This window comes from Aphelocoma coerulescens, chromosome 1 (assembly GCF_041296385.1).
Source record: "Aphelocoma coerulescens isolate FSJ_1873_10779 chromosome 1, UR_Acoe_1.0, whole genome shotgun sequence".
NCBI lineage: Eukaryota > Metazoa > Chordata > Aves > Passeriformes > Corvidae > Aphelocoma > Aphelocoma coerulescens.
Window position 1 is genome coordinate 118671669 of NC_091013.1, and position 207602 is coordinate 118879270.

Here is a 207602-nt window from a genome sequence, read left to right on the forward strand (position 1 = left end):
AAAACTCACAGACATTTTCTTAAGCAGCTGCTCAAGAAGGCTTTGTTGTAGCAATCTAAGGCTGAGCTTATTAAAACAACCATTTTGGCCATTGCCACCATAGTCTGACTGCTCCAAGTGTTGCTAAAGAAATACAGTGAGACAAGGAAGCTGGATGAAATTCTGGAACACGTAGGTGTGGGAGAAAGAAGGGTGTAAGGCCCTTACTCCTTTTAAGCTTTAAGCTGCTGGGTAGCAGGTGCTGTGCCCTCTCCCAATGGGATGCATCCCATGCCCATGGAACATTTTGCTTACGATCCAAGGCCAAATGCCCTGGTGAGGTTTGCAGATGTGAATTCTGCCCTAGTAACCACATAAGGGCCATACACACGTGTTAGTGCACATAAACTACATTTTGGGGACAAAAAATGTGCAAATTGCACCTGACCAGCAATGCAGCAGAGAAGCCCATTGGCAAGCAACCCTGCAAAGCCACGTTGGTACCAGAGAGGAATGTCACAATGAGCACCAGGACGGTCCTGCCGTGCCCCAGAGCATCAGGGAACTCACATCTTGAAAGAGTTGAGAGCTGGCAGCAGGCCACCCATGCAAGGGCTGAGATGGCAGCTGCCCAACAAACAGGCTTAGTTACCTAGTAAAGGTGGTCTGTAACTAAAGGGGAACAAAAATTACACTGGAAACTTTCTGAGAGCACTTTAAAGTGGTCGATTTGAGGCAGGGCCCTGCCCACTGGAAGCGGGCCTTTGCCGAAGGCCTCGCTGCGCTAGGCCGGGTTTTGTCCAGAACAAACAGCGCTGGGCGCATTCTGTGTGGGCTGGGAGGAATGTTTTCTCACTGATATTTATGTGGCATGCTAAGATCTGACAGCCATCCAGAGGGGGGTTTGGGGCCAATATTTCATTTTAAATACACGCTGCACACAGAGGAAGAAAAGCAACATGTGATGGCATTGCTTGTGAGGGCTGACCTGAGCAGCAGAGCCGAGACAGGCTCCGTATGGCAAACCAGAGATAGAGGTTGTTTCGACAGGAATTTGAGCTATGAAAGGATTTAAGGGGAAATTATCGACCAGTCTGGCATTCAGATGCCAAAATACACAGGCAGACTTGGCTGCACAGGCACGCTGTAATGCTCCTCAGCTTGGTTTCAAAGGGAGAAGGGAAGTGGCAGGACCTGGCTGTGGAAACCTCAGCCTCTCCACGCATGCAGGAAATAAAAAATCTCCATCACAACACCACCCCTTCGTCGGGATCAAATCAAATGCTGAAGAATTCTATATGGAGAACTTTTCCTTCAGAGGACAGAAGAAAGAACCGAAGGATGCTTTGCTTCCCTCTCCATCAGAGCATTTAGTATTTTGGGATGAGTTTGTTGTGCATTTTTTTGCTATTTTTACCCCAAAATAGGCCAGGCAGAGATGAAGCCAGAACCTAAGGCAAGTTGTGATATTGCTGTGGAACAGCTTTGCCTCCAGAAGGTCTCTGCCTGCCTCAGCCTGCTCAAGGCTTCCCCAGTATGGCTGCAGTCTTGGGCTCTGCTTCCCCAGAGCCCACATCTTCTACCCCGGAGCCATTTCCTTTGGCTGCATTCATAATGTGTATTTAAATCATCACCTGGTTTGCTTTCATAGCTGGTCAAGTTTCTAGAAATATGGAAAAGAGCATGTCTAATACCAATTAGATTAAAAAAAAAAAAATAGGAGATGTAGTTTCTTCTCATTTACAGCTACAAAAGAGAAAAAGAAGGGGAAAAACTCCAAGAAGGAACAGTATCTATGAACTGTATCTCTTCTCTCTTGAATCTGGATGTAAGCCATAACCAGGCAGCATCCAAAAACTCTGGAAAACTCAGGGAGTTAATTTAGATCTCATAGAACTCAATATCTTGAGTTAAAGCAGAACAGCTAAAATAAGAGAATGGAGAGGTGATAGAGGAAAAAACGCTTTAATTTTCAATTAGATACAGCAAGGAGGGAGAATTAACTAAGAAGGGAGCCCAGATGGTGTAGGATAATTTCATACAAGGTTAAACTTAGCAGATAAATATAAGGAACAAAAATTTTTATTCCAGTAGGATAAATATGGTTTTCCATTAGAAGCATTAGCTGAAGAATTCATAGCCCATTTTTTAATGAGAATGTGGATATTGTTACTAAAAAACTGAAGGCTGCAGCCCAGATGGGTTTATCATTTTAGGCCTTTTTAAAGCCCAGTTGATTTATCTAATTACATATTCCAGGAGGCTCCTACTCTTGCTTGGAAGCAATGGTAGCCACTCTGTGCATTACAACTCAAAAAGGGGTGGGAGTGAGTCAGTCACTCCTAAGGTACCTCTGAATGTACCACTTTTCAGAGCAAAGGGTTAGCAGGGAAAAGAGAATTTCTTTGGACACCTGCTCTGCCCAGGAAGCTGCACCTCAGAGACACAGGATTTAGGCATTAGCTTGGTTAACGAGATTAGCCTCAAGGGCTCTTGGTTAATGTAGAAAGCCTGGGATCAGGGGGAGGGTCCCAGCTGAAGGTGCATCATGACCATAGGTTGCAGAGGCTTATTGCAGGACAACGTAGGTGCTGACCCCAGAAATTTGTGAGGAGGAAGGGATAAATCCTGCCTGGGAGCCAGTACTTGAGCCTGTGTGTGAGGCCAATTCACCTGACTTGGTCCTGTGAGTAAATCATTTCGGACACAGCTCAAAGCGCTGCAGGGAAGTAGCTGGAGGACCACAAAAACTACATTGGTGTCTATATGGCAACAGACAGAGGTTATTTTAGCAGTGTGAAATGTTTTTGGATTCCAACAGCATGCAAATAGTGCCAGAGTAATTTGCCAGGGACAATAATGTGTAGTGTAATGCTGAGGATGAAAAGCCTTCAGCTGGGTTTGACCCAGTATAAACCATCCCTGGGTTCTACTCCAGTTGTTTGCAGTGTTTATCAACTATATCTGGGCTTTTTATCTGGGTAGTATCTGTCACTTGAATAGAGATAAATATTAAATGATGTCTACTACTAGATTCACACTTAAAAGGTAACTTCCATTTCTAACTCATTCCAGCAAATTTGTAAATCCCATCCTTAAAGCTTTTGAAAAACATACTCTTTTTTTTATCCTGCTATTTAACACCGGAGTGTGGTTCCAGCCAAAACCTGAAATCCCACGCAAGGCAGATTATGTTCAGCTCTCTGGCTGGCTATGTATTTTCCTCTTCTATGTACCTTACAAGCCAAAGCCTGAATTTAGCCCTAAAAGCATATCCTGAGCATACACTCAGGAGACCACATTCAGGATCCTGCCACCCATCATATTAAACTGATGGATTCTACCAGGAATGGTAACAAAACCATCATTTCAAAAATGGTTCTTTACTTAAAGCCTTTTTTTCTTTTTTTTTTTTTCTTTTTTTTTTTTTTTATGGTATAGTAGTTATGGCAACTGCTTCCTGCCACCTCTGCTGCCAAAAGCCACAATCCACCCATGAAAAAGAGCTCCTCCATCCAAATGCATTTTTCAGTGGACAGCAGCATTCCCTGGCTGGAGCACACTCTTCCCTTCCAGTCTGCCAAACAAAATGTGTAACAAATGTGAGCTAAGAGTGAGGAATTAAGTGAACTCCTTACAAATGACTTTGTATTTTTACACATACATGCAAGAGACAAGAATTAAGAGCACCTCTCAGGGAGAGTTGAGGGGGAGAAAAAGGTAGTGAACCCCCAGGGCTGTTCAATGAAAGAAAATGTTTTCCTTTCTTAGAACACATGTTTGGAATTCAAACTCTTAAAAGTCTTGGCATAATACTAATTAAAAATTTGGTGAGTTATTTCCCCTTTTCCCTTAGTTTTATTCTACCTTCGAGGTCAGTGGCAGGATTTCTCAAGTCTGGGCTATTTCCTGCACGATGATCAAAGTTTGCTGTATGAATTGGAAAATAAAATGTTCCTATTCTTTGCTAGTCCCATAACTCTGTTTCTATGGGCAGTTCTTCCTGATCGTGACACAAAATAAGTCTTAAATTCCTTGTTTGACAACATGCTTTTAGAAAAGCTTTACAATTGCTTTTATGGCTGTATTAATAACTATTATTTTCCCTCCCAAGGTGCAATTCCAGTGCAGAGCTATGTGGATCTTGCTTGTCTTTCCCTTGCTTTGTCGGCTGTGACCTTTCACCACTCAGAAAATAATTAGTACATTTTCCAGCAGATAGCTGGATGTTTTCATGCCCTCTTATTATGGGAAAACATTGTAACAGAGCACTGGAGCAAACAGCTCAATGTGCTGTACTTTCAAGCCCCTGTGTGGCAAATGAACTTAAATTTACAAGAATGTCAAAAATGAAGGGAATCAAGAATGAACAGCTGCTTATAAAGCAGGAATTCTCTAATATGGACTGAATTTGGAAGTTTTATCAAAATGCACCACAACCATCATGATTCAACTCCCTTGGAGATTTTTAGCTGCCTCTGAGAAGATAAGGCACAAGTTCCAGGTCTAATTAGGCATGGCACGCATTGGGGTCATTAATGATTTCCACCACAGTAGCTTCAGCCTACGAGATATTTTGCAAACAAATGGCAGAAGCACGGTGTGAGCACCCAAACACACATAAAAGCTGGGAATCATGGGAAATAGAAGGGAAGGTAACAGCAGAGACAAGGATCCAATCCAAAGTTTGAGGTCAATATTTTCATGGTTTCGCTTCCAGGTTTAGCAACACATTGCGGTAACAGGAGAAGCAAAAGAAATGAGAAGGCGAAGCTCATGCATTAGATGCCATGAAGTAAATCGAAGTTTGCACATCCAAGATTGACTGATTAATTCATTGCTTGGACTTTCTCCCAGGTAAGTTATGCTGGCTTGATCCAGGCCTAGCCTAGCTAAAAGATAGTGCTGCCATTCAAAGCTAATCCTAATCAAATATCCCCAAGTTCCCCTTAACTGTGAAGTTGAGCTGCAAGATTTCAGAATTTGTCTAGGCTTGCACAGGTCAAATGAAGTGGTGACAAATAGGCACCAGCAGATACCCTTCCCCCTGTTTCCCTGCTGAAGCAACTGGAAGACATAAAAGTCATAATTATCCTGGTTTAAGTCACACAGTGAGCAGAACCACAGCCAGGAATGTACCGTGGGCTTCTAGGCTCCAAAATAGTGATAGAAAACAACTGTTCCTCTGTTACCAGGATTTTTTACAGCTGCTTTCAGCATCAGGTTTACGTTTGCAGTTATGTTTTCATTCCAGCCACTTCTTGCAGCTGCATCCACAGAAGCAGCTCCACATTGCAGACAGGAGCACTGGCCCTGCCTACAGCACCTTTAATTAGTCAACCCAGGCACCTTTGCTAATTGACAGAGAATCCCAGAATCGCTGAGCTTGGAAAAGACCTCCAAGATCACTGAGTCCAAGCTGTGCCTGATGCCACCTTGTCCCCAGCCCAGAGCACTGAGGGCCACCTCCAGTCCTTCCTTGGACACCTCCAGGGATGGGGACTCCAAACCTCCCTGGGCAGCCCCTGCAAATGCCTGACCACCCTTTCCAGGAAGAAATTCCTCCTGATGTCCAACCTGAGCCTCTCCTGGCCCAGCCTGAGGCCGTTCCCTCTCCTCCTGTCCCTGTTCCCTGGGAGCAGAGCCCGACCCCCCTGGCTGCCCCCTCCTGTCAGGGAGTTGTGCAGAGCCACAAGGTCCCCCCTGAGTCTCCTTTGCTCCAGGCTGAGCCTCCTTCTCAGCTCCCTCAGCAGCTCCTGGGGCTTCAACTCCTTCCCAGCTCCATTCCCTTCCCTGGACATGCTCCAGAACCTCAACGTCCTCATTGTGAGGGGCCCAGAACTGCCCAGTCTGGTTTCTTCTGCAATTGATTGATGCTGCACTCAACCCCCTTATCCAGATCACTTGTAAAGGTACTAAACAGGACTGAAGAGATCAAACAGGACTGACAGGCAGGCACCTAAGAGGTACAATGCTTGTGGCTTTTGCCACTGGCCTTAGGATCAGATGAATCATGCCCCACAGGCTCTTGCTTGTCCTCAGTGGTCTAGGTCCTTATAGATGGAAAATGCTTCTCCCTTTGACCAGACAAATCCATCCCCGGGCTCAGACTGCTCTACAGGCTGCATTATGGAACAATGGCTGACTTCTCTGGGAGCAGATCTATGAAGACAAACACTGCTGTCATAATTTATTCCAGTGCCACATTGTCTGCCAAGGCTGCATTACACTGCTCCTCTTATTTATTTATTTTTTTAAGCCTAAATATATAAAGCTGTTGCAACTGTTTCATGGACTTTCAAGAATGTAAAAAAAATATTTTGACACTGGGGAAGGGATTTCTCCCAGGACTTTTGGATGTGCCTCTGAACAGTGTTTATAGGTACCTTTTGGTTTCAGCAGGGAGAGAACGGGCACTTCACTCGTGCTCTTCTTTTCAGCCTACAGTGGATGTCCATGGTGGGTGAGCTGGATTGCACATTCCAAATATGTATTCCTTTCCAGTGACAAAGGGACTCGGGGTTCAGATGCAGACAGGCACAATGCAGATGTCTGAGGCTGAGTGAGATGAATCTCATTCCAGGTCTCAAAGGGCTCAAAGTGCTTGGGAGCAGTATCCTGTTTCCAAAGAGTTTTCAAGTAAGAACTCAGTTCCAAATGACCATAATTCTTTCCAAAAATTGACTGGATGAAGGCAGGTTTGTTCTGCAGCATTTTTTTTCACTGAGCTACCATTGTGAGAATTAGTAATGTTTCAATTCAGCCTCTTTCCCTCCCTATCATCCCTCCCCTTGACGTCCTCCAGCTCTTACTTCATTGCAAAGTTATCTTCAAGCTCAAGGTAAGAAACTGTACCTCCTCTCTGCTATAGAAAATATCTGCAGTGCATTCAAATCCCCTCAGAATGTGAAGGTTGCAATGATTGTCAGAAAAATGCTTTGGTCACCTACTCCTGCCCAAAACATGCTCCTGTGGAGTGACCTAATATTTATGCTGCAACTTATTTTCAGGTTGTTTTTTTTAATTAAAATGTGAAGTTGTTTAAAATCAAATTAGGAAGGCCTTGGAGAGATGGTAAATATTTGCTTCACTTGGCCTTGATACACAACATCAAAATTGTAACTACAAAGCTTTTAGAGTCAACTATTGAATTATATATTAGCAGTGGTTATTAGAACTCCGTATTCCTATTGCACATCCAATATTGGCAAGCCTTTAGCTTCAAGGAGCTGGGACTGTGAGATCCAAAATGTAACCATGAAATACACAGAGGCTTTGACTGTTCTGCACTGTGCAGAATCTCTCGGTGGGGAACTCTTGTTGTTGTGCTACCAGCACAAAGGGAACCCAGCTCCTCACCCAGTTGCTGTGTGTGTATTTCCACTATCTCTCTTTTTTTTGCCTTCTTTACTCCGTGGTGAATAAGTGTAATCGAGCCAGCTGCTGCTTTCAGGTCTGTGCAGTTTTTCTGCAGGTGGCAGTCAATCCTCTTGAATGTGCTCCAGCTCATTCCCTGAAGAGAACCCCAACATCCAAGTTTCTTATTTTGATTATAACCAGATAGTTAAGCAGTAAGAAAGGCAGAAGTGAGTGAATTGCTAAACTCATGGAGGGGACAAGCTTTGGAGCAACTGGTGCAAGTTTTTGTGTCTAGTTCCTGGGAAGTTTCTTTTTATCCTCCTACTTTAGCTGTAGTTTTACAGGCAACCACATTCAAAAGAGGAGCCTCATAAAAAGGGGAGTCAAATATTTGTGGAAGGTGTTGGATCTCTCAACTTCTTTTGCTACCCAAATGATTTCTGCTCCAAGCAAAGGTGGTGCTCAGTGTTCTTTCATTCATATCGTTTATTATTAACATGTATTTGATTAGAATGATGAAACTGAAGTAATTGTAGAAAATTACTCCCACAGGATGTGAGGATTCCTCCTCTAGCATTTTCTCGGAACACTCTCATCTTTATGGTTTGGTGTAAATTAGAGGCCACTTCTGAGTTTTTAGAGGTTATAAATATGAAAGGATTTTCTTTTTCCTCCTTCAACTATTACATCATAAACTGAAAAAGTGACTAGCAAAAACATGTCTTGTTCTTCCTATTGCAGAAAATAAGCTAATTTAAAAATCAAAACAATCAGCCCTACCTATTAAAAAAGATAGTGACAATCAGCCCCTTGCTAACCCTCGTCATTCCACAGAGCTCCGCGGGCTTTGGTGGGATGGCTCCACATTGCACCCACATAAATAAAAATACTTTGGGCCCAATAACCACAGATTTAGAAAGGTCAACGTACAGCTTCTAAAGAAACAAATATTTTAAGTGCAGTGCCTAACTCCTGGGTAATTTTAAGCCGCTTTCACAGCTCACCAAATGTCACATTGTCGTGTTTACAAGAGCATGAATGCTTTCATGTGGGCCATGGGAAGTCATATTTGCAGTGCAAAGTTTACCTGCTTATATAAAAGTCTCCTCAATTTTCCTGTTGGTCTAACATAGAATTATCTTAAAATGATTCCTACTTTTGCACACAAAATTACAGAATTAAGCTAGTGAGCTATTTCTGAGTATTATTTCATGTGTGTGGGTGCATGTGAGCAGGACTAAAAGTTTAGTGCCATCTTTTGGGTGGTCCTAATACTACAGAACAGCTTAATCAAAGCAGCTCTAGACTTGCCACCATTTCTGTGCCTGGGAAGCCACGTGTCACTTGTTTCTAGAGAGCGTGCAGGGATGACAAAAAACTCAATGGGAGCAGGAATGGCTGGGAGTGTTTCCATGCTGCATAAAGAACCGCCCGCTCCAGCCCCTTCTTAGCACACAAATCCCCAAATCCCCAGCAGCAAAATATTTTCCTCTTTAGAAGCACTGCTTTTTTCCAGCTCTGGCCAATGTTCGTGCTATTTTATAAGATAATTATCTATGTGTTCAGTCACACCCTATAGCACCAAATTTCTTCCTCCTGACTCTTAATGTAAGATCAACAATAAGCTCATTAATTTAATTGTTTATATTCTGTCTTAATTCAATATTCCTTGCTAGCCCTAAAAGTAGATCTATGTCAAAACCAGACAAAACCCAAGCATCCGGAAATCCAACTTAACACCTGCTCTGACAACACAGAATTAAAACTGTACATAAAATACTGCTCCCATGCTACCTGGTATATGATCATTACAAAATCTAGCCATAAACCAATGGTTCTAATAGGATTTTAAATAGGATTAGATTACAATGTCCCTTTGAAAAGGTTGGTGGTCAACTAATTTCACATTAGCAAGAAGAAATTGAGTGTACTGGAGTAGGTAATGCCTTTTCTTTTGCCTTAATGGGATGAGAGGCCTTTCCACCCCAACTCCTGGACAAATGAGACACTTCCCGTAGCAAAGCCTAATTCCACCTGGTAGGGAGAGCACAGGTCTTGGAGGTAGCTGGGCTTTGAGTACCCCTTAGGAGTACAAAGAACAGGTCAGTGTTTGTCCTGTGTTCCCTGACCCAGAGGCAGCACACACACAGCCAAAGGAATTACTCATGTGTGGAGCAGCATTTATTTACACCACTTGGCCCTGGAGTCTAGAACACCAGCTGATCCTTTTTGTGCTATCTCTGAGGGTTGAAATGACATACAGAGCAAAATTTTGGACAAGGCAGCCTCTCCAGCAAAATGCTGATGTCTGTAATTAAACTTATCTCTGTGTGGTAATGTTCCCCAGGCACTGATTCCTGCTCCAAGTGCTTGTTGGAGGCTTTCTGGAAGTGTCAGAAGGCTTGCATTCCCTTACTCTTGGATAATCAAAACTGCTTGCAAATTTGTTCGGATGTTGAAACAAGCCCAGGCAGGGAGTTTGTGCACGGATGGTTTGCAGCGTTTTAGGGACAGGGGTCTGGAAGCTGCTTCCTTCACCAGTGCATCCTTTCCATTGCTGGGGTGCCAGGTAGATACACGTAATGCAGTCCTGAAATTCATCACATTCAATTTTACAGCCCTCTGTCTCCATCCCTCCTGCTGGAAAGCACATCTACACACGTGCTCTCCCTGAAGCAAAAATCACGAGTTAATGTTGTCACTGCTTGCAGTTTTTGAGTGCCTGATGTCATAGCTGGAGTGTTCATAGCGTTTCAATTTGTTTCCGACACCATGTTTGAGTTTGGATCCTTTTGAGGAAGTAAAAAGAGAATATTTTTCTTGGAGAGCTTTGAAATCCAAATTGCAAAGCTGGCAGGGCCCTCTCAGTCAAATTTGGGTTCACTTTTCTGCCTTATTAGCAATTTCTTGCTGGTGTATTTACCATATAAAGCAAAGCCAGCTCAGCTGGCATCACTAGGATTACATAAATGCATGTTTTTATAAAGTGGAAAATTTTTACCTGTTTGCTAAAATACCTGATGGTGCCTTGGTTTTAAAAAGTGTGTTCTATGTGACAGCTGTGCATATTTGCACTGGAGCTGGGATTTTTATACCACGCTCAGTTCGTAAATGGTATTGAGCAAAAGCTTCTGAGATTTTTAAATAATCAAGAAAGGAAAAGTGGGTGAGGGAAGCTTGGAAATTGTGCTGATCTACTCTGGGAGCTTGGAGGTCTCAGGGAAGGGGCTTCCCTCAACGGCTTTGAAGACACGTAACATATAAGCAGAATGGTTATTGGAATAATTGAAATAATTGGAATGTCAGCCTCAGAAGCCCAAGAAGTCTCCTCCAATCCATATCCCTCGTTAAATCCCACACTTAACGGGGACTAGCCCAACTCTGCCCTGCTCTTGCCAGTGCATCCCTGAGGATCAGCCCATCAGCAGGCACATGACCTCAATCAGCACCTCCACAGGGCCCAAACCAGCCCGGATCAGCCACAAAGAGGACTTTGCATCCTCTTGCCCACTTGCATTTCCCAAGGGACATACAGATGTCCCTCTGCCCAGTGTGTAACTGAGGCAGGCAGAACCAGCTGCAACCCAAAGAATTTGGGGTTGCCTCAGCTGTGTTCCCCATGGGTCCAAACTGGGCACAAGAGCCAGGCCTCTTTCCCAACAGGAGAGGGCAATGCCAGAGGGAAGGGGGATATGATGTCCATCTTCCAGTCATGTCCATCTTATGGTCAGAAAGGATGGCTGAGCTTGTGCAGGCAATTAAATTAATTATTCTGCTAAAAAATATTCCATGTGAAACAATGATGCATCTTTCTCCCTGCAATATTTTAACAGCATATAGAAATATATTTGGAATTAAAACTTCTAATCCTCCAATTAAACAGAAGGTGGGAAACAATTAGGAGAGAATGAGTCAAAATACTGAGATTAACTGCTAGATATAGTAATACTGGGAAAAGCTTTCCCCATGCCTATTTCACCCCTTCCCTCTTTTCTTAGGTCCCCGACAGCAAGGGCTTTGCATAAGGGTTTGCATATCAAAGCAAGAGGAGAAATTGAGTGATGATAAATGGAAGTTACATGTTTTGTCAACCCACTTTTTGATGTTTGGTCTTAAGCAGCAACAATGTTTCTTTCAGAAGACCTAAGAGCAGCAAGAGTGAAAATAGAAATTCTGTTTGCGTGGGTTTACTACTGTCTGTTGATTTCCTGCTGTGTCTGCGGGATAAGCTGACATGGGCGATGGATGGTGTTTTGTTTGAAAGCTTCATTTCTTGTAGAAGACACTGCACATGCTTCCTCTGGATATCATTTGTAAACAGAGCATTTCGGCCAAGTTTTTATGAAGCTTTGGATCCTGTGAGAGGTTAGCACGATGCTGAGTTAAGCCTGACTATAAATATTCCCAGGAGCAGGGCCTACGTGTCCGCTGAGTCCCCTTTGTTCCTATTTTGTGCCCCAGCTCGTGTCCCATTGCTGCAGGGGGGCTGCTCCTGGGGGGAAGGTATTAACAGTGGGAATTGCAGTTGTGCAAGAGAGGTTTTGTGCCAGAGGGGCTCCCTGAGCTCAGCCAGGGAGATACAACCAGGCCTCTGCAGGCAACTGGGACAGACAGAGAGGTCAAACCTTCCAAAAACGGGAGGCAGCAGCAAAGGGAGGCTCTGGCTGCCACTGCTCAGCTCCTCTGCCCGCAACACCCGCCTGGGCAGCCAGAGGCTTCCTCACCTCACACACCTCCTTGGGGACGTGTCAGCGAGGGACAGCCAGGAAGGGGCAGCATCGACTCAAACCTGATGGAACAGCTTGATCTATTTTGTCAATTCCTGGTGGTAAGTTCTGGCATGGCTTGGGAAAATCACACGGTGTGAAAGAGGAGCTCTCACGGGCTTAGCACAGCCCTCCATTCCCCGTCCTCCTGCACCACGTGGGAGCGAGGCAGAGGAGGCAGGAACTAAGGGGGGGGGGGGGGAAAGTAAGGCAAGCAGCGGTTAGATCTTGTCTTTTCTTCTCACCATCCCGCTCTAATTGGCAATAAATTAAATTAACTTTCCCCAAGTTAACTCTGCTTTGCTTATGGCAGTAACTGGTAATTGATCTCCCTGTCTTTATGTCAATTCATGAGCTTTTCTATCTTGTTTTCAGACTCCTGTTCTCATGAGGAGGAATGAGGGATCAGCTGTCATCCAGCCAAGGTCAGCCCACCACGATATCCTGCAGTTCTTTGCCTAAGATCAGTGTTACAACCTTTTATTTCACTCATTTCATTGATAAAATGGAAATATTAGGCATCCTGATATGTCAGGCAAAATATGTGGTGATGTCTTGCCTCCAGCTCAGCTGACCTTGTGATTAAAAGAGCATGTCAGTGTTGACATACAGAAATTATGTGGATTTAGGAAGACCTAAATCCAGGATTTAGGGAGAGCTTTTTAGACTTTGTTCCATCCCAAGACACCTAAACAAGTCTTACTGACTTACATGTCCTTGTACCTGATGGCAAGCAAAGATTTCCCATGTACTTCATCCCCAACATTAAAAGAGGAGCAAAAAGCAATCTGAAATTAGAGCCTAACATTAGGAAACAAGGGGGATTGAAAGCGTGGGGAAAAAAAAAGAGGTAGCAACCAATGTTCTGATCAAAATGTGGATAAAACTGCCAAAAAGCAAGAACAGATCAGCAACATCATGAGCCCGGTCCTGAAAATTCTGGCAGAGCTACAGGTTCTGCAAATGTCTAAGAATTGCATTGATGTAACAAAGGTATTTTGTCTTATTGCTAAGAAATCGCTTAATCTCTTTGTACCTCAGGATTTTACCAGTTAAAGAAGGGTAACACTCACTAGGGGATTTTAGGAGATGCTCCTTAATGGCAGTAAGTTGCTCATTTGAGCCCCATCCCTACAACAAGAGGAAAGCCCATCCAAGCTTTTAGCAAAGCATGGATTAGATGAGTCTAAACACGTGTATAAATTGTTTGGAGAGTGGAGAGTGGTTAATCACTTTCCTTAAAGGTTTGTGCCCTTTGTTAAATACACTCATGGCCAACTTTTGATTACCCAGCATAACAAGGAGGAAGGCTGGGGGAAGAGGGGATGAGCCAGGGTGAGGCAACTGCCCAGTTTGATATTTAACTCCACTGAAAATGTTTGCTGCTAATATTCAAACTTCTTGGCAGGTGTATCAGCATTATATGGGCTCTGGTCAGAAAGAATGACCAGCACATCCAGGCAGGACAGCATGGAAATCTTTCTGGACAGTGGCTTTGGAAGGAGTGTGGCATCAGTCACAGAAGTCTCAAAGGTAAGAAATTATTAATATGTGCAGTGATGTGTTTTCATGAGGAGGAATTCCACAGAAACTGTATCATGTCTTGCAGTGCTTGTGCAACCCCCTGTCCACAGCACAGGAGAAAGTGTGGGATCTGTTGAAATCCCAGTGTGGTAAAAATATCAAAATGTCAGTGGAGCTCAGGGCACTATGAATGTGCTCCTTGCCATTTGCCGAGGGACTTTGGAGCCTTTGTCAAAGCTGTATTTGACTTCTGAAAGACTTTTAAAGCAGACATGCCATAATGCAGTGTTTTGTTTTGCCTGATTGCTTTTATTTGATCCCTGGCAGTTGTTTTGACCATGAAAATTCGTATTTAAGTCAGCTGTTCACAAGAAATTTAGATGGTGGCGCAAATTCTTCAGCAGGAATACTTCTATTACCAGCGAGTGAGACACAGAGTCAGACCTCAACTCTTTTAAACCACTTTTCGTGGATTTATATGGGATATGGCCAGGTCTGAATTCACATTCTCACGCAAACCACCTCCTTTTTAAATAGCAAAATATTTTACTCACGCAGCCAGGAGTGTCAGCCCAAGTTCCTGCTGAATCCCATTTTGATAAGAGCTTATAATGGAAAGTAGAAAGAATAGGGAGCAGCTCATTTTGAGTGCACACAGGCCTCTACGGGCTATTTAGCAATAAAATTTGGAGGCTGCCCAAATTTCTGCATCTATTTCTTTTAAGGCAACTTTGATAACCAGCAATGTACAAGCAGAAATTACAAAGAAATGCATCACCACATTAAATCCCATGATTCTCCTCCAAAGTAAAAATGTGCGCTTCTCATTAAAGTGATGATGGACATTGTTTTGCTTTTTAATATTTCTGCTGATTATATAACAGGCAAAATTTAGAGGTTTTCTCTCTTAGCCCTGTTATCCTACTAAGAAAACCCAATGGTTAATGGCCTCAAAATGAACAATAAATGGAAAAATATAAATTAATCACACATAACACAAAGACATCATAGAGAAACAATCTCCAGAAATAATCTTGGAAGTGTTTCTCAGAGGACTTTTTCAACAGCATCGAGTCTTTTATCCCCTATTCAATGGGCCTAATGTGCCATCTGCTGTTTTAATTCTTAAATTATAACAGTTTCTGAAACAAGCAATCATTCTGCAGCATTTAAACAAATAAGGTTGGGGTGGTTGTTTGTGCTGCATTTTTAGTTTTTTAGATTTTGGAAGCAGCTGTTTATGCAAACAGTGGTGAAGAAATTAAAGCTTCGGTATTGTTAATCCTGCTCAGAGACCGACAGCGCTTGGGTCTGAGCCGTAAAAACTGTTCTTGCAGAGCAAAATACGATGATCTGACTCAAAACCGATGATGTGGTGGCGCTATCTGGCGGCTTACTTGGAGTTACAACATCTTGCATCCCTGACTGGATTTGGTTTTTTTCTCCAAGCACTAGAAGTTTCTTTTAAAAGACAAATTTTATGCCTTTTCTGGGTCTTTCTCTAAGTGAAATCCTGAGAAAGGTCAGTGCGTTTCTAAATTTTAATTCACATAAACTGTGATTGGAGCTGGCACAGATTTGGTACAATACAGCTTAAAAACATGGGTACAGAGGCTTCAATGTCCTGAATAATCCAGCTAAACTCACTGGGGTTGTTCAGAAGAAGCACATCAAGCACTTACAAGATGATCCAGGTGGTGATCCAGGTGTGACAGCCAGCAAACCTGTTGTAAAAGTTGCTTCCCAACATGATTTGTGTTCAGGTAGTGCAACAGAACAGTTGAATTCTTTGCTAAAACACTTCCCTGGATATTACATAAAGGCCAGGGAAACTTCTGTGCTAATCAGGGAACTGTAAAGCTCCCTGCAAAAATGTAAGCCTTTGCACCAGGAAAGCTGGAGATCAACCACGAAACTCCCAGAACAAATTTTTATAGGCGAGTGCCACCTGGTGGAATATGGGGAAGACTTTTCAGCCTGAAAAAGCTGTTTTAAGGCGGTCAGGATCTTTTCAAATCGAAGAATTAACATCAAAAACCAGCAGCAAAACCAAAGGCACATCTGGCAGCTGCGTGGACACACCTTTGGTGGCCTTGCTCTGGTCTTTGCTGATCTGAGTGACACTGATTATGCTGACAAACAAGGAGGTTTTCATATTTTTAATTAATCTATTGGCAAGAGTTTCTATCTTGAACCAATGCTAGCTCAAAAAAAAAATTATGAAGATGATTTCTTTTCCACTCCACATTTCTATTTCGAGGCTTTTTAACTGGTAATTCCCTAAATTAGGTATCACGTGCAATGCCAAATTAATTAACAGCATGAATGAATAGTACCTTTGCTGGGCACACACAGATCTCAAAGATAAGGGTAGAGACTGACACACATTTCCAACTCAAGTGAAAAATTATTCATAACTGAATGGACTTTGGTGCTGCTGAAGTATTAAGGGGCAGCAGTTGCAGCCTCTGGAAGTCAATCCAGCATTTCCTGCTGTGTCCCAAAGAAAATCCCACATTTGAGGCCCAGTTCTGATTTTGCTCATCACTCTGTGGGACAAGAGCACTTTTGTTGAGCAAGTAGCTGGGAAATTGGGTTCATCTTCCCATATGTATTTTTTTGCACAACTTCAAACAATGAGCAATTCTAAACTTGCAAGATTTACAGAACGCCATGGGAAATGGATGTATTGTCAGAACTTAGCAGGCAGTCAGACTGTGCTATTGACACACACATGTGGTTCCAAGTTTGTCTGACATGGTTTAAATTAGGAAGAAAAGCCTTAGGGTTATTAGATTTAGTGCCATAAATGGGACACTTCATCCCAAGAAAACAGTGGATACATAAAATTTCAGAAACGTTTGCCCTATCCCGAGGTTTTGTGCCTTCTGTTTTCAGCCCCCGAGTTTCACACCTGTGTTGAATGATGTGTTGACAGACACACAAGCATCTTTGTTTAATTGGGAAGCCCAGGAGTTGTCACTAACAGGTACACGCATTCTGGTTTTATTCACAGCACTTCTTTGCCCTCCTCCTCCAAAAAGGCCTCCAGAAGCAGAAAGCTGGGGCTGCACACATAGGAATTAAGGGGATTAGCAGCACCACCATGCTTGGGTTATGGCTTCAAAGCAAAACATTGGCTGCACCTACGTAAACGCCCATGTTTAAGTGATTGGAAAGGAACCATTTCTCAGAAGTACAGGTGCATGACCGACTGCAGCTATTAGGGCCGAGAAAGGGCAGGAATTGCTTGGAAAGGGGGAAAGGGAGGGGGGGATTAAAATGAAAAAAAAAAAAAAAAAAAAAAAAAGAAGAAGAAGAAAAGTAGAAGGAAAAGCCACGAAGGCGCGCAGGGATGTGTCCCTCCCTCCCCCCCAGCCCCAGGAGCTCCAGACCGTCCACCTGCCGCTCCCCGAGCCCCGCGGGGCAGGGAACGGACCCGCAGCGCATCCCGGCGCTCCCACGAGCGGTCCCCGCGGGGCGCAGCGCTCGGAGCCGGGCACAAAGCACCCCCGGGGCAGGGAAGGGGCGCAGCCCAGCCCGCTGCGGCAGCCGGGGGCCGACCCCGGGCCGTGTCGGAGCCGTCCCGCCCCGTCGGGGGCGGCGGGAGGGCGGCGCGGCGGGGGCCGCCCGCGGGCGCGTTACGCACGCAGTGATCTCAGCGGCGCGGGCGCGGCGGCAGCGCCGGGCTGGGGGGCGGCACGGCTGGACCCCATAAAGGGCGGCGGCGAGCCCCGCTCCCGCATTCACCCGCACGGCGGAGGCGGACGGGCCCGCGGCGCGCCGCTCCGCAAAGCACGGGAGGCTCCTCGGCGCCCTGGAAGTGCAGGCGGGACCGTCCCGGGGCTGCCGGAGACTCGCCGCAGCGTCCTCCCCGCCCGCCGCTGCTGCTGCCGGGGAAGGCTGAGGAGGAGGAGGAGGCGGGCAGGAGAAGCGGCAGCCAGAGCAGGACAGAAGACAGAGGGACGGAGCGAGGGGCAGCGCTGCCCCCGCAGAGCCGCGCTCCCCGGCATCGCCGCCGCGCCCCGGCCATGGGGAAGCCGACGCCGCCTCTCCAGTGACCGCGGGACGCGGCTCCCGCGCGGTCCTCCGCCGGCAGAAAGACTCAGACACCCCCCAAAACCTGAAAGCAAAAACCCACATCTCCATATCCATTTCCATATAAAGTGAAATAAAGAGAGGAGAAGGGCTGCGCCGAGCGATGAGGAGCGGGGGGCGGCTGCCGGCGCTGGCGCCGGTGCTGGCGGCGCTGCTGGGGCTGTGCAGCGCCGAGCGCAGGGCGCTGGTGCTGCCGCGGCGCCTGGGCGCGCCCGGCGCCCGCGAGCGCTTCCGCCTGGAGGCCTTCGGGGAGCGCCTGACGCTGGAGCTGGAGCCCGACAGCAGCTTCCTGGCCCCGGACTTCACCCTGCAGTACCTGGGCGGGCCGCCGCCGCCGCCCGAGGACGACCTCTCCCGCTGCTTCTACTCCGGCACCGTGAACCGGGACCCCGGCTCGGCGGCCGCGCTCAGCCTGTGCGCGGGGCTGCGCGGCGCCTTCTCGCTGCGGGGCCGCCAGTACCTCATCCAGCCGGCGCCCGGCACCGCGCACCGCCACGGGCCGCACCTCCTGCGCCTCCGCGGCGTCCCGCGGGCCGCCCCCGCCGCCCGCTGCGCCGTGGCCGAGGCGGGGGCCGAGGCGGAGGGGCCGGAGCCCGCCGAGCCCGCAGGTACCGTGGCGATGCCGCGCCGGCCTCCGCAGGGACAGGGAGGAGAGGGGCGTCTGGCGGGGATGCGTGGCCGCTGCTTGCCCCGCAGCCCACCCCGAGGTGCCCACCTCGAGGTGCCCGCCTGGTTGCGGGATCGCCGGGCTTCAGGGGCGGGAGCACAAACTTGGGTGCACATCTTGAGTGGGTCTGGGCTTTTAAACCGTGGTCTCTTGCTGTGCTCACCTGCGCGTTCCCTTCCCTTATTTTTAACGCAGAAACGAGAAGCAGGAGGAAGAAGAGGTTCGTGTCCAGCCCCCGCTACGTGGAGACCCTGCTGGTGGCAGACCAGTCCATGGCCGAGTTCCACGGCAGCGGGCTGAAGCACTACCTGCTGACCCTGCTCTCCGTGGCCGCCAAGCTGTACAAGCACCCCAGCATCCGCAACTCCATCAGCCTCGTGGTGGTGAAGATCATGGTCATTTACGAGGAGCGCAAGGGCCCGGATATCTCCTCCAACGCCGCCCTGACTCTGAGGAACTTCTGCAGCTGGCAGAAGCAGCACAACCCGCCCAGCGACCGGCACGCCGAGCACTACGACACGGCCATCCTCTTCACCAGGCAGGTGAGGGACACCGAGATCACATCCAGCCCCACTGCTCCCTGCCCCCTCTGCCAGGAGACCTCCAAAAAAAAGTGTCCAGAGGCAGTCGTGTGTCACCACGGCTGCAGTGAAGCCGGCTAAAAATTAGCTGAGCTGCTTTTTATTTTGTTGATTTTTTTTTTTTTTTTGCTGTTTGCACCATGTCGGGTGAAACTCACAGTTTGTGCACTGTCTTTCTAAACTCACAGTTTGTGCACTGTGTTCCTGCCCCATATATTTTTAGCAGATTTCAGATGGAAATTATGCATTTTATTTCTACGTGTAACCCTCGCCTATGTTCCAGAGACAGATTTTTGCCATCATACCCATTGAAGTGCTGAATATTTATGCTCTTTCCATAAGTAAAGGCAAACTGCCAGGGCTGGATGGCTCTTGCCAAGGTTAAGTCTCTGATCTGATTAATAATGAAACTGCCTTTTTTTACAGGACCTGTGCGGTGCCAAGACATGTGATACTCTTGGGATGGCTGATGTGGGAACAGTTTGTGATCTAAACCGCAGTTGCTCTATCATAGAAGACGATGGTTTGCAGGCTGCCTTCACAACAGCCCACGAATTAGGTACTTGAAACTTTGCAAAGCCATTCCCTGGGATTAATTGAAGCCAGCTTGATGCCGTAAAGCCCAGCCTGCACCTCCCCGGAGCAGTCGGGAGGAGGCAAAGCCCTGCCTTGGAGCAGGGTTGGACTCTGGAAAGCAAATCCGGCCTGCACAGCATTGTCTGCAAGAGCTGTGTGTGTGCCTGCAGGAAAAAAAAGGGGAGAGAAGATCCAGTGCCATCTGCTTGAAATCTGGGAGCGTTCAGATTCGGGTTATTAATTACAGACCAGGCTATGAGCAGCTCTAGAGCAATATTTAAAATACTGTTGGTAATGCGTAGGACAGACTTCCTAAAGTCACAGACTTTCCCTTTCTCCCTTTCTCGAAGGCCACGTGTTTAACATGCCTCATGACGATGCAAAGCAGTGTGCTGGCATCAATGGAATGAGCCGGGATTTCCACATGATGGCATCCATGCTCTCCAACCTGGACCGCAGCCAGCCCTGGTCTCCATGCAGTGCCTACATGATTACAACATTTTTGGATAACGGTCATGGTAAGGTTATTAAGCTTTCCATTCATGTGGCGTTTGAGCTCTTGTGCTTTACTGCTGTGCTTTTTTTTCAACAAGAGTGCTTCAGCACAGACTCAACCTTTGGCGTGCTGTCAGTGAGTTTAGAAGAGCCTCACTTTTACAAAAATGCTGGCACAAGTGGGCTCAAAGGCCTCTGTTAGAAAGCAAATGCAGATCCCTTTTAAAACTGAACCCACAGCATCATCTGACTTGCTTTTTTTTTTTCCTTTTTTTCCCGACTTTTTCAGGGGAGTGTTTGTTGGACAAGCCCCACAGGCCCATCCAGCTCCCTTCTGACTTGCCTGGCACGCTGTACGATGCCAACAGGCAGTGCCAGTTCACGTTTGGAGATGAGTCCAAGCACTGCCCCGACGCAGCCAGTACGTGCACGACGCTGTGGTGCACCGGCACCTCCGGAGGGCTGCTCGTGTGCCAAACCAAACACTTCCCCTGGGCAGACGGCACCAGCTGCGGGGAAGGGAAGTGGTGCATGAATGGCAAGTGTGTGAATAAGACTGAGAAGAAGCATTATGATGTAAGTAGTGAAAAAGAAATCGGCACAGCTTGGGTTGCAGAGCCGCTGGGAGAATGCTGCAATGGAAGGGATCTGTTAGAAGGGGTTGATTCAATGCTAATAAACAAACTTAGGGCAGGCTTTTTAATGAGTTTGGGTGAAAAGGAGCATGATGATGGTTTTTATGGTGTGGTTTTGTATGGATTTTCCTGTCTTAACTTGTGTCCTGCTTTTGTTGTCGTTCCAGACTCCAGTGCATGGGAGCTGGGGGTCCTGGGGCGCGTGGGGCGAGTGCTCCCGGAGCTGTGGTGGGGGAGTGCAGTATTCCTTCAGGGAATGTGACAACCCCATCCCGAGGAACGGGGGCAAATACTGCGAAGGGAAGCGGGTGCAGTACAGGTCCTGTAACATCGAGGACTGCCCAGACAACAACGGTAATTTTTCCCCATTTTTGACACCCGGGATTGGTGTGTTGTGGAGGAAGAGCACGGACAGAGATGATCTCATGCCCACCTGTCTTTTCTCTGCCTGCAGGCAAAACGTTCAGGGAGGAACAGTGTGAAAAGCACAACGAGTTTTCCAAGTCTCCCTTTGGAAGTGGACCTGCAGTGGAGTGGACACCCAAGTTTGCCGGTGTGTCTCCAAAGGACAGATGCAAGCTGGTTTGCCGAGCCAAAGGAACAGGATACTTCTTTGTTCTACAGCCAAAGGTATTTCAAAACTGCACCTCTTCCTTCTGATCATGAGGAGGATTTTTATTTTCTCTCTCTTTATGTGAAGAGTCAAGCGGTGTAGAAATCTGAAATTATGTCTTTCTCATATTTAAACTGGGTTATTCCTCCAAGTACAGCTGGATCATTGCAGGCATGCTTTAAGTGTTCTGGCACAATTCTTCCACCTCCTCTACTCCCACTCCACCCTGGTTTCCTTCCCTCTCCTTCTACCAATCTGATTGCATTGAGATAGGTCTGGAAAACTCTGAGGGATCTTTGCCAGAACATTGGTGCTTTCTCATACTGGTTACTAATATGCTGACAGCTTAAAATAAACACAAGGAAAAATGTTCATCTTGCATAGCTACTTGAATTTGCTGTCATCAGATGGTAAGAGCCAGGAACTACCAGGGTGATGACACAAAGGGTTTTTGTGGAACAGCACTCCTGGAAATAAAGGATGTGCTGAACAGCATTAGAAGCAACCCTGGCAGTGTGCTTTGGGGACATGGCTGCCTTCTAGTGACACTAGAAAGCAATGGGGCTTTTTTATATTAAATCAGTAAAATGGTTTCGTAGGTTTTTGGGGGGGGAGGGGAGGGGATGGTATTAATGAAGACTGAGATCGTTTTCTCCTCTCACCATGGCATCATTTTTGCAAGTGAGATGAAGTAGAACCACATACCTCCAGCTACCTGTGGGCTACTCTGGTTTTTAATTCCAAAAGCCCTAAAAACGACCGGTGCTGCAGGTTTTCCACCTGTCCATATTTTGTGTTAGGCAGTTTCAGAGCACTGTGCATGTTGTAACCAGACTCCTTGTGTCCCCAAGGTGGTGGATGGCACCCCGTGCAGCCCCGACTCCACGTCGGTGTGCGTGCAGGGGCAGTGTGTGAAGGCCGGCTGTGACCGCACCATCGGCTCCAACAAGAAGTTCGACAAGTGCGGCATCTGCGGGGGCAACGGCTCCACCTGCAAGAAAGTGTCTGGCACCCTCGTTAGAGCCAAGTGAGTGTAGGGCTGCTGCTTCACCTTCTCCTTGTGGGTGCTTTGTGGGTGGAAGCTCTGGCCTTCCAGTGGATGTTGCCTGAGTTTATCATTAGAACTGAGCGTTTATTTATCTGTCTGATTGGGGATAACTTGCAGGGAGATCCCAGCACAAAAGAAAGCCCCTCTGCCAATGTGGGATTCATCCACTAATGAGTTAAATGCCTTGACTTCAGACAAAGTTTAGTCTTGTGCTCGGAGGCTTTTTCCCTTCCCAGGGAAGAGCAGACGACTCAGTGTTTTGTCTTTTCTCCCGGGCAGACCTGGCTACCACGACGTGGTCACCATCCCGGCGGGGGCCACCAACATCGAGGTGAAGCAGCGGAACCACCGGGGCGCGAGGCACGACGGCAGCTTCCTGGCCATCAAAGCCGCCGACGGCACCTACATCCTCAACGGCGACTACACCCTGTCCACGCTGGAGCAGGACATCACCTACAAGGGCAGCGTGCTGCGCTACAGCGGCTCCTCGGCCGCCCTGGAGCGCATCCGCAGCTTCAGCCCCCTGAAGGAGCCCCTGACCATCCAGGTGCTGACGGTGGGGGACCTGCCGCAGCCCAAGATCAAGTTCACCTATTTTGTGAAGAAGCCGGCGCAGCCCGGCACGGACAAGGCGCCCGGCAGGAAGAAGGAATCCTTCAACGCCATCAGGGAGATCATCTCCTCGGAGTGGGTGATCGAGGAGTGGGGCGAGTGCTCCAAGTCGTGCGGCTCGGGCTGGCAGCGGCGGGCGGTGGAGTGCCGGGACCCGCGGGGCCGGCCGGCCGCCGACTGCGCCCGCGAGCTGAAGCCCAGCAACCTGCGGCCCTGCGCCGACGTGCCCTGCCCGCAGTGGCAGCTGGGGGACTGGTCCCCCTGCTCCAAGACGTGTGGGAAGGGCTTCAAGAAGAGGTTGTTGAAATGTGTCTCTTCGGATGGCAGCGTGCTGCCCCAAGAAAGCTGTGAGCCCTCCAAGAAACCCAAGCACCTGATAGACTTCTGCAACGCCACGGACTGCAGCTAGATAGGACGACTTGGGAAAGCGAAAAAGTTTTTTTTATTATTTTATTTTATTTTTTCCTTCAGACCAGTGCACTGAAAAACACAAAAGAGGGCTAGAGGCAGCGCGCGTTTTTGCGTAAAAAATTCATGGTGAGGATCCATTGAGGTGGGACAGTGCAAACAGCTTGAGCTGGCTTTGCATCCCAAAAATCCCCTGCCAACTGAAAATTGGATGGGATAGCAGACCCATGTCACTCATTTGTCTTCAGCAGATAAGGCCCAAAGGCATCACAGTTGCCTTTTTTTCAGCCTGTTACAAATTAAGCCTGTTAAAAATTGAGCAGTGAGACACATTCAAGCAAACATTTTGGGGTTCCGTTATTTCTCCCTTCTTTTGGATTTATCTTGTGGTACTGATCAAATCCCCACGTGTAGGAAGGGGAGAGAAAAAGCGTAAAATAATTGGTCAGGGCTTACCTACCTCACAAAGGGCAAAAAAAAAAGATTGGAAAAGGAGCTTTAACTATGTCATTCATGGCTGCTATTGTTTCAGAGAATAGTTTTATATAAAAATAAAGCCATATTCTCTACCTGTCAAGAGTAAGAAATATCAAGAACAAATATCAACTCCACGAATCACTAGAGTTTCATGTTTCTTTTAAAGTACCTTTATGTCATCCCAATGTGCCTGTCCATTTCTCTCAGCCACTCCAGTGCCATTGTGGTGACGTGTAATCCAGAGGCTTGGAAAAGCGGGAATCTGAGTCTGAGTAGTTGCTCTTTGTGCCTTCTGCCTACCTTCCGCTGGCTTTTCTGATTCCAGCTTGGTGCTGCCTTCCTGCCTAACAGATTCATGGAGTGTGTGAGCATTCCAGTCGTGCTTTCACACTCAGACCTTGGGCCTTAGCCCAGCCAATGGATATTACGTGAGTTAAAAAGAAAAAAAAAAATAATCCCATTATGAATGGGAACGTCCTCTGTGGCCTCTGCTGGGTTTGTAGAGCTCAGTCACTGATCAGGTGGGAAGGCAAAGCTGAGGGATAGCAGGTCCATCCACAGCAAAACGCCAGCATTCACATCATTGAAGATTGTGCCAGTCCATAGACCATAAGAGAATATGGCTTTCCATATGTATATAGTAAAATATATTACTATAGATTTTATATACTTCATAAGTATTTCATATTTCTTTCCCTTCTGGGAAGGGTTATAATTTGTAATAAATGCATATAATGAGCGTATTTATTTTTATACTTCTTGTCTAATGTGATCTTCTAAGTTATCGCTTTTTTAAAAGGACATATAACAAGGATAGAGTATTTATACAGTATAATATGTTACTAGAGGTAATAAATGAACCCTATAAATTTTGGAAATTGAGTGTCTTTATTTCACTGGACTAAAACCAGTCCATGGAGCAGAAAGAGCTTGGAAACTGAGGAAAATATTAAGCAAAAGGCAACTCATTACCTGTGTTAGTGAAGAGGTTTGGAGAACTCTCCCCATAATGTCCCACACCACCTTAAAAGAGGTCGTTCTGTATTTTATTACTTAACCACTAACTCATCTATTTCAGAAAATGGAGTGCAACTAAACTGATGCCACTGGTTGTAGTAACAGCTTGCAGAGGGAGCAGTGCTGTCAGTTATGTTTAGAACCAATAAAATACATATAAAAGCAGCAGTTTTGCCTTACTCTGGTGGGAAGGGAGCAGTGAAAATCCGGAGTCATTCATGAGCAGTCAGAGGTTTCCCTTTTCCTCTCTGATTTTCTCCTGATGCTGCTTTTCCAAGAAGCACTATGTGAAGGAGCTATTGGTAGCACGTTTCATTATGTTAAAATGAATACTAGGCATCAAAAACTGATTTTTGCTCCCTCATACCTGATCTCATCACCACTGCAGTCAAGGGAAAATCTTCTGTTGGGTTCTGTCGGATTTTTGCTATGGAATTTGAGACATCAGTCATTTCTGGATCCTTTTGACTTTGTGTCATGTAAAAATCTATTTCAGCTTCCTCTGCCAATGTTTGGACTCTGTCTCTGCAGAAATAGTTCCCGTTTTATTCCGTGGATAAAGTCCTGGGCCCTCTGAATCACAGAGTTCTCATCACGTCACACTTCACTGGGCATTGCTTTGATGTGCAGGAATGCTGGGGAATATTTTATTGCTAACATTGTTCAGGAGGCAGCCAGTCCCTTTTTGGTTTTATAAACAGTTAAGAGTATTTATAAATACAAGAAATAACTATTTATTTTTATATATGTATATGTTCATATATATTTTATTCACCACGTAGGCTAGAAAATAACTGGGAGTTTGAAGAGAAGAGTTATGCTGGAGCCTGCCAGGTTGATGAGATGTGAAATTATGGTATCTGCTGGGTGAGCACTGCAAATGGTCTAACCAGGAAGTGTGGAGTAGCTCTTTTCCTCTGGCACTGCTCAAATAATAATGTGATTTACTGCTTGAAATTGTCCTAACAGTAAATGGGAAAAAAACTCAAAACTCATTCAAATCAACATCTCCAAACACTGGAGATGTTTCCATAACAAAGTGAGACTTTTGCTTTTATCGTTTTCACATCACGAGTGGGTCAGCAGAAGCAAAGTGATGATTTATTGAATTTTGTAGGACAAATAGAGATATTTTGGACAAAATATCTTAACCCACTAGGGAAATTAGGGAATGGAGAAGTAAATACTCCTGGAGAAATTCAGAAAGGCATCTTCAGAGGAATAACCCACGCTGCTCAGCAGACAGTCCCAGAGTTCTGGCTGGGCTCTGTTTATCAGCTCCCTGTGAAATTGTTCACCCAGCTCTGCTCCCACAGCCCAGTGTTATCCCAGCTCATCCACCTGGAAGGCTGCTCAGCCCCTGGAGTGGCAGACCTGCCTGCCAAGCACCACTTGGAACAGAGATCAGTCCTGTGGGATGTGGCCACGGCTGCTGAACCCTCGAGGCACAGGGGGTGTAATTAGGTGAAGTTTCATCCCTAGCAAAGGTCACCCAAATATAGCAAAGGGATCTCCTGGCAGGCAGATCCCTCGGACATGTCCAGGCTACAACAGAAGTGTAAGAGAGCATTCAGCAGCAGCCTCATTTAGCTTAAATATTTGCATTTTGCCCTGTTCTGCACAAGCAGAGCTCTCTGTTACAACATGTGGAGGCAGAAGAGCAGCCCAGGAGATTGCACCCGCTGGCTGTCCCTTCCATGGTGATCTATCCCATGCTTTCCTAGCAAAACAGCTCCAAACACTCATGCCCAATATTCCCCCTCGGAACGCAGAGCACGGACAGAAGGGAAGCCAAAACACAGTTAACAGGTTCACAGGTGGTGTTTTAGCACCTCTTTGTGCTCCCGATGCCTGGGGCAGAGGGATTCTTGCAGGAAGCAGCGTTGTTCGGACTCGCAGGTGGGTTCACAGCCCACAGCAGTGCGAGAGAGGCTTGTGCAAAAGGGATTCAATGTTGGGCAAGAGAAGTGCAGTTTCCTACAGTCCCTCTGCCTGGACTCTGTGCTTGACAACTTCATTGGGATAAAGGATCCTCCTTGGTGCTATTGCAGCCCAGGACCAGCGGCTGATGAGATTCCAGACCCCTGGACAACATCTGAATTTAAACATCCAGAGGCTAAGTTGCTGAATCTGTCATTTTTAATACATTGTAATTTTGTGTCATAATGCTGCAAATCTGAGTTTCTCCCATCTTATGATCCTTCACACATATTCCAGTTGGAAATTAGTATTTTCTCCAATATTAGCTGCCCTCAGTTATAAGATATTTTCCTACAAACACACAAAAAAGAGCTGCATGTTCCAAAAGGGAAGTCATATGGTAGAGATTATAATCAGGCAAACTGAGAGCAGTGGCCATTTTAATTGTGCACCAAATATTTTTTTTTCAGTATAACTAAGACAATATGCTTGTCCCAAACAATTTAAGTGTCTGCTGCCTCTTCGTATGATTTTTCATGTACAGAACTGGAGATGATGGAAGAAAACAACTGAAATTCAGATATTCTGATTTAAAATTTCTCTGTCAAGCAGCACAAATTAACAGAATATTTTCTAATTTGTCTTTCGGACTGAGTACTTATACCCATCCTGGCTCATAACATCCTGGCTCAGGTTAAACCTGAGACCAAAGGAAAATTTGCCTTCTCATGTTTAATCTGAGTCTTAATTACATGTTGAATTAACCCCAGAGGTGAAGCTTTGGTGAGAGTTTTTTCATAGAGATGAAACTGTGAGGAAAAGGGAAGAGAGAGGGAGAGGGCAAAAAGGGAGGTAAGAGAACTTTTGTGGAATTGTTAATTGTGGAAACTTGAAACTTATGTTGGAGATTAGATTTCAGAATCAGTCCTGGGCAGATTTAGAAGTGAATTGAATGCAGTGCAAAGTCCATCTCCTTTTTTTCTCCCGGTGAACCAATACACACATTTGGGGAGACGCTGAAATAATGAACACTGGTGTTTTCCATTTCTCGTTGTCCTTCTGCTGGAACAAATGCAAAGCACAACATGGAAGCATAGAGGGGCTCAGCTGCCTTTGATGACTAAAAAAAAAAAATTTAAAAAGTCCTCTGCACATGTTTCCTCTTCACTCTTTTAATTTATAATTTTATTTATTTGCACTTTTAAAGGCATAATAGCTGATGTCAGAAAGGAGAGTCCCCCAGAGGAACAGCTGCCTGGCAGACAAGAGGGTTGGAGGCATTAAAGAATATAAATGTCAAAATCCTGCATAAAATAATTTTGAATCTGATCTAAGCTAGCAAAAGCCAGGCAATTCAGGGCTAATGCTGCCATTTGCATGGGGACAAAAATCTGTATAATCCTGTTCCCAAGGCTCAGGCTGAAGTGATGGATATTGCCCACATGAGGACACTGGCTTTAGGGAGGCTCAGCCATTTATTTACAAATTTATTCCAGGGTTTAAATCAGATTCCTGTTGGTCTGACTTGAAAAATCAGTAGGCTGATATTATTTAAGTCTGTGCCACAGATGTTCTCATCACTTGCATGACTGCAAGGAATGAATGAGAGAGTGGGGTGTAGCCCAGAGGAGGAGACAGGTGCTGACTCCATCCTGCTGGAGACACCCCCAGTCCTGGAAGGACAGGAGCAGGGTTTGCAGCTGGGCTCTCCTGCTGGGAGATGAGCTCTGGAGAGCCTCTGGATGAAGGCTCATGGATGACACAGACAGAATGTTTGACAGGTGTGTAACAGGCTCTGGGTTGCTCAGGGCAGTTTGGCAATTTCACTTTCAAATATTGAGGGGGCGTGTCAAGGCTTGGAGGGGAGATGGAGATACTGGCAACATCGGATGGTTTGAAGCAAACTGGTGACATCACTTGGGGCTTTGTGAAGGAGCCTCTCTAGCCAGGTTCCCCTTCCCAGCTCCAGGAATTTCTCTGGGGAAGCAGGGCTGTCCCTGAGCCACAGAACAGTCAAAACCCACTCCAGCGTGGGGCCTGCAGTGAACCTGCTCTGAGCTCAGAGCTACTGCAGGACTTGTGTGTTTGGCATCCCTGGTTATTTGTTAAGAAAAAAAAAAAAAAAACAAACCACTAAAAAATGAAGCCAAGATTTGCATGCTTCGTTCCCATGAGATCCTAGGAAAGAGCTTCCCATCAGAAAGGGTTGTTCTGATGACTGTGGAGTGACAAAGTTGCTAGCGTGGATGATTAGGGCTTGATTTCCAAGAACAGGGAGCAGCTCCCGGTCATGCAGCCCAAACAGCTTTGTAAAGGACCTTGCAAAATCAGGAGGGGACAAAATTTAGTTTAGACTTAGCAGAGATTTGTTTTAGTACCCTGGCCTGAGGAGGAACACTGTGTCAGAGAGCAGAAAATGCAACTTCACAAAGTAACTATACTTATTGCCCAGGTGTTTTCATCTGTCTCTTCTGAGGGAGAATCTTTTTTTTTTAATGTCAGTGATGATGGAGGGTTCTTTAGGAGAACCAAGTTGAGGAATGAGGTTTGACCTGGTGTTATCCAGACAGTCCCAGCTCTGCTCCCCTGAAGACCTGGCCTGTTGTGGGGCTGTGTGGTGGAAAACAAAAAGATGGTGGATTTTTTTCAGCGCCAGGAAAAATGGATCCTACAATTCACATTCAATTTCATCTGAATGCCAGGAAAGTGCTTCAAAGAATGGAAAGAATTTGTTACTCAAGACCTGAGCTACTAAAAGATAAGTTTTTGGCACATATGTTTTTGAGACTCCAGAGGAGAACCTTTAGCTTTGGGGCAAGCTGCTTAGCTGCTTTTTGACACAATTCACATGACCATGGGTTTTGCCTGAGTATCCTGAATGTCCAGTGGCCTAAATCTCCTTCATGTTAGCCTTCAGTAGAACCTGATGTAGGCTGTAGCCAGTTCCCTCCTTGTCTCACCAGTGAGAGCTTGTTTGCTTTTGCTGGGGGCTGTTTGACAGACTCACACAAGATCTGCCTGAGTCGGGCTTGCTCTTAAAAGCATTGCTGGCATAGTCATGTCACCGGAGAACATGGGAAGGAAAGCACAGCCTGGTTTGTTATAGCTGCAACAGCACAAAATCCTCATGAAGATGCATTTATACTGGTCCAAGTCCTTTATTCTATTCTGAGAGCTGATCTAGGCTGCACCTACAAGGCAGTTTAATTTGCTGAACTGAATTAGATTTGCATTTACACATGGACTGAAATAGCTTCACTGGTTACAGCCGTGTTGACAAATGCATCTACCTACAGAAAAGAATTAAATAGCCTTTTTTTTCGTGCGTGCTTCAAGAAATCAGAAATCCTCTTGGGCAGGAAAAATCCTGCTTTTCCTCCATCATGTCAAACTAAGGAGGGTGGGCGTTACACACATTCTCTAAAATATTCACTGCCTTTAAATATTTGGGCTATCAGAAATTTCAAAACATTTCAGGAATGGAGTAGAATATGAGGTTTGCTGATGCCTCTGCCTTAATGAGCATAAAGTCTCACAAATAAGCATCCAACACCCAGGAGAGTCAAAATTTCACCTCACTTGCCACTGGAGCTGGCTGGAGATGATAAAACCCACCCCGAACACTCCTCAGCAGGGTCTGGGATGGAAAAGCTGAAGAAGTCTAAGAAGAAAAAGCGCAGTTAGCAGCACTTTAAAATCTGAGAATGGCAGCATTGTTTGGGGAAACAATAAATGCTGGGTTTAAACAATTTAATGTCAACCAAATGTGAAGGCTGTGTCATGCAGGAGCAACAGTTACAGCAGTGTTGTTTAAGCTTGAATTTAACATCAAGCAGTAACTACAGGCGAGCTTTGTTCCCTAGCAATGAGATGTCTGCACATCACAGATGCACGGCTTCTTCAGAAAACTGCCAGATTAAGGGATTACTCCAAGGAAAATTTCGCAATGGCCTTTGATTCCTTCCTGATGAAGTGATTTTCCACAACACTTTGCTCACTGGCAGATGAGGAGAGACTGGGGAGTGAAATGCATGTGGTAGCATTACAGAGTAACAATAAATGCACTCATCGGTGTCTTGATTAAGGAATCCAGCCCTGTGGACTCACTGATAACGGCAGAGCTTCCTGAGGTCAATGAGATTCAGTTTATAAGTGGAATAAAATCAGCCCATTCCCCTTTGCAAAGTCACAGCAAGGAGGTTTCAGCCCAGAAATGCTGAAGTAAAAATTATGACTGGAACCACGTATCGTGTAGAGTTTGAAATATTCCACATTCCCCAATCTGCTCCAGTTCTATCTGCAAGGATGGCCCAGCAGCAGGGGAAAAGCAGGGGGAAAATGCAGAGCATCCCAGGCCGGAAGGCTGCTGCACCTTCCCTGCCCAGTCCATGCTGATTAATTTAATGTCACCCAGGTGGCAGATACAGCAAATACGCCTTGGAAGAAAAGCCTCGCTGGCTGCAGCCTTTGGATTTGGAGCAGCTGGTTGGACTTGGAGTGGTGACTTTCTCTCCCTGTCTCTGTCCCTGCCCCTGCAAAGTGCTTTGTGCTGCAGCCCTGCAATAATGGAGCTCATTGCAGGCCGATGTTTGCTGTAAGTGACGGGGGTTAAGATGTTTTGTGATGCACTCTTTGGTTACTAAATTTCCGGCCTTTTGGGTACTTACCTTACAGCCTTTGTTCTTTTATGTTCGTACTAAGTGGTGAAATGATACTGTTGAGTTTGAGATGGAGAGGTAGAGGATTATTTGAAGTGGCTTTATCAGAAACGACTGTTTTTGAGGCAGGAAGCTTTCCTGTTTTGTTTGAAATGTAAATATTGTGCAATGCTCCAAACATTAGGTATTCTTAAAAGCTGTTAGCAGGTGCTAAAAAAAATACTGGGTATTGTCATGGCTGGTAAAGATAATTTATCTTTTACGGTTTGAATTAATAATTAATCTCAGTAGTGGGACAAATAAGGAAGCATTTTATTTTTATTGTGGTTTTTAGTTTAAAATTGGTGAAGATGATTTTTTTAAATTTGTCCAAGGTTGAGTAGGCCTTTCAGATGTGATGGGCTCTACATTAACAAAATGTCATTGTGTTATTCAAGCACAAGAGCAGAGCATTACAGTCTGCCTTGTGCAATAAGCCACTCTGGTACCTGAGCCACGTGATCTTCTCTTTCTCCTCCATTCTCTTTCTGCTTGCTTTTCAAATATTTTTTCCTTTCTATCCATGAAATTTGCACTTTCCTTGGGCAAAGAGTGCTAAATGAAAGGGAGAGAAAGTTAATTTATTAGGTGAGATAATGTGACATATGTTTTGAAGCAAAAATTCAAACTCCCTGGTGAGATTAAGGATGAGTCTCATTTAAAAATCATCGAGATGCTTTTGCCCCTGCAGTAGAAGAATTAAGCTTTCATTTTTTAATTTGCATCTTGATATGACTTCTTATCGCAGACTGGCTGAGGTTGGAAGGGAAGCAGGGATTGTTTTGTGCTTCTCTGCTGCTGAAGGTCCATGTGGAGCAGCATCCAAATCCAAACCTGCAGAGATCCAGGCATTGGGACAAAGGAAGAGCTAAAACAAGCATCCTTCAGCTGTTCCTGGGTGGAGAGCAAGGCAAGCACTGCACTGCAGGAAGGGAGGAAAACTGCACAGCAGGTATTTAATGATTCTCTTCCTAAACTGCACTTCCCAGTATCCTCAGGGGAGAAAGATGGGCATGTTGGAAGGGGATGGAGGTGTAGAAATTCAGACCATCGAGACTTCTGCCTCCCCTCACTCATGTCTCCTCTTCCTGGGGGCACACTGCTCAGCCTCCGTAGGACAAGGTGAGACAAGCCAAGTCCGGCCACGCAAATCCTTGTTCTCAAAGTGTCAGAACTCCCTCTCCCCATGACACTGAACCCCTTCCCTTACCCTGATGACATTAAAGGTGTGGCTCAGAAGCAAGGGAGAAAGAAATATGACACTGTGGAAAGTCTGAGAGCAGAATTAGGGTGTAATGATCACTCTTCCCTAATTCTAATTCATTCAAAGACGTGAAAGATTGGCAAAATGGATCCTTTTGGAAATTACTCAAAATATGGCTAACATTGAAGGAATAACCTTTCCTTTTGGCAGCATGACTGAGGTGCAGCTTTTGGGGCTTGTGAATTTTCAAGAGCTGGCTGATTTGCATAGGCCCATTATTTCTTCTAAGTGGAGCTGGCAGTGCTGCCAAGAGTTACAGTTGGCCAACAACTTCCCTTGTAAAATCCTGCCCCTGCTGGGGTAAATTATTTTTCAGTGCTCTGAAATTTCTTATGTCGGGCCTCTGTCTCAGCCAGTGAATACTTGCAGTTTCATCTTACAGCTATTGGTGTGGTTTTTTAACATTTCTGAAAAAAAACCAAAAACCAAACGTAGAAAAGAAAAAAAAAGAAGTCATCTACTCTCAAGAAAATTGTCATGATGTCTCAGAAAAAGGATTAAGCTGGTGGGACTGGGAGAGGAGACTGAGATTTCTGTAGCCCTACTTTTTCTGACTCAGACCAAAGCCTGGATGCTTTGAAATGCTCTACAGTTTAAAAAGATCTCTAGAATTTAGTAAAACAAGGATAAAAACATCAGTTTCTCAAAGCCATCTGCAAGGATTAGTTTTAAAACCTGGGCTCTGAAAGTGCCCAGGTTTAGGATGGCTCAGTTACAGTCCCAGTACATGAAATGTTCTGCTTAAACTCATGCCAGTCCCCCTGCCTGCTCCAGAAAGATTTTTTTATTATTATTATTCTAATTGCAAGTGCTGGAAGGATGATTTTACACTGTTTTCAGTCTATCAGTCCAGTAAATCAGTAAATTTCCTTATATTTATTACAGTTGCAAGGCCTTAGAAGAGAAGTTGTCTTGTTCTTCCAGGTTGTAAAGGACCCATGTGGCTTTAGAATGAAGGACAGAATTAAGAATACTGAAACAGGCCTAATAAAGAGAATTTGCCCAATCCCACAATTTACTATGGATTAATACCTGTGGTCCTTGTAGTCCCAGAAGAATCTCATGGTTTATATGTGACATATTTTTTTCCATGCAAAACAAGTGCAATGTTACTTCCCCTAACAAAGGGCAAAGATGGGAGAGGAGAGAGCCAATTGTTTCGGGAAAGGAACTTAGAAGAACAGGCATTATTTAATATCTGTTTATTTGAGGGGCAGGGGGTTTAACAAGGAGAGCAAGGAGACCACCATTTTAGGAGGTTTTTTGGGAAGAAAAATGCTTGTGTTGAAGAGACTGCTGGAATGGTCAGCAGAGATGGGGCTTGGGCTGTCAGAAACCCCTGGTGTTTGCCCAAGGTGCCTTCAGCTGCTCACCTTGGACAGTGCCACCACCTGCCCTGTGAATCTTCCCATTCTTCCAGGAATCCTGGTGAGAAATGGGTGTAAAGCATGTCCTCTAAAAGAGAATAATGCCAGAAAACAGGCTCCAGGCACAGATTAGCTTTAATTTAGCTGTTCAAGCTATTGTTTCAGGGAACAGGAGAGCCGCTGTGTCACACAGAGGCCTGCTCTGTGCTGATCACAGCCTGGCTGTGGAGCTCACTGATAAATAAGTCCTTTTACGCTGCACATCTGGGGGAAGGGCTGCTTCCCATGCTGGCCTCATGCCTGCTAAATAAAGCCCAGAGGAAATTGGTTCTGCGTGCCGTTGTCAGAGAGGTGAAGGCTCAGCAGTGACCTCTGGTCCCCTGCCCCTTGAACTCGTGGCTGCTCCATGGGGCTGGCGATACCAAGTCTTTGCTTTGCTCCAGAAGAGCCTTGGCCAGCAGGTTATTCTTTAAAGGGATTAGCTAGCACAGCTTGGCAAATGAGTTATAGGGGACCAGAGTCCTGCTTTTCCTCCCCCTTCAAAGACAGAGGTTGTGAAAATGCAGAGTAATAAAAATAAAAAAAAAAAAAAAAAGAGAGAGATGTTAGAGTGCAGAAGCTAAACTGTAAGATTATATTATGTGCAATAGTATTTTTGAATAAAGCTATTCATCCCCATAAAGTAAACAATGATCAGCTGTGAGGCAAGTACTAACTATGCTCCAAAGACAAATTTGGTGATGAATGATCCAATTAATCTGACTTTTAAACCCCTCCTTTCACTGCTGGTGAAGTAGCTGGGTGCTTTCCCAACGTGTCCTGTGACAAACCTGTCAGGGGGGCTGCAAACAGCGAAGTCACATTGCCGTGTGATTTTGCAGGGCAGTGTTTGACCCTGCAGAACGTGCTCAGACACATTCAGTGTACCAGGGAGGACAGGAAGAATTCCAGAGGAAAGAAAGAAGTAAAAAGAAGCACTTGTGGCAACTCAGACCTCTGATTCTTTAAGTGCTTTGGGACCCATTTACATTTAGGCACGAGTAAATACACTGAAGACAAATATAGCTGAAGCTACGCCTTTGTATAAATTTTGAGATGATTTGGGTGTGTCTCTATGGGGTTACTCATGAGGATGGAACTGGTAAGAGAGGAATTCTGTTTCATTCAATTTGTAGCATGTAATTTGAATTTAATAGTCTTCAATGAAAGGAGGTAGGAAATTGAGGAAGGGAGTGTCTTGTTTGAACAAATCAGAGATTTGATTTGCCTCTTCCTGTGCAAATTTCCCTTAATACTTGATATTAGCAAATTGTTTTTCCTGCAGAGAAGTGCAAAGAAACAGAAAATTTTAAAGAGGTTGTTTAGGCAAAGTAAATGTTGGAAGCCCTAGATTTCAATACAAACAAATTCCTACAAAAGCTTGCTGAGACACCTGATTTTAAATGTCCTTCAGGTCTTAAAAGAAGAGAAAAATCCTGTTTTATACATGAGCCTAAATCCATACCAAAGAGAGTTAGGGATACACTTATCATTAGTCATTGCAAGTAACCCAATAGGAACTGTTTGCTTTTGTATAATTGGTGATAAATTTTACCTATATATGTAAAAAGTGGTCCTATTCTAGGCAAAAAAAAAAAAAGCCTAACTTGAGCAATTCCCATACAGAAATCAAAGTTCTTGTGTCCTTCTCAGCCTGTCCTTGTTTTTGTAGGTATTAGTCAGACCTTAAACAATGATGGTTTTGGTCAAAGATAAGCTCTCAGGCAAACAGGAAGAGGGTGTAGTAAAAAGTGAACACAAACCATATACTGGAACTGCTGGAATCGAAAGATTTTATCAGCCTTTTCTTTTTTATTATGTCTGTATATGGCAGTATATCCATCTATTGTTTTTTCTTTCATTGCTGTCCCCTGGCACTGGGAGGTCATATATAACACAGGGTATCTTCATGTCCAGGCCAAAAATTTTTAGGCAGAAGTTCTTTAATTTGCATTATGAATTTACGAATTCCTTTGTGAATTAGCACAGTTTGTGGCAGATAGGGTTGACTTTAAAGTGATGGCTTGAGGAGAATGAATATCATGAGGAAAACCCCAATTTTCCCCACATTTATCCAGCCAAACAGCAATGAAATTTTTCCTCTGTGTGTTTCATGTACGTTCTTCCAGTAAAAAAACTCTTCTGCAGTTACCATGTGTGATCTGAAAGCAAATCAACTGATAAAAAAAATGCAAATTCAAAAGAAACTCGTGGCTCTGCAGAAGCATTCATTGAACCCCTCAGTGAGGCAGCGTTTAACTGTGGCTTTCCTGTACAAAATATGGATACTGTAGTGCAGACCCAATCCCCCCAGAGGTTAGAAATAATTTGGCCCTCTGAAGAAATTGCTTGGGTAATAGAGACATTCAGCACTTTGCCATCTCTTAAATTTGCCTCTAATTTTGGCTCACCCTATTTCTCCCTGAACAAAACTATGCAGTCTCCTGGAAGCTTTTTAATTTAGATTCAAGGCAGGCTCTGTCGCAGTCTCTTGCTCTAAAGACGAAGCATTAATGGTAATACTTTCTCTGCTTGTCTTGTTTGTACAGATTTATAATTTTTTCTAGGATTTGTCCCATAGTGTGTTCAGCGTGGTAGTTCCACAGAATTGTTGTGTAAATAGAGCCCTGCTCCTTCAGCTGTGCATTGCAACTGCAAACAACCTGCTTTCAGCAGCACTGGAACATGGTTAAGTCGCAAGCATCCAAAAAATCATATTAAAAACTTGTCCCAGAAATGTTGCCTGCCTTAGGTGGCGGAAAGCTGTCTCCCTGTCTTGTTCTACACTTGCCCTTTTTACCTCAGTGGGAATCTCGTGCTCTCAGCAGCGTCTGGAGCAATTCACCTGGGTTCTGTTGTGCTGAGGATTATTTTGCTCCCAAGGATGTGAGAGATTTGCAGAACAAGGGCAAGTCCTGAGGTCAGACCTCACTTTACCCTTCATTTTCTAGCAGTTGCTTCGTTGTTTTCTTGAGGTTGCTGCTACCCCTTTAAAAACAAGCATCCCAGGAATTTTCTTTTGAAACAGGCTTCCCCTCTCCAAATCCAATTATACTCTTTCAGCTGGGTCATTTTCAGCCCCTGCCGCATTTTTGGTTCTTTGGGTTTTTGACTGAATTTATTGAAAATCATGGCTCTGCCATGGGGAAAGCAAGGGGAGTTTTCACCCTGCTGACTCCCAGCTCTGCTCAAGAGCCCCTCCTGGCTCAGGTGGGTTTTTTTTCCTTTGGAAACCACGGGCAGGGCAGACAGGGGCAGTTCCCCCTGGCCAGACAGGGAGTGTGGGGCTCATCCCACACAGGACCGGACAGAGCTTGGGCCACCCCGGGATGGGCGGCGGGGGCATTGCAGCAGGAAAAAGGAAAAGGATGGGGGATGTGGAAGTGGGAAACCAAACTTTATCATTCATGTCGGCCAAGATAAAGGGGTACCTTTTATTTTAGCAATGGCAGGAAAAATTCAGCGTGCCAGATGGCCTTGTGACACTGACTGTAAAATGACACACCAGTACCACCAGAATTGTCTTCAGAATTTCAGAACGAACCATTTTCGTTTAGAAGGAATAAATATAGAACACTTTGTTAGCTAATAAATAAAGAAAGAAAATCTCTGAAGCAATTCCATACAATTTCCCCCCCAAGTGTCGATTAGCATTCGTGTTGTAGCCATGTATAAAGACCCTCTTGTTATGGGTCGTGAATGGGGCCAATAATGGACCACGTTGCCTTCTTCAGAAAACTGGACATCTGTTGTTAGAAAACACTAGGAAATTTTCAAACACAGTACAATTAAATGTATTCCCTAGCTTCAAAATAAAGAACAACAGTCCAGGGTAATTTCTATTTTTGCTATCTGCAGTGCTGTTATTTGGGTTTAAACAGGGATTATTTAACACCGATTTATTTCATTTTAATTAACCCTTCATGTTCATCTTTCATATACTTCTTGGTCTTTCCTGCTTCAGTGCCCTGGGTGTGAAGCCCCTGCCTTTCTCCCTGTGACCTCCACAGGGTGAGCAGGCTGAGATGCCTGGAGGCACCAGGCAGTTCCGGCAGGAGGACGTGTCACTTGGGAGGATGCCACTTCTCTGCTCAGGTGTCTTTCTGTTGGAACACTCAGCAAACACTTGTTGTGTAACATTTTGCAGTCAGTGCTGCACTGTGCAGCAGAAGCAATGGAACAAATCAAGTGGAGAGGCTCTCAGGGCCGAAAAATGCATTCATTTTTGTTGTGAAATCCCATATAAATGTCCTTAACCACACACAGTGAGGGAGGGCAAAGACCTTTGCTTCTGACAGCTATCAGTGTTTCTTACTTTCAGCACAGCATTTTATCTCTGCAGCCAGAAAGAGGCTCAAAGTTCATAAAATGCCTGAATCTGGGTCAGGAAATATTTCTGCTTGTTGCAAGCTAATTTCTGTGTCTGGTGTATGCTGGAGGTGTTGAGAACAAGACAGTGCTGCTGTGTCATTGCTCTCCCTTCTGAAAATGAGCTGTTTGGAGTCCAAGAGGAAAATTCTGGGATAAAACTCCCCCCCTCTATTAGCTGATACCATCCTGTGCTCCTGTGTAGCTTAAGGGTTTAACCTGAGGGAAAGGAATGAGCATCACAAACTCAGTAATACTAATTCTTAGAGATGGATTTGACCTGACCCCGTACAAGTCCTGAAAACTGTAGTATTAAATAGGCCCAGCTGGGGCTGGGGATGGTGGGAAGGGCTCAGGTGCAGCTCGTGTGTGTCTTAAAAACCTGTCAGGTCATAAGCCCTGTCCTGAGGGGGTTTGGCACTGTCCTCGCCAAGCAAGGGCCTCCCAGTTTCACCCTCTGAGCTGTGGAGAATATCCCTGGCACTTTCTCCTGCTGTTTTCCCAGGGAAAACCACGAGGCAGGTTTGCATCTGTGTTCCTGAGCATTTAATCCCTTCTAGACCTCATCAATGTTGGAGGTGAGATCAGCTTGGATGAGGAAGAAGAGTTAGGAGTTCATTTTGTACAGCATTTATCTCCTGAGGTTAAAAATGCACCAGAAACCAAGATTTACAATGCTGCTGTTGTGATTATTTTCCTTTTTATAAATTTCCAACAGTAAATCAGCCTCATTTTATATATTATGTCATCTAAATATCTATTTTGCTTCTGCTGTTTCTTGGTCCACCTTGGCTCTCTGCTGATTCCAATCATATGAAGGTGCTCCAACTCATGGCTTGAAAATGGACACTTTTAAAAAATAAATCTCTATTTAATTCTGCAAGATTCTACAAGAAATGCTGCTGCATGCAGGTATTTGGTTGCACATATATTAGAACATCATGTTGAAACAGGTATTTTGAACATAAGGGAGTTAAGAGTTGAAGTTTAAAAAGCACTTTACTTTTTATTATTTTTTTAAAGCCAAATGATCTTTTTGAAAGTTGTGGCATGGAAATGCAATCAGTTTGGGTGTTTTACCTCTTTCTCCCCCCCCCCCCCCCCTTGTGTATGGTGACACAAAATCTGAGCTTGACTCAGTCCCTTCACTAATGATCTTAAAATATAACACAGTTTAACAGTGCAAGCAGACAAGCTGCACCTCAGGACTGTCCAAAGACAGTCAGGATGCTGTCCATGGAAAAATCAGCTGTCACAAAAGTGAGGAGGACACTCAAACCTCGCAGCTGCCCTGCTTTAGCTCAGGGAGTGCTGCCTGCTGCTTTGTGAATGGAACGAGAGCTGTTTGCGTGTGGCTGTGTCAGGGCTTTTGTTTATGACTTCGGTCACTGTTTCCATTTCAGAAGAAATAAGATAAATCCTTTTGACATTCTAGCTCTTTCTCTTCTTGGCTCTAACTCATGGTGAGTACTTCAGATTTGGCACAGCTTTTTGTCTGCCCTAAAACTGCATTTCTCAATGTTTGCTGGTGAAATTTGCCAACTGTAGTCTGGACTGCAAAGGTTTTTACACATTTCAAACCTGAAGAAAAGCCCATGTGGGGCTTTTTCCAGCTCTCTGTTGTTCTAGTAAAAGATATGGTCTCTCTCAATAAGCCTTTCTACCATTATAGACCATTATGGTTCTCTGTCTACATGTTAGTCATATTATACATTATACATATTACTTTATTTCCATTTATAACTCTTTACAGCTATTTACCTGCATGTGTAACAACGTGTATTATTTTGGATATGAGTGTCAAGAGACAAAACAGGACATTGAGACAGCACTGAATGTTTTGTGGAGTTTTGCTTGTTTGGGGGTTTTTTAGTGGGAAGATATAGAAGACAAGTGTTGGAGCAGATTCTCTGGGTTCTTAATTTTGGAGCTATAGATTATTGTACATCAAAGAAAAGCAAAGTCAACCCTGTTCTCTTTTTGAGAGAAAAAGGTGGGAAAAAGGACAAGTTAGCTGTTAATGTGTAGCACCTGATTGAGCAGCACTGTGGGTGCACTTAATAGTAACAAAGCTGCTGGGAGAGGTTTGCAGGTTCAGAAAGGATCCTCTGCTGTAGCCAAACCAGGGGTTTGTCAGAATAATCACTACCAGTGCTGGACCTGCTTTCTTTGAAGCTATTTTTAGCAAAACAATCCAAATACAGGATATTTGGTAACCATCAGCATCCGGTGTTTATCAAAAATAAAAGCTCCTGCATGATTTGTAAAGCTATAAATAAAGCAAGAGGTTCCTGTGCGTTGAAATATGAATTGTTTGCTTGAATGGCTGCACAAACAGCTGGACAGCCCCAGCTCCGTCAGCCTTTCCTCGGCAGGGAGGTGCTCCAGTCCCTTCAGCATCTCTGCATCCCTCGGCTGGACGTGCTCCAGGAGCTCCATGTCCTGAGAAGCCCAGAACTGGACAAAGTAAAATTAATAAACTATGATAAATAAATACAGCACTACCATGCACAGAAGACACATTTGAACTAAGCTTAGGCTGAAGAATCCAGCTGTCTTCTGACCAGTGACGGCAGAGCACATATACAGCGCCACTGCAGGAGGAAGCTCGGGGTCGCTGCACGGGTGTCACCGGCCCCCGCACGGTTCTTTGCTACAGCCAGCGATTAATTAAAATTGTAATTACATTTCAATCAGTTGCTACAGCCAGCGATTAATTAAAATTGTAATTACATTTCAATCAGCTCAGGAGCGCTGGCGCGGAGGGGGCGGGTGCGGCCGCTAGGGGGCAGCCAGGGTGCGGCGCTGCCCCTCAGGCCGCGGCCCAGCGCGGCCCCGCACTTCTGCTTTAAATTCCCCACCAAGCGTCACTAACCAGCCAAAAGCCGCCTGCCCTTCGGAAACTTGCGCAAAAAAGGCCAGGTTGGTTCGGCTTTTTAAGCTCAGCTGATGTGAAAATAGCGATTAGTTGATGTTATTAATCAGTACTACTGTACATTCGGATTTGGATATTGACTGCGTGAAATGATAGCATTTAACATTCCTTTGATCATCTGGGAATATGCAGCTATTTGTTACAGCTATTTCTTTACAAGTGTGTGTTTCTTAGTAGTCACGCTGTACACAATTGAAAGAAAGACTGTTTTTCCCTCCTTTCTCTAGTTCTGATACATATATATATATATTTATATATGTATATTTGTACACCAAACAAATAGATTTATTTATTTATTTATTTGCTTGAAATTCTCCACAAAATTTGAGGTTTAGGTACTCAGGGATGCATGATAACAAAAATATCGTTTGATACTCGGTAGCAGAATAATTGGTTCCTGGCTTTTGTTCAGGTCACTGTCAATTTGCCACTTTGTTTTTAGTTTGGTTTTTGTTGGGTTTTTTTTTGGTTGTTTTTTTTTTTAAGGCCACTGAAATGACCTTCATGCAAGGGGCAACTCATCCTCGTGCCATGAAAGCCAGCAGGAAAACAAATAAAAGCTACATAAGTCATGTTGCCTATGCTGTCAGTCTTCTCTGACTTAAATACTTCACTAGAAAGAGAACAATACTGCCTATTAAAAAAAACCTATCTGAACAGGAACTATGACCTGATTTTTCAAGGGCTGGGATTTTTTTTACTTCAGCTTTTTTATTCTGCCTTTTTTTATTATTACTAGTTTTTTTCTTGCTATTTTCTTTTAAGCTGACAAATATGAACTTTCCTGATCTTCCCAGCATTAGAAGGTATTTGCACATCTCTTTTATAATAGGCTTTGTTTAGGCAATCTGAGACCCAGCTCCTAAATTCAGAAATACCCATCACAGGCTGGTTGTTAGAGAGCTGATGAGTTAAATTAATCACCTGCTGAAGACACCTCATTCTCCTCATTGCCTGAAGCTGGGTCCTGGATAAAATGTGTATTCTAAATACCTGGTGGGTTTCAGTAGCTTAAATATCCAGTCCTCGGGTATTTTGGCTTTTGGCTCCTTGGAAGGACAGCTTGGAGCTGGCAGATCACGTAGGACTGGTGGAGCCGCACATCTCTGAAACTGCAGGTAGGAACCCCAATGATTTGGGTTGGGAAAATGTTTTGGAGTAAATTTGGTGTTTTAAAAGGTTGCCAAAATAATGCAGGAGCTTCTTTCCTCTGTGAAATCTGAAAGGGCACAAATTTTAATTAGCTTCCTGCTGGGATTCTTCTAGGCTGACCCGAAAGGAAAGCCTTAAGGATTAAGTGGGCATTTCATTTTCTATACTGTCTGGATTTCTCCACCCCACCTTTCCTTGTCTTTTTTCTTATGTTTTTTATTCCTGCTGTGATTATTTTTTACTTCTTACTCGTTTTCTTACTCCCGCCTCCCTCATGTACCTTTCCTAGAGCTGCGCTTCAGCCTCCAGCTCAATTTCTCAACTTCCTTCAGATTTCAACTCACTTCTAATTATTTTCTCTTACTTGGGTACTAAGGATCTAAATTATATGCAAAGCAAAAGCAAACATACCATATTGTAGAACTACGTTGTCCTTGATGCCTGCTGGCAAAAAACCCCACAAATACCTCATAGAATCATCACAGAATCATAGAATTGGATTAAAAGGGCCCTTAAATGTCACTGAATTCTGATGTCGGTCCTGGCGGCTTTTGTGTGCGAGCGATCCTTGGATGAATTTTGGAGGTGGAATCGAGCTGAGGAGGAGGTGCCCAACCCCAGTGTGGTGCCAGGAGGAAGAACGACCCTCCTGTTGCTTCCGTCCTGGCACAAATTTGGTGTCTGCATGACTAAAACTGGGTGATGGGACATTTAGCTGAGCACCAGAGCGTGACTGCAGTTCACGACCTGCAAGGAGAGAGTGACTGTCGCTTGACTGCGATGCAAATTAGAGTTTCCCAACGTAGTGGGAAAGGTCCGAGCGAGCTCTCTGTCCTGGCAATTGATCCGTGCCAGCGGTAGCTCAGCAATTTTCGGTTTAGACTGACTGCAGAAGTGTGGTGAGTAGCTGAGAAGGAAAGCGCACAGCAGCGCTGTGTTTGGTGTAGTTTATAGGCAGCACGGGAACGCCACCGCTGGCGTTCTGTTCTAGCACCGGGTTTTTTTTGATGGGAGCACCTGCTGGACGTTTTAAGGTTGGACACTGGGATCTGGCAGTGAAAAAATGCGAGGTGCACACAGCTGAGAAGGAAGATGCACAGCCCCAGGGTGTGCTGGGCTCATGGAAGGCTGCGAGGCGGAGGGGAAATGGAGCATCTGTGTGTGTCCCGGCACATTCTTGTGTGCGAGAAGTGTGTCAGACTCTGCGAGAATCCAAGTGTTGGTGCACAGCTAAAAAGGCCGTGCAGAGCACCGCGGGCTGTGTGCAGTTTACAGGCTGCAAAGGGAAGAAAATCGTCATTTGCTTGTGGAGTGAATACAGGTTTCCAAATATCAGGCGCAAGGTCTGAGCAAAGGTTTTGTCCTCGTTTATCTCTCTGCAAGATGTAGCTGGAAACTTTTCAAGTGATCGCTTCTAAGGGGGAAGGTCAGCGAAGCTTTCCGTGCTGGCACATTTTCCTTGTCGAGTTTTTAGCCGGGAGCAATTCGGTTTAGCTTCGCACTCCGCGATTCCGGGCATGTTGTGGTACGTGTCGCCGAGAAGGGCAGTCGGCAGCGCAGCGGCGCGTTTGGTGTGGTTACAAGGGGGCGGCGCAGACCAGTAGCGGATCTGTCTTTTAGTGCCTTTCCTGTGGGAAGAGCTGCTGGAATGGGAAGGTTTGGAACTGAAACACCCTCCATTCCCGCAGCGGCCGCTCATCCCGGGATGCGGCGGGAGCATCGCTCCGGGCGCCGCGGCGGGGCCGGGCCGGGGGTTCGGGGCCGGGCCGGGGTTCGGGGCCGGTCCTGCCGGTGTCCGCCGGGCGGAGCGCGGGTCCCGGGCCCGCGGCAGCGAGGCGGGATCGGGCCCGGGACCCCCCACGGAGCCCCGCGGGCGCCGTCTGGCGGACACGGAGCGGCGGTGCCGAGCAGGGCCCTCCGGTGGGCAGCGGCGGGACGGCAGCGCGTTTGAGGGGTTAATTGGTTTGGTGCTGTTATTTATTCACTTACGTTCGCGCTGAGCTTCTCCGTGCGCACAGGAGATGACGGGTTTCTTGCCAAGGGCTCCAAGTGACCAGCCGAACCCATGTGACACCAGCCCAAAGCACCCAAAATTATTTGGAGGCTTTTTTCCCAGCCTAGGCAGGGAATTCTTTTTTGAGAAAAACTCCAAATTAAAAGATAGAGGCTCTGAGGGGAAGAGAGGGGTTCTGCGTTAAATTAAAAGCGCGCTGGGAAAAGGCAATACCTGGAACATCTCATTCTCTCCCAGCCTGGCTTTTGTGTGATTTGCTCTGATTCCAACTGCTCCCAGGGGATTTTCGACCTGTGGGGTTAAAATGAGCTGCCAGGTGCTGAGCACGACAGAAAATAATGGGAGAACTCCCTGGGTCGGGCAGTGGAGCCTCTGTGTAGTGCCATAACACAAAACAACGATAGACTGGCAGGGGAATACTGACAGTTTATTTCACAGAGCATTGCAGAGTTTATTTTGGTCTAGCTCTATTCTCATCAGAAAAGTATCATCCTCTTTTTTTTCCAAAAGAAAAAAAAGGTAGCAAATATTCAGGACAGTAACAGTCAGTGCATTATGCATGAATTTTGGGTCTTGTCATTAAAAAAAAAGAAAAAAAAAGTTAATTGTGAAAACAATTCTTTGCTGGTTTGCTTTCAACACTTTCAAGCTTTTAAGCACTTAACCTCTCAATAAAGTCATCTCCAAGGATTAAAACAGAACATGCAGGTGATCACCAACAGATGCTGAGGTTTAACAACATCTCTCACTTGGCAATGACAATCCACCAGGAATGTTTCAATACAGCACCACATCAAAGGGAGAAGCAACTTAGTTCTCAAAATACCTTCAAATCCACCAAAGTCTTGCAGTTCTGCAGAACAAGACACATTGTATTTCACGGACTGGGGAGTACCATGGAGAAGGAGAGTATTTGGGCAAGGTAAGAGGGAGCATGGACCAGGGCCTTGTTGCACTTACATTCATAAAAACCCAGGGAAGATGCAAAGGAATAAAGTCTGGATTTTACGTGGTGCTTTTTTAGGTGGTGGAGCACCAAAATGCACATTTTCATTATCAATGGGGTTTTTCACAGAGATAAGTCGGCCACTTTTGTCCCCAACTCTTACACACCAAGCCCTAAACTCCAGGGCTTCAAAATGCCACCGGATCTCAGCTGAAAAGGACAGAAGGGTTCCAAAACAAGAACAAACTGCTCAGGGCTGTTTCTCTCCTGCCTTTAGGTGTGGAATGGGATGTGTATCAGCATCCCCCAGACTGCCTTCTCCTCTCCTTTTTCAATTTATCTTTTTTTTTTTTTTACTTTTAACCTCTGGTCTAAGATTTTGGTTTAAAGCCTTTTGCATTGGAAACTTGCTGATGGGAGCTCCTGCATTCAGAGCCCGTCAGCACTGGCTGCAAGACCATCTCTCCTTTGGAGGACATGAACCTGCAGCTTTAAAGATCCTGCTTTTACAGCAAGGAGCAAAGGTCTCCTTGCAGGAATACATCACATCCTGGGGTTGTTTTGCCTTCCAAACTATTTACAATTTTTCACCCACGGGCATCTCCTTGGCCCAGAGAGGGGGAATCTCCCACTGCACCACCAGCTCCTCTTCCAGAAGGGAAGCAAGGAGTGACTGCAAATGCCACTTGGAGTGGCAGGCACTTCAGCTAGATGCCAGGAGTGATGGTGCCCATGGCACTGCCTGTCTGTCACAAGCCATCTGGGCTCCCAGCAGAGCCCAATCTACAGGAAATGCTCAGGATTTGCCTTCAAAACTCTGGCAGGACATTCCAAGAAGGCCATTCCCCATCGAGCATCCAGGCTTTGGGGAAAGAGGCTGGGACAAGGAGAAGGTGCCCGAGTGCCTGAGCCAGTGCAAGCCCTTCCCCAGCTCTGAACTTCAGCAGGGAGGAGCAGCGTGAATTCCTCTCCTCGGCAAGCCTCTCTTCTCCCAACAGCCTCCTGGTGCATCAGAGCTACACTGCCATTGCCCAGGAAAAGGGGAATGAGGGAAAAACAGAAGAAAATAACCCATAACAAAATGAACACTTCACAAGAACATCACAACATTCAGCTACACAGTCGCTGCACCGGGGAAGGACTGGATTAGGGAAAGGGGGAGAAAGGGGACACACGTCCACTGTGTTGCTCCCAAAACCCCCCAAGGGGACTCAGGCTCTCACATCAAGATCCAAAGAACTTCAGCCATTAAGGTTGAGGATTTAATGAACACGGTATTTCCACTCATGCCCTGGAAAAAATTACACTCAAAAAAAAAAAAGACAAAAAATTCATTTTTTCTACATATTTACAAAAATCAGCCCCCCAGCCTCACAACCAGGGAGGTGGAGCAGCCAGTGGTGGGGAGCGGGAGGGGGTTTCTGCCCGACCAGCAGTTCCTCGGAGGTTCCCATCCCGCAGGAAGCAGCAGAGCACGGCTCTCGCTGCCAGAGCGTGCGCAGGGCCGGAGCAGAGCCCTCAGTTGAGCCGGAGTTTGGTGTCCCGGTGATCCGTGGGTGTCACCATCTCGTTGGCATAGCCGTTCTCGGAGCAGAAGGACAGCTCGTCCGTGGTCTCCACACCGTTGCTGATCTCTGGGAAGGGCAGAGGAAGCAGGGATGTCACCACAGGAGCATCCACCCTGGATGGAGAAACTGAGGTGCTGAGCGGCCCTGCAATCCCAGCACGTGGGGTCCATCCGATCCTACAGGGACTTAGGAACACTGCACTCATTCCCAACCACTTCTGAACAGGATCTGCCTCCAGTTTGGAGCTCCACATTTCAGCCCTTCACCATGGTGCCACCACCAGAGGCAGAGCTGGATCCCCCCCTACTCTACACTACATGGACGATCAAAACTTTTTTTCCTTGCAGTTTTGGGGGAAAAATTGCAGCTTTATGGTCTCATTTTTCAATGGGACCCCTCTGAAAGGGATCCTTTGTTAATAATGGAATGGGTTTTTCTTCCTTACAGGTCTCCAAAGACAATTTCTATGAGTCTGGAGATGATTGCACAGAACTAACCAATATTTTGTTGCTCATATTAGGGCTCATTCCTCGCTTCCCGGATTCCTGGCAGAAGGGAATGCACAAGCCAAACATCTTTGAACAAGCAAAACTGAGTCATGCCTTTTTCCAGCAAAACGCACAAGCACTTGTGAGGATGTTTCACATTTCTAAAAGTCAAGCCAAAACTATCATTAGTACTTGCCCTGATTGTCAGCCAGAGCAAGCCCCTGTTTCCACAGGGTTTGCAAAGCCTGCAGTTATGGCAAACAGACATCACCAAATACCCCTCCTTTGGGAAATTTAAGAACATCCATGTATCAGTGGACACGTTCTCAGGAGCAGTATTTGCCTCTGTTCACACAGGAGAAACTGCCAATCATGCCTGTCAACATTTTTTGCAAGCATTTGCTTCACTAGGCATACCTCAAGAAATCAAAACAGACAATGGCCCCACGTACATATCCCAAAAAATTGGCCACGTTTTTAATGGATTGGGGTGTTTGCCACACCTTTGGTGTTGCCCACTCCCCCACAGGTCAAGCAGTCACTGAAAGAACACCCTTAAAACGTATTTTAGATCAACAGAAGGGGGGAATGGAGGCAACACCACAGATGAGGTTGAGTAAAGCTTTATATGTTTTTAATTTTTTGAACAGCTCTTTTGCAGAACCTGATCCACCAATTTTTAGGCATTTTTCAAATAACACATTAGCAAAATTGAGAGAAAATCCTCCTGTTTTAATCAGAAATCCTGAGACAGGACAAACTGAAGGTCCTTTTCGACTAATAACTTGGGGCAAATGTTTCCACAGGTGCAGGACCGAAGTGGGTCCCCGCAAGGAACGTCAAACCCTATTGCACACGAGAACGCTCTGACAACGCCGCGAGCGAAGAAGCAGGCGCGCGGACGTGAGCCCCACAGAGAGACTGTGAGTCACACCTGACACCCCTTGCTCACCCGTGGAATTTGCAAACCTTGATTTCATGTCATGGTAAACGAGTGATCTGTTGGTTTCGTAGAGCTCTTTTGGCAAAAGCGTGGTATCCATTGTGTTCGGTAAAGGTGGGTCCCCCCATTGGTTCTGCAGAGGTGAAATTCCCACTCTTGGGGAGTTTTACTGTTGCCATTTGGCTCCCCAGCAACTTCGGGAAGGAACAAAAGCAGAATTTGCGAGTTGTAATATATGGGAAAGTCTTTTGCCAAAAAGCAGCTCTCAGAAATGGAGCAAAATCAAATGTTTTATTGGAGCTTGCTAGCTTTGCTTGCTTTTTGCAATGCAGATCTCCCTGTGGCACAACTGAAAACAGATGTTTGGGTCACCTTAGCCAAGGCAGCAGGCTCAGATACCTTATGCCTGTCCAATTCAAACCCAGAAAAGCCTTTTGCAACCTGTTTAGTCGCTTTTCAGTAAAAAACTGGGCGACACCCATATATCATGATCCCTTAACTAAAAAGCAATTTAACAGCAAGCTAGGTGAAATTGCTAGTGGGAGCAATCCTGTAAAGGATTGGGATCTCTGGACCACAAAACTCCCCAGAGCAACTGCTGAACCCCAGGAATTGGAAATTTTGGGCTCCTTGACAATGGTTTTCTGCATTACCTTTCCAGATAGCAATCAGCAAAAGAGAGATCCTCCCAGACACAATGTCACTCCTAATCACTCTGTCTACAAAATCTCAGGTTTTTGGTGGAATTGCTCAGGCAGTTGAGGTGGACACTCTGGAACTGATCAGTATCCACGACAATTACCAAAAGGATATTGGTTCATTTGTGGAGATAGGGCTTGGCAAGGCATTCCATCACGCCTTGAAGGTTGTCCATGTAGCAGTGGACAACTTACTGTGCTAGCACCCAATGCTAACACAGTCGTTCAGAAAGAACAAAGAGGGAAGAGATCTGCTCATCCATATGATGAGAAGTGTAACAGTGATTTTAGACCCTGGAAAAATGCAGCAAGGGTTCCAGCAAGTGTGTTAATACCCCAACTTGCCTCAGCAATGGCTTTGAAACATTGGATCCGGTAGGATGTTGGCTGGGTAAACAAACCAGTGCCACATCCATTGCAATCAGTGATATGCTGACTGATGTCAACAGTGTCAGATATGCTACGCTTCAAAACAGAGCACCAATTGATTTCCTTTTACTGGCACATGGACATGGTTGTGAGGAATTTGAAGGATTGTGTTGTATGAACTTGTCTGACTGCTCTGAATCCATCCACAAAAGTATACAAAAGCTGAAAGACCTAACATCTCAAGTTCAAGGAGACAGTGGATCATGGCTAGTGGCTTGTTTGAGGGATGGAGCTCTGCACCTTGGTTGAAGGAGCTTTGCAAGGCAGGTTTATATGTGTTGATGATTGTGGTGGTGATATTGATAGTTGTGCCTTGTATACTTCACTGTGTGCGACGAATGATAGACAAATCTGTTAAGGAAGTTTTTGTTGTACAAGAGAATGATGCAGGAAAAGGGATCACAGAAAGCTCTCAGAGTCTTACACAGGCAGTTGTGGATGAAGGCTTTGAATTAAGGCCTTGGAACGGACGAGACTTATTCAAATGATACAAAACAAGTAATGCTGGATTTGACCTACATTCTTGAAACAGACTCGACCTTTCACAGCATTAAAATCGCTGTGGTGTAAAATAGCACCACTTAGAGCAAGCACAAGAGGTGCCTTTACATAGAGAAGCAATGAAACATGAGGTAGTTGATAAGCAACAAAGTTAGGAGGATTCTTTATGGTTGTACCGAGAGGGGAATTGTGGGGAAACGCAAAAGGTGAAAGGCTCTTAGGTGTGAGAAATAAAAGCAGGTTTCAGAAAATAAAGTCAGAAAGAAGTTAAGATTCAGCTTTGCCTGGGAAAACTAGAATTATAAGCAGCAAGGACACTAAAGACAATGGTTAGTCTCGAGGCCTGGCCTAAATAGATTTTGAAGTTGCAAAATAAAATATGCTTAGCATGACAGAGAAGTTTAAGTTTAATAATGCATTATTGTCTATTGTTAAAAAAGCATAACAAACCAGCACTGTGTGTATCTGGAATGCGTGTGCTATTATAGATTGGTTAAGCCAGATGTCTGTAACTTTTAGAAGCATGTTATTGGCCAAAAGGCTTTTAAGAATGCTTAGCAACCAGGAAATCTTTGGATGTCTCTGGGACAGCGTGAGCTCTGTACCATCTCTTGTCTCAGCTCTGCGTGTGAGACTGATAAAATAATCAAAAAGCTCCTGGAATGCTTGTCCGAGCTCCCTGTCCCGTTTGTCGTGCACCCAAAACGCCGACATCAGGTAACCATTTGTGCTCTACTTTTGTTCTGGTGCAGACAAATGAGTTCAATATAGCATTTGCTCTTTTTCCCTTAATTGTTTTTGAAATGAGGCAATTGGTTGTATTTACTGTCACTGAGAACACACTGGCTTCAGTCCCTTCTGATCCCTGGAATGGAACAAACTCTGGGGGTGTACATGGCTTGTTAACCCTGCTGTCACAACCCTTTCCCCAGCCACTTCTGCTCCTTGATGTTGCTAAAACCAAAATATTTGTGCTTTTGAATATGTTCATTGTCAGCTGGAACATTTTCTGCAAGTGGCAACCCAATACAAGAAGCACCAACAGAAATCTCCAGCTGAAAATGTCCTTCCCTGCCCCGTGCATTTCTCATTTTCTCTTGTCTTTGCTTCTAAAAGTAGCCATAAAATGTCAGGTCAGTCTTACTCAGACTCTGAAATCAGGCAAGCAAAGTGTATAAATCAGAGAGCATTTCTGTGCCAGAGACAAAGGCAAGGAGCTGTTTATTCGCTGGCTCAGGCCTGTCCCAGCTTTCCAGGGTGACACAGGACTCCCCTGAAAAGACTTCTCGTGCCTTTCCTAAAGGCTGCTTGCAGCCACTCGGGAGGACACAGTCGAGCTCCCACGCCTGGCTGGGTGAGGCCTCACGCTGATTTGCAGGAGAGCTGTGACATTTCTGAACACAAGCTCATTTCGTGTTAATGCCCCTCACACCTCAGGACTGAGGGCTGCGTGCATTTATTTGTCTCAAAGCCTGTCTGATTCCTCTCTCTGCTATAATGAAGTGTTTTGCTAAGCCATTGTTTTTACCATAAATATATTCCCTTGGCTGCGTCTTTGTAGTGGATGATTTGCTCCAGAATCTTTTCTTTTCACCTCAGAGATGAATATACATTTCGGGACCAGGTTTTGAAATACCAGCTTGCTTCAGGAAACTTCTTATGAGCAAGTCTGGGAAGCCAGCACTAAATCACTTCCATATATTTTATTTCCCAAGGAATCAGACCCGCTTTGTTTATTATCTCGCAAAACCCCAAGCAGAATGTAAAAACCAAGACTGAATCAGAAAGGAGCATTATAAAAATACTGAAGCTGTCTTTCCCTGGCAATGGGGAAATACATTCCTTCGCTTTAATATGAAAAAGAAATGATACGATGGTAAAGAAATAGAACCAGAACCAACTGAAGAGTCTGAGAGGAAAGCTGATGTCTTCACAAACAATTCGAGGGCTGAAGCCACAGGTATGAACATCTTTGCAATGGGTCTGACTGTCTGCAGCGGCTTTGGTGCAGAGCCCAGGGAGCCTGGCTCCTGAAACAGACAGGGGTCTGCACGAGCCTGAACTTTGGGGGAAAATGCCAGGTTCAAGGGGGAATGTGGGCTAGGCAGTTCGGGAAGGCTGCACCTTCCTGGTACCTCAGCAGTGGGGAAGGGAAGAGGGCACCGTGTGGCCGGGAGTTTGGGATAAAGGGAGGCTGCGCCCTCCGGTACCTCGTGAGAGAAAACCCGTGGGCTGTGCCCTGGTGGCCTCTCTGCCTTGACTCAAATAAAGCTGCAGGGCTCCTCTGTCTCCTTTTTGGACAGAAACCCCAGGCACTGGTGGATTTTCCTGACAACTGGGAGCTCGTCCGGGATCCTTCCACTGTCCGGCATGTGGCGAGAGGAGCTGGAGGCGCCTCACCCAGTTTCAGTGAGCAGCTCCCTTCGGCGCTGGCCGACACCGGGCATTGATTGACCTGAGACTGTCCAGGAGAGAGATGAGAGGTGGCCCGGGGGATCTGTGAACAGTCCACAGGGAAGGACCACTGGACACGGATGCCCAGAGGGGGCAGTAAGGGAAAGTCAAGAGGGGTCCTGGCAAATCTCACCGGTGAGTACAACTCCAGGGAGTAAAACATGGCAGGGCACCCTGGGTGGGCAGCAAAGGAAAGTCGAAAAAGGGTGTCGGCCACAGGGATGGCAATCCCAAAATACCTCTGAAGGGAGAAGGTTGAGGTGGTTTGCACATTGTCCCAGAGGCAGTTCAGGACATGGATGCCCAGAGGGGGCAATAAGAGGCACTGAGAAAGGGTCTTGGCAACCCGCCCCCAGAGCGGGCAGTGTGGCGTTGGTTTGGGAAAGGACTGGCCAAAGGGGAGTGTGGAGAAATCTGGCTCGGGCACACAGCAGCGGGAGGCTATGTGGTAAGGAGAGAACAGTGAGGACTCACAAGTTCTCTGCCTTGTCTTCAAAACATGCAGTCTGATACAGGGCCAGCTGCAAGTGGTTTGTATTCCCAGCTGCCAGGATAAGGAAAACAGGGAGGCATTGTTGCTATAGCCCCACCCCTCCCTGGGCCATTATGGAGCCAGGGTGGAGGATTTGGGTTTGCCCACTGACTACTCAGGACTCAAGGGGGTTTCTCTATGGTGAGGAGTGTGAGGCCAGGTGTGGAAGGTGGGATTGGTAGCACAGGCTGGGGCCTGTGGGGAGGTGCAGGACCGAGCTGAGGCTGTGGGGCGGCCGGGGCTCAGCGCCGGGCGGTGCCTGACCCCAGCACCCCCCGAGCAGGGGCTGCAGTGTCCCCCGGCCCCACGAGGCTGCGGGATATTCCGTTCACCTGCGCATCCCTGTGGCACCGTCGGCTGTGCCCGCCTGTCGGGACCTGGTCCTTTACAGAGGTTGTGGTGCTGGGAGAGCGGCCCGGGGGCCTGGGCAGGGGTGCTGGGGACTTCTGGAGCTGCGGCTGGACAGGGAGCGGCTTTGGTGTGCCAAAAGTGTCACCAAAGGCCGGCCCGATGTAAGAAGGGATTTTGCTTGGGTCACTGGGGAGATGAGTGATTTTGCAAAGAATTTGGTGGCTGTGGGAGGGTGAGAGCCCACAGGCAGCAGGAGCAGGGGCTGGAGAGGTGGCCGAGTGGGCCCTTGCAGGAATTGGCTAGAAAGGCACCTCAGGTATATGGAAGATATGAAAGGAGGGATGAGGAGAAGGTAAAGGTACAGGCAAGGATTATGGCACAGTTTTTACAGCCCCTGACAGGAAAAGTGCAGGGAGCCCCAGGAGCAAAGGGAAGGGGGCAGCCACGGGACAGCGATTGGGAAGGCATCAGTGTGCCATTTGTAAAAAAGAGCACTGGAAATGGATTGTGAAGGGTGTTGGGATCTGCTGTTGTACCAGGGCTCACCACACCGGAGCCCTTGCTGAACCCAGAAGTGTGTTTCCTAGCAGGCATGGGAACTCGTCTGTCTGATTGGAATTTTATGCCAAAGGGGGAACAGTTGTCCAGACGCTCTTTTGCTAAGTGGGAAAGACGAGCAGGTGCATTTTATTCAGCCACTGCTGGTGACTGTGTGTGTGTGGATGCGAATTCCCACCGTGGGCATTACCTTCACAGCTGCCTTTGCCCATTCCCTCCAAACACATTGCACAGGGCTGGGAGAGGCCAGGAACAATGAGACACGGGCACTCAGTTGGCTTGTGCCCTCTGAGCTGTTTTATGCTTTTTCTCTGTGTAGCAATATTCATCGCTTTTGGGGTTTTTTTAACTCAGTTTAAGATTCTGCACTGACTGTGTGCAGCGAAACTGAAGGGCCAGGTGAGTTCTCTGGCTTGCTCAGATCCTGCTGCTGAGGAGCCAGTGCCTTGAGAAGAGGATGGGTGGATGGACCAGGCTGGGAGGGAAGCTGGGGGAGAGTCTGCTCCACATCCCTGCCCTGCCAGCCTGGTTATGATGTGCTGCTGCGGGGTGCTGCACGCTGCTCCTCCCTGAGAGATGAGGGTGCAGAACCTCGGGGGCTGCTTGAGGTCACACTGGAGTCCCTGGTAGGGGTAACTTGAGGTCTTTTGGGGTTTCTCGAGGTCATTGGAGTCTTTTTTAATTGATCCAGGGGTTGCTTGAGGCCATTTGGGGTTACTTGAGGTTGTTGGGACACCTTTATCAACCTAGAAGTGAGACAATGCACACTTGGGAGCTCAGCTCAGCGTGGGAGGTGGTGGACAAGGGGACCTTTCTTTGGAGGCCCCTGGGGCCGTTCTGGGCAATGCCCCTGAAAGCCCCCCACGCGGGGTGGCTTGGGGTGACTTTATGATGTGTATCCCATATCGCTGCCCTATGCCCAGAAATTAATTTTTGTGCTTTTTCCGAGCAGTTTGCAGCTTGTTCAAGGTCACAGAGAGAGAGAGACTTTTCTTCAGCTGCGGCAGGAGAGCGAGAGGGAAGGGAAGCACCCGGCTTGCTTTTCTTTCCAGCCGGCTTTTGGCAGGTTTTTTTTCCTCAGCTCCTTTTCCTTCGGAGAGTTGAACTTTTGTTTTCCTGGGACTTCGTTTTTTCCTTTTCTCTCTGCTGGATGGCTTCAACATCAGAATACAGCAGGAGGAATTTCCACCGAGGCCTTGGCCCTGGAGGAGGGCCCACCACGACCCAGCTCCGAGGAGGGGGAGAGAGAGACTCTGAATTTTCCCCCAGGTTTCTCTCAGCAGAGGGGGAGGTTTTATTATTTAGCATCATCATCCTTTTCCTGTGTGTTTGTTAAATAAATAGTTTTTATCTCTTTGTCTTTCCTTTGAGGATAATTTATTTTTTCCCAAACCTGGTTGGGGAGGGGTGGTTGTAGCCTGCCTTCTCTCAGAGGATGCATTTCCAAATTTGGCCAAACCGGACCACGGGGTGAGGACAGCTTGTGTAAGTTCAGCCAATTAGCCTAATTGACCAAAAGCACCAATCAGGAGGAGGAATGGGGATTCAATTCCCCCCAGCCAGGTCGAGCCCCTTCTCTGGAGCCCGCCCTTGGTTCTCGCTGCACTTTGTTTGTGAAAGTGCAACCCGAAGAGCTGCTCTCAGCCCGGCAGCCAGGAGGAGCCCAGGCAGCACAGGGGCCCTGGAGCGTGTTTTGTCCCTCTGCCTGGGGAAAGGGCACGGAAAACTACTGGGAAAAAGAGCCGATAGCACAGCGGGGTGCAGAGCTACAGCTGTGTGTGCAGAGAATGCAGAGAACGCTGGAAAGGGAAAGGAAAAAGGAAAAACGAACACAGCACCAATTGGAGTCCCTGTGGGGGTTACTTGAGGTCATTTGAGGCCCTGACCGGGGTTACTTGAGGTCATTGGGGTCATTTGAGGTCATTTGAGGGCCTGACTGGGGTTACTTGAGGTCATTGGGGTCACTTGAGGACACAGGGGTTACTTGAGGTCATTTGAGAATTTTTCACTTGATCCAGGGGTTACTTGAGGTCGTTTGAGGCCCTGATTCTGGGGTTACTTGAGGTCATTGGGGTCACTTGAGGTCATTTGAGGCCCTGACTGGGGTTACTTGAGGTCATTGGGGTCACTTGAGGACACAGGGGTTACTTGAGGTCATTTGAGAATTTTTCACTTGATCCAGGGGTTACTTGAGGTCATTTGAGGGCCTGATTCCGGGGTTACTTGAGGTCATTGGGGTCACTTGAGGTCATTTGAGGGCCTGACTGGGGTTACTTGAGGTCATTGGGGTCACTTGAGGTCATTTGAGGCCCTGACTGGGGTTACTCGAGGTCATTGGGGTCACTTGAGGACACAGGGGTTACTTGAGGTCATTTGAGAATTTTTCACTTGATCCAGGGGTTACTTGAGGTCATTTGAGGGCCTGATTCCAGGGTTACTTGAGGTCATTGGGGTCACTTGAGGTCATTTGAGGCCCTGACTGGGGTTACTTGAGGTCATTGAGGTCACTTGAGGTCACAGGGGTTACTTGAGGTCATTTGAGAATTTTTCACTTGATCCAGGGGTTACTTGAGGTCATTTGAGGGCCTGATTCCGGGGTTACTTGAGGTCGTTGGGGTCACTTGAGGTCATTTGAGGGCCTGACCGGGGTTACTCGAGGTCATTGGGGTCACTTGAGGTCATTTGAGGCCCTGACTGGGGTTACTCGAGGTCATTGGGGTCACTTGAGGACACAGGGGTTACTTGAGGTCATTTGAGAATTTTTCACTTGATCCAGGGGTTACTTGAGGTCGTTTGAGGCCCTGATTCCGGGGTTACTTGAGGTCGTTGGGGTCACTTGAGGTCATTTGAGGGCCTGACCGGGGTTACTCGAGGTCATTGGGGTCACTTGAGGACACAGGGGTTACTTGAGGTCATTTGAGAATTTTTCACTTGATCCAGGGGTTACTTGAGGTCATTTGAGGCCCTGATTCCGGGGTTACTTGAGGTCGTTGGGGTCACTTGAGGTCATTTGGGGCCCTGACTGGGGTTACTTGAGGTCATTGGGGTCACTTGAGGACACAGGGGTTACTTGAGGTCATTTGAGAATTTTTCACTTGATCCAGGGGTTACTTGAGGTCGTTTGAGGCCCTGATTCTGGGGTTACTTGAGGTCATTGGGGTCACTTGAGGTCATTTGAGGGCCTGACCGGGGTTACTCGAGGTCATTAGGGTCACTTGAGGTCATTTGAGGCCCTGACTGGGGTTACTCGAGGTCATTGGGGTCACTTGAGGACACAGGGGTTACTTGAGGTCATTTGAGAATTTTTCACTTGATCCAGGGGTTACTTGAGGTCGTTTGAGGCCCTGATTCTGGGGTTACTTGAGGTCATTGGGGTCACTTGAGGTCATTTGAGGGCCTGACTGGGGTTACTCGAGGTCATTGGGGTCACTTGAGGACACAGGGGTTACTTGAGGTCATTTGAGAATTTTTCACTTGATCCAGGGGTTACTTGAGGTCATTTGAGGGCCTGATTCCGGGGTTACTTGAGGTCATTGGGGTCACTTGAGGTCATTTGAGGGCCTGACCGGGGTTACTCGAGGTCATTGGGGTCACTTGAGGTCATTTGAGGCCCTGACTGGGGTTACTCGAGGTCATTGGGGTCACTTGAGAACACAGGGGTTACTTGAGGTCATTTGAGAATTTTTCACTTGATCCAGGGGTTACTTGAGGTCGTTTGAGGCCCTGATTCTGGGGTTACTTGCGGTCGTTGGGGTCACTTGAGGTCATTTGAGGGCCTGACCGGGGTTACTCGAGGTCATTGGGGTCACTTGAGGTCATTTGAGGCCCTGACTGGGGTTACTCGAGGTCATTGGGGTCACTTGAGGACACAGGGGTTACTCGAGGTCATTTGAGAATTTTTCACTTGATCCAGGGGTTACTTGAGGTCATTTGAGGCCCTGATTCCGGGGTTACTTGAGGTCGTTGGGGTCACTTGAGGTCATTTGAGGGCCTGACCGGGGTTACTTGAGGTCATTGGGGTCACTTGAGGTCATTTGAGGGCCTGACTGGGGTTACTCGAGGTCATTGGGGTCACTTGAGGACACAGGGGTTACTTGAGGTCATTTGAGAATTTTTCACTTGATCCAGGGGTTACTTGAGGTCATTTGAGGGCCTGATTCCGGGGTTACTTGAGGTCATTGGGGTCACTTGAGGACACAGGGGTTACTTGAGGTCATTTGAGAATTTTTCACTTGATCCAGGGGTTACTTGAGGTCGTTTGAGGCCCTGATTCTGGGGTTACTTGAGGTCATTGGGGTCACTTGAGGTCATTTGAAGGCCTGATTCCGGGGTTACTTGAGGTCATTGGGGTCACTTGAGGTCATTTGAGGGCCTGACTGGGGTTACTCGAGGTCATTGGGGTCACTTGAGGACACAGGGGTTACTTGAGGTCATTTGAGAATTTTTCACTTGATCCAGGGGTTACTTGAGGTCATTTGAGGGCCTGATTCCGGGGTTACTTGAGGTCATTGGGGTCACTTGAGGTCATTTGAGGGCCTGACTGGGGTTACTTGAGGTCATTGGGGTCACTTGAGGTCATTTGAGGCCCTGACTGGGGTTACTCGAGGTCATTGGGGTCACTTGAGGACACAGGGGTTACTTGAGGTCATTTGAGAATTTTTCACTTGATCCAGGGGTTACTTGAGGTCATTTGAGGGCCTGATTCCAGGGTTACTTGAGGTCATTGGGGTCACTTGAGGTCATTTGAGGCCCTGACTGGGGTTACTTGAGGTCATTGAGGTCACTTGAGGTCACAGGGGTTACTTGAGGTCATTTGAGAATTTTTCACTTGATCCAGGGGTTACTTGAGGTCATTTGAGGGCCTGATTCCGGGGTTACTTGAGGTCGTTGGGGTCACTTGAGGTCATTTGAGGGCCTGACTGGGGTTACTCGAGGTCATTAGGGTCACTTGAGGTCATTTGAGGCCCTGACTGGGGTTACTCGAGGTCATTGGGGTCACTTGAGGACACAGGGGTTACTTGAGGTCATTTGAGAATTTTTCACTTGATCCAGGGGTTACTTGAGGTCGTTTGAGGCCCTGATTCTGGGGTTACTTGAGGTCATTGGGGTCACTTGAGGTCATTTGAGGGCCTGACTGGGGTTACTCGAGGTCATTGGGGTCACTTGAGGACACAGGGGTTACTTGAGGTCATTTGAGAATTTTTCACTTGATCCAGGGGTTACTTGAGGTCATTTGAGGGCCTGATTCCGGGGTTACTTGAGGTCATTGGGGTCACTTGAGGTCATTTGAGGGCCTGACCGGGGTTACTCGAGGTCATTGGGGTCACTTGAGGTCATTTGAGGCCCTGACTGGGGTTACTCGAGGTCATTGGGGTCACTTGAGAACACAGGGGTTACTTGAGGTCATTTGAGAATTTTTCACTTGATCCAGGGGTTACTTGAGGTCGTTTGAGGCCCTGATTCTGGGGTTACTTGAGGTCGTTGGGGTCACTTGAGGTCATTTGAGGGCCTGACCGGGGTTACTCGAGGTCATTGGGGTCACTTGAGGTCATTTGAGGCCCTGACTGGGGTTACTCGAGGTCATTGGGGTCACTTGAGAACACAGGGGTTACTCGAGGTCATTTGAGAATTTTTCACTTGATCCAGGGGTTACTTGAGGTCATTTGAGGCCCTGATTCCGGGGTTACTTGAGGTCGTTGGGGTCACTTGAGGTCATTTGAGGGCCTGACCGGGGTTACTTGAGGTCATTGGGGTCACTTGAGGTCATTTGAGGGCCTGACTGGGGTTACTCGAGGTCATTGGGGTCACTTGAGGACACAGGGGTTACTTGAGGTCATTTGAGAATTTTTCACTTGATCCAGGGGTTACTTGAGGTCATTTGAGGGCCTGATTCCGGGGTTACTTGAGGTCATTGGGGTCACTTGAGGTCATTTGAAGGCCTGATTCCGGGGTTACTTGAGGTCATTGGGGTCACTTGAGGTCATTTGAGGGCCTGACCGGGGTTACTCGAGGTCATTGGGGTCACTTGAGGTTATTTGAGGCCCTGACTGGGGTTACTTGAGGTCATTGAGGTCACTTGAGGTCACAGGGGTTACTTGAGGTCATTTGAGAATTTTTCACTTGATCCAGGGGTTACTTGAGGTCGTTTGAGGCCCTGATTCTGGGGTTACTTGAGGTCATTGGGGTCACTTGAGGTCATTTGGGGCCCTGACTGGGGTTACTTGAGGTCATTGGGGTCACTTGAGGACACAGGGGTTACTTGAGGTCATTTGAGAATTTTTCACTTGATCCAGGGGTTACTTGAGGTCGTTTGAGGCCCTGATTCTGGGGTTACTTGAGGTCATTGGGGTCACTTGAGGTCATTTGAGGGCCTGACCGGGGTTACTCGAGGTCATTAGGGTCACTTGAGGACATTTGAGGCCCTGACTGGGGTTACTCGAGGTCATTGGGGTCACTTGAGGTCATTTGAGGCCCTGACTGGGGTTACTTGAGGTCATTGAGGTCACTTGAGGTCACAGGGGTTACTTGAGGTCATTTGAGAATTTTTCACTTGATCCAGGGGTTACTTGAGGTCGTTTGAGGCCCTGATTCCGGGGTTACTTGAGGTCATTGGGGTCACTTGAGGTCATTTGAGGGCCTGACCGGGGTTACTCGAGGTCATTGGGGTCACTTGAGGTCATTTGAGGCCCTGACTGGGGTTACTCGAGGTCATTGAGGTCACTTGAGGTCACAGGGGTTACTTGAGGTCATTTGAGAATTTTTCACTTGATCCAGGGGTTACTTGAGGTCGTTTGAGGCCCTGATTCCGGGGTTACTTGAGGTCATTGGGGTCACTTGAGGTCATTTGAGGGCCTGACCGGGGTTACTTGAGGTCATTGGGGTCACTTGAGGTCATTTGGGGCCCTGACTGGGGTTACTTGAGGTCATTGGGGTCACTTGAGGTCACAGGGGTTACTTGAGGTCATTTGAGAATTTTTCACTTGATCCAGGGGTTACTTGAGGTCATTTGAGGGCCTGATTCCGGGGTTACTTGAGGTCGTTGGGGTCACTTGAGGTCATTTGAGGGCCTGACCGGGGTTACTCGAGGTCATTAGGGTCACTTGAGGTCATTTGAGGCCCTGACTGGGGTTACTCGAGGTCATTGGGGTCACTTGAGGACACAGGGGTTACTTGAGGTCATTTGAGAATTTTTCACTTGATCCAGGGGTTACTTGAGGTCGTTTGAGGCCCTGATTCTGGGGTTACTTGAGGTCATTGGGGTTACTCGAGGTCATTTGAGGGCCTGACTGGGGTTACTCGAGGTCATTGGGGTCACTTGAGAACACAGGGGTTACTTGAGGTCATTTGAGAATTTTTCACTTGATCCAGGGGTTACTTGAGGTCATTTGAGGGCCTGATTCCGGGGTTACTTGAGGTCATTGGGGTCACTTGAGGTCATTTGAAGGCCTGATTCCGGGGTTACTTGAGGTCATTGGGGTCACTTGAGGTCATTTGAGGCCCTGACTGGGGTTACTCGAGGTCATTGGGGTCACTTGAGGACACAGGGGTTACTTGAGGTCATTTGAGAATTTTTCACTTGATCCAGGGGTTACTTGAGGTCATTTGAGGCCCTGATTCCGGGGTTACTTGAGGTCGTTGGGGTCACTTGAGGTCATTTGAGGGCCTGACCGGGGTTACTTGAGGTCATTGGGGTCACTTGAGGTCATTTGAGGGCCTGACTGGGGTTACTCGAGGTCATTGGGGTCACTTGAGGACACAGGGGTTACTTGAGGTCATTTGAGAATTTTTCACTTGATCCAGGGGTTACTTGAGGTCGTTTGAGGCCCTGATTCTGGGGTTACTTGAGGTCATTGGGGTTACTCGAGGTCATTTGAGGGCCTGACTGGGGTTACTCGAGGTCATTGGGGTCACTTGAGGACACAGGGGTTACTTGAGGTCATTTGAGAATTTTTCACTTGATCCAGGGGTTACTTGAGGTCATTTGAGGGCCTGATTCCGGGGTTACTTGAGGTCATTGGGGTCACTTGAGGTCATTTGAGGGCCTCACCGGGGTTACTCGAGGTCATTGGGGTCACTTGAGGTCATTTGAGGCCCTGACTGGGGTTACTTGAGGTCATTGAGGTCACTTGAGGTCACAGGGGTTACTTGAGGTCATTTGGGGCCCTGACTGGGGTTACTTGAGGTCATTGGGGTCACTTGAGGACACAGGGGTTACTTGAGGTCATTTGAGAATTTTTCACTTGATCCAGGGATTACTTGAGGTCACAGTGGTAACTTGAGGTCATTGGAGTCTTTTTTATTGATCTAGGGATTATTTGAGGTCATTTGAGGCCTTTGGCAGCGTTACTTGGGCTTTCAAGGGTGTTTGAGATGATTGGAGGTTTTTTAAATACATCCAGGGGTTGCTTGAGGTCCTCTGGGCTGACTTGGTCAGGAAGCCCAGTTCGCACAGGCGCTGCCTTTGGACTTTGCTGTCCAGAACATCCACCCAGGACTGCAGGGACAGCAGAGGCAGCAGCCAGGACAGCTGAGCATGCCTGGACCCAGCACACTGGTGTGGAGGTCTCCAAGCCTGGAGATTTGGCCTTCCCAGCTGGAAGAAAGGGATTGCTGGGCTAACGTGAGCCACCTGTGCCTGCTTTATTGTCTGTGTTTCCTTGCTGCCCCTGCTGCAGGGAGCAGCCGTGGAACAGCCAGCAGGGGCTGTTCCCACTGTTCCAGCTTGTTTAAAAGGGCTAAGGCAATAATAGCTAGGGCTTGTGCAGACAAATGGAGAAATGAGAAGAGGAGGGGTTGAGAGGAAAGATGTGTGCTGATGTCTTCACAAACAATTCCATGGGTGAAGCCACGGGTGTGAACGTCTTTGCAATGGGTCTGACTGTCTGCAGCGGCTTTGGTGCAGAGCCCAGGGAGCCTGGCTCCTGAAACAGACAGGGGTCTGCACGAGCCTGAACTTTGGGGGAAAATGCCAGGTTCAAGGGGGAATGGGGGCTAGGCAGTTCGGGAAGGCTGCACCTTCCTGGTACCTCAGCAGTGGGGAAGGGAAGAGGGCACCGTGCGGCCGGGAGTTTGGGATAAAGGGAGGCTGCACCCTCCGGTACCTCGAGAGAGAAACCCCGTGGGCTGTGCCCTGGTGGCCTCTCTGCCTTGACTCAAATAAAGCTGCAGGGCTCCTCTGTCTCCTTTTTGGACAGAAACCCCAGGCACTGGTGGATTTCCTGACAAGTCTGTTCCTTTATTTCAAATACACAGCAAGATGGCAGCTGGACACATTTCCAAATTCACGTTGTCCTGCAACCACCAAACATGAAAGCATACAATAGCATCAGGCTACTACACCCGAGATTGACCCACAACATTTATTCAGCTCTTTCAATCAGCCCAGGGAGGCTGAAGGCTCTGCCAGTTGTGCCTGTGAGCACCGAGCACCAGGGCAGCTTCCACCCTGCCCTCCTCCAGGAGAGCAGAGCTGCAGCACGCAGGAACCTGACACAACGTTTTAGCCACCCCTGGCCCATCCACAGCAAGTGACAGCCTCAGCCCAGGCCTTTCCTTGCCAGAGAAAAGTGCAGTCTGGAGTGATTGTTCCCACCCTCTTTTCTCCACCACGGGGTGCAACCAAGCTCTCCTTCCAGGGCCCTCCTGGACCCCCCTTCCCTAAAAGGCCTTGCTGCACTACTCGTGTTCCTGAGCAGCCTCTCCTCACCTGTCTCACAGAGGGACACGTTCAGCCATCCAAATAAGCTCCAAGAATCCCCTCAGACACTCAGGGTTCCTGGAGACAGGATCTGGCTGGATATAACCCAGCCTTGGGCACAGGGATGTGTCCCAGCTCCTCCATCACTCCACTCAAGCCAAACTTTGCCTGTTCCCCTCAGAAAACTCATCAACAGCAGCAGTTCAGTTAAAGTTCAACCGCAGGGTTTTTTGCTGAAGTCTTACAGCTCCCTTTTCCTGCTCCCACTCCCAAACTGCAGCTCCTGAGTCAGTTCAGAGCATCTGAGCAGGGGAAGGAAGAGGAAAAACTCTGTGTCCCTTAGCAGGCACAAATGCGCCCATTCAGTGCCAAATGCCTTCCTTGCACACAGAGATAAAACATCTACTGATCCTCTAAATGGGCTTTTCCCCACCAGAATCCACAATGTGGGATTTCAGTTTGGCTCAGCAGGAGGAGACAACCCCTGAGTTACCTCTCCTGCAGATCAGCTCCCCCTGAGATATTTGTTCCTGCACCACACTCAGATGTGATAGTGCCACAGACTCCTGAGAGCCTAAAATGCTCCATCACACCACCAGCAATCATCATTTGTGCCACTCAAACCCCGGACGTGCCAGGGCCACCCAGCCTGGCTCTACCCTCGGAATCAGGGTTGGATTCCCAGCCCACACATGAGCACTGGGTTGTCTGAGCTCAGAGACTTTGTTTGGGCTCCTCTTTTGATCAACTGGTAAAAGAGAAATGGGGCAATATGTAGTCATCAGGTGTTAATGTCAGACATAAAAAGCTCAGGTTTTCTTTGAAATTGATGTTAAATGCTCAAATAAAACAGTTTTAACTCTTTGAAAATGAAGTTATTAGTGCAAATGGCACACCCAGTTCCAGTTTGATTCCTAGATGGGCCCACTGATAGTGGAAGCATTCAGGAGCCTCTAATTAATGTTATAGAAAACGGTACTTAATTACTTCTTAAGCACTTACATCTGCATGAAGTTGCATTACACTGAATCCATCATCATTTAAATCCATTACCTACACATAAATATGTTTCAAATTTGCATTGCAAATGTTTCATCCTCTGCTTTGTTAATCACAAATGTCATGTCTAAATTACTCCAAAACCTGCAATTCTGGCTTACTCACCAAATAGTTCCATATTAAACAAAATATGCATTATAGGATCAAAATACAATAAAATAGGAGGTGGAGATCCTCAGGGTAGTGGAAATTATTACCAAAGACACCAGAATGACTCCACTGAAATCAGCTGTCAGTGACAGCTGCTGTGACAGACTTCATAAGACAACAGAAAAAATATATGGTTTAGTGCTAGAAAACCTATTTATGACTGTTTTCTTCAATTTTCATCTAGAATTAGTAAGTGCTGATTGGACTGCTCAAGTGACGAGCTGGACACATCACACCTGTTTTGTGGTGCCTAGAAAATTCCCACTGCAAGATCTGAGCTGGCTGTCCTCAATGCAAATGCTCATGAGTGAATACATGTAATGAATTTCTGTGGAGCACTGCACTGTCTCATCTGAGTTCATCTGAAGCCAAGTTAATAAAAGGCTTCTTTAATTACAGGCACCTTTCCATGTTCCCTTTCAGACTGAGCAGTCAAATGAGCACACAGAGACATTGCTCTCCTCAGCCCCAGCAGCCATTACAGCCTTTTCACAGCACCAGCCACAGGCACAGAAAGGCTCAGGCTGAGCCCTGGGCCACGAAATGACCCCTTAAATGCTGCCATCCATCCCTGCTGGGTAAAGAACCAGAAAAACCCTTCTGAGCTGGACCTGCTTTGGGCACTTATCAACGCCACGGACACCGTCAAATGCAGATTCCAAGGTTTTCAGCTGGGAATAATAAAATGCCCAGCTGCAAACGCTCTTGGATCCTGCAGGATGGACAGACAGGATCAGGCTGCTCCAGCTGCATTCCCAAATCAGCCTGGCAAGCACAAAACAGCCAGAGCAAGGCTAGGGCTTTGCAGAGGAGTAGGTGCTGCCTGCAGAGCAGGAGAAGCCATGGAAGATGAGGGGTGGCAAACAGCAGGAAGCCAATATTCTCAGGGCACATTTTGGGGAAGTGGTTAAAAATCTGACAGTTCTGTGTTCTGTGCCCTGCAGAGGAGATGAGGAGGATGCACCAGCTCCACAAGCACCAGAGAATGCCAAGGACAATCCCAGAGGCCTCTGCTGGGGTAGCACAAACATCCCTGTGCCAGGACTGGCAGCAGGATTGCTGCAGGCTTCTCCATTCACTGAGCCGTGCTGCCAGCCCCACGCTTCCCCCAGAGCACTCCTTACAGTCACTCCACTCCAGAGGGAAATGCCCCGCTCCCTTTGCACCTCAGGGGGCGGGGAAGGGCTGTGGGATATTGCACAGCAGCTCCTTCCCTCCAGCCCAGCACAGGCTGTTCATCTTCCCTGAGAGCCTCCTGACTGCCACTGTCCCCATGCCTTTCCTCATTCCCAAATAAATGGTGACTGTGCTCTAACCAAACACCCGTGTAAGAACGGTTCCTGCCAGGCTGTTAGAGAGCAGATATCCCCATCAACAGTAAACAGCAAGGGAACAAAATTACTCCTCCATTACAGGCCTGAAAGTAAATTAAGAAGTCAATCAGCACATGTCAAGTAGGAAGATCACAGGATGTCCCATCCCTGGCAGTGTCCAAGGCCAGCTTGGGCAGGGCTTGGAGCTACCTGGGACAGTGGAAGGCATCCCAGCCCATGGCAGGGGCTGGAATGAAATGATCCCTAAGGTCCTGTGCAGCCCAGAGCACTCCCTGGCTCCGTGGCCACGGGCAGCCCCCACACGTAGGCATGGACACCCAGGGCCGGCCCTCCCGGGATTTGACACAGCCAACACAGAATAATGGAAGCACCATGGCCTGGCCCTGCAGCCCCGTGGCTGCCACTCAAACAGCACAGGAAGAGCTCCCAGCCCCAGCAGAACAAACAAACAGGCACTTCAGTAATCCTCCAGCAGGTAAACACAAGGGTGGTGCAAACAGCAGGGCTGATTTCTCTCAGAGACTGCTGAAGTTCTAATTTACAGGACATGGAAAATAATTAGCAGAGCAAATATAATTTAACCACGTTATTGATTAATTTACAAATCCATTAAAGCTCCCATATAAATTCATGGTGAGATTGTGTCTGAGCTAAGGATTCAGTATTCGTACATTCTTGGAAGGATTAAATTTAAGTGCCTTATCTTGCTCAAAACCATTTTTGGGAGGACATGAGGGGAAATCTCATTTAATGTTATGAATTGCATCTGCTTGTTTATAATTAAAACACAGGAAAGGGGCAAGTGATGAATCTCATTATTTGTTCTCCTCTCTATTCAAACATGCCATTTCATCATGGGAAATATCAAAAATGCCTGTGAGTAGCTAACCACAGCTCACTGTCGGCCACAGGATCCTAACAGTGTGTTAGAAAACAAATATGTCCAGGCAAAATCTAACCTTTCCTTTCCTCCTTCCTTTGCCTTCCCTTTTCCACTATGTTAAGGAATTAATACCCCTGAAGTCAGTGTCCAACTTCTCTGTACAACCTGTGTGTTTTCCTGCTCTGCGCTCCCAGCTCTGCCCTCCTCCCCTTCCTGCTGCCCAGAGCAGGTGAGAGCTGCAGCACTTTTATACTCTGTATTTGGACCTAAAATGGCCTAAAAATATGGGCCTAAAGCAACTCCAGCACTGCCTGGGCAGAGAATACACAACATTTCAGGGCTGCTTTGGTGTGTGTTGGCTCCAAACAGGTCCCCATGGTCAGGACATTCTGTTCCCTGCCCCTTTGGCACTTCGTATTCTGATTAATCCCCTCCTGTGGGAGCAAGAAGGGATTGTTCCTCACCCTCCTCATGGCTCTCCTTCCACTGCTGCTCTCTTTGGGGAGGAGATAACCCTGCCACAGCCCCCTTCCTCACAGCTCCCCTGGGAATCCACAGCCCCACTTTAAATCCCACCTATCAAACAGGTGACAAAGTGATGATGCCCCCCTTGGATCAACACATGGTGCAGGAAAATCAGTTTTCCTGGTATTACCTTCTGTGTGTTTTGTGAGGTGCTAACACAGGACATTTTCCAGGCTTGGAACAGTGACCCCGTTCCAAAATAGGATTTCTGTAGGCACAGAGTGGCTAAAGAGCTTCAGAGGCTGCAACTCCCTGAAGCCTCAGAGCTGCAGCCTCAGATGGATACAGATGCTGCCTGAGCTGATCTGATTAAAAGTTTCACATCTGTGGACAAAACCGATCATTTGTGGCCCTTCTGCCCCAACCTACTGGAGGTCACACCACCATGTTACATCTCATTTCCCTTTCTAACAGGTCCCCAGGGTTTGGCATTCAGCATTCCTGACATTCTTGCTGTGAAGGGCTGCCCATCCTGAAGGGCCCTCCCAGCACTTCCACAAGTGTGACAGGACAGTTCATTAAGGATAAGAACCCCTGGCAAGGCTGCCCTTCTGTTACAGCCCCGGTGCCTCGGTGGCTGCAGCAGGATTTCACAGGTGGGAATTAGAGCAAAACTTCCCATTTACCTGCTGGCCAAGAACCTGTACTGGGAGCTCAGCAGAGGAAATGCTGACTGGGCAGAGAATGGATGGAGAGCCCCTGTGCTCAGGTGAGACCCCACCTGCAGGGCTGCCCCAGCCCTGGGGCCAGCAGCACAAGGACCTGGAGCTGCTGGAGAGAGTCCAGAGGAGGCCCCGGAGCTGCTCCAGGGCTGGAGCCCCTCTGCTCTGGAGCCAGGCTGGGGGAGCTGGGGGTGCTCACCTGGAGAGGAGAAGGCTCCAGGGAGAGCTCAGAGCCCCTTGCAGGGCCTAAAGGGGCTCCAGGAGAGCTGGAGAGGGACTGGGGACAAGGCATGGAGGGACAGGACACAGGGGAGAGCTTCCCACTGAATAAAGGTAGACTTAGAATGGATGCTAAGGAAGGAATCCTTCCCTGTGAGGGTGGAGTGGCACAGCTTGCCCAGAGAAGCCTTTGTTACCTGTCCAAGCCCTTTCCTGAGAAAGCTTCTCCCTGCCTCCTTCCCTGCTCTGCCCCCAGGTGTGGAATCCCTCCACTGGGAGGGCACAGCAGCTCCAGGGCAGTGCAGGTTCACATGTGGGACCATTCAGAGAGCTCAGCCCTGACAGGGGGAGCTCTGCTTTTATCTGAGACACGAGAGCCCTCCCTCAGCCCCCAGACGAGGAGCACACCTGCAGCAGGGATCCAAGCCAGCCTCTGCTCACACAGCCACAGCTGTTCCTGGCACCCCCTGAGCCCAGGGAAACACGGAATGTCCTGGCCTGGAAAGGCCCACAGGGATCACCGAGTCCAGCTCAGGGCCCTGCACAGCCACCCCAACAAGGCCACCCTGTCCCTGGGAGCGCTGTCTCACAGGAAACACAAGGGAATTGTCCCACAGCTCCTCTGCCCTGGCATGCTGCTCCTCAAGCTCTGCAGCAGTTCGCTGCCCAGGAGCGGTGAGAGCGTTCCTGCTCCTGGCAACGCTGACCAGTTCCACTCCAATGACTTGAAAAACTGCTGCCCCTGAAATCACTCTCCTCGGCAGATTTAACAAAACCAAATTTACCTTTTGGTCAAATGCTTTAGACAAAATCAGGAGTGTTGGCTTCTATCATGAAATTAAAGATTAAATGGGTAATGGCTGGGAAACACGCTCACACCCATGGCGAACTCTCATCCACCTTGTTTTTGCATTTCCACATTTGTATAATAAAATAATTTTTATATTCCTATTTTCTATAAAATACTGATATCAATAAATCTATGACACAGGTGTCGCTAACCCACAATTTCCCCTCTGTAGGAAAGCAGGGACAGGGAATTGCTCTTGTGAAAAACCAGCCAGCTCAGGTTCCTTCCCTTGGTGGCTTCTGCAGCGCCGTCCTCGCTCAGTGATGGAGTTTTTGTGCAGCTCCAAGGAGAACAAACACAGGGATGTGCTGGAGAGGGGTGAAGGAGATGAGGAGCATGGGGAGGAAAAGCAGAGCCCTTCACTTCCAACCCCTTCTCTTGCCTCCCCTGCAGTGTCCCAAGCAATCCGTATCTCAGTATTTTATTCTGAAGCTGTGGTGCCTCTTACCTTGTTACACCGTGGTTTTGTACTTGATCTTAATCTTCCTCTGTTTAGCTGGTACCAGCCTCCGGCCTCCTCTCACTTAAGGATTTTCTGTCTGCAGAAATTTCCCATTAGGAGTAGGGAAAACCAAAGCGTTTCTGTGGAGAAATTATCACATAGGATCCAACGTTACACGCAGGGGGAAGAAAGAAAAGATAAGGCCATTTTAGCATGAATTCATTTTCCTAAAGCTTAAAGAAAGATCACATCATTTATTTTTTGCTTAATGCTGTTTCCCATAGGATGCAGGCAGGATGGAGGCAGTGCAGTGAAATCACACCCATTTACAATACTGCAGCACAGCAGACTCCAGGCTCTCTCCAGAGCGTGCCTCCAGCTCCCATCAACAGCTCTGGAGTCCTCTGGAGGGAACATTCACTTCATAATTTCACCACAAACCAGAGAGTCAACATCAGCTCTAGTGCTGCTAAATTATTCCCCCCTCACAAAAGCAGCTGTGAAAGAACATTATCATTACAGATCTCAAACAAGCTTTTTTCTGGTTGTTGTTACAAATTCTCATTTACGACTGTTGATGAATATTAATTCTCATTATCCCAAAATACCACCGAAGGTGCGTTCAATCACGAATTCCTCATAAAGATAATCAGGACTTCATACTTGCAGCCTTCCAGGACCTACAAGTAAAATGGAGAGAGATTGTTTACAGGGACTTGGAGTAGCAGGACACAGGGAATGGCTGCAAAGTGAAAGAGAGTGGGTTTAGATGGGATTTGGGGAAGGAATTGTTCCCTGGGAGGGTGGGCAGGCCCTGGCACAGGGTGCCCAGAGCAGCTGTGGCTGCCCCTGCATCCCTGGCAGTGCAGGTTGGAGCAGCCTGGGACAGTGGAAGGTGTCCCTGCCCATGGCAGGGGCAGGAATGGGATGAGCTTCAAGGTCCCCTCCAACACAAACCACGTTTCTATTTGAGCAAAGACAGCCGGTGTTGCACTGATTCATCTGCAAAAGCTCTGCAAAATATTTACCGTGACTGATGAGTACTCGGGCTTTTATTTCCAGGAATTTGGCCTCAGCTTTCCTGGTTTCATCGTTTCCCAGAGACCTCCTCCCACTCAGCCACCCTCACACCACCAAGCTGCCTCAGCTTTTCTAAACCCAGGCAGCAAATGAAGGCACCGGGGTCAGGCAGAGCTGGGAGAGAAACAAAATGTGCTCTAATTAATTCTGCCTGGCTGTTTCTTAATTCTCCTCCTGTAAAGCACCCAAACAAACCCACTCAGGATGTTGGCTTCCAAGCAGTGCAGGCTGCGGGCTTAATTAGCCCAGAGCTCCCCAGATTGATCAGCACTGCAGTTAGAACCCAAGAAAGGAGGCAGGAATGGCCCTCGGAGTTCTCAGTGTGTCCTGGATCAAGGGAGATGCTGAACACCTGAGATCAGGTGATAACATGATCCTTCTTTTAAAAGCGTGATGAAAACTGTCACTGCTGGCCTCGGGTCTCTTTGATCTGCTGGAGTGGGGCCCTCCTGGAGAGCAGCAGGGACATCAAACCCCTCAGGCACCCTGGGGCTGAGCTGTAGCGTCACATCCTCACAGCTTCTGGGGCTGCTTCTGGAAAAGGTGGAACATCTTGGCACACGGGGTTACAGCTGCCTTTGGACGAAAAATAAATGGGAAAGCCTCAGGAGCAGGTGAATGGCTGCAGCCACGGGTGTAAAGGATGCTGCTTTAGGAATTCTCTCTGGAAGCCACCCCTTCCCAGAAGATGAGACTCCCAAAGTGTCTCAAAAGAGGCGCCGGCTCTGTTTGTTTGTCCTGGATCCTCCTGGCTGGGCTCCTCAGGGAACCCTTGGCAATGCAGCTGTCTCTGATGGCAGCGCTGGCTGTCCTCCTGCCTTCCCAGAGTACCAACCATCCTCTCTCTGCTGCCTTGGACAGCAGCGTCCTCTCCCTGCTCTGTTTTGCATTGAGGCCCCCATGGTTCGGGAAGAGACACTTGGTGCTGGGAAATGAAGGGAAATCTGTGCCTGGAGCTTGTGCAGCTGCTGATCCGATGTGAGAGGCTGGAATCATTGCAAATCCTTTCAAAGCAGGGAATCAGCCAGTCCTGCTTTCCTGGAGGCTGAGGTGAGGTGCTGCTTTCCCTCAGCTCCTCCTGGCCCTGGGACAGGGTCTGTGCAGCACCTCCAGCCCCCACTTGGCCAAATAAAATCAGGGGCTGCTCCGTGCATCCTCTGAGGAACAGCTCCCCTAAAGCTGCCCCTTTGTGCCAGCAGCACTCCCTGTACAAGGGGGTCAGAGTTGTCTTTCTGCTCAATGCAAAGTTTGTCATGGGAAGGATTCTGGCTGAGATTGATCAGGTCTGAGATTTGTCATATCTGAGCTAAGCCTCTGGTCTGCCAGTGACACCCTGTGCCAGCTTTCCTTCCCTTCAGTGTCCAGCTGGGAACGGCCACAGCAGCACCTCTTTTCCTCACAGTGAGAATAAGCACCTCTCTTGAGGGAGAGAAGGCTGTGAAGTGCAGAAATCTGATAGCAGAACCAAGAGGTTCATTTCAAAAGGAAAAAAAACCTAAAAGAAGGAATAAAAAAGGTGCTTACAGTAAACATCCAAGGAAAATTCCCAATTTCTCCCTCATGCTATCTCCTCCAGGCTTCTTTCCCAGCCTCCCGGCAGCCAGGTTTTCCCTGCTGCACCGAAGGCAGCAGCGCAGCTCCAGGCAATGCAGATGGAATGATTGTCAATTGTGTGCCCATCAATAGACTCCTGATTAGCAATTTTTCTTCCATTTATGCCTGCAGTGATTAAGAAACATCCAACGGTTTCTTTCTTTTTTTACGAAGAAACCTTTTTAAATCATTTTTTCCTCTTCTGCTGGAAAACGACGCGTCTGAGTTGGCCTGAGCTCTGCTGTGGCCACACAAGGAGCCGGAGGGGCTGTGAACGCAGCCCTGAGCGTCTCCCGTGCCTTCCCTGGGGATCCCTGCAGGACAATTCCTGGCTTTATCTCCCTGCTCGGGGGCTGGGCTGGGGCTGAGCTGCTCAGCATCTCCAAAGCTCAGCTCCTGGTGGATAGGTTCTGCCATTCTCTGGACTGGTGGCAGCTTTAGTACCACAGCCCAGGCTCTCCCACTTAGTGGGGAGCTGCTGCCCCTCTAAAGATATTTGCTCTGGCAGGTTTTGAGTGGTTGTCTCAACACTCCCATGGTACCAAATCCTCTTCTAACACCCCCTTTTCACTGCCAGCGAGTCAGGGATGACTTTATTCCCGGCCAGGGTCTGTGTGTGTGGCTGACAAAATTCCAGCCTTCACACGGACACTGATACAGAACTTTTTCACTTATTTATGGATTTTTAGCAAAAAAGAAGAAATTCATGCTCATTGGTTCTAAATTCCATAATTTTCTTTCAATAATTAGCATTCTATCCTCTCTTGGTTATTATTTCTCACTTCTCATGCTAATTAGTCTGTATTTTTAGTATCTTTTTCCTCCACTTTCCAAGACATCTACTGAGTCTTTTTTAGCCTCTTCTTTATCTTTTGCTTTCTGCAAAATGTCCTTGTGGTCCATAAATTCTGCGTTCTAGATGTCCAACCTCACCAATCCATCTTCCTCTCCCAGGCTTTGTTCATCGGAGCACATCAGAGTTAGTTTATCAAGTTAAAGTTTCAGTCATTTTTCCCAGCTGTGTTCCCACAAAAGTAGCTTATGACAACTTTGCTGAGATTAATCTAAGAATAACACCCTGTTCATAATTTATATATGTGCTGGTTATGATTAATTAAAACAAGGATTTAAAAGGGTAATTAAAACCATTACCTACAACTATTTAAAAGCTCTCTCGTTTCCGGCACGCTCAGACCTCCCGCGCTGTGTCAGCTCAGGACTCCAGAGGTGGCACAGGAGCTGTCAGCAGATCGCAGCCTGGGATTCTCCTCCAGCTCACAGAGCCAGGGTGCCACCAGGAGCACCGACGTGGAACCGCTTCTGCCAGAGCAGACAGGGAATTCCAGAGGGCGCAGAGCTGCTGGGCACAGCCAGCCCCTTTCCCAGGGACTTGCAGGACACAGACACAATCCAGGCCCCGCTTTGCCTGAGGGCGCGGCGCGTCCCCGTGGGCTGAGCGGCACCGACCCGAACACAGCTGAGCTGCAGCCTCTGTGTCCACCGGCCTCTCTCTGCAAAATGGGGAACTTAACCCCCGGACTGGGATGCACAAATGGGTCGCAGTGAAATCAGGAAATGTCCCTAAGCCAGACAAAATCCCCACCATGCTGAAGAAAAGGTGTATTTGTAGGAATGTATCTCACACAACCTAAAGATCTTTGGGTGTTTTGTCTTTAAAGGAGAAAATGAAGCTGTTTGCCCTCTGCACTGGAGGGACCTGCACACCCCAGTCCCAGGCAGGTGAACACCTTCTCACTTCAGCAGGGTAGATTTATTTGTGCTCCCTGTGAAGTCCGAGTGGGAAGAGCTTTCCCCAGCCACGGGCGGGCAAACTGAGCCACCAGTGTCCTTGGATTTTGATTTACTCCTGTTCAAATCGAGGCTGTTGGGGATACACTGAGCCTTCTGCCTTCTGTGGTGTTTCCCAGCTCCTGTCTCAATGGTCTGACAGCAGCTTCCACAGTAACTGGTGCAAAACCTCCTCATCCCCTTAAATCCATTGCTGCTTCTGGAAGGGCTCTTCTGCTGTCACCAAAACAAGAGAGCCACCAGCAAAGATGGCTGTGGTGGGTTTTATCACCCTGTGCTTGAGCACAGGGGTGTGTACCTGCATCTCTCAGCATTTCTGGGCGCTGTGCTAACAGTCCCTCCAGGCCCAAACTCAGCTGAATTTCATTAGATCAGCAAAGTGACAAAGTGACACTGTCCCTTTGCATCCATGCTTTGCAGAAACATGCACGATGTCCCAAGGATGTTCAGTCAATAACCTGCAGGTGAGGCTGGCTCTGGCTGCTTGGACAGTGATGGAGGAGTCTGAGGAAGAAAATGCTCCATCAAAACCAGACACCAGAGGTGAGCGATGCAGCCCTCAGCTTGGGGGGACTGTTGTTACCTCCAAACAACGCCAGCTCCTTATGAGGCACAGAAAAGCCCTTTCCCTCCTGAAAAGAAACATCATTAAACATGGGGACAGCCCTTCCTCACCTCTTCCTGATTTCCTTGCCTTCAGGACCGGAGAGCAGGAATCCAAGAGGAAGTTCAATCGATGTGCTGTGCCTCCCCAAAAAGATCTGTTCCAGAGTCCAGGTGTAACTGCAGGTATTGCTAGCAGGAGGATGTCTGGCAGCTTCAAGCTATTCAGCCTAAATAAAACAGCCCTAACTCCCCCCCAACTGAATACAACTGCTCTATGGCGCTTCCTTTTCATTCCTCTCCACTTCCCAACCACATTTTCTCTCTGCCCACCCTCTCACCCCAATCCTAAGTCTCCACACTGATGTTCCTGGCCTTCCCCTGCTCCTGCCCCAGCACAGCAGCATCGTTCTGGGCCACCTACAGAAGCGATACCAATAATTCTTTCCCTGCACTGCCTGGAAATCCGGTCCTGAGCTCCCTGGGGAAGTGCAGAGAGCTGAGCCCACAGCTCCAATGTGTCTGTACCACACTGAGGGAATCTTCCCAAACTCAGCTACTGCGAATTTTATCGCCACACTCTCTTTTTTATTATACCTTTAACAACAGCTCTGTCTCTGCTTTTTACACAGGAGACGGGCAAGGAAGGGTCATTTAAAAATCTCTTCATTACCAGCTGCTCATTTTCTCATGTTTCATGAGGGTTAGAGGGGGCAGAGGATTGGATTTTCTAATCTTTTCAAGTAACTGTTCTGTTACAGCACAGTTTTTTTTGATGGGAGCACCTGTTGGACGTTTTAAGGTTGGACACTGGGATCTGGCAGTGAAAAAATGCGAGGTGCACACAGCTGAGAAGGAAGGCGCACAGCCCCAGGGTGTGCTGGGCTCATGGAAGGCTGCGAGGCGGAGGGGAAATGGAGCATCTGTGTGTGTCCCGGCACATTCTTGTGTGCGAGAAGTGTGTCAGACTCTGCGAGAATCCAAGTGTTGGTGCACAGCTAAAAAGGCCGTGCAGAGCACCGCGGGCTGTGTGCAGTTTACAGGCTGCAAAGGGAAGAAAATCGTCATTTGGTTGTGGAGTGAATACAGGTTTCCAAATACCAGGCGCAAGGTCTGAGCAAAGGTTTTGTCCTCGTTTATCTCTCTGCAAGATGTAGCTGGAAACTTTTCAAGTGATCGCTTCTAAGGGGGAAGGTCAGCGAAGCTTTCCGTGCTGGCACATTTTCCTTGTCGAGTTTTTAGCCGGGAGCAATTCGGTTTAGCTTCGCACTCCGCGATTCCGGGCATGTTGTGGTACGTGTCGCCGAGAAGGGCAGTCGGCAGCGCAGCGGCGCGTTTGGTGTGGTTACAAGGGGGCGGCGCAGACCAGTAGCGGATCTGTCTTTTAGTGCCTTTCCTGTGGGAAGAGCTGCTGGAATGGGAAGGTTTGGAACTGAAACACCCTCCATTCCCGCAGCGGCCGCTCATCCCGGGATGCGGCGGGAGCATCGCTCCGGGCGCCGCGGCGGGGCCGGGCCGGGGGTTCGGGGCCGGGCCGGGGTTCGGGGCCGGTCCTGCCGGTGTCCGCCGGGCGGAGCGCGGGTCCCGGGCCCGCGGCAGCGAGGCGGGATCGGGCCCGGGACCCCCCACGGAGCCCCGCGGGCGCCGTCTGGCGGACACGGAGCGGCGGTGCCGAGCAGGGCCCTCCGGTGGGCAGCGGCGGGACGGCAGCGCGTTTGAGGGGTTAATTGGTTTGGTGCTGTTATTTATTCACTTACGTTCGCGCTGAGCTTCTCCGTGCGCACAGGAGATGACGGGTTTCTTGCCAAGGGCTCCAAGTGACCAGCCGAACCCATGTGACACCATTCCAAAGCACCCTAAATTATTTGGAGGCTTTTTTCCCAGCCTAGGCAGGGAATTCTTTTTTGAGAAAAACTCCAAATTAAATGATAGAGGCTCTGAGGGGAAGAGAGGGGTTCTGCGTTAAATTAAAAGCGCGCTGGGAAAAGGCAATACCTGGAACATCTCATTCTCTCCCAGCCTGGCTTTTGTGTGATTTGCTCTGATTCCAACTGCTCCCAGGGGATTTTCGACCTGTGGGGTTAAAATGAGCTGCCAGGTGCTGAGCACGACAGAAAATAATGGGAGAACTCCCTGGGTCGGGCAGTGGAGCCTCTGTGTAGTGCCATAACACAAAACAACGATAGACTGGCAGGGGAATACTGACAGTTTATTTCACAGAGCATTGCAGAGTTTATTTTGGTCTAGCTCTATTCTCATCAGAAAAGTATCATTCTCTTTTTTTTCCAAAAGAAAAAAAAGGTAGCAAATATTCAGGACAGTAACAGTCAGTGCATTATGCATGAAATTTGGGTCTTGTCATTAAAAAAAAAGAAAAAAGAAGTTAATTGTGAAAACAATTCTTTGCTGGTTTGCTTTCAACACTTCCAAGCTTTTAAGCACTTAACCTCTCAATAAAGTCATCTCCAAGGATTAAAACAGAACATGCAGGTGATCACCAACAGATGCTGAGGTTTAACAACATCTCTCACTTGGCAATGACAATCCACCAGGAATGTTTCAATACAGCACCACATCAAAGGGAGAAGCAACTTAGTTCTCAAAATACCTTCAAATCCAAAAGTCTTGCAGTTCTGCAGAACAAGACACATTGTATTTCACGGACTGGGGAGTACCATGGAGAAGGAGAGTATTTGGGCAAGGTAAGAGGGAGCATGGACCAGGGCCTTGTTGCACTTACATTCATAAAAACCCAGGGAAGATGCAAAGGAATAAAGTCTGGATTTTACGTGGTGCTTTTTTGGGTGGTGGAGCATCAAAATGCACATTTTCATTATCAATGGGGTTTTTCACAGAGATAAGTCGGCCACTTTTGTCCCCAACTCTTACACACCAAGCCCTAAACTCCAGGGCTTCAAAATGCCACCGGATCTCAGCTGAAAAGGACAGAGGGGTTCCAAAACAAGAACAAACTGCTCAGGGCTGTTTCTCTCCTGCCTTTAGGTGTGGAATGGGATGTGTATCAGCATCCCCCAGACTGCCTTCTCATCTCCTTTTTCAGTTTATCTTTTTTTTTTTTTTTTTTACTTTTAACCTCTGGTCTAAGATTTTGGTTTAAAGCCTTTTGCATTGGAAACTTGCTGATGGGAGCTCCTGCCTTCAGAGCCCGTCAGCACTGGCTGCAAGACCATCTCTCCTTTGGAGGACATGAACCTGCAGCTTTAAAGATCCTGCTTTTACAGCAAGGAGCAAAGGTCTCCTTGCAGGAATACATCACATCCTGGGGTTGTTTTGCCTTCCAAACTATTTACAATTTTTCACCCACGGGCATCTCCTTGGCCCAGAGAGGGGGAATCTCCCACTGCACCACCAGCTCTTCTTCCAGAAGGGAAGCAAGGAGTGACTGCAAATGCCACTTGGAGTGGCAGGCACTTCAGCCAGATGCCAGGAGATGGTGCCCGTGGCACTGCCTGTCTGTCACAAGCCACCTGGGCTCCCAGCAGAGCCCAGCTTGGGGAGAAGAGAGGAAAAAAAAGGGGGGGAAAAATATTCCAAACCTGCTGCCAGCAGAGCCCAATCTACAGCCAATGCTCAGGATTTGCCTTCAAAACTCTGGCAGGACATTCCAAGAAGGCCATTCCCCATTGAGCATCCAGGCTTTGGGGAAAGAGGCTGGGACAAGGAGAAGGTGCCCAAGTGCCTGAGCCAGTGCAAGCCCTTCCCCAGCTCTGAACTTCAGCAGGGAGGAGCAGCGTGAATTCCTCTCCTCGGCAAGCCTCTCTTCTCCCAACAGCCTCCTGGTGCATCAGAGCTACACTGCCATTGCCCAGGAAAAGGGGAATGAGGGAAAAACAGAAGAAAATAACCCACAACAAAATGAACACTTCACAAGAACATCACAACTTTCAGCTACACAGTCGCTGCACCGGGGAAGGACTGGATTAGGGAAAGGGGGAGAAAGGGGACACACGTCCACTGTGTTGCTCCCAAAACCCCCCAAGGGGACTCAGGCTCTCACATCAAGATCCAAAGAACTTCAGCCATTAAGGTTGAGGATTTAATGAACACGGTATTTCCACTCATGCCCTGGAAAAAATTACACTCAAAAAAAAAAAGACAAAAAATTCATTTTTTCTACATATTTACAAAAATCAGCCCCCCAGCCTCACAACCAGGGAGGTGGAGCAGCCAGTGGTGGGGAGCGGGAGGGGGTTTCTGCCCGACCAGCAGTTCCTCGGAGGTTCCCATCCCGCAGGAAGCAGCAGAGCACGGCTCTCGCTGCCAGAGCGTGCGCAGGGCCGGAGCAGAGCCCTCAGTTGAGCCGGAGTTTGGTGTCCCGGTGATCCGTGGGTGTCACCATCTCGTTGGCATAGCCGTTCTCGGAGCAGAAGGACAGCTCGTCCGTGGTCTCCACACCGTTGCTGATCTCTGGGAAGGGCAGAGGAAGCAGGGATGTCACCACAGGAGCATCCACCCTGGATGGAAAAACTGAGGTGCTGAGCGGCCCTGCAATCCCAGCACGTGGGGTCCATCAGATCCTACAGGGACTTAGGAACACTGCACTCATTCCCAACCACTTCTGAACAGGATCTGCCTCCAGTTTGGAGCTCCACATTTCAGCCCTTCACCATGGTGCCACCACCAGAGGCAGAGCTGGATCCCCCCCTACACCTGATGTCCCTGTCACAGGCTGAGCAAGGCACCTGTGGGAGAGTGGTACCAAGTACTGAACCTAATCCCTGCCCAAATGGAAAAGGACTGACTACTTTAGTTCCTGGTTTCACTGGGAAAACCTGCACCCACTGATGTTTTAATGGCAAACACCCACCCTAGGCAAGAACAATTGTTCCAGAGGCACAAAACTTCAATCTCCATCCCCCACCTTAGGGATATTTTATGTCTGGGATGTTTTATGTCTAGGACACGTTAGGGAAGCTTAATTCTGCTGTGCCCAAGCTTTCCTTGTCTGGGTTCCCTGGATTTACACCTGATTTTCACCACCTCTGGCTGGCATTTCACACAATAAGCAAAGTTGCCTTTTTGCTGTGTCTGTGCCCAGTGCACTAAACCCTGATCCCTGCTGGGCATCTCCCGACCCTAAATACAAAAAAAAAGAAAACCCATAACAAAGCTCAGGGGGTGGAGGGATTATATTCACATTCCTTCAAAGGTGAGTTTTTCAGCTTCATGCACCTCATTTAACCTTTTAAGGCTAAACATTTCCGTATTTGCTCACATTTTTGGTATCTGTCTTAGAGGTGGCACATGATGGACACATTACAAATGTGTTCCAACAGAAATAAACTCTGGAAGGAGCACAAGGATATCAGGAACCCCTTAGTCTCTAATGCCACTGAATTTCAGGTCTACCCCAAACTCATCACTGTATCTGTGGCCACATGTGCCATTATTAGTGGGTTTTATGGCTTTTGACAATGGAGAGTGGAGAAGATGTGGGACAGTGTAAGATGGGATAATTTGGGAAGCTAAATGCAGGACTTCTGAGCGTATCAGTGCTCAGACATGAACCAGTTTGGGATGGATCACAGAATGGCTTGGGTTGAAAATGACCTTAAGGCTCATCTCATTCCAACCCCCATGAGCCTTGCCCATATCCCTCAAGTGCAATGCAGCAAGGTCACTCCAGTCCCCTGACCCACAGCAGGAAAAGACCCCTAAATCAAGACCAGTTCCTCCTTCAGCAGGGTGACAGCTGAGGGAGGGACCCACCAGCCCCATCCCTACCTGAGAAGATCAGCTTCTCCTTCATGATCTTGACATCCTGGCTGGAGCGGCGGACAGCAGCGCTGAGCATGATCTGCTCCGGGTTGTAGGTCCTGATGCTTCCCAGGCGCCACCTGCAAGACAGGAGCAGGATTTCAGGGACTGGTCTCTCCAGACACAGGAGCATCCTCAGTGCAAGAGGCCACCAAGTCCCTTTGCTCCCTTGCACCTACACAACCCCACATGGCAGAAGGATGCTCAGGGATCAGAGTGTTACCTCAGGAATCTTTAACCACCTTTAGCACCCAAATTCCACCTGGGAATTTGACCCATGCATTCACATATCCCTGAACTAATTTCCCCAAGAACTGCAGCTTTTCCACAGCCCTCTCCTGCTGTACAAAGGAGACAGAGGTGTTTTAACTTTTAGAGGGAAGAAACAAGAGAAAAGGAAAGTAAAGAAACCACAACCTTTCCCTCACTGAGTGCCAGTCAGGCTTGTGAGAGAGGAGAGCTCAGAGACAATTTAAAGTCTCAAACCTGAGACACAGCAAGGAAATGGTCTCAGATTGTGTCAGGAGAGGTTTAGATGGGGTATTAGGAAATAGTCCTCCCCCAAAAGGGGCTGTCCAGCCCTGGCACAGCTGCCCAGAGCCATAGTGGAGTGCTCATCTTTGGAGGGATTTAACAGCCATGCGGATGTGGCACTTGGGGGCACTGAGAGCAGCCCTGTGGCAGGCCCTCATTAGGAGGGGAAGATGGGCTGCTGGAATAGGGAAAACACAGCCCAGTGGGCTCAGCCAAGGCCCCTGTACCCAAGAGCCCACCACAATGGGATTATGTTTAGGCCAGACTTTCATAGCCCATACCCCACTGACCCATCAGTAAATCCCACTCTCCCTGCCAGAGCCAGGGACGCTCTGAAGCTATTTAATAAAGAAACAGCAGGGATTTAGGATGGCTTATGAAGTTTCTGATCTGCTGGCACCATCTAGTGGCTCCCCACACAAGAGAAGGTGATCAAAACAATCACCTTCTCTTCAATTTCTAACCCCCTACCCAGCCCCAGCAGCAGATTTGAGGAGCCCACAAATCTCCAGCCTAGGTCTACAGCATGAGCCTGACAAATCAACATCCACAAAGAGGTTCTGCAATTTTTTTCCCCCAGGTAAATCTAGCTGGTTTCAGTTTTGTGGACCCCCTTCCCAAATCCCAGTGGTTGACACTGAGTGACCATCAGGCTTTGACCAGGGTACAGATGAAGGCTACACAGAAAAGAAGGGGTGGGATGGCAACACGACACAACTCACAGACCCATGGACAGAAGCAATGAAGGGGAAGCATAAGGAGGCAAAGACATTAAAGTATAAAACAAAAATTAATTTTTTTTTTTTCTATCATCATCATCATCTAAACTGAGCCACTCTGACCTGGAACATATTTTTGGCCTTAGTGTCCCCTGCAGGCAGATCCCGCTAAGGCCAATGTGATTGCAAGATCGCACAGGATAAGACCCTCCTTAAACTCTAAATCAGGACCAAAACACATTGGTACAACAATGAGCCTTTTCTCTGCCCACCACACCAGGCTTTGCAGTATCAAGTCACTCTGTGGCCAAAGGTGACCTCTTGCCCACAGATCCCAGCCATTCCATGGAGGACACAGGTCATTCTGAGGCACAGAGACCCAGCCTCAAACATGTGCAGGGACCAAGGGCTTTTTTCCTCCTGCCAAGAGGAACAAGCAGTGCTCTGTGCTCTCCATCTCCTGGTGGTGGCTATGGGCAGCCCCAGAGTGGTAAAACACACACAAGGAGATGATGGCTTCTCTCCCAGGGCTGCATTGCTCTGACTGAGCCAGGAGAGGGTAACCCCATCTTTCAGGGGTGCTTTGAAATATCCTCTTAGAAGAGCCACCAGTACATTTAACCACAATGCAACTCCAACCAACACCATGTGAAACACTCTGTGCTGCGCTCAGTAGCCTTGGGGTCTCCAAAAAGCTGGTTGAATAGAAAATAGCACCTCTCCTACCCCCTTGGACTCTGCTGTGATGGACCAGGTTTGGGACTGCAGCGTGCAAAAAGGCCAGAGAGACAGCAGGAAGGTCCTGTTCTGGGAGGCTGGCGTCAGAGCAGAGCAGACGGACACGGGGTGGGAACAGACTAAAAAATACTGGGACAACAACACAGAGACAGCATACACCAGGTTAGGGCCACAGCCAGACCCTGGGTGGGAAGGGAGATGCTCAGTGCCATGGAAAGGGGCTGGGAGAGGGGTCGAGATAAAAATGGGGTCAGCACTGAGGTGATAAGATGGAGTGAGCACAGAGCCAAGCCAGCTGCAAAGAGTTCCCCTCCTGTGCCTGCTCCTGCCTAAAGCCTGCCCAGCTCCTCCATGCTGGCCTTCTCTTCATCCATGAGCAACAGGAAGGCGAGAAGGGGGGACCACCCGACCTCCCTCCACCCACAGGAGGGCTCAGCCCGGCCCCACAGCCAGGCCCTGTTTCGGGGAGATGCCACGAGGCCATAACACCGTGATCCAAAGCACCTCATGGACACCTGCAAGGGCCAACCCTGACCCCGAGGCAGTGGGTGGGGGCAACAAAGTCCTCAGGAATACAACCCCATGGCACAGAGCGGGAGCAATGCAGAAGGGAACGCGTGGAGAGTTTGGTCCAAGTAGGGCGGCAGCGAAGGCTTTACTGCAGACAAGCGACAGCGCTTCCCTCCAAAGGGATGGGAACAGCCAAGGCCAGGAGAAACCTGGGAATCTGACTGCTGGCACTTCAAATGCAGAGCCCCAGGCTCAATTCCCGCCCCTACCACAGTGCTCTGTATTTTCACACTGTATTTCCAGTTTCACAGTGGTGTAACTTGGGAAGATCCCCAAGCACTGAGGGCAGCAACTGATGAGCCAAACCTTTCCAGTTATCAGCTCCATTAATTTAAAGAATTAATTAGAGAAGCACTATCATATGTAATTGAATAGATTCCATGGTTTTCTTTAGGATAGGCCTGTTCAGAAGAGGCTGATCTCAAACACCTCTGGTAAATACAGGAAGGAAAGGGATATTTTGCATGGGATTATTTCCACAGAGAAAGCATTACATCCTCTGGGAATCTCCCAATTACAACATGCCCCAAGACCTCAGAACTGGGCTGTTTTAAAAGGCAGTGACTTAGATCATTGTAACAGAAGGTCAGATTGCCTTCAAAACATCCACTGGCTTCAGCATCAGACCTCCATGGTGGCTCATGGCTATGGACTATGCAATGTTCAAACCCTCATGGTCCCCTCCTGAAGCCAGATGTTGGAAAGCATCAGGAAAAGCTGCATCCTACCCTGTCCATCTGCAGTGAAGCCATAGCAGAGAGGGAGAAAGAAAGAGAGAAAGGAAGATTGAATGAAAAAGAGAAAGAGGAGGAAAGCACCAGAATTACCTGATCATGTGATAGCTGTGAGATGCCAGAATGCAGCAGAGAGAGAAAGAGGAGGAACATGCACAACAGTCAGAGCAGTAAGAAAATAACAAGGCAAAGAGGCAAAAAAAGGTTAGTCAGAAGTCATCACAGTTGGTATCTCCCCTCTGGAGAGGCTGCCATGATCCTGTCACCGGGGCTGGAGCAGAAGAGCAGGAGCAGCCCCTACCCTCGGCTGCGGAGAAGAGAAAAGCCATGCGGAGGAGAGAGGACGAGCACATCGAAGCAGTGTCTCTGCTCCCACCCACCCCCTCATCCTTGCATGAAGGAAGCAGCTCCTGTTTGCCCCAAAAAGGACTTGGGGAAAAAAAACCCAACCAAACCAAACAAAAACACACAAAAAAACCCAACCATGACACTGAAGGCTAAATGCCAAGCCCAGTTCCTCAGAGCTGAATCCCATCAGCAGGTGGTAGTTGGGCAATCCTGCTCTGATTTGGCTTTGACATATCCTCAACGCTGCTACCAATTCTTTCATGTGGTGGAGAAACTGGAACATCAGGGAAAGGGGTCTGTCCTGCAAAAGGCTCTTGGAAGAGCAAGCCCTTTGCTGCAGGCAAGTCCAGCTTCTGGAGTAGAGATTCTCCTCCTTCTTTCTAACAAAGCAACTGATTTGATTTGCAGTATCGTAACATTTCCCCTGATAATTCCCTGCCTCTGGCAGGGGGGTTGGAACTAAATGATCTTTAAGGTCCCTTCCAACCCAAACGATTCCAATTACTCCATAATATTTCTAGTTCTTCATCCAAACAGGAATAACTGATTTAAGAGAACTGTAATGGGTTCTTTTTGAACACTATAATGGTGGAATCTCAAAATCCCTCTCCTCTTCTCCCTTTAAAGCACTGTAATGTCTTTCTCAACATCCATTTCCCTAAAGCATTTACAGCTTCTCTTCCACAGATTTTAGGAGCAAAGCAAGGCATCTGACACTACTAATCTGTGATCTCTCGTTCTTAAAAGGTGCATCCAATTTTACATCCCATCTTGGGAGTGAAATTATTGTTTGCAAGGATTTTTTTAATAAATATTTCCCCTGCTATTGCAATCCAAGAACTGAGGGTCAGGGTGCTCCTCTCTCCCTTCTCCACCCAACAATCTGGACAAAAACACAGGTCACAAATACCCAAGAGCAGAGCTGTAACAAACTTACTTCTGGAATATAAAAACTCCTACAATTACGAGAAATGAAATGAGATCAGACGTGATCCAGATTAGGTGGTACTCGTCTGGAGGCTGCAAGACAGAAAACAGAAGCAGACCTTAAACATTTGGGTTTGTGCAATCACAGGGAGACCACACATGGCTGGAGTTACCACCAAGGAGCAAGAAAAGCACAGAGCTGCAGGGGTCAGCTATAAATCACAACATTTATGACCTTCCTAATGCCAGGCTGTCATCCAAAACTATCAGGGAAAACTGCAAACAGGAAGAATTTGAAACTCTCCCTCCCTTTGTGTGCTGACATTTTCTCAGAGCTCTCTGGGCTGAAAGTTTCCTATCTCAGCTGTACCTTAGGGTGAGGGCAAGGTGCTGTTTGGCAGTCCAGGTCTGGAGGAAAACAGGGGAATATATCCATGCAGGGTCCATTTTAAGTGCAGATGGGAGCTTTTAGGCATAGCCCCCATGCTGTAAATGCAGCTTCTGTCCTTTCAGGCACTGGTAGGTCTGGTTCCAGGTGCCAAAGTGGTCATCACACCAGCTGAGGCCAGGTGAACCATCATCACTGGGTCCCTACTTGTTCTTGTTCAGCAATGGGGTAGCCAGAGGTAAAACTTGTCTTTAATTTGGGATTAAGAACAGGCAAAAACCTAATTTTGTAACTTGGCCAAGACACAGAGGCCTGGTTTGCTGGTTCACCTGTGTGCCTGCTTCTCCTGCAACTCTAACAGCTGCTCAGCAGGTCTGCAAAGGTGTTTTTCCCTCAGAGGAAAACTGGAAAAATCATGTGGGTTAAACAGGGAATGCAAGGCAGTCTCCAAAGATCCCACCCAAACTGAAAGGACTGTGCAAGAGGAGCATCAGTTCATAACCATCTCAGGGCTCAGCTCTACGGAGGGGGGGAAAACCCTCAAGCCCAACCAAACCTCCCTGGAAAACCCCACTGGGCACGGGGCTGCAGTGGCCAACACCTCTACACCCACCCACTGCACTTCCTCCTCCCAGATCTGCCAGCCCCTCCCAGGGTGGTGCTTACCATGAGCCAGATGGGGAAAGGCACCTTGCGGAGGACGTGGGAGCTGTCGGAGGTGACCGAGGGGACGCCGGCGCACCACAGGATGGAGAACAGCCAGGGCTCGTTCACCGTGTACAGGTTCACACTCAGGTTGGCCATGGCATAGTCCCTGCCAGGGGACACACAGCATGACATGCAGGACCCCACCAAACCTCATCTCCAAGAGCTGCTCTTGCCATCCACCACAGACAGGTTTATGTGGTTTGAAACGTGTGAAATCGAGTTTTGAACAGGGCGTGGGCACTTCAAGAGCAAGCCAAGGGCACTGCAAGCCAATGGTTTGATCCTGACAGCTTTCCTCACCTCTTGGCTGCTGTCTGGCACAGGCCACAGCCCATCTCAGATGCCTCCCCAGGAATGATGGACATGGTGTGTTTCTGGAACAACCATCTCATCATGCTGAAGCAAAATTAGCATCTGCCTCAGACGCCTGTAACACTTCAATTTGCTTAATTAAACACTGACAGACCTGTCTCCAACATCAATTCCTACAACTTCCATGCCCTTGTTTTGGGGACAATTGCAGAGTTATAGCTCCCAGCCTCCTGAGGTCATTTTCCAAGTACCTAAAACTGCCAGCTGGGGTCCAGGAGCTGCCAGCAGCAAACCAAGCACTGGCAGCCAGATTACCAATTACCTGGTACCCAGATAATACACAAAAAATTGCTGTTTCCTTATCTGTGAAGCAGAAACATCAACAATCTCCCTCACATGGGCAGCAGAGGTTAATCCCTGCAATTTAACACTGGCAAAACACTTTGAGGTGGAAGGCCACAGTGCAAAACATGGACATCTCCAAGCTCACAACAGGAATAAGGTGCTCCAAAGGGGTTCTCAAGGGCAGGGGTGGTTGCAGCAACTTTACATCCAGGTGCTGGATTTGGGGAGAATTGAGAGAACTGTGTTAAACCAGGACTGCAGCAACATCTGACTGGGCACCACAGGGTTCAAGAAACATTCAGGTGACAGCTCTTACAGCTCAGGTGGGATTGATGGGAGATTGAGGCTGATAAACTGGGATAGAAGAGCAAGTTAGCATAGAGCCCTCTCCATGGGACAGAGCAAACAGGAGGAAAAATAAGCAGGAATTATCCTGCAGGTAAAGCAGAACCTTGGTTTTAAGGAGCTGGACTGACTGCTGGCAGCCACAGAAAGACACAGCTGGATCACCCTAAACAGGGCCATGCTCTCAAACAGCTGCAGGCTCAGCTCTTCCCTACTTCCAGCTCTAACATGCAGCAAGACAGCTCCTTTGGAGGTATTTCTCTTCTGCAAACCTGTTTAATTTAGATTTTAAAAACCAGGAAAGCCCTACTAGAAACAATCTGCCCTCCCTGAGAAAGGGGGACAAAGCTGGGAGCTGAAACACCACAGAGTTCAAATACAGGCTCAGGCAGGACAGGAACCCCTCGCTGTGCCAAGGTCATAACAGAGAAGAGCTGATCAGTCTAAATGGATGATACAGGACAGGAATTCCTCTTCCTGCAAAGAGAACTTCCTGAAAGCACATCCAGACTTTGGGCTAATCAAAATTCTGTGCTAGCAGCTCTGGAGCAGACAAATGGAAGCAAAGAGCAGCTGCTAATGAGGATGAAGCAGCACTCGGAGGGAACTCAGTGTGAAAGGCCTTCACTTTTTCCCAGAGCTGTGAGTGTAATAAGAATCAGCCAATTCACACATTTGTATTTCAAAGAGGATCAGCATATCCTGAGACAGCACACAGACATGTCAGAGGCAGCTGTGCACTCCCAGAAACAGCCTGGATTCCAGATGATGGGTAGTGAAAAGCTTGCACAGCTCAAGCTTTCAAGAGCAAATCCATCTGAAAAGCTCCCTCTGTGCAGCCAGACAGGCTGGGATGCTCAGGGAAGGACGGTGGGGGCTCTCACAGAGGCAGTACCTGACATCCTCGTTCGTGACCTTGGTGTAGCGCAGGTTGAGCTTCACGATGCCCTTCTCCCTCAGGCGCTCTGCATCCAGCTTGAGGCCAGAGGTCTGCTGGAAGCCCGGAGCAACCTGTCTGACCAGCTGCCGCTCCGTGTCCGGCAGCCACATCACCTGTGCGGGGTGCGAGACAGGGCACCGGTTACGGCAAAGGTGGCTCCCAGCTCTGGGAACCCTCCAGTCCCGGGCATGGAATGCCCTGAGCTCATACCACGATTCCAAAGCATGTCAAATCAACAGCTCATGGTCAGCTGCCAGAGGTGAAGTGGATCATTGAATGGCAGAGTGGTTTGGGTAGAAAGGGACCTTTCAAGTCATCTCGTTCCAACCCCTTGCCATTCCAACACCTTCCTCTAGACCAGGCTGCTCCAAGCCCCAGCCAGCCTGGTCTTAACTCAGTGACACTCATCTACCAAAGCATCAGAGTAGCACAGAAACAGCCATGTGCATTTTCAATAGGGAACCAAAAACCTGAGGGAGAAATCCCACTTCACATCCCCACATCTATGTTTCAACTATTTGACTCTTGCTCTTCAGCTCCATCTCTGTTGTGGCCTTAGAGGGGGCTTAAAAAAACCAGGGAGAATCAGTCTCGTTATACCCAGAGAGAACCTCTCCTGAGCTGTACCAGGTGGTCCATTCCAGCCTCTGGGACCACTGGTACAGTGCCCAGCACAACTTCCTAGCACAGGGTGGCATTTCATATTAGAGTGAATCACCCAGGGATTGATGCCCAACTGGAGACACCCATGGATTCATGGAAACCATAAGGAGGCTGATTCTGGAAACATCCCCAACCCCACAAAACTCACAGCCTGCTGCCGAATTCCCGATGCCAGGATGGTTTCCAGGGTGATGTTGATGTAAGTGCTGTAGTAGGGATGAGCTGCTGGCAGGTCCTGGAAGTTCAGGATGAGGGATGTGTTGTCCTTGATCACCTCCAGCATATCTTCCAGCTTGCAGACTGACTGGTTGGCAGCCTCCAAGTAATCAGCCCTTGAGAGAGACCCTGCTGTCCAGAAAGGGTCATTCTGAAAGCAGAGCACATCCCAGGATTACTGCCACAAAGCCCAGACTCCCCCAGTGCAAAGGCTGAATTACTTACTTTATCTTTGTGGAGATGATTGTCCCAAAATTAAATTCAACAGAAGGGGAACAGTGTATAACACATTGCTTTTTCTGTCTTCCTTATAATCACATTCACCCTCCTGGGGGTCTTGAAGTTTTTTGTGGTGTCAGCCAGGCCTAAGGCCCCTTTTTCCAAGTGGCAGAAGAGGCACAGAAAGACAACGTGGCTTAGACCAAGCCTAAGTTTAATAGAGACAGAACTAAGCATGGTCCATGGACACTTGGTCTAGCTGCACCACATCACTGAGGAGATGCATCTACACCTTTCCCCCTCAAAGAGGACCTGGGAATGAGCTGTGATCCCATGGCTCCTTGGCACCCACCTGCAGGAACCACTCCCCAGCATTGAGCTTTTCCAGGTCAGTCCAGTTGAACATGGAGGAGTGCTCATAGGCCCGCTCTGGAAACACCTCCTCCACGTTTGTTGTTCTCCTGAGGGTCTTGTCATGCATCAGAAAGGGCACCCCATCATAGCTGCAAAGACAGGCCCTGTTACAGGTGGAGGAGAGAAATGCCCCTTTCCCACTCCAGCCTCTGTTAGGGCTTCACATCAAAATCCTTGTCCAAGTGTCAAGCAGCCCAACAAACCCCCTCCATCCCCAAGAGCACCTGAGGTGCACGCAGAGGAGAACATCTCTTAAATGTTGGCAGTCATTGCTACACTGACATAACCCCATTCATGCCTCATCCACCTCTCCCTCTCTCCTCTCCGTTATCCCCTCAAAAATTTCCATCTCAGGTAGCTTTGACAGGAACACCCACCCTGAAGGCTCATCAAAGCTTCTGCAGCTCCCCAAAACATCAGAGGTTTCCCTGGATGCAGAGACACACACAAATTCTCCTCAATCTGGTCAGAGCAGATCAGGAGGGAGATTTTCAAAGCCTCTCAGACTATCTGTGAACATCAGGCTTTCAGTGAGATGCAAGGGTTCCAAACTACCAAAAATGCTCTCAAATTGCCTTCTCCAATTGAAAACTGGCTTCATGCCCACATGAGTTAAGTTCATGCTTAAAAAAAAAAAAATCACCTCTCCGATGAAACTGAACAGCCAAATGCATGCCCTGGGGTTTTTAAGTCATCTAGATATTACAGAATATGGTTCTGGAAAGCATAAAAACTTTTTAAGCTTTCTTCCACTCAATTTTCTGGGACCAGATCAGTGGTAAAACCACACAGGGCAGTGACAGTTTTTATCAAGGGCAGGGGGACAGTTGTCTGCACCCAGAAATCAAGACAAACCCAGGGCAGCCAGCCTGATAACAATGACATTTTCCAAAGCAAGGAGCCCATGTCCCTACCAGGAGATGCAGAAGAAGTCTGAAAAGAGGATGGAGTGAAATGACAAATCCCATTTGAATGAGGAGACAATCCAGAGCTGTTTCCCAGAGGGAAAATGAAACCCAGTTTTAGATGATGGAGCAAACATTGCCTCAGCTTTACCACTGCCCTCACAAGTCCCTTCTCACAAAGGTCACTGGCATCTTTATTTGCTATTTCTGGCCTGTGCTGTGCCAACTCCTTCCCCCCAGCCCAAAGCAACCCGCTGACACGGCAATCCCACACTGCTGCAGTCGGAAGGGGTTTAATAAATACAGTTAAAAATAAAATTTAAAAAAAAATGCCAAGCAACTGCAGAATGAAGAGTGTGGAGTGTTTAAAAGAGACAGGAGCTTGAGTTTAACACCTCATAGAAGAGCAGAGCACTGCTAAGCCTTAAACACAGTGCAGAAATCCTATGGGGCTCTTGACATTTGCTCCCTCCTTTCCAATCCTTCCCTCACAGAGTCACCCAGCACCACTCAGGGCTAACCACAGCATCTTGGCAGGCCCAGGTTTGAAGCAGTAATTCAGAGACAGGAACCAAAGCTTTAGAAGAAGAGATGTGGCAAGGGATAGAAGAGAGAGAGGAACAGGCAGCAATTCCAGGTTCCTGCTGCTTGGAGCAAAGCTGGCTTTGTAAATGGTTTGGGATGTGGAATGGGTATGGAGCAGGATGTGATGACTCTGAGTGCAGGTCCGAGCTGCCCACCCATGCTGATACATGCCTAGAAGAACATGGAAGTATTCCAGGAGGGATGGACCCATCCAGCCACAGGCACAAAGAGCATCTTCCTGAGGGATAAGGACAGCAAGGGGTGTTGTGCTGCAAACCCTTCCCGAGGGTGCTGCCAGCTGCATCAGTATCCCACTTTTCAGCCTGAAAGTCAATGGAATCCTCTTTTTCTGAAGGCACTTGGGTCTCCTGGAGACGGCTCAGGAAACTGGGCCATCAAGGGCATTGTTTGAGCCTGGAGTGCTCCTCTGGGATGGCTCATGGGGAAGGATCTTGGAGCTTTTCCAGCTCTCCTCCTCCCAAAGCCCACCCTTCTCCTTGGCCAGTGTTAATGGATTCAGCCACATGAGCCAAGTGCTCATCTGGGAGCTGGACAGTCAAGTACTTGTCCCCTCACAACAGCTGATGAACTAATTTTGGAAAAAACAAGAACTGTATAACATACATCCCAATTCATCCTTCCACAGTGACCTTCCACTCACCAGTGGAAAGAAATTCCTTCCGTTTTAAAATAATTTTGTCTCTCAAAAAAAAAAAAAAGATGCGAAGTAAAAAGGAAACAATTAACAATTCAACTTCCTTCCACCAGGCAAAAATATCTGTCCATTGACACAGACACCAAAGCAGTCAGGGAAAAAAATAAAATACCTGCTTTGAGTCTTTCTTGTGTTTGTAAGTGGTACTAGGACAAACTGAGAACAGGAATATCAAGGAATATTAAGAAACTATCAAACTTCTGGAACAAAGCACAGCTCTTGAAATAATCCTCTCTAAATTCTCTTTTAATTGGTCTTGTCCACTCAGCTCCACACTTGCCAGCAAGGAACGACTTTCTGACAGTCACCAGGTTCCTCCTTCCCTAACGATTAATGCCTTGGGAGGGAGAGGAAGAGGAGAAGGAAGGGTTTCTTCCTGGTGCACTCTTGGGATGGTTTTTCAAGGTTGGTGAAGACCCTCCTGTGCAACAAAGTCAATTTGGGATCTCTGCTCTGTCTGCACCTGGGGTATGCCAGAAAAAGTCACATTTAAGCAGCTCTGTCTCTCCCCAAGGCCAGGCCGTTTCACTGGAATAAAACAGGCTCTAGGATCAACTACAGCCTTCCTGCAAATGAAGGTGACAAAGGGATCCAGGTTCCCTCCTTTGGACAACTCCACCTTTAACCATCAAGTCAGTGAAATAATCAGCAGCGTCTGATGGAGACACAGGAGTTACTGGATGAGTTCACCAGGACAGCCCTTTCTGATGGGGAAAAGCTGCAATGACCAGACACTGGATATGCTGGACCATTCCTGGCTTGGATTATCCACAGACAGCCTCAGAGCAGCCAGCACACTGACCTACCTCAACACCACATCAGCCTGGACTCCATGCACCTTCTGCTCCACTGCCTTCTGGAAGGACATCAGAGTGTTTTCTGGTGCCAACTGTTAGGAAAACACAAGAAAAAAAAAAAGCAATGAGAGATCAGCAGCATGAGAGAAGTTTACAAAGCAGTGTCAGTGAGGATGCTGGGAGAAGAGTTTGGAGATATCAGGGTGTCCTAAGTGGCCCAAAATGTTATTATTCCACATCTCTCCGTGCCCAAAAATTCCTGTCTCTTCCATACCATAGAGGACAACTAGACCACATATTCTGTAAGATACATTTTACTCCCACATCTACCCATTCCATGAAGTCAGCTATTAATCTAAAAATCAGACAGTTTCTCCAGTAACAAATGTTCTAGTTAGTTTTAACAGCAATTTTAAAAAGAGCCTTAAGCCTAGAAAATTTATCCCTGCGGCTATCAGAGAGAAGGACTCAGATTTTACTTGATATTCCTCCCTGTTGAGGAGCAGATGGTAACAGAATTAGGGTTTGTTTAAAATAAAAATGGTGTGAAGACAAATACTTTGCTTTTCTACAAAAGCAGTACAGTACAGCTACTCCCAAAACACCCATGAAACAACAACAGGAAGACCAGAAAAAAAAAAAAAATACAACTGTGGAAAGGAAACCTGGCAGGTTTTCTGCACTGAATCACATCAAAAGAAAGTTATTTTTGAAAAATAAATTACTTTTTCCCCCAGTTTTTTTCAGGCTTAGAGCACGTGCAACACCCTGGTTTTCCACCACCAGGATCAGTTCCATCAGGACATAATAAGCATTCAACAGCCCATGATTTACTCAGGGACTGCAAAGAGCAATAATTAAGGGCAAAGGCCCAACTGCACCATGTGAGCAAGATATAATGATAAATATAAAAACTTGCTTAAGCATTTAGAGTGTCTCTAAGGGACATTTGTTTTCTGATCACTTCACAGGCTCAGGTCAGCAGAGCTTTGGAGTAAAATAATCAGAGCAAATACCAGCACCAACCTTCACCCAGCTCCGGTATCTCCAGCCCCACATCAACACAAGTTCATTTTTATGTTTGCTCATCAAAGGCGGCACAGAGCCACATTATCTTCCTAAAACAGCTCCCAATCAAAGCCAGACTTGTTTAGGCACAGCCAGAGGCGACACCCCCAGCGCACAGCCCCGCGCTGGGTCACCCAAGGTCGAGCTCCAAGAGTTCTCCACACATTCCCAGAGCCGTCAGCAGAGAGCAGCAGCCACAAGGATCTGGAGAATCCCAGCCAGACTTGCTCAGATCGCCTTGGGTTGCTGTCACCAGGCTCGGGTGTCCCTTCCCAAGTAGCTCAGGTTTCTGCAGGGTAACCCTGGCAAGGTGATCCTCTCTCTACAGTTCAGTATTTGCTTTTGTACCCACCCTCCTATGAAAACATCTCCTACAAAGACAGTCTGGGAGAGCTGGGGTTGTTCAGCCTGGACAAGACTCTGGAGAGATCTCAGAGAGCCTCCCAGTGCCTAAAGGAGCTCTGAGGAGACCTCATTGCAGCCTTGCAGTACTTAAAGGGGGACTGGAAAAAAGGAGAGCACATTTTACACAGGCAGACAGTGACACAACAAGGGGGAACGGCTTTAAAGTCACAGAGGGCAGGGATGGATGGGATATTGGGAAGGAATTGTTCCCTGGGAGGTTGGGGAGGCCCTGGCACAGGGTGCCCACAGAAGCTGTGGCTGCCCCCAGATCCCTGGCAGTGTCCAAGGCCAGGCTGGATGGGGCTTGGAGCACCCTGGGATAGGGGAAGGTGTCCCTGCCCATTCCAGAGCAGAAGAATGAGATGAGCTTTAAGGTCCCTTCCAACCTAAACTATCCTGTGATTCTGTGATTATAACCCTTCAGGCAAAGACACACCTCCCTGTGAGCATGTGGTGAGTCCCCAGCCTGTCACCCTCACATAAATAATTGCCTCTCCCAGCGAGTCCAGCATCGATCCAAAACCTGCCCTCCCCAGCTCCTGAACCTCTCAGTCGATCCCAGCCCTGAGGGAACTGCACAGGCCACTGACACCAATGATGTAACTCAGTAAAGATCAGCCAGAAAACAGGAAACCAAATTTAACCCTTCCCACCAATATCAGATGCTGCTTATTCCCAGAGCTGGCACCACTCTGGAGGCAGGACTGCTCTGTACCAGGAGTTTATATACCCTGCCATGTGAGGGGTTTTGTGAGAAAGGAAAACCTGAGATACAGGGATTTCGATCCTCCCAGCCTGTCTATTCTGCTAAAAAAGAGGGAGCTGAAGCCCCAGATTAAGCATGTTTAAGGCAAAGATGCATCCAAGCAGGGCAGCTGCTGGTACAGGAATTAATTGCTTGGATTAATGTTATTTTTTTAAAAAGGCTTTACAGCCAAACTGAAATAACTACAAAAATTCACAATCTTCTGCTTGTGTTTCTCAGTGCCTCTCTCCAGGTTTTTTTACGGGATACTTCCTTGGCACAATATATTCAGGTGTGCTATGCCTAAAACCTAAATCCAGGTTTGTAACAAGGGACACAACCAACTCTTGAAGGGAAAGGAACCTTGGGGCACAAAGCAATGATTTGCAAACCTCCTCTCTTTTATAAACCATGCCCACATCACTGAGAGCCAGACAGACCCAGCACAGGATTTCTATGAGCTCTTCCACCTCTCTGCACCTGATTTGAGGGACTCATCCCCCGCAAAAATCAGGCTACTATTCATTTCTTCCTGCTGCAGAGACACAGCAAGTAATTTCTAGAAAATTACCGTGAATTAACTCATTTTGGTTATTTTTGTGCTTACAAATCAGTTGCAAATGCATTCAAACAGAGTCAGGAGCTTTGGGGACCTTCCTTAAAGAAGATGATGAAAACTGTGTTAGAGCAGCACAACCTTGCTGCAGCTGGACATCACCACATTGTGTTTTTCCCTTGATTAGTCAGGGCTTAAAAATGAAACTCATGGCATCATTTGCTGGGGAGGTTAATGAAGAAGCCTGGACAGAAGAACCCAATTTTATTCCAAACTAACTGCAGCCACTGCAAACCTCTGGATGGTCTAGGGGAAAGTGTCCCTGCCTAGAGCAGGGGGTTGGAACAAGGTTTTTATGGTCCCTTTCAGCCCAAACCATTCTGGGATTCTGAGATTATGCACTAAAGGATCTGATCTTTTGTTCCATCAACAAGATTTAAGAGTATTTTCTTGTCCTTTTGGCAATATGGCCATCCTTTTGATTTATTTTTTATTAATTTTTCCTCTTTATCTCTCCTTTCCCATATTAATCTCCTTGTGAGCTACAAACTGGACAGAAAAACCCCACAAGTCAGGGTTAAAGTGATACCTAAGAAATGGAATTTTCTTTTTGTGTAAAACGATGCCCTTTGGAAGTTCCCTGTGTGGGGCTTAGTGTGGGATCTGCTACTCCAGTGGATTTCTGCATTAGTGTCCCATCATGCCAGGTGAGTAACATGCCAAGGCAGTGACAGTTCTGTTTAAAATATACAATAAAACATACCTTTAATCCCCCTATTTTAGAGAGCATCCATAACTAACCCTGCCCATGGCAGGGGCTTGGAACTCAATGGCCTTAAGGTCCCTTCCCACCCAAACCATTCTGGGATTCTGCAGCCTAACTTTTCAGGAAATTGCTCACCTGGACTGAAAGGAAGTGAAAAAGCACAAAACAAACAGGAAAAACAACCTGCCACGGACAAGAGGATAAACTCATAAGCAAAAGCCATTAGGGATTTAATAACTAGATACAGGAGATGAGACCTCATTATTGTACTGCCCACACAAGAAAGCTGAAGCTTGATTTAACAAAAGATGACCTGACCTGACCTGACACAGATTTATTTCCCAGACAAGCCTTTCTCCTGCTCTGGCAGATGATGTTTATTGTGTTTGCTGCTATCAATCAGGCCGGCAGCCAGGTTAACTGCCCTTATTTTTAATATGTAAAGAACGTGTGCAGCAAAGAAAATGCTTCTTGATTTCACCTGCACAAGCAGCACAAACCAAAGCTCTTCAGAGTCACAAAAAGAAAAAAAGGCCCCCTCAAAGATGGTGGCAATGTTTTGGTACCTAAGAGAAGATGAAAGGAAGGATTCCACAATTCTACGAAAAGCAGCAGCCAAAATAATGCAGTGGCACAAACCAGCCTGAGCAAGGCAAGAATTGCCCTTGTGTTTGTATCTAAAGCATCTGGGGTGTCACTTGACTCTGGGTTCAAGCCCTGCTTTACTTCCACAGTAATCCTAGGCAGGAGTGCCTCCAAGTTGTATTTGTTGTATCCATTCCCTGGAGAGCAGCCAAGGGAGACTGCCAGATCCAGCAGCATCCTTTGCACAGGCAGAGGAGCCAGAGCACAGGGCTCTGATCACTACTCACCATCGGTGCCCCACGGTGGCCTAGGATGGCTGGCTTGGGTCCCAGAGCCTTCTTCTCCATGATGCAGGGGGAGGAGATGGTGAGGGGGACGAGGTAAAGTGCAACTACAACTGCCAGGTATGCAGTGAACATCAGCATCTGGGAAGCTGGGATGGAGAGAGAGACAAAGAGCTGGTGAAACTGCTGGCCCTGACCTCCTCACACCACAGCAGCACATTCTAGAATGCCTCTGTCTTCCTCCAGAGGGGAGAACTGATTTACTGTCAGTGCCTCCAATGTAAGAGCAGAGCTCTGTGCTTAGGGGAAAACATCTTCTGTTTGAAAAAAATCAAGCCCTGAAGGAGGTTTTCACTTCATTTTGTATTTGGGAAACAGTAAGTTAAGTGAATTGCTTAAACCCCAGAAGTGCCACCCAAAACACTGTTGGCTTTTCCACCCTTTGGGTGGGACAGCCCCAAATTTTTCCCTGCCTGACAACAGAAATAACTCATCAGTCACTCATAGCTAAAAATAAGCCATGGCACCACACCAGTGCAATTAAAGCTTATATTGGTGGTTTACCACCGCCACCCACTTCAGCCAGGGCAAGGCTGCTTCAGCTGCTTCTGCCTTGAGATTTCTGCCAGAAAAATGCAATAATGCTTTACTGATCAAGTTGGAGACGTTTAAATAAATCCCTGGGCTGTGATGGTGCTGCAGTGCTTGGGGCCAGAGGAGCAGTCCTGCCTTCCACACCACCCATCAGCCACCCAATTCCATCTATCAGTGACTTTCCACAAAGTCCAGGCTCTCTGGGAATCTTTGGGAGGTGCTGACAGAGCAACAGAATCACCCCTTGTACCCCACAGACATGTGTTTCTTATAAAAAACAACAGGCACCTTTGAACTCCTAAGATATCTGGAGCCACTAGAAACCACAGATGTTACAGCAAAAGACTTGATGTTTAAATTTTTTAATTATTATTTATTATGCAAACTCATTAAGTCTTTGGAACTTAAGGGATAACAGCAAAAAAAAAAAACCAAAAAACCCAAACCCCTTAAAACAAATATTTGCAATGGATGCAAGATAGAGAAGGTGGGGATGTTTTTTAAGGGAAGGACAGAACAGCCCAGCTCTGCTCCTGGCCACAACTGATCTGGTTTCCCTCATAAATAGGCTACTTTTTGCTTCCAGCACCTAATAGGCTCATTCATACATGTTCCCACAAGCCAGAAAGTAATTCTAGGAACTCTGCCAGGGCTTTTTCCTCCTCTCTGGCAGAGATGTCAATCACTCACAGAGCACTCAAGGAACTCAATGGTACCTTGCTAAGGGAATCACGCTGTGTCCTGCACCTTAAAGGCATCACACCAGCACCCAAACCTCCAGGCAGACACAGAATGTGATCCTGACCCAGCTCCTGCTCACCCCAGGAGCACCACACACCAACCAGGCTCTGAAAATTCAGTCTAATCAGAACAAAAAGCCCCAAAAAATTTGCTCAGAAAAAAAGCTGAAATGCCACAAAAAAATGGCAAGAACAGGCTTGCACCAAGGCCGGCAGCTGCACCTGATATTTCCAAAAGACTGAAATCCTATTTTCCATTAAAAGTGACTGTAGTTCACATTCTCACAGATGTTTTGGTTTTTTCCTTCTTTTTTTAACACCACCATGTCTGCACCAAAAAGTCTGTAAACTATTCCAGGTAAGATGCCTTCCACGAGTAAAACGAGTCTGAAATAATCTTAAGATCAAGTGATACCAATGTTTTTCCTTAAAAACAAACGAAACAATCCAGGAACAGAAAGAGAGAAGGAAAACAGCTTCCTGGCTTATTCAAAAGGAAAAAAAAAGGTAAAAAGTAAAGGAGAAACAGGGGGGAAAAAAATAGAATCAAGGGGAAAAAGAGAGAAGCAAGAGGAGCAGCCACTCCCCACCCTGCAGGGACACAGGAGGTACTCACTGGCTTTCTCCGTCCGTGCAAACTGCCCCGCCACCAACCACGACAGTGCTGTGACAGCTGCCAGGGCTCCTATATGCAAGAAAGGGGCTGTGGCCTGCAGGGCACAAGAAGAGGAGAGGAAAATGTGATTAAAAACACCCCAGCACCTTGAAAATGCATTGATTTCACAGGTTCTGTTTCCAGGTGGATTCTGCAGCGTTCCTCCATCAGCCTCCTGCAGCTGTTTTGGCCATTGTTTCTTCCAAATCCTGCCATTGCCTCTGGCATGCTGGCTGCTCTGAAGGGAAAGGAGGAAAGCTCTAACCCCCTTTTAGGGGAATTTCCCCCTCAATAACAGAGATATTTGGAATAAGGGCTGCTGGAGTGAGTCCAGAGGAGGCCACGGAGCTGCTCCAAGGGCTGGAGTCCCTCTGCTCTGGAGCCGAGCTGGGGGTGTTCACCTGGAGAAGGCTCCAGGGACAACTTATTGTGGCCTTTTAGCACTTGAAGGGGGTCTATAAGAGAAATGTGGACAGACTTTATTAGGGCCAGCTTCAGTAGGACATGGGGGAATGGTTTTAAACTGAGATAGTGTAGATTCACACCACATATGAGGGGGGGAAAAAAACTATGATGAGGGTGGTAAAACACTGGCACAGGGTGCCCAGAGCAGCTGTGGCTGCCCCTGGATCCCTGGCAGTGTCCAAGGTCAGGCTGGACAGGGCTTGGAGTAGCCTGGGATAGTGGAAGGTGTCCCTGCCCATGGCAGGGGATGGGAATTAGATGAGCTTTAAGGTCCCTTCCAACCCAAACTCTTCTGGAATTCTCTGAACACACCGGTCTGTTAATCACCAGGGTGCATCACCATGACACAAAGCTGGAGATGTATCATCTGAGTCGTGCTTCTGCTCTCCAATTCCCTGCCTAAATCTTAAAAAAAAAAAACCAATAAAATAAAACACTTCTGAGAAATGTTAGTCACTCATGTGAATGCCATTTCCACCCCCTGTATTTGCATAGATTTGCATACTCCCAAATACATGTCAGTGATCACTTCTTAAGCAAGATGGGCAAAATATTTTGGGACTTTTTTTTGAGGAAGAGGGGAAAAAGGAACAGTGAGCAGATTTAAAAGAAATTAAGTTTGTAAGTATTTTCCTCTGACACTTCTACAGCCCTGCAGGATACCACAAGTCTTTCTTAAAACAATTTTCTCATTGCCAAGATTTCAATTTGGGGAGTGTCAACCATCAAGACAGAGTTTCACCTCACAGAAATTCATAAAACACTCATGGCATTCAGCTCCTCTGGCCCCTTTTCCCTCCCAGGGAAACATCCTTGCAGACAACTTACCTGCAATGAAATAAATACCATCTCCCACTCATCGTCCCAAAGCTGTGCTATCGATGACATGGTCACCACAGTAGTTATCAAGGTTGTCACCAGGCCAATCTGCAACAAATCAGAGGCTATTTACAGGCTGGAGATTGTGGTTATTATATAAATTGTATAGGTTGGGAAATGGAGAGAGAAAACCTTTGCATGTAATAAAAGGCCTGAAAAAAGCAGCACGAAGACCCACAGGGAAGGAGGCTGGGCTCATGTGCTGTCACGTTGTGACCTGTTATACCAGGGCCTGAGAAAGGACTCTGGATGGGACAGTGGTGGCATGGAGAGGACAGACCAAGACCCAGCCAGTGGAAGCACTTAGAGGTCTGAGCAAAGCAGGCAAAATGAAAATGTGACCTCCATGGGGAAGGTAAAAAGTTCAAACCATCCAAAAGTGCCACGGAAATAACTCCAGCTGCAAAGACTGAGAATCTGGGCTGTCTGTCTAAAAATAATTCCCACTCTCTGCTCTGTCTGGTATCCAGCCCCTCCTGTTCTGCCAGAGCCAAAGGATGCTGCTGCAGATCCAAAATCTGTGGGGGAGACTTGGCAGAAACCGATCCCCAGGAAGGAACTGATCTGTCTTGGTTGCACAGGGCACCTCTAGGCCAATTTCAGGTTTAATACCTCAGACCAGCAAATAAAACCCCACATTCCCAACATTTACAGAAATCACTTTGGTACATATAAACAGGATTCCTCTTTCTACAGCCCTAACTGCCCTTGGTGTGGCCGTCCTGTGTGGCACAGAGGTGTCAGGACACAAATCTCCACTCCTCCCTTTCCTCCTCCCATCAGCTCCAATTTATTGCTTCTACCCCTCCCCTCACACCCATCTTTGACTTGGCTTACAACCCTCAGCTCTTTGCACAGAACTGCAGGAGAAAATTGGACAGAGTTGTGTGGTTTGCACATACCAGCCTTTCCCACACACTTTAATCTATATTTGAAGTTAATTCAGTAGAGTTCAGAGAAAAATATTAACTTATTCCAGTCATGTATCTCAACCTCCTTAGGAAGTTGAGGGAGGTGTTGGGAAGGGAAGAGACAGAGCAACACATCTGAGCTGTGATGAAAAGGGGGCTTCTTAGGAAGAAGGGGAGGAAGGGTGGGGGGTCCACAGGGTAGAACTGATCTCCACCAACACACCCCTCTTCTGGACTTACTCATCTAAGCCCACCAGGGTGCCTGAGAAATACCATTTTCCCTGATGAAGAAACATATGTCAGGCTCAAGAATTGATAATGTATGTGCAGCAGCAGTCAGACAGTCCCTGTCCCCCCTCTGATTGCATCCTTCTCTGCCCCTGAGGAAGCCTAATTTCTACCATCTCTAAGGGAAAGAAATAAAGAAAAAGGAAGGGTGGGGAGGTCTCTGCTCTCCCTGTCCTGGGACGTGTTCAGGCTGTGATTCCTGCAAGACCTCATCACGGGCAGAATTCCAGGAGGAGCTGTGCATTGGCAGATTCAGGTCTGGTCCCTTCATTTCCAATTAGCAGATTGCCTGCTACAGTGGGATCCTGCCAACCCATTTTCTCTCCCTCCATACCCTTCCTCTCCCCTTCTGTGCTCCAAACATCTTCTCTGGTGTTTCACAGCAGCGTTTTTCAGGCTGCTTTACACACAAATCTCCTTGGTCCCCGCAAACCTCACCCTGCACATTGCCCACCCCCAGTTTTAACAACTACATCCTCTCCCAAGGCTTTTCCAGCTGGTCCCTCCAAGCACACTCTGAACAGCTTCATGTCTGCTCAGCCCCTCTCCAGGGCTGGGTTCAGCACAGAAAGGAGCCCCAGAGAGGTTCATGGAGCACCTGAGCTGGGACTGAACCAGGCTGCTCTAACCACTGGTGTTTCTCCATCTCCATGGGTGGCCTCTCTATCAGCAAGGGCCAAAAGCATTTCACCAAATTCTTTGTCCCCAGGCTTTGATGGCCTCTCCTGAGCAGTTTGCTCATCCACCACAGTCATTTTATGCTCTTCCCAAAGGCACAGTGACAGCAAGTGCCACCCCCCGCCTGCTCCTCAGGCTCCCACATTCCCGAGATCCTGCTCCCCTTGAAGGTGAGATCTACCTTGTGCAGCCAGTGCAGGTTCATCTGCTGTCCCACAGCTATGTGACACAGTGCCAGGATCTGGGAGGGAGAAACCAGCAGTCAGACAGAGGCACATCACCACCATGAAGCGCTTGAGCACACAGGGACACGTCACCCACCCGAGGGGACAGCCACACAAGCCAAGGCAGCCAGCAGGAAGGGAGGCAGGATGGGCCAGCAGATCCTCTCCAAAGCCAAGGATGTGAAGGAAAAGGCTTTGCAGGGAGCTCAGAGTCTGGCCCAGGGGTGCACAGCCCCTGTGGCTGCAGGAAGCAGTGGCCACCTGAATGGACACCACCCTGAAGGTCCCAACACCCTGGGATGAAGGGCAACAACTGCCCCTTGTGCCTGGAAGTAGAAACTGGGCCATACCATGGGAAACAAGAGCTGTATTCCTCCTCTGAAGGTACCTGTCTTTTACTTTTGATCATCTGAGGCCTAAGATTGTCTGTTTTTCACTTTTAATTTTATGCAACTTAAGGTTAAGAAAAAGAGAATAAGAAAGAGAAAGAGAGAAAGAGAACGAGAAAAAAGAGAAGGAGAAAAAAGAGAGAGAGAGAAATCACTTCTGAGGGAAGATTGCTCAACTTGTAGATGGCCTGAGAAGCTTGTGGCCTTTTTAAAGCCAACACACAAACCTCTGAGAAAGGGGATTTCATTCTACTCACCAGTAACATTGTAATGTAGGTAAAGCCAGCAGCAGTTGTTACAAGGATTGGAATGGACCAGTCACTCCAATATCCCATTCGGTTATATAAAAACCTGGAAGAGAAGTGGGAAGGATAGATTAAGAAGGGATTCGACACCACAACAGCTTCACTAGGATTAGACAAGACTTTAGAAAATGGATCTGTCAAGAAAAGAGATAGGCAGCAAAAAGCACAAGTGCCAACCCAGTGCTTTAATCCCTTATGGAAATTAACTGGATAGAGAGAGGCAGAGAAACCCCAGAACCCTCCTTGCAGCTTCTGAGAGTTCAAACCCGACCTGGATTAAAGTTTTTCCAATGGATTTTTAGGGAAAAAAAAAAAAAAAAACAAAAACCCAACAGCATCCCTAATTTGGCTTGGATTAGGGTTGATGCTATCTCTGTGCAAACCCTTTGGCACAACAAGGACAGGGTGATTCTGGGGGGAAATCAGCTCATTCAGTGAACTGGCTGGGTCCTTTTGTTGCCTGCTTTTTGGTTACAACAGACAGAAATGCTGCATTACATACATGCAGGTCAAAGAGCCAACCTCCTCCCCAGCACTCAAATCCAGCATCAGTCATCAGACAGAACATCTGCTCTGTTTGGACAAACTCTGGGGTGATTTTTGGGGCTGTCCTGTGCAGAGCCAGGAGTTGGACTCCATGATATAATCCAGGATATTCTCTGATTCTAATTCTGTCCAGGAGTAAAGCTCCCCTGTGGGATCTGGAAAGCAAATCCTTGGGCTCAACAGGCATGGCCCGTGTCCAGGTTTTGCTCAGGAAGTCAAAGAGCACAAAACCAGGGATCTGCAGGCATTCAGACATGCTGTTAGGAAAAAAGAGGGAAGAAAGGAAAGAGGGCTCCTCTGAAGTCTTTGCTGATGCCACCACCCAGAGCTTCCTTAGCTCTCAGTCCATTTAAGTTTTTGCTCTGATGTCCCTTCAGTGCCCCTCTGAGAGCACCAAGCCTTCACTTGATGTGCAAATGAATGTTTTAAAATGCTGTGTCCATGGCAGTTATGAAGCAGATGAGCTTTCTCCAGAGCTGAGGAGGAACACATTTGCTACAAGCCTTGCATTTATGGTCCTGCTCCAGGGGAACACAGCCGGGTTCCCAAATTACAGCATCCCCCACAGCCCACCCGAGCCAGAACTGGTGCAGTACAAACCTTATGCAGTGCAGATCTAAATTATAATGCAATCAAGTATAGACACCAAAAAGGGACATGCCAGAAGCAATAAATTAAAAAAAAAAATTACTTAAGGGACACAAAGCACCTTCACTAACAAGGACCTCACTGATATTCAGCCTCAAGGAAAAAAAAGCTGAAAAGCCTGAAGCAAGACATGCTGGGCCACAATTTTGCCTTGCCCTTCTAAAGCCCATTTCAACCCCAGAATAGTCCCTTTAGTCCTTACAAGTTGAAAAGCCCTAACTGCTGCCCAAGATGCCTGACAGACAGGTAAAAAGATGAAAAACCTCCTCAAGGGTGGCAGAGGGAAAAGGCCCTTAGAGGTTTGGGTTGAAAAATCTCCTCCCAGAGGGTGGTGCAGTGCTGGAACAAGTCCCAGAGTGGGGGGAAGTCTTCATGCAGCCTTCAAGCCAACCTGCTGCTGGCAGTGGTCCTCCTTGAGGGGCTGCTTGCACAGACACCTCCAGTCTTTCTTCACCTGGTGGGACAGGCTGAAGGAGTTCAGTGCAGCTGCACGTGACATGAGATAGGAGAGCTCCCAAGGATGAGCTCTGGAGGGTGGCAAGAAGCTCCTGACACCAATATCACAGCAATTCCTTCTCCCACTTCCTCTGGAAGGCCCTGGCAGCAACTCAGTGTGCTGTTTGCCCCAAAGAGCCCTTCCTCTCCTCTGGGGGAGCTCCCAGCTTCCCAGTAAATCAGAGAGGAAGGCAGCAGGAACAAGCAGCAAAGAAACCTCGTCCAAAAGCACGGCCCAGAAGCGACAACCACAGAGGAACAGCAAAGGCACCGTTTCTAAACACCAGCCCCTCACTGTGCCTCATCAGCAACAGGTTCACAGCCCCACTGGGAACAAAATGATGCTTTCAACTTCCTCACACCCTGTCTGGCCAAAACTGCTCTGTTTTCATGGAGCCCACGCAGCTGGAAGGGAAGAGGGCCAGGCTCAGCCTGCATGGACCCAATGGAAATTACTTCCCCCTTGCCTGGAACTGGCATGGCTGTAATGAAAACCTCACCCCGTGTTCTCCTCCTCCTTTCCAGCCTTTCCACAGCTGTTGCCAGAAACCCTGCTCAACCTCTGGTGCCAGTGCATGGAGCAGGGATCTCACTGGGGTTACAGTACACACATAGCACCAACCCATTTCCAGCACTGAATGGCAGTGCCTGAAATGCTGTTTTCCATCCAGAGAGCCTCTCCAGAACTTGTGCACAAGAGGGAATCCTTTCCCTGTGTTGTGCACAATCCAGATGTGCTTCCAGCACCCTGGGTTGCATGGCAGGGACAGGGCTTTGGGCTGCAGGTGACATCTGGACATGTTAAATCCCAACTGCCTCTTGCATCCAGAGCAGACCTGCAGATGTCCCCTCTTTCCTGCAAGAATTATCTGGGGAGCCAAGCCTTGGCAGCACTGCAGCTCCAGTGCCCATTCACACCATTCCCAGGTCTTTCCTTCATTTCTGCAGGATTGTTTTTAGCCCTTTCACAACTTTGAGCTCAGTGTTGGTCCCGCACTGGGGCGGATTTGGAGCACTCACATCCTCTCTGGAGGTTTAACTGAAGAAGAGAGAGGTTCCAAAATACCATTTTAAAAAAGGCATTTTTATCATGCTGCTGTTACAAATAATTCAGAGCAATGGTGAAGGTTTCACTTGCCACAGTGTGGGTGTGAGCAAAGAGGAAAACCCCATTTCCTCCTGGGAGGAGCCAGCTCACATCACCATGTTGGTAAACACTCTCCCTTCGCACAGCTCCAGCATCTAAAGCAGATGATTTATTTAAGGGATCAGCTCCCCACTGTGTTTTAAAATACACTTTACATCTTATGTTTGACAAGAAGACGATGTCAAAGCAGTTTGGTTAAAACACAGCCCAAGGTGCTGTCAAAATGTTTTAAGATGCTGCGAATAATAAAAGGGAGTATAATTTCCAGCATTGGAAGCAGCTGGCAACACCCTAAATTCCAGCACATCCCACTGCTAAGCTCCTTTTCAGCTCCTTCCAACTTTGTATAATATTTTCCACACCCATGTGCTTCAGGCTGAATTCTTGCCACAGATATGTTGTGGAATAGTTGCAGCCAAATTGCTCAGCCACTTCCAAACCCAGCCAAGCACAGAGATAAACAAACAAAAACCCAGCCATGCAGTGGAGATGTGAGGCCACGTTACATCTACACATGGACCAGGCAGAAGCAGCTCTCCTTCAGTCCCAATTCCCACCTCATTTTCCCTTTATCATCATTACAGCTCCATCCAAAGGATCCAGATGAATCCAAAGCTGTGTTGAGCAGGTGCATGATGGCAACCAGATTTCCTAAAGGAAGCTCTACTCACCAGTTGATTTCATTGTAGTCATTGTGAACTTCCCACCAGAAGTAAAACCAGACCAGGGTGAGGAAGAAGGATGAGGTGAGGATGAGGAACCAGAGGCGCTCCCACTGCGGAGAAAAAGAGAAGTCAGTGTCCATAGGATGCCACCTGATCCCAGCTGTGGAGTAAACAGACACTTCCAAGGGCACACCTCTGCTCCCTGGGAGATGCAACCCTGTTCCCCAGCTCTGGGCAGAGGGGTCATTCATGTAGATTCATCTTATGGAGGGCTGGAAGAGCATTTCTCCAGCTGTCAGGAAAGAGGGAATACTTCCGGATATGGAGCTGGGGTTTTGTTTGGTGAGGGGTCTTTCGTCAAAATAAATTCTGCATGGAAAATATGCTAATGAATCCTCTCTTCCCACAAGGAGCAAGGAAGGATGAAAACTGGAAAAGAACATGAGCAACTCTACCACCATAATTCCCTTCTGGACCCCACACTGATCTTCTTGGAAAATGCTCTTTTCTCTGGTGAACTCTCCTGGCTTTTTAATTATGAAAAGCACTGTAACTAATATAGTGAATAGAAACACTAAAAACTATTAATTTTTGCGTCCCTTTCCATGCTAAGGGCTGGAGTTATTTACTTAACTGTGTGTTGACTATTTTGCATCACCCTGGATACCAATCCTGTGATACACAGCTCCTCCTTGTATTCTCCACCACAGGAAAAAGAGCCAAAAGAAAGCAATAAAAAGGGTTGGAATTGTTTCATTTTTTGCTATGCCAAAAAATGATGTTTTCTGCTAGAAATTCCAAATTCTTGGCTGTATAACCCAAATCAAGATACCCAATTTTGCCCAGAGAAGCCATGGCTGCCCCTGGATCCCTGGAAGTGTTCCAAAGGTTGGACAGGGTTTGGAGCAACCTGGGATAGTGGAAGGTGCCCCTCCCCATGGGACTGGATGAGCTTTAAGGTCCCTTCCAATCCAAACCATTCCCCTCCTTCTGGGTGCCTTGCAGCCTGCACATTTCCAGGATTTCAAATCTCACTTTCACCGCTGTTTGTTGGGATTCTCTATCCCCCTCTCCGCTTGGGTCTAACACCTCCTTGCACATCTAAGTTAAATATGGTTTATATTCCCATATATATTTGGGGTTCTCCAAGGCAAGTGAGGTTTTATGCACCTTTTATGCTGAAGACCAACACTGCTACAAAAACCCCACCCTCCAGCTCTTTAAAGGTCACTCTGGGCTGAGCTCTGCTGATGTTCGTGCACTGGATGACACTGATTTGATAAACAAGCCAAGGAAAGCATTTAAAAACCCTTGAGCTTTTTTTTCCCATATATATAAACACAATTTCCCCTTTCTTATTTACATGCAAGCAGCAGAGCTTGTGGCAAGCTCTCCAAATGCTATTTTGGGTCTGTCCTTGAGGGTGCCCTTGCCATGCCTTGCTGGTTTTGTGAAAACCCAGGCAAATTCTTCTATCTTAAGGCAACCTCCAGTGAGTTCAGGCACAGTTCTGGGTGGGCTTTCAGAAAAACACAGAATATTTGATCTTTAAGGTCCACTCCAGCCATTCTCTGATCCAGCGATCAACAGACACAATCAGAAGAGCCCCAAAAGGAAATTAATGATGACAGAGACATCATACCGAGTTTTAATTTGCCAGAAAATTTTTGTCAGAAAAAAAATCATAGAATCCTTAATAAGAAATAAATAAATCAATCAGTGTTTCACACACATTCTCCACCCCTTTTGCACATCCCCAGTCCCCACACTATACCAGGTGGGAGCAAAACCAACTCCAAGTTAAGGGATTTAGGGTGAAAACCCTCACAAATTAAAGGAATTTGCCACAGAAAAGCCAATGTTTGATTCATCTGTAACGCTGGCTCACGGATTTTACCCACTCTTGTGCTGGAAGATTGAATCTTGTTTAAACAGTGCTGAAATTCATTATCACAGGGGACAGATTTTCCAATTTAGGGATTAGTTTTGGTTAACTGAAGTCTCTGCCAGTCTCTTTTGCTGCAACTCCCCAAGCCAGACAAAGCATTATTTACTGCAGTGGCACAGCAAAGCAGAGAAGCTCAGGAAGTTTATTTATTCTAAGATCTGTAGGAGATGTTATGAGGTTTAACTATACATGCTCCCACCAACTCCTCCTACGAGGACTTTCTCAATTTAGTCAAACCTCCTATATCAGGAACAGGAATTTCTCACCTATTTCATTCCAGATGACCACACATATGCCAGGAGACACCTCCCAGCATGGTACCACTTGTGAGCTAAAGAAATCCTTTGACCAGGATTTCTAAAAAAAAGTTCCTTTAGAGGAGGTTTCCTAGAAATTGATCCTCTGCCAAATCCAACCTGCAGAGCCAATGCAGATTTAGCCTCTGCCCTGCTCAGGTGAGATCCCACCTGCAGGGCTGCCCCAGCCCTGGGGCCAGCAGCACAAGGGCCTGGAGCTGCTGGAGAGAGTCCAGAGGAGGCCCCGGAGCTGCTCCAGGGCTGGAGCCCCTCTGCTCTGGAGCCAGGCTGGGAGAGCTGGGGGTGTTCACCTGGAGAAGAGAAGGCTCCAGGGAGAGCTCAGAGCCCCTTGCAGGGCCTAAAGGGGCTCCAGGAGAGCTGGAGAGGGACATAGGACAAGGCATGGAGGGACAGGACACAGGGAATGGCTTCCCACTGCCAGAGGGCAGGGATGGATGGGATATTGGGAAGGAATTGTTACCTGTGAGGGTGGGGAGGCCCTGGCACAGGGTGCCCAGAGCAGCTGTGGCTGCCCCTGGACCCCTGGCAATGTCCAAGGCCAGGCTGGATGGGGCTGGGAGCAGCCTGGGACAGTGGAAAGTGTCCCTACCCATGGCAGGGGGTGGCACTGGATGACCTTTAAGGTCCCTTCCAACCCAACCCACTCTGCACATCTATGGATTTGTCTGCCAGACCTGTTCCCTGCTGAATTATGGCTGAATTCCCAGCTGAACACAACACAGTTCTAGGGAATTCTAGAGAAGCCACACTCGTGGTCCATTTGATATCTACTTGATGATTCCTTATCAAGGCTTCAGATCACCAAACTGCCCATTTTCCTCCTATAAATCAGATCAGCAATGTATCAGGATTCAGAGCGTGATTTGGACTTAGAACAGAGAAGCAACACTTAAGATCTTAAAAACCAGGACTGCCCAGGGTGAGACTGCATTGCTCTGAAGTGGTGATCACTGCATTTACATGTGCCCTTCTTCCTGAGGTTTAAATATTTTAACAGGATTATTAATCATAGAATTAGAAAGGTTGGAAAAGAACTCTCTAAGATCAACAAGCTTAACCATATAATATAATTAATATTCTTCATAGTATGTGTTAAGAGTAATATCATTAATATTTATATAGTGATAGAAGTTATAAATAAATTCAATATATTTGTAATTAACATTGACTTAAATTACATAATTAAGCTGGCTCTATCAGAAGTATGTCCCAAACCCTGCCTGGGGCCTGCAGGCAAAACAGAGGGTTCAACATGTGAGACATATTAAATTCCTTATTTACTACCACATATATTCCCCAAGGTTGCTGAAATGCTGCCCCATGAGCTCAGCTGCCCCCTCACTGTTCCTTTGGACCCAGCTGGGAAGCAGGGGCAGTACAGCACTCTTGGCTCAAGGTCTGATCCATGAAAGCCAAGAAAATCCAAGGCCAGAGCCAGCTGATTCCCTGACAGCCCATGGAGTAAACAGAACAGACGGATTTTGCTCCACTGAAGCTGCTGGAGTCACCCCAGTTGACACCAGTCCTGAAATGCCATCCTGCACCTGTGCTTGTTCCTGGAGTCCTTGTCAGCTCATCCCAAGCAGGATTAGCATCCCTGAGATCCACCTACACCTCCCAGCCTCAGGATGAAACAGCAGAATCCCGTCCTAAGCAAACCCACGCCTCCAGCATCCGCCCTGGCACCCAGAACCCACACAGAGTTTGAAAAGGAACTGGAAAGGGAGAAGCCTGCTTTGAACTGGGAGTGGGTCTGAGGAAATGCCAGTGCTGGATGGATTAGGGCTCCATTCCCACACGGATGAGCTCACAGCAACCATTCCATCAACGTGGGTGAAGTCCAACGTGTGCACCCACAGGAGCTTTCCTGTGAAGGAACTCAAATGTCACTGCTGGAGCGTGCTGCAGTTCATCCCAGTACAGCTCAGATGGGAACAGATGGATTTTACATTCCCTCCTGGATTCACATCCAAGTGCGAGGATTGCGCCGTGCTCACGTCACCCCCACTGTGCCCCCAGGCTCTCCCAGAGCAGCTGAAACCACAGCAAAGGGTCCACCTAAAGATGCCACCTAAAGATTCCACCTTAAATACAGGGAGGAGGCTGTGGGTGCTTGGAATTGAGGAGATCCACCTCAGAGCAGATGGATCTTCCTCATTAAAAGGTATTTTCTTTGAAAGACTGGAAACCAGAGAACATCAACAGCTTGGAGCAACCTGGTCTGGTGGAAGGTGTCCTGGCCCACGGGCAGGGGTTGGAACAAGATGATCCCTAAAGTCTCTTCCAATCCAAACCATTCCATGGTTCCTGCCAACTTTACAAGGAGCCACCACTGATGCTGGGCAGAGGAAACAACCTAAAGTTGTGCAGAAGTTTAAGTCAGATGAGTGCAGCAACTGGGGCATGCTTTTTGTTTCAATAAAAAGGAAAAAAGAGGAAAAAGGGAAAAGAAGAGGGAGGGAAAATGGAAAAAAAAAAAAAAAAAGAGGGGAAAAAACTGGGGAAAAAGAAAGAAAAATGGGGGAAACGGGGGGGAAGGGGGAAGGAGGAAGCCAACCCTCTTGTTTCTGGAACTGCCAGTAATCCACCGCAAAGAAAGCTCTTATTCAAGCCAAAGCCTCTGGGAATTCATGGCTTTCAGTCCCTATGGAGGACTCTACCCATCCTCTGTCTCCTGAGCACAGTAAACCTCCTGTTCATTCATTAAAAATAATTAAATAACGAAATAAAAATCAAACTAGAACAGGAAGAAGCTTTCTAACAATGTCTGCCCCCTCCTCTCCCCCCGCCTTTTTTTTTAAATCAGAAAAAATCCAGTTTTGTAAAACAGAGGCCTTTTATAGAAAAGCTAATATTTTAAAGCAATTTCTTGCTGAAGGGCATCTTGGCTTAAGGATGGAATTTCTGCTGAGAGGAAACTGGAAGTAGACTGAGCCCTCCCAAAAATCTGGCAGCGCACTGGGCAGGCCATGCACGAGCAGATGGAAAACAACAGTACGTGGAGCTGATCACACACACAAACAAAATCCAGTTTAGGCATCTTCCTCCAGCTCCACACTGTAAATCTCCCTGCTGGAAGCTCTATGTGCAGACAACAGAGATATCCAACACAACCACACCCTCCAACTTGGAAACACAACAAGGCCTCAAAGGTGTTTTATCTCCCTGCAGTGCACACCATCCTTGTGTCACTAAATATCCACCAGCCCAGGCACCTGCCTTTAGCAAATAAATGGGTTTTGTTGAGGGATCAAGGCCATGCAGTCCTGAGCAATCGCCCTCTACCTCAGGAGCAAATCCAAGAGCTGGACTTGGACTGGAGCACCATCATCACTCAAGAGTGTTTTCAGATCATTTTAATTCACTCCTGGATACAAAAAAGAGTTTATTAAGGAGTCTGCACTCTACTATTTTCTGACATTTTCAAGAATCAGTCTGCTGCAGGCATTTGTCAGTATTAGTCTGGAGAGGAAAGGAGGAGAGCTGACATTTATCCAGAGAATACAAAGGAAAAACTGACGGCACCATTCTTCATTTCAGGATTACCCAATCAGACCTCATCCAAACAAACAAAAGATTATCTTCAAGCAAGTTCTTAAATCATCTCTGAGGATGAAGGATGACTCCATCTCCAACAGAACCAGAAACTGAGGATCACCAAGAACAAGTGTCAGCTGGAGCATTCTGTCAATGGGAGCAACACTCAATTCCTAGGGAGAAGTTACAAACTTTCATTACAAACTCTCAGGATGTGAATGCAGAGTCCTTAAAGCAGTGGCTTGTTTTCAATTCCCACCCTCCTCTGGATTCTGCTCCAGGGTTTCACCACCACCCTCATGGGGAGAAACTTCCCGACTGACTGGATGTTTCTTGGATGCAGACTGTGCCCGTTGCCTCTTGACAAGGGCCATTATGGCTGAAGGTCTCAAGGCCAGCTTGGATAGGGCTTGGAGCAACCTAGTCCAGTGGAAGGTGTCCCTGCCATGACAGGGGATTGGAATGGGATGATCTTTAAGGTCCCTTCCAACCCCCATAAAATTATGATTCTGTGACTTTCTCTAAAGCTACTCCTTAGCTGCCAAGAACAGCAAAATCCTCTCTTCCCACCTCCAGCTGCACAACCCCAGCTCTCAGCTCCTCCTTCTCTGCCCCTGGCTTCTGTTCCAAACAGTTTGGTGGCCCTAGTGGGGTCACTTCTGTCTGTTCTAAGCCTGCCTTAGTTATGGGGAGCCCTCAGTGCTCAGATGTGTTCTCTCAAGTGTCCCTGGAGAGGAAAACCCACAAACGGCTGCACTGCCATCGTCACAGCCCAGGATGCAATCAGCCTTCACTGCCAAAAGCACATCCAGCAGCTCAATCTCATCTTGCAGAAGAACAGAACTAATGGAAAGCACCTTGCACTCCAAGGATTTGAAGCATTTAAGTGAGCAGATCAATATACTTCAGCAGCAAATGTTGGCCTAACAGACCCTGTGCACATCCAGAGCAGAACCAAGGTGCCTGGGCTGAAATTCCCTCACCTTGACAGGCTGCAGAGGGATCAGGCTTTCATCCCTCTCTTGGACTGAAGATTCAGGAACCCAAGAGAGCAGGAGGAGTCTGCAGGACTCCACAGTGCATCAGGTAGCTCCCACAGGACTTTGCAACCTGCCCAAAGGTTTTGTTTTCTCTCCATCCAGCAACTGCGACCATCTGGTGCAAAGCTCTGCTTGAACACCTCCTCCACCTCTTGCTTTTTACTCCTCATCCTCAGCTTTCTGCCTTCTCCCTGTCTTGGCTTACTCCTTCAAACTTCATAAGGAATGATATTTTCCCCATTTGCTATGGCCCTCTCCAGGCAGGAGAGGGATGGACTGGAAGGAGAAATTTGAGCCAGCCAATTTGAGCCAGTCTGGTCACTTCAGAAACACTGCCAAGGTTTTTTTACTCCTTGTAACACGCTGTGGTTTTGCATAAGAGGCACCTGCCAATCATTACAGAAATGGGAAGAAAAAGGAAGAAATTGGGTCTGACAGACAATGGGTCTGAAGTGAGGAGCAAAGAGAAGAAAACCCTGCTGCTCTGGCTGCTGAGGCTTTGACACTTAACCAGATGCTTCCTAAAGCAAGTCACTGCACATCTCAGACACATCTTGCTTGATTATGGCAAAGGCTGGGCTAATGGTTCTCTGCACACCTTGTTAGAAAAGGCCATGAATGAGATTTCTGAGCTGTGACATGCTCCATTTACAATTCCATTTAGCAGGTCACAGAAAGTGGCGGAGAACATATTCCTGAAATATGTGCTCCTGCTGGGGCTGCTGGAGCTGAACTGCAGCTCAACAGATGCAACTAAAAGAGAGCCAAATCTCTAAAAATATCATTGTTACACTTTGTAAAACACCTCGAGCTCCCAGCCTCCAAAAACACAACCAGAAAGGGTAGGGCTGATTCCCTCCAGGCTCCAGGGCTTGCAAAGCTGGGAGCAATCAGGCAGTTTTCCTTGCCTAAATAACAAGGAGAGGGATAAAGGGATCCAAACTGAGGGATAACCCACAGCTGCCTGCCCCCCCTCCCCACACAGTCTGCCAGAGGACCAGTTTCTCTCTAGGTGTCCATCACCCAACAGAGGCAGCATTTCACTGCATCCCCAGCATTCATCACAAAAAGCACTGGCAACCCTTGATGGCAGCAAGATGGGAATTCCTGTGCTGTTCCAGACACAGAGCACAGCTGGAGCCAGGGCTCTTTCTGGCTGTTAGTGGCCCCTGGGGACCTTCAGCAGCAATAATCATGTCCTGGACCAGCTCTGCCTCCAGCAATTACATCCTCCCTCTTTCATTCAAGGCAGAGGTAAACAAAAATCCCTGAGGGAGCCTCTGATTCATGAGGAAACAGGACAGAGTGATAGGGCATCCCCAATCTATCCCCCACAGCATGATCTACTCTACTTCCACAGCTCCTGATGATGTGTTTTTAACTGACTGGATTCTGCCCAGCCAACATAGCCAGTGCTTCTGGGAAAACTCATGGAACGATCCAAGTATTCCAAACCCATTCCTGATGCTAACACTGCACTACAACCTCCTTTTTACACCAACACTTTGCATATTCAGACGCCAAGGGGAGACAGATTTCTTTCCAGACGAAATAGGTCCAGATTTTTCAGTCGTTACTGATGAGGCTCATCTAGGGAAGGAAAACAAAATACAGCCCATGGCTCTTGCAGAGACCAACTGGCTGAGGTCCAAGGCTTGCCTGAAGTGGGGCACCTTGCTGGGCACAGCATCCCTGCTGAGCACTCATCACCATCAAGCAGCAGGAGGATTTCATCCTCAGTGCCTCCTGTGGGTGTTATTCCTGCCAACTCATCCCAGCCTCCTGACAGTCCTTTGCAAAGGCACATGATGTTGCTGACTTGCATTCAGCTGATGGTCCACTTTAATTAAAGCAGCAGCAGCATCCTGGGGCAAGGGGGTGAGGATTAAAAACAGCTTTAATAAAAGCAGGCTCAAAAAAAAAAAAAAAAAAGGACTATATAAGCTACCTAAGACTACAGCCAATGAAGGCTATTAAATGTAATGGCCTCAGTGTTACATTTTACTCAAGAAATCTCAGAAGAAGAAAATGATTATCACCAGGAGGAACATTTTGTGCATATCCTGGGGGTTTTAAAGGCATTTCCTTAATGGCCAGCTTCTGGCTCCAGGTGGAAATAGGACATTTGGGCCCTATACCAGGCCTAGAAAAGATTGCAGTCTCCAAAAACCCTCAGCAAAGCTGCGACCCAACTACCCCGCACCTCAGTGGATCACTCAGTGCCAGGGGAACCAGCTCTGCATTTGCCTTTGCTGACCCTGTCTCTGTCCTGGCCCCAGACTGCTTTTGCCATTTGTCCAGCTCAGGCTCGGATGTGCCCCCAGCTCTCTCCTGTTGGGTGCTTATGAGTTTAGTAAGCACAGCTTCCATATGGGAAGAACAGTGGATGAGAGAAATCCTGAATATCCCTATTTCAAGAGAATTACTGTATTTCAGAAGCATTGACAGGAATTCTGTTGTAAAATGCTCAGTAAACTATCCTAAATAATCTGACATAGATGACAAATAGATCCAAGGGCAAATGACTGGACTGGGAGAAGAAACACACAGTAAATTCATTCCTTGGACAATTTTTCCCTTGCATCTTACCCGTGGCAGCAAATGTCTGCAAGACAACATCTAAAAATACTATTTTGTCATGATGCTTGGCACAACAAAAACAAACCAAGGATTTCTGTGCTGGTTGAAAGGGCAAGAGCATCAGCAGCCTGTGCTGGAAGACAAAGTCCTGACAGGAAAAGAGGCAGTGGGTGCCATTCTTGGTATCAATATCCACTTTCCCTGGATTACACCCAGTTTGGGTCCAGGAAAACCTTGCTTGGGATGACCAACAAATACCAGCCTGTGGTACCTCCACACCAAGTGACATCTGCCCTCCCCAAAGCCCCCCCTTGTGTCACAGTGGTCACTTTGATGTGGCTGCAGAGTGCCCACACCAGCACATGCAGAAGGACAATGCTAAACCAGGAGCATCAACACCAAAAGGCAAAGCAGAACATTTCCCCACATGGAAACCCACACAGGTTCGTTCTTCTCTCTCCATTGGTGGCACAAGCGACAAGGCAATGACATCTTAAAAAAGCATTTTCAAGGGTTCATCATCCAGCAATTCTGCCTGAAGGGTCAGCTGGTCTCCAGCTGAGGAAGCAGCAAGGAAAATGGTAAAGCAGTAGGTGTCTAAATGTTTGTGTTACTCAGAAACCACTGGGAGGCACAAAAATGAGGACTAAAATAAGCAAAATTTATAGGCTAATAAAAGCTGCATCAAAGAAATGGAAGGTCTGACTTACAAAAAGTTCCCTTCCCACTTCCCACCAGCTCTGACACATCACACTCACATCACTGTTGTTGCAAGAGGGCATCTTATGTGATGTTGACAAATTCTGGCATGGCAAAGTTGAATTATGTAACAACTCTGCCGTGCATGTCTAGACAGGAGCCAAGAGGTTCCCCTGCAGCTATTCCCTCTCAGTACCCATCACCATGGCTGAAAGGCAAGCAGCCAACTCACAGACAAGAGGAACAAGTTGTTACCATCCTGTTTTAAGCAGAAGCAAGAGCCTCAATGCTCTGTTGAAAACCTGAAATGCCTCAGTGCATGTGCTGAAAAAGGCCCTGCAACTGCTTCATCTCCTGCTGCTTTCCAGGGCCAGGGCAGCACCTGAATGGTGCCAAGCCCAAGAGAGGGGCCATGCCCAGTTAAATCTGTTTTATCTCTCTTCATTTAAAGTTGGAGCATCTGCAGCAAAAGCACAAAGACAGGCTTTGAGCAAGAGACACAGCCTGGGAGATGAGGAGTTCCCAAGGGAGGAACATTCCTGAGTCACCTTTCCAGAACCAGAGCAAATTTAACATTTCACAGAACCACAGAATGGTTTGGGTTGGAACACACCATGGGCAGGGACCCCTTCCACTGCCCCAGGCTGCTCAGAGCTCCATCTAACCTGGCCTTGGACACTGCCAGGGATCCAGCGGCAGCCACAGCTGCTCTGGGCACCCTGTGCCAGGGCCTGCCCACCCTCACAGGGAGCAATTCCTTCCCAATATCCCATCCATCCCTGCCCTCTGGTGTGGGAAGCCATTCCCTGTGTCCTGTTTCTCCAGCCCTTGTCCTATGTCCCTCTCCAGCTCTCCTGGAGCCCCTTTAGGCCCTGCAAGGGGCTCTGAGCTCTCCCTGGATCCTTCTCCTCTCCAGGTGAGCACCCCCAGCTCTCCCAGCCTGGCTCCAGAGCAGAGGGGCTCCAGCCCTGGAGCAGCTCTGGGGCCTCCTCTGGACTCTCTCCAGCAGCTCCAGGTCCTTGTGCTGCTGGTCCCAGGGCTGGGGCAGCTCTGCAGGTGGGGTCTCACCTGAGGGGGCAGAATCCCCCCTCCCCTGCTGCCCATGCTGTGGGATGAGCCCAGGAATCTCTGCTGGGAAGCAAAGCAGCACCCCAGAGGGCTGCCCTTTGGGAAGGAAACTCAGTTCATTTCCTTGCCACAAAGTCGTTTGCAATCCCAGAAAAGACATTTTAACCTGGCTCATGTTCTCAGCTCTTTGGAAGTGGGAATAATTATCCCTCTCATCAAGAGCTGCACATTGATTAAAGCGCCTCCAATGGAAGGTGGCACAGAAATAGCAAATCTGACGAATTGCTGCTCCTGCACCTTGCTGCACTCCAGAGTTTGTCAAACACCATCACAGCCAGCCTGACTTTCCACTCCCCTTTCAGAGCACAACCTGGAGAGGGCAATTTCAGCAATTCTGAAAAACCCTGCACTGAAAATAACCCCAAGCTCAAGGTTTTTCCTACTCCACCACTTCCTGATTGTAAAACCTGCCAGGAAAAAGGTGCTAATCCTGCAGCTCTCCCACATGACTGGGGACTATTTGGATGAGCAAACTGCTCTCAGACTATCTCTTTGCACAACCCAACGTGGAATTCAGCAAGTTGGAGATAAAGCCCTTGTGGTGGCCAGGAGAGGGATGGACCAGACAGATCCCAGCTCGGGGAAGAATGCAGGGAAAGAATTCCCACAGCACCACTGGTCTGCAGCCTGGAATTTTACAGACAATGGCAAACGTGGCTTTTGGCTTCACATCTGGGATAGATAAAAAATAATTTCAAAGCTAGTAACAAATATTTCCAAGCACAGGAATAGATCATGCCCAGAGTGTCCACAGTGCCATCTCCAAGGAAACTTTTATCCCAACCACACCACCTCTCTCCTGCTTATGGAAGAGACTGTGGCCCAAAATGAGGCACAACCTGTGCCATACCAAGGTGTAACACCTGCATTCAGTGATCCTTCTCCACCTTTCTCATGGAGCAAAGCAGCTCTTCAATCTACTGCTTGGAAAGGAACCTTGGCAGACATCAAAATGCTCTAAGGGCTGCTGACCACACTCAGAACCAATTTTTTCTCTTCCTACTCTCTTCAGATCTTGACAAACATCTTGGACCTGAAGGGATGTGAGATAAATGCATAGTAAAGAAACAAAAGTCGAATTTTACAATAATGTGATTTTTACCTCCCCTGCAAAGAAAGCTTTCCAGCTCATTTCTCTCCTTCCTGCAAGAGCAAAACTGCTTGTGCAGCAAAAGCCACGGCAGAGAAGCCACCTGCAGAGTCACTGCAAAGTCATCTGTCACCTCTGTGAGCTTTGTCATCACAATCACTAAGCAGAGGTTTGTACCATTGAGAAAGGGAATTCTGGGGAGGAATGGCCTTGAACTTCTTCTGCCTTTGGGTGGGCTGGGTTTTTTCAGTGCATCTGAGAGCATCAAAGCAGCTTCAGTGAGAAGCAGCTGGTGAGAAAAATGCCTAATTTTTCAATCAACAGCTAAAGCACTCATGGTTCTTAATTATGACTAATTATATCAAGGCACATTTGGTATAAAACACCTGTTTGTTTTTCAAAATGAAAATACAGCCAGCACTGCCTACACAATGCACAGGAAAAGTAAAACCTCATTTACAAACCCACTTGAGGGTGTCAACTGTCTGCCTGCAGGACACCCACCCCAAAAACTCCAGTCCTCTGTCACAGGAAATACCGGGATTATCCACAGCTCCCATTTCATCGGGACTGATGGCATTTCTAAATATAGCACGTGCTAAGCCAGATTTCCCATTTTTTACAGCCTCGTCAGCAGTGTGGTTATTATTGCTCCAGATCTGCTGAGAGAATATCAGGAGTATTTCACAGAGATCCATAAGGACTCTCTGTTCCTTCCTCTCCGAAGGCAGGCCAGGAAGCTCAGAGGTGGGAGGTGCATCTGCTGTTTCAGCCCACAAGGAACCTCGCCTTGGATTTACTCCAGCACCAAACAGGCTGCAGCTTTCAGAAGAACCAGGAGAGAAGGGAAAGCAACAGCTCTGACACCAAGCAGGAGCAGACTCCCTGAGGGATGTGATCTTTTACATTTTCTTGTTGCATTTAATACCCAAACCTGGCTGATTTTTCCCTTACCTGTCTCATCACTGGGGGCATTTCCCAAAGCATCTCCTGGGCTGTAGCCAGCAGCTCTGGGAGCAACACAAAGGATGGAGAGGACAAAAACAGGGAGGCCTGACATTTAAAACATTTTTTTTTTCCACCACACAAATCTTTGATGAGCAAAGCTTTCCTACCAACTGTTCATCCATCAAGGAAACAACATCAGAACTGATTTTCCCCAGCCTAGGCCCACCTCTCCAAAAAGTCCTGCCTAAAGCAATGACTGCACTATGCCAGAGTGGAAAAAACCAAAAAAATAACAGAAGTAGTGTCAACAAATCCCCTGGCAGCAGGCTGTGACCACAACCCAACCTGATTTACAGCTGACCTCGCAGCAGGAAGGAGACAGGAAAAAGCTGGAATATGCCCCCACCCCAACCTCAAATTAGGAAGCCACAGGGAGAACTGCATATGGATGTTGGCATTCCCAGCAGGAGAACTGTTGCCAGAGGCAGGCACAGAACCATCCAGTTTGGCCAAGTCTCCAATAGAACAGATCTGGACCATTTACAGGAGCAGATCGAGCTTGAGGTCACTTACATGATCCATTAACAAAAAAAAAAAAATCACACTTTGGAGCATGTCCAGGGAAGGGAATGGGGCTAGGAAGGGGCTGCAGCACCAGGAGTGGCTGAGGGAGCTGGGGAGGGCTCAGCCTGGAGAAAAGGATGCTCAGGGGAGATCTTTAGGCTCTCTAGGGGTTTTGTCTGGAGAATCTTGTCCAGAAGTTTGGGCTCTGCCCATCAGACAGCCTAATGTTTTCTCCTCACACACCACCTGCATTAGAAGGTCTCCAGCAGAAAATCTGGTCTTGAGAGGAACTGGAAGATCTGTTTCTGTGGCCAAATCTTTTTCTTCTTGCTGTGCTCCATGCTGAGTGCAGAACTGAGTTATTAACATGCAGTGCTCCCAGCTCACACAGCTGATGCATGTGGGAAACCAGCAGACAGACGTGGCAGCTGCCCGAGGCCGTGCAGGAACACAGAATAAATGTGACAGAATCAAACAGTAGCTCAGAGAGGGCTGAACTCTGCTTTCTGCTGGCAGGTGTTTAAAAGAAGCAAATAAACCTTATCGATAGTGCCTTGTCAAAACTATGGCCTGTGGCACACAAAAAATGCTTCTAAAAACAACCAACCAACCCAAAACAAGCCAACCAAATAAATAAACCAACCAAAGAGAAACATAAAAACCCCACAAACCAAAACTCAATGAATACCAGTTACAGACTCAGAATCAGCAGGGCACACAAACAGAATCACAGAATGGTTTGGGTTGGAAAATCCAGCTCCAAACCCCTGCCATGAGGGCAGAGGTGTTGGAAAACAACTCATGTCACCACTGGACAGCTCAATTTCCCCATCAGGAGCAATCAGATGAGCTATTGCTGGGCTGCCAGCCATGGATTCAGGACACAGCAGCACCCGGGGAATAAACCAGGTGGTGCCAAATGGGACACACCAGCCCATAAAAGCAATTGCACCTTAGATGCTATTGAGCTTAATGAACTGCTCCTAAATTATTAGGCCTGGCCTGATGTAATATCCCTGGCCTGCCCTGAGCAACAATCTATAGGTTTATTGGATTATAAATTAGAGTCAACAACTCGAGCAGGGTACAAATTAAAGATCTGCTTTGGAAGCAGAATTACCATAATGCCATAAATAGTGACACATTGTACCTCCCTTCTTTTATTCTTCATTACATCGAGGCTGTGCTTTAATTTTACAACAAGAACCCTGCAGCTTGTGAATCTTCCCTCCAACAGCATCGTTTTTAACCAAATTATCCTCCTCTGCTGGCTGAGAACACCGGGACCAGCACCCCCAGGTCCAGCAGCTCTCTGGCCACTCATCCCCACTCCCAGAGCACTGTGGGGACCCAAGGGCACTGGACTTGTTGAACCTCATCCCACTGGCCTCAGTCCATGGATCCAGCCTGTCCAGATCCTTCTACAGAGAATTCCTGCCCTCAACATTCCCACCCAACCTGGGGCGGCGAACTGCCCTCAATCCCCTCCTCCAGATCGTGGATACGGATATTAACCAGGACTGGCTCCAGTCCTGAGCCCTGGAGGGCACCTCTGCTCTCTGGGCCCAGCCGGTTTTTGACCCACTAAACAAGCCATGAGCAGCCAGTTTCTCCTGGGAAATGCTGTGGGAAGCTTTACTGAAGCCCAGATGGGAAAATCTCCAGTCATCCTGTGGAGCTGACACAGCTTCCTTTGTCCCCTGAGGACACAGCAGTGTTTGGACACTTGGCAGACACTGGGCAGAGATTTAGGGCTTGTTTAGTTCACAACTCAGCCAGCTCTCCACCCTTTCCGAGCCCTCCCAGGAATTCAGTCGATCCAGTCTCCACCACCTTGGGTACCTGCTTTTCTAGCCCAGTTTTGCACTCTTCAATGTTCATTTTTAGTGTAACATATTCAAAGAAAACCCCTCAACCTTTCCCAAAGGTGAACCATCATCAGATGCTCCAGAGGGAAAGTCACAGGGAGGCCAAGGGGAATCAACAGGTCTTATCAAGGCTCAGGGAGCAGCCAGTAGGTAACAACTGGAAACCACTGGATTGAACATCCCTGGACACAGAGTGAGGCCAGGCAGAACCAACCTGCCAGTAAAACACTGGGATTTTCCCTAAAAATCACCACCACAAAGCTTTTCCAGAGGAATCATTACAGCCAACAACTTCACACAGCATCTAAGCATCTGTATTTTATTTTTGCCCCTATCCTGCAGTTCAGAAAACAGGGAAACGAGGTTAAATCTGGAATTTTTACTGCCATCTCACTGCCTGTAAAAGGCACAATACTCTTTGTGAGCCCTGAAAACAATTAAAAATAGTTCCTGCTCAGGTTGAGGCCACTACAGGGTCCTGCACTTGCTACAGACACAAGCAATTGCATCAGGATAAGCCAACCCATTCCATTTTGCCCACCAGCCTTCTCATCATCCCTACAGGAAAAGCAGTGTTTCCAGGAGGAGACTGATCTGGATAAGTTGGTTTTCAATATTCACAAAACCTCTGAAGAGACAAACAGTGACCCTGAGTTTGTCTTTCATGCTCAGAGGCCACAAAACCAAAGCCTCTATTTGCAAGACAGCAAATCAATCCTGACACCCTCTCCAAACCTCTGCGAAAATTAAAATCATTTTTAAACCCCAGAAAACTCTGACATCTGGAATTTGACTGCAGCAGGACCTCGAGGAGGATAAATAGCTGCAATTTTGCAGGCAGAAGTGACAGCACACAGCTACAGAGGACTCCTTTCCTACCACTGGAAATAAGAAATTCATATTTAAATCACCCTCCTCCCACCAAATGATATGAAAGCAAATCCGCTGTAGAGAGTTCTAACAACCAAAAAGCAGCAGCCAAGCACACCAGGAGCACATTACTTATTTCCCCAGCTTTCCTCATCAGTGTCAGTGTTCCTACATAGTAAACATGGCTTAATAATGGAGCTAAAGTCCTCCTTAAGCAAAATTTCGGGAAGCCAAGGAAAACAAACCCTAATCCTATTTCAAGCCAGCGCTGTGATGACAGACAAAAGTGTTTAAACAAAGCTCAAGATGTCCATACATGAATTATTAAGCTCAAAGCCTCTTTTCCATCAATGCAAAAAGCATTTCATCCCAACCCCACAAGCAAGGCAAGAGTCCAAAAACTTTGAAGCGCATGAATTGAATGATTTTCCCCCCAAGTATGTCCACATATTTGTTTTTTCTCCCCTTACTAATTCCTTCCTGGTCATCTTTTGAGGTGTTTGTAGAAGGTGGAGCCTGCCAAGATCAAGACCTCCATTAAAAATGCACTGTAATTCAGAAAATATCAATTTTCCACCTGGAAAATGACTTTCCAGAGGTAACTGGGTGGCATTTAATGCATCTCCTGATTCTGAAGGCATCCGCAAACTTTAACTTGCTCCAAGGAGGACAAAACACGTCCAGAGGAAACAATGATATCTGCAATTTTAGTTTTCTGTTCTCCACCAGGAGTTCCCACCCAATTTTAACACCCAGCAGCCTCTGAGCAGGTCAGTAAAATAGGAAAAAGTAAAACAGGAAAAAAAAAAAAAAAAAAAAAAAAAAAAAAAAAAAAAAAAAGCACGAATAGCAGAAGGAACACACTCTGCCTGTTTCTGAGAAGCACCATGAAAGTCATCCAAGATTTTTCTTTACAGCTCTCAGAGCAGGCCAAAATAAAATCTCTTTCTTAGTCTGCTGTTGTCTTTAAATCAGCATCATCAGGAACAAGAGGACAAGAACTCCTTGTCCTCAGCCAGCTCTGGTGCAAATGAGATACCTGAGTTAAAAGGGGTTGCCTTTGAGCAGTCAGTCTGGTGTTACTGCAGCTCTTAGGAAAGAGATTTTGGGTATTTCTCTCCTTTCAAGCAAATTAAAAAAAAAAAAAAAAAAGAGAAGATCACAGAAAGAGGAAGAAAACCAGAACAGGTTAAAAAGAGAGGGAAGGAGGTGAGCACCAATTAAATGAAAACCACAAAGTGACATGAATCATTGTACTGCCAAGAAATGGGGAAAAAAAGGAAGAAAAAAGTTCACTCAGGGCAAGATTAGCTGTTGAACAAGCCTGTGTTGGTGGAAGCAATGCAGAAGTGGAGAAATTGGAGAGTTTCTTTTCCTCCTGTTGCTTTTCCTGACCTCAGACACCCTGGAGGCTTCAAAGGCAGTGTCCCCTCACCTCACAGAGCATTTCAGTACCAGTGATGGGAGAACTTTCTCACCGACCACATTCACCCACCCCCCAAGCTTCACTGAAGGCTTCTGAAGAAGGCAAGTGCAGAAGTTGCTTTAAAAAGTCATTATTGCCACCTCTGAAAAACCCTTCAATCAGTGGTGAAATTATAATGGCGGCCATTTCAGCTTTTTACCCTTCTAATAGCTTTAAACATTGGTTGCAAGTGTTGAAAATCTCAAATTTAATTTGTTTTCAAGCCACAGAGGCACTGGACTAATAAGAAGCTAAGTGCTGGCTTCTCACAAAGCTGTTTTAGTGCTCATAAACCACTTAATGTGCCAGCACCAGCAGATGCTTCCCAGATTCTCCCTGAGGTGCAGTATCCAGGCTGGCGCTGGGATCCATTTACAAGGCACAGGTAAGAGCAGCATCTTCGGGGGAAGATGACAATTCCCATTTGGAGATAAGTCAGAAAGGAGGAGAGGAAGACAAGTCTTCATCTCCAAAGCCGTCCTGCAGTGCTTTACAAGCCCTCAATAATAAGGGGGTGCAAGATTTGAGAATAAAACAGATCCAAGAGCATCTCGTGCACGCACAGCAGAGAAACAAGCCCAACAAGGGCCGAGAAAAGCAACCAGAAATTCCCTGCAGCCTCCACCAGGAGCTGCTGCAAACCCCACCCCTGCAGTAACAGACTGCCCCATCCATCGGGTTTGATGTGCCTGCCCAGCATCATTCTGAAAGGAGCGACAGGAGCATTTCTAGGCAGCACCTGACTCGAGGTGAGCCCATCCATCACTGCTGGCAGCCTCAGAGGCAAATGCGTTCCCTTGGGATGCCACTGGGGCCAGCTTCCGTGAAATGACAGGCTGGAGAACAAGTGGTAATTGATAAGGAAAACAATTTGGGAGCACAGGCAGTGTATCAACTCATGAATCACAGCCAGACAGAGAGGGCAAAGAACTGCTCAACTTTAACCCTGCTGCAAAATATAATTGTTCAGCAGCAGTTACCAGTTGATTTCATACCTTAAAACATCCTGACAAGTCTGTGAGGCCTGGGTCACCTCTCTGTCACTTTTCCCCAGCTGCAGCTGCTTTAAAGCTCTCACACGGATCTGCTTTGAAGGAACACATTCAGCCCAGGAAAGCCTTGTTTTCCAGAGCAGAAAAAAGTGTTTTCCTGAATTTTGCAAGATTTTCTAGAAAAATTAGTGAGAATCATGAAAACATAAAATAGTCTGAGTCGTAGGGGACCTTCTAAAGCTCATCCAGTCCAACCTCCTCAGCAATGGGCAGGGACACCTTCCACTATCCCAGGCTGCTCCAAGCCCCAGTGTCCAGCCTGGCCTTGGACACTGCCAGGGATCCAGGGGCAGCCACAGCTGCTCTGGGCACCCTGTGCCAGGGCCTCACCACCCTCACAGGGAACAATTCCTCCCCAGTATCCCATCCATCCCTGCCCTCTGGCAGTGGGAAGCTGTTCCCTGTGTCCTGTCCCTCCATCCCTTGTCCCAAGTCCCTCTCCAGCTCTTTTGGAGCCCCTTTAGGCCCTGGAAGGGAACTGCAAATGTCTATTTCCACTTCATTGACATGACGAAGAAACACTGACACCTTTGAAGGCAAAGATTGGTGAGGTGAAGGCCAGACCCCAAGCCTATGTTTAATTCATCTCATCATATCCATCATTCAGGGCTTTGAGTACAATTAAAAAGAAAAAGCCCAGAGGAATACCAGATATTACAAAAAGCAGCACACAATGGCAAATCCCAAACCCACACAGAAACCTGAATAAGGAACTTGGGTTGAAAGGAACCACCAAATGCAAACATTTGGGTTTGCATCACCCAAGAAGTGGTGACAGTTCAGTGTGTGGGTTGTTAAGAGCATTATCCTACACCCAAATCAGAGCTTGGGGGGTTGAAATGGCAACAAATCCATTGCATCAGCTCTGCCCACATTCCAGAAGTGGGGAGAGGAAAGGCAAAGCACTCTGACTGCCTGAATTATGATGCTATCAAGAGGCCTCCAGGCTGGCATGTCACACTGCTGAATTACAACGCCCTTTTCCCAGCACACATTTATCTCCGAGGATGGAGTGCTGGGACAGAATCCCAAGGGAAATACCCCTCATTAGTTCCTCTGACCCCACTGAACCAGCTCTGTTCTAGACGGAAATGAGACTGAGTGCCCTGGCTGCACATCCCCCACTTAGGAAGGGGCTTCTGCAAAGATGCACAACAGAGCCAGGGCCAGAAAACAGCTCCCAGTTTCTTCTTCTGCCAGTTCCCCCAGTTCAGATCAGTTTGGGCTGCTCTGAGATTGAAACAGGAAAGGACATGAGGGGAAAAATATAAAGAAAACAAACCCCAAACTCCTTGAGATTAGCATTTCACAGAACCACAGAATGGATTGTGATTGAAGAGACCTTGCTGGTGTCACCAGTGATGAATTCTGAATCCCTGGGATCATCCTTCTCTCTGGAACCTGGGAATGTGCTCAGGCATTTCCCAGTGGTGCTGACTGCTGCCTGTTGGTTTGGAGGTGAGGCGTGTGGCACTGGGGCTGATGCCACCAGGAATCACAGCTAACCTGGAGGTTTTACAGGGGTCTTCTCTGCAGTTTTAGCTGTTTTGCCTTCATATCCAGGCTCTGGATAATATTTCAAGTGGCCCCTGAGCAGGACTGACTTTTTTATAGATGATTGATTGGTTCCTATAGCAGTTTCAGAATTTCTAATCCTAATTTCTAATCTGGGCACCCTGTTCCAGGGCCTGCCCACCCTCCCAGGGAACAATTCCTTCCCAATATCCTATCCATCCCTGCCCTCTGGCAGTGGGAAGCCATTCCCTGTGTCCTGTCCCTCCATCCCTTGTCTCACATCCTTCTCCAGCACTCTTGAATCCCCCTTTAGGTATTCCTTTGCAATTAAGAACTCTTGCAAATCTGAAGCTTGTAAAAGCAAATACCACACTCACATCAATCTCTTCATTAGTTATTCCCACTGAAGACAATTAAAACCCTTAAGCATTACAAGAGGCTCACTCCAGCTGAGTAACTATTTAAAAGACAACTCTGAGTAAAATTTGTCTTCAATCCCAACAAAATTAATTTACCACCCATTCCTCTGTTCAGCTCTGTGGGCTCACCCCAGTGAAACTCGTGCTAAGATGCCAAAATTAAAGCAGAGGTTGCTTTAAATTTTTTGGCTGCCATTTCAGGCCAGGCTGAGCAGAAGGATTATTTTTATTTTATTTTCTCAGTTTCCTTTTTATACAATACACCAAGCCACCTCCCATTTAGTTTAATATCCTTGCAGAGGGCAGACTGGCCCCATCCCCAAATCCTCCCATCACAAGACCAATAATAAAGTTTGAAGCAGCAGCAACCCCAGTTTTCAACAGCTGCTGGTGAAAATTAACTGTAACTTCACTCTTCTTTCCAATGAATTCCCACATTCCACAATCATAAACTGTCCAACTCAAACAAAGCAAGAAAAGCAATTTTTTTACTTATCCTGAAATAAGAATAATATAAAGTTCTACCTTAAACAACTGAATATATAAAATTCTTCCCAGATCTCTGCTTGAGGGCTCCTACATATGCAAAAATACCAACCCAAACCTTTCACAGATTTATAAATATTGGGGAAACAGTGACAGGCTCCTGGTGAGGAACCAGTGCCAGAGGTGATGGGAGTAAACCCAGCAGGAAAAGCCAGTGAAACACAGAGCAGGGAAGGAAAATGGGAAGGAAAAAAAATCACAATTTCCCAGGTTGGCTGGAAGCTTTAAAGACTTGAAGTTGTGTTTCAGACTCAGCAACAGGATTAAACAGAAGAGGAGTAACTTGGCGACTTTTGAAGGAATTTTTGCTCTCAGAGGAGCCACGTTCCCCAGCTCACCTGTTTGGTGGAGGATAAATGGTGCCCTGGGTTGTTTTCCATGCCAAGCATTACAAAGATGACCCAGGCTGGCAGACACTGCTCATGTCACCTCTACTGTGTTTCTGCTGTCAGGGAACTATTCAGCTACCAGACCCAAAATCTCAACCAGCTGGGGCAAGTTCATCACAAAATAAACAAAACCAACCAACAAACAGAAAATCTTTAAGCGACAACAGCAGAAATCCAGCAAAAATACAGCCAAAAGGTGATGATCCTGAATTAATTTTGACTCCCAAACAGGTAAGCTCTGTCTGAGTCCTCCAAAAGGCTCAGAGCAGCTGAACAATATCCTAAATGAAGAAGTATATGAAAATACAATATATAGAAGGAGGTCCCTGGGACCATCTCCAGTTCTCTGTTTCTCAGAGGGAGTGTGCTCAGGAATAGCTGCAATGTCTTTTTATCTCTCTAAGAAGTCCATGTGACCACTCAAAGCAATCTCCCTAGAAAACATCATTTTTTCCAATTAAGATACTTTTCAGATTTTATCTATTGAACTGGAAAGGTTTCTCCACTCACTCTTCAGGTGAGCTGATGGACATCAGATAACTAAAATCAAGAAGAACAGACAAATATTGGATCAGATTGGATCCAACTACTGGACTGCTTTATTTCCTTGCCCTTCATCCTCCCTTCCTCTTCCCCAGGCTGTATCTTAAGTTTTCCACTCTCCTCTTCCACAGAATCCCAGGATGGTTTGGGTTGGAAAAGACCTTAAAGTCCATCCAATGCCACCCCTGCCTTGGCAGGGACACCTTCCACTGTCCCAGGGTGCTCCAAGTCCCAATGTCCAACCTGGCCTTGGGCACTTCCAGGGATCCAGGGGCAGCCACAGCTGCTCTGGGCACCCTGTGCCAGGGCCTGCCCACCCTCACAGGAGGGTCTTCCTTCCCAACATCCAATCTGTATTCAACCCTTGCTTGCCACAAGGCAGGAGGGGGAAGGAAGGAGCCCAGAGCCCAGCAGGCTGATCTCCTGCTCCTCCCCAGCCCCATCACTGTGCCCAGGCACAGACAGGATGTCGGGCAGGACGACCTCGAGTCTGACCCAGCTGGCAAATCCTCAGTGCTCACATTTTGCTCCACAAAACGCTGCCCCATCAAAACACAGACTTATTTATCCCACAGGATGGTCCAGAGGGCAGAGACACATCTGGTAACAAAAGCCACTGAATGGGCTAATGTGCCAAAGGCTTTCTGCCCCAGCTTTGGTGGCAACCCAGTGACCTGAAGGCCTAGAATAAAAAAAAGAATTAGAGCAAGGAAAAACTGAAGTGCCTCTCTTTCAAGGGGAAAATTGATAAAATCAGGGTCTTGCCCAGCCTCCAGAGGCACAGCGGACATGAAGAGAGGCTGTCTGAAACAGTGGACATGTCAGATTTACCAGCAGGAGGTTAGGGCTTGGCTTCCCAGAAACAAGGGTACTTGTTCCTGTATCTGCCAGACAAGGGGATGCTTTGTGCAAGTCACAGAAACCGTGCATTTCTCTAATACTTGACATATTACCTGTTTTTCCCTAAGAGAGATCTAAATGGGTTCGGTGCACTGCCAGAGGGAAACCAACAAGGCCCAGCAGTGGCTGGGTGTCCAAAGCCAGCATCCCTCTGGAGAGGAAGCAGAAGCTTGGCTTATTTATTCATTACTGTTTTTTAAATCTCAAGGGTGAAGTGCTGGGGAAAGAAAATAAACAATCAGCCATCCTGGGAGTAACTTAAATGCTGGAGTTGGCTCATCACACAAGAACTTGGATATTTCAAGCCCAGCACACGACAGACACTGGCCCATCACAGGTTCCACTTTGCCTTGTGGTGTTTATCCCTTGCTTCTAGCTGGAGAAGCAGTAATCCCTGATGGCTGCAGACAAGAGCAGCAAAATAGTTCAATCAGACTCAAGCACAAAGCTACTAAATCCTGCAAACACATATAGAGTAATTCTGCATCAACCTCGAGGGAAAAAAAAGCAGTGAAATGAGAGACCCTTTCCAGGTACCGCTCAGCTAAAAGTTCCACCTCCACTTCTGATACAACTTGATGCTCTTGAGCCTTTTGGGGAAGGAAAACACCCAGACAAGGAGGCGCAGTCACAGAGGGCCAGTTTGCCCAGGATGTGGGGTGGTTTGAGTGGTGACAAAGCAGGCGTGGTAAACAAAGCCTCCAGTAAGGCACCACAGCGAGTTCTGAATTACAGGAACCAGGTTTGTTTTTCCAGAAAGGCCACAAGAAGTCACGTCAAAAAACGTCACACGTGAAGGAACAGCAGTGAGCAAGAACCAGAGAGCTCTGTGGTGAAAGGAGCAGTCTGGGACAGCGGAAGAGCTGACACGTCACCAGCACCAAAAACATCCACCTCTCCCCCCAAGCATTATTAGATGGGATACTGGGAAGAAATTGGTCCCTGGGAGGGTGAGGAGGCCCTGGCACAGGGTGCCCAGAGCAGCTGTGGCTGCCCCTGGATCCCTGGCAGTGTCCAAGGCCAGGTTGGACGGGGCTTGGAGCAGCCTGGGATAGTGGGAGGTTGGAATTACATCATCTTTAAGGTCTCTTCCCACCCAAACCATTCTGTGATTACAATCAAGGGAAGGGTTGGCTCCTACCAAAAGGGATGAGAAGAGGAGCTGGGTCTCCCCCCTCTACCTCTGCTAAGCATCCAGCTGATTTCATCCCACTGAAAAGGCTGAGTTTTAAATCACTTTGGGAATTTTAGCCCAGCTAAAACACTTTTGCATAAAGGGGATGTTAAAGTCACCAGACTCCTGCTGTTCACATCCCCCTCAGATCAAAAGCTGTCACAGCCTGGTCCCTGCCCAGCAGCCTCAGACATCCAACTGATGGGCAGGGAGGTAAGAGCTGCTCTCCTGGGACCCAGGGCCATCTTTGGCACATGCAAAGTGATTTACCACCCACCCAAACCTTACTTGTTGGTCACCCAAAAGTCAACCTTGACTTTACAACCATCTTCAGGAGAGCTCACAAGGAGGCTGATTCAGTTTCTAAGGGTCACAGGCTGCAAGCCTCAGTTGTTTCATTTTTTGTTCCATAGTTCTCCCTGGAAAAGGGCCTCATCTGACTTCACTGAAGGCAATTGACTCTCAAGTGCTTGCTGACATCACCTGCAAATAAGTATCTGCCAAATAAAGGCTCAGAACTGCACGTCAGGTGGAAATGATGGGCCCAGGGCAGTTCATCAGCTTCTCTCTCTCTAACACCTCACTGCAGACGCGGCACAAAGGCAAAAAAAAAAAAAAAAAAAATTAGAATAATTTTCAAGGTTGAGATGAGTACAAAGAGTAACAACCAAAAAGCAATTAAAACCTCCAGCCATGGACAAGCACATCTCCAGCTGCTGTTATACCCTTGAAACCCCACTCTGGAGCTTGGCCATAGTTCTTCTGGAAACAACCTGGAGAAAAAGCTTAAATCTGCAACCAAACACCCCAAAATCCAAGTTCCCTCTCCCAGAGGGCCTCATGAGACAGCAAATACAGATAAAAACCACCAGTCAGCTTCACAGCCAACAAAGAAGAGTCAGTGTATTTTTCAGCTTAGCTAATCAATTTTGTTAATAAGACATGTCAGCAGCACAAAGGTTCCCAATTCAAAAACCACAAGCATTCCTGGAACCCAAGCACTTTGGATCCCCACCCAGACCCCATAGGCAGCAGAGTTCTCTCCAAAACAACAGACTGGCAGATGACTGAAATGCCTTGTCACGAGTGCCAGGAAAGCCACACCTTCATGTATTTCCAAGTTCTTCCCTGCTGACCGTGATTTCAGAGAGGGGCATTTGACAAGGGCCTGGAATAACAGCACAGAGGAGGATGGCTTTAAACTGGAAGAGGGCAGGGATAGATGGGATACTGGGAAGGAATTGTTCCCTGGGAGGATGGGCAGGCCCTGGCACAGGGTGCCCAGAGCAGCTGTGGCTGCCCCTGGATCCCTGGAAGTGTCCAAGGCCAGGCTGGATGGGGCTTGGAGCAGCCTAGGATGGTGGAAGGTGTCCCTGCCCCTGGCAGGGGGTGGAATTAGGTGATCTTTAAGGTCCTTCCCAACACAAACCAGCCTGTGATTTACTCCCAGACTGTTCCTAACTTCCACCTCTTCCTGTGCACACCCTTCTCAAGGCTCATCACCACAAGCTAATCCTGCTCCCCTCCTATCCCCTCCATGTCATTCATTTACTCCCACTGGGGCCAGGTTTCCTTCTTGTCTAGGTAATTTTCGTGGTCATTTTGGACCCACAAGCATCCTTGAGGCACTTCCACAAAGTCTGCTCTTTTGAAAGACAGGAAAAAATACCTTCTACTTGGATAGGGAAAAAAAGAAAGGACCAAAAAAAGCCTTTTCCACTGGCGCCTGCACTCCCCCAGCGCATCCAGCCACCCAGTAAGGACACACTGCGAAGCTGCTCTCCAGCATTTTCTGCTCTGTCACAGCCCAACCGTCCTTGGATCTATTCCAGGACACCTGGGAATTCATGAGAGAGGCTGGAAAGGCACAGCTGGCGAAGCAGGAGACTGGCAAATTCAACCCCAAATGTAAAAGAAATCACTCGAGTCCAACTCAAGGGCAGCAAGGTCACGGCTCACTTCCCTCTGGGTGAGAAGAAACCAGTCTCCTCTGGAAAAGAGCCACAATTTTTCACTCTTCTGTCAAGATCAGAGAGAGAACTTCTGACATCAAGACTCCCACAAGTCAAACTCCCATGATGTTAATGCCATTTCACTTCTACCCTTTTCTCTCCTCAAAATTCACACTCATGGCTCCACCCCTGGGAAAGGACTAAACATCAGAGTAAAGAGAGACACAATGAATTACCCTGGGATTAATTAGCTCACAGGATCCCATTGCCTCTTTGGGAAAAGGAGTTACATAATTCAATTGTAAAAGTCTAACTGTGACAACAGCTACACAGCTGAGAAGAAAAATGCTTGTTTAGGAAAACAAGCAGAAAAACCACCTCATTTCTCCCCTTCTTGGAGGGAATTTAGAAAATATTGTACCTTGATGCTGTGTAAACAATCTTCAGCAATAGCTGTAACACTGTTACAGTCAAAACCCCAAAATTTAGCACCATAGCAGCTGCTGTGCAGAAAATTAACTGTATCCCAGTCAAAACCAGTCCAGGGAACTCACAGGGAGAGCCTGGAAAGGCTTTGCCATGTGGGTTAAACCAGGAGTTGACTTGGCATCCTTCAAACCAGTTGAGATTTTACAAGAGTGGCTGCACCACTCTCCTGAGACTGAAGGAGTGCTGCTGTACCCACATGTCCAGGGGAAAGAAATCCCTGTAAAAACCCAGGGATGGACCTGACAGCTAAACACAGGGCTGGCTCTAAGGGACCATGGCCTAAAAATCCCTCCTTGTCCCCTCTTCTTCCCCCTTTCTCCAGAGGCAGCTCAGTTCAGTGCTGGCTGTTCAGAGCCCAAAGCCCCATTTTGCAGATGCTCTGCAGTAAAAACCTTTGACACCTCTAAAGCTTTATAAATCCCAGGGCACGTTAATCCCCCAGTCTGAGCCCATAATCCCAACCCAGGCCCCACAGTCAATGGGTTTTGCAGACTCTCCCCCACAGGCATTCTGCCTGCATCAGGACTACGCCAGAAATTCAGCATTAATCAAACAGCCTCATCCTGACAATATTTAGGGTGCACCACAAGATTAGGCTCTAACACTGGGGTTTCAGGGATGTGGGATTTCCCATCCTTCAAACCAGCATTGCCGAAATAGGGAACCTCTTTGACACAGAACAAGCAGGTTCATCCCAGCCTTTCCAGGAGCTGTGTAAGGGTGTGGAAATCAAAGAGAAGCAAGCTCCTGGCAGGTTAATCCCTGAGTTCCTGAGGCTGGAAAAACTCTCTGCTCCTTGCCAGTCCTCCACAGGACCCTGCCCTGTCTAAGAGAGGTCTTGCTCCTTCACGAAGGCCAAAATCACAAAGGCCATTCCCAGTCAGACCCAGTAACACCCCTGGCAAAGTCTGGTCTGATGGCACCACACACAGCAAATGCAATTCCTGCCTGGCTCAGCTGACACATGGATCCCAAACAGCTTCCCTGGATAAGCATCCACCTCACAGCCTCCCTGTCAAATGAAGGACTCAAAGGCCAATTTTAAAGGATGTTTAAGTGATGTGTAAAACCCTAAACACAGCCAGGTTTTGCTTTCATTTCCAAGCATCAAGGGGGAAAAAAAACCAGATTCATAGAATCAGAATAGTTTGGTTTGAAAAGGACCTTTAAAAGCCATCTGGTCCAGCCCCCTCTAGTGAGGGGGGCACCTTCAGGAACAATAAGGAAAAAATACATCGATATTTAATGGAATGACTGGATTTCCCTGCATTGAGCCCATGAAGCCAACATGATTGGACACATCCATTCATGGGGACTCAGCTCTGAATCACTGGTCACGGCCAACGTGCAGCATCCAATGCTCCAGCGCCCAACCTCCAATCAAACAACCTTGAAAGAGCCTCTTCCCCTCAAAAGCTCCCGTGCCCTCAGGCCTACGGTCTGGAACACTCACAAATGGAAAAACATATGGAAAAGGGCAAATTAACCCATCCTCTAATAGCAGATTTCAGCAAAGCAAGCAATTTCTGTGACCAGTGACCTCTGGCCATTTGGGAATTAGCACTGACAAAGTCCCAGCTCCAAAGCCTGTGGCTGAGATCATCTGTTCAGGTCATTTCACAGCTCTGGCCAAGCGGGAATTACAAGAGCATTTCACCAGAGAGTGAATTAATACACACAGCCCAGACACAGCTCTGCAATTCATTATGCTGATGGATCACAGCTCCTCATTTATCTTCGCACAAAAGGACCCCAAAAAGCCATCAGAAGCCTCAGTTGGAGGTCACATGATGCATTTAACCAAATGGACTGTCTTGAATCACACACATTTCACTTGAAGGGCATAAATCCTAACAGGGACTGCCCAATTCATGGGAAGGGGTTGGGATCTCGTTTATAGATTTGCAGCTACATGAGCAGCAGCAGATGAAGACAGGGAGAGGCTTTACTGGATATTTCCCCTCATCTCCCCTCCCACATGCTCACAGTTCAAACAACTGGCAATTAAGAAGAGGATTAGGAGATTTGTGATGTACAGAAAGACCATGCTTTGATAGCTCAGCCCAGCCAGTCAATCAGAGTGGCTTCTTCTTTTTACTGGATAGATAAAAAAATTATCATTGCCATTTCCTTTGGCAGGAAATCTCTTTCCCCTCTCTCACCCAGGATGATTTCCAAGGTGGGATATTTGCCGTGTACAAACATTAGGGGTTTGGAAGCAATAAAAAAATGGTTCCATGCACTGACTTCGTAATATCCTTGGTGGAATATGTGATGAACAAGCTATGGTCAGAACAGAAAATCCTTCTTCACCCCAGCTACAGAGATTATAATGATCTGAATCTCAGCAAGACCATTTTCTCCTCCTTCATGTGTCTTTCATTTAAAAAAGCACTAAAGATTTAAAAGATAAATGTGAGAGGGGATCTTGCTGTTAAAGCTGAGGGCCCACAACAGAAAAAAGGAATTTTGCAAACGTTCAAAATTTAAAAAGGAGATTGGACTGTATGGGTTGTGCACCTTCAGTCCCTCTCTTCCATTCTCAAAGGTCAGAGTAAAGCAAGAGATAATGACAATTCCAGAAAACTGCCTCAGAAAAACTAGAACTCAGGTGTCCAATTAAAATTCTCATTCTCATGTAAATTTTAAATGTGGAGTAGAAAGCTTGATGTGCATTTGTTTGAAGGAAAAAAGAGAGGAATCATTAAAATTCTGGCTGTTGAGGTGCAGCACAATTCAGACAACAAACATTCACAGGCATCAGCTGAAGATATCACAGAGGCAAGGCTGGGCCATGTCCCAAATTGGGGTGAAAGCCTTTCATTCTAGGGAGTTTGATGCTTTAACAAGAAAAGCAGATAAACACACTGTGGTCTACACTAGAAACTCCTCTTTGAAAACAGGACTTGCTTGCTGAGAATTAAAAAGTAGGAAAACAACTCATGCACATCCAGTTCCTTCCTTTCCGGGTAGCTCTGGATTTTTGCAAGACTTGAGAACCTCCCCGGTGTGCCACGGCCATTTTTATGCTCAGGAAAATGTGTGTGATGCTACAGCTGCTGGGTTTACAGAGACTGAGGCAGGATAAGGTCACATGTGAGGCAACACAAGAGGTGTTCTCATCACTGTGTCGCTGCCTTTGTGTCAAGTAAAAAGGCTCCTAAGCTGTGGTGTTTTCTTTGTTGTCCTTTACAGATCAGCATTTTAAAATAAGTAATAAAATCACAGAGTGGTTTGGGTTGGAAGGGACCTTAAAGCCCATCCAGGGCCACCCCCTGCCCACCTTTCACTATCCCAGGCTGCTCCAAGCCCCATCCAACCTGGCCTTGGACACTTTCACGGATGGGGCAGCCACGGCTTCTCTGTTTGGCACAGCCTGCAGCTCATTTTAGGCTTTCTTCTCTTACTTCTGCTGTTGTCTCCGTCTCTCTTTCACCAACGTGGAAGTTGAGGCCTCACACAGACTTTAAAGAGACCATCTCAGACTGGACATATTTTTAAGCCTGGATCAGCTACCTTTAAACACAACTAATTCCTTTCCAGCACTAGGAAAAAAAACAATGGAAATTCCAAATAGACTTGGAAAGCTGCCACTGCTATTTTTTGGTAGCGCAAGCAGAGGCAGATTTCACTGAAAAAATTCATGGCAACTTTCCTGTAAATTTTTAGCTAAGAACTGTAATGTTCTGCTGGCTCAAAGCAGTCACCCAGACCAAGCTGGCCAGGCTGAAAGCAGAGTGAAAACAGCACCAACATTCCTACTCTGCAAAAGGAAATTTGTTTTGGGCTGCACAAACTCAAGCAGTGACTTTCCAACTCCCAGGGAAGCTCCCAGCCAAGCTGCACCACCAACAATGGCTGCAATTCACAACCAGGAGCATTTCTGGCACGGGATCTGCCACACAGCCGTGTTCGCTCCTTCACAGCTGCTTTTCCAAGAGGAAAAGCACTCCAGAGCCAAGAAGATCCCTGGTTATAGACTTAAAAACAGAACAGAGGAGCCAAGCGATACCAGAGCAAAATTAAGCATTCAGAAGGCAACCAGAGGGTCTCCAGGGAGCGCTTCCAGATGAAATGAGATTTAAAGAAGAAAAAAAACCCCAAAATTTAACTTGTAAGCACGCTTAAAAAAACATCCCAGGCAACAGGGGAGTACGAGAGAAGAGTGATACAAACTCCTTGCCCAGAGGATGTAACAGGGGGGCTTTGACAACAATATTTTCACACTTCTCCTATCAACACATCACAAGACCTCATCTCCCAGCCCAGAACAAGAGGGGAGGTGCAAGTCGAGCCTCACTGCCTGGATTCCCTCTGCCAGAGCTCGTACAATCTATGTTTATCCAGGGGAGGGAAGAGTCACCTGCAACAGCTTTCCCATTTACTCCCAGCTTGCTCTCACCTTCTGTTGCCTTCCATCAAACCCCAGAAGGGTTTAGGTTGGAAAGGACCTTAAAGCCCATCCAGTCCCATCCCCTTCCACGGGCAGGGACATCTTCCACTATCCCAGGCTGCTCAGAGCTCTGTCCAGCCTGGCCTTGGACACTTGCAGGGATGGGGCAGCCACAGCTTCTCTGGGCACCCTGTTCCCTACCTACAAACTCATTTTCACATGCAAGAACAGAATCATGAAGGTTGGAAAAGGCCTCCAAGATCATCAAGTTGCCCCTTGGACCAAATACCACCATGCCCACTAAAGGCACACCACGAAGGCAGAGATGCTGCAGAAACACAGGACCTACAGATCCAGCCAAGGGTGCTGCAAGCACCAGCAGGACACAGAGCAAGGAGAGAAAAACCACATGGAAAGTGTTCCCCAGGACCACAGTATGGACAGATTTGGGCACATTCTATCCCTGGAGCTCCATGACCAACCTCACTGTGCCCATCTCTACATCAACCACGTGGGGAGGACATCTCAGACCTCCTGCAATGGGGTCAATGACTCTCATCAAACATCCAAGCCAGTAAGTAAGAAAAAACCCAAATATTTAATACTTTCAAGGAAGACCTACAACGCAGCAGCCCAGGGAAGAGGTGCCAGCCAGCTGCTGTCACCTGCTCACCTTGGTGGTGTCATCATGTGACCGCTGGTACCGTTTCCAGCGGCAGCCGTAGATCCCGGTCAGACAGGACAGACATAGCTGGGGCTCGTAGTACTGCAGGGGTTGGTGTTTAACCATGCTCCTTCCAGCCCCTCCGGAGCCAGCTACCACAAATCCATCAGCTCCTGGGAGTGCCCTGAGGCAAAGGAGAGAAAACAACAAAAAAAGGAAATTAAAATCCAGAGCGATATTTCAATACATTAACACACAATTTAATAATTAACTGTGTCCTCTGGCTACTGAGACGAGAGATGAGAATCAGATCTATTCCCAGCCCTGCCAACATCTCCCACTCGTAACTCAACAAGACCAAGAAGTTTAATTAGCTTGCAAGTTTGATTTCCTTGTGCAGCTTCTCCCACACCACCAAAAGCAAATGTGTTCGTAGGAGTTATCGGTAGGGAAAGCCACGTGCGGACAAGAGCAGGAGGACAATGATCTGCAGCCCAGGTGATTGGGTTTTTATGAATGACTGAAGTGTAAAGACCCAGAGCCCCTGCAAGAACAACCTGAAAATCGATTCAGAGACCTCCACAAAGCTGAAACCCAGCCAGGCTAAAGCAGTTCATCTGCAGCATCCTCTGGAGCCTGCAAAACAGTCCCAGACAAGGAATAAACACTTCCATGCCTCCTGCAGAAGGGGCATCACAGAATCATGGACTATCCTGAGCTGGAAGGGATCCAGCAAGGATCAAACTTCTGGCCCTGGACAGAACAGGACCACCCCAAGAATATCGAATATAGTGTGTGTATACACAAAATATACAAAACAGGTATTACCCTCTCCCTCTATACACCTCTCAAGCACTCACAGGGGTGCAGAGCTGGATGCTGTGCCTGACCCCACACCGCAGGTTTTCCACAGCTTCCTGAAGCGCAGGTGTGCACAGCAGGTCCTGCTGCTGTGTGGATCATCAGTGGGCTGGGAGTGGAGTTTGACAGCAGCTGAGCTTGCAAAGTGCTTGCTCACCTTTCCCGAGAGTGCAGAGTTAAGTGCAGGGTGTGTGGGCAGTAAATCCTCCCCTCTCCAGGGGAAACACTTCCTTACATGTGGGATTCCCAGCGCTCAGGTCTTGGGAAAAGCTGCGAGAGCTGAGTAGCAACATCCTCGCTGGCATCAGCAAAGCGTGGCTGGGCTTAGGGAGATAAGCCAGCCACCTAAAAGCTTTTCCTTGACACATGCCATGGGAGGAAGCCTCCAAAAGCAGGGCTGACCGTATTTTTCAATCCAGCTGATGCACAAGGGGATGCTGCAGGCAGTGCAGACACGGTGGTGGAGTCTAGAAATGTCAGCAAGGACACGGACAGCTCAACCCTCCCAGCTCCTGCCCGTGTCTATGCCCATTCACGCTCTGTGCTGACAGCCCAGGACAGCCTTGCCCTGACTCTAATCAGCACTCAGCAGCCCGGAGGCAGGAGGCTGTGGTGGCTCCAAGCCCAGCAGTGTCACCACGCTGTCCCCAGAGCCCGCAGCCCTGTGCCTTCCTGTCCCCTGGACACAGGGGCAGCTTTGTGCTTCCAGCAGAGCTCTCTGTGCTGCTCGAGGCGCTGACCCTGGCAGGGGACACGAGGTGGGCACGACTCCCGCATCCGTGTGTGGCCAGCCCAGCTCCCCACGTGGCTCTGCCCATCCCCTCGGGGTGACAAGCAGGACAGAGGCACAGGCACAGCCAGCCTGACACGAGAGCTGTTTGCTGACCACGGCCCCCCCAGCTCTGCTGTGCCACCTCCGTGGCCTCGTGTCGAGGTCACCTCCCTGCCCGCATTTCACCTCTCCTCTTGCTATTTATAAAGCTCAGCATTAGTCACTGCTCAAGTTGCCTCCTATCTTCAGCTTCAAGACCATCCCCAGGAAATGAGTCCCCCCTCTGCCTTCCCACCACGGGCAGAAAAACCATCACAATGGGACAGAAACACTGAGGATGCGCAAAACTGGATGCTACTTAAAGGTCTTGGGCAAAACCATCCTCTCTGCCCTGAAGATTCCAAGCATGGAGGGATATACAAGATGCTGGGGCATCTGTGCAAGATGAAAAAATCATTCACAGCCTATTAACAACTCCCCAGCAAGACCCCTTATTCCCACCCTGAAAACCTAGAAGCCAACAGTTGTTTCAAGTAATCCTGCACGAATTAACTTCCAAAGGATAGCATCTCTCCTGATTTCCACCTCTTCCTGCTTTAGTCATGCAAGGCAAGAGGGCAGACAGGTCACCTCCACCTACAAAAGCTTCCACTGGGTATTTTATTTGATCACTTGCAAGAATTGTGTCGATTTGATGTTAGGGAGAAATCCTTCCCTGTGAGGGTGGGGAGGCCCTGGCACAGGGTGCCCAGAGAAGCTGTGGCTGCCCCTGGATCCCTGGCAGTGTCCAAGGGAAAAAACAACTGAAAAGGCTCTGTGAGGCACCAAGTGAAGCTCCCACCCTGGTTCCTCTCAGTGCAAAGGCAGGCACTGTGGGAGCCCAAAATTCCAGGCTGCTCTCCACAGAAACTCAGGAAAAGCACAATGACAAAAAAATCTAAGATGAGTTTTAAATAATCCCTTCCTAAATACAGTGTAATTGCATAAGGCACAACCAACAAGTCTAAAACCATTCCCTCTTCTCCATGAGCATCACAAACAGATCCATAAAAGTCCGAAACAGATGGGAAGGGACAAAATGCAGCACCCACCCTCCCTTCCACACACACAGACACCTGAGCAGGAACAGGAGCTGCAGGGACAGAAACCACACTGATACCATCTGCTCAGAGAACCTCGCTTGGCCAAGAGCATGGACTCAATACTTACTGCTCCTGCTTCCAGAAATGGATTTAGAAAGCCTGCAGCACCTCACAATCACTGTTCCCATGACATCTCCAGCTGTCGAGGTGGAGAAAGCAGCCTATGAATGATTCAGCCCACTGCTGGTTAGCATTACATACAGAAATGAAAACAGGAAGCAAGACAACAGGCATTAATTATTCAAATTCAGCAACGTGCACCAGGAGGGAGGGAGAAAAAAAAGAAATAGAAAACACAAACCCACACATTCTCAACCTTGACTTTAAAAATGCATCATCTGCCAATGGCTATGAGCTTCTCAGAGCTGAATAACCAGCTCGCTTGTCCAAAAAGGGGCAGCAGGGTAGATTCCATCTGCAAATACAATGGGAGCATTTTCCAAAGGCTCCAGGATGCCTAATTAGCACACACTGCACTTCTGAGATACTGAAGTGGAGGTATCTGTTACACATTATTCCTTTCCAAACAGCTTTGGAGAAAAAGAAAGAAGGGAGAACTGGGGTTGCAAATTTAAAAATGAAGCTCTCTGGGGAGATCTGGCCTAAAAATTTTTGATTTTTGTCTGTCTGAGTTAACTCCTCCATCCCTGTAGTCTCAGAGAAATATTCAGAAACCTGGAGAGGGAAGGCAGCAATCAAGACCAATCACTAAAGTATCTCAGTGCCCTCATTTTAGTGAAGGAAAGAGCAACAGCACAAGTCCTGAAGTGCACTGAGTAAATAGTGGGGCTGAAACCTCAGAGGAGCAGGTTTAACAGCCTTTCCCAAGGCTTGCTACAGTCCAAGCCCTCCCCTTTGATCCCCCTTCGAGGAGACTGAGGGGAGACCTCACTGCAGGTACAACTTCCCCATGAGGGGAAGAGGAAGGATAGGCACTGATCTCTGCTCTCTGGGACAGGACCCAGGGAACATCTGGAGCTGTGCCAGGGGAGGTTTAGGTTGGGTATCAGGGAAAGGTTCTTCCCGCAGAGGGTGCTGGGCACTGCCCAGGCTCCCCAGGGAATGGGCACGGCCCCGAGGCTGCCAGAGCTCCAGGAGCGTTTGGACAGCACTGCCAGGGATGCCCAGGGTGGGGTTGTTGGGGTGTCTGGGCAGGGCCAGGGGCTGGACTGGATGATCCCTGTGGGGCCCTTCCTGCCCACGATATTCTGTAGTTTTTAACAGCCCAGGGACAAGCAGCTTTAGTGCATTTCCAGCCACAGCATGGACAGCTCTGAACACCCACCATGGTTTGCTCAGGATGCCTTGGGTCAGCACGTCCAAGAGAAAACCCAAAACACAGCCAGGGATGCTTTGATGGAGGCTTATGAATAATGAAATCACAGAGTCATTAAGGCTGGAGAAGCCCTCTAAGATAATGGAGTCCAACCATTAACTCAGCACTGCCAGGTCCACCTGGAATAAACTAACCCATGGAATCCTGAAGCCTCAGGAGACGTTGGAGCAAAGCCAAGCACTTGGAAAGAGGCAGACACACGTTTTTCCCCAATAACTCCAGCCCTCCAGATGTGGAAGACACCTGTGGTCTCCTACAACATCTCCATCTGCCAAGGCACGTCTGGGAACATCCACCCAATGGAAAAACTTGGCCTTCCACAAGGAGGCTCCCGTGGTTTCAGAGAGGCAGAATTGTGGGGAGAACCATGTGCCTCCCCCAGATCTGGAGAGGCAGTGGGACACTCAAAACCAAAGCAAGCCCTGAGCACACAGGCTCCCACCTCCCAAAATGCACGCCCAAGGAAACACACCCCACTTGCACTGTACATAAAGATAAAAAATAGAGACTCGTGGGATGTTTGAGATAAATTTTTTAAGTTCACTCATTTCAAAAAGAGCTTTGACAGATTCTACTGATTTCCATATTAAAAGAAATGTTTTTCCTCTTGCTGGTGACTCCTGGGATCACTGTTTATCAAGAATCTCTGTAAATTCAACATTTCCATCTCTACTAAAATTTATATCAATCTAATTATGCTTAAAGCCTTGTTAAGCAAATAATTTCCTATGCCAATTAGGTGAGAACATCCTTGATAATCAATTAACCCTATTGATATGCTTGTAAGCCTGCTTGTCAGTCGTTTCCCTAATTATACTGGAAAATCCCGATTTTCCTTAAACACTTTCTAAACAAATTAGGCTATTCCAGAGCAAACTCTCAGCTCTGTGCACAAAAAAAAAAAAAAAAAAAAAAAGACAATTAGAAGAGAAATCTTTATTGCCCAGCCAGGGCTGAAATGACGTACATTATCTAAATTCTTGTGATTTTCATGGACTCTCCACTGGTTTTCATATACATCTTTTTATTAACATACTGAACTCCTCCAAGCCAAAGTAATGCAATTTCATTTTCCCTGACTTGGAAAATGGAAATGGAAGAGGGTCAATATCCCCATCTGTTTAATAACAAGCTGTTACTGAGGGCTGTTTGCTCTGGCCACTCCCACGGGAGGAAATCGAGATGCACACACACACTGAGCAGCATTTTCCATGTTTTGCTGGCACAAACCCAAAGCAGCTCAACTTGCAAGATCCCAGATTTCATTTCAAGGTGGGAATGGGACACCCCAAAGCCATAAAACAGCCTCAGGTGATTCATTCTGAGGGTGGAGGATGCCCAGGCAACGACCCCCTTGGTGACCCACCAGGGTTATTCTTCCCAACGCACTATTATTCCCCACTCTGGAAATTAGGGTGGCTCAGAGGTCTCCCACCCACTTTTTCCAGGCTGTAAACATTCATTTTTACACTGATAATCCTGCACAAATAAAAGCAGCAGATAAATCAAATCTCCAGTCAGCTTCCATATTTTTTTTTCCCCCGGCAAACAAACAGAAAAGATAAACTGCAGCAAAGCATCCCTTGCCATGTGCATATGGATATATGGAATCCTTTGGATGAGAACTCAGGCAGCAAAGCACAACATCCTTGTCCTAAAAGCCGAGTGCTGCTGCCTCAGTGACAGAAAATAAAGGGGGGGGGGGGGGGGGGGAGGGGAGCAAATTAAAAAACTGAAAGCAAGGTCTACAGGCCACGTGCTGGTCTAGCAGAGCACTCAGAAGGGGAACATCACCGTCTCCCTGAGATCCCAAAAATCCATGGCACATCCCAGCCCAGGGAGACAGCCTGCAGAGCCACTTTGATTCCCCAGAGTGGCAAGGGATGACCCAAATAGACACATCCCAACTGGGATGTGGCTGACGTGGAGCCCTGATGGGTCTGACCTGTTGTTTATTGTTCTTAAATGTTTTCTGCAAAAAAAATTACAGCTTTGAAACTAGGGCAGCGTGTAGTTTGGGGTTTGTACACTTCCAGTTAATGAAAATTCAGACTTCAAAAGATAAATACTTCAAAGGGATTACAAAAGAAAACCTTAGACTTTAATCTCCCTAAATAAATAAGCACAGGACGGACTAACGCCCTCTGCAACAGAGCTTCTTAATGTTTTCCACGAACTGAGGCAGGAATGGGTGCCTGGAATTTTGAAAGGGTGGAAGAGGAACAGGGCACCGGAAAACCCTGTATAAACTTCTGGCAGAGCAATAATTAAACACAATCTCTGCTTTCTGCACAAACCTTGCAGGTCAAGGTGTTGGCACAGCTCTGAAAACCCAAAATCTGCTGCAGATCCGAAAATAGGAGGTGAATCCACAAGCAGGTTCTGAAGTGACTCCAAGCAGCCGACAAAGCACAGGTGGGACACGAGGAAAAACGTGGGACACTTCAGCTCCCCTCTGCCAAAGACTTTCTGACAACCTGAGTATAAAAAGAGCTTCATCTTCTGGGGGCTGGTGGAGAGATGGGCAACAACTCATCAATTTCTCATACCTTTAAGTCTAATGAGGCTCTTGGCTTCTAGAAGCAGCAAGGAGAAATGTTAACCAGCCCAAAGTGCGTGAAATCGTGGTTTTGGCAGAGAAAGTCAAACCTTTCCACCTCTCCAAGGGTATGTCTGGTGGGGTCTCTTTGGGACAGCATTCCAGAAACATTCAGAGCAACACAAGAACCCAGCAGTTCAACAGCAAAAAATCTAAAATAGCAGCTAAGGTGAGGTGAGACACCACCAGGAGCCAGACAGCGCTGTTGATCTTGGCAGAAGACAGGGAAGTGCAGGGAATCTGAGCCACAAACCCAAAGATAAATGCAGGAAAGCACCAAACAGGTCTGGGAGAGGGAAGGGAAGGGAAGGGAAGGGAAGGGAAGGGAAGGGAAGGGAAGGGAAGGGAAGGGAAGGGAAGGGAAGGGAAGGGAAGGGAAGGGAAGGGAAGGGAAGGGAAGGGAAGGGAAGGGAAGGGAAGGGAAGGGAAGGGAAGGGAAGGGAAGGGAAGGGAAGGGAAGGGAAGGGAAGGGAAGGGAAGGGAAGGGAAGGGAAGGGAAGGGAAGGGAAGGGAAGGGAAGGGAAGGGAAGGGAAGGGAAGGGAAGGGAAGGGAAGGGAAGGACCTCGAGTAAGAGACCCCATGTTCAACCTCTGCTGTCTGAAGATCCTCTGACAGAGAATGTCCTGTGATGTTGGGGTATGGTCTGGGTGATGACACCACATCAGCAGGGCTCAACAGAGACAGCCCGGGTGAGGACAAGCCAGGAAAAGCCAACAGTGGAAGAATGAGAAGATAACCCAGGAAAGCACAGCTGGATGCTAAAGAAAACCCATGTACCAACAAGGAATTTTAAAATATTCAAAGAATTAAAAAGATTACACAGTATTTTTCCTCTCCACAGACTCCAGCAGCTTTGCCATCCTCACCAAGCTGCAAAGCAGAAGTTTGCACCAAACCTTACCCACTACCACCATGTTTTTGCTGAGGAATTAAGTGGAAACAGAGCTGGGTTTGAGCATGCACACCCTGACAAGCAGCTTCCTCTTCAGACAACCATTCCTCCCTCTCCTGGTTTTCCCTTTCCAGACACAGCCCTGAAGAGTTCACCACGGATTGTGTCAGCTGACCCTGCAAGGGGCAGGTTCCACCTTCCCTGCAAGGGGCAGGTTCCACCTTCCCTGCAAGGTGCCAGCAGCTGGAGCAGAGGCCTGTCCCACACAGGGCTGCAGAGCTTCCCTCAGACACATTCCCTGCTGAAAGCCTGGCTCCTGCCAGCAGGAAAAGAAAACTGCACGAACAAGCCCCGAACGCTCACCGGAGAGGGAGCCAAGCGCCTCCACACCCACCACACGCACTGCAGTGGAAACAGTGAGGGAGGGGGAAGCAAGGAGAGCAAAACCAGCAAGAGTCACTTTCCAATCCATACCCTGCACATCTGCTGTGCAACTGCTACCCAGAGAATTAGGCATGAATGTCTCTGGCTTAATGAGAGGTGGAAAGTCCTAGTTAAATGGATTACAGGCTCTTTATTTCCTATGATTGATTCCTTCCATGTGGCTGTAAGAGACATCATTCACGAAAAAAAATGTTCTTAAGCAGCAGAGGAGCTAAATAGATAGAGAAGAAAAAACCTGCTTTGCCTTCCTGAGTAACCTGGGATAGTGGAAGGTGTCCCTGCCCATGGCAGGGGGTGGAACTGGATGAGCTTTAAGGTCCATGAGGTAACTGATTAAGCCAAGGAGAGGTTCAAGAAGCAAAGTCAGCCCTTCATCACCCCCACTTCAGCTTTGTGATCGCTTGAAAAACATGGAAGCAAAAACAATATTGGAAAAATGAGATGTATGCATCCCCCATCCCCTCCTTACCCCTGGGGCACAGAAGATATTTGATTTCTGCCAAGGGAAGGGCTAACATCCATTTGATCCCTCTTCTGTTCCAATGAAGCAGAAGTTTGTCTCATGTTCCTAAAGCCTCCTTCCAGTTATTACTGATTTTTTTCCAGTTCTGCACCAATCAGTCTCTGCTCAATACAAGGAGACAGACAGGAGAGTTTCCCTGTCATGAGGGAAAGGAAAATTGCATCCAAAGAAACAAACAGGTAACGAGAGAGAGGTCACAACCCCCCATTCCAGAGTCACTCAGCTCCAGGTAAATTCCTGACCATGATTCCTGTATCCTGTCAAAAGCTGGTGTTGATCTTTAGGAAGATGTGAATAAGGGCAAAGGGATTTCACTCTGTGTGCTGCAGCATAAATCCTTCAGGAGAAAGGAATTTTCTCAATTGACCTGGCAAGCAGTTGCATTAGTCTTAAACGCTCCTTGCTTTCCAAAAAACATCTCCAAATGCTGGCTAAGGTCACCCTGACACATCAAGTGATGGGAGAGAGGGTGAAGTCAGGAAGGGAACCGCCCCTCCATCCACAGGGTCACTCCCAGAGTTTGCAGAGGAGGCTCACAGGCATTTCCAGCTGCTGCCTGGAGAGTCCTGCTCTAAAAAAAACACAAAAACAAGGCTCCATCTGCCAGTTACATCAGCTCCTATCTTGTTTTCCTTATGGAAAGGCCCAGTCATGAGGGATTCATAAACTCATTTACTGATGCAAACCCAAGGCCTATTAGTCCAAGTGCTTTCAATCATTTTTTGAGAACTTTTAATAGGATGAGCATTGATTCTCTGAGCATTAACCCACTGTGTCCCAGGGCCCTTTCCAGCACCAGTGACACTCTTCCAGATGGTCACCACTGGCACATTATCAGCAAAATGATGTTTTCAATATAATCAGTGTTAGAATGAAACAGGGACACCTGCAGACATCTGTCTTCAAAGTGAGATGGTCACCTTCCCTCAGAGGCTGCCCAGAGAAGCTGTGGCTGCCTCATCCTTGGAATTGTTCAAGGTTGGACAGGGTTTGGAGCAGCCTGGGATAGTGGAAGATGTCCATGGCAGGGAGTGGAACTGGATGAGCTTGAAGGTCCCCTCCAACCCAAACCATTCCGGGATTGATATCAAAGGCATCCAAAACAAACCTTTGCGGGGTCAGGATGAGCCTGGGGGCTGGGGATGCTGGCACAAAGCTCTCTCCATCTGGGACTCCTGAAACACTAATCCTAGTGAGGTCATTATTTATGACCCTCAGCCCCGTGCTCCAGAGAACACAACCCCGAGGCAAGACCCCCAAGGGTCCATTAATACACGGCAGTTTGGTGGGAACTGCTTCCAGCCCAGAGCAGTTCATCCAAACATCTGGAGAAGCTAAATCCCACAGGAGCCCAGGATGCAACAGCATTTCTCTCTCCTCTACACCACTCTAAGCTTTCTAGGAAAAGGCCTAGGAAAAAGGACAAGTTGGAAGTTCATTTTTTTTAAAGTAGCTCTGTGACGCTGGAGGAACAAAAAGAAAATACAAATACCCAAGAGATCTGGAACAGGGCAGGTGCTCAGCAGCACACACTCAACACCAGCTCTGCAAACATCCCCAGGTCAGTGAGGCTGACCACAGGGAAGACATCCATTCACCACAGTGACCTGCCCTGTCCATCCCAGAAACACATCCATGGCACCAAAACACCAGGACACTGCTCAAGGCACACCTTTGAGCACCACACAAGCAAAAAATTCAATGAAAAGGCTTCCTGCACATCTTCTGATGAGCCAGCCCTCGGAAAGCATGAGAAAAGTGCAATTTTCAAGGTGACATGCATTCTGAAGACAGAACCCCCTGCCCATATGGGTCAGGCATCTCCCACCTGGAATACAGACCAAACAGTAGCCACATCCCAGGGAAGCAGAGCAGGGCTTTCCAGAGAACAGAACTCCCACAGAAAAGCTGTTATTACTATTATTATTATTATTATTATTATTATTATTATTATTATTATTATTATTATTATCATATCCATTTATTTAAGAGGTTCCCAGGAAAATTAGCCCGTGGAACTTGAAAGGGCAAGCCAGCTCCACACAAACACAGCACTTTCAGGATTAAACAGCTTTTATCCCACTTCCAGAAAGCCACTCCAGATTTCCATCTTAAATCCAGTCAGATTAAGAGCCTGCCTTGAGAGCAACTACTGTCTGGGTAGGAGACAAGCAGCCTTCCTTCCATGAGCCAAAATATCTCTATTTCCAGCTTATTTTCCTACCAAAACACAGTGTGATTGCCTAAGTGCCTCTGTTCCTGTTCCTTGCTTTCTCCTACCTTTCCTTCCCTCCCCAGGCAGCAATTCCCTGGAGCTTCAGCCTCTTGCAGCCCAGCTGGAATGCTCTCCAAGAGTTGCTGCTGAGTGGGAAGAGATCAAATAAACCTCCCCTCAAAAGGAAGAGCAGCTCTAGCCCAGCCTGCTGTCAAAGACTAATCAGCAAGTACAGCTGGAGAGGGGAAAGGATGGAAGTGGGAAGATTAAAGATTTGAAGTAAGTCCCAAAGCAACCAGACCACGCTTGCTCTTGAGTCAATATTGTTTGGTTAAGTAGGAAGACACAGAGGGCACTGAATAATTAACTTCACACTGAATTATTTGCTGGCCAAGCCAGTTCCTGCCACTGTTTTAAACAGACTGAAAAGGTCCTGAAAAATACTGGGATATTCATCAAATTAAGAGAAAACACCAAGTACCCAAAAAACGATCGCTGCCAGTGGGAAATTTCAGCAAGGAATTGCAGGATTAGGCTTCATAAGCATGAGAAGCAAATAAAACAACAAAAAAACCCAAACCCAAACCCAAAGGAAACAAAAAAGATTACCAGCAATACCCTTCTTTTTGCTGGAATGGGTCTTACACATTACAGAGACTCAAGGGCAAATCAACATCAAAACTGCTGGATGAGCACACCAGGGTTCCAAGCCACCAGAATCCAGACTGGATAAACCACAATTCCAGAGGCAAAGAGCTGGCCAGGAAAGAATGAAAATGAAAGGTAGAGAAGTGGAGGGTTTTTTTTCCCTGAGAAAGTGTTAACTTCCAGACTAGCAAAGTACACATGGGAGCAGGAAACAGAAGGAATCTCTGTGCCATATGAAAGCAGAAGGAAATGGCACAACAAATCAGCAGGAAAATCTGTCACAGGGAAGGGGAAAAAAGGCAAAGACAATTGGGAAGAGGGGGAGAGGCAAATCTTGGTTCCCAAATCTAGCAGTATAGCTCTTTGTCCGTGTTTCAGGAATCATTTTCAACTGAAAAGAGAAATCCATGGATATGTTCAAGGCCAAATTGGACCTGGAGCAAGTGGAAGGAGCCCAAAATGATCTAGTTCCAACGCTGTGGCAGGGGGGCTGCAACAAGATAGTTTTAAGGTCTCTTCCAGCTCACCCCATTCCATGATCCTCTGGATCTGAACATTCATTCTGCTTCACCCCTGCAGCAGTGCCAGACCCTCCAGTTCCCCCTGCATGCATGGGATGGGAGCATCCTGGTCCAGGTGAGGCATGGCCAGAGCTTGAGGAGGTTTTTCTTTGTCCACCCCAGCCAGTACACAATTTATAAATAGCACAGGTATCCTCACAGCAAGATTAGGGCCCAAGATTGGGGTTTGTCTGGCTCAGGGCTCATGTGAGTCCCTTGAATTTCTGTCAATCTCCAGATATTACCTCCAGCAGGTTCTCCTTTGTTCCCTGGAGCCTGATCCTATTTTTGGATTCTCTGGGCTTACCAGCAATCTTTCACTAGTGTGCTTTTTTTATTTCCCCTCCCCACCTCAGCTCTCTCCTAAGCTGGTTTAGAACAGTTATGTAAGAGTCCTCCAGGGTTACAAGGAGAAGGAAGCACTTTCCTCCCTGACCTCAATCCTGGCATTATCAGCACCTCTTCCAGACCTTTACCAAGCCCAGCCTTACTGAAACTCCTTATTCAGAGACAGAAACCAAACACTTCACCTTCCAAATTCAGCATTTGAGGCCCCAGAGCACTTTCCTAAGCAGACTGTGACTGTTTCTCCTGACAAGGCACTGGATGGAAGCACTGAGAAACACCCCCCAAAGCAATGTCTTACTTTGTCCAGCACAGCTCTTCAGCCAAGAAAGCTGGGAAGAAACAAATCCATGGATCCTCAGGCCAATAAATCCTAAGGATGGATGAGACAGAAGGTGCCTCACTCGTGGAAAAAAAGCCATTTTAACCTCTGCACCAACCAAAGCCAGTGGAGTTAGACTGGTTGCCTTCCTCGGCTCTAAGCCCACAGGTGAGAGACATGAATCAAACTTTCCATGTTCTCTCCCTGTCCTTTCCAGCTCAATAAAAAGATGGAAATAGATAAAAATAAAGGAATAAAAATAAATCCACTGATTTTATTATTTTTATCTCTAAGGGGAAGAAAAGAAAACCATGCAACTGCTGGAAGACACCTTTTTCAACCAATTCTTGATTTAATTTTGTGATTTTTGTGAATCCTGGTGAGAATTGCCTATCAGTCAAAAAGAAAAAAAAAAAACAAAACAACCCTACAGATTCAGACCCCTTGGCTCACACTTTTAATACAGGCTGGGGTTGTGGTGGTTCCTGCTCATCCTCCATGCAGTGCTTCTGGAGTCAGCCTGCACATCCTTCAACGTCACCCCAGGCTCTGGCAATCCACAGGATCCAGCTGCCACGGTTATTCCATCAGCTTGCTCTTCAGCTGATTCCAGAGCTGACCTGAGCAGCTACTTGGGCTGCTGAGCTCCCTCCCAAGCTGAACTATTTGTTACGTGATTTTTTTGTAAGCAGGAATCACTTTCTTCAAGGAACGTAAGGAAGGCACTGGAAAGAGGACGCAGCAGGAATTTTGTATTTTACCCCTTTCCTTCCTTGGAAAAAGTAAGTCTTTCTTCAAGTTTTAAACCAGCCTGGGGTTTACAGCCAATATCTAAACTCCAACAGAGCAAGGCTGCTCAGGTTGGAAATCTCTTTTTTTTTCCCCAGCAGAAACCCCTCAAGCCAGCAATGTTGGCAAAACTGCTGCAAGTCATCATCTCATCTTTAATCCTGGCTATTCACTTCCAGCTTTCCAAGGAATTTTACATATTCCAGCAAGCTGGGGGTTTGGGCCATGCTGCTTTCCCAGAAGGTTCATTTCTCTCTTTAGCAACTGCAAGCTTCGGAGGAGCCTGTGAGATTTTAGTTCAAGCCCTCATCCCTCAGCTTGGATCATCCTCAGCAGTACTTAAAAGAGGGTGAGAACATGTTCACTGAGCTAAAAATGAACACACTGTCCCAGCATTTCTAGTAAAATCCTCTTGAATTCCAGGTATTCTCCAATGGAACTGTTTGCTGTTCAATCTTCTGCCAAGCCCTTGAGAAGTTCAAGTTTTCTCTTTATTTCAATTTTATTCCAGTTCATATGGGCTGACTGAAGCCCCAAAACCCCTTCCCTTTTTGCTTTGGCAGGCAGCTGACACCACCTGCTTGCAGCAGCAAGGCTGAGTTTCTATTCCAGGGACATTACCCAAGTGCTTTCCTCACACACCACCCACACCTGGGTCCCCAAATCTGTTGGGCTTCACAAGATCCCCGCGGAGCGAGGACGCGGGGGCGGCTCCGTGTCTCGTCTCGCTCTGTCTCTCAAGAGGCTGTTTCACAGCTTAAGGACATTCTCTCCCCCACACCAGATCATCCTTGCCACCCAAGCTGTTCAGCCCCCAGGTGTGAAGCCACAGCTCAGCCCAGCTCCAGAGCCCTCTCCCTGCAGCAGGTGGCTCAGGTTTTGTGAGGATTTGAGCGTGATTTCTCTTAAAATCTCTCCTTCAGCTCAACAAAGGCATTTTAAACACAAGCTTCTGAATGTTTTCTCCTCAAATAATGTGGCTGATATGCCAGCCCCCCCTCCAGCCAACACCACAGAACAGCTGCTGGAGGTCACATCACGAAGTCACTGCACAGGGAGTTCCCTGCCACATGCTGGAGGAAAGTCCAACAATCCCAGTACTGCAGGAGAGGTCAGAACACAGCTGGAAGAGGTGCAGAGGAGGCCATGGAGATGCTCCAGGGGCTGGAGCCAGGCTGGGAGAGCTGGGAGTGCTCACCTGGAGAAGAGAAGGCTCCAGGGAGAGCTCAGAGCCCCTTGCAGGGCCTAAAGAGGCTCCAGGAGAGCTGGAGAGGGATGTGGGATAAGGCGTGGGGGGACAGGACAAGGGGAGGGATAGATGGGATATTGGGAAGGAATTGTTCCCTGGCAGGGTGGGCAGGCCCTGGCACAGGGTGCCCAGAGCAGCTGTGGCTGCCCCTGGATCCCTGGAAGTGTCCAAGGCCAGGCTGGATGGGGCTTGGAGCAGCCTGGGATAGTGGAAGGTGTCCCTGCCCAAGGCAGAAGGGTTGGAATGAGAAGATCCTGAAGGTCCCTTCCAACCCAAACCCTTCTATGAATGTGTTTAAAGCTTTCAGCCCCAGTTTAGTCTCGCCACACCATGGGCTCCACGTTTATCTCTGGGAAAGTTTCCAAAAAGAAAAGGCTGCTCAGCTTTCAGGCAGGAACAGTCAGTGGTGGTGGCCAGGGAAATGCTTTTGCTTTCTTCTGGAGTAAGATCAAAAGAGCTGATCTGACTCTCAGCTGGGAAACCCCAACCCTGGGCCACCAGCTTTCACCTCAGCTTCCCAGCGCCTGGTTCCCTGGTCAGAGAGTTCAGGAACTGGACAAGATGCAGAGTAATGGGATTCTTTGTCAAGATAAGGAGAAAAGGACAGAGATCCAGGATTATATTCATATTTTTATTTCTATTTTTCGTTATTACTATTTTTTAAGAGGAGTGAGCTAAGTGGCTACAAACTTAATCACCTTGAAAGAGCCGATACCCCTAATTCTCAGAGCTTCCTCCTGGTACTGACATCGCTTTAGGATGTGCAAAATACACAAACAGCAACATCCTCCAAGCTTCAGCTCCAAGCCCCTGCTGAAATCCAGGGATATCACTGGAGGAAGGAGCTGAGCACAAAGGAGACTACTCTCTCCTATCATGTTGAAGAGCCAACAGGATCATCTCTTTTGCCCCAAAAGAAAACCAAAATCATTTCACCACCTCAAAGAACAAAACAGTAACAGCAGGTACAGGAGCAGCTCCAGCAGATCCAGTGCCACCACCCACCAGACAATCCCAGCTGCAACAAGAAGTCTGAGATTTTCATTTTTTAATTCACATCCATGCTTTGTACCAGCTGGGGAGGCTGAAGCACCGGATGCTCCAAACCAGGAGCTGTCAGCAGCTTTGCTCCTTTTTATGGGCAAATACTCTCCAGAACAGCTTCCCACTACTGAGCTCTTGATTTTTAGCTTGGCAGCCAGGAATCATTTTCAGGATCCATAAATTGTGTTCAGGATCAGCCCCATCTTTGTATTCTGACAATCCTGAATTTTTGCTTTAAGTTACAGTGCAGTTTATTAGTCCAAAGGATTTCCAGCTCCAGTTATTGCCTGGTAGGAGCTGAGCTGATACCCAGTCATCAATCCCCTTACTTACAAGACAGGATTGTACAAGGAAGCCAAAGTTCACATCGATTTCCTGCTAAAATCAGGTCCTAGGGACAGAAAATGCTTCATTGTGTATTTTCATCTTGCTGGGCTTTGAAATTCTGCTCACGAGACAAGCACGAGGTGGCCAAGACTTCACCACACAACAGCCCAAGCATTCTGCCTGCTGTTACCCACAGAGAGGAGATTCCAGATCGAGGCAGAGGATGGCAAATTTAGGCCTAGATTTAGTTTAAGCCAGAGGTTAACTGGTTTACTTAAACCCCACCTGGAGGTGAAGAGCAGGTCAGATACACACGGCCCAAGAAAAGCTCTTTACAGAGACAGGAGTGTCAAGTGAAGGATAACAAGACCTTTGCAGCACTCTGGGTCGACCACAGCATGATCCAGGGATTCCAGCCACATCCCACATTTCCAAAACCAACACTCAATTCCCCCTTTTGTTTGCTGAAAACAGGAACACACCATGGAGGAGGAATATGACACCCTCAAATCCCAGGGGAACAAGGGGACATCCGTAGGATTTATGCAAACAGCAGGTATGGGAGAGAACAAAGAAATCCAAAGTGATTTCACTGCAACTCCCAAATCTACCCTCCAGTAAAGTTCATCCAACTTAAAAGCAGGGTTTAACTTAAAAGTTAAACCCAAAAATTGGGATTGAACTTGAAAAAGACTCAACCTTCTGTTTAGTTCTACTCAGCCTTCTGACTGTCAAGGCTTGAACACGCCAAAGCCTCAAGGAAAGAGATCAAACAGCAAAGGCAGGATGGGGAAAAGCCCAACTCCCAAAAGATCATCCCTGTGCAGAACCCTCCCAGAGCTGCTGACACCTTTTGGCAGCTCAAGGGGGTACAGGTGGGATCAGACATGACAATTCCTGCTCTCTGCACAAGGCTCAGACAGATCCAGGTGGCAGCTTCACCAGCACGAAGCAGACACCGCAGAAAAGCCTGAAATCTCCTTGGGAAAAGAGAGGGTTTTGGCTAAAAACGTGTACATGTGAGAAATACAAAGCAAAATCTCAGTGAAGTATTGAAAAATATTTTACTTAAAAAATATAGTGGAAATCCATTAAAATAGTGATTGTGTCATGGCATTTCTGTCACTTGTGCCCACCCACCTGCCTTCAGACCACACAATCTGCTTTATTTCAGACTGACAATAATGCAAACGAAGCCTCTGGAGGATTGAACCACAAAAGCCCAAATCAAAAATCACCTGCACAGATGGAGAAAGACCAGAATCGTGCAGCAGGTCTGTCTTTCCATCACCCTCTGGAAAAATCACCCAATCTCAGGATGTGACATTCCCTTTTTTGCCAGATTACTGAAAAATCTGCCAGAGATGCTGAATCACACGTGAATCACCATGGATTTGTTTGGGTTGGGAGGGACCTTAAAGCTCATCCCATTGCACCCTGCCATGGGCAGGGACACCTTCCACTGTCCCAGGCTGCCTCAAGCCCCATCCAGCCTGGCCTTGGACACTGCCAGGAACGGGGCAGCCACAACTTTTCTGCCCCATCACATCAGACCTCAACTGGCTCATCACAGCAAAGCTCTTTTTTCTCACACTGCACAAAACCACGCCAAAATCTTCCTTCACTGCCCTGCAGCAACGCTTGGATGCTTCTCTGGTTGCCACAATCCTTCTGTGCTCCATCTCTCCTCCCCCACCCAATCAGGACATTGCAAACCAGAAAAAAACCCATACAGAGAAGCACTGAAAAGAACTCTCACCATCCCAGTCTGCAGTACTGATGATTTCACCCCAAATCCTCGCTCTTGTCATGCAAAGAAAGAACGACAGGAGAAAATTTAACTCCTGATCCAGACAACACAACAGCCAAAAATGGAAGATGCTGCCCCCAAGCATTTCTTCCAGATTCTTACACACTGGGATTGGTCTGTCAGCATGTCAGGAGTCTCCCAAAAGTGTTTTTGGAAGGAAGGCAGATATTAAAGCCCAATTACACATCTGAGTTTGAATCTTCACCCTCTAATTCAGGGGAGCCCGAGGAACTTGCACGTACAGGAACAGGGTGTTTAAAAGAGGGGGGGGAAAAAGGGAAAAAGTGTTCAAGTTATGCTGAGAATCCGGGCAAAGAATGCAAATCCTGACCTACTTCTCCCTCCTGGCTGGGAGAGGGCACGAGGCAGCTGCTGCTGCTGCTCTGCAAGCTCAGGAGAGGAGCAGAACCCCTGCCAAAATTGCTGCAGTGATGCCTCTTCTGGATGCAGAAAGGTGAAGGCCACCGTCCTTCTGCCCAGGCAACAAGGCCACAACCCTCCAGCCCAGCAGCACCCCCTCCCAGGGAGCTGGGAGGTCTGGAACCTTCCCAGAGCCTCCCTCCAAACCAGTTCCCAAGGTGGGAAGGGGACAGGGACAAAGCCACGGAGGGGATGGACACAGTGGCCTGACTGCAACGCCAGCCAGACACACAGAAAGCCAAGGTCTCCATGAGGGCCATCCACTGTCCCAGGGGCAAGGGAAATTCCAGAGGGGAGGAACAGCCAGCCAGGAGAGGAAGTTTGGCTCAGCAGCCCCCTCCAGAAGAGGAAGACTCCCAGTTTTGTTATCCAAGCTGAGGCTCTCAGCCACACCTTCACGAGGAGCCTGCTCAGGAGCCACTGACCTTCTGCAGGAAAATCCTGGCCTTCAGCTTCATCCCAAGCAGGATGGCACTCACTCAGCCCAGTTCCTGATCCCAACTGGAACCAGCAACAAGATTCACCCAGTACTTTCCACCTCAGAAGGGTCAAGAGTTGTCTGTGCGCTCCAAAAAACAGAGTGACCTTCAGGAGCCACGAGAAGTCTTCCTCCCAGTACAGAACCCTGTACAGGAGAAAGCCTTTCAGGTGTAAAAAAACCCATCTGATCTCCCACAGGACAGGAGCTGACCAGGTTATCCCCCAGCTTAGGTCAGAGAGCCCAAGATGTGTCCCTGCAGAAGGTTTTATTAAAGCACTGAGCTGCGTCAGCACAAGGTGACAGAGAACAGAAGCCATCAAGAAGAGGAGCCATCACTGCCACCCCAACCAGAGATCCAGCTCATTTCCCAGTCATCCCCATCTTGGAGCAACCTGGGATAGTGGAAGGTGTCCCTGCCCATGGCAGGAGGTGGAATTAGAGACGGTCTTTGAGGTCCCTTCCAACCCAAATTATTACATGGCTCTAAAACTGTCTCCAGTGAAGAATTTCCATAAAAACACTGAGTTTTCGTCAAGTTCTTGGCATGCCATTCCTATCATAAATTATACACATTCATCTCCTAATGATGCAGTCTAAGGTATAGGATCCAGCAGCCCCCAGACCTCCTGCCCTTGGCATAAATGCAATTATGGATAGAGCCATAAAATCAGTGCTGCACTGGCCAGGAATTGCAATTTCTGCCCAAAGCCTCCTGCAAACTGTGATTATAGAGAAGGCTTTGTTCAGCCAGTCTCCTCCTTTTCCCTTGGGAAACCTACATGTCAAAAAACCAATAAATGCTGGAAATTTATTACGTGGAAAGACAGAACTGAGATCTAAGCAGAGTTTATGTTTGAAATGGCCACAGAGCCCTGGGATGGCAAGTCAAAATTGTTGCTCTCTGTTTAGACACACATAAATACCCAGGGATGAAAGAATGTCAAGGAAAGAAGAATTATCAGCATCACAGGAGCATTGAGCAGAAAAATGTGGTTCAGATTTAAAGGTTGTCCAGGGATTGTACTGCAAGGAAATAAAAAAAAATCAGGGGAAAAAATTTATAAGGAATAAGATAGATTCAGTTTGAAAGTCTATTTACCTGCATTGATTAAGGAAAGATTTGTTTGATCCTAAAGGAGAGCAGGTGAATCACTACAAGGCCTTAAAGTTCTCCTCCATCACCCACAGATGCCCCTGTCCTGGGCTCTGGAGGCATGTGTGGGGTAACTGTGATGTTTAAATAAACAAGAAACGCACACACAGCATTTGGGTTTCTTCCAGCCTCCCAAACATCCAAGAAATCCTACAGCAGGCCCAGGATGTGGAATCCTGCTCATCACCACCTACGAAGACACCCAAAGCACACGCTGCCAGCTGATTCCTCACTTGTCCCTGGCCTCTTCCCCAGGGTTTGGAACATTCCCACACCTCCTGGATAACTCCCTTGTCCCTGCCTTTTCTGTACAGCTGCAGGCAGGGACACTTTCTCCAGCTCCATGGAATGCAGATTACAAAAATCTCCCTCACCCTACAGAAAAAAAGACCTGGAACATTAAATAAAACATTTAATCTTTCCCACCAAACCCAGACTGTAAACAGCCCAAGGGTTTAGCCAAGTACCTGGGATGTGGAAGAGACTTTCCAATCTGGTTGCTTCCTCCCGCATGCCAGGTGAGCTTCCTGCCTAATCCATGAACAGATTTCCCACATAACCCAAGAGGAAGGGAGCTCTCAACTCCAGGATGGATCCCCAAGCACTTTAAGCCCCTTCTGCTTTGGGCTAGAAACAAGGGGATGCTTGGAAGAGCTCCCAAGAGATCTGTCCCACCAGACATTGGGGCAGTGAAGACATTTTACTCCACGTGGATTTTCTTTGGGTTGGAGGAATTTAAGACACCCAACTTGTGTACCAAGAATGGGAGGGGGGGAAAAGGGTTCCATAAGGAGCTCAGTGCCTCCATTCCTAAGAGGAAGATGTGGAGATGGGGGAGATCCACTGAGAAAAAAGTAGAGACAATCACACCCCAACCACTCAAAACAAGGTCCTTTTTTGGTAACAACAACTGCTGCTGCACAGCTCAAAACAGCCAGGGAGGCAGGCAAACCCAAAATCACCCTGATCCTGCTCCATGAAAACGTGGCAATTATTGTTCTAGGGAAGACACAGCAATTTTTGTGCAGGAAATTTTGTGCCTGCTGGATAAAGCACTGCCAGAAGCTTGGGTGGTTCTGCCCTAGTCGTGTCCTCAGCTCTCCATAACTGAAGGCAAAGCTTTGACTGAAGGCGGAATCCTCTAGGCTGCTGTGGAATTCTGACTGTGGATTTCAGGAACACCAACAGCCACCCATCAGATTCAAAAAGGGAGGTGGAAATCAGAGCTACAAACCCATCACAGTGTGCCTCAAAAGGCTGAAAACTGGTCCCTTCTTCCATGGCATCCCTGGCCTCTCAGCCAGGCAATGGAGGGAGTTCTCAGAGAAATGAGGCTTCATAGCCATCCTTCCTTTTCTCCAAATTCCCCTCAACTCAGCTGGCATCTTTTCCCAGCCTTTTCCAAAGAACTTTTACTGATGGACTGATATAGCTGAATTCAGGCACTAATGCACACAGGCTACCTTTGGGACTCTCCACAGCCTGTGCCAGGACTGAACAACCTTTTCCATGAAGAAATTTTTTCTCATCTCCAAACCAAACCTCCCCTGGCACAATGTGAGGCTGTTTCCTCTTGTTCTGTTGTTTGTTACCTGGAGAAGACATTGACCTCCCTCACCACTTAGGGAGACAAAGGCACATCAACCCTTCCATAACACTTGGAGGGACATAAGGATGTAAATGAACTGCCCAGCGTATTCGCCTCAACGTTAATTAACTGTGTCCCTTTATAGGCAGTTGTAGGAGTCTGAACTGCCTCAGGTTTTAACAAGAAGGTCACTTCTGCATCTACTAAGACAGCTGATTTTGTTCCTCACCACCTTTAGCCTTGTTAGGCTCAGAATTAAAGTCTTTTCACGTAGCTTAGAGCAAGATGCTGTGTCACAGACACAGGGGAAGAGGAGACTTTAAGGCACCATGCCCATTTCCCTTTCTGCATCCTTCTGAGACAGACTAATTCCATCCCCTGAAGTTTTCATTAAACCAGGGAGGTAAAACAACCTTTTTTTGCAGCCCCAACAAGAACGGCATTCACCAAACAAGAGACAGTGGTAATGGGGGATCAACACAGCACAAACATCCCATTTCGCCAGTTTAATCCCTCCAGCAGCCAATTAACATATTTCAGAACAGTTATCAGCCAAATATTAGATTTTCATTTGCACTGGACAGTAATTAGGACCCAAGTCTCCAAGAGTCAATAAAATAGTGTGAAACCCACCAAAGGTCTCAGCTTGGCCTTCTGTGACAGCTTTATGTCCCACCAAGTACCAGAAATGCTGTGTTCAAGGCTCTTGCCTTTGCTAAGGTTTCCTTAATCTGCCCCAGAGATTCATAATCAGAAGGAGTCCTCCCCTGGGAGGATGGGGAAGCCCTGGCACAGGGTGCCCAGAGAAGCTGTGGCTGCCCCTGGATCCCTGGCAGTGTCCAAGGCCAGGCTGGACTGGGCTTGGAGCAGCCTGGGACACTGGAACTGCCCATGGAACTGGATGAGCTTTAAGGTCTCTCCCAACCCAAACCTTTCAATGTGTTCTAAAGAAAAACTGCACAGTTGCACCAAGCTGGTTTTCCAAGAGGCCAAAAAGAGGAAGAAGTTAAAGCTCTGATTTATAAAGATGGTGATTTATTCCTGCAAACACACGGGACAGGGGAGGAGGAGGAATTAGAACCAACAGTGTCAGCCCAAGCTGGCACATCTCTGCTGCTGGCCTCCTGTCACCTCTGGGACAGGCATCCAACTGCAGCAACAGACAGCGTGACTCCAACCCAGCGTCTGCGGCTGTGCCAGCCCCGGTGATTAACTCACCGATGTTAATCACAGGATGTAAACAGTGCCCTCCCCTGACCCACAGCCACGCCAGGCGCTCGCAGCTCCAGCAGTGCCCCGGTGGTTGCACATGTGCCACGCCTGGCAGAGCCACTGCCGTCCCCTCCCAGCTGCGGCAGCACGGGACATTGGGAATTCTGCCCCCACTTCTTCCACTCAGCAGGGAAAAAACCCTTCTCAGTGCTGAGAGCTCACAGAGCTTCTGTACAAATAACAAGCCAAGACTAAGCCTTGTGCCAGCCCAAACACCCAGGGAACACCTTGAGGGACACAGCTCAGCGCTTCCCAAGCTGCTGGGGGATGGACACACTGGGAAGAGCCCTGCAAGGCAGGAACTGGGAGTACTGGTGGGTGAGAGCTGGACACGACCCTGCCATGTGCTCTGGCACCCAGAACCCCCCCATGTCCTGGGCTGATCCCAGCGTGGGCAGCAGGGGAGGGGGGATTCTGCCCTGCTCAGGTGAGACTGCACCTGCAGAGCTGCCCCAGCCCTGGGACCAGCAGCACAAGGACCTGGAGCTGCTGGAGAAAGCCCAGAGGAGGCCCTGGAGCTGCTCCAGGGCTGGAGCCCCTCTGCTCTGGAGCCAGGCTGGGAGAGCTGGGGGTGCTCACCTGGAGAGGAGAAGGCTCCAGGGAGAGCTCAGAGCCCCTTGCAGGGCCTAAAGGGGCTCCAGGAGAGCTGGAGAGGGACATAGGACAAAGGGTGGAGGGACAGGACACAGGGAATGGCTTCCCACACCAGAGGGCAGGGAAGGATGGTATATTGGGAAGGAATTGTTACCTGTGAGGCTGGTGAGGCCCTGGCACAGGGTGCCCAGAGCAGCTGTGGCTGCCCCTGGATCCCTGGAAGTGTCCAAGGCCAGGCTGGAGCAGCCTGGGATAGTGGAAAGTGTCCCTGCCCATGGCAGGGGTGGCATTGGATGATGTTTAAAGCTCCACTCCAACCTAAACTGTTCTATTATCCTCTGGTCCCTGAACCAGTTCTAGCCCACAGAACCCACACAAGGTGGTGCTTCACTCACCATAACAAGATTCTTAAACACTTCCAAATTTCCTTTGCCACGAGAGCCCCACTGCTGTCAGTGAGGTATTAACAAAAGGACCCCTCAGGCAGCAACCCACAAGGGCTGCCAGTGTGTGAGTGAGGCAGCCAGCACTGGCAGCTTCACACGTGTCACCGTGACCTGCTGCTGCTGCTCAGGGACAGCATTCCTCCAGAGGCACAGCGAGATAACACAGAGACAAGGGCACCGAGGAAGTCATTCCTGACAAACACTCGTTAAACCCCTTTCCTTGCTATAATCTTCCCAAGCATCTTTCTGGTTTTTAACCAAAATGCCTCAGAGGAGAGCAGATCCCACCAATCCAGGAGATACCCGGCTCTGCTAGCGAATAAACCAACGCCAAAACAAACCCACTCTGAGCCTTTCCACCAGAGGAAAAGCAAACAAACACTCTCCCATCTCCCAGGAAGTTTGTCCTCATGTTAGCTTTCCTCCCAGCCTCTCTGTAGGCAGCTTTTAAAATGTGAAAAGCCCTGTTTCATGTCAAATCCATACCCAGGAGGCAGGGACGCTGAAAGAGGACATGAAGCAGAGTCAGGATGCCCAGGCTGCATTCTGAGCTGCCAACACTTAGAAGAGCAGATCACCTTAAGTGTGGAGGGCTGGTGTTGGTGGGATAAGCGTTCCATGTGTGGCACTGGGTGCTGAGCACCAGCTCTTCCCCAAAAAGGGGCCAAAGAGCTGCCTACACCTGGCCCTTCACACACAAACAGAGGCTGAATCACCTCATCCTGTACAAGAAAATAGTTTCTGCTCCTCCATCCATCCACTTGTGCAGCACAAGAATTCCTGCTCCTCTCACAGGGATCCATATGGAAAAACACACAGGATCAGCAGCTCGTTCCTGCTTAAACCCTACAGTGGAGGTCCTGAGGCACAGCAAGCTGAGGGGGAATTTGGTTATCCCCCAGCCCGGCCAGCAAAGCCCAGAGATTCATTTCTTCCCTGAGAGGCCACAAGGAGATGCAGAGAACTGAGCTGAGGCAAGACACAGGCCACATCCCTGTAACCCATCCCAAAGCCGTGGGCAAGTCCCAGGGGGAAAAGGACTTAGAATCACTGAATGGTTGGGTTGGAAGGGACCTCAAAGCTCATCCAGTTCCACCCCTGCCATGGCAGGGACACCTTCCACTATCCCAGGCTGCTCCAAGCTCCATCCAGCCTGTGCCAGCACAGCCAAGCTCAAGAAGCCTTTGGACAATGTCCTCAGGCACAGAGTGGGATTGTTGGGGTGTCTGTGCAGGGCCAGGAGCTGAACTCGATGATCCTGATGGGTCCCTCCCAGCTCAGGACAGTCTGTGATTTTATGAACACTTCAGTGGTGCTACCAGCACACCTGTGGGTTTCTTAAGCCTTCTCCTCTTCCAAAAGTTCAGTTTTAAAACTATTTTCCCCCTGATTTCCCCCACAGGATGAACCATCAGCTACCAAGCTCCCCTTGGGCCAAACATGCTGGGCACAGCTAAGCTCAGCCTGGTGCTTATCTCCCACAAAGCTGCCCGTTCTTAGCAAGCCAGGCTCCACTCTCCAAGCAGTGCATTAGTGTGGATCAGCCAGAGCAACACACAGCCCAGCTGTCCCCTCGAGGGCACCTGGCCCATGCCAGCACTCTGCAGGGGACAGCAGAGAACAGAGATGGTTCTGATGCACGATGGAGGAGTCCTTGCATGAGGCACCCGTGGCACTACAGCCCTTGAGCAGCTCTCTGTGAACTGCAGCAGCTGGTTCAGAACACAAAGCTAAAAAAAAAAAGAAAAAAATTAAAAAGCCAAATGCAAAGTAAGAATTTGGGGGTCATTTTTAGCAACAGAAAGATTTCAGTTTTCCCTCGGCACTCTCGCAGGCGGCCGCATTCACCCGTGGCTAATCTCTGCTCAGACACTCTCCAGTGACACTGATTTTGAGTAAGTCCAGGGATTAAAGGGGGTTATCCAGAGGGCCAAGGGCAGCCTGAACAAACAGGAGCTGGACCACAATCACTGCAGCCCCAGGGACCTGCCCCATCCATGGAATTCAGTCCCCATCCCAAGGATATGACACAAAGGTCCTCCACGGCTTCCTGCAGCACCGAGCTAAGGCTGGCACCTCTGGGGACCAAACCAGGGACTGGACAGGAGCCAAAATCTCCCCACTGAAGGCAAGGAGCCTCCTGGAGTCTTCACATGGTTCCCCCAAGAGCAGCAGGTCCAACACGGCCACGACACAGCTCCAAGGCATAAATCTCAAGGATGATCACAATCCTTTAAAGCCTAAATGACTCCACACTAGGAAGACCAAGTTTCCCAGACTTGTAATGGGTATGTGCTTTCAAGAGCAAATTCCACCAAGATTTATTGCAAAAAGAAAAAAAAGTTGTATTTAAAGAGAATCACAGAATTATTAAGATTGGGAAAGGCCTCGAAGATCCAGTCCAGCTATTAACCAGCAGCACAGTGCTGTCCCCATGTACCACACATCCCACACACCTTCTGAGCACTTACAGGTGCTGTGATTCCACCATTCCCCTGCTCAGCCTGTCCCAAGGCCTGACCACTCCTCTAGAGAAGAAATTTTTCCTCACATCCAACCTAAACTTCCCCCAGCACTTCCTCCCATCCTGTCACTTGTTATGTTTGGGACACAAGTTTCACACAGCCAACACAAGAGGTCTCCAAGCAGCTGGAGGCTGGAGATGTTTATCTCTTAACTCTGCTCCTCTGCTCTTTCCTATGCCCCTGGATCAGCTCTGCATTGAAGACTTTCCAGAAATCCCTTCCCTGGGGCCCAGATTTCTGGAGCAAGAAAAGAAAAGGACACAAGAGAAGAGCAAACAACTTCTGCAGAGTCAGCATTGAGTTCTGGCACCAAAAATGATGGATTTGTTTTCTTTTGAGGAATTAGAAAGGAAGGAAGAGGATCAGTGCTTGAGAAAAGCAACACTGCTACAGCTGGACCCATGGAACACTGCTGATCCAAAACAGGCTCCAGCACTCCAAGAGCTGCTGCAGATCACACAGGAGCTTGGCTTGCAGATTGATTTGCCATTTCTGGACACTTCCAGTAATGTTATCCCCTGGACAAAAGCACATTCGTAGGTGCAGGGCTTAGAAGAGTACCCAGTACTGCACAGAACCTCTCCCAAGTTTCTGCCAGCAAGGCAAGGAATGCCATAGGGAACATCACTATGGGAGTTGTGGTCTCCCAAGAGGAGGGAAGAAGGAATCTCACCCTGCTGCCCAGAGGTTAGCCAAGAGCCCCAGATCCTCTGCCTGACCAGCACCAGGTCAACACTTCAGTGTTTGGCCCTCTGCTAAAGAGAGGCTCACCATTTCCTCCAGGTCTCCTTTAAAACTGCTCCCAGAAGCAAATTTCTTTATTCATAATAACTTAATTCAAAGCAACACTAAGGAATCACAGAGAACAACCTGATAGTTCTGCTGCAGCAGCCACCACAGTCCCAATTCCCACAGCACTCCTTCAGGGAGCTCTCAGTACAAAAAGTCCTTCATGCAACCACTCTCATCCCCCTGGGACAGCATCCAACAGTTTGGGCACTGCCTGTTTAAACTGGCTAAAAATACAGCTGGCTTTGGACCAGATGCAGGTAAAGCCTCGGTGACTGGGATGCAGCAAGGACAGATGCTCAGGCACAGCTCAGATCACACTGGGTCAGGGTTTTATCATCTGTCGAGTCAGCAAGCAGCAGCACTCCCAGGCAGCTCTCCAGTCAATAATCGTTTCAGGGGATTACCTGCAATTCCTGACCACAGGCTGTGGAAAGAGCACAGGAAGAGTTTTTTCAGACTTCCATGCAAGAAGGTCCTTTACTACTGCCCAAGGGAATGAGGCTTTCAACATCCACCACAGGCTTCCTTCTTATCCTGCAGTCCTGGGTTTCCATCAGAGCAGCTCTCCCGAGTTCAGGCTGTTAATTACTGTGTTTACAGTGGGTGTTAGCCTTATCGGCAGGATGACTGTCCTGGCTCTGCTGAAGCATGACATAATCCCTTAAAACAGGTTCTCATCAACTGTTGTTTAATTAGACCACGTGATTTCCACCTAACCAGAGAGGGCAGAACTCCCCAGCCTGCTGCTGCCTTTCCCAGTTCACTCCAGGAGCCATCCAAATGTCATGGAATACTCAGCCAGCTGCCCTTCCTCTTCCTCCCTGCACAAATCACCGACAGCTCCCTGCAGGAAGCTCCTCTGATAAATGGTAGGAGGACCTGGAAGTTCTTATCTGGAGTCTGGGGGATATTTTCCAAAGAACTAGGCCATAGTGGAGTTCCTGCAGAATCAGGTGGTTACTTACATCCTTAAGCCTGGAATATCCAATGGTTTATTATCCCTGCATGTGGCACATGGAATTTTTCCAATCCAACTCAATTCATGGGCCTACTGTGAAGTCTAAGTGGACTCTCTCCCATGCTGCTCTGTCTAGGCCTGGTTTATGACAGATTTTCCTTGGAAATGCTCCTGAAGGACAAATCCAAACTTATCTCTTGATGACTTCCAGGAACGGGGCAGCCATAGTTTCTGTGGGCAATCTGAGCCAGGGCCCAACCACTGTCTTGGGATTCTTGGGCATTGAAAAATAAAATCAATTAAAAAATAAATTCTTGTCCCCCAAAATGGATGCATTTGAGAAGGTTTGAGATCAGGCTCACAAAAAGCCTATTTTTATTTCCCCAAGGAAGAAATTGTCTCTCCCAAGAGGAGACTACATGGACTCAAGGGATGAAACCTGGAGAGGCTGTGAGACTTTGCAGTCCCATGTCTCTGGCAGCAGAATCAGGAATCACCAAGGCTAGAAAAGCCCTCCAGGATCATGGAGTCATTAACCCAGCCCTGCCAAGTTCAAGGGCAAAGGTAGAAGCTGCTCTGACACTTAATTCCCTCCACCAGCACTAAAACATCTCGTTTTGGCCACCCTGTGATGAGGATCCAGGCAGAAATTACAAAGCAAAACAAGAGAGCCGAGCAGGACAAAGGAAGGTGAAGCAGAGACTAAATCTGAGCCCATCCATCATCATCAGGAGAGAGCTTCCCACGATGGGGAGGAAGGGGAAGGAAGAGAGTCAGCCACGGGGAACAATTGCTCCAAGGAAGGGGAAGCAGCATTGTTTGAGAGATTTAACAGAAAAGCATATAAACCAATCCCCCATCCCTCAAAAAAAGGAAAGAAAAAACATTCCCATAGTCTTTGGGAAGGCTCAGCTCCACCTTGACATCACACCCCACTCTGAGCCAGAAGGGAAGAGGAGCTGCTTTGTTTGATGTTTTTCCCCCCAAGCTGCACTACCAGCCCTTTTCCCCAGGAAGGAAACCTTCCACACTCCCCTTCCCCTCCAATCTGCAAAGGCTGAGCCTGGCCCCTTATTCCAGCTCCCCAGGAGCCCTGACAGCACAAGGAAACAGGAGCAAAATGCAGCAGCTGCCCACTGGGCTAGGAACTTAAATCCTGGGATAGCAGGACCTCTGCAAGCTTCACAGGAACTTCCATGGGACAGCCTTTCCCCCCTTCATTGAGGAGATGATCCCTCTCCTTCCAGCAGGGAAGACCCCAGGGACAGGTGGGAGACCAGGCTGTGCACATCCAACGTGGAAGTGGCAGGACTCCTTGCTCTGTCTCACTTATCTCCAAGCTTCCCTGCTGTAACATGACTGCAGCTGAATTTTATTCCACTTAAGCCTTTCCCAAAATACCTGTGCTCCTTTGAGGTACCTCTTCCTCTCATCAGAAGCTTTGCAGAAATTAAATCCTATTAGTGCATAGCTCTCATGCACTAAGTGTGACATTCTGGGGATTTTCACCGGCAGGCTCAGAAAAAACCTGTCCAGAGGAGAAGTCCTTCAAACGTGAGACATCCAAGACATCTGAAGCCTCAAGGCTTCTTTCTGTGCATGGGATTTAGTGCTAATCCCAAAGCTCCCCAGCCCTTCACTGCTGGATCTCAGCTCTGTGCTCTGCCCTGTCCCATCATCCAGCAGAGCAGCTTCCCTACCTTGGACCGTTCATGTCCCGTCTCTGGAAGCATTCCAGGCCAGGCTGGACAGGGCTTGAAGCACCCTGGGCTAGAGGAAGGTGTCCCTGCCCATGGCACCAGATGAGTTTCAAGGTCCCTTCAACCTAAACCAGTCTGTGATTCCATGATTCCAAATCCCTCAAAATACAGGACTTGAATGGATCTCAAATGCTGCAGGAGCCACCAAATTGCTCTTCACCTGCTTTTTTTAGTGCTGGAAACACCCTGTCTTTGCACCTCCTCCCAAAGCAAAGTGGACATATCTGCTTTTCATCCACAAGCTCCATTATCTTTAAACCTTTTCCTACAAATACCTGCATGTTTCAATGCTAGAGCAGCAGTATTGAGGCAGAGTCCAGTCCTTCCTAATGACATCTCCTCAAAAGCTCCTAGAGATTGCTCTGGAAATGAGCTTTCCTCCAACAGGCACCAACTGAGCAGATTTTTCCAGGCTGTCCTGGCAGCATCAAGGAGAGGGACATGCCTGAAGCACAGGAGTCTGTCACCCAGTTCATACCTCTGCACACTCCCCAGGTCTCAGGCTGGGGAGGCCAACAGCCAGACTCTGTAAAGCAAAGTCACATTTCTGAAATCCTCCCCCCTGCTTTCCATTGGCATCTCCACAGAGCCAGAGCCTGGTTTTTCCAGGGAACATTTTCCACCCAAACATTATGGGAAGCAGCACCTGGTTCAACTCTGCCATCTGCTTTCCAAGGAGGCTTTCTCCTCCAAAAACTCATCATTAAAAGCACCAACCAAACAAAGAACACCCCCAAACCAACAAGCCCTCACCTCCTCAAGCACAGTACAAAGCCCTGCAACAACTTTGGGAGGTGGAAGGTTTAAGGGCAGATCTTTTCTGTCCTTTATCTGAGACATCTTTCTAGGCCTCATTAAGCACATCACAAATTGACTTTTGTCAGTGCAAGTACAGACAGCATTTGAGCTAAAGATTAGGATCCCATTTCCTGCCTCTAAAGCAAAAGGCAAACGTTAGGAAGGAGTGCTGGGGTTAACCTTGAATTACTGCACAAGAAGCCCAAGTCTACAGCTCTGACAGGCTCTTCAGACCTCAGAGTTCCTTCCAGGGCCTAAAGGGGCTCCAGGAGAACTGGACAGGGGCTTGGGACAGGACACAGGGAATGGCTTCCCACTGCCAGAGGGCAGGGATGGATGGGATACTGGGAAGGAATTGTTCCCTGGGAGGGTGGGCAGGCCCTGGCACAGGGTGCCCAGAGCAGCTGTGGCTGCCCCTGGATCCCTGGAAGTGTCTAAGGCCAGGCTGGACACGGCTTGGAGCCACCTGGATGATGAGGTGAGCTCATCTTTGAGGTTCCTTCCAACTCAGACCATTCTGTGGTTCAAGATTTGCTCCCACTCCACGGAGAGCTTGGACTCCTAAAAAAAGGGCTGTGAATGAGACACACCCAGCTCAGGGACAGCTCCAGCCAATGCTGAACTTAATCCCATCCCCAACTGAATTAAACCAGCTGATAAATGAAATGGAGGCTTTGGGAACAAGGTTTGAGAGGGGCAAGTTTTGAAGCCCAGTGTTGTGCATGAACAGTGAGCACATGACAGGGGAAGAGGGGACCTCTTCAGGTTCTCATCCCTCAGATCCCAAATCACACATGAGCTGTCACATCCCTTCTCCCAGAGAAGCCTCCAGCTGTGGCATCTGGCACCAGATCACAGTTCCAGAAGATGCTTTATCACACCTTGCTCAGCACCTTCCCAAGCAGAGGGCTAGACAAAAACCCATCCAAGTGAGGTTTCTTCTCATGGCCAGGCTTCCCAAGACTGGGAATAATCCCTGCATGGCTCTCCACAGAGCTCAGTTTCTGCCTGTCAGCATCCAGGCTGTGGCAGCATTGTACCTTTCCACTTCCCCTGCTGTAAAATTGAGTTATTCTGGGCTCAGGATTGACACCAAGTCAAACTCCGTCTGTTTCCCCCACGACAAAGGCTCCTCTGAGGTTGCTCTGCTCAGTACCTGCGACGTTGCTGCCATGGCTCCCAGCTCAGCTCTCCCGCAGCGGGAGCAGGGAGCTGTGTGATGCCAAAATTAGTGCCTGCACTGCTCAGGGTTTATTCTGGGCTGGGTGCAGGGCAGTGTCTTTGTGCTTTTTAAGTGTTCAAACCAGTGCTAAGCACAGCATCAGTAAGTGGAGAGTCTGGAGTAAGGAGAAAAACACAACCATGCCAGGGAAAGCTCAGGAGACAGCTCCTTCCAAAGCCATTTCTGGCCACATGGAAGTTCCACAAGTTGCAGCATAGTCAGAGAAGCATCCCACACCCACACAATCAAATTCTGAGCTTGTTTTAATTTAAACTATTAAAAAAAAAAAACTATTGAGAGGTGCAACAGCAGGATAGGAAAGCAAACCCCACAGTAGCATTATCCCTGCACCCAACAAGAAACAGGATTTAAAAAGCACAAGAACTATCCCTATCCCTCAAAGCAGAGGGGTTTCATGAAGTGCTGGTGAGCTGCAGGAGCAGAGAAAGCCAAGCAGCAGCACAGCAGGCAGGCAGGCAGGGAACCAGGAGCGGGATCTGCTCCAGCCATGTAAATTACAAGCGATCAAGCGCCCGGGTGACAAATCCATTTTTGCTGAGTAAATAAGGACAGCCAAGCCAAGCTCACCCATGGCCAAAACCAGCACCAGCAGGTCAAGGACTTCCTGCAGAGTCACTGCACCGAGGGACAGCTCGGATGTGACGGGTCACTGTCACAGCACCTTCCTCAGCCCTGCCCGGCAGTGCCCCGTGGGAAGTTCTGCTGCACCCTCAGCCCTTGCAGAGCCCAAATAACCACTGACATTTCTAGAAATGCTGTCAGCAACCCCATTTGGGCAGCCACCCATCCATACACTGTCCGTGGGCTGGGCAGAATCCTCACCTCTGCTCTGGAGCCAGGCTGGGAGAGCTGGGGATGCTCACCTGGAGAGGAGAAGGCTCCAGGGAGAGCTCAGAGCCCCTTCCAGGGCCTAAAGGTCCAGGAGAGCTGGAGAAGGACTGGGGACAAGGGATGGAGGGACAGGACAAGGGGCAGTGGCTTCCCAGGGCCAGAGGGCAGGGTTGAGGTGAGGATCTCGCTGGACCAGCAGTGCAAGTTCCTGCATTGCCAGAAAAGCACAAGCCTGAGTGACACACAGTTCTGTCACTGCTGTCCCCAGCCTGGCAGCAAACAAACTCACACCACAGGGAAGCCCTTTGGGAGATGACATCTCAGAGAAAATTTACTTTATTCTCACCTTTTGGAATGGATGGACTGAGTACTTTAGCGACTCTGGATATTCCCTCAGGAATTGGACCCACCAGCCTTGGCCAGGGTGAGGGCACACACAGAACAGCCTCAAGCCTGATCACACCAGTTTTCACTTTATTCTGTCTTTTTCCCCATAACAGCTCACAGGTTGTCCTAAAAAGACCCACGTTCAGTCTGAAAAAGCACATTTTTGCCAACAATGTTTCAAGAAGCCGAGAGGAAGCAACCCCCGTGCTGTTCCCACCCCCAGAGGGAGGTTATTCCTGTGAACAAGCGGATCTCCCGTGCTCAGCATCCCCCCTCACTGCCACCCCCTCAGGGGAAAGCGCCGCTTCCAGATGGAAAGCAAGGAGCCGACACATTCCCTGCTGCCCTCCTCCCAAATCAGTCACAGCCACCCCCGGCGTCTCTGGGAAGCAGGGCTGGGGGAGCAGCAGAGCTGGGTTCAGCTGCCAGACACCTCCACGTGCCAAGGGCTCTCAGGGAAAAGTGGCCAAAAATAGCTCAGTCCTCTATCCAGCCCCGGAAGACCAGGATCTTACTCCTATCCCATTTATCCGTGGGATAAATGCCTCCTCCGCACCCCTCAATCACTACGAGCAGGGAGCTGAGTGGGTTTGGAGAGCTCTTTTACATTCCCAGGCCAACCCCAGGGCACCAAAGTACACTCAGCCACCAGGATGAATCAAAACAACGCTCAGGGAACGGGTTTTAGTTGCAAAACCCCCCAGGTGAGCATCCCACGAGGTGGTGAAGCACTCCCTGTGCCACTGCTGCAGCAGCAGGAGAATTTTCCCATCGCCACCTTCACACCTGGTGGTTCCAAAGATGCTCTGTGAGCTGGGATTGTTGGCTCAGGATAAATTCAGCAGAGCCCTTTGCCAAACACCTCCCCCTGCAGAGCTCCCAGAGCTATTTTGGGCAGGTTGTGTCCAAAGGTGAAGGTATTTCTGGTCTCTGCTTAATGTCCATCACGGCAGGGAAATAAATAATAAATAATCACAAACCAAGGGTGCATCCTTTGGCTTTTGCACTGGAGAAGAGCTGCTAGAAAGGAAAAGGGAAGGAGAAAAACTGCTGCAGATTCCATTTCCTCAGTGGCTGTGTCACTGCTCATGGCAAAGAGTGACATTAAGATGAGGTTAGAATTAAAACAGAGCAAAAATTATGTACGACAGTGTTGGAGCCAGGCAAAGGCTCCCACACAGTCTTTTCCAGACCCTCATTCCCACCTCAGCCTGCACCACCCCCTAAAAATCCCACAACCAAAGAGGTTGTGACAGAAGCCAAAGAGCAGCACCCACAAAGGTGGATTAATAGGAATAAACCTCAAGGAAAAAAATCTCCATGTCTGCCTTTCTACACTATCCCAGCGTTCACACCCTCATCTTGCCCCACTGAGGCAGTACCACATCCTTCATTCTGCAGCCATAAAACTGGGAAATACACTTTGTCCTTGTCCAAAACCACCGGTGTCTGCAAGGAAAAGAGGGATGATCCCAAATCTTTTCAATACCTGTCACCTTTCCTTTCAGAGTCATCATCAGAGCACCACCCCAAGTTATGTCACATTATCTGAGGACAAATAACCAACCCATCATTTCTTTGTGGTGCCCCAGTATTTCTCCATCTCAAAGGCAGGATAAAAAGCTCAGTCCCTCACTGTTCCTATGGAGAAACAGGAGGGAGATGGCACAAGCAAGAGCAAAACCCTCAGAGCTGCAGGATGACCACGGCAGATGGATCTTCATTAGATTTTTCGGCATTTTAGAGTTCTCTAAAAGCCAGACAAGTGACAAACCCTACTTTTTTTTTTTTTTGTCACATTGTAAATGATGGGCAAAATGAAGACATCAGACTCTGCAGCTGGTTTCAGCTCTAGAGCAAGAAAAATATTTAAATACAGCCAACAGGCTGCATGGCAGGGAGAGGATTTATTACTGCTGGGACACAGGACTTTCCCCACAGGCTGCCTTCCCAAATTCCCAAGCCTCCCACCTGGCAGTGAGCCCTGGGGGGAATCCAGACACCTCAGCAGTCCCTGCATATCCACTCACAGCACAATTTATTTCCAAGCTCAGCCACTTGCAGCAATATTTATTTCGTTAATCCCAGCTCCAGCACCTCAGGCCAACGCTCGTTCTCGACAGCTCTGCCACTTAGCAAGCATTAAACCTGATGGGGCATGAGACAGAACAGGGTTTTCCTCACAGCCCTGTCCAAGAGCTGCCTCAGTAGACAGCCACAAGTCTTTTAGGCAGTATTTATTTCATACCTTTCCTTCACAGAATAAAAACCCAACGCAAAACCAAAACAAACTTAACAGCCTTTTGGGCTCAAACAGATGGGATCAGTCACCAAAGATGGCCAAATTGGGACCAAAGTATCTCATAAACTTCAGGCAATGCTGAAACACAGCAAGAAGTTTTGGGGCGGCCAGGTAAAAGCAGCCAGGAGAAGACAGACTCCAGGCTGCCCCACAGTTGTATTTCACTTCCAGCTTGAAGCAGAAAATTCCTAAAAAGCAGGAATAGGGCCAGGGATCCAGTGTGCAGCTGTGCTTAAAGGGGATTTGAGGTCACTGCAACTCCCATCCCTCCAAAGGCTCGTTTGTGTTTCCTGACTGGGGTGTTTAAACCAGAGAAATGCAATAGTGCCTTGAGCCTGAGGGGTTGGAGCTCTAAGAAGCACCAAGGATGCTCTTTTTCCCCAGCTTTAGAGTCAATTGAGACAGAGCAATCAGCCTAGCAAGTCTGGCAGAAATCAGATGGCTTTGCCACACGAGGCACAGGAACTGAATAGCCCCAGGAACTCCTACTCCCACTTATTTTAGCTCTGGCACTCCGGGATTAGGTTGCTCTGACAAAGCCCAGTCAGAAGCACTGGAGGCTGATAAACCCCATTAGCTGCTCACACAGCTGAGCAGCAGCAACTGTTAGCTGGAAAAATTGCGAACAATTTGGGAACTCCACGGTCAGGCTGACCTTGGGCACAGCAGCAGGGAACAGCAACCAGCACTTGCTCCCACTTTTGTCCAAAGCCATCTCCTCCAACAGTTCTGGCCACCTGCAGCACAGCCAGGGCTGACTTTGCTCAGATTAAGCGGCTCAGGCAGCCTAAAGCCTGGAGCATGGCTTTGAGAGGGCAGGCACATGTCAGCCATGGTGCTACAGCAGGGACCACTCCTGGCAATTCCCAGCTCCCTCCCTCCTCCATCTCCTGCCACCCCATCAGTGGCTTCAAAAAAACCTTCTCCCTGCCCATCCAGCACCTTCCAGAGCCTAAAGGGGCTCCAGGAGAGCTGGAGAGGGACTGGGGACAAGGCATGGAGGGACAGGACACAGGGAACAGCTTCCTACTGCCAGAGGGCAGGGATGGATGGGATATTGGGAAGGAATTGTTCCCTGGGAGGGTGGGCAGACCCTGGCACAGGGTGCCCAGTGAGGCTGTGGCTGCCCCATCCCTGGAAGTGTCCAAGACCAAGCAATTCTCCACCACTTTACCCTTTGCCAGCTTCGACCCAATGTTTTCCCATCCTTACAGAGGTCAGAGCCCTGAAGGAGCACCAGGATGATGCAGGAAAGCTGTGCTCCCTGCACCGCTGTTCAACGGCTGCACAAAAACTCCAGGATTTCTTTCTCCAAACAAAGAGCAGCCTGGGGAGATGCAAGAATCCCTAAATTTAACTCCCAGCATCATCAAGTTTGGAAAACACCTCTAAGATCTTCAAGTCCAACAAGTAACCTGACTCTGCTGGGTCCAGCACCAAACCATGTCCCCAAGTGCCACATGTGCACCTCTTTTTGGAAATTGAACACCTCCAGCCTGTTCAGGCCATGCTGAGAGCAGCCACCACCTCATTACCCACACACAGAGCACCCAACAACCAGGCAGCTGCATTTCAGACACTCAACCAGTTCACAAACCTTGATCCCAAAATTTAAATTAAAAACAAACAAACAAAAAAAAGCACATTGGAGAGGGACTTACAGAGCAGCAGCAGTCCCAGCACAATTCCTGCTCGGATGTTCTGTGCTAAGGGACCCAGGGCAGCCTCATCCCTGAAGCCCTGCTGATATCCACGTTGAACAGTGCTGATAAGCCCGAGCGGGAACAGCTCTTGCGCACTGCAGGTTTTATCTGTGGCAGAGCGCACTTGTTACAGACCCTCTCTTATCAGCAGTGCAAGTATCAGCAGAGATAAGGAGAGGCACGTAATGCCTGGGAAGGTGCAGAAACTGGAGCTGACACATTGGGGTTTGACTCCTTTGGCTTCATCTGCCCCAGCTCGTGACCGCAAGGCTCCCTGTTCCTCACCCTGTGTTCCCCCCACAGCCCCACATCCAGCCCCAAACTGCACCAGGAGAGGAGCAGAGCAGACTTCAAGCCAGTCCTTCAGCTCTGTCCCTCCAGGGAACACTGCAGATGAGCTGCAAAGTTCAGGGAGATAGGGAAAAAGCCATTATTTCCCCTGAGCTGGGAGAGAAGAAGCCAAGAGAGCAAAGTGATTTCCTCGCAGGTCCAGTACGGCTCAATATCACCAATTACCCCAGAAATTTGGATTTAAGGACTCTCACAACAGAAGGGGTTTAACAGAGTGAGCTGACCCTTTGAGAAATATAGAAGACTCCCAAATTTGAGCTTATTGTGCTGTTAGACGTGGATCTGTAACTGCTCACTACAGGGCAGCTCTAAAAGTCTGGAGTCCAGGTGAGAGCTTCCCAACAAACCCCCAGGCTTCCCTCCTGCCCAACCAACCACATTCCCACTGTAACACTGGGGTGCTCATCACATCAAGCACATCAATCCCAGGAGGGCTTTCCAGCCCAGCAGGAAATGGGCTTTCAGGTCAAATCCAATCCTGCTGCTAACAAGCCAAGCTTTCTCCTCACACCTCTCACCAGCAGGGACCACCCAAAGGGAGTGATCCCCCTGCTCCAGGTGACACAGGGACAGGGCACCAGCATCATCAAAGCAGAGATTCCCTTCACAGAACCACTGCAGAGTGACTCTGCGCAGCTCTTGAGGCTCAGCAAAGCACAGGGCAAGGTTTGAGCGCCACGTTAACCCCTCGGACCGGAGCCAAAACCTACCCAGGTACAAAGCCAGGGAAGGACAATCCCCTCCCACACCGCTCCTGGCTGCGCTGTCAGGGACAGCAGCTCCATCCCTCTAATCCCGCAAGCAGCTTTATTTCTCTTGGCAAAGCAAAACTGTCCCAGGAGCCCTGGCAGGGTTTGTGCTTCGGGAACGCACGGCCACGCAGCTGAGTGACCTTGTGAGGCACAGAGGTCTGTCCCTGCCAGCATCAGGCACACCAGAGCACGCCTATTCCCACCACATCAACATCTGAACATCTCCAGCTGTCTTACACAGCATTCCTTTAATGTACAGCTCTCCCAGAGCAGGAGCCTGGGGATCCAAACCAAAAAAACCCAAAAACAAACACGCCCCTACGCAGAGGAGACGGATTAGGAGACAGCTGTGATAAGGGAAAGTATCTCCAGCCGAGCTGTCAACCTTGCACTTTAAATCAGGCTTTTAATGAGGACTGCAAGCACTCTGCGTTTGGGTGATTAACTCACAGCTAAAGAGGGGTTGAGCTGCTTCATTCTGAAAACAGATCCTGCCTCCAGGTTCCAGGCAGGAGCAGGAGATGATCTTGCAAGCTGTCAGACACCACCAGCTGATGCCAAAGCCCATGCAGGGAGGGTAAATCACCCCAAAAATAAGAGCCTGCCACCACTCTGTATTCACAAAGCATCAAATGCAGCACAGCAAGTGGTGTGGGAGCTCCCAGTCCCCAGCTCCAGGGCACAGGGAAAAGGGAGACAGCAATATCTGTATTTTTGGCAGGCATTTTGATATCTAAGAGCTGCAAAACAGGGATTATAAATTCTGTGTCCCAAGTGCAGAGCAATCCTCGGTGATGAACTTAATTTGCATGTGAACCATGAACCTAAAAATAGGTGCTTGAGAAGGTCTCACCCCACCTCTTGGCTTGATGAGTTCCAGGGCTGCTGAATACCCCAAAACCACACATCACAAGGACTGTTCAGGCACTTTACTGTGCAGGTCTCTAAGATCAACCATCCACAGCCATGAATGGAGAAATCACAACTCAAAAAGCTTGAGAGAAACGGAGCAAATCATGCCTGGACACCCAGACCAGGACACATGAGCTGCCTCTTTGCTGGGTTTCAAACTGCAGCAGGATTGACTGACAGTTTAAAGTCTCACCGACAAGGTTCCTGAATAATTAGTAGGCAGATTGATACCAAAATTCCCACAACACCTGCAAACAATCACTGCTGGATCAGGAAACTGCCTACAAAACATCACCTACATGACAGCCTCGACAAATTCCTTTATAGGGCTGCTTCATGCAAGAAAGGAGAATGACAGAATCATCACAGAAAGGTCTGGGTTGGAAGGGGCCTTAAAAATCATCTTTTTCCATGGGCAGGGACACTTTCCACTAGCCCAAGTTGCTCAAAGTAGTCGGGAAGAGAGAGACTGGATTTGAACACACACTTCCCATCTTCTCCAAAAGAGCCTTTTCTCCTCTCAGAAAGGTCAAGGGGTTGGGTGACTCTTTCCTACACCAACAGCTGAGACATACAGGAAATATTTTAATCCCAAGGAAAGCATGAATTACCTCTTGGGAAAAAATAAAAGCAAATCCAGACAACACACCCCCCAAAATCCACCCAAATATCACAGAGTGACCTCAGCACGGTGGTAAATCCCTGTAAACAAACCTAAGCCCTCTCCATCCATCCCAGGGACTGGGTCTAAGCCATAACCTGGGCAGCCCCCAGCCCCATCCTGCTGCTTAGCAGCACAGTGGGGAAGCACTGGGCACAGCAAGGGGACCTGAGGCATGACCTGGGATATAGATCCCGGTTGATCCCCATTCCCCAGCGTTTTACTCAGACAGGAGCTCTGCAGTCAGCACACGGGGTTCAGGTGGGGTCACACACAGGGACACCTCCCAAGGGCCGTGCCAGGTCCCTCCCTCCTGGCAAGGTCCAGGGCTGTTTCACAGGACAGCAAGCCCAATCCTCTCCAAGCTCTTAAGTGCCCTGCTTAGGATTAGCCCTGCTTCCCAAGAACCGTGTGGAACACCCCAAGCATCCCCTGTCACCTTCAGGTGCCAATTCCCAACTGCTCACCACAGGCTGGGGCCAGCTCCAAGTCAAAAATGTTAATGTATTTTATTTGTTTTGCTGCAATTCTGCTGAACACTGACTTACTTTTAGACTTGATTTATGATTAGGTGACTGTCAGCTCAAGAGATTCATCAATACAAGCTAAGTGGCCCAAATATAATCTCCTAGAGTGGCTCAGGAGAACACGTGGGTGCTGAAGGGTACAACAAGTCCAATACATCTTTTTAAAGGCTACACCCAAAAATATCTATTAGAGGAAACTCTGGGTTTCACCTTGGACTATTTCAGTCAGATGCGAGCTGTTTTCCCTGGGCAAACGTGAGCCTGAAACTCAGCACAGCTAAAAACAGCCAAGGACCAGAATATTTCTGCTCTGTGCATTTCACCTCGGGCTGGGGGAGGGACAAGTTTCATTTCACCTCAGCGAGGAGGAAAGGGAAGCAAAACACAGGGGCCAGACATTTATGACGAGGTTTTACAAGTTGCAGCAGCATTTTAAGAGAAGCAGCAGGACTTTAAATAAATAAATAAACAGAAATTGAAGGCAAGCTGGTATCTAAGGGGGAGAGTAGGAGATAAAAAAGCTGCTTTGGCACAGCACCACGTGGTAACTCTGAAAGTGAAACAGATCCTTCTGAGCACTCACAGACAAGAAGAGAATAAACTTGCAGTCCATCACCTCCAAGCCCTCTGGGCTCCAACAGCCTGGACCCCAAGCTCCTCATGGAAAGCATAGCTCTGACACAGAGGACACAGTGCAGAGAGGGCAGCAGGATTCAGGTTTGTCATGACTAAGGAATTACATTAAAACCAGTCCAGGCTCTTTCCAAGGAAGAGATGAACCAGCAGCAGGGCTCTGCGCAGATGGGGCACTTGGGGACAGAGCTGGTGCCCAGATTTGTGCAGCACCCCAGGAAAGGTGCAATTTCCCCCTCTCCTATCCCCAGGTCACCCTTCACCCAGCAGGGGGAAAAAAAGAAAGAAAGAAAACCAGATCAAGACACACACACACACAAAATACTCACAAAAAGAAACATTTTTGATTTTCTGTCATCAGGACTAATCCTGCCCAAGGAGCAGGAGGGCAAAAAAAACCAAACCAGAGCTCAATCCCAACCTGAAATGGATTCTGTATGCGAAAACATGGAATGCATCGAGCCACAGGCACAAAAACCTTCCCAACTGCCCCCCCCCCCCCCCCCCCCCAGAAGGTCCTTGCTTGAACACCCTTCAGGGGAACACTCTGTACCTTGAAACCACTCCCGGGCAGAAATCTTCCACAAATATTTAATTGCATATAAAAAATAAAGCTTTGTGTTGTTGTTTGTCAGGCTGCTGAGCAATAACAGACTATTGCACCAAACATTCAGGCAGTTGTCCTGCCAGTATCTGTGGGTGCTTCTGGAGGAAGTGGGGAGAACACAGTGGTTTGCTAAAGAGGAAAAAGCAGCAAAGCCAAACACCAATGTGCAGCTATTTTTTTTTTCATTAAAGTCAAGCCCTGCATTAAAGTAGCTGTATCTGATCACTGCTTATAGAGGGGCTGGCAGGCACAAGCAACGACTATAAACAGTCTTTATCTTGATAAATCCCTTTTTCCAGCATCCTGCTCAGAACGTTCCTGTAAAGGGCTCTTAAGCACCTGGAGCAGAGCTGGAGGGGGACTCTGTGGTTTGGGAAGGAGGGAGCGAGATGAGGTGCCTGTATCCCAAACCCACCCTAGTGCAGAACCCCTGTGAGACCCTCCGGGCCGAGGGCGGCAGCTCCGTGTGCTGCTCAGCACGGATAAGAACGAGCTCGGTGTGACACTGCCCTCTCCTGAGCAGAGGGGACTGCTCAGCCGCACACCCAGCCCAGGACGAGGATTTTGGGGCGCTCCGAGCACACACCCTGCAATAAGCGGAGAAGCTGAGACACCACTCACCCTCCAGCAGCTCCAGTTGGCACCAGCAGAGCCCACAGCAGCCACCGCCTCCTCGCACCAGCAGCACTAGCGGGGGTTCGGGACGAAGAGTGAAATGGCCCTGCTTGAGCTTTTTGGAGCCTAATTAGCAGCTGCTGCAGCCTGATGAAGCAACGCGGCTGCCAGGTACACCCCATCCCTTCACCTCAAAGGGTGGAACTGCAGGAGCTTTCACGCCCCTTCCAAGCCAAACCATTCCATGAGTATCAGCGTGAAGGTGCAGAGCATCTCAGGGACAGGAGCACAACCTCTCCGGGTGCATCATCTCAAGAAAAAGGAGTTTAAAACCAGCATCGCAGGCTCCAGGAAAGCATGTTCCTACCCCACTACGCTTGTGGGAAAGCTGCTCTCAGGAGGAGCCCTAAGTGCCCCTCCACGTCCAGCCCCACATCAGTGACTGCCACACCTTCCCGCACAAGCCCGGAGCTGCACCAGAAGTATTCCAAAGGTGCAACCACTCCCTTTCATCTTCACCCTCGGGAAGACTCACAGAGCGAGTTAAAGGACAATATCCCCCCAGGTGTGTCTGGCTAAAGGGCACCCAGACCTAACTTCCACCACCTGTGAGCATCAAAGTGCCTCTAACACGAATCAGGGTGAAGGAGCCACCTGCTCCCAGCATCTTTAACCTCAACCTACAACACCACTTGCACCTGTGAGTTACTCCAACCCACACGTTAAAAACATTTAAAAACCCACCAAAAACCCCCACCAAATATACTGATTTTGGCATGGTGTTTTTAAGGCAGTTAGTGGAGATCAAATACACCTAGGTACACAGTTAATGGGTAGAAGTACAACAAAAGGTTGTCTCCTCATAACCTTCCTGGGTTATAAAGCAATTTGTTGCCTTGCTAGAAACGAAACCCTTTATCATTAATTCCGAGCCAGCAGTTTCTGAATCTTCAACCTGACACCAAATCAATTGAACCTACCAGGCACTCGTTTTCCTTCCAAGACAAACACCAGTTGTGCTTCGCCAAATTCATTGCAGGGAAAAGTGTAGCAAGCAGAACATGCTCATGTAGTAAAAAAGTACAGCTTGACAGAGCCACCCACTCTAAAATTAATTCTGCCATCAAAGCAGAGCTTATATTTGCCTCTCAAGAAGCACCTCCTAAATCACACAGAAATATTCTCCAGCTCCACATTGCTGGGATATCAGCGTGAAGATGCTTCCAAGCTTGGCAGAGGAGAATATGTTAAAATAACAGGCTTTAAGGAGTCAGGATGCATCACTGCTCCGGTGGATAAAGGCTGGATAATGAATTAATGGACCATTTTCCTTAGCAATCTGATGAGGAACATAGACATGCCAGACAAAATGCGGGGCAGGAAATCCATTTCCCTCAGCTTTTCCCCAGCCACACCTGCCAAGGGCAAGCTGGCAATTTGTAAGAGGGAAAGAAGGGAAAAGGCTGTTATCCTGCATGGCTGGGTGATCCAAACCCCAAAAAAGCTCTCAAAGAAGCAGCACTGCTCTAACTTCTACTTGCTCATCAGCAGCAATCTGCATTTCCTGGCAGCTGGAGCATCCCGAGGAGACTCCAGCACCCGAACGGCACAGTTGGATTTGAGTTCTCCATGCACAGCGTAACTTTCTCATGGAGAAAAATCTGTATGGGCTCCTTCTCACCGGGACAAGGAGCCAGCAAAGAGAACCATAATTCATTATTTTTTAAATTTCACATGCAGCATGGCCATGCCTATTCCTATCACCTATCCCTAATCCCTTTCCAGCCCCAAAATAACCCTTAAGCCAACACGATTACACTTAACCCGAGTGGCTCTAAAGACCCACCCCTAAAATCCCAAAGCACGGCAAGTTCGACATAGCCAGGTTTTTCCTGGCTGGAGAATCCCCATTTCCATCTCGTCAGGGGTGAAATTTCACAGCTTCCACACCAGGAATTGCTCCAGCAGCCCTTTTCCAGAGCAAAGCTCGCATGCCGACTGCAACTCCTCCGTGCCCAGTTTTCCGGGCGGGGAACAGACAGGACGTGGGTGAGGGCTTCAATGAAACAGCAACGAGAAGATTTCCCCACCCCCCCCCCCTCTTTTTCCTGAATTACTCTTTTTTTGAATCAGTTTCTTTGCCAAGCATCAAGGCAAAGTAACACCCTCTTACATTCCCCTTTTTTCACCCTCTCTGCTCCGTGCTCGCTGGAAATTTGGGGTCTTTAACAGAGGCTTTGCTGCTGGGGAATGTCACCAAGAGCCATCCAGGACATCCCTGAGCATCCCCAAGGGTGCTGGATGGGCACTGAGTGCTCCTCCAGCTGGACCAGCAACAATAAATAAATCCCTCTTGGGATTCTGCTGCCTCAGGATTTTACAGCTCCGGACAACACCGGTGTGAAGCCCTGGAACCGCGGGACGCTGCAGATGCCATTATTTTGTATCAAAATGCAGCGTTCCCTGTAAAACAAGCAGGGCCTGAAGGAGAAAAGCGGTGTCCAGATCCACACCCGGACAGTCTGGGGGTCTCAGAGACCACAGCGGGTACCCCGGGACCTCTCCCCAGGTGGGAGCCCACCCACATCCCCCACCACCGGGAGCACCCGGTCACATCCCAACTTCGCTTGGGATGCTCGCGGCCAGGTGAGCCACCCATGGGGAGCGGGGGCACACAGGGCAAAGAAACGCCCTTTGGGGATGGAAAAGAAACACCTTTTGGGGCAAAGGAGCGCGGCTTTGGACACCGGAGTGCCTTTTGGGGGTGAAAGCCGGCAGAGCTGTCCCAGCCCCCCGGCTCAGCATCCCCCCGCAGCCCGGGCTCCCCGCGCACCCCTCGCCAGGAGCGGGGGCAGGAGGGGATGCGGGAAGCCCCCAGCACACCCAGCCCGCCCCTTCCCTTTACCTGCTGCCGCCGGGAAATCCGCCGGGTTCCCGAGCCCCGGGCAAGGGGGACCCGGCCCCGCCGGCAGCGCTGTGCCAGGGCCGGCAGGGAAGGGCGCAGCGACGGCGCTGGCACGGCCGCGGCCCCGTCCCCGCAGCCCGGCTCGGCTCGGCTCGGCTCGGGAGCGGGGCGGGCGCTGGGGCGGGCGGCTCCGCCCCGGGCAGCGCGGGAGGAGCAGAGCACGGAGGGGAGGAGGAGGAGGAGAGAAGGAAGCTGCGCCCAAGCGTGGGAGCTCTTCGCTTTGGGGTGTCCCCAAGGGTTCTGGTTTGGGGGGCAGGGGAAAGGTTGGGGGCACCCCGGTAGCGGAGAAGTTGGGGAGTGCTTGGCACTGTGCCAGGGGGGTTGGGAATGCTGAGCCCCTAAAGGGCAGCGAGCACCCAGGAATCACAGAGTGGATTGGGGTGGAAGGGACCTTAAGGATCATCTCATTCCAACCCTCCTTCCGCTATCCCAGGTTGCTCCAAGCCCCGTCCAGCCCGGCCTTGGACACTTCCAGGGATGGGGCAGGCACAGCTTGGGGTAGGAGGGATATTTTGTGTTCCCACCTGGGTGGATAGAGGTGGATAAAAAGGGTCAAGTGCAGGTTTGGGCTTTGCAGCCTCCTGATTTCACCCAGCCTTTCCAATTCACTTCATTTTTTTCCACCCCCTTTATCAGCTGCACGTGGTCCTACATTAGACCCTGAACTCCCAAGTGTGTAGGTGGACCTGATCTCCCCACTGAGGCTCTCCTGGTGAGGGGTCCTTGAGCTGTAGCATTTTGGGGGAAGGATGAGTGTTTTGTTCCATGCTCAGGACTTGTTTTCCTCACACTGCAGCAGCACAGGCTATTTGGGATGAGAAGGGTGCCCAGGCCTGCCCAGCACTGTGGCCAAAGCTCAGCTCTGTCCTGGCTGTGAATCTTTTGCCCTTCTTGATGCAAGGTGACAAAACCCTTGGCTGAGAGCACTGGATTAATTTTTTTTTCTGCAAATTGGCCATTTTCCACTTTTTTGGCCCAGCCCTGAAGTAGAGACTGACCCAAGCAGTGCAGAAGGAAGGGATGTGCTGTCAAAATAACAAGCGAGCACAAGCCAAATGCCAGACTCCCCTTTACTGAGGCAGACTAAGCTGAGAGGTCACTGGCAACTGGCTCTTTTCCTAGGAGAAGCAGAAATAATCTTGCTGCGCCCAGCAGCAGGGAAAGACTGGAGGTGAAAAATCCGAATTTAGAGTCTGATCAAGCAATGAGCAGCACAGCCGAGGAGCTGTGGGGCTGAGGTACAGACAGTGGTCCTGGCAGCCCTTTGCCAAGTGCTTCTCCTTGCAGCACTGCTGACAGCAGACATTTCGGAATCACAAGCCTCTGAGAGCTGTGATTACCTTAAATCCTGATGAAAATCTGTCCTGTGGGAGCATTTTATTTGCTGCCTGGTTGTGGGTCTATGGCAGAGCTTTAGGATGCGTTTTCCTGCCAGCTTGGGCGTGGATGTGCAGGAGGGGACAGACAGATGCAGGTATTTGAAGGCACTTAACAAAGGCGGTGCCTCTGCCAAACTTTAAACATCCTTGGTTTTGTGCCTAAGGATTGTCTCCTTTTAACTTCAGCAGAAAGAGTTCAGCCTTTCATAAGATCAAGGGGAAAATATTTTTTGTGGCACCAAGAGGAAATACTCTTCAAACTCATGAGGTTCCAGAAATCCTGCAGCTACTCCCAGCACCAGCCAGTCAGTTCCTTACAACATCCATTTGCTGAGGAAAATGCTTCTGAAAAGAACCAGAGTTTGCACATTTTCAGGATATTTCTGTGACTTGGCTGGTTGAATCCGACACAGGATCCTGCCAGGATGCAGGGCTGGGGAAGGATTTGTTCTCCAGTCACTCCAAGCAGTTGTGAGGACAGCAAAGATGAGCAGAAGGATCATCTTTGCCCCCTGAAAGCAGCACTCTGGCTGCTAAAGGCCATGCAATGTCAAAGAAAAGTCACTGAAGGAAATTGAACATGAATTTCCAGGCAGCCTGTAGGAAAACAGATGCAATTTTAGACAGGGAAGGTTGGTTTCACATTTAAAAGCTCCTTGTCCCATGCTGAGAGCCTTGAATGCTCAAAGTTGCTTTAGGTATCTCCCTTTGGCATGGGTGGGATTTCTGCTGTGCTCATTCCTCCCCATATTCCCAGCCAGCTTCACTTCCAAAGGATGCCCCTCTAAAGCCCTCCTGAAAACCCTCTGGACCCCAGGGACACTCCCTGGGTGTGATCCCTTTTTAAGCTGCTCCTTTAGGACCTGGCTTAGCTCTAAACCAGGGCTGAGCTTCAGGATTTCACACCACATCCTAAAAGTGTTTTGTTACATGCTTATGGAAGGGAAAATTCCTCCAGAAGGGACATTTTTGTTTCCTGGCAGGGAAATACGAGGCCGGCAGCTCAGAAGGGCATCAAGGCAAAGTCTCAGAGGAGTCACTGCTCTGGTCTTTGGTGGGGATGGATGGTGAGGGAGATGCTGCAGTTTCCTACACGAGTGGGATCAGTAAGAAGGGGGAGATCAATCCTTGAACTCAGTACCAGCCTCCTCCAAGAAAAACCACAGTTCCATCCCCTCTGTAGGCAGAGAAAAACCCCTTTTCCTGCTCCCAGGCTCACAGGTGGAAGTCTTTGCTGGAGAAACACTTTCCTGAGCCCTCCTGATGACCCAGACATGGCCTTGGACACTGCCAGGGATCCAGGGACAGCCACAGCTGCTCTGGGCACCCTGTGCCAGGGCTCACAGGGAGCAATTCCTTCCCAATACCCCATCCATCCCTGCCTTCTGGTGTGGGAAGCCATTCCCTGTGTCCTGTCCCTCCATGCCTTGTCCCAGTCCCTCTGCAGCTCTCCTGGAGCCCCTTTAGGCCCTGCCAGGGGCTCTGAGCTCTCCCTGGAGCCTTCTCAGAGATGTCAGAGCGTGTTGGATGTTCCTTTTCCTGCATTTGCTGCTGCACTCGGCAGCAAAACAAGGCAGGGTCTGGTGACAGCACAGCAGATTCCGCCATGGCTTCTTGGGGCAGAGCAAGGAACCCCTGATCGGTTGCCAGTGTAGGTGTGATGTGCTGCCACATCTGGATGGTGGGCACCGAGCAAGGCTGGGGGATCCCAACGTGTCAGTTTTGCAGAGAGAAAATGACGGATGCAAGAAGCGAGGCTGGATTTACGGGGGGATGTGTGCCAGGAGTGGAGCCGAGCCGTGTCCGTGCGTCTGCCTGCGCAGAGCAGCTCCGGGAGGCAAATCCCGGCTGTGGCTGCCCCGGAGCATCCGAGCAGCCCGGGCAGGGGAAGGAAGCGTGCAGAGAAACACACCATTGTTCTGCCCACTGCAGGTCTCGGGGAATGCAGGGCAAACAGGAGGGAGCCCAGCGCTTTCCTGTGTTTGTGCTGCGAATATTTTCATTAAGGTCCTTTTTCCTACCTCTTTCTCCAAGGTCTTTGTGCCTCTAATAGGTGCAAGGAGGGTGTCGATTCTAAGTGTCCCCTCAGGCATAATTATTTTACCATAGTCGCATTCACAGGGAGGGCTTGCAGAAGCACTTTCCTGTTACACCCTCTGTGTTTCAACCTCTCTTTCACTCTTTTTGCCTCCTCAAGCTGCCCCAACAAGCCCTTGCAAGGTCTCCATCCTGTAGCAGAAGCCGTGGTGAACTGGTGAGCCCTGAAGAGATCACTGAGGGTGAAAATGGGAATATTTGATGTTACCCAGCAACTAGAACTGAAGATATCTTTTGTCCACCAAGTCAGGAAACACAGTTTGCACAATAGCTGTGTTTGCCTTCTCTGAGGGAGGTTAACCAGCAACCCCTTCCAGGAGATAAGAGGGATGTACATAAACAGGAGGAAAGTCACTGGCAGGGATTATTGGAGCAGGTAAATCAGGTCCCTGTCACCCTCAGCATCCCCTGAGCACTGCACTGAAGTCTTGCAGCGTGGGGGAGAAAATAGGGATGGCTCAGTCATAAAAATAACAGATAAATAAATATGAAATAAACATAGAAATGAGAAGATCTGGAGGAGCCAGGAGCAGTTTTTGTGGTGATGGTGACCCACTGGCAATGAGACCACAGACAGAGAATGTCTCTCTCCATCAGCACCCCATGCCCCCCCGGCCCTCTGAAGCCCTACAGGATGTTGCCCTCTTTCATTGTCTTGTGCAAACAGCTCCTGGAGTGGCCCCACAGCCCTTCAAAGGGGTGGAGAAACCTGGATCTGCTCAGTCCATGCAGAGCCCTGTGGATGGAGGGGAGCTGGGCAGTGTCCTGACAAGGACAGCCATTGCCACAAAGGGTCCCCAGCTGAGCTGGTGGCAAGACTTAGTCCTGTGTCCCAACTTGTGACCTTTTATTTGCTGGCATTTTTCCCCACGTTAAATACACAGTTGGAAGGAATGAAGCCATCTCCACCTCCAGCTCCTGCTCTCAGAGTCAAGCTTAGGATAAACTCAAGTCTCCTGTGGAAAAAAAACCAACATAGTAAAAAAATCCTGTTGATGTGCCACTTCACAATATGGTGGTTTAGGGGCATGGTGGGATTTGGTCAAAGGTTAAACTTGATGATCTTGGAGGCCTTTTCCAGCCTTAGTGATTCCATGATTCCAGATATATTGGGAGAGCTTCAGGGCATGTAGGTAAAGCCACCTCTGAACTAATTGCTTTTAAATTAAACTCTGTTTAACAGCATTTTCTAGTGCTGTCCACTCAATAAACAAATGCAGCTGAAGCAGCAAGGAAGGAAATATATTGGTCATCATGTGGGGCAAGATTTCCCTGCCCTCTGAGAAGGAGCTTTCCCAAAAAGTGCTTCTGATACTGGCTGGCCAGAGGAGTCAGAGAGGATGAATGTGAAGGCCAAGCCTTGCTTGCATCAAAATCCCACTGGGTTCTGCTGGAGGAGCTCCCATCACATCCACCCTGGAAAGCCAATCCCAGCGTTCTCCCAGGAGCTGCTTGCTGGCTGCCCTGTGCACACAGGGCTCCTTTGTTCCCTCTGCTCCCTGCCCACCCACCCCTCTTCTCCTCACCAACACATTAACAGAGCCTTTTGGCTGAGGCCTTTGTTCTGTGCCTGCACAGGAAGGTCTGGCCTCATGGATCACATTCCTGGTGCCAGCTCGGGATGATCTTTATTGACAAACCCGTCATCGATCCGGCTCCCTCCAGGAGGACTTTCACCTGCTCCAGCTCTGCTAACGTTAGCATGGATTTGGAGGTGGTGTTTGGATACAAACATAGATAGGCTCACAGTTAAACCCTTCAGGGATGTGCCCTGCTCCAGCTAACATTAAACACCTTTGGAGATATCTCTGCATTTCTCCAGGCCAGGAGGAACCTGCTGCATTCTTCTCAGAACTCCTTCGCAGGTACTGAAATAAAATCCCTGACCTGGATCCCCGAACAAAGCCTGTGTTATTCAGCCAGGCCAGGGGGAAGATCAGTTTTCTGATCCTTCCCATCCCAGAGTTTTCTGGGGTGGAGATGCAGGGTTTGAAGGGCCCTGCTCAGTGACCCTGTCACACGGGCTTTCCCTGGGGTGAAAAACCCCTCCCAGCCTCAGCTCAGCCTGCCTGGGCTGGAGCGTGTGTGTGCAAACACTGCTGAAATTAAACCCCACCGAGTTTAAAACCTCCCTGGAAAATGTTATGTGAATCCATTTCCCTCTATTTCTAATAAAACAGGGAATTTTCTGCCTGTTACAATATAATGTTATTCTACACGATGCTGTTCCAGCCATTTATATAAATTTATATAAATGTAATCTGTAAATTGCTTTTTGATGGGTGAGACACAGCACCTGCATTCAGCTTTCCAAGCATCAGTAACTGTGCACAAACACCCTTCTCTGTTAGAGCCAGAGTGGCATTTTGGGGTATATTTGGCCCAGGAGGGATTTAATAAAAGATCGTGGAAAGATGAGTCCTCTTGGCAGAGCACCAGCACTTGGGTGAGCACCTTAAAGTAGCCACAGATTCACAGATTCATGGAATATTCTGAGAGCAGCCAGGACTGTTCCCAGCCCGTGGGCAGAGCAGGGCTGGGCAGAGCAGCCCCAGAACATCCCACATTCCTGGGATGGGAGCGTGGGCTGCACCCCCGGCTGCAGGGACAAGCCCAAGTCTGGGGGATGGATTTTGCCAGCCTCAAAGATGGAAAGCATTGTGCCTTCATCTGCTGGAGTGTGAAGTCCACTGGTGGCACTGGTGGGAAGGAGGGAGCAGCATCCTTCACCCAGCTCCTGCTGGGCTCCTGCAGAGAGGCAAGGATTAACTCAGTCCTGGTGGAGTACAAGAACTGGGGTGTCCCCACACTGAGGGACAAGCAGGAGGGCAGGGTAAGCAAGGCCTAAATGTCCTGCCATCCTTTGTCCAAATGAATCCAAACCACCTCCCAAGCCAGACCTGGATCACTCGGAAGATGTCAAGGCCCACACAAAAACCCTTCTTCCCACCAGGCTTGGGAAAGCCTCCAAAGTGCTCACTTGGGCCCATTTCAGCTCAGCTCTCGGGCACAGGGAGGATCCCAGGCCAGGGATGTGCTGCCATCCAGGAGGCTCCACAGCCCAGAACCTGTTGGGCTCGTCTTCTCCCAGCTTCCTGCTCAACCTGCCAGGAGCTGATCCCAGGAGGAGGCATTGCAGCCAGGCAGCCTCCTCAGCTGCATGGAAACACTTCCAGCCTTTCCTCCCAGGGCCAGACCTGCCCTGTCTTCTGCTGGCTTCAGCTTGAGCTTCCTCTCCTCTTCCTGGCCTTGGAGGCTTCTCCCTGCTCTGCATCTCTCTGGAGTTTCTGGTGCTGCAAATGCTCCTCTTCATCCTCCTGTTGCCAACCCAGCCCAGAAGTTGCATTTCATACCCCAAACTTCATCTGGGGCCAGGGGCCACCCCAGAAATCACCTCATTCTTCAACACCACAAAGGGACCAGCACTAAGCCCCTCATTTCCAGCCGCACAGCAGAGGCACAGCCAGGGAATCTCCACTCCTTGGGGCAGATTTCCCCTCCTGGTTTGTGGGACAGGTCAGAGAGGCCTCGAGATGTTTGCTTTGACCCTAAGGTGACATCTGGGGTGGAAAGGTCACAACAAAGACACTTGCAGTGTTTACCCTCCGAGCCCAGCAGCCACCAGCAAGCTGTGCCAGGCACTGGGGCTGTAATGAGGAGAGCAAATATTATCCTACATAGGTGTCAGGAGCTGCTGCTGCCTTGAAATGGTGGGAGAAAAGCCTCCTTAAATCGTTGGGATTCCTCCCACCAGCACAGGGGTGAGAGGAATAATATTTGGGAGAGGAACACACCCCAAATGACAGCATCTGTGTGAGGGTGGGAAGCAGAGAGCAGCCGGCATCTCCTGGCCACAGATGGTTCCCATCAAGAGGAATTTTTTCTTGTTAATCCCAAAACAAGCTTGGGATGTATTTTTATTGCAGTGTTAAGAGGAGAAAAAAAGAAAGTCTGACATGACCCCCCGTTTTTCTGGCCTCACTCCCTGCTCAGCCTCTGCTCTGAGCAAGCACAGAAAACGGACTTCATGTTAAAGGCAGGGACTCGGAGAACAAAAAATCCTGGGGTGGTTCTTCCAGCTCTTCTTGACCTGGGAATTTATTCCATTCGAACTGGAAATGGAGGTGAAAATCTAAAGCTTGGATGTGTATTTGAAGTACCCTCTGGTGTCCTCTGGGCTGTTCATCAAGGGACAGAGGACATCCAGGTGTCTGTGGGGGTGTCAGCAAGGGTGTCCACTCTCCCCTTTGATTCTGAAATCTGCTTTGAGCACCAGGGGTGGACTCCTGAGCCATCACATGAGCTCAGGAGCATCTCTAGCTCAAAAAAACCCCAAAAATGGTGATGAAAACCGCAATCAGTGGGCGGACTGGGAATTAATTCTACTCAAAAGACATCCCAAGAGCCCCACTTTGAGGACTTGTCTGGCATTCCTCCATGGCCTCCCTGGCATGTTGGATGCCATGGTTCCCCAAACTTGCCCTGATGGAGCTGCCAAGAGGAACCCCTTGGCATATCTCAGGAAGTTTCCAAGGACAGCCATGGGTTGGGGATGTGGCACCCCTCCAAATGATCAGCTGGGGGCCATCTGAAAGGATTCACATGGAAGCAGGGTCAGGAAATAACTTTTTCTCATGGAGTGACACTTCTGGTCCATGGTGGTGGCCCTGCTGGAAGCAACCCTAAAGGTGCTGACCTGTCAATAGGGATTTTCTTTCAGACAGATCCTCCTGGGATGTGTACACCCCCAGATGAGGATGGGCACCCCCCTCCTCTCTGGCAACTCCCTGGAGTGACTCAGGACGTGCAAACACTGACTCATCCCAACCTCCCAGGAGCACTGAGCTTCCCACACACTCCAAGACAGGGTGGTGGGAGAAGGGAAGGGCTCCACTCGGCCTCCCCTGTGCCTCTGGGACACAGCAGGGAGAACTGCAGATGCATCAGCAGGGTGGGGCAGGCAGGGCAGGCTGGGGCAGCCAAGGACCCTCTGGACAGGGATCTACAGAGATAAGGTGATCCTGGTGTGGGAGCTGCTGCCCAGTATGGGAAAAATGGATTAGGAGCTGTCCTCCAGGATGAGCTCTGCTGGCTCAGGACTGGTTTAGGAAGAATCATTTGAAGAGCTGAGGAAGAGGATGGGGAAAGCCAGGGCTGGTGTCTTGGCAGCTGCAAAGGGTGGTGGCACTTGCAAAGTTATCCTGGCTGCACAAATGCTGGATTTCATCAGGACGTGATGATTCCATACAAGGATAAAAATATGTGGTTTCTGCAGCAAACAGCACCACTGACAAAGCTGCCAAGATCTCGAGTCTGTGACCACCCACTGCAAATCCTGCTGGAAAACTGTGGAGGAACCTGGATCTGCTTGCCAGAGATGAGGTGGATGGTTCTCCCGGAGACCTGAAATTTAAATGGACATTCAGGTATATAATTGGTCATCCTAAAAAAGCTGTTTCCTCATTCCATTGCACCTTGTGGGGGACAAAGCTCCCTGACCTGTCTCGTATGTGAGTCAGAGCACCACATTTGGCTTTTCTGCTCCCTTAGTCCTGGGAAATGGTCGAGTCCAACCCCTGGCCCTGCACAGCCACCCCAACAATCCCACCCTGTGCATCCCTGGGAGTGGTGTCCAAACGCTCCTGGAGCTCTGTGGGGCCATACTCTGGGGAGCCTGGGCAGTTCCCAGCACACTCTGCAGGAAGAACCTTTTCCTGATATCCAACATAAACCTCCCTGACACAGCTCCAGCTGTTCCCTGGTCCTGTCAGACACCAGGGTCCTTTCCCTGTTGTTCCAAGGGGGCAGGATGGAGCTGGGACAGATCTCCAGGTGACACCAGCACCAAACCTGGGCTGCCAAAGAGCAGCTGGCCCAGGGTGGGGAGTCTGGCAGGGGGATTTCCAGCCACTTACTGACCTTTCTGCCTTTGGCTCTCATGCCTGGTTAAATTCCTCTGTTCATTATGCCCTTCTGAATTAATGACCCAATTAGGAACTCCAGAGTGTCGAGCCTCCAGGTTTCCCCATGTTTAAGCATGCTTTCAACAGCATCCCTGGACCATCCTTCTTCCACCAGGGGTTTAGTAACTCCTTGTGTTTCAGATGTCCTGGCACTATTTTAGGGTGAGGGATGCTCTGGGCACAGCTGAGTCACACCCAGGCCAGGCTGTGGCCATAGAGCATTTCTGCCAGGTGGATTCTCTGGCAGCTCATAAAGGGCTGTGCTCCTACTTGAGCCTTCCCCTTGTGGGTCATTTATAACTTCCTGTGCCAGCCCAGTGTCACCAAGCTGGCACAAAGCTGCTGCCCATCAAGCATGGCTCAAATTGGCTCCAAAAGTCAGCTGGATGGGACAAAGGAGCAGAAAGGAGGGCTCCTGAGCGTTTTCCCTTCACAGCAGAAGCAGAAGGGATGTGTGATGTGACACCCCTGCCCATCGCTGGCCATTAAAGATTACAGCCCAGCCAGGCCAGAAGGATTGTAGGAGTCAATCCCATTTAAGCCTTTCTATTTTAAGGAATAAACTACCCAGGGAAAAAGCAGCCTAAGATTAGAAACTCACAGGATTTCCTCAAATTCCAGCCATCAGCCCCAGATTCATCCCGTGAGGGTGGTTTGTTATTCTCCCAGAGCACAAATCCTGCACCCCAGCAAAGTTAAGCCTGGATTATGCTGTGTGGCCCAAAAGCCATGCTCAAAGCTGTTTTAGTGCTGCTCCCTCTCTGCCTAAACCATCTCCAGTATTCCCTGATTAAAAATAGGTTTTTAGGCAGGAGAGTTTTGGCTTTTTGCACAAGCAGATTCCATACTGCTCAGGAAGAGGCTCCTGTGCAGGAGAATCTTTCAGAAAATGTAATGCTAAGCAGGGTGGGAAGCAGAAATAAATGTTTTTTCTTTCTCTTGGTTTGGGTAGGAAAAGAACTCAAAGATCATCCAGTTCCACCCCTGCCAGGGACAGGGACATCTTCCACTGTCCCAGGCTGCTCCAAGCCCTGTCCAACCTGGCCTTGGACACTGCCAGGGATCCAGGGGCAGCTTCTCTGGGCACCCTGTGCCAGGGCCTCCCCACCCTCACAGGGAGGAATTTCTTCCCAATATCTAATCTAAAATCTCTCCGCTCAGTTTAAAATGACACAAAGGATGTGGGTAAACCAGACTAAGTCACCCTATGCTTTGTGCCTCAGCAGCCAGGAATTGGGAAGTCATTTGGGATTTGATACCTGGCTCTGCTGCTTCTCCCTAAGCTGGGTGAAACTCCAGCCTAACTTATCTTAAAGCAGGAAAATCCAAAGCCTGTCCTTAATGGGATCCCCCAAAGGAACGAGGGATCCTGTCTGCCCCAGCACCACAGCAGGATGGGAGCAGTTGCTTTTTCCAGGCATAGCACGAGGGGGTGACTCATTCCTGGCAGGAATTTCCCTCTCACCCATCCCCTCCAAGACAGCTCCAGCCCCTCTCTCCGCCTGGAGATTTTCCCCCAACAGCAGCAAGGGGTGAGGACAGCTGTAGGATCAGCCAAGAAGCAGCGACCTTCCCTGAATCCCTGACATTTCAGCTGTCAGCAGCTGTGCAGGGACGTGTTCAACAGGCCCTGAGGTCCCCACTCCCTCCCAGCTGTGTTTGGGGAAGGAGGGGAGGGGAATTCTGGAATACTGGCAGAGCTGCCCCATCACGAGGGCGGGGGGACTGGGCATCAAAAGAAAAACATCTCATGTGCCAGTTGTCCCTGTGGTGGCCTCGAGCTGCCACCAGGGCTGGGCAGGGCACGTGAGGGAGCTCAGCCCTCCCAGGAAACCTCGGATCAGCTGCATGTGCACAAACAGGTCCAGCAGGGGCCATCCCAGGATGACCACATGCCCAGGTAGCCCATGATTCATGGGATAACCATCTGCTGAAGCTGCAATCGCTCACTTTCCGCCTCCAATCTCCTCCAGGCCAAGCAGCAAAGCCACAGGGGCAGAAGGTGCCTCTGCCATGGCCACTGAGCACGGCCTGGTCCCACAGCCCACAGCAGCAGGAGCTGCCAGGGCTGGTGCTGCAGCAGCTGCTGATGTGACACGAGACCTTAACTCACCTCCAATCCACAGAAAGGGATCCAACCCTGTGGGATTTAGTAGGTCCAGGCTAGCCTCAGGGGCACACCTCAATTTCTCAAGGTGCAGAACCTGGAATGAGATCTTGGAAAGCTGGAGATGGAAGGAAAGAGTTCAGAGGAGGCTCTCATTTGCAGAAAAATAACAGGATCATAGAATCACTGAACAGTTTGGGTTGGAAGAGACCTTAAAGCCCATCCAGTTCCACCCCCTGCCATGGGCAGGGACACCTTCCACTACCCCAGCCTGCTCCAAGCCCTGTCCAACCTGGCCTTGGACACTGCCAGGGATCCAGGGGCAGCCACAGCTTCTCTGGACAACCTTCACCAAGGTTCATCAACCTTCTTCAGCCAAGAATTCCTTCCCAATATCCCATTTGGCCCCACCCTCTTTTGGTTCATAACCTCATCCTACCACTGCTTACCCTGACAGATGCAGCAGCTTGGGGTTCAGGAATGGCAGAGATGTGCCCCCTCTCTAGGTGTGCTTTTCCTTCACCACTTATCCCAAACACACCAAGTCACCCTTTTTTTCCCCCCACCCTGTGCAGCCACAGCTTGGACGTCAGTGGAAAATGATTCCTTGAATGAGTGTGGCTGGATCAGCTGACTGGGCTGGCTGCAGCAAATCTCGTGGTCACACAGCTCTAAATGTGCAGCAGTGTCTGCCTAAGCCTTTCCGTTTATAGGGCAGAGAGGGGAGCTGGGAGTGTGGAAAGAAATCCTTTGGAAGCAGAAGGGGTTTGGAGACAGAACAGGACTCCCCAAGGGGAACACATGGGGGTGCAGAGAGGGTGGGCAGCAAGCACGGATCAGGCATGGGATGGAGCTGATGGAGCATCACCAACTCTGTGCTTCCAATGGGCCGAGGCCAGGGAAAGGCACTGAGCTCGGGGAACCAGGATGAGAGCGCTGGGGCTGGGACCTGCCTCCCAGCTGGGCTGGGGGTGCAGTGCTGGAGTGCCTACAGGAGTGTGAAATGCCCTCCCTGCCTCCCTGCTGCAGCCTGGCTCATCCCTTCAACCCCTGGTCTCCCCACAGGAGCAGAACTCCGGCTCCGGAATAAATCCCAGCTGTCTCCCAGCTCTTCCCTGGGCAAGCTGCTATGCCATGATAAAGCAGCTCCTCCCTGCAAGGCAAGCCCCTGAGCTGCAGCTCCTTGGGAAGGCAGCCTGGTGATGGGCTGTGTCAGGGAGTAACAAATGCCTTTAATTCCCCTTTCATCCAGCAGCTCCCTGCGGGAGGCAGCGTGTCCTGATGGAAGGCGAGCGGGAGGCATCTGGAGCTGTGTGCACAGGCACTCAGATCCCTGGTAAATCACCCAGCCAGGCTCTAAGAACCCTGACAGGCTCTAATTTCTCTCTCCTGGATAGATACAGGGTAAAACTTGCTGCTTCACTTGGTTCTCCCAGTGCAAGGGGCTGTTAGCAATCCCTGAGTTACTCTGCACGGATTTTCCTCACTGCTGGCAATGGCAAGGTCAGGACAGGAGGGGATCTGAGCAGGAACTGCTGCTGAGGTTTCATCTCAAATATCCATCCCCTGAGCACGAATGTTTCATGTCAGACCTGTTGGGGCTTTTCAGGTCGATCAATGGGGTTTGCTGGCATTTGCACCAGCACCACTGGGGCTGTCAGCTCTGATCACGCACAGCTCGGGTGGTGACTGAGAACAGGCTTGGGCTCCATCCAGTTCAGATTGAGTTCATTAAAGGAAATAAAACACTTCCCTACAAGCCAAACCCCCCTTTCTGGGTGGTGTTTAATGGGAGGCTGCAGTTCTGGACCAAGCTGAGAAGACCTGAAGGGTATCACTGCAAACCCCCTCTGGGGGCTCCAGCCTTGTAGAGTCTTGTAGGAAGCCAGTCCTTCCCACTCCCTGCTAAAGGGATTGCCTGCTGCTTGTCGATCCTGGCACATCCCTCCAGGACACATGGACACGTCCCAGAACCTCATGGAGTAGTGATGGACACCTACAGCAAGGGAAGGTCACGTCCCCTTTCTCAGGACAGCCACCAATTCTGCGGCACCTCGGGATACCTAGAAAACACCTGGCCCTGAAACTTCCCAAGGGACTGTCCCCGGCTTTGTGGGGTGGTGAGGGGCTGTTCCTTCTCCAGGACACCCAACAAACAGCTGCAGGTAGGAACAGAGAGGGCACTGGTGGAGTAGTAAAACAGCAAAAACAGATCTCTGAGTGGTGAAGCCTCTGTTGGTTTGGTAGTGGTCAAGCACAGAGGAAATAAGTTAAGTTCCCCTTCCAAGCCAGGCTGGACGGGGCTTGGAGCACCCTGGGATAGTGGAAGGTGTCCCTGCCCAGGGCAGGGGGTGGCAATGGATGAGCTTTAAGGTCCCTTCTGACCCAAACCCTTCTGTGCCATTACAATTGTATGAGTTTGTATGAGAGGGCTGCTCTAAGTCACTCCCATCCCTACAGTCTTTCTGCCAAGATTCTCCTGCAGATCCCATTTGTTCCTTGCCTCTCTCCTGCAGGCACGCTGCATCCCCAGCCAAGCTTGGGAGAGATTTGGGCAGCCTGGGGAACCCTCTTCAGGAGTAGAGGATCCTGCAGGTCCCTCAAAGAGAAGGAGGAGGACTCCCTCTCTCTGCTCCAAGGCAGAATAGCATCTTTGAAACTGAAACCTGGAAAGACGTACGGAATCTCTTGGCATGCTGTGTGCTGCTCAGACATCCATGCCATGCTCCCACAGTTTGGGGTTATCTACACTATCATCATCTTATTTCTAGTGATAACTCTAATTAATCAAATTTGAAATTGTATCTGGCAGAGTCTGAAATAAGTTCAGTTCCCTTTCCAGGCCAGGCTGGACGGGGCTTGGAGCACCCTGGGATAGTGGAAGGTGTTCCTGCCCAGGGCAGGGGGTGGCACTGGATGAGCTTTCAGGTCCTTTCCAACCCAAAACAAGAAAAAGAAACAACAAATGAGCAAAAAGCCATCTTTGCTTCCCTTTTTCCCTCCTGGCCCCTGCCAGCCTTGCTGCTCCTCTTTGCTCTGCTTTTCTCCAGGACTGGCCTGGGAGAGCATCATTCCCAGGGCAAGTGGAAGGAGACACCTCTCCCTGGCAGAGGGAGGCTCCCAGGCCGCACTGCTGGGGCACATCCCGGGCTGTGCACTGGAGCCCGAGCCTTTCCTGCTCCTCCTGCAGGGACTGGTGGCCGGGGAAGGCTGGAGCCAGCCCGGGATGGTGCCGGAGCCGGGCAGCGGGGGGAGCAGTGAGACCGGAACACGGGACACGGAGCGGGAGGACGGAATGTCCCTGCCCGGGGCAGCGGCGGCTCCCCAGGCTCGGGAGAGATGCCCTGGGGGACAAGGGCCAGGGCTCTGCCAGTGCCCAGCCCCGCAGAGGGGCTCGGGGGGTGGGTTTGGGGATGTCATGGAGCTGGTGGGATCCTGGCTGGGCACTGCTCCTGGGGAAACACCAGGAAAGGGGAGCAGTGCCAGGGCCGCGGGGGAGGCTCTGCAGGGGAACGCCGTGCCCAGGGCTGCTGTGCATGGGAGCAGGGTCTAAACCCGTCCTGCAGTGCCCTAACTGGATCTGTGTGCTCCCAGATCTCTCAAGCTCCTGAATCCCAGCCAGCCCCTCTGGCTCCACGATTTTGCAATCCAACTAATTCCGCTGGTCTCTCTGCTTTGGTGCAGCCTTTTCCACACTGACACTTCTGCAGCCCAGAAATCCTAAATATCCTCCTTCTGCCAACTGTTTAAGCATCAGCTGCACTGGGGGCCACGGGAGCTCAGGGACAGCAGTGCAGGGCTGTGCTGTTTACTGTGAGTTTATGGCACTTTCTGAAGCATGGGAAACTCTTGGCCACAGCCACACAGAGCCAGCAGTGTATTCCCAGTGCAGGATTTAGGGCGTGGGATTGGAGCTGGGACCGGAGACAGAAACCCTGGAGGCAGCCAAGGCTGGGGGAGGTTTTCTCCCTGATCCCACCCTCAAGGACAGTGGTCCTGCTGCCCTGGGGATGCAGGGCTGGCATCAAGGCACACAATTATCTGTTTATCTGAGCACTGGGATTTTCCAGCTAATGGGACAACACAGGTGATGAGGCTCTAAAGGACCTCTGGAGTGCACGGTGCTGTGAGCCCAGTGCTTCTCATGCCCAGGAGGATTTGTTTGCACTGACTCTGCCTCAGCCCTGTGGTGCCCAAGATTCCTGCAGGGCTTTTTGGCTGTCCCCCATCCTGCCCCACCTGCCACTTCATACCTGCTTCCAAGGGGTGACCATGGACCTTCCTGCAAATGCCAGAGAAGTCAGGAAAGCTTCAGGCAGTGGCAAATTGCTGGATTCACAGCACGTGGTGAATCAGTGACAAAGCCCAGAGTGGATTCATTGTGCATCCCGCATTTGGTGAACTTGCCTCCAGCAGATCCAAGTATTCTATTAGGTGGAATTAGGGAGAAAATCATAGTTAAACTGTTAATTCATCAAGACAGGCACCGTCACAGGGACTGAAGATATTCCTGAATTTGGGGGGGGTCTTTGGAAAACGAAGACAATTCCACAATGTACAAATTGCAGTTTCTCCATTGTTTTGCATTATTCAGCATGCAGCGTTGTCATTGGAAACTACAATGACTAGAACTGCCTATTCCATATCCAACAGAAACCCTTGGAAGTTCAGGATTTGAGTGTTTCCCTTTCACTAAACTGCAGCCCTGACTTGCATCCTGAACTGTTCAAAACTCAGGAGCTGCCTTGAATTCTTTGCTGCTGCTTCTCTGTGTTCAGGCAGCAAAGGAGCTTGAAATAATTCCCAACTGGATGGGGCTAAGCCAGATCCATGCAGGAGAGGAGCAGGGCAGCTGTAAGAGGCTTTGAGTCACACGTGCCCTTGTAACCACAGCATCCCCTGGGTCCCAAACCAGGAGTGATCCCAGGGGGATTCAGGTCTTGACGTCAAAGCCAACAGAGTGCAGAAGTGCAAATGATTTCAAAGACTCAATCCAAGCTGTTTGTGCATGGCTGGGAAACATCCAGCACCCTCCTGAAGGGAATCAGGAGTGAAACAACGATCTTCATTCATCTAAACCTCCTGCCCCACCTCTCCCAAGCACCTCTGCCCCAGGCTGAACAAGAGACCTTCTATGCAAAGCCAAATTCAGCAGCTCTGATGCCTCCTCCAGCGTTGGGAACAGCCTGACAGATGCAGGGACATGCAGGAGATGTTCAGTGTGCTGTGTGCTGGGCCAGGAGCTTGGACTGTGCTGCCTGGAGGTGCAGAGAGGCAGCTCCTGAATCTCTTCTCAGAGTGGGAAGCACAATTCAGGCATCCACACTGGAGAATGGCATCGATTGTGCTCCCACAGGCTGCAAAAACACAAAGCAGAGCCCGTTCCTGCCTGGGGTTTAAGGCAGAGTAACCAGGAGCAGGGAGAGAAGACAAGGATACAAAGGCTGCTCTGTGGCTGTGAGCACCTCCTGGCCAAGAGATCCATCTCTGCTGGATGAGATTGGAGCTGGGATAATCCCACAGAGAGCAGCTCCACATCCTGGCCTCCCAGCCCTCAGCAGATTGTCTGTGCAGGAAGGGAGAAGATGCCTCTGGGACTCTCTATCAAGTCCTCAGCATCCTTGTGCAGAAGGAAAGCAGCATAAACCAGCCTGGCTCTGATTCTGCCCCAAACTCACCTTCCATGCCTCACTCAGTTTCCCCAATTTTTACAGAGGATAATCAGCCTTGCCCAACTTCATAGAATCCTGGGACATCTGCAGATGCGATGAGTCAGATCTGCCTTGTGTGACTCCACTGGCAGATCCCATCCAACAGCCACGGAGCTCCCCCTGCTCCAGGATCCGTATTTTCTGCTCTTACTGCCAAGTGCATGACTATTCCCAAAACTAAACATGCCTGGGAGTTTCTAAACCCATTTGGGAAGACCAGGAAAAAGCCCTTCTAGCTTCATTCTGAAATGGGAAACACAGAAAAGTTCACTGGACGATCCACAACTTTCCTCCCTGCAAGTTACAAAAGAAGGAAAACAGAGAGTGGGTTTTGCTTCTGAAGTTAACGTTAACTCTCCCTGATGCAGGAAGGTGGCTCTGCAATACCAGGAGCTGTGGCAGGACAGGGATGTGACCCTGGAAAAGTCTTTAATGTGTGGATGCAGCCTGTTGGCAGCTGGAATTAAATGTGAGCAGCTCCTTCTGAAGCTCCCAGGAGTGGGCGTCGCTCTGTAAGAATGCAGCAGGGTTGCATCATGTGGGCTCCTTGAATTTTCCAGAAATCCTGCTACCTCTTCCCTGCCAGGTTTTCGTGGGGAATCTATACAGTAGCTGGGAAAAACACACTGCAATTTTCTGTTGGCATATTTGAAGCAGGCAGGAGTATTCAGGCTAAGTGGGGTTTGATGTGGGGACACAAGGAAGATGTCCCTTTCTTCCTAAGGGTCCCTGGCCTTGGAGATACATCCTGGCCTCTTGCAGACACATCCTAAACTGCCATGTTATGGGTTAAGCTCCCTGACCCAAGCTGGACCTATGGCAAGGGACATTTGCCTCCCAGGTGGGTGCATTTTGTCATCCCAGGCAAAGCTGCAGCAGCTCAGACCTGCTTTCGTCCCACCAGATCAGAGTAACATCCCCAGGGTTGGGGCAGCCATGGTCCTCGGAAACTTGGGAAGGATGAAACCCCTTCTCCTGTTTGGTTTTACACTAAAGGAGAGATTTAGATTAGATATTGGGAAGGAATTGTTCCCTGGGAGGGTAGGGAGGCCCTGGCACAGGGTGCCCAGAGCAGCTGTGGCTGCCCCTGGATCCCTGGAAGTGTCCAAGGCCAGGCTGGACAAGGCTTGGAGCAGCCTGGCACAGTGGAAGGTGTCCCTGCCCATGGCAGGGGTGGCACTGGATGGGCTCTAATGTTCCTTCCAACCCAAACCATCCTGGGATCCTGTGTTTGCTGCTGTATCTCTCTGGGCAGCTTTTTGCTGCCTCTGTCAGAGCAGAGAAGACAAAGTGGCTGCCAAGCCCCTTCCTGAGCATCCCTGTGCTTACACATCCCAGCACGTGGCTGAGGAGGACTGCACACGCTGTTTGTTCCTGCTGGGCCACTGCCAGGCTGAGCCCAGCATGTCCTTTCCAGGATTCATCCCTCCCCTCCTCCTTTCCTGCCTTAAAACTGCTGCACCAAGCCCCAAAGCTCCCAAGGCAGCAAACCCAGCAGCCCCAGCCCTGTCCTGCACTCAGCCCCCTCATCCCACTGGCATCAACAGTGGCAGCTTTGGAGCTTGGCTTGTTGGGAATCTGATTCCCAACAAGACTTTTAGGGACAGCAGTAGGACTGGGGAGACAGGCAGTTGAGTGACACATGTGCACACACAGCACAGGCTGAGCCCAGCCCGCCTCCCACTCCTGAGCAGTGCTCTGCTGGAAGCAGAAGATTGGCTGGCAGAGGATCCCTCTCCAAGCCAGGGTCAGGTTTAGGGGCGTTTCTGTTCCCCCTGCTGGCTCCAGAATAAACGGTTTCCTTTTACATCCCGGTTTCCTCGGGAGAGGCTGAAACGCTGAGGGGGGAGCACGTGGGGCTGAGCCTCCTCTCAGCTTCCACCAAATGTGAAGGGCAGGCAGAGCTCAGACCTTTCACATTCCCATATGCTCCTGGAAAATGCCAGGAGGAGATGAGGGAGAGCTCACTGCAGCAGAGTGAACTCAGCTTTTAACAAGACATCAGAGATTCCCACCACAGCTCCACTCTGCAGAGCAGATCGACCACCTGGGCCTTCTCTGCTCATATTTTGTAATAAAGAGTGAAAACCTGGAACTGGCACATTCCTTGCTGCCTGTTTCCAGTGAGGAAACTGAAGCTGCAGCATCCCAAAGCCCTGGTGCTCTCACATCTTGCCCTTGAGATGGCCCCGACACTCGTGGGGCTGACGTGGCTGACAAACCAAGCACTTGCTTTTCCTTTTGGCTGTTTTTTGGGAGGATCCAGCCAGTCCCAGTCATTGTGAGGCAGAAGGGAGGGGGTAAGGAGTGCACGTCACCAGTGCTGATCTCAGAATCACAGAGTTTAGGGTTGGAAAAGTCCTCTAGGATCATTGAGTCCAAACATTAACCTGGAAAGGGCATCCTGGAGTCCTCATCTCACCATGACCCCAAACCAGAGCTCCTGACCAGTGTAGGAACAGCACAGGATCCCACAGCCCTGTGGGTCCCCCCCAGGGACTGCAAACCCCTCCTGCCACATCCACAAGGATTCCATCTCCTGCCATAGCCCAGCTCCCAGGAAGATGGGGGATGCAGGGGCTTGCAATCCCAGCTGCCATCACCCGTGCTGGTGCTCTGCTGAGGCCACACAGATGTCATTCTTTCCACCCAAAAGCACCCGAGGAATTCCGTCCCCCGCCTCGCTGGGTTGGCTGGAAACCCAGTGGATTTTGAACTTTTCTCTGGGAGTATTAAACAGGGATTACAAACTGGGATCAAGGGAGTCTCTCTGCGCTGTGCTCTGTGGGAAAGCTGCAGCCTCTGTAGCCTGTCCCCTCCTGTTTGTGCACCACGACATACCTGGGTGATGCCACGGATGGGGAATTTGCTGCCTCCATGGCAATCAGGTCTTCTCCTCTTCCTTTTCCTCCTCCACCACACCTGCTGAAGAAGCAGAAGGAGATCAGTGCTTTGCAGAGGATCCATTAAAATTTGCACCCTTAGGACATGCAAACCCAGGGACCTCCCCCTGGAGCTGGCAGGCCCAGCTCTGGGCACAGCAGGCTGGCACAGGGAGCTTGGCTCTCACTGCTGCACTCAGACAGGGCACAGACAGAGGGATGCAGTCTTTCAGCCCCACTGCCATCCTTTGTGTGCCTACTGCTCTCACAACGCTGGGCCCTCCCAGTCCTGCCAAGCCAGACATGGCCATGGGCATGGCTGAGAGCCAGAGAGGGGGAAAAGGGCTGGGATCCCACTCCAGTGCTGCCAGCAAAGCCACGGCCCTGGGATACTTGGGGCTGTGTGAATGAGCTCACAGTGCCAGAGGAGGGTGGGCAGGGGGGAAATCAAAGTGCTGATCCCAAACCTGTCCTTGAGCTGAGCCAGGAAGCAGAATCCCCCCAGAATCTTTGCATGTGGGGACCTGGAGGAGCAGGCAAGCCCTGACTAGCTCTGGAGCAGAGACAGACCCAGGGAGAGCTTAGAGGCCCTTCCACTGCCTAAAGAGGGCTTGTAAAAAAGAGGGAGAGAGGTTTTTTGCAAGGGCAAAAAGTGACAGGACAAGGAAAAATGGCTTCTTACTGCCAGAGGGTAGGGTTGGATGGGATATTGGGAAGGAATTGTTCCCTGGGAGGGTAGGGAGGCCCTGGCACAGGGTGCCCAGAGCAGCTGTGGCTGCCCCTGGATCCCTGGCAGTGTCCCAGGCCAGGCTGGACAAGGCTTGGAGCAGCCTGGGATAGTGGAAGGTGTCCCTGCCATGGCAGGGGTGGCACTGGATGATTCTGAAGCTCTTCAGTGCTGGCTCTGAGCATCCCTGCCCTCCTCAGCCATGATCCTGGAAAGCAGAAATGCTGCACCAGCACTACCTCACAGCAGCACAGGAGATGACAGACTGTCTCCAACTCAGGAAAACAGGATGAGTGTCCTGGGTCACTGCAAGGTGAAAGTGTAAAGCTGCTGGAGTTTATATTTAAAAAGTCCTGTCCAAAGAACACACAGGGTCTGCTTTCATAGAAATAAAACACTCCTTCAATAGATGATCAAGTGAATTAGTAACACTGCTTGAAACAAGAAGCTAAACAACTGGGGCAGCACCAGCCTGGATGTTTCATGGCTGGGCATGGATTGTTTCCCACAGAACTGGACTCTAGGTACAGCTGGATTTCACTGCTCTCCATCCCGGCAGCTTCTCTGCACCCATCCCAAGCTCTGCAACAACAGCCTGGAAATCTCCCTCTGCTCTGTCATGGGGGCTGTAGGATCACACCCATCTCACAAAAACTTTGGCTGGCTTTTAATTCAAGGCTCAGTGGATCTGCACTGCCCTAAACCCACTGAGTCAACCCATGCTGGAAATAACTCCAGACAAAAGAAACTCGGGTTTTGGCCTGCGCAAGTGCGGTTTGGAGGGGAGGAGCTGGGCTGGAGGAGTGGATGTGTCCCTTTGGCAGCTGGAACCGCTCATTACAGGGCAGGGAAGACGGAAGACGGCAACTCCCAGTTTGGCTCCCCCTTCCCAGTCGCCATCCCACCGCTGGAGGAGCTCCTACGTGGCACTGTGGGGGCTGGGAGTGCCTGCAGAGCTCAATTGCGCTTGGAAATCACTGGAGAGCAGCAGGAATCTTCCCCAGCAATGCAGATCAGCCTGATTCCCAGAACTTTGGCCCTGGACAAAACTGTTCACAATCAAGATGAAGCTGTTTGCTGACACTGTGGTAGAACTGACTCATTTTCTGCATATTAACATCCTAAAGCTCTGCAGGGTTTTTTGGTGGCTCTTACCAGATTGTATTGTAGAGACAGCAGGAGTAGGTTGAAATATAAACTTAAAAATCAGGAAAAATCTGAAATATCTTTATGCTGGGCTGCCAACCCTCAAACACAAAGAACTATTTTCATTTTACTCCAAATCCATGTTACTGAGGCAAAGCCATTTCAAAGGACTGAAGCACAGAGCCCCAGTGTCAAAGGACTCTAGCACTGGGAGGCAGTGAAAGAAATCAAGATTAAAAGTTTTAGAGCTTATTTTAAATTTCTAGGAAGGTGAAAAAAATCTTACATGGGAAGTAATTACAGAGAAGGGCTTGAAGGTGGAGCAATTCAGAGTTTGGCAGAGAAAAGCAGCTGACAGTGGAAGCTTAAAGGAGCTTTTCTCATTTCTCCGCTGGCACACGCTGCTGGTACAGACCAGTAACATTTACCTTGGTACTGATGGCTTGATATCAGCAAATTAATTTTTAATAAAGCCAAAATTGTGCTATAAAAACTCTGGGACCCCACTGTTGATCATTTATGCAGACACAAAGCAAAGCTAACTGCACCAAGAAATACTAATGTGCAAAAGTCTGTTGCTTAAGGTATGCCAAAGCTGAATCCGTCCCTGAAGGGACCAGATCTCCAAACATCACTGATGTGAGGACACCAGGTTTGTTGAAGCCGACGGAGACTTTTTCTACAGGGAGGGCTCAAAGATCTCCCCTTGTCTGAGGTGTGGAATATCTACTCACATGGCACCATCTGAACAGTTCAGACAAAGAAAAATGTCGCTTTTTGATGCCACCTTCTAGAACAGGTGGGCTGTGAAGGGGAATGGAATGATGAGATGATTCCAAAGCAAGGTGCTTCCAAGACAACCAGCAGAATATTCAAAGCCAGAAGGAAAAACCAGATGCTGTTTTCTTACTACAGCAACAGGAGGCTGAGACCTGCTGAGACCCCTGGCTTCAGAGGGAAGCAGAAAAACTTGGCAGAGCCAAAATTAGGGGGGAAAATGAAATTACAGTGTGATTAAAAGGAAGACACAGATATCAGTTAAACAACACAAGGATGCAGCACTCTTCTGCTGATGTAACCATCCATGGGGTGGGTGGTACCTAGAATATCCCTGTATCCCAGATTGCCATGAAAACAATCCTGTGCTGTCTTAAAACGTGACAGGCTTGAATTTGAGCTTCAACACTTGTGACGCAGCAGAAACCTCTCCATGGCACAGCTGCTCTGGGCACCCTGTGCCAGGGCCTTCCCACCCTCTCAGGGAACAATCCCTTCCCAATCTCCCATCCATCCCTGCCCTCTGGCAGTAGGAAGCTGTTCCCTGTGTCCTGTCCCTCCATGCCTTGTCCCCAGTCCCTCTCCAGCTCTCCTGGAGCCCCTTTAGGCACTGGAAGAGAGGCTCTGCGGGCTCCCAGGAGCCCT

The 207602-nt window shown here is 48.6% G+C and overlaps 2 protein-coding genes and 3 long non-coding RNA genes across 16 annotated transcripts; 3 read left to right on the top strand and 2 right to left on the bottom strand.

Moving 5' to 3' along the window:
• Positions 1–2519: 2519 nt before the first annotated feature.
• LOC138116757 (uncharacterized) lies at positions 2520–16929 on the top strand. 5 transcript variants are annotated; one of them, XR_011154327.1, is made up of 7 exons: positions 2520–2665; positions 4700–4836; positions 6785–6820; positions 11337–12166; positions 12480–12529; positions 13513–13637; positions 14966–16929. It is a non-coding gene; the product is annotated as an uncharacterized lncRNA (long non-coding RNA). The 5 variants fall into 5 exon arrangements; XR_011154328.1 differs by lacking the exon at positions 6785–6820 and having other exon boundaries at positions 2520–3027; XR_011154325.1 differs by lacking the exon at positions 6785–6820.
• A 386-nt stretch (positions 16930–17315) lies between these two features.
• Positions 17316–24716, top strand: ADAMTS1 (ADAM metallopeptidase with thrombospondin type 1 motif 1). Its single transcript, XM_069026416.1, has 9 exons — positions 17316–18334; positions 18589–18935; positions 19401–19533; positions 19901–20068; positions 20335–20621; positions 20848–21034; positions 21135–21310; positions 22145–22320; positions 22621–24716. Exons 1-9 carry the CDS (start codon positions 17830–17832, stop codon positions 23360–23362), a joined length of 2721 nt encoding a protein of 906 aa, XP_068882517.1. The 5' UTR covers positions 17316–17829; the 3' UTR covers positions 23363–24716.
• A 23716-nt stretch (positions 24717–48432) lies between these two features.
• LOC138120022 (uncharacterized) lies at positions 48433–52670 on the top strand. The gene is made up of 3 exons (XR_011155705.1): positions 48433–48536; positions 51900–52144; positions 52488–52670. It is a non-coding gene; the product is annotated as an uncharacterized lncRNA (long non-coding RNA).
• Positions 52671–77170: 24500 nt separating this feature from the next.
• On the bottom strand, positions 77171–184274 carry GDPD5 (glycerophosphodiester phosphodiesterase domain containing 5). Of its 8 annotated transcripts, none has more exons than XM_069026473.1 (17): positions 184109–184274; positions 139591–139649; positions 139023–139197; positions 106930–107033; positions 103375–103468; positions 102686–102745; positions 100577–100675; positions 99245–99338; positions 97298–97443; positions 92895–92977; positions 89822–89972; positions 89183–89401; positions 88327–88484; positions 86388–86535; positions 85344–85426; positions 80731–80843; positions 77171–79413 (listed from the first exon to the last, which is right to left on the bottom strand). In XM_069026473.1, the coding sequence occupies exons 3-17, from the start codon at positions 139137–139139 to the stop codon at positions 79298–79300; spliced, it is 1785 nt and encodes a 594-aa protein (XP_068882574.1). In that variant the 5' UTR covers positions 139140–139197; positions 139591–139649; positions 184109–184274; the 3' UTR covers positions 77171–79297. The 8 variants fall into 8 exon arrangements, with proteins under 8 accessions (XP_068882574.1, XP_068882567.1, XP_068882583.1 ...); XM_069026466.1 differs by lacking the exon at positions 184109–184274 and adding an exon at positions 181210–181231; XM_069026482.1 differs by lacking the exon at positions 184109–184274 and adding an exon at positions 141856–141874.
• A 7289-nt stretch (positions 184275–191563) lies between these two features.
• On the bottom strand, positions 191564–204350 carry LOC138116806 (uncharacterized). The gene is made up of 4 exons (XR_011154357.1): positions 204267–204350; positions 199968–200141; positions 195721–195832; positions 191564–193047 (listed from the first exon to the last, which is right to left on the bottom strand). It is a non-coding gene; the product is annotated as an uncharacterized lncRNA (long non-coding RNA).
• Between the last annotated feature and the right edge of the window lie 3252 nt (positions 204351–207602).

What these genes read in the sequence shown, in the direction of transcription:
- ADAMTS1 (XM_069026416.1), top strand. Translation starts at nt 17,830, where the DNA reads ATGAGGAGCGGGGGGCGGCTGCCGGCGCTGGCGCCGGTGCTGGCGGCG. An exon ending in CACAACAGCCCACGAATTAG is followed by an intron (nt 19,534 to 19,900) that starts GTACTTGAAACT and finishes CCTTTCTCGAAG; the next exon opens with GCCACGTGTTTAACATGCCT. An exon ending in GGACTGCCCAGACAACAACG is followed by an intron (nt 21,035 to 21,134) that starts GTAATTTTTCCC and finishes CTCTGCCTGCAG; the next exon opens with GCAAAACGTTCAGGGAGGAA.
- GDPD5 (XM_069026430.1), bottom strand. Translation starts at nt 181,385, where the DNA reads ATGGGGTGTACCTGGCAGCCGCGTTGCTTCATCAGGCTGCAGCAGCTG. An exon ending in CCAACTGGAGCTGCTGGAGG is followed by an intron (nt 139,198 to 181,209) that starts GTGAGTGGTGTC and finishes CCTTTGCCTCAG; the next exon opens with GGCACTCCCAGGAGCTGATG. An exon ending in GTCACGAACGAGGATGTCAG is followed by an intron (nt 86,536 to 88,326) that starts GTACTGCCTCTG and finishes GTCCCCTGGCAG; the next exon opens with GGACTATGCCATGGCCAACC.